Genomic DNA, 247,403 nt, shown 5'->3' with positions numbered 1-247,403 from the left:
TTTGCAGTAGTCAAAGCAGAGCAAGGGAAACAACAAACATAATTATGTGACAATTACTGTTACTAAAAGTGTGTGATTGAAGTTCTACTCATTAAAAGAAGGATTACACTACCAAACTGGTTTTAAGAGCTAAGATTCAGTCCTGACATGATTTTGACCTGTAAAAATAGCCAGTATCTTGACACTGTGCCCATTTGACATAAATGAAGAGAAATGGACATTCAAAGGACATTTATTACAAACTGACCATTTTTCATTCATAAAGATTAAGGAATAGTGCAAAAAAAAAAACAGAAATCCAAAACAACTGCAGGGATCATCATCATTATCATCATTATCATCATTATCATCATTATCATCATCATCATCATCATCATCATCATCATCATCATCATCATCATTCATTCATTCATTATCATCCATTTATAACTCACCTCCGTCACTATTAAGTATCACAGGGCAAGATTTCAGGAGATTAAAAAAAGAACTGATCAAAATGTCATAAGAAAACAATTTTAGATTAAAAAACACATAAACGGGCCTGGTAACAAAAATAAGAGTTGATTTGATAAAATCAAAGTAAGATGTTGGCTCTACTTCTGAGGATTTAAGAGAAATGTTAATGGGAAATGTTTAAAAGAAGGAATTCCACAAGCGTGGGGCCTCCAATAAAATGCCCCCCCCCCAACGCTCACCAACCAGACCGCTTACCAATCTGACAGCATCAACCGAACGTTCACTAATTTGATCCTCATAGTCCTTTGTCATGTTTTTGAAAAGGTAAACCTTTATGTGAAGTAAGTCTGGTCCAACTCTGGTTTGAAGGAAAATAACTCTACGGAAATATATCGGATCATACTAGATAAGGGCTAGTTGAGATTGCTAAAAACCAATATTGATTCTATAGCAGTCAATGTACTAGCTAGCAAAACTGCAGATCAAAATAAAGAACAGAAGTAATTTTAATCAGAAAAATTGTTTGTGGAACAGGGAGTTTGTCTATCCCCAATGGCTGACTTAAATTCTTTGAAATGATATCCATTACATAATTGTAAATGTCTCCACATGTCTAAGTCTAGTTCTTAATCTAGCTAACTGCCTACAGAATGTTAAGCCCAGGCCTAAAACCAGCCCAAATAAACAATTCACAATAAACAAAACAGAATGGAAATCTTTTAGTGGCCAAAGTTTTTAAAAATATGGTAGGTATTTGATTTTCTTATGTTTTGGTATACAAAACATAAAAAATAATTGAGCCAAAAAATTATGTTGTTACGTGAGACATTTGTTAAATGAGTTTTGCCCCATTTTATGACCTTACTTGCTACAGTTTATTTATTTATTTATTTATTATTTTACCGTGCTTCTAGACCGCCCCCTCTCCCAAAAGGGACTCGGGGCGGTGTACAGTCCATGTAAAGAATATATCAAAATACAATAAATAGAATTAAATATGTACAGTTAAATACGGAGGAGGTTAAAAAGAAATTAAAAGAACTGTACAGAGCCAGTAAATATAATTAAACCCCTAAAACACACACCCATTAGATTAAAATATTACCCCTAAAATAACCAGTTAATAGTGTATATACCAGGAGGAACAGTTGTAATTATGCCAGGCCTGCTAGTCGGAACAGGTGAGTCTTTAATTTTTGCTGGAAGGAGCGGAGGTCAGTAGTGGTTCTGATGTCGGGGGGGAGGTCATTCCAGAGGGTTGGGCCCATCACAGAGAAGGCCCTACTCCTTGGTGTCGCCCGTTGGCATTGCCTAGTGGACGGCACCAGGAGAAGCCCCTCCCTGTGTGAGCGAATTGGCCGCAGGGATGTATGTGGGAGGATGTGATCCCGCAGGTAACTAGGTCCCGTGCCATGGAGCGCTTTAAAGATGGTAATCAGGACCTTGAAACGCACCCGAAAAACCACAGGTAGCCAGTGCAGCTCGCGCAGGAGAGGTGTTACGTGGGAGTACCTCGTACTCCCCATCACAGCCCGCGCGGCTGCGTTCTGAACTAACTGCAGTCTCCGGGCGCGTCCCAAGGGCAGCCCCATGTAGAGAGCATTGCAGTAGTCCAGGCGGGATGTCACCAGCGCATGAGTGACCGTGTGTAGGGCATCCCGGTCCAGTAGGGGGCGCAATTGGCGCACCAGGCGAACCTGGTGGAACGCCCCCCTTGCCACGGCTGCCACATGGTCATCCATTGACAGCCGGGCATCAAGGAGGACGCCCAAATTTTGCGCCCGTTCCACAGGGGGCAACTGTTCGCCCCCTATGGCCAGCGATGGAATTAGCTGGCTGAACCGAGGTGCCGGTAGCCACAGCCACTCAGTCTTGGAGGGGTTGAGTTTAAGTCTGTTGTCCCCCATCCAGACCCCGACGGCTTCCAAACACCGGGACATCACTTCGACAGCCTCGTTGGGGTGGTTTGGGGTTGAAATATACAGCTGAGTGTCATCAGCGTAGAGGTGGTACTCAACCCCAAAACCACGGATGATCTCACCCAGCGGCTTCACATATGTGTTGAACCGAGAGGACCGACCCCTGTGGCACCCCACAAATGAGTGGCCTCAGGGTCGACCTCTGTCCCCCTGTCAACACACATTGCTTCCGGTCGGCGAGGTAGGAGCCGAACCACCGCAAAACGGTACCTCCGACTCCTATCCCCTCCAACCGGCGCAATAGGATACCATGGTCGATGGTATCAAAAGCCGCCGAGAGGTCTAATAGGACCAGGATAGAGGAACAACCTCTATCTCTGGCCCTCCAGAGATCATCGACCAACACGACCAAGGCTGTCTCCGTGCTGTGCCCGGGTCGGAAGCCGGACTGGCATGAGTCTAGATAATCGGATTCGTCCAGGTGTTGTGGAAACTGCTGCGCCACCACATTCTCAACAACCTTCGCCAAAAAGGGGAGGTTGGAGACTGGACGGTAATTAGCTAGCTCCATTGGGTCGAGCGAAGGTCTCTTGAGCAAGGGTCTCACCACCGCCTCTTTCAAGGCGGTTGGTAAGGATCCCTCACCCAATGAGGCATTCACCAGGCCCAAAAGCCAGCCTCGGGTCACCTCCCAGGATGCCAGTACCAACCAGGAGGGACACGGGTCCATTAAACATGTGGTGGGTCGCAGCCGTCCACGCAACCTGTCCAAATCCTCGGGGGCAACAGAATCAAACTCCTCCCAGGATGGTCTCACAAGACTCGCTGTTGGCGGCCTGTCCGGTCCACTGAAGGGGGCCCCTCTGCTCCGGATCTGAGCGACTTTGTCCTGCAGATATTCCCCAAACTCCTCTGCTCTGCCCTGCAAGGGCGCCCCCTGCGCCCTCTGTGATAAGAGGGAGCGGGTCACCCTAAACAGGGCAGCAGGGCGGTTATCCGCGGACGCAATAAGAGCGGCACAATATCTACGTTTGGCCGCCCTCAATGCCACAAGGTAGGTCCGTAAATAGGCTCTTACCTGTGTTTGATCAGATTCGGAGCGTGAGGACCTCCACCTGCTCTCTAGACGTCTCCTATGGCGCTTCATCACCCTCAGCTCCTCAGTATACCAAGGAGCTCGGGTGGGTCGCTGCCGCAGGAGAGGTCGCAAAGGCGCAACCCGGTCTAAGGCCCCAGCCGCCGCCCTATTCCAGGTGGCCGCTAGGTCCTCCGACCGAGCGTGGGTCAGGGCTACAGGTAATGGCCCAAGCTCCGTCTGGAACCTATCCGGCTCCATCAGGTGCTTGGGGCGGTACCAGCTTGGACCGTCTGGTCCCACCTCCTCGCGGTGGGGGGTAGCGCCAGGGAAGTCCAGCCGGAGACATGAGTGGTCTGACCATGACAGGGGTGTAACAGCTAGGTCCCTTATACCCAGATCACTCGTCCACTGCTCAGATACAAAAACAAGGTCCAGTGTGTGGCCACCTTCGTGTGTGGGGCCCTGAATTAATTGGGTCAGGTCCATGGCTGTCATGGAAGCCATGAACTCCCGAGCCACCTCAGATGCTGCTCCCGTTGACGGCAGGTTGAAATCCCCCATAACCACAAGCTTGGGGATCTCAACCGCCGTCTCCGAGATCAGCTCGAGGAGCTCGGGCAGGGCCGCTGATGTATAGCGAGGAGCCAAGTATACAATCAGCAAACCCCACTGCCTCCCTGGGCCCCATTTCACACCAAGGGACTCACACCCGGGTATCTGAGGGACAGTGAACTCCCTCGGCTCTAGACCTTCCCGTATAACTACCGCCACCCCACCACCCTTACCCAGGGCCCGAGGCTGATGGAATGCACGGAAACCTGGTGGGCACATTTCCACGAGGGGTAAACCACCCTCGTGGCCCAACCAGGTTTCCGTTATCCCTGCAAGGTCCAGCTCCCCCTCAGAGATCAACTCATTAATGAGGGGGGCCTTGTTGGTCACGGACCTTGCATTGCAAAGCATCAGCCGCAGGCCCTGGCTCTGTAGTTCCTGACCACCTAGGTTGCGGGGGTTGGTACAAACGACCGGGCGTAGCCAGCAGCCACGGTCTCCCAACCGACTTTGTATCTTCTCTTGTCCTCGCATCCCCCCCTCCCCGCGACCGTTGTAATCAAACAACCCTCTATTGGAATAACTTGCTCCTTCTCCCCCCCCACCCCGCTCACTTTGTTAAGTTGTTAAGTGAATCATTGCAGCTGTTAAATTAGTAACACAGTTGTTAAGTGAATCTGGTTTTCCCATTGACATTGCTTGTTAGAAGGTCACAGAAACTAATCACATGACCCTGGGACACTGCAAGCTTCATAAACATGAGTCAGTTGCCAAGCATCTGAATTTTGATCTTGTGACCTTGGGGATGCCGAAATGGTTATAAGTGTGAAAAATGGTCATGTCACTTTTTTCAGTGCCATAATAGCTTTGAACAGTCATTAAGTGAATTGCTGCTAAGTCGAAGACTACCTGTATTAAGACTTAAATTAAAGTATGATACATTTCAATTTTTTCCCAGGGAAAATCAGAAAATTTTTTTATTACTTTCTTAGTAGCTTTCTAAAAATATTGGACCCTGCAATTTCTAAGCTACAAAAGAGGGGCTCAACATATCCCTGTAAGACATGGTTCAACCAGTACAGAAAAAGTAAATGTGAATAGTTATAATTTTTTTCTCCTGTTTCTACAACTCTTACTGCACCATAGGATGTTAGGGATGCCTCATTGGAAAAAGTTCAGAGAAACTTATCTTCACCCTTTAGGTTGTATTTTATCTTTGTCTACAACAAACCAACATTTAGCATGAACATCTGCAGATAAAAAATTGTATCTGCAACCCACAGTGGCTTTATACATGTTTGAGATTCCCTAGGTTTTAAGTACATAGGCTTTCCCCATAGATATTCATATACAACATTTTGCTTTTGGGGATGGGGCTAGAAGCAGAGGTGGTATTCAGCAGGTTCTGACCAGTTCTGGAGAACCAGTAGTGGAAATTTTGAGTAATTTGGAGAACCGGTAAATATCACCTCTGGCCCCACCCCCATCTATTCTCTGCCTCCCGAGTCCCAGCTGATCGGGAGGAAATGGGGATTTTGCAGTATCCTCCCCCTGGAATGGGGTGGGAATGGAGATTTTACAGTATCCTTCCCCTGCCATGCCCACCAAGCCATGCCCAACAAGCCATGCCCAACAAGCCACATCACACCCACCAAGCCACGGCCACAGAACCAGTAGTAAAAAAAAATTGAATCCCACCACTAGCTAGAAGTAAGGCTGTCTTGGGAATAAAATAGAATCATAGCCTTTTCACTTTCCTCTTTATCTCTTTTCCATTCCACAATACCACTTTTTAACACTGCATTTCATAAACATTTTTATAAGCAATTATAAAATTTGACCTAAATACAATCTTAATTGCCTCAATCACTCGCTAATAAAATCATTTTGAAGGAATCAGATTTTCCTATCACCATCTTGTTTTGAAAAACTGACATTTATTTGTTTGCCCTATATCTATGCTGTGAAGTTAAAATTAGCACAAGAGTCTGGACGAAATGTCAGATGGTGCTAAAAAATATCTGTTGCACAACATACCATCAAATGTGTAGCATTTAAATCAGTTAAAAATAACACCACACTTAACAAACATGGCAGGCTCCTGGATTATATCTAATGATGTGATAAACAAACTGTACACAGCAATAACAGAAATTGACTTAAACTGGAAAGATGGATCATGAAAATCAACAACAAACAAACATATTAGAAATATAGAAGTGTAGAAAGCTGATGGCAGAAAAAACATAATGGTCCATCAAGTCTGCCCTTTAAATTATTTGGGTATTTTTTGTTTTCTTTTTAATTAATTTATTGTTTTAAAATTATTTTTAAATTATTTTTTTATTTTTTGTTGGGTGAGGGACATATATTTATATTAATAACATTAATTCTCATCTGGCTGATGTTTTTTAAAACATCCCAACAAGTTTATACAATTTTAAATAAAGAGGGGGGGAATTCTCTTCCAAATAATACTAACAGAAGGAAAATAATAACTATGCTAAAATGAGTGGGAGAGAAGGTAAACTGAAGCTTTGAATCAGAAGCTGTTAAATAGGAGTTATCAATTCTGTACATTTAAATAGCTTCCAAAGAGAAAAGCACATTCAGTATTTTGAGCAACTGACCATTGATATAATAAAATATTAGATATTTCAATATCAAAAATAGAACTTTCAATCTATGTCTGCAGATGCAGTAGCAGGAAAACAATTCTCAAGCTAAATATATCCAGGTTCCTTCACCTTCAACATTTAAGTGGCTCATGTGATAAGGCTTTCATAGTGGTAGCATCTTTGATGATTTGATAAATAGAACCTGTCACATAAGAAATCTTAATTCTGAGAGCTTTCTCTGAACTGGATTCCTGTGGAAGGGTTATAAAACCAAGAGGGCCAAGGGTCCAATGCTTTCCAATTGACAAGAAATTGGAGTAGAGGAAATCAGGTGGAAGGCTATATTAGTCTAAAATGGGCGTTGGTTACTTACCTGATACGTCCTTTCTCAGGAAGGTGGAGACATCATTTAGGCATGGGTATGACTCCGTCAGGATCCAATCGAACTGGGTCTACAAGCTTTAAAGGCAAGCTCACGAGGCTCCTCCCCCAGCTTAGATGAAGGCGTGACTTGTAGACCGCTGTGTAAACAGTCTCAGATGATAGATATTATCTCTCCTCGAAGTAAGAAAAGAGGAAATGCAAGAACAAAGGCCTAAATAAATAAAGGGTGGGGCTGGATGATGTCTCCACCTTCCCGAGAAAGGGCGTATCAGGTAAGTAACCAATGCCCATTCTCCTAGTAGGTGGAGACATCATCCAGGCATGGTATATACCAAAGCCCAATTAGTCCCATCAGGAGGGCCCTGAATAGAAGTTAATAATCCTAAGTAGAAACCACTTGCTGCAACACGCGCCAGCCGAATGAAGTGTCAGCTGAGGCATATCTATCGAGCCTGTAGTGGCAGATGAACGGACAGATAGTAGTTCAAGTGGCCGCCTGGCAGATCTCCTCAAGTGAAGCTTGAGAGGACCAGGCAGCAGAAGTGGCCCAGCTGCAGGTGGAGTGCTCCATGATATTGGGTGGAACAGGCAGGGAGAGAGCGGAGCAAGCTCTAGAAATAGCAGCTCGTATCCAACAACCAATCAGGGACTTTGTGATGGCCCTGAGATCAGCAAGATATACTCTTCCTTGTCACCGTCTCTTCAGGACGGTTTGGGTCCAAAAGGACCGCCAGTGGCAAAAGTATCAACTGCGATCTCGGAGCTCCGAGATCGCATGGAGTACCATTGCGATGTCAGCTCCTGTCCTGCAGTCTGCCTTCTGATATGGTAGCAGAAACCATTGGAGTTGGCGACTGTGGAATCTAGCCCATGGAATGACGTTGAAGGTGGACACCATTTTTCCCAGAAGTTGTGACAGGTGAATGAGAGGAATCTTTGGATGGCCTTTGATGGATGAGACTAGATCGTGAATGCTCACCTGCCGTTCTGGTGATAGGAAGACCTGTTCCAGGGAGGTGTCGATCACTGCCCCTAGGTGTGTGAGGCAAGTTGTGGGCTGCAGATGACTATTCTTCAAGTTGACCAGGAAGCCGTGTTCTTCTAGAGTCTGAAGAGTGATCTGGATGTCTCTGTGTGCTTGGTGCAGGGAACTGGACAGTAACAAAATATCATCAAGATAACAGAGAATCCTGACTGGCATAGTTCTAAGATGGGAGCCAGCGCAGCAAGGATTTTGGTGAAGACCCTCGGGGCAGAGGACAAACCAAATGGAAGGGCACGGTATTGAAAATGATTCCCTGCATAGGAGAAACAGAGGAAATTCCTGTGATCTGGAAGAATAGGGATATGGAGGTATGCTTCTGTGAGGTCCACCGAGGAGAGGAGGTCATTAGGCCAAATACTCTCCAAGATGGATAGCAGAGAGTGCATTTTAAACCTCCTGTAAACTATAACTTTGTTTAGAAATTTGAGGTCGAGGATTGCCCTCCAACCCCCCGAAGACCTAGGCACTATAATGAGATGGGAATAAAACCCCTGCCCATGTTGGTCAGGGGGCACCTCCTCAGTGGCCTGAATTTTGAGGAGATGGCCAATTGCGAGTTCAACCAGATGTCATTTGGTAATGTCCCTAGAAACCAGACACACGAAAGTCTGCAGGGGACTGGAGAGAAACTCCAGGGCAAGGCCAAATCGGATGGTATGCTTGATCCAGGCATTGTTGGCGATGTCACCCAATGATTGGCGAAGGCCAAAAGACATCCCCCAATTGGGAGGTCCCCAATGGAATTACTTCTGCTTTCAGAAGGAATGGTTGGGGCCGCCCTTGAAGGGCTTTCTGTAGGAGAAACACTGGGAATTTCTGTTGGATCTGTCCTGAGATGAAGGGCCTGCCTTGGAGGAGCCTGGTGTTGAGGACGGCGGTAGGCAAATCCCCCATCCGTCCTTCAAAAGGATGACCTTGGAAAAAAGAAGAGGGTTTAGAATCTGTTTTGCAGCTGGTAGAAGGAAGAATCTTTCGCTTGTCCTTGGACTCTACTAGGTTCCAAAGGTGGGCCAAAGAGAAGACCAGGAGAAAAAGGAGAAGAAGCCAAACGCCACTTTGCTCTGGCCTCCGCTTGCCATTGCTTCAACCATAAAATACGTCTTGTGGTGACTGATGACGCCATCAACTTGACAGGAGGAATTCTGTCCTGCAGCAGCTTCAGCCAACGGAGAGCTGCCCTGTTAAAAAAGAGGCAGAAGAGGAGGCCTGAACAGCCTATGCAGATGACTGATGACCTTTAACTAATGACTGGGGCAGAGAGAGGAGCACTGCAATGCTTGGCCTTAGAGGTAGCCTTTCGTGGGGCAGAATCTGAGGCCTTGTCATGGTCTGAACCAGGGGCAGTAATGTTTGAGGCCTCCTGAGATGAAACAGTCTTAGAGGCCTTAGCCGGCTTGGATGATGGTGGCTGAGAAGCGGAGATTCTCTTTTTACTCTGTGGTTCAGAGGGCAGAGAAGGAGGAATGGTGGCTGGAGGAGATTGAATATCCCCCTGAGGGGTACAGGCCTCGTTGGCTGACATTACTCACGGTTGGTAGCACACAAAATGGCCACTGCAGTTTTCCTGCCTAAAGAAAATGACCAAGCTAAACGCTTGACGGAATTTACCGCCCGACAATCACCCTGGTGCAAGGAGAATGATTGCCCACACAGAAGCACCATCTGCGGTAGAAAGGAGGAATGCTGCTGAGGCGGCAAGGAAGAGCAGTGGTGTGCAAAATGCCCTGCGCTCAAGCGGCTTTTGGGTGGCTGCAGCGGTTCTTCTGGTGGCGCAGCTGCAGCGATTGGCTTTTCGGGCAGCACGGCTGCAGCAATCAGCCAGATGACCAGAGCCTGAGGTAAACCTCGTAGGGTAGCCGCTAACGATCTCGGCGATGGTTTGGGCTGAGAAAGAGTGAGGCAAGAGCCTCTTGGAAGGCTCCAAAGGCTCCAAAGCAAAAGACTACAGCCAATTGAATTAAATTTGGAAAGGGAGCCAATTAGAAGAAATTTGGAAAATTTTAGCAAGAATTTAGTTTAAAATCGAATTATTTAGCAAGGAGAGATACACAGACACAGCTAATTGAAGGATCGACTGAGTCTAAGCTGTGGGAGGATCCTCGTGGGTGTGCCTTTAAAGCTTGCAGACCCAGTCCGACTGGATCCTGACGGAGTCATATCCATGCCTGGATGATGTCTCCACCTACTAGGAGAAATGCTCTTCTACCCAAGGATAACTTACAGCATTTAAAATGACTGGTTTAAATACTTAAGCTGAAGCATGTTAGGCTAGGAACTGAAGAATAACCAGGAGTGGTTCATTTACTAGGATCAAAGCAGATAGTTTGGTTAGGATAATGATATATGAAAATGGATTTGAAGGGTAATCTAAGCAAGTTTGATTTCAGCAAATGCTCACTGAACCATGCCTGAGCATCTTCTCTTTCAAAAGGGAAAATGTGTTCAAGAAAAATAACATAGTATTGGCTAGCCATCATTAATTTTGAGGAGAAATCTGGGAGTTGGAGTCCACCAATCTTAAAGTTGAGGAGCACAGCTGTAGAGGGTAAGGAATGGGTGATTCCAAACAGCTATGCCAAATAAGATCTGGGTAATAAAACTTTTGGGTACAAAACTTATTTCAAAGACCAATGACCAAAGAATCTGTAGGACAGTGAAGAGAATCTAAAATGATTTGTTCCAACTATCCTGCAAATAAATAAATAAATAAAAGCAGAATGTTTCATGGTCATTATATTTCACATTCAAAAGGTTATGCCCCCTAACTAATATCCCTTTGTCAAATCTTATTTTAACCCTGTTGGCCGGATGAAGTACTTTACAAATGCTGTAGAAAATGTTACAGAGTCTCCAGGGTTGAGTGAATGACGTTCTATGACCTTTGGCTGCTGTTCTCTGTGCTTTAACTCCCGAAGAAGCTCTTTCATTCTGTTTAATGATAGGAATCAGGGAGTACAATTTCTTAGGTTATTTCCCAAGTTACTTTAAGACAACACTTTAAGAAACTGCCTAAGATGATAGCATACTATGTGTGTTTGCCAAGTGCTGCATGTGCAGGTTGAAAACGATTTCTATTTTTTTTTTAAAAAAATATTACTCATTAAATTTGATTGCCACCCATCTTGCCACAAGGCTGTGGTCCTTTGAAATACTAGTGGTGAATCTGGAACCTTCTGAAAACAACACATACACTTTAATTATTGACCTGTGATATTGTAGGAGATGACCAGGCTGAGCCCAAGGGAGGGGGTCAAATGTGCCGTTAGTCATGAGTCGCTTTGCACCCACAAGAGATCTAAGTCCAGCCCACCTTGAATTCCTTATGTACCACCGAATTGCTTTGACCATTACTAGTTCAGATTCTTGTAGGGAGCTTAAGCTTGCAAGAAATCTTGTTAGCCATTTTAAGTACCTGGATCTCCTGATTTCCTTGGCGCTTGACATATATTTTCCCTAATTCTGCCTAAAGATTTAGCACAAATTGGCCTGGAAGAAAAATCTTTTGGATGATCTCTTGAGTGATTTAATAGTTGGCTGTTATGATATCTACTTAAATTGTGTCTATATGTCCAGATTATTTTCCCCAGAGAACAGAGAACATATTGTCTCCTGGCATTTCAGGACTTCATCCACAAGGTATGTTGGGGTTGTTAGGCGGACATGGAAGCCACTGAATGAATGTAGGATGATCAGATCTGGGCTGCTAAAATGATTACTAGATGGCGGCAAATGATGGATATGGAAAATTATCCAGTGGTTGATGGGATTTTTCCAAGCCATATCTGGTATTGCTGAGCCCAGAACCCAGAATATATCCCCCTACTATATTTATAAATTTTGCAACATGAGTTTGTTCTTCATGCTTACAACTCTCTATCTTGATTTTAAAGGAAAAACTATTCTAATGATAACAAGAGATAATATTCACACATATATTCTGCAAATAGAAAGGAACTCGAGGAAAAAGGGTGAGTTAAGGTTTTTGGGGGAGGGTTTTTTAGATAGTTAGGGAAATACAGGTAAAAATTGATTATTTATGTGATTTACTTGCAGCCGCAATCGAAGCAGACTCTAATTACTACCTACCTATTTTCCATTGAGGACCTATATACTGCATGAGTCAAAAAGAGAGCCATGAAAATATTTACAGACCCCTCGGATCCTGGACATAAATTGTTTCAACTCCTACCCTCAAAATGATGCTATAGAGCACTGCACACCAAGACAACTAGACACAAGAACAGGTTTTTCCCAAACGCCATCACTCTGCTAAACAAATAATTCCCTCACCACTGTCATACTATTCACTAAGGCTGCATTACTATTACTATTAGTCTTCTCATCGTTCCTATCACCCATCTCCTCCCACTTATGACTGCATGACTGTAACTTTGTTGCTTGTATCCTTATGATTTATATTGATATTGAGTGTTTCCTGGTTGCTTATTTGTACCCTATGACTATCATTAAGTTTTGTACCTTATGATTCTTGATAAATGCATCTTGTCTTTTTATGTACACTGAGAGCATATGTACCAAAGACAAATTCCTTGTGTGTCCAATCACACTTGGCCAATAAAGAATTCTATTCTATTCTGTTCTGTTCTGTTCTATTCTGTTCTGTTCTATTCTATTCTAATCATCTATGATGTATCCTTTAGAGCTGGGATCTCCAACCTTGGCAACTTTAAGACTTGTGGACTTCAATTCCAGAGTTCCTCAGCCAGCTGGCTGAGGAACTCTGGGAGTTGAAGTCCACAAGTCTTAAAGTTGCCAAGGTTGGAGACCCCTACTTTAGAGATTGCTGAATGCCAAAAGAAGAAATAAGGTGGAAAACCTATGTCAGAGAAATATCTAGTCATCATCCTCACAAATATTGATGGATAGTAACTTGTATAGCAAGATTATACACTTTCCTAGAGGGCAATTTTGTTGACTGATATCATTAAATTGGTATGTTGATGCAGAATCATTTCCCAAAGAAGCTTGTCTGATACTAATTTTAGCACTAGCTAGAGACTTTTTTTTAAAAAGGCATCAAGGCATTTAAATCACCACTGATTCATGCATATAGAATTTGATTCTGAGTCCATAAGCTGTGCTTTATTTTCACAACGGAGCCTTTGTCAAGTAACCTTTTTGATACTAAATGTTAATGGTTTTGATTTTTAAAGTTATGACTGTATCTTGACTTTGAATGTTGTATTTCATTTCTGGTATTGTAAGCTGTCCAAGAAATGTGTTGATGGATGGCATATAATACATTAGGAAAAATGGCACAGCTGTGACAGCTAAATGATATATATATATTTAGATATATTGAGATATTGAAATGTTGAAGACCAACCTCAAAGAATAGCCTGATCCCTCTAAGTCAAGTTGTAAATCTAGGGACATCTAGTTGGCCAATGTGAGAAACAGAATGCTTTATTAGGTTCAATACAACTATATTTAGCATAAACCCAATGACAAAGAAAATGTCTGAGTAAATTGAGTATGGATGTATATATGTTTGTGTGATGGGTCATTAAAGATGCTTCTCAAGCAAACAAAACTAATAGAATAAATTATATGTACATTTAATTAACACCCCTAAAACTATGTGATAAAATATAATAATACCCTCCTCTACAGGCCCTTATTCTGCATCTCTTTCTACTGTATTAACAGAGTTGGAAGGGACCTTGCAGGTCATCTAGTCCAGCCCCTACATCTGCCTCTACCTAGGATCAAACTCACAACCTCCTGATTGTGAGGTGAGAGCTCCACCTCTAGGCCACAGAAACAGGTGCTATTACCTACTAATAATGGATGGGGGTGGGTGGGATTGTTCCCTTGGCTCCTGCTACCCCAGGAGTTATAATGATGCAGCTCAGTTCTTTCCTTGCATTCTTGCAGCACCATGCCATCTGTAGTACAGCTATTCAGAAAGGAATCATACAACTACGTTGCTTAATAGTGATTGAGTTTAAACAAGGCAAGTCTGGTGTAATCTTGTGAATTAATTTTCCCTGTGGTTAAGGTGGCTTAAGAATGAAGCAAAGAGATGTCATGGAGATGGAGGTGCCATTGTGATGCTTCATGCTATTTCTACACACTGCTAGAGTATGTCATGATCATTGCTGTCAGTGACCCAAACCTTCTTCAGAGGTTTTAAATTTCGGATGCTAGGAAACATGTGGTATGCATGATGCTTCCCCTCCCCTCCCCTCAAAAAAACAGTGTGAGATATTACTTGTAAAGTTTAGATAACTTAGATAGTTGGCCAACTGGATGAAAATTATAGAAACTAAATACCACCTATGGAAAGCACTAAATTAAACTAGGGACGATTGAGTTAAATCCTCTATCACAGGGGTCCCCAAACCCTGATCCGTGGACCAGCACTGGTCCATGGCATGCCAGAAACTGGACTGAGCAAACAAGCAAAGCTCCATTTGCGGGATGCAGGCAGCATGCGGAATCATGCCCCATCCGGTCCACAGCAAAAAACCTCTCTCTATGGAACCGGTCCCTGGTGCCCAAAAGGTTAGGGGCTGCTGCTGTATGATATTTTATATTATGTTCTTTTTCAAAACTATTTTCTTGTGAAGCAGGGGCGTCAAACTCACGACCCGGATAGCAAAAGCAATAGACTTATATACCGCCTCATAGTGCTTTTACAGCCCTCCCTAAGCAGTTTACCGAGTCAGCATAATGCCCCCAACAATCTGAGTCCTCATTTTTCCCATCTCAGAAGGATGGAAGGCTGAGTCAACCTTGGGCCTGGTGACATTCGAACTGCTGAACTGCAGCTAGCAGTCAGCTGAAGTAGCCTGCAGTACTAAACTCTAACCACTGTGCCGCCCCTCGGATACCTCACATGCTGGCCATGTTCATTCCCGGTTTAGCAAAGGGAGGGGGAGTCGTGATATGTCACGTGACAATACCATGACAATGCGAGTTTGGCACCCCTGTTGTAAAGTATACCAAACAAAGATTGGATCTTAGAACAAAGGAAGTTTTGATTAGCAAAGCCATTCATTGTTACCACTGATGTGACAATGAATGAAATGAAGACTTTGGTGATATGGTTTCTGCACCAAGCAACATTGTCCAAATCTCTCCCATTACACAAAATGTTAATCTGGACATTTAATCTGGATGTGTGGATTTTACTTTCCCAAATCCTTAGCACTAACTATTCTGGCTAGGAAATCCTGGGAATCAAAGTCCATACTTCTGGAAGGCTGACCTAGGGCTACAGCAAGGAAGCCATAGTGCTGCCAGGTAACACGCCTTAGAAAGAAAAGCAAATGGGTCACCCAGGAGATGGATAGATGAGAGGACCTGGGTTGCATAGCCACACTTGGATTCCATTTCTAGGTCACACAAGAATGACAGAATGTTGAGAGCTGCCTTTTACATAGAGATAACTACTTCTAGAAGTTAATAAGAGTTGTGACAATAATTCTACTTTTATGTTTTACAGGGATGAAGGCAGTGAACGTATCACTCATGTTCCCATTCCGGTTTGTTGCTATTTTTTAAATTCCATATTATCTTCAATAAAATTCCCAGATTAAATACAGAGCAGTCCTTCAAAATAGTCCAGACATGAAGCACAAACTATGAGTACTAACAATACCTTTATTGTAAGGTACAGCAATGATCTTGCAAGTCTCCTTTAATTTTCATGTTTTGGAAAACTAGACACTCCCATTTGAAATGCTTCCACTGTCCCTTTTCTTGCCCTGTGGGCTGATATAGTTCCTGCATAATCTGCAGTTCTTCCTTCTGCCTTCCAAGGCCATTCCACATACCATTACAGTAGCTGTATTTCTTTTTAGGAATGTGAGAATAGAAGTTTAGTAGAAACTTCATGATGCCGGCTTACTCAGTATTACAGTGGTTCTCATTTAATGACCCTTCTATCACTGAATGTGTGGTACTTATGACCAGATCTCTATCTATCTATCTATCTATCTATCTATCTATCTATCTATCTATCTATCTATCTATCTATCTATCTATCATCTATCTATCTATCTATCATCTATCTATCTATCTATCTATCTATCTATCTATCTATCTATCTATCTATCTATCTATCTATCTATCTATCTATCTATATATATATATATATATATATATATATATATATATATATATATATATATATATATATATATATATATATATATATATATATATATATATATATATATATATATATATATATATATTTGTATTTGTGCTGATAAATAAATAAAGGGAGACTAGTATAGATCCATTTCAAGCTATTTAGCTCTCATCAGCTAGCCATACCCTTACTGGGATTTGAACCTGGGCTGTATTACATATTAGGCAGGAGTCTTAGCTACTAAGCCACAGGCTCTTCTTAACATTAAACATTAAAAATAAAAATATGGTTTTCTGCCTGGATGGTTTTCTGTAATGAGCTGAAGGACAGAAAGAGGGAGTAGTGAGCTTCCTCCCATATTTGGACATACCAGGGGTTGTAACACACATACATACATACATACATACATACATACATACATACATACATACATAGATACATACATACATACATATGCTGGAAAAGGGAGGAAGTTTTTTCTTTTTTTCTTACTGCGTTCTTGTGTTCTGTGATGCGTGCATTTATTCTCCTGTTTGTTTGGTATTTCGTAGACTTCCCAAAGACAAGATCCAGCTAGAAAACCAAGGAGTCTACGAAATACCATGCAAAATCTGCCTGGCAACATATATAGGACAAACAAACAGGAGAATAAATGCACGCATCACAGAACACAAGAACGCAGTAAGAAAAAAAGAAAAAACTTCCTCCCTTTTCCAGCACCTTAAAGCTACAGGACATGAAATCAACTTTGAAGGAGCCAGGTTAATCTCCAAAACAGAACACCTCAACAAGAGAATAATTATGGAATCCATCGAAATAGAGAACCACCCCCACAACATGAATAAACGTGATGATACCTCCCGCCTACCAAACATCTGGAAACCAGCCCTAGCCAACAAACGAACACCACTCACCACCCAAGCCATTACAATACAAAACAACAATGCACACACAGCCAGCACCAATCAGCACCAATCTACCAATCATGATACAACCACACAACCAATCATTCCACTTACTGAACTTTCCTCCTTTCTTTCTTTCTTTCCTTTCTTTTTTGTGAACTGCCCACCTCCTTCATTCTATTTATGGGTCTCACAGTGTTCCCAGGTCACATGACCTTCCCTTTCAACTTCCCACAAGCAATGTCATTGGGAGAGCCATCAGGAAGTCTGAAGTCATGGTCACATGTGGTCCTTGCTTAATGATGGCAACCATGACTTCTGTAACTGCTATCACTAAGTGGTGTAGGTTATACTTATGACCACATTGTTTAATGCCAGAATTTCTGGTTCCAATTAGCATTGTTAAATGAAGACTATCTGTCCTCCTGACATCTGTGTGTGAATGAAATGGATTGGACAATTCCAATAGATTGAATTTTATTTTAGTCTTTGGAGAAACATGCCTCTGTGATATGATGCATGTTATTTAAGCAAATTGTCCATGGTCCACAGTTCCTGATACAATTTGCTTGAGTGCATCTTACTTTTCCAAACATGAAAAATTCCAGAGGCAAATAGTAACCTAGGTTTGGTTTCTTTGGTAATTTTACCACGTATTTACAATGATATATAAGAACAAGGAGTGAACAAATGCAAGTGTATATACAAAGAGCAAAATACAAGGACTAGTATATGAATTTGTATACTTTGATAGACTGCTTACTAAAGTTGGGAAGTGGATAGATACATTTCCAGCTATTCAAATATTGATAAAGACTGGGTAATACCTAGTCTGTCCTAGGAATGAGTGTTTTTTTTAAAGGAAAATGTCTCTTTCTAAAACTATATAGGCAGGGAATGGGTTATATTATCCACCAAATTAGAACATAGAATAACAGAACTGGGACTTTGGAGGTCTTCTTGTCAAACCTCCTGCTCGAGTAGCAGACCCTATACCATTTCAGACAAATGGCTGTCCAATCTGCTCTTAAAAGCCTCGAGTGATGCTGTTCCACTGGTTGACTGTTCTTACCATTAGGAAATCTCTCCTTACTATTATATTGTGACTTTCCCTTCTTCTCTCTTCCCTTTCCTGTACAATGAGCACTCCAGCATTGCATGGTCATTAGAAAGACATACTGTACTCCAAGCATGAAGCCAACCCTTATGCATAGTAAAACTCCAGTGAATTAGAGAGATTATTAGTAACATTTTCTTTGGATATGTATATGCTCTTCATGCAGCAGCAGAAGTTTTCTCCCAGTGTATTTCTTCAGACTCAGAGCCTTGCAGTGCCTCCATAACACCTTTCCTTATTGTCAGCCACCTGAGCTATTTCTTGGGGTGCATCCATCTGCTATTAATACCATAATTTTCTGTATCATTCTTTTGCTTACAGACAACAAGCCATTTCCATAGAGAGTTTGATAAACATGTTATGTCCTTATTATCTTGAGAAGAGTATCTTTATTGCATTAATGATTTTTAGCTCATCCTAGTCACTATTAGAAATGCTTGTGGAAATTACTCATTTCTGGACTAAAACTTGCTCTTCTCCACTTTTCCTTTTTGGCATGTCCTTTTAGCAACATAAACTTATAATTCATTTTCTAGGCTTCCAGCAAGATTCTACAACCTCCTACAACAGTTCCTAGTAAGAAAATACAGCAACTGTTGAAGAAAAGGGCTAAACATGACATTATTACTGCTGACTTGATTGCTAAGACACAAGAGGTCAAAATGAGGATGGAAAAGGTGGCCGAGGGCAGAGAGGAACTTAAAAAAAAAGATGAGAATGCAAGTATTTTTCAACTGTGAGAAAGGTCTATCATCTCTTTTACACAAAATGTAAAACATAAAAGTGTTAACTGGGCATGTAAGTGAGTATTCCCCTTCTTATCCAACTATGTGGAGGAGACTCAAAACACCTGCTTCTGCTTTTAAGCTGGGATATAAAATTGAAACTACTTTAATGGGTGTCCTACATTGGAAATTTTTGTGGATGCTAATTTCCTTGGCTTTTTGTACAGTAACATATTTTTCCTTCTGTGCTTTCTCTTGACTAGAGTCTTCTTATCTCCTCTTTTCTTTCTGATGTTTTTCTGATGACTATTGATGTTAGGCATTACTTCCTGTTTTCCCATAATTTTAAAAAATATTTTTATATTTTATATTCTGTGAGATTGATATTCCTATGGAAAATCTTCTAAAAAGAGTGAAAGAAAAACGACCGTAATAGAACATATTCTGCAGAATCCTGTCCCCCCTCCCATGCTACCAGATAATTTGGTGAGAGAGATTGAGTGACCAAAGATCAACTTGGATCAACTTAGAAGGTTAGGCCTTCAAGAAGAACCTCAACCACCAAAGTCAAGCGGCTGACTCACAAATAGCTGCTGCTGGTCAGAACGGGGAAGCTATTCAGGAAATACATGGAGACTATGAGACAGTGAGGAGATCACCAATGCCTTCTCACCTTTGCAAGGTCTCTTCCCCCTCCTTTGGGGAGAGAAGAGGAACAAAACCAAGAGCATTGCTTGTCTTGGGCATGTTGGCTTCAGGGACATGCCATACTTCTTTTAAGCCCAAAGTCACTCGACTTTCTTGGTCCACTAGCACCATGGCAAGGCTCCTCTTGAGAGTATCTCACAGCATGGTTTACAACAGGTTGGTTTCTCCAGATGGAAGGCTGGTGCATATAGTCATTGGAAGGTCAGAAGGCAGCATTCTCACCAAGTCTCCAGAGAATAATACTTGGCTATTTCCTTGGTCTTTCTGCATATCACAAAGGTTTGAATTAGGTGATTTATATCAGTGGTTCCCAACTTTTGTTTGGCCATGCCTCACCTAAGCATCTTTAAAATCCTGATGCCCCCGCCTCCTGTGACATATAATTCTTACTTTACTCAAAAAGTGAACTCTACTCACAGGGAGGAAGCCTAAAAGGCCATTCACTTGGTTTAAACAAGGTTCAAATTGTCCCCATTAAAAAGCAAATTGCCCCCCTGTAGGGCCTGGGCCCCACGTTGGGAACCACTTATCTATATGGTCCATTCTAATTCTATACATCTATGCTTCTTTGAAATCACTGTCAGCTTCCCTGCCTTTGACTATGAAGTTGAAGCATGTTTTTAATATTTGACAGCATCCTCAAAAACCAGGAGAGCTGTTACACAATTTAAGGATGTAAGATGATTTTTTTCCTAACTTTTAGGAGATACACTAAGAGGAATGTGATTAATAGTCTTGTGTCAAACAAAACAAAAATATACTCCAGCTGACAGATCTATACTGTGTAAGCCAGATGTCCAATCTCTTTTCTAGCCCAAACCGAAGTGCCTGTAGTGGGTCCTGCCGAGTTACCAAATGGAGAGTGGTGTGCCACAATAGATGGAATAGATCAGTAGGAGCTGGGCATGTCTCTGTTCCATCTGTCATCACTGGCACTATCACTGAAGCAACATAAAGTGTTTATATGCCAACATTTATGAAGAGGGATGATATTATTTTGCCACTTCTTATCCTAGCCTCTGTTTTAACAGAGAATAAATCTGCCACTTTTTACACATGCAGCCTCTCACATATTTGTAAATGAGTCGCAGATCTACCCTCAGTCTACCCCCCCACCACCACCCACTTCAACAGAATTTGAAAAGGAATAATATAAAGGTCAGGACTTTGTCTAACTGCCTGTCTGTTTGCCAGCACAACAACCTCCCAAGAACTGAACAAAGCAGAGCCAGATTTGATGTAGAGGAAGCAGATCTTCTGAGTAGTAAAATTAATGCAAAATTCAGTAAACATTTTCTCTCCTTTCTTAATCAGAACAGAACTCGGGCTTATGGATTCCAAATTTATCTCCAAGAATGTGATCTGAAAAAGGAACGTGTGCTTGCAAAATACAAGATTGAACAAAAAGCCAATGCACTAAAGAGGGAAGAAATACATACATTGAAAAGAGAGCTTCAAAAACTGAAAGTAAGGTATGTGGCAGATTGAAGAGACAACATGAATTTGAGCCTGAGGTTATATAGTCAATTTGTATGGTTGGAGTTCCAAATCTGATGGTAGTTTTCCATAGCAAGATAAAATTATATTGGGATCACTAGACACATGGCATGGGTAATTATCTTTACAAATTAAAACATAAAATACAATGTAAAAATATTTCAATTCTGTTAAAAATGAAGCAAGCCTAAAATATTTCGCCTGAGTAGTTCTGCATTTGGAATGAATAGATTCAAGGGTTTCAAGCTTGACCTTCTAGGGCAGGGGTGGGGAACTATAGCTCCTTTATGACTTGTGGACTTTAACTCCCAGAATTCCTGAGACAATATGGCTCAAGAATTCTGGGCATTGAAGTCCACAAACCACAAAAGAGCCATAGTTCCCGACCTCTGCTCTAGAGGCTTCATGGCAGTGGTGGGATTCAAATTTTTTTACTACTGGTTCTGTGGACGTGGCATGGTGGCCATAGCATGGCTTGGTAGATGTGGCTTAGTGGGCGTGGCAGGGGAAGGATATTGTAAAATCTCCATTCCCTCCCCACTCCAGGGGGAGGATACTGCAAAATCCCCATTTCTTCCCGATCATCTGGGAGACAGAGAATAGATGGGGGCGGGGCCAGTCAGAGATGGTATTTACTGGTTCTCTGAACTATTCAAAATTTCCACTACTGGTTCTCCAGAACTGGTCAGAATCTGCTGAATACCACCTCTGCTTCAGGGTGATGAAGTCTATTATCTACTTCTACTTCTTTCTATACTGTACGTCTGTTTTCTCACAATGACTTGCAGTGCAGTTTGTACCATCAAGCCAAAGCAGTAACAGCTATAGGCAGACAATATTAGGGTGTCCTAGAAGTGGGACTGAGATATTGGAGAACCAGACAGAACTGTTTGTGCTGTAGCATATGCTGGTATCTTCTCATGTCCTTTCACGAGTACTGAATAAAGATTTGTCAGGCAGCTCCATAAAACGGGAAGAAACTCTTGTGATGAATGTTGCCGGGAAGACTGAGGTTGCATTGCAATATTTCTAGGCAGTTTCTCCAAATGAGTCCCGTAATTGAATAATTTATCCATAATGGATAAAGATACGATATGCTAGCAGATATTAGCATATATATAATACGCTAGCATATACACCTACTCTCTGAGCATTGAGAATATTAAGAAGCAGAGCCTGCACTTTTTTTCATTTAGAATGAGATCACTAAAAGCAACTGTGGGTTTCACATTTTGTTACCACTGGTTCGTGGGTGCACACGCCCCTTCCATGCATGCACTCAGCCTTCCGTACATGTGCTTTGCTTGCACATGCGGCTTCCACACATGCTCCTGGCCTCAAAAACGTGCCTAAATAGGCCGGCATAGAGCTGGGGCAGATGAGCAAGCCCACCCATGATTTCCGCTGCAGGTTCGGCCAAACCAGTCCAAACCAGTTGAATACCATCTCTGACTAAAATCTATCTGGCAAGCCATCTGGCATTCAATTTTAAAAGATACTGGCTTGCTCTAGAAATAAAAAATGTAGGTGAACACTGGAGGAGAAATTTAAATTATCTAGCTCTGGCAAAAATCCCAACTCCTCCACATTATTTTCATTTGCCTTGGTTACGCTATTTCAGATATCACATTTAGAAATATTTCCTGATCATATAGAAGGCTATTTAGTTCCTATGAAATTTCCAGTATGCAACAAAAATACTTGCCCAAATTGGCCAGGAACTTTTAATGAAATCTTGTTCAAAGCCTGACCCTTAGAAGCACAGTGATCAAGGATTCTATTTAATTCTCCAATGCATACAGCACTACTTTACATTATAATATTTTTTTCTATAATAAGAAATGTAGATTAGTACCTTTGGACTAGAGGCTTATATTTAACTGATGAATGTGGAAGTGTATTCAGCGTAGAGAAACATCTGCTTTTCATATAGAAGATTTAATTTTGGATATTTCTAGTTAATAGATCTCAGGGAAGGGGCTATGTTGCGGTGGGACAAAACTGGACTAGATTAATAAATAATTGTTCTGAAAGAAGCCTGCTTCAGAATGAGTTTGACGTGAAAGATTGGTTGAATTTTTACTGTACAGTCCCTTAAAGTCCTCTTGAATTCAGTATAGCTTTGTTTTACATCAGGGGTGTCCAAACTTGGGAACTTTAAGACTTGTGGACTTCAACTCCCAGAATTCCCCAGCCAGCCATGCTGGCTGGGGAATTCTGGGAGTTGAAGTCCACAAGTCTTAAAGTTCCCAAGTTTGGACACCCCTGTTTTACATAGTTGCTAGTTGAGAAGCTGTTGCCAAGGAAAACTCCAAATTGGGGGATCCCCATCAGTGTCATTTCTGCCACCTCGCCAATGAGCAGGGGTTCCCCCACAGCATTTCCTTTCTCCTTCTACACAACTGATAAGAATAAAGAGACGTTGCTACTTACAGACTAACTCTTGCATTACTTGCAATCAGGAATAAAGTTAAGAACAGCACAACTTACTATGTGCAAACAACAATAAGAAGATTCAGTCCTTTCCTGAAAATGGACTCTTTCTTTCTCCTAACACCTGAGAAGACTCAAAACAAATCTAGCACGATTTAAAAACATAAACATGTTCAAACAATTCAGCCTTCCCCCTCTCTGTATGCTTTTCTAAGAGGTTTTTTCATGGACCAGAGGTAGCGTAGTTTTGTGTGCTGCCTGCATTCAGTGGATGGGGCTTTGCTTGTTTGCACGTTTCTGGCATGTTGCAGACCATTGCCGGTCCATGGACAGGGGGTTGGGTACCTTGCACTATAAGACGTAATATATAACTATCTCCTAGCAAGATATTTTTGATAAAACATCAATAAGTGTCTTTGATTTGTTTCTTCAGACAACAGGAACTACAGAAGAAGATAGACAAATATAAAAGTTACGAACATTTTTTGAAACAAATTGTAAACCTGTTGCCACCAGGTGTGTACCAATCATTAAAACATTCCTGGAGAATGATTTGCTTGAAATTGTACCATACCCTTAAAAAGCCACATGACCATTTGCAAAACTGTTTTAATCAGGGGTGGATTGTTGCCAGCGTTAATGCCGCTTTGCACACGCTTTACCGGTTTGGAAACCTAGCCCCAATTGCCACTACCGGTTCGCCCGAACCAGTGCAAACTGGTAGCAACCCATCTCTAGTTTTAATGCCCATTTATCGTTATTTAAAATAATTGTGCTCATCTCATTAATCATCCCTTAGATAATAAAGTCACAAATCAAATGACATATATATTCAAAGAGGCTGCAAATAAGATTCTGAGGCCTAAAGCAGCAATTATTGACAATATCAATCAGCCCTTCCCTGCTTCACAGATGCACAAATTTTGAAACAATTAATGAAACTGATGTAAGAGATTTATTAGACTTGGTAGTTTAGATGAAAAGGTAGGCAAGGAAGGGCTTGGTGCTTTCCTTCAGATCCTAAGCTGCTCCTTGACAGCTCATCTTTTCGCATCACATAAAATCCTTGCATCATACAATGTTGATTATTTGTATATTCTTGCCAGGCAGTGAGGCACAGTGAACGGAATGTCTTATTTTTCAGAGGCATGCCGACTATACAGTAGGACTGTGGTGCTATTTTAGTGTTTCTTCATTTCTAAAAGGCAAAACCAGCATTCCTCTCATTTATGATCAGTTTCTGCCTTTTATATGTTCTTCAAGGGCAGAAGGGCATTTCTGAAAAATACGCTACTTTGACCTTGGAGAAATCGAATCTTCTCTAACGTATATGAATGATTTTTATGGGCCTATCCTCATATAAGCAGTCTCCCAGACTGATGCTGCCCTAGAGTGCACATGTGCACATGCGTGTACAGGAATGTGATGGACTGGCCTTTCTGCTTCACTCAGGTGGGGGTCCTAAGCTCTTCTGTAACCATTGACGAATGTGTGTTGTCCATGAATAATACGACTTCTCCTCTTTCCTATTACAGACTTTTGGGGATATCAGGAAGATTCTGTGATTAAAACCCTCACACAAAGGTATAAGACCCTGTTTTCTACCAATCAGAACCTGAAGAATCATTTGTTAAGCCAAGAAGAAAACATTGAGATAATCCATCATAAATGTGCTGCCACAAAAGAAGAGCGTAACACCATGAGATTTGTAAGGCTACAAATACCTGACCATATGGTTTTATGATGCTTAATTATTTCAGAGGCCTGGTTAGCCATGCTACAGAGTCTGTTAGTTCTCTACTGATTTCTTAATATGGAGTCTGTTCTGCTTTCTGAAAATGATAAAGCCTTAAAACTATTATCAATGCAAAGCACACCCACCCTGTGATTCTTGTACTTCATTCTCTAATTATTGATACACCTATTCTCAGAGCAGGATCTAACCAAGGGTGGGATTCAGCTGGTTCGTACTGGTTCAGACGAACCAGATGCTAATTTTACATTTGGTTCACCAAATGGTAGTTGCAAAGGACTGGCTGGCCTCGCCCACCCCGCCTCTCCCAGGAGTCTCCATGCGGCCCATTTTGGATGCCAATTAAGTCCAGGGCACACGCAGAGGCTCTGAGAGGGTGAAAAATGAGCCTCCTGGAAGTTCCAGAAGTCTAGAAATGGGCCTGTTTCTGGTCTCCAGAGTCCAGGGAAGCCATTTTCGCTCTACTGGAGGCTCGAAGAAAGCCTCAAGAGCCTGGGGAGGGCAAAAATGCCCCAACCGCCTTGGTTCAGGAGGCCAAGTAGGCCACCCCCATCATGGCCACCCCCACCCAGCAACCAGGCAGAGAACCAGTTGCTAAAACTTTTGAATCCCACTCCTGGGTCTAACTGGTCATGCCACAAACCCAGAATGTTTGATTCTAGTTTTATGAATGGAATATAAATGGATAATTTATCAGGAGACCCCCCCAAAAGACTACAACCTTCCTTTTCAGTGTATACCATTTTATAAATGTCAGAATTGCCTTATTAAAGTAAGCAAGCTATTTATTAGTTGAATATACTAATCAAAATCTGACTTTTCCTCCAGGCATTGGGATAGGGCGAGGTGGATGAAGGGATTTAAAGATGGACTGCATGCACAACTTAATTTTGTAGCCGGGTTTTTAATAGTTATGGTGTTAATACATTGTTTAAGTTTAATAGTCATAACTATTATACTTAACTATTAAATATCTGTTATGTATTAGTTATTATATACATAACTATTAAAAATCTGGCACCAAAGTTAAGCTTCCAAATGCAGTCTATTGTTAAATTCCCTCATCTACCTCACCCTATTATTTTTACTATTGATGTTGTTTTAAAGTTGGTTGGGAGCCACTCAGAGTTTGATAAAGCACAGGTAGCTATATAAATGTTAAATTAAATAATAAAATAAGTATTCATTATAGCCAATGGATGAGCTTGTTTCTCTTAACAGCACAAAGGTAAGAAGACAATATTTATTCAGATGTAGCTACACCTAGTACCAGTCCTAGCTAGCATAACAAATAATAAGAGATGCTGGGAATTTTAGTTAGTTTAGTACATCAGCAATATATTGAATCAGACTTACTTTGCAATTTGCTGCAAGTCAGTGAGAGAATTTTTAGAAAAATCAGATCTGCATTCTGTAATTCTCTTAGAGATAAATATTTTCTCCAGTGACGTGCAGTCAGGTGAGGCAAGTGAGGCACAGCCTCACCGCTCTCATCATGAAAAGAAAAAAAAATGTAAAAGGAAAAATCTGAGCTAGTTGCTGCCTCACCGTAGATGACTCTGCTTAACTGTTTAAAAAAGCCTCTAAAAAGCGCTCTCTACTATGAGGCAGGAAAACTGCATGCCTCATCTAGTCTGACTTTAGGCATTTTAGTATCACTCGAGCAGAGTTAAGCAAGGGTTAAAAGCTTAAAAATTCCTGATGTAGGTGAGGCACGCAGTTTTCCTGCCTCATAGTAGAGGGCGCTTTTTTAGAAGCTTTTTTTTAACAGTTAAGCAGAGTCATTCATGGAAGCCAGGCAAAGAGCCATGCTGTAGCACACACACTTTCCCCAGCCTCTTTCTTTTGGAAGGTGCGGATCTGCTCCCCTCCAGCTTTTCTGCCACTCCTCTCACCCCAGCCTGCCAGAAGGAGGTGAGTGGGTGAGCTTTATTGGCTTCCAGGCATTTCCCACCCAGACAGCAGGCTGCATTTGCAGTGATGGAGGTGTTTGGGGAAGGCAACAGGGGAATGGGGGGGATGGCAGAGGAGCTGCTTTCAAGCCACTGGAAAAGATATCCAATCCAACTTTTGTGTATGTGTGTTTGAGAGTGAGTGTGAGAGAGAAGGGGGTAGGAGAGATAGTCCAATCCAACGTGTGTGTGTGTGTTTGAGAGAGGGGGAGGAAGGAAGAGAGGGAGGAAGGAGCGGAAAGGAGAAGAAAAAGAAAATGAAAAAAGGAAACTTATTTCGCAAAGGGGAAAAACAAATGCTGTCATTTTAAATCGGAACTGAGCATGCCTGACTATGGAATTCTGAGAGTTGAAGTTCACAAGTCTAAAAATATTTGAAACCCACCACTGTGTCAGTGCCTCACCAGCCATAAGCCTCACCGCACGTCACTGATTTTCTCACCTGTTATAGAAGCAGTGGTACAATTCAACCAGTTCGCACCACTTTGGGAGAACCGGTTGTTATGTTTCTGAGCAGTTTGGTGAATTGGTTATTGGAAGAAATCATTAGAGCAGAGAACCGGTTCTTAAATTATTTGAATCCCATCACTGTATAGAAGGTATCAAAGATTATACTGGGATGTTGACAAGCAAAGAAGTTGTTCTGCTCTTGGACCTTGTCCAGCCCAGATTTATATTTTATTGGGGGAAAGAAAACCACTCTTAAAATAATCATTTTATTTGCAAAAGCACATCCTTTTTTTCAATTATATGCTTCAACCTAGGTGTTGACTAGCAAAGTTTCTGAGCTCCAATCAAAGTACAATGCACTGAAGGAAAGAAACTTAGATCTGCTTAATTATATTGATAATAAAGTAGCCCTCACAAGTCAACGTGTAAGTATTACGCACTTCTTTTTCTCAAAATCCTCCCCCCTCCCTTTTCTTCCAGCATTCAGGCCAGAGTGAGAATGGAGAAATATTGTTTTCATTTACTGTAAAGTGCAACTTTGCAGCTCAACAGGGCAACATTCCTCACACCAGTGACGTGCAGTGATGTTTATGGCTGGTGAGGCACTGACACAGTGTGCATTTCAAATTTTTTTAAACTTGTGGACTTCAATTCCCAGAATTCCACAGCCAGGCATGCTCAGTTCCAATTTAAAGCAACAGCATTTGTTTTTCTCCTTTTAACTTCTTTCTTTTTCTTTTTCTTCTCCCTTCCCCTCCTTCCTGCCTCTCTCCCCCCTCTCTCAAACACACACATGCACACACACAGAGAGAAGTTGGATTGGACTATCTCTCCTACCCCCTTCCCTCTCTCTCACTCACTCTCTCTCTCAAACAAACAAACAAACACACACACACACGGAAACGGATTGGAGGGAAGAGCACCAGCAACAAGACCACAGGATGACGCAGGAAGCCAGTCAAAGAGCCATACTGGAGCACACACACCTTCCCCCAGCCCCGGAAGGATCCAGCCCAGCTTCACTGATTACAGGTTTGAAAAGGCAACGTGGCTCTGCCTGCAATCAAACTACACTTGGGGGATGAGGGAAAGCACAAGCGAGCCAGAGTCCATCCCTCCAGCCTTTGCCCAAAGCCCTGCACCAGGAGGATGAAGTTTGAATTCCTCCCCCTCCCTCCGACCCACACGTACCTTTTCCAGCTGTTTCAGAGAGGATTTCAACTCTGCTGTTGCCTCGGGTCCTCTGAAGAAGCCCCACCCAAATGGGTGCCCTCTACTATGAGGCAGGTGAACTGCATGCCTCACCTACATCAGGAATTTTTAGGCTTTTAACTCTTGCTTAGCTCTGCTCAAGTGATCATAAAACGCCTAAAGTCAGACTAGATGAGGCATGCAGTTCTTCTGCCTCATAGTAGAGGGCACTTTTTAAGAGGCTTTTTTAAACAGTTAAGTAGAGTCATCCACGGTGAGGCAGCAACTAGCTCAGCTTTTTCCTTTTCCATTTTTTTTTCTTATCATGATGACAGTGGTGAGGCTGTGCCTCCCTTGCCTCACCTGACTGCACGTCACTGCCTCACACAGAAGGATGGGTAGCATATACTGGTAGTTCTATCATTATTATTTTTTGTTACTGCTATTGATTGTTGGGAAGGAAACAAGAATGGAAAAATCTATTGAAGGGGTAATGGAAAGTATGTTCAGTTGTTACCATTAGTGTACAGAAATACGTAGTGCATAAATCAAGGTTAGGATCCCTAAGAAAGGAAGCAGAAGAATCAAAATAAAATGGAAAAAGAAAACCATCCAATCATTTGTTGAAAGGTGGGATTATAAACAAATCAAGTGTAAATTAGCTGAAAACTAGCTTCAATGATATTGATCTCAGGAACAACTACACAGTTCCTGAAAAAAGGCAGGATATACATTTAACAAACAAATAAAAATAGCTTCTTAGGACAGTAAACAGATGGGAGAAACAGATCAGGCTAAGTGAAAATTTGTAGGGACCAGATGGAGAATTTCAGGGGGTAGGAGAAGAAGCAGCCCAGCCCAGAGGTAGAGACTATGAGAAGGAAAAAAGAAAAACTGCCTTAATTGATTTTATAATATGACTGGGAATTTCTTTTTAGAAATTTCAGCTTTATGTTTCAGCTGACTAGCATTAAAATGTTCTCCTGGAATCTGTGTGATTCTTGCTTCTTGGGTTTGCCACTTGTGTTGGGTTTCAAAAGCTGCTTTTGAAGTTCCAAGAACTAAGAACTTAGTTCCAAGAACTAAGCAAAAGTGACAGTCAGCTACAGCTGTTCTTAAGATGTAGCATAACTTAGGGCATATCCAGGCGGCCTCCTTGGTCCTTTGTGAGGTTGGCCCTCTCTTTCCAGAAAGCAGTTCAAGCATTTCTAAAGATTGCTTTGCTCTAGAAGTGCTGTTTTCCCTCTTATCCCACCTCCAGACACTAAATTTATTTCTTTATTTAGAAGACTTATATAGCCATCCACCTCACAAAACCTGATTTGGGGATGCATGCAATACATAACAACAATAAAGACCAGAAAACAGAAATATAGGGGCACCCCGATGCTGACGGGAGGCAGTGTTGAATGACACCAGAGGTGGCATTCAGCAGGTTCTGACCTGTTCTGGAGAACCGGTAGTGGAAATTTTGAGCAGTTCAGAGAACCGGTAAATACCACCTCTGACTAGCCCCGCCTCCATCTATTCTCTGCTTCCCAAGTCCCAGCTGATGGGGGGGGGGGGAATGAGGATTTTGCAGTATCCTTTCCCTGGAGAGGGGTTCTTTTCATGAAGTGGGGAGGGAATGGGGATTTTACAGTATCCTTTCACTGGAGTGAGGTTCTTTCCCTGGAGTGGGGAGGGAATGGAAATTTTACAGTATCCTTTCACTGGAGTGTGTGTGTGTGTGTGTGTGTGTGTGTGTGTGTGGAGATTTTACAGTATCCTTCCCCTGCCACACTCACCAAACCATACCATGCTCACAAAGCCGGTAGTAAAAAATTTTGAATCCCACCACTGAATGAAACGTTGTAGTGGTAGGTGGAAATGATTTTGGAAGGAGAGCAGCTGTCAGGACGAGAGTCGAATAAGAGGCAGCTTAGCACACAGCAGGAAAGTGGGTGTGACAAAACATGTCAGAAGGGACCTTCCCAGTTTCATGGCTGTAAAGACCACAGGGAAAAATCTATTTCAGACTTTCAAGATTTTGTTATTGTAATCTTACAGTAAAAATAGTACTAGCTTATCTAGGTGTATTGCTCCTCTAGATATCTTGTAAGACAAATATATCTTCTGTGGCAGAAAATCTGTATCTCCAGTTGGTTCTGCCAATTTCCTCTTGGGACAACCACTTCCATCCAGTCCCTGGCTTATTTTTCTGCCCCTCAAGCCTGTTTTAGGTGTGAGGGAGACCAGAATCCTGACTTTTTTAGAATCCCCCCTGCCTCTTTTTTCTTTCTTTCTCGGAATGCGCTGGTTGATGTGTCAATTGGTCTATCTAGAGAGTGATATCTTTGAATATAAATAGCCTGTCCTGGCTTCATGCCATTAATGGGAAGTGTAACTGAAAGGTCTGTTTTTTTGTCTTTCTGTACCCTACCTGGCAGGGAATTCCCTTCCTAAAGGTTGCTGTTCCTAAGAGTCCTCCTGCTTTTATACTTCCTCTCCCTGCATAAATATCCTTAAGGTAGTTTACAGTTCCTACGCTAATCAACACACCTAAACCTTCTTCTCAAACAGTCCCTTCCAACACTGTTATTCTAATTTCCTATGGGCATGAGGATAAATTACCACAGTGAAGCAGTTCTGTGAAAGCCCATGCAATCTATGAAGTGATAGTCATTAACAAGTGTAGTTGATCGACCCTAGGCTGAATAGAAAAAGAAACACACAGTTGGGGTAAAAAAAGAAAGACTTAAAATAAGAAGAGAAAACTAAGCAGTACTATCATGTATTTGTGAAAGGAATTTTAATTGAGATTATCTTGCAATATTTGCATTAGAGTTAAAGTGGGTAGGAAATTCCAAATGTACTTTTTTCCACTCCAGAATTTAAATTCTGGTGAGGGTGGTGGGATGATTTTGCATGGTGACAGTAAATGTGAATTGTATTTATTCATCAGAGCTTGTATTATTAGAAAGATTTTGATTTGGGGCAAGGAACAATTAAATTATAAGGTGCATTGGGGAAAAAATATTGATCAGGCAGGAAGGCTACTTGAGCTATAGCAGAAGAATAATGTCCAGTTGATTAGAATATTCTTCTACTATACTTATTATAGAATGAGAAAATTGAGGGCCATAATGTTAATGAAGATAGTGCTGTATTTAACTCTCATTTTACCTTTGATAAGTAGCCATCTGTGACTTCTTCAATGCAAGTCAATACAGGCAACTCTTTTTTTTTTTTCTTACATCTCCCTAAGGTTTGTCTATCTACTTCTTTATGTTTCCTGCAGACTCGAGAATTAAGCAGGATGCTGGTAGGAATCTCCAATATGGCAGAGCGATGCTATATGAAGCATTATGGTCCTTTGGGGGAAATGACTTTCCAGTCCAAGCTGGATATGATCCAAGTAGGTAAATCTGTTTGGGCTTCTAAAATCAAACTTGCACAGAACAGAGTAGAACATCTTATCCATTGAATGAAATGTAAATATAAAGGGAAGGAACATTAATTACTGGTGTCATTATGCTACCTCAAAACTTCTGTAGTTTTTTTTTTTTTATCCTTGAGCCAGGGGTGGGCTTCAAAAATTTCAGCAACAGGTTCTCTGCCCGGTTGGTGGGCAAGTGTGGCCATGGTGTGTGTGGCCCTCCGGAGGCCGGAAATAGGCCCATTTCTGGCCTTCTGGTACTTCCAGGAGGCCAGGTTTTCTCCCTCCCCAAGCCTCTGCATGGGCCCTGCACTTACCTCGCATCCAAACTGGCGACATGGAGACTCCTGGGAGGGCCGGGATGGGGTAGGTGGGGCCAGCCAGCAGTTGGATTTGGAGGTTCTCCGAACCGGCCATAATGTTAGCTATGGGTTCTCCCGAACCCAGGCAAACCTGTAGCAGCCCACCCCTGCCTTGAGCTGATCCCAGATTCAATCCTTTGATCCCTCTGCAAAAGCTGTTTCCCAGGCTGTTTCACAATTCATGTTGGGTTCATAAAGGCTTGTTCATGCTTCCAAATTCCCATGCCTAAACAGTAACTGCTGCCCCAGACATTTCTCAGTAGAATAATTAATACTTACATCTTTTGCCTGAAATGCAGAACGTATTCATATTTGAACATATGAGAGATATTTTTAAATTAAATACCCACTTCAATCTTTAAGGAAAAGTCTTCGGTGCATAGTTCATAGTTTTTTTCTGTTATGTGAGTAGCAGGGTTTTGCTAAATACCCCCAAATGTATAGTACTTGATTTGTGTTATTTGGAAGCTGGGTAAAAAAAAGAAAAACAACCCTCCAGTGTTTCAAGGATGCATCAGTGGGCTTATTCAACAGAAACCAAACTAACACATTTTAAAATGCACCAGAAAAATGAACGGATAACTCAGGGAAAGAATTATCTGCAGTATTTGAATTGATGTTCTGTGAGACAGTGAATGTTATAACCACAGTGCAACTGGGAACATCTTTGGTAACAGCAGGTGCAGAAGAAATTAGAGAGCTGCTGGGTAGTGACTACTGACCCAGGGAGGGTGCATGTTGCCATTGCATGTGTTACTACATGCAGGGATTTGCCTAGAAGAGAGTAACAAGTGGTAAGGAAAGTGAAACACTTGAGCCAGCACAAGTTCAAAAATATTATTTTCAACCTTGAGAAAGAAAGCACAAGTGGAGGCTAATTCACAATCTGTAGCGATATCAGATTTTGCACCAGCATCTTCAATTGATGTGCCACAAAGTCTTGCATAGGTACACAGTATTCAATTTGCATATACAGTATGTAAGGCTCATGCATTTAAGTAAATGAATATACTTAGTAATGTGTTATCTATAATTATACTCAATTCATTTTCTCTCTCTTAATGTGACCAGGAATTCATTTATGAGAAAACTGAGATGCTGAAGCCAGAAGGATATAGAAAATCATCCAGACTTTTAAAGATCTGACTTCAAAACCAAAGAAATGATAGCAAATTAGGACAATATATAAAACATCTCCTGCAAGGAGACATGAAATAAAATATCGCATTGCACGGGCACTTGGAATGCTTTATATTATACACAAGTCAGCACATGGGTGCTATCACTGGAGCCACATGCACATGGGCTCAGGATCAGACTCCTACAGGCAAGAACATAGAAATTGACACTTTTAGTCCTGTTATTAAGGAACAAAGATAAAAAATTAGCAGTTTATACATCAGCCAAGTCATATTAGAAATTGACAAGTACTTTTGCTTTTCAACTTCAACTTTGCTGATTGTTTTGGATTCATTTGTGAGTGAATCTCCTCTGCCTTTCTCTAGGCAAGAAACTATAGCATAGCCTTAAATTTTTCTATCCTTGTGTCTTTTCTCAACAACATGCCAAAACCACACATCTTTACAGCATATATCTGCTTAATAAATGGGTGGTCCCAACTGCATAGCTGCTTCCAGTCCAGTGGTGGGTTCCTACCAGTAGTGGTTTGGTGGCCTGGGGCGCTGGAACTGGCAGTAACCCAGGCCTGCCACATCCCCAACCAGTTTTCCTGGCGCTGCCATAGGCGCCGCCATCTTGTTTTCTGCTTCTGCACATGTGCGGAAGCATTTTTATAGTGCTGCGCATGCGCACACAGTGCACATCAAGCATGAGCGAACCAGCAGTAGTGGCTGCCGGAACCCACCCATGTTCCAGCCCCTAATTACTAGCTTTACTCCTACTTAATCATCTAGATCAGCGATGGCGAACCTTTTTTTGCTTGCGTGCCACAAGTGAGGGGAGTGCAGGGTGGTCGGGCGCGGGCATGCGGCACCCATAATGCAATGCGCGACCCCCCCAGTGCGCATGCACGCAAAATGCACGACCCCCCCATTTTTACATGCTTTTTTCGCCCTCCCCAGGCTCCAGAGGCTTTATAAAACTGAGTCTGTAATGGCTCCGCGTGCCACAGGTTCGCCATCACTGATCTAGATGCAAGGAAAGGATTTATGTAATAAATTGGCATTATACCAACCACTGCCAGACTGAAGTGATGACTGGATGATTATTCTTTGGCAGGTAAATCTTTGATCTTCTTACAGACTCAGTGTAGCTGTTTATCCCCATGATGCTATTCCCCTTCAGAACTGTTCTCCCCTCAAAACACTTGTTCCAATCTAAGCCACCATCCCATCACATCCTAGTCAGTGGAAATTAGTTCACTTAAGATTTTTCAGCCAGCTTTATTCTAAACAGAAACCAACAGAGCACAGTCCATTTTCAACAATACTATACTTTTAACATGGGTTTACTAACTGCCTGCCAGTTTCTTCATTATAATGTTCAATTCTCAACATTTTTCAGTAAAGCGATGTGTGGAAAATTATTTTACGAGATTTTAAAATGTGATAAATAAAATAAACAGTCCACAGTGAAGTGATTTACTTATGTTCAAACATGCTGCCTATAAATCTGAACCTTTATATTTCTAAGTATTTCATTAAGTGCACATTAATAGCAAAGTTTTATAGAGATTAAATAATAATATACTTGGTACTCAGATTAACTTGCAAAGATGTTACTGGATGATAATGATATAAATATTAATAAAAACAAGGATTTTTTTTTAAAAAATACCATCAGATTTTTATTCTTTCTTGTGTACTACAGTAATGCTTACATCTGTTATTCTGTTTTGGGCAGGGAATGTCTATGGAAAGACCATGTACAATTGCAAATACTGATAGAATTGCTATACCTTTACTAATTATAAAGAAGGGCAAATGATGCATCTTACATGACCAGTTCTAGCTACTACAATTCTATATTTTAACCAACTCTCAAAGTTGCAGGAAATAGATTTCACCTGGCCACCCTATATATGGATGGTGTTTCCACTCTGAAGTGAGTTCTGTCGGATTAAACCCAAATGTAAAACTTTGAATTAAGTAGCCTAAAAATCAGATTATATGTGAAATTATAATCCATGGCTATTTAGAATTCTCTTGTCTTCACACATACGCCTCACCCCAAAACTTAAAATTTAAAATTAATAGAATAACTTTGCAAATGTCTATATTGTTTCTCAGTAATGAAATGAAACAATATATCGGTGAGATGTTCAGGATCAATGACTGAAATGTCACAGAGAAATATCACGACAAGATAGCTGATTATGGCGTACTTTCACAAATGGCCTTGCATTTGCCCCAAAGTACTCAATTATGTTGCAGGAAGTAGTAAATAAGAACAAACATAATGAACAGGAAGAGTAATACCAAACAATGTAAAGCAGTGAGGTCAAATGTCTATTTGAGTAATGTTTCTTTTTTAAAGGGTGTTTATGGGCTTGCAGCAAACTAGTGAGATTAATGTTCTATATTTACGGCTGTACATATTGCTTTTCTACACTTAGTGCTTTGCAAATAGATATGTATGGTAACTTCTCCGCAAAAAGATAATTCCCACCTAGGGAAACCTTGAATAAATGTCTGCTTTATTATAAAGATGCATTGAGTTCTGTCTTCTCAGAATGACAGGTCAACCTTGAAGGGCAGGCTTCTCCCAAATGAAATGGACAATATAAAAGTATGAGTTAATAGTTATAGTATATTTGCCAATTTTCATTTACAGATACATAAAAGTTATAGAGATTTCTCAGTCTTGCTTCATTAGAAGGCATTGGATATGGTAGTGGTGTTCTTCTCCCAGCATATTTAACTTGATCAAGAAGCTTAATACATTGGAGAAATATCAAAAGGGGATTGAGTCATACACTTAACTAATTCCAATGGGACTGAATTGAGCCCTAAATATACTCAGTCATGCACAGGGTTAAACTAATGCTACTCAGTTCTGTTGTTGAATGACCTAAACCAGGAGTTTCAAACTCATATTATTAAGTGGACTATTTTATTTACCAAAAGGCTGCAACACTGAAGTCTTTTTTATAAACTGATGCATTCTTCAATTTTTACTCTAGTGTATATTTACTGCGTATAAAGTATGTTTACTTTATTGGCATAAACATACAATTTATTTAAATAAAATAATTTTGTTAAAGGCTAAATATTTATTGAATAAATACAATCTGTCACTGAGAAAAAAGCTGACTGCTATTTGATGTTTTCCACTTATAATCAGCATAGTGATTTCAAATCATTTAAAAATTTGAGTATAAGCCTTGCCTATCTTGCAGGGCTATCATGAGTAGAAAGCGGCCGGTTAGATGTGGAACCTGGGATTAGCAGCTTTGTGATGCATGGGAGTACAGGGATGGTAATTTAATACCTAGAAGAGGATAGGCAGTCCTGTCTGAACACAGCTTCTGGGTAACAAGTGAAAGAGGGTTATGAAAGATCATCAGATACATAATCTCAGCCTTCACGTGGCAAAGTTAGATGGTTAGGGCTGTGCCAGAAAACATCTTGTTCCTGTCATTTGGGCTAAGATTACCTTCCATCATCCACAGCTGATAGAAGGAAGCAGGGTAGGGCTGGTGTCACTCTGTACTTGCCTTCTACAGCTAGTAGTTGGTGCATGAATGGGAAATAGCAGTGATGTGGGCCCTTTTAGCAATTTAGCTGGGAAAGGTATATGGCTCTTGGTATGAGGGTGCCAGGCAGAGGTACTCTGCCCAAATGGTAAGAATAAATATGTGTTCCTGCTCTATCCTCTGCAAGCTGTAGCTGTAGCGAGTTGATAGTCCTGAGCTATGGCAGCTTCTTGATGTGGGTGTGCAACCCCCCCCCCCCTTTGAAGGCTGTATGCACCCTGCAGATCACAAGTTTGAGACTCCTGATTTACACCCTTCCCTTCCCTTCCAGATGAATTATTAAATCAGAAGCTCTGATTTAATTTCCTCTAAGTCAGGGGTCTGCAAACATGACAACTTTAAGACTTGTGGACTTCAATTTCCAGAATTCCTCCATGCTGGCTGAGGAATTCTGGGAGTTGAAGTCCACAAGTTTTAAAGTTGCCAAGTTTGGAGACCCCTGCTTTAAGTAAATAAAATGACTTGTTGAAGGCTTATTGAATATTGTATTCTAGTAGTAAAAGAACAAGTTAAATATTTGGGGGCACACATAAGTAAAACCAGTAAATAGGCAGCTCCCAATAACTGATAAATGGAGGAATACAGGCAACAAAACAACCACTTCAGGGGTGTCAAACTAGATTTCTTTGAGGGCCAGATCAGCATTGTAGTTCTCCTCCGTGGGAACCAGCTTCCTGAACAAACCTCCATCCTTGGCCCAATGCTTGGGGAAAGATCCAGGTCTTCATGGCCTCCAGAAGGCTAAAAGAATAGGCACCCCTTGAATCTCAGGTGTGAGACTATTCCAAAAGGTTGGGGTTGCTACAGATTAGGTGTGCCTCAAAAGTTCTATCAGTTGACAACATTTAAGTGATGAGACCTGTAATGGACAGAAGGAAAAAATCTTGAGGAACAGGAGAAAGAGCTGCAACCAAAACAACAGTCAGGTATAAGATATTTGAATCTGGGGAGACATGTAATTTGAGAAAGTGCTTCATGTTTGCCCCTCCCAAGTTCTCACAGTAATAAAGAGAGGGAGGAGGAAACATATTCGCACTTTAGCAGTAACTTCTGCTATTGTAGTCTTGTAATAAAAGTATGTTAGGAATGTAAGCATTCATATTGTCTTATGAATTAGCATTCATAATTTCATTTTCCTATTTGTCTTCTTTGAAGGGGTGACAGAACCTAGAGCACACCCACCATTTCTGACCTAGTAGAATGGACAAAAATCCTTGGGAGAAAAGCAGACCTGCAAATAACCTGGTCCTCTGGCACCTTTGGGATTCAATATTTACAAATGTCTGTAGCCACAGATAAAATGTCTGAAATGTCTACTAGAGACCCAATACCAAGCCAACATTTTGTATCATATTTTCCCACTTTCAAAAAAACTGAAAATGAAATTTGATGGGAGAACTCCATTCTATGAGGAAAACCAGCAATGACTCACTTTCAATTTTTGTTTTAAGCATTATGTGAACATGTCTGTAAAAATTTTCTAGTCATCTATTATGAAAGCTGTAGATACTGTTTGCTCATATGTTTAAGAAGTGTGCTGTTAGATTGGGTAATGGCTAGGCACACACAGGCTTAACGGTAACAACAGCTCTTTATTAAGTACAACAAGTGAGAACAATCCAGCGAAGGTTGAGTCTGACAGAAGCCCTTTTATAGGGAGCTGTCAGACCCTTTGACCAATAGGATAAAACCTCTGTTCCCACCGGAACAGAGGACCTTGGGGGAAACCACTGTAGTTAGAACAAGTATCTAACACCCCTCCCCTCTTGGATGGAACAATCCTACTTGTTACGTAGTCACGCAGGTAGGCGGGCTTTTGGGTAGCTCTGCCTGACCTACGCAGTTCATTAGTAGGGGTTTCCTTGGACAGGTCGGACGGACCTGTTTGCTCCGCAGCTCCGCTTGGTGGAAGCTCCTGGAACCTTTCACAGGCCAAGGCTGGAGCTTCTAGAGCCGGTTCGCTTGGAGCTCGCTACAGGCCTGCAACATAACCAGATAAGTTTTCCGATACGCTCTGGCTTGAGCTGGCTGTGTAAGGAGTGAGTGTTTGCTCCATTTGGGTAGGGCGTTTGGCTAACTCGTGCAGGAGTTACCTCTGGTTGTCTAAGAGTGGAGTTGGAGAGGTGACCACGGAGTTAGTCAATATGCCTTCTCCAATTCCTACCGTCCTCGAGCTCTAGGAGCTAAGAGCGAGGACCTTGGTGGAAACCACTGTAGTTAGAACAAGTATCTAACTTGTGCAACCTTACAAAGTTACTGCTAAATTAAGGCTTGATTAGGGATTCCGGATAATTGGTAAGATTAAGGCAGAGATGTGGTACAGCACAAACCACATCTGATTTCATTCATCCACATCTTATAAATTAAAGAATGTAATTATATCTATATATTTGAAACACAACACATACTTTTAAAACCTGTTTTCTCAATCATAGTCTGAGACAAGTTTTGAAGGGTCTCTGAAAGAAGAACGTAAGGTTCTTGGGGCTTGAGGAGTCATAATTATGCATCTCTGTTTTAGCAATGATTTTAGCAACTTTGCTCCAGTTGGATTTGTAATTAAAAACAAATGCTACAGAATGTCAACCAGCTCTGAATGATCTCTTTCCAAACAAAACTGAATCTGGATAGATATTGCACCCATAGAAGTAATCACTAATGGATTTGAATAATGGTATATTTGTTTTCCTTTTTTTCTTCCTTAACTATGCAAATGTTCACACCCTCAAATCCTTCATTTGTTTCTGCATTTGTGTGAATCTTTATAGTCCTAAATTTGGTTTGGATAATTCTGATGCTCTGCCCCCCCACATTTCTATCTCCCAAAATTATAGCCTGTGGTTCTTTCCTCACTACTGAGTGAAAGTGCTCCCACTCCTTCTTGAATTGAAAAAAATATATATACCAGCCCAATATATGCTGGTCCCATTGCCAATCTTTCTCTTGGCTTCCTTGCCTCTGTTTCAAGTCACTGCAACTTCCTTATATTTCTATAAGGCAGTGGCTCTTTAAGATGTATAGACAGTCAGTAGAAAGGCTAAGGAATTCTGGGAATTGAAGTCCACACATCTTTAAGACGCTGAAGTTGAGAAACACTGCTTTAAGGTAACTGATAACAAAGTCAAATAGACTTTGCACTTGAAACCACCTCGAACTTTGTTAGAATAAGGGGAAACTACTACTATAATATTAACTCGGTTAAGGTTGATGTAAGCCTGTCTGACTCATGGCCTGGAATGAGAGGAAATCAGTGTTGGGGAGCTCAGCAGAATTATTTGTTAGATATATTGGGGGCACGATAGGGCAAGATCTTAAAGCAGGATTCTTTCACTTTGTCTTTTATAGAGACATGACTCTAAATTGGAAGTGTAAATTAATATTAATAAATGCCATAAAGCCTTGTATTTATTAATAAAGTAGACAGACCAGAGGCCTTATTAAATATGTTTAAAAAGATACCAATGGAAAGTTTTTCAAATGCAGCTGAGGTTTTAAATGCATTGACCTAATCTCACAAGTTACTAGATGAGAAAAACTGTTAAGATTCTGTTTTTCTGATGATAAAATAGCAGAGATCAGAGAAATCTGCTGTTGGAAACATAGATCTAGAAGCCAATTTACACTGTGGTTAGAGGGCTTTCCTTCCATTTTTTTTTTTTTTACTGGAGGAAAATATAGAGATTCACAAAGAGAAGAGATAGAATGAGAGGGTCAGAAGGGAGGCCTGTATTCAAATCCTCCATTGGCCTTGAAACTCTCTGAAAATCTTGAACCAAATCCTCCCTATCACCAGATGCTCTGGTAATAAAGTGAGAGTTCCAACAGAAATTTGATATGCAATTATATATAATTATAACATGTTATTCAAGCACTGATTGTTATAATTACATAATTACAAAATTGAAAGGCAGCTGGGTGACCTTAGGCCAGTCATTGACTCACTCACTTTCTCAGCCCAACTCACCTCACCAGGTTGTCATTGTGGGGAAAATAGAAGGGAGGATTGAATGTGTTTGTCCAACATCAGTTTTTTCAGGAGTATTAGAAATGTAGTGCTTTGATGCCATCTAGTGTTGATTCATCACATGTATCAAAATATATTGATATGTAGAGCAGACAATCAGCATGGCATAGAGTTTTAAGGAGTTGGACTAGGAGGAGGAAGCAGGTTTTGATCCTCCTTTAGGTACGGAAGCTGTTGGGAAAGTTTTGGACTGATCATTGGGATGTTGACAAACATATATATCTAAGAATCTGTAATGGATAGTGAGTTAGATTATGGTTCATAATCTTAAGTGATTATGGTAGGTTGATTTAGGCTGATACTACAGTAGATATACAAGGGCTCAATGGCTAAGACACTGAGCTTGTTGTTCAGAAAGGCCAACAGTTCGAATCCCTTGTCCTAGCTTTTGCCAACCTAGGAGTTCAAAAGCATGTAAAAATGCAAGTAGGAAAATAGGAACCGCCTTTGGTGGGAAGATAACAGCGTTCCGTGCGCCTTTGGTGTTTAGTCATGCTCGCCACATGACCACAGAGACGTCTTTGGACAGTGCTGGCTGTTCGGCTTTGAAACGGAAACTAGAGTCGGAAATGACTAGCACATATCTGCGAGGGGAACCTTTACCTTTACAGTAGATATACAGTAAGATTATGCAAAATCTTCTGTGGATGTACCGTCCTGAGGACAGAGCAACTGGTTTGTAGGAATCTGTGCCAGAATTGAAGTAATATTTTGAGGTGTTTTGGACTCTTCGTGTTTTCTTCTGGACAGAAGTAATTTGTGGGAGGAAGTTGGAGGGAAGGCAGGGGAGAGAAATAGGGATAGCTAACTGGAATGTTCTGGACAGTCTATATAATTGACCAGTCAGTAGGATAGGCTAAACTGAGACATTTGTGAAAGAAGGTAGGAAGGCTTTGGGAAGAATGGGAAGCTAGTGAGCCAATGGAATATACTGAATTGGGACATTGTGGCCATAACTGGGGAAGGAAAGGAACTTGAAATGTTAAGGGAGGGAGGTCTTGTGGGACATGGGTGATAACTGAAGGGGGAGGGAAAGCAAGACACCAGCAAAATGATTGATTGGTTGGAATATGCCAGCGATGGCGAACCTTTTTTGGCAGGGGGAGCACAGGGGAGTCCCTGAGCAGGTGTGCCGCACCCATAATGCAATGCGAGCCCCCCCAGCGCACATACGCGCATAACAGGTGTGACCCAACTCCATTTTTTGCATGCTTTTTTAGCCCTCTCCAGGCTCGAGGCTTTATAGGAGCCTCGGGAGGGTGAAAACAGCCTCCCTTCCCCCCACCCCCACCTCCTATTTCAGGAGCTTCCCTGAAGCCTCCGGAGCGCAAAAAAACCCAGCCCTACGGGCAACCCAGAAGTTCAGGAACAGACTTCCAGTTTGCTCGTAGGGCCGGTTTAAGCCCTCTGGAGTCTTCAGAGGCCTTCCGGGGGCTTCCCTGAAGGCTCCGGAGGACAAAAAACGACCCTACAAGCAAACCGCAAGTCTGTTCCCGAACTTCCGGTTTGCCCATAGGGCTGTTTTTTCATGCTCCCCCCAGTGGTGGGGAGGCTGTTTTTGCCCTCTCCAGACTCCTATAAAGCCTCTGGAGCCTGGGGAGGTGAAAAATGTCCTTTAAAAAAGGCTAAAGTCAGCTGGCCAGAGCGCACATGCTCACTGGCCAGCTAACAGGGCAACACCTCATGTGGCCTGACAAATGGCTCCGTGTGCCACCTGTGGCACATGTGCCATAGGTTCGCCATCCCGGGCATATGCCATCCTGAGAGCCATTGGAGGGAGAAGGGGAAGGGAAGGTGACATGGATTAGGTAACAAGAGTTGAAGTCCAGAAATCTGACAGTTGCCAAGGTTGAGAACCAGTGGGTTAAATCAAGTCTGGAAAATACTGTGTGGTCTAAAAAATATTAGATGAAAGATTCCTATCTCAGCAGATAGATTGTAAGGGAAAGGTTAATAGATACCTGCGGGATCGTATCCTGCCCCATACATCCCTGCGACCAATCCGCTCGCACAGAGAGGGACTCCTCCAGGTGCCGTCCGCCAGACAATGTCGGGGGGCGGTGTCTAGGAGTAGAGCCTTCTCTGTAGCGGGCCCAGCCCTGTGGAATGACCTTCCCCCGGATATTAGGACTACCTTTGACCTCCGCGCCTTTCGGATAAAGCTCAAGACCCACCTATTCCAAATAGCTGGCCTGCCTCAACCATAGTTCGCTCACTCTGCTCCTGACGGGTTTTTTAATTTTAATTCTGGGGTTTTTAGATTTTACTGTGTTTTAATTGTCTCTATTTATCTGCCTCCCTTCTCCATGTCCATGTACATGTATTTGCTTATTGTGTATGTGTTGTCTATTTTATATTTTATGTGTTTTCTTGTACGCCGCCCCGAGTCCTTCGGGAGAGGGTGCGGCTAAGAAATAAATTTTATTATTATTATTATATTATTATTATTAATTTTTAATAAAAAGAGCTACCTTTTCCCAAATTTTCAGATGAAGCTTACCAATCATAATAAAAGGCACCTTATGTGGGACACTTAGGACATCTGTTTGGGAATTAAGGATATTTTTCATTCCTTAATGTAAATTTGAGGGAACTACCATTACATGTAAAGAAATAGGCTTCAGAAGAAATATTGGGTTGTAACATTCTAATTCCATTCACTGCCAGAAATTGAATGGCTGTTGGAGTAGCTGTTATTGCTGTGTTTGTGTCTTTTGCTGTTTTACTGCTCTTATATAAACCCTTGGGTACTACAGATAGTTCTATATTGGTAACAATATTAATTAGAAAGTATAAGCGGCCTAGAAAATAGTACCTCCGTAAGTAATTTGCAGTCTCAGAGGCTCACTGGCTGCTTTACATAAGGGCAATGTTAACTTTGTATTGATTGTGTTCACCCAACGCTCTTAACCAAGTCACTTAAGATCTATAAGCTGTATTTATACAACATGCTAAGCTTTATTGGTTTTAAACTTGGTTATTTTTTTCCTTTGGTCAATCTATTTCATTTATGATGCAAACTACAGTGCAAACCACAAAACTGGAGTAAATCGGAACGTAAATATGTTGTCCGTATAGAAAGACTATAATAGACAAGGGTAAATTCTAAAATAAAGAACAGAGTTGAAGAATTAATTTTATATTGATATTAAAAAGACAAGAAATTGAACAGATCCCTTCTTTTCTGGGCTGGAAATAATGACGTTATGTCATTGCAATTGCGAGTCTTCTAGTTCAGCACTGGTAAGACCTATTATTTTTTCAATTAAGTGTTTTAAAATGCCTAAAGTTTCAATCAAGTATGCTAATATCTCATGAGACTTCAGTCTTCTTGCCCGAGATCTTGAAAGATAAGACCAAAATCTTTCAAGCTTTCACAATCTTGGAAGATCTGAGCATTTTTATGTGAATGTTTATACATATCCTTGGGCTACTGCACTAGATCTTTTGATGGTGCCCAGCACATGAAAAAGTACCAATTCCTGTTTTATGTATCCCCAGATGCTATGAAAACAACAGTAGCAGATTATCATAATCATTTATTCAAGATAGATATGTGCATGAAATGAACTCTGAGTAAGTCATGTCCACAAAAGGGGGAAAGAATTTTTTTCCTATCTTTCATCTTCGTGTGTCCTGTCAATTGTTTAACATGTGCCTATTATTGTTTCTTCTTTACCTTCTTCACTTGTGCTTTTGATATAGCACTCAAGGCAGACTGAGAATGCTGGCCTGTGTAGTCAGACAGAACTAATTTCCCCGACTGGGTTGGGTATTTGGTTTTCATAAGTCCTCTAAATACTGGCTGATTGAGCAAGTGCTTAAGCTGCTTCTTCATCCCCTTCAGCATCCTGTGCTTCTCGCTCTCTTCTCGCTCAGTAAACCGGCCTCCTATAATTAAAAAGAAAAAACAGAAAAACACATAAAAAGACAAGGCCAAGTTCATTACTGAAGTCATCATTTGAATGATTAAAAATATCCCAGCCCTCAAGTAGAAACACACAATGTCCTTTCTAGTTACATATCTATAACCCATATAAATTGGCAAGGCTGTAACTCAAGACTCAGGTGTATAATGATCTAATTTGACATTCCAGTTTCAATGTTCTCCATTCCTATTTAAAACAATCAGTAGGCTGCATCTGATGTTACTTCTAAGTATTTTCCTCGCTTAACTATAAGATTCCCAGATACAATGGCAGGGCACATATTTTTTCATGTAGAGGGCCTCTGGTTCAATCAAGCTTCTCTTTCACAAAGATCTCTGACAATGCAGCTGGATAACAACAGTGTCTCAGATCTGGTGTGCTGGTGCCAACCACAGAAGACAATGTTGGGTGTGATGACAGATGAACTTGTACAAGTCAATAAAGTGTATTAACATTAATGTGTGCTTTGCATCTATTCATTTGGGAAGGATCCATAGCGAGGTCTGCCTATCTATCTTAAAAGGCAGAGCATCATGTTTGAGAGATCGGCGTGGGGCGTGGGGTGGGGGGAGAGGAGACACCTCTCAGCTTCCAAGAGAGCTGCAAGAAACTTCCAACTTTCAAGAACATTGATGGTAATATCAGTATCAGTGGAATGACAGGCCTCTCTAACAGGCAAAGTGTCTCCATTTCCAGCCACAAAATCTCATAAAGTGGTCTAAAGAGCCACAGTCGTGCAGTGGTTAGAATGCAGTACTGCAGGCTACTTCTGCTGACTGTCGGCTGCCAGGTGTTTGGCAGTTCAATTCTCATGGGTTCAAGGTTGACTCAGCTTTCCATCCTTCTGAGGTCAGTAAAATGAGGACCCAGATTGTTGGGGGCAATATGCTGACTCTGTAAAATGCTAGAGAGGGCTGTAAAGCACTGGGAAGCGGTATATAAATTTAAGTGCTATTGCTAAATATCATGGTACTGCAATTTCTATCAAGATAGATTTTGGTAACATAATTTCCATCCATTTCTTTTTTTTTCTCTATGTGTATTAACAGCACAAATAGTTGTTTGCCTCCCAGAAACCTCCTGCTCCTGTTAGCACCTTTATTTTTTGGAGAAAATAGAATAAAATATTGCACTACTGAATATGAGTAGTTTGTCATTGAGTATTGGTGATGAGGAGTCCTTGATGCTCTCTGAGCTTGGTTGTTTTCTTGCAGGTGTTTTATTACCCAAACTAGATTGGATAATGAAACATCTGCAAGAAAACAACCAAGCTCAGAGAACACCAAAGAGCCCTCATTTCAACCTGGAGCTACAAATATTCTCTTTTAGCTTTGGTGATATGGGTTAAGTGCACTGAAGGGGTTTTAAATTAGGGAGAGGGGGTCTTGTGTAGTTCAAAATCATCTGTCTCCTCATTACAAGAAAAAGGCGAGCAATTTCTGTCCTTGAGTCACAATAATAATTTTGCCAGTGTTGCGGGAGCTGATGTCTTAAATGCAGCGATGCCACTTCTTGTCGTTTTAAGGTAGGAAACGTATGGACATTGTAGTTTAAGTTCTAAAATAGCATGGCACTGAAGTCTCAAGTAGCTTTCCCCATCCCAAATCTCTTTCTAAAAGAACATGGAAAGGGAAAGAAAATGTGGATCCTGCCTAACTGCATGGTATACTCAATACAAAATTGCAATTATGGTTGCACAACTGCAACATCTTCACTCCAGGATACAATCGCCAAAAAGGTGCTCATCTCATCTAAATAGCTCTTACCAAGTTAGAATGAAGCCTGCAGCTGAAACTTTTGTCCTTGCCCACAAATAGCTACATTTATTTTAGATCAAAAGAGACATGACCATATGGGCACCTTCTAGAATGGGAGCAAATGACAGCACAGATTTTGCATAATTTCAGAGATGCTATCATGATGCAACCAGGACTTTCAGCCGTGTGGCCATTCTTTGTGACTGCATCCTGGCTAAGAGAGAAAGCATCTTTTTGGATACCTCCACAGCCTGCACACTCATTCCTACTTGCCTGTTAGCTCATCATCGTCTAGATCAAGTTCAAGTGCTTCTGCAGCTTGCTGGAGCCATGAGTTTTCGTGCTTGGCTCGGCTGTTGAAATACTCAATCTTCTCAATCTGCCTTGCCAAATTCACACGCTCCTGAAACAAAGAAAAGAGGACAACTAAGCTATCAGGTTATGTGCATGTGTATCTTACAGGGACAGAAAACGGGCACAAGAGAAAAGTATCCTAAAGCCCGGTAAAGGTGATTGAAATGACAGAATGGAAAAGCTAGACAGAAGAACCTGCATAATGTGTAGCTTTTCTGCACTGTTATATAAAAAGAGTAACGTAGTAGTTTGCTTAGCTTTGTGGGTCCCAATTGTGTACTGTAATGACCTACATTATGGGTGAAAGAACTAGCAAGGTGGAATATGGGACAGTCTGATATATCTTAATTTTACAACTACAGATCTTTGATAAGGCATGTATTATATAGTCTTATATAAGGCTTTATTGTATGCCTTATAATAGATCTTCAGTTGTAAAATTAAGGTATATCAGACTGCCCCATATTCCACCTTGTTAATTCATATATAACAGAACCCTATAAAATATCATTACAATACAATACAATACAATAGTAGAGTTGGAAGGGACCTTGGAGGTCTTCTAGTCCAACCCCACCTAGGCAGGAAACCCTATACCGTTCCAGACAAATGGCTATCCAACATCTTCTTAAAGACTTCCAGTGTTGGGGCATTCACAACTTCTGGAGGCAAGCTGTTCCACTGATTAATTGTTCTAACTGTTCCTCGTACAGTATCTTTCCACCACAACATGCAGCTAAAGGTATGCGATAATAACAAAAATTACCTAAAAAACATCAAATTAGAAATACAGTTCAGTAAAAACATTAAAAGTAATCAGGATCACTACATCTTGATCTCTGAGACCTGAACTGATTATACTGTGTTGAGATAAGTCTTTATTCTCTCACTAAAGGACATGGAAACAGCTGTTCTTAGTCCTTGATGAATGGTACAGTTATGGTCATATTGGGTAATAACCAACAGCGTTTTAACATGAATATTGTATGGGAAAGACACAATGTAACTGACTGCCTTTTGCTAGCAAATAAAGTGTACTGATAAAAGGATAACTAATGGTTTGGTTCCTATATATTACTACCAGTGGCAAAATCATTGTGACAGTACATCAAAAGAAACATAATACCTTGCAGGAATCAAATCTCACCATATGGTCAGGTTTGATACAGTTATCAAAAACAAAATGTGTACCAAAAATTGCCTCCTCTTGTCATCACATGGTGAGATGGCAGCTCTCTCCTTCATAACTTCCACTTTATAGAATATTCTGTCAATATGAAATATGTCCAATCCCCCATTTTATTGCAGTGCCATAAACAGTTAAAACAACATGCTTTCTGTCCCATCTGACAAATTGTGACTGACAATTTTGGATTTGTTTTAGGGTCTTACTTTTGCTTTCTGTGGTTATTTTAAAAAAAAATCTTTGATAGTTCTAATTTAACTATTTATTATGTTATGCTTCTTTTTATTTGATGCTGCATATTTGATGTCCAGAAATCTCTTGAATTGGGGTAAGTTAGAGTAATACATGACAGTAATTAATGCAGTCCTACACATTTTAAATTTCACCCTGTTCGAAACATAATGAAAGAAGATACTACTTGTTTTACTAAACATTTTCAAATATGTTTAGTTAAAAAAATAAGTACATTAGTTGTGTCTTCTTATGAATATAGTATCACAACTATATATTGACCTGATAGCAGTGTTCCAATATTTGAGGGGCTCCTAAAAAGATGAGAGGTGTCAAACTATTTTCCAAGCACCAAAAGGCAAGACAAAAAACAATGGTTGGAAACTAATCAAGAAGAGAAGCAATCTAGAACTAAGGAGGAATTTCCTAACAGTGAGAGCAATCAACCAATGGAACAACGTACCTTCAGAAGTTGTAGTTGTTCTATCACTGGAGGGTTTCAAAAAGAGACTGGACCATTATTTGAATTGGTATAGGGTTTCCTGCTTGAGCATGTGGTTGCACTAGAAGACCCTTCAAACTTTGTCATTCTATGTTCTACACCTAATGATAAAGTAGAATCCAGAAAATGGTCTAGCTACTTTTCTCTCAATGGATGACCCAATGGGTCACAGTATTGTCTAGATTCATTCATCTAGATCCACTCAACTTAGAAGGAGGAACACCTCCTTCTAAGTTGGAAAAGAAACTCAAACAATATTTAAGTTAAAAGTTTTTTCTTTGATACATGAATGTCTGTTCTTATATTCCATAAGAAAAAAAAGCAGCTTGGTTAGTTTAGTAAAGCTAACAGATGGAGTATTTTCAATAACCATAATCTAGAGCTAGAGAGAAATGGACATTGGAAAAGTTATCATTTGTTAAATAAAATAGAAGTTTATGGGAATACCAAAGCTGTTTTTAAGGGGGGGAGAGTATTAGTGCAAATAGCATACCGTAAGTGTTTATGTTTACCTTGTTCTGGAGTAAAGAAACACATCTTTACTTTCTGATTGGTCACAGATAATTGGAAAAATACTCTGCAAGTTATATTGTGTTAAATAACATTTTCCACACTTGCGTTTTCCCAACTTTCCATTTTATAAATCCACAGTAGCAAATTATTCCGTCTTGGAAGATAGTGGAGAACATGTTAGTGTCCAATAAATCAACAAGAGCAGTTAGAAAAGAGAGTTCTGCTGTGTGTGTTAGTGAGAAAGTGAAAGCTCAATGATCTTTGTGATGAGGAAACAACATGACAAGTATACAGAAATGCCTATATTTTAAACTGTAATATTGAACAGGAGGTGTATTGCTACGTGTAATTTATTATTATAGCAAACCTTAACCATCAAACTTATACATTCTGATCCTGTTTCTAATGCACATTTCTTTAAAATTGGGAGGGAGGAATAAATGGCATCTGTTTGTTAAGGACTACAATTCCAATTATTCCTCACCATTGACTAAATTGGACAGGAATGATGGGAACTGAAGCTCATCACCTGTTGCTCACATCTCCCTTAATAATTAATAATTATATCTTTTTTTTTCAAAGTCAGCACAAATGAGAGACCATCTAAACAGCAAATCTTGAAAAGGCACTTAACCCTGCATTGTGTAATTCAGTTGTCTCTGATTTTTTTTAATAACATGAAGAAAGATATCATTGATATTCTAATATTAAACAAGTACAAATTGAATAAATTGTAACCCAAGTGATTTTTTAAAAGTAACACAGCTTGACCATAAATGTTAGTTGCAATGGTTAATCACATACTCTGCACAGCTTGTGTCTCAGAATTATACTTAGCCTTTTAATGAATGTCATACAATCACAAACTGTTATTTTTTTAAATTTAAAACTAAGCATATAAGATTCCAGTTTGATTTGTCAAACTTTCTCCATCTCTCTAATTTGCATAACAATGTGTTCTGTTTATCTCAATGGGAGTCTCTCTTATCTGTATGGTTGCATATCTGTATCCAACATGATACAGATGAGGTGAGGGTAGTCCTCACCTCAGGACTATAATTGAGCCTGGAACCACAGTCATAAATTAAACTGATCATTAAGTGGGTCACCATGTAACAGTGCCCAATTGTACAACTTTTTTTTTGTGGTGCTTGTTACGCATATACAATACAATACAATACAATACAATAGCAGAGTTGGAAGGGACTTGGAGGTCTCCTAGTCCAACCCCCTGCCTAGGCAGGACACCTTATACCGTTTCAGACAAATGGCTATCCAACATCTTCTTAAAGACTTCCAGTGTTGGGGCATTCACAACTTCTGGAGGCAAGTTGTTCCACTGATTAATTGTTCTGTCAGGAAATTTCTTCTCAGTTCTAAGTTGCTTCTCTCCTTGATTAGTTTTCACCCATTGCTTCTTGTTCTACCCTCAGGTGCCTTGGAAAATAGTTTGACTCCCTCTTCTTTGTGGCAACCCCTGAGATATTGGAACAATCTGGATGAATGTCTAAATTATATATTTTTGTTTCAAAAAATAATTAAATGGTGATAGTAGTAAAAGTGTATGAAAAGCAGGGAAATTTAGACCCAATGAAGCTGACTGCCAATTGATGCAGGATAGACTAAAAAGCTTCTTTATATCTTGCCTGAGTAACGAAAGGCAATGATGATATCTAGCTTAGAAAACATTTACCTGATAATTACATCAATTCATGATGAGGATAACTCCTCAGTGACTATTTGCTGCAATACCTAACTTGAATCAACAGAAGCAAGGTACTCTGACTAATTGTTCTAATTGTCAGGAAATTTCTCCCTAGTTCTAGATTGCGTCTCAAAATAAGGAGACATTTCCTGACAATTAAAACAATTAATCAGTGGAACCACTTACCTCCAAAGGTTGTGAATGCTCCAACACTGGAAGTTTTTAAGAGATTGGACAACCATTTGTCTGAATGGTTGTCCAATACAATGGTTGTCCAAAAATAGTTCTTTATCAAACTGAAACGAGGCATTGAGTAGGGCAGGGGTGTCCAAACTTGGCAACTTTAAGACTTGTGGACTTCAACTCCCAGAATTCCCCAGCCAGCAGAGAAGCCCGATTCGCTTAACATTTGCAAGATTCATTTAAGAACTGCAGTGATTTGCTTAACAACCATGTCAAAAAAAAAAGGTCGTAAAATGGGGTGCAATTCATTTAACAAATGCCTTGCTTAGAATCAGAAGTTTTGGGCTCAGTTGTGGTGGTGAAGAGAGGGTCATTTTAAGCGTTCCGAAGGTTTTAGGGAAGCCTCCGGACGATCCCTGAAGCCTCCGGAGGGCCTCCGGGGGGGCGGAGGAGGCTCTTTTCGCCCTCCCCAGGCTCCTATAAAGCCTCTGGAGCCTGGGGAGGGCGAAAAAAGCATGTAAAAATGGGGGGGGGAGCGCCTGTTGTGCACGCATGCGCACTGGGGGGGTCACGCATTGCATTATGGGTGCGGCACGCCCGCACTCGCCCCTCCTGCGCTCCCCCCACTTGTGGCACGCGAGCCAAAAAAGGTTCACCATCGCTGTAATAGGAGATTAATTGTTCTAATTCTCAAGAAATTTCTCCTCAGTTCTAGATTGCGAGCACTTCGCACTCATCTGGGCCCAACCAGAAAGAGGAGCTGCCCAGGAGGCATGCGGGTGCCAGAAAATGAACTTCCGGCAAGTCTTCCGGTTTCTGGTGCGCATGCACGGATCAGTTGGTCAGCGTGCATGTTCACGCAGGAAAATGGAAGACCAGCTCTTCCAATTTCTGGCATTGCTGCACACACAAAGGCCGGGTGATCATCGCGGGTACATGCACATCAGAAACCTGAAAGAGGAAAGGGTGCCGCTGCGCATGCCAGGTGACATGGCTCCACATGCCGCTTCGAGCACACGTGCCGTAGGTTCGCCATCACTGCCTTAGGAGCACATTCAGGACCACAGGCCATAATCACCTCACAAAAATAAACACCAAAACTATGTAACTGTTTCTATACACAGGCTCTCCAATTAAGTTCCCAAATTGAATGGAAATGACCTTTTGTTTTAAGATCTCCACGAGCCAAGAAAAGTTATGTGGTTAAATGCATAGATAAATCTGAAATAAAAGTTACATTTTACCTTGATTGCTGTCATGTATTTTGCCTCAACTGGAAAAAAAGGAAGCTCTTCATCCTTCTTCAGCGTTTTATAAATCTTTTTAAAATTAATCAAGTCATGGGGCCCAATCAGTAGCAAGCTCAGGCCCTCATTGGCGGCTCTGGCGGTCCTGCCACTTCTGTGAACATAAAGCTCGGAAGTACGGGGAACCTGTAACAGCACAAGAGATGCAACAGTTCCACAGAGACAGGATAAAGCTTATATATAAAGACAATTCTGTAGAACCCTTTCTAGCAGGGTTGGATGGATTACACTATTGTAATGTGACAACCTGAATAAGTTCACAGAGATGCAGAGAGTACCCAAGGTCAAAACTTCTGTCTCTGTAGAACTTCTCTACAATTCTATGTAACCACTGAAAAGTCACAGACCTTAACACTCTGTGACTAGAATGACATAGATCATTTTCTTTTTACAAAGACTTGATGATTCTGGAAAATTGCTGGACCACTCCTGGAATGCCACACTGAGATGGACTAGTAAAGATCAGTCTTCCTCAGAATGTTCCATCTTGGAGAGAGAATATTTTATGTATAACTAGCTGATAACCCGGCGTTGCCTGGGTATTTATTTATAGGGGGGGAAATGTCTGGACCAAACGTAATTTTTAATGTTGGGGGGAAATGTCCGGACCAAATGTAATTTCTAATGTTGGATTTTTCCCCATACTAGAGGGAATCCCCTTGTGGAATCCTGTGAAGCTGTTACCATGGCAATTCCACTGCGCTGTACAGTAGAATAATTTTATGGCAGTACAGTAAAAGCCATTTTAAGGCACAACAGGCTGTATCTTAACAGAACACACACCTCGCGGGGCTTTAGGGGTTTCTTACCCCCATAGTATTTGTTTCCAGAGAGTAAGTCATCTGTGTACCAAGTTTGGTTGAAATTGCTCAAGGCGTTCCAGAGTTATTCTGGAACACACACACACACATACACACAAAGCTCTTCTTATGAAGAAGCTTATGGTTAGGAAGCTAGGGGCAAGGGAATACAAAGGGGTTAAGTCTACCACTTGAAGATGCTTGAACCTTTAAAAGATGCATGCGAAGAGAAAATGTTATGGACAGCAACATCAAAATTCACTGCCTTTCTTTCTACATGGCAATGCCTCAACTCTCAGAGATGTATATTTCTCCTCTAGCTTATGCATCAAATTCTCTTCCTTTTGCCATGTTAAAACTCGCAAAGAGACCATAAAATCCATCTGTTCTTTTTAAAATTGCATAAAACATAACTTGCAAGCAACAGCTGGAGAGATACACATTTTGTTTTGGTACCTGATAATGTATGACATGCTGTACGTAAGGAATATCAAGACCACGAGCAGCTACATCTGTTGTCAACAGGGGACAGCTGAAATTACAGAAGGACAGCAGCAGTTTATTAAACAGAACGGGGGGGGGGGCTCTTTACAATGTTCTCATCCGCACTCTACCAGATGGCCAGGTGGGGTTAACCCAGCAAAATAGAATCTGTGAATATGTTACAATGAAGATACAGAGATTGAGTTAGACTGTTAGAGCATAGTGGACCAAGACAAACAGAAGATAATCTTATAATATATGAACTGTTTTTTAAAAAACTCTGGCTGGATTCTTCTAAAATTTCACATTGAAACTTATTTCCTTAGTTTTCATGCTTCAATGCACATGCTTATTTCTAACATTTTTCAAATCACAATTATACTCAGAGATAATGCATAAAAAAAGGTCTCTTGTACCTTGCCCTCCCTCAACCACGCATGGCCTGGCAGTTGGATCCTTGCTAGCGGTTCAAAATCACAACTCCCGTTCTCCCTAGCCACTATGCCTATTGAAAAGAATTAGAATTCAATGCATCTAGATGTGACCATATTAGGAAAAGCTGATCTATTTTTTTTTTAACCCTGACCCATTTCACAATAAAAAGAGGTCTAAACATGCACATTATCCATTAACCTCCAGACAGTGACAACTTTCAATTAGGGCATATAATCGTACAGAGATGTGATGAAAACAGAGAAATGAGCAAATTGGAAAATAGTAAATAAATAACAAATAAAAAACAAACAAACCCTAGGGTGGGCTGGAAATCTGGATCCTGTTTGCATTTTATTTTTTTCCCCAGAGTTTCTATTATATTAGTATCACATTCAGAAACACTTGGGGGTTTGTTAGATGATCAGAGAGGCTTGTGTTTAACAAATAAGCCAAATTCTGCTGTCAAATTACTTAACCAAAATACTTGTGAATAAATTAAAATGTATTGGCTCAACACTATATTTCCTAATATTGAAACTATTCTAGGCTCTGAAGATGAATTTCAAAATACATGAGAAATCCTGGGCTAGGTGAGACAAGACCATAAAAAGGAAGATTCCCTCTCCGTTTACACAATGGCTTAAAACAGTTTGCTGTCTTTGGTGAGTAAGGTTGAATTCCTGGCGACTCCACAGGAGCATCCGTGTCGTTTCCGCAGCAACAGAACAAAATAGGTTTTGCCACGGCCTCCTTTTGGGACTGTTTTTTCATTTCCTATTCTAGCCCACAGCCAGGGCATTTCCAGGTAATCTCCCAGCCAAAATCTGATCAGCTAAGGTTGGCTACTGATTCTATCAAAATGGAGGCAGGATTTCTTAAAACAAAAATAAGAATTGTTTTAAAAAGTAATATAAGGTTATTCTCTCTCAAAGGATATTCTAGCAGCTTTTGACAGTATAGATCAGTGATGGCTGACCTTTTCCAGACTGAGTGCCCAAAGCACGCCCCGAACCCCCAAAATGCAATGTGCGTGCGGCCCACTCCCCACACGCCTGCATGGCCCCCTTGCAGAGTAGAGACCCGACAACCAGCTGGCCAGGAGGAGGCCTGCACACATGCATAGTGGAGCTGAACTAGGGCGACGGCTCGCATGCCCACAGAGAGAGTGCTGTGTGCCACCTATGGGCACGTATGCCATAGGTTCGCCATCCCGGGTATAGATGAATTGTCAAACTCTCTTTTTATTCTATTTACTTCATTTGTTTGTAGAAAATTCCTGAGCTTTTTTGTTCTCTCTCTGCTTGCTTTTATTGGGCCTTAACACAAAAGTGATCCATCCACAATTCCTTTTTATCAGAGAAACAAGCTTATAAACTAAATTTAGCGTCTGTATATTTGTGTGTTCATGCATGCATGCTCACACTTATGTATTTTCATTGTATAAAATACATAATTATATCATTTATTCTTTATTGAATTATTACTTTAGTTTACATTTAGAGCGCCACTTTGGTGTAGTGCAGGGGTGTCCAAACTTGGGAACTTTAAGACTTGTGGACTTCAACTCCCAGAATTCCCCAGCCAGCAGTTGAAGTCCACAAGTCTTGAAGTTCCCAAGTTTGGACACCCCTGGTGTAGTGGTTAAGGTGCTGATCTAGGAACCAAGAGACTGTAAGTTCTAGATTTGGTTTATGCATGAATGCCAGCTGTGTGACTTTGGGCCAGTTACTCTCCCTCAGCCCAACTTACCACATAGGGTTGTTGTGGGGAAAACAGGAGAAGGAAAGCATATTGGTATGTTCATGAACTTGAGCTATAATATAAAAAGAAAGCTGGGATAAAAATCTAAAACAACAGAGAATTAGATGCTGACCTGTTCCGTTCGGCAAATCTCTCCAGATTTTTTAACCTTTGCTTCTGGTGCATGTTTGCATGAAGAGGCAATGGATTGCAGTCCATGATGGTCAAGAGTGCAGTGAGTCGTTTGATACAATCTATGCTGTTTGCAAAAACCATGGTTCTGCCTGGATGTTGCAACAGGAAATAATAAAGATAGTAATCTTTCTCTTCTGTATCACAATGGATTCTGGTCTCTGTAAGAGTCTCCACAGTTGCTTCTTTTCTGGTCAAATCTATCACTTTGGGCTTTCCCTTGATGCCCACTTTTTGCATCAACATTTCCAGCTTGGTCTTCCTGTCGATTTTGACAGCATTTTTCTTCTGCAGAACTCTAGTGGGAGCTTGATGGATCAAAGTCAGGGTGGCAGAGAAGACAAATATCTGACGTTTTGGGTTATGCTGTGTGTCGCTCAACATTTCCAGCAACTGAGACAGCTCTAAAAAATGCCCCCTCTCCACCATCCGGTCTGCTTCATCAATCACCAGGCATCTGTCGGGTGGATGAAAAACAATTTGAAAGTTTTTATACAAGGTATCTGGAAATGAAACAGCATTCAGAAAAGCCTAATTTTTTCCCCCATAGCAGCTACAGCAGGTCCTTAGCTTGATCCATCGGGGCATTTCCAATGTTATTGCATTGATTATGTGCTCACTTATTTAAAACACTCTGAAAACAACATCTTCTCATCAGATGTTATGACTACATATCTATCTATCTTCTTTTCACCTATCAGCAGCTGTCAGATTATAAATGGGTTATCAATTTTTGTTGATGTTGTACAGGGAATGCCCTAGAAAAGCAGAGATATATAATACAACAATGTACAGGTAGTCTCTGACTTATGACCACAACTAGGTCCAGAACTTTTGTTGCTGAACAATGAGTTCTTTAAGTGAGTCACATCTAATTTTATGACCTTGTCTACAACCTTGTTTATGGCCTTGTATGGCCGTTAAGCAAATCAGTCATCAAGTGAACCATGTGGCTGTTTGGCAAATCTGTTAATGGACTAGATTTATGCAATATACTGTACTGTGCCATAAACCGTACTGGTGTCGAACCCAAAAATTAATGTGTGTGTAGCCATCTTAGATAGCTCTATATTATACTTGTTTATTCCTTTTCTCTTTTCTTTGTCTGCATATGTAAAGGGTTTTTTTCGGGCCCACCACATTCTTTAGGTTAAGAGACAGGAGTTGATAGTGAGGATTATTTTGGCTAGGTGATACGCTTTCCCATGGGATCAGAAGCTGCTCCTGCTGAGAACAGAATGCGGAGTTTGAAGACACAGGGCAATGTGGATTGAGTGTTTATTGGAGACTGTGACTTTTGTGGGATGTTTCTAGCTTACAATATTATGTGTTGTAATTCCGGTTTATGTCAGATCCAAAATTACAACAGACTTGCCAATTTGATGCTTGCCTAAATAAAAGGAAATTTTGTTTTGGAAGATGGATTTGCCTGTTCTTTTTTAAATGGAGCTTATCACTTGGAAACCTGACATTCGGCTGAGTTCATACATATATTATGCTAAACAACCATCAGACCCATTGCATAACTTATTGTAACTCCAATTACAGTTAATATCAGGACAGAAAAATATTTAAGATCCTAGGACAGGAATGGGGAAACTGTGGTTGCTGAAGCAGCTAGCACGATCAATAATTTTAAAAAAACACTGTGTACCTTGATACAATTAAGATTAGCTTATCAACTATTACTTTCTGAGTAGATCCATACTTTAATTGCCACCAATTGATTACTATAAGGCATCTGGTATGGGCTTCTCTTAAAAAGTGATTGGAATTTGCAATGGATGCACAGTGCAGCAGCCAAATTGTTAACAAGCATATTTATTTATTAAATTTACATGTTCCCCATCTCTAAAAACCTATTCTGGCCAGTTTATTCTGGGCAGTGTTTATGTTTATCATTTAAATATAATCATTATATTTAAATCATAAATATGAAAGATATCAAAACATTAAATATGATCATATCATACAATAGCCAAGTGCTTATTGAAATAATTTAAGCTGTGATTGGCCCAAAGAGTTTAGGGTTTGATTATCAGAGGGATTGCTTTTTTGGAACAATTTTCTGATTGCTACAATCAATAAGAATAGCTCTGTGAAGATGTCCTTGATGTCAGAAAGCTTGAAGGATTTAAAAATAATAATTCACCAGGGCAATAGAAATAATTTAACCTTAACTCTCCCAATATTCACAAAATTTTCATAATCAAGGATAAAACAATTTAGCGTTTTTAAAAACACAAAACTATTTCTGCAGCTGTTCATGATTCAAATGCTCTGAAATCACAGAGACCAATCTCCTAGTTTGATTGCAATATTATTTCATACCTACTTTAAAAATCACCTCAATTATTAATGTGACAAGTCTGAATCTCAGGAAGGAGTCTCAATGATTCTGCACAAACCATATTTTTCTTAAGACCCAGAAATATGTAAATACATCAAGAGTTTCAGCCTTGAAGAGCCCCTTGTAATACCTGAGCTGCCGTAGACTGGAGAGATGGGGCTGCTTCTCCTGGATTAGCTCCCACAGGCGCCCTGGGGTTGCGATGACAATCTCTGGCTTCCTCTTCAACATCCTCTGCTGCTTTTGAGGAGCCATTCCTCCAACAAGGATGGCTGTTTTAATATCTGAAGCAAAGAAACGAACATTTAAATTTATGAATCACTGCTCTTGCTATGTTACATTCAACTCCAGAGTATTTCTAGCAGAGGAATAATGGCATTTACTTTGTGAGAAGGCACTGGGTGACGGGCAAGTAACTTCCTTGCAGCCAGCTCAGTGTCTGAAGGATATGGGACACATCACTGGGAATGTCACCTTATCTTTGCAAAAGCTTTAAGGACTCGTTCTGCTCCTTTAACTTCCCCACGATGAAAAAAAATCAAGCTCTCATCACATATAGAACTGAAACTAGGGTATTCTTTCTGAGCCAATCTATATTACTTTACTTTTCAACTGAATTTCCTTTGCCATAGTTTGACTATTGATATCTTCTAAACAGGTCTTTCTAGAAAACAGTTTGGTTTTACCTGTGTAAACTTGGTAAGCTCACTTTTTTCCTCTAAATCATGACTGTTTAAGTTAAAAACTAGAAATCTCCACCTAGGGCCATAGAAAGTCAGCTTTTAACTTCCTCCATTGACAAAGCTGATTATTAACCCCTACTCTTTGCGTCCTTATTTTTAACCATTTAGCAATTCATAAAAATTCATCTAATTCCATAGTCATTGAAGTTGTTCAAGAGCCTTTGATGAAAAATGTTGTTGTCAATAGTTTTTTAAAAAGCTATGTATACAACATTGAGTCACTTTTGTGAGATTGGTAGCCCTAAGCGTGTGATTAAAATAAATAAATAAACATTGTTCCACCCATGTCCATGTTGATATCCTCAGTAAAAATGAGGAAGACGAGACCTACTTTTGCAGAATCTATGCTGATCGTTAATCTATGTATAAATTCCATTTATCATCGTGTTAACTTATTCAAACATTCAATAAAAAGCTACCACATATGTATGTTTAAAAGATTATTTGTCAGAAAGTGTGACTGTTCTCAAATCATTTAGATCATCATTGATCAGAGTTAAAAACTATGGCACTATCAATTTATTGCTACATGTTTCTGAATATGTTAGTAAAAACATATAATAATATTTCATGGAGCAAGACAAGAGGTTTTAGACACTGCATTAACAGACAGAACTATTTATAGGGATTGCCACTAGCATTCCCTTGCAAATACTTCTAATTATACTGCTCATAAATAAATCAAGTAGATAATAGCTCAATTGTAGGCCAGGGTGTTTTACATGCCGAATTGTAGGCAATTATGGACTAATTGGAAAAATACTCTGACCCGGCATGACAGTTACCTAGTATGTTCCTCCCTGATTTAACAAGGATCAAGCTACTATCAAGCTACTATACTCTACTTTGTCATAGGATCAAGAACAAAGATCTATTAACAAATTTTAACAGGTAATGAGATAGAAATAAACTGAAAAGCCATATAAACCTAACTCCTGTCAATGCAAAAAATATACTATGTCAGGTGTTCCTCCCGATGTTTAAATTGACTTTCTTGTAATTTAAATCCATTCTTTTCTGTCTTTAAGAGCAGCAACAAAAAAACCCCTAATTTGTTTCATTACTTGTGAATGGGCTTTTTAGAGAATACAGACTGCATCCATTTCTCAATAAATTCATGCATAAATTAATAACAATCTTCTGTGCTCTGAAGAGGCTTTGTTTTTTGCTAGTCAGGGTCAGCGAAGGAAGACAGCAAGACAGCAATATCTCAGCTAATATTGAAAGCTTTAGCTTGCTATATTTCTAGAGACTAAACAGACAAACTGATCAAATTCCAAGCATATGTTCACAGCAGTTTAAAAAGCCAGGATCACCCCAGAAACCTGGAAGTGCGTTCCGTATCATATTCTATACTTTTCCTGGAGGGAAGGAAAAAAGAGTTCTGCAGAGAAATGAAATATTAGGATAAGAAACCTGAAGCAATATTCTAGTAGGTAGAGACAGACATACCTGTGAACTTGGCCACTGCATCAATATGATGCTTTACTTGGACAGCCAGTTCCCTTGTAGGAGTCAAGACCAATCCCAGAAGAGGATTGTTTTTATCTTTAACAGAATTCTGTTTTGGGGAACCCACATCAAATCCTGGATCTTGTAATAACTCCATGGAGTTTACTGCCACAGACGCATTGTCATCCGCAGAAGCATTAGTTTCATCTGTATCTGAATTTAGTCTCGTTTCTTCACTTGTATGCTGCTTTGCCATTTCATCTTCACTGTCCGCTGCTTCTTCAAATGTGCCGCTTGTCATGTTTTCTGAGCTGTACCACTGTAGAATGGAATGGATCATCGGAATGGCAAAAGCAAGAGTTTTCCCACTCCCTAAAATGCACACAAACACCAAAATTAGGACATATGGGAATCCAGCATTATGCCTTAACACACAGATTGTCCCTTGGAACCACAGTTGCTACTACACAATTCACCCAAGAGATCTTTCTGATCTTTTTAGTTATTGAAGACGTTATAAAAGGAAGGGTCTACTTTTGAGTAGTCAATGACCAGGCTGTGAGATGCTATGTTTAGAACAGGATGTAAAGCAATATTTAATTCATTAAATACATTAATAAAGTACAGGTCATTTGTTGAATAATGGCCACTCAACTACTTCTATCAAGGTTAAAAAGACTTGAATGAACAATCTTTTTTTTTTAAAAAAAAAGTAAGCTCCACGCTGTAGATCCCTAGGCTGTGAAAGGCAGCATGAGTAAAAGGAGACTATTAATTTCGCTTAAATCCTTAGACAACTTATCAGTCACAGCAGGAAATAGAATAGCATCAGTTTGATTAGTTAGTATTGATTGGTAATTATTATTTCAGAATTTTGAAACTTTCTTTTGATCAATAATGAAGCACATCAAAGAAACTACCTTGCATTCTAAGGTTGTGTCAGCCTTTTCAGGTAAGCTAGAAAAAAAGTATTAAGGTCAGGGTTCCAAGTAACACCCCTAAAGAAAGAAGACTGCAAGGCTTGAGTTTCCTCAAAGTTCCATTTCATTAGAGATGTCATATTGGCACAATCTGGGAAAATCCGAATCTGAAAGTTTCCAGGTTCCCCACCCAAATGAAAGTTCAAGTCTCTGCCCAGCACCCACATGTCCATCACATGGTCCAATCAGGCACCATCCAAACTGGAGATGCCTCCCAGTCACCTCATTGCAGCTGTAGGGCCAGTCGACCTTGACTTTCTGAGAAAGAATTTTATTATGGCTACATAGCACCCACACTCTGTATAATCCCCCCTCCCATTTTCCCACAGTAGAAAATGTGACAGGCCTGAAGTCCAAAAGGTAAAACATGGCTTCCAGGTTTGACAATTACTGTTTTTTTTGTTTTGTTACGGGAGCAGTATGTGCCAAAGCAGCACGAACAATTGAGCTGTATAAACCTGCTAACAACAGATAGAATTATGCACAAAATCAAAACAAAACTAGTTTTTGTTCCCAAGCAACCCAAATTTTGTTATGAGGGCTACATTCTGTTACTTGAACAAGGTTACACACTACACCTATTTTGCCAGTGACGGAAATGGATAAAGTAGATCACTGCAGTCCTTACCACTGATTTCGCCCTCTCCAGTTTCTTAAGGCTCTGTTTGAATATTTTCAAAGTTAACTCTACATTCCCAAACAAAAAAGGAATGAGTCTTCACACTTTTGCTGGGCATTTGTCAATTCACCAAATACAAAATCTAGAACAGTAGAATTGAGTACACACAAAAACAGTATTTTTACTATTTGTATTTCCATGTTTTATAGTATGGGGCATACCTGTTTCAGCAGCACCAAGGATATCCATGCTATCTCGAATTGCAGATGGTAGAGTTAGTGCTTGGATGGGAGTTGGTGTACTGAACCCCAATTCACTCAATGCCAAAAGGACAGGCTTAGGAACAAAGAGGCTCTTCCATGCAGAAACATCCGTTTTGTAATCTGATTTTGTGGATAAGACTTTGGCTGCCCAGTTATTAGCTTTTTTGGAAGCTCTAGTTGGTTCAAGAACATTTTGAGGAGAACATGATTTCTTCTTTTTCCTTCTCTTCTTTTTTTGGGGGGGGTTTCTTTCCAGGCCTGTGACCTCCGTTGGCTCATAATCATCTTGCTCATACTCCACAAGGGTTTTTTCGCAACTGGTATCCTGTTGGATTACTTTTTCATCTACTTCAAGTTCCTCTTTCTTCCTTTCTCCATGTTCTATTTTTTTCCCTTTTTTTCTCTTTTTGGGGGGAGTGGCTGGACATACTTTTTCAAGATCTTCATCATTACGTTTTCTTTTTGCAGCTTTTTCTTCTCCCTCATTCAAGGAAGACACCAGTTTGTAATTGGCAAGTTCTTCAAAACATATTATGCCTCCAAGCTGTTCATCTGCGAAGAGATTTGGGTCGATCTCAATGGGTTTCCATTGCCCTGTGACTTTGATGCCTTTTTGTTTCCGTTTAGATGATGCTTTAAACTTGTTTCTTTTAGGCTTCATAATGAACCTTTAAACAAAGGAAAAGAGAAACACTGAAAGTAAGGCTAGGAGTTTATAACCGAGCCAGACAGCTGAAGATGATTGAATTACTGCCCCATCAATATAGAATTTTCATTCAAAAGTCTTTAGCCTATCTGTCAGACTGCCACATCTCAATCTGTCAGAAATTACTCAACGTGGCAAGGCTAGATAAGAATATTTACTACATGTTCAGATGAAACCAGTGAGTTAAACTGCTCTCCATCAATGTGGAGACTCTCCTTATACCAGCGATAGCGAACCTTTTTTGGCTCACGTGCCACAAGTGGGGGGAGCGCAGGGGGGTCGTGTGCGGGCGTGCCACACCCATAATGCAATGCGCGATCCCCCCAGTGCGCATACTACAGGCGCTCCCCCCATTTTTACATGCTTTTTTCGCCCTCCCTCCGAGCAAACCAGAAGTCACTTCCGGTTTGCTCGGAGGGTCGTTTTAAGCATTCCGAAGGCTTCAGGGACCGTCCAGAGGCTTCCCTGACGCCTTCGGAGCACTTAAATCGACCCTCCGAGCAAACCGGTTTCCTCGGAGGGTTGTTTTGAGCGCTCTGAAGGCTTCAGGGAAGCCTCCGGACGGTCCCTGAAGCCTCCAGAGGGCCTCCGGGGGGCGGGGGGAGGCTCTTTTCGCCCTCCTCAGGCTCCTATAAAGCCTCTGGAGCCTGGTGAGGGCAAAAAATGGCTTTAAAAAAGGGTGAACTCAGCTGGCCAAGCGCGCGCATGCGTGCTGGCCAGCTGACAGAGCAGCGCCTCGCGTGCCCTGACAAATGGCTCCACGTGCCACCTGTGGCACGCCTGCCATAGGTTCGCCATCACTGCCTTATACTCACAGTAATTAATTATTAGTTATAACAGAAATTTAGTTTTGGGGGTTTTTTGCTTTTCAGATTTGGAGCTGTGTGACTGTTGGCTGCAGCCAGGATTTCTGCCTTAAGAAATGCAATCTCCCTGTATAAAATCACGACAATTTCCCATTCAAGAGTCCTCCTTACTAAAGGGTTAGTTTAAAAAGTAAGAAATTAAAATTACTCACTAGTAACATCTAGTCAATTTCTCCTATATGGAAGTTGAATTTAAGACATAGAACCTTTTTTTTTTCCTCCAGAGAAGTTTTATGTGTCCTCTGAAACTCTTGTATTCATGCTGGGATCAGATAAGGAACAACAATGCTGGAAAAATATTCACAGATGGCAGCTTTGATTAAAATCTATCTTAGCTATGCAGTATGATTTGTCTTAATTAAGCAATTCATGTCTTCAATTATAAATGCAGGGCTAAATATGATGAGGTTGAAGTACAAATATTCATTCTGCTAGTTCATTTTGGAAAAATAGCAAAATGTGTATTCCCATCTTAGGTTTTCATAATAGGAGAGAGTTTAAAACTTACAAGCTTAAAAAAGCCATTCAATTTTCTGGTTAACTATTCAACATAATTCCCATTTCTTTAGAAACCTTCAGACTCTTTTCCTGTCTAAATATAAGATTGCCATATGAATACAGATTTGAATAAGCCGCGTTGAATAAACCACGGATGCAACTTTGTTCATTATTGTTTCACTCTAAATTACATATTTCACATGTAATCCCTCACATCATTCTTCACCATTGGGTATGCGTTCCAATGAGATTTCAGTTTTTCCATTTCTGCGTGAACCCAAGTACAGACGGGAGTTTGTCAGCTCTATTTTAAAATACCTTGATTTTAACTGAAGATTTTCTACATGCCGCTCATGTCCAGTTCTTGACTTATAGTACTCCCTTATAATAAACATTATCCTCTTAGTTAAATATAATTTCTAGATACACAAATGCTGGGAACAGATAAATACATAATGCTTTTAAGCTATTTTTGAGCTTCTCATTGACATATCAATAGCTATTATTAAAAGCCGAATATTAGATACAACCACGTACAGATATTCCTTGACTTACAACCACAATTGAGCTCAAAATTTCTGTTGCTAAGCAAGACAGTTGCTAACTGAATTTTGTGCCATTGTGCAACTGTTCTTGCACAGTTGTTAAGTGAATCACTGCAACTGCTAAGTTAATAAAATGGCTGTTTTGTAAATCTGGCTTTCCCATTGACTTGGCTTGTCAGAAGGTTGCAAAGGATGATCACATGACCCCGGGACACTGCAACCGTCATAAATGAGTCAATTGCTAAGCGTCTGAATTTTAATCATGTGACCATGGGGATGCTGTAACAGTCGTATATGTGAAAAACAGTCATAAGTCATTGTATTTCAGTGTCGTTTTAAATTCAAACGGTCACTAAACAAACTATTGTTAAGTCAAGGACGACCTATAGTTCCCTCACAAGAAAAGAACTATCATCACTATTTTCATCTAAAAAAATTAAGCATAGCTCAAATACATTCATAATATGTGCCTACATATAGTATAGCCCTCAACATTACAGTACTACGGATAAAAGTGCCAGTTATTTAAAGGAGTTGAGAAAAGAAGGATTGCAAACTGCAGTCTTTTCTTCCTACTTTAACTTTAGTGCCAATGCTTAAAGAGAATAATGTTACGTAAGGCAACAATCTAGAAACTGGGAGATTGATTTCTAGTGCTGCCTCAGGCATGAAGCCAGCCAGTTGGGTGACCTTGGCCTAGTCCAGTGATGGCGAACCTATGGCACGCGTGCCACAGGTGGCACGCGGAGCCATTTGTCAGGGCACGCGAGGCGCTGAGTTCACCATTTTTAAAAGCCATTTTTTCACCCTCCCCAGGCTCCAGAGGCTTTATAGGAGCCTGGGGAGGGTGAAAAGAGCCTCCCCCGCCCCCCCCCGGAAGCCCTCCGGAGGCTTCAGGCACTGTCCGGAGGCTTCACTGACGCCTTCGGAACGCTTAAAACGACCTTCCGAGGGTCGTTTTAAACACTCCAAAGGCGTCAGGGAAGCCTCCGGACCGTACCTGAAGCCTTCAGAATGCTTAAAACGACCTTCTGAGCAAACCGGAAGTGACTTCCGGTTTGCTCGGAGGGTCGTTTTGAGCACTCCGAATACATCAGGGAAGCCTCCGGACGGTCCCTGAAGCCTCCGGAGGGCCTCCGGGGGGGTGTGGGAGACTCTTTTCGCCCTCCCCAGGCTTCTATAAAGCCCCTGGAGCCTGGGGAGGGTGAAAAAAGCATGTAAAAATGGGGGGAGCAGCGCCTGTTGTGCATGCATGCGCACTGGGGGGTCGCGCATTGCATTATGGGTGCGGCACACCCGCACACAACCCCCCTGCGTTCCCCCCACTTGTGGCACACAAGCCAAAAAAGGTTCGCCATCGCTGGCCTAGTCAGTCCCTCTTAGGTCTTAGAAAGGAGGCAATGGCAAACTTTTCCCCGAAAATCTTGCCAAGAAGAAAGCAAGACGTAGGTCAGGCAGTTCCCAGCAGTCAACACTGATTTGAAGGCAACAACAACAACAAATTCTAGAGCCAGTTTGGTGCAATGATTAAGGTATCAGGCTAGAAACCCAGAAACCATGAGTTCTAATCCCACCTTAGCCATGAAAGCCAGCTGGGTGATCAGTCACTCTTTCTTAGTCCAACCCACCTCACAGGGCTGTTGTTGTGGGGCAAAAGGGAGGAGGAAGATAAATTGGACACGTTCACTGCCTTGAGTAAAATTTGTAAAAATAAAGGTGGGAAAGGAATAAATAAACAGCAAGAGATCATGAGTTCTAATCCTGCCTTTAGCACAATATCAGATGGGTGACCATCACTCACTCTCATTCCTAAGAAGCAGGCCATGGCAGGCCACTTCTAAAACCTCTCTAAGAAAACTGCAGAGACTGCAGGCAGTTGCTATGAGCCAACACTAACTTGCAGGCACACCTACACAGAGAAACCCTAATACAGGCTAGGCAATCTACAAGATGAAGGACAATGTGCAACCATAAAGGCATTTTAAGGTTGAATAATTCATGTGGCATAAACATATTTGAAATATATGAATAAATAAATAAAACCCCAGAACATTGTTCGCCTGCCCAATTGTGGGTTTCAAATTTTAATGGTGGAATGCCTCCAAATCAGTGGCACATCGTTTGTCAATTTGAAACCATAGTATCAATTCTAAAACAGACTTAACTGAGGATGTTTTTTTCCCCCATAAAGACAATCCCTCTCCCAGGACAGGAGAAATAAAAAAAAATCTAGATTTTATTTTGTATCACTGCTCTTTGACAATAAAACTTTGCAAAACCTGTCAGTAAAGCTTTCAAATCACTCCTCTAAATCAAATGATTTCAGAATGCTAATATTAAATGTCAAACTTGTAAACTGAAGAGCTGCAAAGCTACCTAGAGAAACATTGGTCTTTCCTTTTCCAGGAAAATATATGCACAAGTCATCCTCAACTTTTGATCACAACTGAGCCCAAAATTTCTGCTGCTAAGCAAGGCAGTTCTTAAGTGCATTTGCCTCATTTTATGACATTTTTTGCCACAGTTGTTAAATGAATCACTGCAGTTAAGTGAATCACATACAATAGCAGAGTTGGAAGGGACCTTGGAGGTCTTCTAGTCCAACCCCCTGCCTAGGCAGGAAACCCTATACCGTTTCAGACAAATGGTTATCCAACATCTTCTTAAAAACTTCCAGTGTTGGAGCATTCACAACTTATGGAGGGAAGCTGTTCCACTGATTAATTGTTCTAACTGTCAGGAAATTTCTCCTTAGTTCTAAGTTGCTTCTCTCCTTGATTAGTTTCCACCCATTGCTTCTTGTTCTACCCTGAGGTGCCTTGGAGAATAGTTTGACTCCTTCTTTGCGGCAGCCCCTGAGATATTGGAACACGGCTATCATGTCTCCCCTAGTCCTTCTTTCTATTAAACTAGACATACCCAGTTCCTGCAACCATTCTTCGTATGTTTTAGTCTCCAGTCCCCTAATCATCTTTGTTGCTCTTCTCTGCACTCTTTCTAGAGTGATGATGATCCCAGGATTCCCATCTGTCATAAATTCTTGGCAGTTGCCACCTGACTGAATTTTGATCACATGATCATGGGGATGCTGCAACAATTGCAGATGTGAAAACTGGTCATAAGTTATTTTTTTCAGTGCTGTTATAATTGTAACAGTCACTAAACGAATAGTTGTAAGTCAAGGAGTACCTGTATATATTATGAACAGAAATTATAGTTTATCTTTAATAATACTGAAAGTCCAGTTTTTAAAAATTTAATAACTACTGGAGTTGTATTGTTAATAATTCTCTTAGGAAGAAGAAAAATCTGTCCTATGAATACTCCTACTTCAACAGGCCTCAATATGGCCTTCATATGCCTATGTTTTCGTCTTTGTTTTTGAACATTTGGTTCTGCATATTTTGTTCTGTACAGCAATCTCCTCAATTTTGGTCTCTGTTGTAAATTTTTAATTGCAGGCATTATTCACATACAACTTATATAATTACTGGCAACTGTACCCTGGTCTAAGGATTTAAAAGTTGGTGGGAAGTAATGAACTGAGATTAAAAAAAAACAGTAGAAAAGGAATACTTTTAAAGTATGCCTATCAATTACACAGATAGAAGTTGGAAGAAATATGTTTGGAATATATTCCCTTATAAAAGGGATTTTATATACCAGTTTAAAATACTAAATACCAATCAAATATTAGTGAAAATTAAAAAGGGATTCATAGCCCTGTAGGACAATATTAATTTTATAGCTGGATAAAATAATTATTTACGTTGGCGAAACTGTAAAACTGACAGGATTTCTCCAGTATGCCAAGCGATGATTTGGCTAACTATGGTTTACTGAATAATGCATAATTGGCTAACTTCACCAAGCTAAGCCATAAGCCAAAATGAGTGGAGTTATATAACTTACCAAACCGCATCGTACTTGACTGTGTATTCAGTCATTAACTTCTTAATTTTTAATATATTATTCATTTTCATTTTTATTCTGCCTCTTCTTCCCAGAACACCCAGTATCATACATTGCTACTTCCAACTTTATTTTCACAACATCATTCTAAGATGTTGTATGTATGTATGGTTCTCCTAACAACATTTATTAAACATTATGGCTGAGTGAAGAGTTGAATTTAGCTCTCCTACACTGATAATGTCCTCATCAGGAAATGGCTTTTAACATTTGAGATTGCTGTGTTCTTGATTGCCTGCAGTTACAACATGTTATGAATAAAAGAAACTCTAACACCTGAAAGGTAAAGGTGATAGGTCTAACTCTTGCCACTGCAAACAATGAAACATATCTTGAAAAAAAATTAAAGGCTGTGCTTTTTGGGCTATCCTCCCTGACTGAGGTGGCCAATCATAATTATACCTTTTAGATATTTTACAACTTCAAAGTTCTATTGTAAAAAATTAATGTGCTTTAATCCAGGATTCATTTGTCACAATAATAATAATTTTTTAAAAAAAACTCTGGAATCTTCAGAAGCAGGAGGTGGAGGCACAGCCTTCCTCTCCTGTTGCTTCCTTGAAACTGATAAAAATGATAGTCTTTAATCAACCTTTCTTCCCCCTCCCCCTTTAGACTTATCCAATCTTTTTTTAAACTGTTCATATTAGTGGGTGCTACTGCACATACTGTGTAAAGAAACCCTTTCTTTTTGCCTGTTCTAATGTTCTTCCAATCAGTTTTAGATGATTTTTCTCGTCCCAGAGAAGAAGACAAATTTCTCCCCGTCCATTTTCTTCATGTCATGCAGAGTTTTATAAATTTCAAATTAAACTGTCTCAATCAACTCTAGTAATATTGAACTGCAAACTTAGGGCTTACAAAACTTTTGCTAGATCAATTCTTGAATACAGCTCATCTGTCTGGAACCCGCACTGGACACTCCTCTGCTCCCAACCAAATAGCTTATGCCACCAGACTTGAAATGTTGAGCTTAAACATCTTAGAACTTCATTAGCCTAAGCGTAGTACATAAAATTATCTGGTACAAAGTCCCACCTGTAAATGAATACTTCAGCTTCAACCACAACACAGGACACAATAGATACAAACTTATGGTAAATCGCTCCAAACTTGATTGCAGAAAATACAACTTCAGTAACAGAGTTGTCAATGCCTGGAATGCACTACCTGACTCAGTGGTTTTTTCCCCAAATCCCCAAAACTTTAACCTTAGACTGTCTACTGTCAATCTCACCCCATTCCTAAGAGGTCTTTAAGGGGGTGCATAATCCACCAGCGTGCCTATTGCTCCTGTCCTAATATTCCCTTGTATTCGTATTCAATAATGTTTATACTTACATCTGCTATCTAATTCATGCTTGACGAAATAAATAAAATAAAATAAATCAAGTAAATAAAATTAGAATCCCCCGCCCCACAAACCCCGCTATCATTTTGGTCACCTGTAAATCTCCCCGGGTGATTTTGAGCCAGTTACAATACCTTAGCCTAACTTCCGAAAATGCCTACTGACAACATACGAGTGGTGTTCATAAGGCAAAGCGTGAATTCCATCCCGAGGCTTCTAAAAGATCGGTATTTAAGTAGAAATCAATGTGTTTAGGGATGAAGCCTTACCACGCGGCTTCATGACACGTGGGATACAGCTTTAGCAACATGATCAGGAAAAGGAAAAAAAAACCTAGGACGATTCTATTACTCTATCCGCCGCCACCATCCGCCACATTTGAAGCTTTCCCCCCCCCCCCCGTATCCTTTTAACTATCTCCCATCGGATAATAACCCTCTCTCCCCCATGTTCCTTTACCCGTTCAGGTACTTCAGATCGTTTACGGAGTTAAAAGCCGCTCAAAAGGCACTTACACCATCCGAAAAAAACACTTTATCGCAGACTCCGCCGAACTCTACTGCTTTTCCCGGAAAACTGGAGCCTTCCACGTGGAGGCTTCTCCGGAGCGTCCATGACAGGCTGACGTCATCATCCGGCGCCCACAGGTTCTAAAGCCTCATTAAAAACGGTGTCATTTCCTTTGCAATAAAGCAGAGGTCTTCAAACTTGGCAACTTTAAGACTTGAGGACTTCAACTCCCAGAATTCTCCAGCCAGTTCCCAGTAGCAATAAAGGCTGCAGCATCTTGTATAATTGTTATAATTTCTATAACTTTTATAATTTTTATTATTGTTGTTATCGTTGTCATTATTACTGTTACTATTATTATTCCCACCTATCACCATCAGTCCCTGCGTTGGTAATATGAGCAATCAACGAGAGATTCGTTGATTTTAAAACGTGAAATGAGAAGGAAGGAACAATCTGAGTTGGATGAGTTTTTGCCTGTTTTCATTTTTATTTTACAGCGCTTATAACATACGATGGTTGTTACAGCCAAAGCAGAAATGGGTTTTTCACTGAGATTAATTTGTATTTGCTGTTGTAACTATGTGAACAGTCATTAAATGAACTGTTGTACGTTGAAGACTACCTAAATAGATTATGATCATTACAAGACCATAAATTTAGCAATCTCTCCCAGGTTTCAGAGCTCTGGGAGCCAGGAGAATCAGCTTTGCTAAAGTGGCAGTCTAGCGCTTTCAAAGACACACTGGATTTGTCCACTTCATTTCTTACCACTTTTATTGGAAATAGTGCGTACAGACAGTCTTCAACTTATATGCATAATTGGGACTGGAATCTGTCACTGAGCAAAGTAGTTGTTAGCTGAGACATCATGTTGAGTACCCACATGACTGCTTTGTTCAACAACCACAATCCTGGCACTCACTTTTGTGTTCATTAAGCAATTATGTGGATTAAGTGGATGGAGCCCTAGATAAGGAGCAGTGGTGGGTTCCGGATCCCGTTCCAAGTGGTACGGTTGGAATGGGCCTGGCATTGTCCACACGGATGCCTGCAGCGTCTTACCCCTTCCGCAAGCCTCCATGACGCTCCAGCTGCTCAGCGGAGTGTCGCGCAGGTGTTGTATGTGCTGTGCGCATGCACGGAAGCCCCAAAGACTTAAAAGACCAGTAAGGAGCCTGGGCGGATGGGTGGGCCCTCCCGGAGCATCGTACTGGAACAGTATCCGATGCTCTAGGCAGGCTCCGGTACGCTTGTACTGGGGCGTACTGCCTGCAACCCACCACTGGTAAGGAGCATGCAGTGCTTCAGGAGAGTGAGGGAGAATCTGGGAGGCTCCACTCAGGAGCTGAAAATCCTCTCTACTGAAATCTTTGCAGGTTTTCAGTCTGAACAGAGAGAGAGACACTCAGGTGTGGCTGCACCAGGTCCTCCATCCTCCTGAGGTTTCTTTTCTCATTGCATTGCTTCTCTGCTGAAAATCCTCCCTGCCAAAATTAAAGTAAGTTTTTCAACCCCTGAGCAGAGAGACAGTTGTGTGCAGCCTGCACCTGCCCTACCTCACCTCCCTGAGGCACCCCACTTTCCTTATCTGACCACCAATTCTTCCATCTTTAGGATTTCAGCCCTGTTTGTGCAATCTACTGCTATGGACTTTGCTTATAGTCTAATGCAGTTACTAAAATGCCCTTTTCGGCCCAACTATACAAGGCAGAAAGTGAATGTATGCTTTCCACTTGTGCTAAATTAAAATGTTTGATTAACAACACCTAGTTTGAATTATTGACAGGTTGCACACTGCACACCACAGCACATATATTTTCTCCTTTACATTTTTGCTATTCTGGCCCAGCAAGTCAGTTATCAATATGAATTTAAATGCTATCTCAAGTGGTTTCCTTTCCTTTTCTTGTTCTTATGCTTAGCTATATTGCTTTCCTCATCTTTTTTTTTTAACGAGAGACGTACTTTGCTTTGGGTAGCGGTGTGTGTGTTGTTCAAAATGGCTATTGGTGGCAAGTGCACTGTAAGGAGATAAAGCATGTCATTTTCTCTTCTGTGATTGAAGGCTCTTGAGAGTGGATCTTGGCAAAGAAAAGATGATGGTGGTTTTTGAGTTATGTATGAAGACAGACAGATGGCTGAAACAGCTTCTCTTGCAATGTGACACACAGGCAGAGACTGCAAACAAGAGATTTTTGGCAAAGGGAAGGTGGGGCCAAAATTACTGCTATAATAAAGTTGATTATTTCTTTTGTCATACTAAATGGCTGCCCAACTTCCAGACAAGTGACTCTGGATGGCATACAAGAAACCTAAAAACAATGCAGTATGTACAAACTGTACAAAAACATATTATTATTTTTATTAAACATGAATAATTAGAAAAGGCATAAAACAATATATATATATATATATATATATATATATATATATATATATATATATATATATATATATATATATATATATATATATATATATATATATATATATATATATATATATATATATATATATATATATATATATATATATATATATATATATATATATATATATATATATATATATATATATATATATATATATATTGAGTGAAGAGCATGGGTTAATGGCATTGGAGCCATCTCATTATTTCACCAATTCCCTAGGATCTTTAGGCCTAATGACACAACCAGGTCTTAAGGGGCTTCTAGAAAATTAAAAGGAATGAGGCCATCCTCACTTAGAGAGAAGAATGTTCCATAAAGCCGGGGCAACAGCAGAAAAGGTCTATTGCCTTGGATCTGCAATCTGTCAGCTCCTTAACTGACAGGACTCATAATATGCCATCTTTGTTAGATCTGGCAGATGTAAGCAGGAGGGGAGACAGTCCCTTAAATAACCAGGTCCTTTGCCACATGGGGCTTTAAAGGTCCAAACCGGCACCTTGAATTGGATCCAAAAACAGACTGCTAACCAATGCAGCCTTGGAGCAGAGGTGTAACATGTTCTTTTGGAAACACACAACTGCCTGTGCTGTTGCATTCTGTACCAGCTCTACAAGCTTCTACATTCTTTTCAAGAGCAGCTCGATGTAGAACATATCACATTAGAATGCATTACAGTAGTCCAACTGGAGGTGACTCTTGAGTAGAGGCCATCAAATGGGCACAAATTAACACACAATACAACATTGAGTAAAAGCTCTCCTAGACAGAACTGCTGTTTGCTCTTTGAGCAGGAGTTGTGAGTCTAAGGGAAGCAGATTGGGGCATCACTAGAGATGGTATAGTACTAGAACCGGTGGGTACCAAAGCCACTCAAGGTTCAGTTGAAGCATGTTCTTCTTTTTCCAGAGTCTCACAGCATCCATTAGATGTCCACAGTACCACTTAATTGCAAGGGGCAAAGATATATGAATAGGTTTCAGCAGCATACTGTTGATACTTCAGCCCCTGACAACTGATGAGCTCACCCATTGGCCTCATGTAGATTTGAATAGGAGTTTGAGAGCAGCAACCCTTGCGGATCCCGCAAAATAGGGGATGAAGTTGGGAGCTCTCCCATAGTTACCACCAACTGGAATTGACCCCAAAGAAGGGCAAACCAGCACAATGCTGTGTTGTCCACCCCCAATCCTCTGAGTCAATCTAGAAGAATACCAAGGTCGATATGAAAACCACTGAAAAGTCAAGTACAGTGAGACTGAATATACAATCTCCATCCCACCCACACTAGATATCTTCCAAAAGCATGAGCAATGCACTTTGCTATACCTAGGTCTGAATCAGTGGTGGGTTTCAATTTATTTTACTACCGGTTCGCTCATGTGTGCTTCAGTGATGCTTCTGTGCATGAACAGAAGCATCTGGGCGGAGGGGCAGAGCCTCCCACCACTGCCACTGCCGGTTCGTCCAATCCAGGGCTAACCGGCAGAAACCCACCTCTGCTCTGAATCCTGATTGAAAGGATTCACATAATTCACTTCATCCAGGGTTCTCTGAAATAATTGTGAAACCACCATCTCAAGTACATTCTCCCATAAGGGAAGTTTAGATACTGGATGAAAATTGCCAGTATAGTGAGGTCCATTAACTTCTTCTTGAGGAGAGGATGAACCAGGGCTTCTTGTTTCTAGTGAAACAACCCTTAACTCAAAAGAAGATATTATCACCTCTGGAATCCTTTACACCTAAAAAAGCCAGGAGGAATATAGAACTGAAGAGCAGAATGCTGACTATAAGGTGTCAAGTTTTCAAAAGATGACCTAATTAATTTACGAGCCTCAAGACAAAGTTCAAAAGAAATCCAATCATTTATTAGGATCAACATTTTGGCATGTTCTTCTGTGGAGCCAAAACTGATTTCCAGTTAATGGTCTTTGCACTTTACCCCTAACTCTCCCCTCCCTCGATCTGTGTCATAAATCATATCCACCAACGAGGTTGTAGAAATATGAGATCTGACTCTGGCCAAAGGTATGCATGGAATCCTCCCTCCAATGTCAACTTGATAATAGTCATGGTAACGCTTTATAAGTTGACATCAGGATCTAATCACTAGCAGGCTCATTTGGTTCAGACTGTTCTCAGATAATCAGGCAAGAAACCCTAGGCCTCTTCTTTGGATCTACAAGATGGCCAGTGGCCCAACTATGAGTGAATTTGAACAACTTTGACAGATACTGAACAAATTCTTCTGTACATCCATCCAAGGGGTTTTCTAAGCCCCCTGCACCTCATTTATCACATGAAACCGGTCTGCAAAATGGCTATCCATTGGTGCCTTAAGGGTGGAGAAGTACTAATTCTTTGCTGTCTTTACTGCTACCAAATAGGCCTTAATAGTAGCTCTAAGTTATGTCAGGCTGAATGCTTGTTTAGAACACAAGCAATATCCTGAATGCTTCTCGCATTTCATCAGTTTTAACTGCTTCATAAACATAAGGAGAGGTGGGATCCACATCCAATACAGTCCAGCCCAATGCAATCCAATCCAAAGCCTCCACTATCTTCTTATTTCAAGTGGTGACCAAGTGGTCATCAAGTGGTGATGAACATGCAGCAGACCAGAAGGAACAATCTCCAACTCCCTCTGAAACCCATTAAGGTGCGTCAGTTGCCAAGACAGGCAAGTATAATGGGTTCGGCCTCTGTGTAATGGATGGCGGTGCCACAGAATCTCATAGTGATCAAGGTATGATCTGACCATGACAACAAAAACTCCTCCAGTTTCAGATTATATGGCCACTGTTCCAAAAGGAGTACCAGATCCAGTGTGTGTGACCACTGTCCTGCGTCAGGCTCCAGGTGATTTCGGATAGGCCCATGGCCATCATAGTGGCCAGGAGCTCCTCAGCATATCTCAGACTCTAGACACAGAGAAGGCAAATTGAAGTCCATAAGTCTGGAGAATTTCACTGCTAACCCAGAGTTGGAGTCATGTGAGGCAGGAGGTTGGTATGTAGCAGGGAGGCTGGTACAACAGCAACAATCCCAACCTAGAACCCAAGTTAATGAGTAGGGGCTCACCTCCAGTGAATTGTAAGTACAGCAAGAGCTGTAGTAAATGGTGATAATGAGGACTCATCCAGATCTAGATTTTGTTGCTGGTTTTCTTCTTGTCTTTTTTTTTTGAAAGAATGATAGGTTTTATTCTTTTTATTCTTGTTTTCTAAATGGTGTTAAACTCATTTTAGAAATTGCACACAATTTTCATATGGTTTTTCTTAGAAAGTTGGATAACAATGCTGATAATGTTTGACAACTGCAGTAGATGAAGCTCTGCGGGCCACAGGAAGACTTAGGTGCACCTCCTTGGATTTTTAATACATAAAACGTTTTGCTGGCCAATCCAGAAATATCAGAATTAAACCTAGGAATTGGCTTGATAGGGAACTGCATATAAGCCATGTGTTCGATCACTGGACCATGGCCATTCCTAAAATGTATTATCACATGCCACAGATTAAGTTGTTACATAATTGCAGTGTGTGCAGTGTATAAAGATAGCATACAGTATGTGAAAATGGGAAAATTTGAGATTTGTGATGGCAAAATGGAAATGATGAACCATCCATGATTCTGGTTTATTATTTCTTTGGTTTGAACATGGTGCTGTTCTAGATTATTCACTGGCTGATAATGACTCAGATAAAAATAATTTTTTAAAAATAAAATCAATATCCTAAAGATGAATTTTTTAAAAATAGCAGCCATAAATGTCTATTCAACAGAACAATTTTCTTCTGGCTAAAACAAGCTATCAATTACTGTCAACTGCATGAAAGAATGAATGTGTCTTTACAGCCCACTTAAATCCATAAGATGAATTGCTTGTGACAAAGCATTTCATCACTGCAGTGTAATGGCTCAAATGCCATTTTTTTCTACATTGGCACATATTTTATTTCTCAGATGGGGGGAGGTATAGATTCTGCAGCTAACCGTGCTAGAATAATGACGAAACAAGTAATGATGTCATGATAGAAATCAGATGTAGGTGCAAGTGAGTTATATGTTTTACTTGCCTCTGCCCCCTCATGTCTGATTATAGTGTGTGTATTATTCATTTAATATGGTTTTATTCCTTTAATACCATTCACCATACAGTTGAACCTCTGGCCACGACCATAATTTGTTCCATAACTTTGGTCACAAATCGATTTGGTCATGGCCCGAACCTAATTTTGGAAATTTGACGCTTACAAAACAAAATGGTGCAAAAGGGGAAATTGGCAGTGGGGGAAAAAGTGACTTTTTTGGTCGGAACTCGATTTGGTTGTGGTCAGAAGCATTTGTGTCCAGACGTTCTACTGTATGATTCAGGAGATTTGCTAGGTATACATGTATGCATTGCTGTGGTTGGGTTTTGTTATGTTTTCTTTTCTTTCATTCTCTAATACGTATTCTCTTACAAAATTTTGATTGTGCTGTCTGTGGCTTGCTATAGATAGATACAATCTAGATGAAGGGGAGGACAGAAAGCTTCCCCACATTTCTTGTTTGTTTGATGTTTGAATTTGATCTCTCTATTCATTATCTTTCTTAGGACCAGACTAACAGAAACAAAGAGCAAGGCAATGGCACTTTTGTTTGTTCACATAGCCATCACATGATGCTTTTTCTCTTTGTGGAGTTGGGGTGGATGTGGCCTGTACTTGATGCATCCGGCCTATGGGCTGCCAGTTTGACGCCCCTGCCATAGAGCTTAATGGCATTTACCTGCCCAAGTGTGGAATCATCCAAATGTGCTGGACAAATTCCTAGCTGTGGAAGAAAAATATTAACCCCCAAACCTCTGAAGTTACCAGGTTGTGGCAAGTGACATTAAAACTTATCTGTAGTATCTAGAAATAAATTCAGGTTGTTCTTGGGTTTGGGTTTTGCACCATCAGCTTAATTTCTTCTGTGACAGAATAATTTCATTATTTAGTAATTTCTATTGTACATGCAGAGTTAATAATTGCAAAATGGTGTTACCTACTTGGTGCACCTGCCTGCTGAGTCCATTGAAATGCATTATGTTTACCTACACGCTGTCACATCATCCTTAGATAACTGAGATTGACTAGATTAATTTCTATATGAAGCTACTCTAGAAGGCCACCTGGAAATTGTAATATCTGTTGCAGGTGATGCATTGGCCAGTACATGCCAACTCAAATGCCTAGTAGTTGTAGTCGTACAGACTTCAATCCTAGTTATTTCTGAGACCACCTGCTTTGAATAAAATCTGCCCACCAGTGTAAAAAAGCAGAGGGGGCATGCTGAAAATATCCATATCAAGGAAAATGGAGAAGTAAAGCTTCAGAAATGAGCTCTTGCTCTGCCCCTTTTCATTTGCAGTAGCTTGCCTCATATCAGGGTGGCCTTGCCTTACTAATATACAGGGAGGTAGTGAAAATGCTACTTTTAAAGAACTTTTCAGGTATGTTTATGGTGCAGTGGTTATGTTAACTGGTGGCTATATGGAGTTTGATTATTATACTGATGCTAATTGTGAATTATTAATTGGGGAGCGCATGCTTGATTTCAACTTCTCTTTACAGTACATAATGATAATGATGGATTACATTTATCGATCACTGATTCCCTAAGGCCTCTCAGGGATATATAAATACAAATAATTATTCATAAGAAAAATAAAGAGTAAACCATACTAATGAAAGACAATGAAGAATGTTAAATTAACCAAACCAATTAACTATGGGATGAATGTAGAAGTGCCTTCTGAAAAAGCTAGGTTTTGAGCAGCTTCTGGAAGACAATCAGGATCAAACCTAAGCAATGTCCATTATGAAGCTACTCCAATCAAACACTGAAAAGTGAAACCATTGATCCCCACTCCCTCCATCAATTGGGTCCCTCCTAATTATTTTTCTGGACAGATTGGACTGATTTTATCTAGAGAATACATTGCTGCAGATATGTAAGCAGCAAGCTATGTAAGACTAGCTTGAGATTGTAAATTAGAATCAGCACTTTAAAGGGCACTCAAAACCTTATTGGTTACTAATATAAACCCTGCAGCATTGAAGTAATGTGCTCCTATTGGTGAATGTCAGGCAGCATATGGGCCATTGTACTCTGAACCTACTGGACCTGAGTGAACTTAAAGCAAACCCATATAGACCGTGTTACATTAGTCAAGCAGATATAAATTCTGCTGGACAGACCTGACCAAGAAATCAACTCCACAAGAAAGCTTAATCTGATTGAGCTGTTTCTCCCCCTCCTTATAATTCAGTTAATTAGAGAGGCATCTCCCTGAGCTGCTTCCAAATGTTAACTCTTTGTTGTGGTCTTAAAAAATGCTTCAGCCTCTTTTTCCAGGATTACAATTCTTGCATATTTCCATCAAGGTCATCTTCTACTGTCTACAGCAGGTGTTGATGAGAGCATGAATAATCACAGCAAGATTATCCTGCTCCATGTAGGGGTGAAACTGGTGCATTAGCCAAAGCTGTTTGCCATAGGCTCTACCTGCTGTTCTAGCAAGAGCTGTGAGTCTAGAAGAGTTGCCAAGTCACAAATCTGCTCCTTCAGTAGTACTACTGTAGGTTATATTTATTCCCTTCATCATTCTGGCACGTGTCTTCTCAAGAGTCCTGGGAGCTGGACGTTCTGGGCAGTATCATGGCTGTTTCTATCACTGCTCTCTACTGGTCACATAGTTCTGATATCATTCCTGGATTCTGTTGGAGCCACTCTCCCAGTGGAGAAGGCACAGCCCCAAGTGCTTCTAGCACCACCGGGACCACTTTGGCCTTTATGTTTCACAATGTCTCTAGTTCCTTCTTCAGGCTCTGGTTCTTTTCCAGCTTCTCATAATCCTCCTTCCTAATGTTACTGTCACTTGGCACTGCAACATCCATCATCACTGCCGTCTTCTGGTCCTTGTCTACTACCACAAGGTCTGGATGATTGCCTAGTATCTGCCTGTCAGTGCTATAGCATGCTAGCCCTCCTGTTTTCCATGACCTATGTAATCTCCTATCTGGAGATGACCTGGGTCTAGTCAATATACAGTTTTGTGCAGACGTTGCTGTACATAATGCCAGCTACTTGGTTGTGCCATTTAATGTATGCTGTTGTTGCCTATATCATATAGCCTGCCACTAAGTGCCAGATTGTGAGGCCTCTACATACTCTCTACATACCCCAAGTCCTATCTAGTGTGGTAGACTTCTGCTTCTACAGAACAGGCACCTAGTGCTATAATTTTGCTGCTATGATGAATGCCTCCATGATATCTTTCCAATATCTGCCACCTCAGCTACGTATCTGTTGATGGCACATCCTAGGCAGTCTCTGGTTTAGTCATGGCATTTCCTCTGCTTAAACTTCCTCTCATGTCTGCTCCTGCTCAGGCTTTCTCTCAGCAGTTCTTCTTTGAGTGCCATCTCACTGATATACTCTTGGATACTCTGGATTTCACCCAGGCCAGTGCTTTTGACACTCATCACCCCTTGCCTGCCCTCTTTCTGGTTGGTGCATAGTCTCTTGGTATTGAATTTGGGGTGAAAATTTCCATAGATGGTGTGGATTTTAAAACAGGTGGTAAAGAAGGATGAGCTGCTGTATCCTCTAAATCTAATATATTCCTTTAAATTGCTTTATTCCTTTTGGAATATGGGGATGATTATATTTAAATCCATGCACATGTTTTTGACCAAATAATACAACAAAATAATTTGTGCTTTTGAAATAAAAGATATTTTGAGGATTTGTTCACATTAGTTTAATTCCTATTTAAATATGTTGCATAAGAGTGCTAGTTTTTCTTGAAGAGAAAACATATTTATCTTGAAGAGAAAACATATTTATCTTGAAAAGCAACACAACTAAATGCAATATTAAGTTTTGATCCATAAGAACACCCCCTATAAATAAATACCTAGAATACAGATGCCAAACTGTTAATTTCACAATCTTTGATTAAAAATATGAATACTACTTAGTATGGCTTTCAATTTGTTGCTAAGAAACTGCTGCTTCACAGTTTCATTATTATCATTTGCAGATTTTTTTTGCTTCCTTGTATCTTAGTGACTTCTCATTATGAAAGGGTAATATGGACAAACATGAAGTCAAATAATAAACCACTTTATTTAATTTATACCTCAATCTTGGTTCTGTTATTAATTTTTTTTCTAGGACAACATGCAAGAGGAAAATACAGATACAGAAGCAGTGTTCTTATCCTGAAAATAACTGAACTTCTAAGAAATACAGTAATGACAGACAATCTTTATTGGAAGATACCATCAGCATTGGAGGGCTGTACTTAATTGAGATTAGATAACATATTTAAGATTCAATATAGTACATAGTTGTTATTGTTATATTTTAACTCCAAACAGCTTTAAGTTCAGTATTATATTCTCCATGTTATTCTCACAGCAATCACACATGAAATAGATTAGTCAGAGAAATGAGAGATTCATCTGGTAAGTTTAATTGAATAGAATTTTAACCAAGGTCATCATGTAAAAGGCAGGGTCCTAATCAAACTGAATATCACATTGTGACCGGCTGCAAGATGAGGGCCTATATTGGTCCTGATTTTCCCCCATAAAAATGATACTGTGCTTCAATGGTTAGATGGCCTAGACATTGTAACTGAATGTAGATCTTTTTAACATTCATATTTTACTGTGTTTCTAATCAAGGTGAAATATATATATCAAGCCCATGTATGATATGCCATAAGTTAAAATCAATCAATCAATGTAAAAGGAATGTAAGAGGAGCATTTTCCATGACTTAAAAGGAACAGATTTTCTCTACCTCTTAACAATACTGAAATCTACATCTCCAGTGGAGCTGAATGATGGGAGAACTATAATATGAACCACATGCTAGGAGAAGCCTCAGAAAATATAATGATGTCCACCAACGAGGCAGATTTGAAACAACTACCAATTGAAATGTCTATATATTGCTTACACATTTAGAATGTGCTGTTACTGAAGAACAGGAGTGCTACTCTGTTCATTCCAAGAGGCTCCCCATAGGGCTGTGACTGACTACTGTGAGAATGTTATACCACATGAAACTTTTGTCTCTTTCAATTGATGATACTTTTATTATTAAAACCTACCTGAAATAAATAAAATTACCAACAAAGCATGGTCAAAATTATGGCAATGTGATAGACTTCTATATACTAAGTTGTAGATGGACTCAGAAACCAAACAAGGTCAGAGCAGGCTAGGACTTGGAAGGGACCTAACTAGCAATCTTAAGAGCTACCTTTATAAGGTCCTTTGGGAAATAAGTGCCAACATATATAAATGAAAAACCATTTCTATATGTTGCCAGGAAAACTAAATGGATGTCTCCATGAATCATTTAGGAACCGAGCTCTGCTGGGAAGAAACATAAGCTTTACTTTTTGGGGTGGCAGGTTTTTTTTGGGGGGGGGCAGGTTGAGAAACAGCCTGTATCATGCATTTGCGTCATGCCATGATGTAACTGGATTGGTTTTGGCTTAGCATGTGAATCCAGTCATAGAGCACTGCACACCAAGACAACTAGACACAAGTACCGTCCCCCCCACAACCCCATCATTGCTAAAGAAATAATTCCCTCAACGCTATTCTCTATGGCTGCATTACTATTACTATTAGTCTTCTCATTATTCCTATCACCCATCTCCTGCCACTTATGGCTGCATGACTGTAACTTTGTTGCTTGTATCCTTATGATTTATATTGATAGTTTCCCGATTGCTTATTTGTACCCTATGGCTATCATTAAGCACTGTACCTTATGATTCTTGACGAATGTATCTTTTCATGTCTTTTTATGTACACTATGCACCAAAGACAAATTCCCTGTGTGTCCAATCACACTTGGCCAATAAAGAATTCTATTCTATTATGTTTAATAAGCTAAACTATGTTTAAGCGAGACTGTGTTTTACTGTACATGAATCCAGCTATAAAGAACCTGGCCCAAAGGCATCAAGCAAGAGCCCCCCTTCCCCACCAATCCCAACAGTAGGACTCAGAAGAACGGCAGCAAATATTCAGAGTAGATTTTGCCAGCAAAGCCACAGGGAAAAATTGACATTTAAAAAAAACTCTTGACTAATAACCACACGGGTAGAGTTAATGCGTGGGCCGGAAAAAATGACCCCAGTTGGACTAAGCGGGGGAGGGGGAGAGACCCCAGACAGCGGCCGCAGCAGCGCTCATCCTCGCCTAAAGGCGTTCACATTCGGAGAGTCCTTTTTGCCCCGCCGCGGCCCCGGTAGCTGCTTGTTACCCTGGCGACGGGCTCTGCATAGCCACTACCAGCAGAGGCGAAGGCGGCTCCTACTCTTTCCGATCTCCGCACGGCGGCTTTGGGCCTCGCGAGTCGTGCGGGGGGTGGGGGGGGAGCAAGGAGTCTGCCCGGAGGGCCTGCTCGTTTTGGCCGCGGGGCGAGAACAAGCTTCCAGGGCCCATGAAGCCGGACCACTACAGCGGGCCCTAAGTGGCCCCCATTGCTAAGGCTCTCTCTCTCTCTCTCTCTCTCTCCCTTCGCCTCAGCTGGGGCTCAGCCGGTCGGGGAACAGATTGGCTCGCAAGTCCCTCCCGCCCGTTGTCCCCTCGCCTTCTCGGGGAGGACAGCGGGCCGTCTTGCGGGCGAAGAGGAGTAGAAAATCTAGTACACACAGAGAGAGACACACACCTATGTAGGAGCTACTCTTAGCACAAACTATCGCCGATAAACCTCTAGAAAGCTTATCTTCGCGCCACACACCCGGTACAACGCCTGTTCTCAATCAAATTCCTCCCTTGAAGATTCCTCCTCAGTTTTCTCCTCCGACGTCCTCTTCTCCCGCCAAAGTCCCCCCCACCTCCTGGGAATCTACGCTTAGCTCCTCTCGTAACTAAACTGCTTTCTTCATTTTTTTTCCTCTTTCGACCCACCATATCGTAAGATGACTGGCTAACTGTACGCCTTTCCCTTTTCAAAAGAAATCCCCCCCCCCCGTTTTAAGATTTAAAGTTTTTTTTTAAGGATACGGAATTATTGCTCTTTGCCTCGCATGTCCTCTCCATCCCTATTTTGGGTTTCTTGTAGGATCTTGCCGGCCGCCTCCGCTTCCACCGCCGCCGCCTTCGCCTTTCAATTGGACTTGAACGCCTAAAGCTGCCTCCGACTTCAGAACCAGGAGAAAGAAAAGTTGCCACTCGGACCAGAGCCTTCTCCTCCTCCTCCCTCCCCCTCACCTCTGCTTCTCATCCGCCCCCACCACCCCCCAGCCCGCCGGCTGACGAGAGCAAAAAAAGGGAGAAGAGGGCGTGTGTATGCGCGCGCGCGTGTGCGGAGGTGGGGAAATGTTGGTGTCTCCTTCTCCCTGGAAACGGCGGAGGAACTGAGGCGAAAGTGAAGCAGCGGGAGAGAAAGTTTCCTTGCCGAAACCTGGGCCGAGTAGCGAGGGATGCTTTCAGAGCCGAACGAGCATCGGCGGAGAGCTGTGGTGCTGCCGCATTGTGTTTGCTGAGGATCTTCCCGCCTGGTGGGGGCTCAGCTTCCTACGAGGAAGAGGGAGCAGCTGGAGCGAAGCAGCTTCTATCGCCCACCTTCGCTAGTACATCTTTTAGAAGAGAGAGGTCCTCCGGGTTTTTGATTTTTTTTTTAAAAAAATTGTGGTGGGTTTTTTTTTTTTTTTTTGCTCTTTTTCGGGCCTCAGTGCAATGTGAAGCGTGCCCACTAAGAACTCTGATTTGGTACGGATTGGAGCGTCAACCTAGTACATGCATCCGATAATCATCTTCTCATACAAAATGGATTTTAGCCAAAACAATCTGTTTGGTTATATAGAAGATCTGCAGGAACTTACTATCATTGAAAGGCCGGTGCGCAGGAGCTTAAAGGTATTATATGTGCTGTATGAATCTATCGGGTTTTTTTTTTAAAAAAAATCAATATAGATAAATCGCACTTATTTCAGACCCGAACCTCTTAAACAATGTGATGGCATCTTTTTTCTGCAGGCTTAGAGTATTTTAAATTGGAAAGATGCTTTGCATAAATAAGGTAATGAATCTCAGCAGTGGTGGTAATGCTTTCAGAAATGGCATTTGAGATGTGGGGGAGAGAAATCCTAGATAGCAACTGCTTTGATTTCAGCAACTTTTATGCTTATATAATTTTTATCTTTTATTACAGTGACCAATTTAAAATGTTAATTGCCTCATTTCTGGAATGCTATCAGATTAAATTAAAATTAAAGGCCTTACAACCATATCTGAAACCTGTCATAGTCTTCCAGGAGACTGTTCCAGAGAAAGTGGCTTAAAAATTACTGGCTGTCATTCTGGTTCAAAAATTGAGGAGGAGGACAAGTGGCAGCTGTATTTGTCTCTGGTTCTTTTCTTCCTATTTGTAGTTTATCAAATAGCAGAGCAAAGGCCCTTATTTAAGGCCTTGGAGAGCAGTTGCCAATTAAAATAGATAACACTGGAGAAAATAGTCAGCAATCTGACTCATAGAAGTCAAGTACGTGACTAATTTGAAGCTAGCACACTTTATCTTCCATTAGTATTTCTTTTAATTACATTTATTTTCATTTAATTTCTTGTGTTTCAGGCAGAATTCATACTTGCTCTGGAATAAGTAAAAGTGGTCCTGGTGATGAATAGTACAATCCTATGCATGCCTACTCAGAAGTAAGCCCCTTTGAATTCATCGGGACTTACTTGCAGGTAAGTGTGTGTGGGATTGTAGTATAAATATACTTGTGGCATTGAATGTTCAAATTTGAAAGTGGAGGTGGTTGTTAACAAATTGAAGTATGGAGCTGAGATGTCAATAACGTTAATTTCTGTATCATGTCTGACAGACACCAGAAGAAATAGAGAGACTGACAGTTGATGAAGAACTCAATGATATTGAAAGGGCTGTGTATCTACTCAGGTATAGTTTAGATACTATCATTTTAGTACTTTTTATTTAAATGTTTCCTTCTCAACATTCTTAGTGATGTTTTCTTGAGTTCTGCCTTGTAATGATACTGTAAAAGGAGGATTAAAATAATGTGTGACAGTAAGACTCCATTAAACCTCCATGGCAATATAGTCTTATAGGAGAATGGTTGCTAGGCTATTTTTGGGCCTTATACGTTAACCTTGCTCTTGTTTGAAAGTTACAAAACTGAATGATGATATTAATAAGACTGATACTGATTCACTTTATACTTATAGAACAGTTTTTACTATGATTATGCAGTAACTCAGATTTTTGCCTCCTTCAAAAGCTATATAGTAATGGAACCTTTTAAAGGGTACATTTTTAGGATGAGAAATATTTCAATCTGTATTGGCTTTTAATCATAGTTTAACATTTTTATCTCTATTTCCTCATAAAATACATAGTTGCTTTTGCCTTTGAAAATGCATACTTAAGCACCATTTAATTGCCTTGAGCACTATTTGCCTAAAAGTCAGATTTTTGACTTTTGGGAGAAGGTGCAGTGCTGAACGATTTTGATATAGGCTGGCTCCTTTGAACAATGTTAACTGAAAGAAGTGCCAGCTGTAAGGTTTCTTTAAATTTGATCAGTTATATTTAGTGCTTTTGAGAGCCATGTTTATTTTGAAATGAAGCTTTTACTTTGCTAATATATCTTAAGCTACCACTTTTTTTTCAACCTTTTATATATTTTATAACTGTCCTATCTATTAAATACCTTAATCTTTCATTGGTTTTTTAAAAATATCTTATTATAAGCAAAATGTTATTGTAAAACATTTTTTCAGTGTTAATATATACTATTTGTTCAAATGTTGAATAATTACAAGGAATTTTTTGAGGTGAGTAGAATGGGTAGAATAGAACTTCAGCCCTTCATTATCATCTACTCTAAACCTAGACAGACAATCTAGCAATCTATTCTAACAGCAAACAAATATTTTATTTTTAAAAAACTTATGAAGTTATTTCTGACCCTACAAAATCCATTTTCAATATCTTCATTAAGTAGGCATAGATTGGAACAATGTCTGCTTGCTCGGCAGAGTAACAGAGGCCATACTCATAGTCATTGGTGACTCATTTGATAACACCTACCTTTTTCTTAGTATGTGGTTGTTATAAAGATGCAAGGCAGGTTTGTGCTACTTTATTTCTAATAAGAATAAATTTGGTAGTTGGCAAGGGTGGATAATATATTTTCACTGGATGCATGTAAACCTTAGATGCTTTTATAAAATTCAAGAATTTCATGATATGAGGTAATAATAACTGATGTGGATAAGGATCACTAGGATTGATCTTTATGGTTTTGTGTTTTCAGGGTTAGGGCTATTGTATTCATTGATTTTTATATATATATTATATATATATATATATATATATATATATATATATATATATATATATATATATATATATATATATATATATATATATATATATATATATATATATATATATATATATATATATATATATATATATATATATATATATATATTAGTTACTCTTGGAACAAATTGCAGTCTTGAGTATGAATGAAAAGCAGGTTCATTCAGCCCTTGTTAAAAACAGATTATAAAATACAATGCTCTGTAAAATGTCCTCTACAAACCATTGTGTTACCAATATGCAGATACAAGCTTTTCTTTTTTACAGTTTATAAAATAAGGCTACTGTGCATTGCCTGTTTCTTGGAAGTGATCCTGGTCTCAGATTCTCTTTAGGTGTTTCATATACATTACTGGGCTTGAAGAGCACTTCTTCCAGTCTAGATGTTATAATTACTGATGCAAAGTAGAAATTATTTATTTAATTTATATATTATCCATCTCACTCTGAAGAGTGCCTTTGGGTAGCTTACAATTAAAATAATAAATATTAAAATATTAAAAACTTTAACTTCAAAGATAATAATTTGAATGAAGGCAACTGAAATATAGCTGTATGTTTATTTTTAAAGCGTATGAACATAATAGCATGACATCAGCTTAAGTTTCCTTATATGTTGTTCTTTCCATGTTAAACTCCAAATAACCTTCTGTTGGAGGTTATTTGGAGGTTACTTTAGTCAGTGGTGGGATTCAAATAATTTAACAACCAGTTCTCTGCCCTAATGACCAGCTGGGTAGGTGTGTCTCAGTGGTCATATGACCGTGTGGGCATAGCCAACTCAACATCACTCACATTAATGGGCTCTTCACCTTAGCTGTTACAATGTAATAAGGGTTTACCAGAGAGGCAGTTTCTGTAAGCAGGGCAATAAAGATTAGGCTAGAAACAACATCAGAATGTTTCCTTCCTGTCTTCCTTACAGGATTAGCCCTGTAAAATGAAAAAAAAAAAAGATTTCTTCCAACAACCGGTTTTCCGAACTGTTTAGAAAGTTAACAACCGGTTTTCCCAAATAGGTGCGAACTGGCTGAATCTGACCACTGACTTTAGTAGAGTCATAAAGTGAAGAGCAAGTAATATCCATATTTTTGTTATTCTGTTATCACATTTGTGGCCATATATTACTAGTAACCAGGATGTTATTGATTTGACTGGAGCCTATTCTTTGCTATAATATAATCTCCTCTACTTGTTTTTAAATTTTGGGTTGGTTTGGTCTAAAAATACATTGTATGTAGTGTGCCTTGTCCCTCCCATGTACATTTTATAGTGTGCCTTGTTTCTGACGTAGAGTTTTTGAACAAATTAACCTCTGATCTTATGATAGTGTGCACAAATAAATCTTGCTTTATTATAAATATTACAGCAATGAGGCCTACTTGATTATGTATATAAATGTAAGATTTGTACATTCAAGGCTTGCTGCTATGTTTCCAGTATAAATGTGTTCCTGAAGGGAATGTGAAGTGATCCAATGTAAAGAACTTGTTTCTATATATTTGTTCCATACCAAAACTTTGCAATATCTTAGGTAGCCTCATCTGAAAATTTGATCTCTAAATTTTGTTAATATTTAGTAATGAAACGTTTTGATGTGTTTTTAAAGTTTGTTTTCTGGACTGCTTTATATATAAAATTTATATTGAAAGTAACCTCATTTACAATTTTTAAATTGCCCGTCGTTGGGTGACATATACATTTAATAATTAATGTCATGTACATCTAATAAGTAAATAAACATTTAAAAGTTATTTGGTAACTCTGCTACCTGATTGCATGAGAATGCTCAATCTGTGATCTTTAATTTCCTTTTTATTATTCTAATCTTCCTGAATCCTCTGTATGCTCTCAATTAAATGAGTGATTACTACCTCCTGTTGATAGAAGTATTTTCAATAGTAGAAGGCCTTAAATGGATTACTATAATTACTATCACAAGATAGTAGATCCACTTATTTTTATTCATACTCAGATTACTAAAAAAAATAACATATCGTTATTAGATTAAAATATCCTATTTTTTAAAACAAATATCTCTTTAACTAGTGAGAATTATCCTTGATGGAGTACAGAAATTATAGAAACTGCATAAAATGTATCCTGTTATTAGTTGTAGATAAGTTTTCCAGTCTTTAAAGGTACAAAGAATTCAATTAAAATGTCACAAATGTTAATCATACTAATCACTCCCAGTTTTCAGAGCAATAGATATGTATGGTAATTAAACAAAAAAAAGGCAAAGATACTTTGGGGTCGCCCCCCCTCCCGTCATACCATTGTTTGCACACAAGCTGGGTTTTTTATTTGCTTGCTCTTTTGATTTTGTTTGTTTTTACTTTTCAGTCAGGCCAGCATTTCTGGAGTTTCTATCCAAATACTAATTATAGCAAACCTTAATTACCTTTTGTGATCAGCCAAGATTGCCCAAATATTGCCACCTGCTGAAATATAAATATAGTATTGTAAATCTACTTCTGAAAGAGGTTAGGAACAAATCAAATGAATTTCTTGGAGAGTGTTCCATAAATTATGGAATCCTGTAAAAAAATACCTCTGCTCTTGTTAAATGATACTTTATGTTAGATACTTGCTCTAACTACAGTGGTTTCCACCAAGGTCTTCTGTTCTGGCGGGAACAGAGGTTTAATCCTATTGGTCGAAGAGTCTGACAGCTCCCTATAAAAGGATTGAATTAGTTGAGATCCAATACTTAAGATCCAAATCTTAAGATCTAAGATTTGAAATAGGCAGCAATACTGTATCAATTTGAATTTGAGATTTGAAAGGAGTAATATTTGATTTGAACTGATTTGAGACACAGAACAACTGAGTTGAGATTTTTTAAAAAATATTTTATTGTAGACTAAGGTGACCAGACATCCTGCTTTTGGCGGGACAGTCCCAATTTTTAATAATTTGTCCTGCGTCCTGCAACGTTTTAAAAAAGTCCCGATTTTTGGTAAGGTGTGTGGCGGCACACGTGGCAAGAAAACACCGCACGGCAGTTTGCAACTGTCACAGGCTCCGGAAGCTGGGGAGGTCCTTTGCAGGTGGCTAGAACTGGCTTCCCGCAAAGGACCTCCCTGGACTTGTTTTGATGAGCGTGATGCGACTGACGGTAGTTTGTGCCGGCCGCGCCCGTTCAAACTATTGTCAGTCACCCCGTGTTCAGCAAAGCAAGCCTGGGGAGGTTCTTTGTGGGCAGCCAGTCCTAGATGCTTGCGCCTGGTGCTGCGGCTGAAGTGAACCCCCAAAGCCCCCGCCGCCACTAGAATAACTGCTGTTGCCTCCTCCTCCTCCTCCTCCTCCTCCTCCTCCTCCTCCTCCTCCTCCTCCTCCTCCTCCTCCTTGATTTTTTTTTCAAATATGAAACTTGTATTTGAATATCAGAAACTCTACCATCCTCAACCACTTGTATTTTTGAGCTAACATGTTGTAGGAAGGCGATCAAACCGTCAGTTCTAGAGGAAATCTACCCTGACTGCTCTTTAGAAGGTCAGATCCTGAAAATGAAACTCAAATACTTTGGCCACCTAATGAGAAGGAAGGACTCACTGGAGAAGAGCCTAATGCTGGGAAAGATTGAGGACCAAAGAAGAAGGGGACAATAGAGAATGAGGTGGCTGGATGGAGTCACCAAAGCAGTAGGCATGAGCTTAAATGGACTCCAGAGGAGGGTAGAGGACAGGAAGGCCTGGAGGAACATTGTCCATGGGGTCAGGATGGGTCGGAGATGACTTCACAACTAACAACAACAACCACAAAAAAGCCACAAAATTGGTCATGGTCATGTGATGACTGCTTAACAATTGGCATGACTTATAAGCATAATTCCAGGATCAATTATGGTCTTGTTGAAGACTACCTTTGGTAAAGTTAAAACAAGTGAATATGTAGGAAGGCAATGTTTTAAAAACCACTGTAATTTCAAGGGTTCTTTTAAGAATATTGTAAGGAAGTATGAGTAAGGCCTGATGTATTTTGTGAATATTGTTTGATTGGGCTAGCAAAGCACCAAGTATTAAATAATCTAATCAAAATAAACAGTGAGCCATTTCATCTGCAATAGCTGTAAGTTATGTGTGCACTGAGAAGCATGATGTAAGTTGAATCTATTACTCTGGATCACATGACCAGCAGGAAGTATGGAAGGGGCCTTAAGATGGAGCAATCACGATGCTGAACTGCCTCTTTTCATAGGGATGCACTAGAGAAATTTGTCAGGATAATTTTTTCTCTCGGCAGTCTCCCAGTCTGATTTGGCCCAAAGCAAGCTTTGTCCCAGAAACTAATAAGAGATTGTGCATACAACCCCGTATGGATATGAGAATCTTGTCCTAAAGAATGCAGTACTTTTGAGTTCCTAATAGCCGATTGTTTATGTCTGTTTTTAGTTAGTATTACTTCTTTTATTTTGATGTTTTTATTTACTGTTTTACACTGTCTAGAGCAGCGATGACGAACCTTTTTTGGCTCGCGTGCCACAAGTGGGGGGAGCGCGGGGGTCGTGTGCGGGCGTGCCGCACCCATAATGCAATGCGCGATCCCCCAGTGCGCATGCGCGCACAACGCCCCCCCCATTTTTACATGCTTTTTTCGCCCTCCCCAGGCTCCAGAGGCTTTATAGGAGCCTGGGAAGGGCGAAAAGAGCCCCCCTGCCCCCTGGAGGCCCTCCGGAGGCTTCAGGGACCGTCCGGAGGCTTCCCTGAAGCCTTTGGAACGCTTAAAACCACCCTCCGAGCAAACCGGAGGGTGGTTTTAAGCGTTCCGAAGGCTTCAGGGAAGCCTCCGGACGGTCCCTGAAGCCTCCGGGGGGGGCGGGGAGGCTCTTTTCGCCCTCGCCAGGCTCCTATAAAACCTCTGGAGCCTGGGGAAGGCGAAAAATAGCTTTTAAAAAGGTGAACTCGCGTACCCTGACAAATGGCTCCGCATGCCACTTGTGGCACGCGTGCCATAGGTTCGCCATCACGGGTCTAGAGACATGTTTTTGAGTTCGGCAGCCTTATACTGTAAGCACTATAAATAATTGAATAAATAGATGTGTTCCTGTACATGTCTATGCCTGTAACTTTACTTATCTCATGTTTCATTTGTGCATTTCAGTGCAGTTGTCTGTCCCATAGGGATTTTTTAGTAGGGATATTTTTTAGAATTCTCAACCAGATCTGGCCAATTTTCAAACTCAAGTCTTTTGCCCCTAGCTCCCTTATACCAAATTTGATTCAGTTTATTTCTTCTTTTAAGAAGGTGATCATCTGATGAGCAAATAGAGACTTTAATCTGTTTAAAAAATAATATAGACTTGTTTATATTCTTCTTTTGCTATTACACATTTTTATTATAGACATTGGAGAAAGAAACTATTGTTCATTTATTCTAGGGAAGAATTGTTTAATGTGTTACACAAAATAACTAAAGGGAATCTAAAGTAAATATTTATCTATACTTCTTTTTCAGTATCTTGGCATAAATTGTAGATTTAGTAATCAGAGGAATCTAAGCGGTTTGACCATTTATTGTAATATATCATGTCTCTTATAGACATTTCCCATTAACTTTGAAGGGGAAAGGGTTAAGAGGGGAAAGGAGGCGTTGTGACAACAGTTTATAAAATTTCAGTAGGTACAGAAAACAACACACAACATTTCAGCTGACAAATACTGAGTAAGGTTAGTAAAAAATACTTTATCATAAGCATTGCATACAATATAACATAAAAATTGGGGACGTTCATATTTCAGATTTTTAAATATAAATAGGAGATGGATTACCTGTGATGCTTATCCTTGACACCAGCTATGTATCTACTTTGTAAAAATATTTCAGGAGGAAATGTGGGATAAGATTATGTCAGGTATGATGCATAAATTTCTGTGGTACATGGCTAAGAAAGTGCTGTTAAAATATATATCATTGGGGTTCAATGTAATTCTTCACTTGTTTAAGTTAAATAAATGTCATTGGTGGAACAAACCCACTTTGCTGCAACTCCTCGTACTTCCAGAATCTGCTCCCAAAAAATTGGAATTTCCAAAGTTGATTTTGTAGTGCAAGGTATAAGGAAGCAATAGAGGAGGAAGAAATCTCTTCCTGCAACATTGTGCATTGCTTTTAATTTGAGACTATATGTCATTTCTTACGTTCTTGTGATTTTTTTCCCTTCTTATCTAATGTTAATTTATTAATTGCCACTCAGTTCTTTGCTGCCACAAGATCATATGCTTAGTAATGTAATAGTAATGGGATATTCTTTTTTTAAAGTAATTATTAAGGATTACAATTTCAATAGTAAAAACCAATACTAAACCAATAAAAGAAAAATAGAAAAAAAGGATTAAAAGTGAAAAAGTAGAAAAGACAAAAATAGAAAGAAAAAAGAAAAATAATATAGTAAAGAATGTGTGTGTGTATGAGAGAGGGGGGGGAGGCCCATCACAAATATAAAAAAAATGTATAGCAACGTTTTGCCTCTTCTTAAATTACAAATGATACTTTCCCCCATATCTTATTTCTTATCTATGAACAAATAAAGTATTGTCATTGTAGTCCTGGTGACAGCAAAACTCCATTAAGGGCTGCTAGGAATAACCCTAACCCTGTTGTAACCTTGATCAAATAATCCAACTTTATCTTTCTTCCTTTTACTTCTAACAATCTTAATCTTTAGTCCAAATATCTGATTTTTTAAATTTCTTCTTTGTTCCTTATAAATGAGCTTCAATGATTCTCCTTTGCAAATACAATATTAAAAAATTATACCCTACTTTCTTAGTTTATTATTTGTATGTCCTTTTAATTATTATTAATCAGTCTCCTCGTGGGGAGCAACTCAGGGGTGGGCTTCAAAAATTTCAGCAATGGGTTCTCTGCCCAGTTGTGGGTAGGCGTGGGCATGGTGGGCATGGTGAGCATGGTCTAGTCGGCCTCTTGCACCATGGCAGGGGGGGGTGTTTTCGCTATCCCCAGGCTCCAGAGGCTTTCTTTGAACCTCTGGGAGGGAGAAAACTGCCTCCTCCGGGCTCTAGAGGCCACTGCGGATACCAGAAATGGGCCCGTTTCCGGTCTTCCGGAACTTCCGGGATGCCTGCTTCCCCGCCTCCCCGAGCCTCCATGCGGGCCCTGCACTTAACTAGCATCCAAAATGGGCCGCATGGAGACTCCTGGGATGGGTGGGGTGGGAGGGGATGGGTGGGCGGGGCCAGCCAGGGGTGAGATTTGAAGGTTCTCCAAACTGGCCATAACGTTCTCCCAAACCCGTAGCAGCTCACCCCTGGGGCAACTGTGTGGAACACTATAGTAATGGGGATCTATGGTCCTCTACTTTATCTGGAGAGGTTCGAAGAGCTAGTCTAGTTGCTGACACTTCATTCTTCACCAAGGTCATCGGTTCTGTTTTTTGCAGAGCTAATCTTCAGTCTGCGGTTTCTTCTTCCGAACATCACATTCAATAATGAGAGACTCTGAGGAAATGAGGAGATAAAGGAGGTTACAGTTAGGGAAGCCCAACTGTTGTAAATAAGATAAGCTATTAGGATTTGTAGATCAAGTACATTGCTGCAATAAGCAAAGAAAAATAAAACAGAAATGTTCCAGAAATGAGAATAATTGTCATATGGGAAAAAAATAATATGTGGACAGAGATAATATATGGACATTTTCTCTTAAAAAGTCAGACATTTCAACTCCTAAACTAAATATCTTGAACAGGAAATAGTTTATTAAAACTATTTGGCATTATCTGGAACCCTAGTAAGCAAAACTTATAAAAGCAAACAATTCTGTAGCAGCTTGTCAATGTTGATATGTAAGTTTCTTTCACTCATATTCCAAAGTTGTAATAAATCCAGAAGAGTCTTATATTTTTAACTAATTGTATTTGATCATTAGTGGAAAAATGCACTGTAGCAGTATAAGGAGAGCGATTTTGTTCTCTTTAATTTTTAGTGTTCACACTGAAGGTTAATTATTGCTTCAGAATAAATATACTAGAATCAGGAAAGGAGGAGGAGAACTAAAGTGCTCATTTCTGGGATGTATATACATTGCAAGTATTACTTAAATTGTCATGCTTGCATGAAGACAATATAATTGGCTTTAGAGAAAAAAGGGAAGGGAAATGCTGCTGATGGTGATGAGCTTTTGAATCGAGGAGTTTTGCACTAATATCCAGCAATGGATGAATACATAATTTTTTGATAGTTGCAAACAATTTTAATAAATTATTTTGATTAAGAGTTTGGGTGCATAATTAAGAAGTTCTGTGAAATACATTATGTTTATTCTAGCTGAATTGTGTGTTAAAAATGTGTGGATGTGCCCAACAGAAATCAGCAGCACACTGTTTCAAGATGGAATATTGTACTTATGGCTCCTATGAATAAAGCTGTCTTCAAGGATACTCTAGTCTTAGTGTGTTATTCTTTTCTTGAGTTTTCTATTCTTGTTTTTTATTTGCTTTGTTTCATTCACCCAACAAAAAGTCTGTAACTTTTGGGGATGCTATTTTGTGATACCCAAACTCCTTTGTGAAATCTTAATTTTTAGTGAACATTTTATTATTGTAAATTATAATTTTGTTTTTTAAATTTATTTATGGATTTATATGACCGTTCTGGTCAAATAGCCACTTTTAATGCTTTTCGCATTGTTTCTTACTCCTAAGGGGGTCACAGTATTATCTGATTATTATATCACTAGCTTATGCTTTGTACAATGGACGGAGATTTAATACAAACACTATGAATGATCAGTCAAGTTTAAGAATTTTTGTGTGTGTTCATAACTGTGGATAGCGGTATATAATTATAGAAGCCAAGACTTAATTTTCATTTCATTTAATGTTTCATGTTTTTTATTTGATTCTTTTGGATCAACATGCAATTATAATATTTAACTTTTTTACCATTAATGCTTTTTTCTTAAGGCTGTGATAAACTCAGTCTTCATGTTAGTTTTATTCAGTTTATTAAGAGAGGTAAAAGCCACAAATGTTGCTTTGAATGTACCGTTGAACCAATATTAGGTGCTTCTTTATTTAGCTGCATCAACCAGCAAGGGAAGCTAATTGGCTAATTGTTATATCTGAATTCAACTGATATCTTTATAGTACTACAGTGGGGGATTTAGTGGGTGCCTATATCTGTCATATGTTTGTAGTTCTGAGTAAATGGAAACATTTTACTTTTTTGATATATAAAATGCACTGTTCATTTTGTGCTTTAGAAGATAGTTTTATATTATTTCTCCCCTTTTCCTTTGAAAGAAATGAATCCTGCAGAATCTATAGCTACACAATTTTCCAAAACAATGAAGTCATAAGCTCAATTTTTATTCAGTTAAATGTAATTTGGATTTTCTGTGCTTGACAGTAGAGATATATGTGTGTTCCTGAATTTAACTGATGTATAACTGTATAGTTAGATTTGTAAATTGGAAACATAAATTAAATGAGTTCTCACATCAGATCCTCTTCTGTTGCCTATATTTTGATCTCAGTCAAAATAGAGTATGTTCAACATTACTGCAAGTGTAACTGTTTTTTAATTTATATACATATTAATTACATGAATCAAGCCATGTCTCAACTCCTGAAACTTACAAAAGGAGAATTAGTTTTCTTTCAATCTCCCAATTTGTGTGCACTCCCAAGGCTTCCCCACTTCCCTGCAGCAGCCCCACACTCTTTACCAGGGATTCTCTTCTCTTTCAACATAACAACCCACATGTCTGAGATTACAAAACAACTAGGACTGCTTGGCTTCCTGTCTCTAAGCAGTGTGGCCATGTGATGTGCTTTACAATCACATTGCTTGGCTATGGAAATCCCAATGCTAGTTACAGATGTAGCTCAAGAACTACCTGTAATCCATAGAGCAGTTAAGGACAAGTTAAGGACAGGCCTATCAACTTGATCTCCCTTTTAAAAACCTCAGATAGCTTGTAGCTATTACATCAATTGGTATACAACAATTCTATTAAAATATAAATTCAGTTGGTTATAATAATGAATTTTTTTCATAAATCTATATCAGCGGCATGATTTAAATAAAACTATTTCAAGGATTTAAAAAAAGTCTTTCTTCTGCCACTTTGTTCATGTGAAAAGCAATTTATTTGTGTTCTCTGTTGAAGTATTTTTAAAAAGTTAAATATTAATTAGTTTTTATAAGAAAGTTGCTTCCAATGCCATCCATCATGGTATCCATCTATACCAGTGATTCTCAAACTTGGCGACTTTAAGTCCTGAATTCTGCGAGTTGAAGTCCACAGGACTTAAAGTTGCCAAGGTTGAGAAACACTGATCTATACTGATTATAGAGATTAGGAGTGGGCGGCATAATGTTGTGCTGATCCTCCTGTTTTCTCCATGGTCATTTCATTCAGTGTGGACAAGAGGGAGTGGTTGAGCCTGAAGTCCCCAGTTTTCAGGGTGGGTCATAGGCTTCGACACTGTCAATACATACAGTATGTGATCTACTGTGTGAGGTCAAGTATCATAACTGTGCAGATGACACTGAATTGTATATCTTGATCTCAGGTTAACCAAATGATGTCGTCAAGGTCTTATCCCAATATTTAGAGACTCTTGGGATTTGAATCCTATTGGTTCTGGCAGAAGAGACATGCTGTGGGTCCTATCTGCAAAAGAATTCCATCTGAAGGGACCTAGGAGACAAGCCCTTACTGCCTTGACACCTATCTCCTGGAACATCATGCCTCCCAAGGTCCTAATCCTTATGACCTTCTAGAAAGCCCTCAGAAATATTTTTCCTGTAAGCCTCCGAAGTCCCCTAGTAATTAGAGATCCTGTATATTGGCTGCATTATATATAATAACTTTCATATCATGGTCTTATTTTATTCACGTTTATTATTTTTAGTAGTTTTTGTACAATGTTTTCATTTTTGGTTTTATTGTATGCCACACTGAGTGTGAATTGAGCCATATAAATTTGACAAATAAATAAACATTTGGAGTGCACAATTTAGGTCTTCCTGGATTACAGCACTTCCACAAAGTACAGATGGCAGTTGTGAACAGGAAGGCATTGCACAGATCTACTTGGTGCGTCATTTCTGAAATGTGAGTCTCTTATCACTGTCAGTCATACCTTAGTCACTCGGCAAACATATTGCAATGTACCACATGTGAGGCTGCATTTGAAGACAAATTAGAAGACAATTTAGAAGCTACAGTTGATCCAGAATGCAGCAGAATAAATAAACAATTATGGCTATGACTTGGCACAACCACATTAACACCTCTTCTATATAGGCTTTATTACTTGCCAGTGAGCTTTCAGGTGCAATTTGCCACTTACAAAGCTAGTCATGCTGTAATTATCTGAGGGACAGTTTTTACCCATTGTTTCTGCCCAATCCTTAAAATTGATAGGGCTCGTTTCTTACCCCTTTATTCAAGCAAGACCATCTGACAGAGCTTAGGAAATGTCTGAAATATCTGTTGTAGAACCATCTCCTTCACACCAGAAAATTGAACAGCTCCAAGGCTTATGTTGGGTCAGTGGAAATGTTAGTTTCTCCATTTAAGTTTTCTCTCTTTTCTGGTTTAATGTGGTATTGTATCCAAGCCACCCAGAACTACTGTGAGTTTGATGACTTTAAAAATCTAGTAAATAAACAAATACTGGTGAGTTCATAGACCTCTATGAGAGTCAGTACCTCAATAATAAAGCCCAAGTACATAACAAATACACAAAGACTTTTCTTCTATTCATGCTAAACAAGCAAAAATCAGTAGGCTGCTAATGCAGTTTGACTTGAAAGTAGGCTTCTATAAAAGTCAGAAATAGGGAATGAAAGTATGATCTTTCGTACCATATGTTCGCAGGGTTTTTAAAAATGTTTTTGCCATATCTGAGCATAAGAGAGAAAACCTGTATGTTATTACTTTTCTCATTTTCAGAGATGTTGCAATTCAAATCTTTTAGCATGTCAGCTTGCAGTTAGGAAAGTAATCCTCTGTTACTGTATATAACAGTGATGCCTAATCTTTTTGTTCTCATGCTGAAAGCCATAGTGCAATGCACCCGTGATCCCGTATGCACCCTGGCCCCATGCATGTGTGCGTGACCCCCTCTATGCTCCCCCCATGCATGCGTGCGTGACCCCCTGCACTTTCCCCATGCATGCGCATGTGACCTCCACTCATGTGAGTGCATCTCCTGCATGTTCCCCATCCCCGCACATGCGTGGCAGAGACCCAAAAACCTGCTGGCGGGAGGCATATGTGCATGCATGTTGGAGCTGAGCTGGGGCAACAGCTCGCGTGCCCGCAGAGAGGGCTCCATGTGCCACCTGTGGCACATATGCCATAGGTTCGCCATCACAGCTTTATAACAAGGTTTTTTTAAATAAAGAGTTTAAACTAATTCACATATTTTGCTAAGCTTCTAAATAGTTTGTCTGTAGCTTTGTTGTGTGAACCAAGTCAGATGTAATTTAATCAAGTAAGCAGTGTTTAAATAAATCATGACTTAGTATATGTGAACCAGGGATTTACTTACAATTGCGACATTTTCTTTAATATTTGTTTTGTTACAAAACAAGAAGTGATGCTTAAACTTGGTTAACATAAGCTATGAAAAAGAGATTACTATTAATCATTTGATTGGGTAACATCTTAAATATAGGACTTGTTTGTCTGAGTTAGTTTATTCTTGGGAGCAGTTCTTCATTCAGAAAACAAAACATTAGAAATAGAGTTAGAAAACTAATCCTGGTCAACAAGGTTACCATGCTACATAGTTACAATAGCTGGTAGCCAAATCTTTTTAAAAAAGAAATATAACTAACAACATTGAGTGACACTAATCATCTAATGACAAATCATTAAAATGCAAAGACTCTTTTCTTTAAACAATATTACAGTAGGAAACCTGTGCAATTCAAATACAGACTTTGTGGAAGGAAAATTCTGTAACCAGATAACTTAAAGAAAATAGCTGCAGACAGAACTTGGTATAGAGTGTTTTTGTTTTTATTCCAGTGAAATAGATTGACAAGTAAACATTGTGAGATCGTTTAATCTAAAAGTCTATTGGCTTTCAAAATGATTTTCTGATTCAGGTATGCAGAATTGCCAGAAGGATCATGGATTTCTTTTTAAAGTCCCTTTTGAGTACTTAAAAATTACCTTTGGCACATGTATTTTTAAGCTGTGTTATTTGTTTTAAATTGCTGAAGTTTAGATGAAAACATTAGTCTCAATGACTAACTTTTTATCTGTCTCTGGAAGATGTTACGTGAGATAGACAAGTTGGCTTGCTGGGGGAAAGTCATTTTACAGCAAATAAAGAAAAATAAATAGTAAATTAGTGACTAGCTTAAATCAAGTAAACCATACTGACATAGCAAATTGTGTTATTGTTCCTTGACTTTATAGGATTTGCTGTAGTACATCAATATATAAGCTGTGTTATTGTTTTATAGAAACAAGTAGGTTCATACTTCAACAATTTCTAATTGGAAGGGGAGGAAAAATTGGGGAAAAAATAACAGGAGGAATTTGTATGAATATGTTTAAATATAAAAATTGCAATTCTAAATACCCTTACTCAAGTATTTTTAAATACAGGACCAGTTCCTGAGATGGATTGGCTGATAGAATTTGAACAGATGGGTCAGTTAAAGCCTTGAAAAAAATTAAAACAGGGATTTGAAAGAAGAAAGACAGCACTACAGTATTTATACTTATTTATTTGTATATCACCTGTATTATTTTTACAAATAACTAAAGGCGATGAACATATCCAACACACCTTCCTCTTCCTATTTTCCCCAGAACAAAAGCCTTGTGAGGTGAATTGGAGTGGGAGAGAGAGTGGATGGCCCATCAGCTGGCTTTCATGGCTAAGATGGCACTTGAACCCACAGTCTCCCGTTTTCTACCCTGGTGTTTTAACTACTAGACCAAACCTGGCTCTCTATATGTAACTGTTCTATGATAGAATTAATTAATTGCATTATACATATGCAGATTTTTTATTTTTATTGGATGAAGGTTTCAGTTTTAACTTTAGGTATCTATAATATGAAGAGCAATTCCATGAGTTATTTCTGCACAATTATTTTGGCTGCTGCTAGCCATTCAATTCTTTGTGACAAATTTCTTAAATATATACAGTATGCAGGTGAACCAATTTAGATTCTGTCATTTTAAAAGATAATAGAAAAACCTCCAGAGAACCTGGATTCCAAGGAAGACATGTCCTTCCTTCACATGGAAATCATAGATTATTTTATTAATTACATTTATAGCCTGCCTTTTTTCCGTGACATCAAGGTTTAATTAGGGGCTTCTCGTAGGCGCTGCTTGGACTTCAGCTTGCTGCGGACTGAGTTCAAATTTCTTGTAGCTCCGCCATCTTGCTCCCCTCAGAGGCTCAGTTTTAAAAAACTCAGTCGCCCTACAGGACGCAATTTTGGGGAGATCCAGTCCTTGAGCAGCAGGCTGCACCCTCTAGTTAGTATAGCATTGCTCCTCGTAATTATATAAAATAGTTTAGTTAGCTCCTAGGTAGAATTTGTTGTTTTCTCTCCCTCTTTGTCGCTTTGAAGATCTACTTGCGCGAGGCAGGCTGCCTGGAGCGTGGATCGTTTCTCACTGCAGCGAGAGCTGCCACACCACGGGGGTTCGTTTGGCGGCTGCTGACGAACAGCTGGGGGTCATGTAGGCAGTCAGGACCCCAGCGCACAGCATTAGGCTGCGCGGTTTGCCCCGGTGTCGCTCCAGGCACAGGTGCGCGTGCGGCCACCATTTTGTTTTTAAAAAATTGGCGTGCTTTTCTCCCGGGCTTTTTGCCTAGCCGCGCAGCCTATCCTCATCGCAGATCGCCGCAGAGGGAATTAAAGCGGGCCTTGCTCCAGGTCTCCTGACAGGCTCCCTTCCTTCCAGACTTCCCACGCAGCCGCAGGGGTTCTTTTGGTCACTGCCAGACCATTCACCCTTGCAATTCTAGCGTGGGTCTGCAGGCACCCAGCCTACTTCAGCCGGCGCCATTTTCCAGCCCCCACTTGCGAGCAACTCTGCAGGAATTCAAGCGCAGCAGGCCTCAGTCTCCTTCCTTCACTCACCCATCGGAGTGATTCAGCGTGGCTATGGAGAAGCAAGTGGATCATCAGGCTGGTCCCTCAGCCAGTAAACGCAGCAGGCCCAACCCTGCTGCAAAAGGTGATAGGGTGGGATGCCCAGCTAAGGGAAAGACTCCTAAAGTCAGGAAGCCCTCTAAGGCTGATGAGAGATTGGCTGAAAGACGGCAGAAGGCCCTTGAGAAGCAGTTTCAGAAGGCCCAGTCAGTTCAGCAGGACCAATCCTTAGCACCCCCACCTGGGGAGGAAGGGGTCCCTTCTCCATCTACTTCCCAACAAGGGGTATGTCCCTCCCTACCTGAGGAACGGGAGGATTTTGGATTCTCTCCCAACCCATCCAGGGCTTCACTGGGTTCCCCCAGCCACTCCCTGGCTGTAGACTCCCTTGATGAGGCAGACTCACTTGCGGGGGAAGGATCTCTGATCCACTCCGTGACTGGGCCAGATCCACCTCAGATGCACGATTCGCCCTTGTCTAAGAGCATGCAGGATGTCGTGGCACGTGCCATTTCTCGGGGCATTTCTCATGGGATGATGCAGCTGGCCTCCAAGTTGCCTCTTGCCACTGCAAACCCCAGCAAGGGCAGGCCTGCTAGGGCACAGGAGCCCCCAACTAGGGAGACCTCCCCTACTCCTACGGGCATCAGTGAGGTGTCTGATTCCGAGGAAGCGGAGCAGGAAGCTCCGGATCTCTCTGAGGATGAGAATCCCGCACCAGAGCCACCCACCTCCTCGGGTCTTTTCAAGCCCTCCATGTTTAGGGCTATCCTTACCAAAGCCCATGCCACGGGCCCCCAAATGGGCCTCCCAGCTGCAGCAGAAAAGCCCTCCTCTGATCAGGGCTCCAAGGAGGCCATTGGTCTCCAGGATCCAGGTATGGGTCTATTTAAAGAAGTCCCCGTTCCCCGGACCTGGTTCCAGCTCCACAGCTATTCATAGATATCATACAGCGCCAATGGGCCCAGCTGGGCTCCATGGCGAACCCCACTGGGAATGATAAAAAGCTGTATACCATGGAGGGCCCTCTGGAGGAACTCTTAAAGCTCCCTCAGGTGGATGAACCTATTGTATCTCTCACCTCCAACTCTGCCCTCCCGGCTAACTTGATGGAGGGCCTCAAGGCAGAGGACAAAAGAGCGGAATCATCTTCCCACAAGACTCACTTGGCCACTGTGTGGGCCATGAGGGCATCCTCCTCCTCTTCTTACTTCAGCAGGGTGGTGCTCTTCTGGCTCCGCAAGCTGTTGTCCGGCCTACTGGCTGGAGACACTAGAATGAGGCAGGACGTTAATAAGATTATAGCGGCCATTGAGTATTCTGCAGAGGCCTCACTTAGTGCCACAAAATTCTCCTCCAGGGCTCTAGCCACCAATGTGACTTCGCGCCGCCTGCTGTGGCTCCGCCACTGGCAGGCGGACGTAAAGGCTAAGTGGAAACTTGCTTCTGCTCCCTTCAAGGGGGGCAAGCTGTTTGGGGAGGCCTTGGATTCCTATCTAATCGAATCCAAGGATAAACGGAAGGTATTACCAGCAATGACTAAGAAACCGGACCGTAAGGGCCACCTCTTTCGTAGGAGTTCCTTTCGGGGCTCAGAACCCTCCACCTCTTCAGGAGGTACCGGCCGGCCCTACACCCAGACCCAGGATCGTCCCCAGGATAGATCCTCCTACAGGGATAAGAATAAGCAGCAGAACTACCGTAGGCCTTTCCGAGGGAGGTACTCCAATTGCTCCTTCTGAAAGCCAAAGTGACCATTACAGGGATCCTCCCATAGGCGGCCGTCTCCAACTCTATGCTGCCCAGTGGGAGGAGACCACGACGGACACCGGGATTCTCAACACGGTCCGTCACGGGTTGACCCTAGACTTCCTCTCCTTCCCCCCGAGGACCCTCGTCCGTTGTCCCATTCCCAGGTCACCCCACAAATTCCAGCTCATGAGGGCGGAGATAGACCATCTATTAGAAATAGCGGCCATAGAGAGGGTACCCGAGGGGCAGGAGTGCACAGGCTTCTACTTCATCCTGTTTCTAGTCCCCAAGTCATCCGGGGGAGTGAGAGCAATTCTGGACCTCAAGAGGCTCAACAAGCATCTAGAGTACAAACGCTTCAAGATGCAGTCCCTTCAGACCATTCTGGGCTGCATCAGACAGAAAGACCTCTTGACCTCCATAGATCTGAAGGAGGCGTACCTGCATGTTCCAATTCATCCGGCGCATTGCAGGTTCCTGAGGTTCCAGTTTGCTGGCCAACACTTCCAGTACAGGGCCCTCCCCTTCGGTCTTTCGTCGGCCCCACGCACCTTGACGAAGCTGCTGGCCGCCATCGCGGCACACCTCCGCTCTATTCCGGTGAGGCTGGAATGTTACCTGGACGACACCCTCATCCACTCTTCGTCCAGGGGGCAGGCCCAGCAGGATCTCAACATCACCATCTGAGTCCTGCAACAACACGGGTTCTCGGTCAACATTGTCAAGAGCCACCTGACCCCAACCTGCAGAATCCAGCACCTCGGCACGGTGATCAACTCTGAGTTTTGCAAGGTCTTCCTCACACAAGAGAGAGTGGACAGTATCAGGTATCTCGTGTGGAAGATTCGATCCACGGGGTCAGCGTCGGTCGTTTCCCTCTCCCAACCTCTGGGGAAACTGGTGTCTTGCATCTCGGTGGTCCGGTGGGCACGACTACACACGCGGGATCTCCAGTGGTTCTTGCTGCCACTCCAGCGACGCAAGGCCAGCAACTCCAAGAAGGTGGTGCGCCTACCTCCCAAGGTACTTCGCTCCCTCCGGTGGTGGCAGTTGGACGCTCTCCTGAAGGGCTGCTACTTCAAGGAGCCGGAGCGCCTGGTCATAACAACAGATGCCAGCCTCTTCAGGTGGGGTGCCCACCTTCAGAACCAGGTGATCCAGGGCAGATGGTCACCAGCGGAGCTCGCCTACAACATAAATTGGCTGGAGCTCCGGGCCGCCAGATTGTCCCTACGCCACTTCCTCCGGCTGGTCAGGAACAGAGACATGCTGATCCTGACTGACAACATCGCCACAAAAGCGTACATCAATCATCAGGGCAGCACAAGATCCCTTGCCCTGATGTCAGAGGCGGAGGCTCTGGGAAGGTGGGCAGAGAAACACCTAACGTCCCTGCGAGCAGACCACATCTCGGGAGAGGACAACGTGACGGCAGACTGGCTCAGCAGGACCACCATCCAGAACGCAGAGTGGCGTCTCCACCCAGCGTTGTTTCGTCAGCTGTCACGGAGGTTCGGCCTTCCGAAAGTCGACCTCTTCGCGTCCCCGACCAATGCCCAACTCCCCAGGTACTTCACGAGGTTCCAGTGTCCCGGAGCGGAAGGCACAGATGCCCTTCGGTCTCGCTGGCCCCCGGGCCTGTTATACGCCTTCCCGCCCCTCCCTCTGATTCCTCTGGTCATCAGGAAGATTTTGTCAGAGGGTGCGGAAGTGTTGCTGGTAGCTCCTCACTGGCCAAGGAGATCTTAGTTCGCCGACCTCGTCAGCCTCTCCGTGTCACACCATTGGCACATTCCTCAGGATCAGATCTCCCTCAGCCAGGGGGCAGTTCAACATCCAGAGCCCCAGTGGCTTGCCGTATGGCACTTGAGGGGGACATCCTGAGACTCAGCTCCTTTTCAGAGAAGGTCATCCGTACCATCCAGGCGTCCAGGCACCCATCGACGGTCAGAATCTACGAGGCCACTTGGTCGTCGTTCTCTCGCTGGTGTCTCCAGCATCAGGTCATCGCTACATCTGCCACCGTCCCTCAGGTCCTGGACTTTTTGCAGGAGGGCCTGGACAAGGCCCTGGCGCCCAATACCCTCAAGCACCAGACGGCTGCCTTGGCCACCATCTTATCCATGGACTCCCACCTGCCACTCAGCAAACACCCGCAGGTGCGTAGTTTCCTTAAAGGTGCCACCAACCTGTCTCCTCCCACTATCCACAGGTATCCGACTTGGGACTTGGCTGTGGTGTTACGCTCTCTGTCTGAGGCTCCCTTTGAACCTCTTCGGACCATCAGATTGTGTCACCTGACTCTAAAGACAGCTTTCCTTATTGCCATTACTTCGATGCGTAGAATCTCCGAGTTGGCCGCTCTGTCAGTCAGAGACGATCTTTGTGTCATTCACTCCGACAGAGTGGTCCTTCGACTGGATCCAGCATTTGTGCCTAAAGTTAACAGCGTTTTCCACAGATCACAGGAGGTCGTCCTCCCGGACTTTTGCCCGCGCTCCAGACATCCCAGGGAACGTGGGTGGCATAAGCTGGACGTGCGTCGCGCACTGCGAATCTACATGAAGAGGACAAGTCCCTTCCGCAAGTCAGAGGCACTTTTTGTGTCTTTTCAACCTGCTACTATGGGCAGGAAGGTTACCTCTTCCACCATTGGCCACTGGATAAGAGTGTGTATCCAGCTGGCATACGAGCATCAAGGCAGACCGCTTCCTCCTCATGTCACTGCCCATTCAACGAGGAGTGCTGCAACCTCGGCTGCATGGGCCACCCAAGCATCCATCGAGAACATCTGTCGGGCCGCTACGTGGTTGAGCCCGTCGCCTTTCATCAAGAATTACAGACTGGATGTTTTCGCCTCGGCTGAGGCAGCCTTTGGGAGGAGAGTTCTACAGAGAGTTGTCGTGAACCTCGCGGCTGTGGATAATTCTTCCCTCCCTGGGACATCATAGCTTTGGTATGTCCCGTGCTTGGACACTCCAAGCAGCGCCTAGGAGAATGACTGTTGGCTTACCTGAATGGTCTTTCTCTAGGCGCTGCGGGAGTGTCCAACCCCACCCTGTATAGGGGCCACGGGGTACTTTCCATTTGACCTTCGGATTATCGCCGTTGACAGGTCCTTTGGACTATTTCTTCGTTTTTTAAAACTGAGCCTCTGAGGGGAGCAAGAGGCAGAGCTACAAGAAATTTGAACTCAGTCCTTGGGCAGCAAGCTGAAGTTAACCCGTGCCTGGACACTCCCGCAGCGCCTAGAGAAAGACCATTTAGGTAAGCCAACGGTCATTTCCTAATTTTATTTCCTACAGCAACAAAGTAGTTATAGTTGCAAAGTAGATTGAGCTACAAGAATGATTGATCCGGAGTCACCTATTGATCTCTGTGGTTGAATGGGACTTGGGTCTGGTTTTCCTCAGCACATTGGATACATGATTCGTCTGAATTTAAACTGCAGAAAGAAAATTTCAGATTTAGTATTAGAGGGAAAAACATGTTAGAAAATTAGAAAAACTTCATAACAGTAAGAATTAAAAAGTTTCCAAGTAAAAGTTAAGAAGAGAATAATAAGAAAAGTTAACAGTGGAACCAGAGAGCTGTTGGGCTTCTTTTCACTGGAGTCATTGAAGAAGATATTAGAAAACTAGTTCTTTTGATGCATTAAATTGCATTCCTCTACTCAGCAGTTGGACCGATTCAATGGTCTAAATTAGCTCTTCAGAGTGGATATAATTTTGTTTGAGCTTCAGGTTGTCCTTATAATTGAAGCAAGTATTTTATTTTCAAACTTTCTGAAATTGTATCAGTAGAATACACAGGTAGAGAGCGAATCTGTATCTTCCTGTATCTGTGGGGCTGTTTTCTACTCTGTTCATCAGACAGACTGATCTGAGTAAGGTCAACTCCCCCCCCTTCATAATTTGATAGGGTCTTATAAGATAACTTTCTCAGTAGACTCCTCCCCCCCCCCACACACACACACTTTGAAATTCCCTTCCTGCACAGTTTTGGTTGTCTGTTTCTTCTAAGCTTTAGGAAAACTGCTAAGAGCTGCCACTTCCATCTGGCACAGGAGTTGGGAATGCTTTGATTAGAAAGGAGACTACAAGTATATTATTGCTATAATTTTCTGGTTTTATTTTTATTTTTTAACTTTGATCAGTTTTGGTTTCTAGGTTTTTGGGTTTTTTGTAATCAGCGTCTTACTTTATGATGAGTTAGGTTTAGCTACTCTTTTTGGAATTGAGTACCATACAAATAAGTAAAGTAAACAAATAAATCTCATGTTTTGTTGACAATTTTGTAAGCCACTATTAGTCTGTATTTGTTTGGCAGTATATGTAAGTATACTAAGTATGAAATAAGTAGTGAGACATCAGAATTGGATTTTCAGAAACAATCTCTGCTTCCAGGATAAGGAGGGCAGAAAATTAGTTATGGGCCCATGTTATGTTCTTTGATATATGTTCATTTTTTGTAGAAGAAGATATCTTCATTCCTATCTCATTTGCCAGAATTTTAAAGCAGAAGCAACATTTTATCAAGCAAGTAATTACAGTTTGTCATGCAACTGACTCAGTAGGCAAATTTGGGTTTTATTAGTTTCACATAGTTAATAATAATAATAATAATAATAATAAATTTAGATTTATTAGCCGCTCCCTTTCCAAGTAGGACTCGGGGCGGCGTACAATGGAGCATATAACATGAAACATATATAACAACATCAAACGTACATACACACACAACACACATACATACACGGAGGAGGAAGCAAATTACATCAATAGACAGTTAAAAATCTGCTTTAAAATACCCCAATTGTAAAAAACCCAATAAAATTAATATTTAAGAACAATTTAAAAAACAGTTTGGAGGAATGGGAAAATTACGATTGCGATTGAGCCAGGCCGGATAATTGAAAGAGGTGGGTCTTCAGCTGTACACGGAAGGAGCGGAGATCGGAAATCATCCTGATGTCACGGGGGAGGTCATTCCATAGGGCTGGGCCCATCACAGAGAAGGCTCTGCTCCTGGGTGTCGCCCCCCGGCACTGTTTGGCGGACGGCACCCGGAGAAGTCCCTCTCTGTGTGAGCGAATTGGTCGTAGGGATGTGTGGGGCAGGATGCGATCCTGCATATAACTAGGCCCTGTGCCATGGAGCGCTTTAAAGATCATAATCAAAACCTTGAAACGCACTCGGTAGACCACAGGCAGCCAGTGCAGCTCGCGCAGGAGAGGTGTTACAGGGGAGTATCTAGTCCTCCCCATAATCACCCGCGCGGCCGCGTTCTGGACCAATTGTAGTCTCCGAGTGCATCTCAAGGGAAGCCCCATGTAGAGAGCATTGCAGTAATCCAGGCGAGACGTCACTAGCGCATGGGTGACTGTGCGTAGGGCATCCCGGTCCAATAAGGGGCGCAATTGGCGCATCAGGCGAACCTGATGGAACGCCCCCCTTGCCACGGCTGTTACATGGTTATCCATGGACAGCCGGGTATCCAGGAGGACGCCCAAATTGCGCACCTGTTCCATGGGGGCTAGTTGGACGCCCCCGATGGCCAGAGATGGAAGCACCTGGTTGAACCGGGAGGCCGGAAGCCACAGCCACTCCGTCTTGGAAGGGTTGAGTTTTAGTCGGTTGCCATCCATCCAGACCCGTACGGCCTCCAGACACCGGGACATCATTTCGACGGCCTCATTGGGGTGGTTCGGAGTGGAAATGTATAGCTGAGTATCATCAGCATACAGATGATATCCCACTCCAAAACCACGGATGATCTCGCCCAGCGGTTTCATATATGTGTTGAACAGGAGAGGCGAGAGCACCGATCCCTGTGGCACTCCACATGTGAGTGGCCTCCGGGTCGAACTCTGCTCCCCTGTCAACACACGTTGCGTCCGACCAGAGAGGTAGGAGCCAAAGCACCGTAAAACGGTGCCTCTGACTCCCAGCCCCTCTAGCCGGTGCAACAGGATACCATGGTCGATGGTATCGAACGCCGCCGAGAGATCTAATAGGACCAGGATAGAGGAACAACCCCTATCTCTGGCCCTCCAGAGATCATCAACCAATGCGACCAAGGCCGTCTCCGTGCTGTGCCCGGGTCGGAAGCCGGACTGGCGCGGGTCTAGATAATCATTTTCCTCCAGGTGACGTGGGAACTGCTGTGCTACCACACTCTCTACAACCTTCGCTAAAAAAGGAAGGTTGGAGACTGGACGATAATTGACTAGGTCCGTTGGGTCCAGGGAAGGCTTCTTGAGCAGGGGCCTCACCACCGCCTCTTTCAAGGCGGCCGGTAGAGACCCCTCACCCAGCGAGGCGTTCACCAGGCCCAGGAGCCAGTCACGCGTGACCTCCCAGGATGCCAGTACAAGCCAGGAGGGACACGGGTCCAATAAACATGTGGTGGGTCGCAGACGTCCACGCAACCTGTCCAAATCCTCGATGGCAACCGAGTCAAACTCCTCCCAAAGCGGTCCCTCAAGACTCGCAACGGGCGTCTCTACTGAACCACTGAAAGGGGTCCATCCCATCCGGATTTGAGCGACTTTGTCCTGTAGATAATTCCCAAACTCCTCTGCTCTACCCTGTAAAGGGGCTTCCCGTGGTCTCTCAAACAAGAGGGAACGGGTCACCCGAAACAGGGCGGCAGGGCGGTTATCTGCAGACGCAATAAGAGCAGCGCAATGTTGACGTTTGGCCGCTCTTAGTGCCACAAGGTACGTCTTCAAATATGCTCGTGCCTGTGCTCGGTCAAATTCGGAGCGGGAGGATCTCCAACGACTCTCTAGGCGTCTCTTGTGGCGTTTCATCACCCTTAGCTCCTCGGTAAACCAAGGTGCCAGGGTGGTTCTTCGCCGCAGGAGAGGCCGCAAAGGCGCCACCCGGTCTAGGGCCCCGGTAGCCGCACTATTCCATGCGACTACCAGGTCCTCTACTCGGGGGCGGGTCAGGTCCACAGGAGGTGGCCCAAGTTCCGTCTGGAACCTATCCGGTTCCATCAGGCGCTTGGGGCGGAACCATCTAATACCTTCCAGTTCCGCCTCCTCGCGGCGGGGGGTAGCACCAGGGAAGTCCAGCCGGAGAAGTGAGTGATCCGACCATGACAGGGGAATAGTGTCTAGATCCCCTATTCCCAGATCACTCGTCCACTGGCCAGAGACAAAAACAAGGTCCAGGGTGTGGCCTCCCTCGTGAGTAGGGCCCTGAATTAACTGGGCCAGGTCCATGGCTGTCATGGAAGCCATGAACTCCCGAACCCCCTCAGACGCTTCTCCCATCGACGGCAGATTAAAATCCCCCATCACTAAAAGTTACCCTATAGAGTTGTGTTTAACTGCATACCAAACTGGCATTTTCATTGTCCACAGTGTAACATCAACCTGGTATCATTTTCCTATCTCCCTTCCCTTCCTTTCCAGCTTGGTTTATATGCTGTCCCAGTTGAAATGAATTGGAAGCAGCTTACATACCTAAATACATACTAAGATCAAAACAGTTAAACAAAAATAACAGCATAATGGTACAATGTTTGAGAGAAATACCAATCACATAAATAATCCTACTTCGTTATAATTCAGATCCTTCTTTGATTTTGCTCATACATACGGATTCATAATGCTGCTGCTGTTTGAAAACAACAACATTATACACAGTGGTAATATGCTAAAGAAACTAAAGGCAAGAAATAAACGATAAATAATAAATAAATAAACTAAAAGGAAACCTACGCAGATCTAGTTTACTTTATCAACTCCTTATATTTTTGTCCCTGCACACTGCCTTTGTTTTTGTCACATCTAAATACTATTTCATACACTTGGTTTTTTAAACTTCTCTGTTTTAAGCCTCTCTGTTTTTGAGGAGCTCATCGTCTTCATTCAGCCATGACTTTCTCTGTCTTCCCCTTCCTTATTAATTCTTCCTTTATATATTTGTTTTTCAATTCAGTTCTCATTCTCTTTATTTAACTATATACTTTTTGCATACTTGTTTCTCTTATGTATCTGACCATCTTACCAAAAATACTATCTTTGTGTCTTCTATCTCAATGCATTCCTTACCACTGGTACCTCCCCTTCTAAACTCTGCATCTAAGATACTTGGTTCAGAATTTAGAACATTATTTCATCTGTTGGATGACCACCATCTTTCCATTTTTCATACAGGACTGTGCAGTATCATTTTTAGCATCAATTGAGGGGAGGGAATTAGCTTTCAAGGCCCATTTAAAGGATATGTTCTTTCCAGATTTCTTCAAATGGATAGCACCCATCATTATATTTGTATTTACTGAATAAATACCCTACTCCATTCCATTTGTACTCTATTCATTCCAATATTCTCCCAAACAAAATTAATTTCCCAATTTAATCCCGTACTATAAACTGGACCTCCACTCCCAGAAAGACACAACCATTAGAAAGGCTGTCATCTCTTTCATTCCCCTTCTCCAGATCCCCCTCCAGATAAATAATTTGCTGCTGAAACTTGTGCATGAAGAGATCATGATGAAGAAGAGCTGGATATTTACTTCTAACTGCATCCTTTGAGTGGTCAACTATGAATTCACACAGTCCACTCCTCTACTTTGCTTGGTCTCAGGTGATCTTATTTTTCCTTCAGATCTGCTGTGTTAATTTTAAAATCTGAAAAAGTTCAGCTAATCACATTATATACATGGGAGGGGAGGGCATCCTATCAAATCTTTTAAGTTCTGTAAGGTTTTGAATAGGACTTTGTGCAAGCACATTACCCATGTGTGTGAATTCAGGGAACCACTCAAAGAACTGCACTAATGGATACAAAATAATTTTTCTCAAGTCTATTCACATTAGATTATTATGTTCTAAAATATAATGATGTCAAAATGTTTCTAATTCAAATAATAATTTGGAAATGAGAAATATTCCAAAACGTGTGATCTTGGATGACTAAATCTACATTGTTATAAGCTGAAAATTTAGCTCAGTTGTCTGTCTCATGAACATGTTGGTAAATCATTTAAATGTTACACTGAAGAAGGTCTGATAGTAAAAGTTGAAATATTTTGAATTCATTTAAAGCAAATCATAATGGTTGGGTTAGGTTTTACGAGTTCATTTTATTGTATTCTCTTAATAGTATGTGTAAATTTCTTTTTCACATGTTTTTAATTTAAAAATTGATTTATCTGGTTTATGTATTTTTATGATATGAGGTTCCATTTCCTAGCAATTTCCCTTTTCTTTTTATTTAACTTGATTTCATAGAAAATGTTTAAAAATGTTTTGTTCTTTTTTAAAAAAAATAAGTTCTGGTCAAGACGTCCAAGGGACAAGTGTGGTTGCAAATCTTCCAGTCCTGATGCGACAGAATCCTACAGAGACGCTGAGGAGAGTCTTGCCAAAAGTTCGAGTAGGTATAGCATGCTTTCCTATTAAAGTATTCCAGTTATACCAAAAACAAACCTCCCACTGATTTTAACAGCTGTGAATATTTTATTACAGCACAAATTATGTACAAGTAGTCGTTGACTTACAGCCATTTATTTAGTGACTGTTAGAAATTACAACAGCCCTGAAAAAAATGACTTATGACTGTTTTTCACAGTTATATCTATTGCACATCCCCATGATCACATGATCAAAATCTGGACGCTTGGTAACTGCCTCACTGTTGCAGTGTCCCATCATCACCTTTTGTGACTGTCTGTCAATAGGAAAGTCAGATTCATTTAACAGCTATGTTATAATTCGACAATTATAATGATTCACTTAATTGTGGCAAGAAAAGTTATAAAATAGGGCAAAATTCACTTAACAACTCTCCTACTTAATAACAGAAACGTTGGGCTCAATTGTGATCATAAGTCAAGGACTACCTGTATAGTCCTTGGTTTACAACAGTTTGTTTAGTGACCCTTCAAACTTACAATGACACTGATGCAGCATCCTCATGGTCATATGATCAGAATTCAGACAATTGACTCTTATGTGTGACGGTTGCAGTATCCCAGCATCGTGTGTCCCCTGGCATAATGACAAGGTTAGTAACAAGCTGATCTGGCTTCACTGCTTAGCTGCAAAATACTGCAAAGCCAATATTTCCTTCCAAATATTAATGAGAAACAGCAATGCTGAAACAATTGCTGCTGATTCCCAGTTTCTTCAAACTGCAGACTTTAAAGGGAGAATCTTGCAATCACAGGAAGACAAAAGAGCAGGCAAAAAAGTCTGGCTAGTTTTGCATGAAGAGTTAGAGCCTAACTGCCCCCCACTTCAAACTGGCTCTCTCAACAGCCCGCCAGGTGATTTACACCTGCACAATACACACACAGACCGAAACACACGTGAAGATTCTAAGGCTTTCACACCCCAAAAATGCCAGCATGGAGGATATGTGATAGGTGCGGAAGAGTGAGTGTTTTTGCCTCATGGTCAAGAAGTGAGAAATTTGAATCTGGTCCTGCCACAGGTTTGGTGAAAGGAAGGGGTGAGTTCATCCCAAAGCTAAAATGATACAAGGGAATTCCCCCTTTCCTCTCTTCTCTTTTTTTTAACCTCCTCCAATTCTGTCCAGGTGCCGCTGGAGGAAAGAGCGGGAAGGGGTGAAAGCAAGGAGAGTTTCACACACAAAAAAGCGGCCCTGTCCCCAACCACCCCCTGTATGGGCTGCTTTTTTCCCTCTCCTTGCCTGCACATCAAAGCAATGTCCTCCACCTTCGCATGCCCAAGTCCACTCACCCCCTGGCGTGCAGATTGGCTGCCCAGATGCACATTTATATGTCCCATATAGCCAAATGGCTGTGGAAAATACCCCTCTGTGAAACACAGTTGATGAAGGGGCAGGGGAAGAATGCTGCTGGAATAATGGCAGGAGAGGACTGCTGGTGGAGAGCCAGCAGAGTAAGAATGCCTGTGTTTGGTCAGTCACAGTGACGTGCCTGAGAAGAAGAGGACATATGTTAAGGCAGCTGTGTTCAATTGTCCTAAAAGGGTGAGAAAGCAAAACTATAATAAAACACAATAATTATAAATTAGGTATGATTAAGGTGTGATAAATTTTACAAACAGTAAGCTGTACATTTTATACTTGTCATGTTTGCTTTTAATGTACATCTTTTGCTTAGTTATTATTATTATTTGATTATACAGGAAGTTCTGCCTGTTGCAGGTGTGGAAATGCAATTAACAGCAGCTGTTTCTCTTTTGACAATTCTTCAAGAGGAGTCAATATCCATCCATACTTACTCTCACTCATTCTTACAACTTATTCTACAGAATCTGGAGCATAGAGATGCAGGTCAGAGGAATGCCATGTTGCTGATTTCTTAGTTCGCTCTTCTTTTTCTTCTGATAATTTACTATGTAAAGCAGTACATGCAGGAATAAAATATGTAATTACAGAATAGATTTGCTAGTGCTACATCATGTAGTTGATTAGCTTTTGTTTTGTTTCACCTTTTTTTTTAAAAAAAGAAACCCCTTTTAATTAAATTATAAAAAAGAGGAGGGAATTACAAGAAACTATGCAGGCACATAATGGGAAAGACACATCAAAAGGAATGAGGTGGTGCTGTCAATCCAAAGAATGCCCAGGGATTAAAACCATGAGGGTGCTATACAAACAACCCAATGTATTTCCACTTTGTGCCTACTCACTTGTGATCCCTTCTTCTTCAGTCTCTCACGTTTGCAAGGGGGAAACAAAAAGAAAAACAAATCAGGCACAAGACAATATGTACTGTCTATAATGGTAATCAAATGCCTGAGAGACACTACAAAGGTCATTAATGTGAACATAGGTCTTAAAGTTAATTTTTCAGCACTGTCAAAACTTCATATGGTCACTGAACAAGTCAGTAAACTCAAGGGTAAGTTCAATCTAGGCTTTTATTTGGTGGGAGCCAAATTCCTATTTGATCTGTTAAATTATATTTTAACATACTAACTTCTATAATGTATACATTATGTATTTATTTTAGTGTTACTGCTGTCATAATGTTGTTAATTGAAGTCATTGTCTAAAAGAATTTTACATAACTGGTTTGTGGTGCTTATATCTGTAGTTTATTTGTACTTCACAGGTGTCAGTAATGCTTGGCTGGACACACTTCTTGCTGCAATAGAAGCTCTTCCAAAAGAAACTATTAGACATGAGGTAATATTGTTTTCCCATGATATTAGTGGAAAGAAATAATATTGACTCAGTGATGTATGTAGATCATACTCTAACTGTAATATCCTGGTTTCAGAAATTATCTTCAGATGGAGAATGAATGATAGGTGTTAGAGAAATACCAATCATATAGTATTGCTTAAAGAATTATAGAAATAAGAATTATTGTTTGTAAAAGTATGTCACAAGAGACAACTATATGGGAGACAAGTAAAACGTATATGAGAGGAATCTTGATAAGGAAATTTGCATCAAATCAGGAAAAAAAGAACATAATAGAAATTATAATTAGAAGATAGAATAAAAGACAGGATAGATTCATAAACTAGTCTCAATCAACAAGCACTAAAAGAGTTCAATAAATTAACAATTAGATTAATTGGAAGTGATATAATTTCAAAAGATAAAAAAGCAAACAAAATCATTTTGAAAATGCAAACAAACCAAGGAAACCTCTGGCATATGAAATGAGAAAAAAGAAAGAAAGAAGGCTGATATAGCTATGATGAAAAATTTTTTTATATAAGATTGGTAATAACAAAAGAATATTTGGTGTGGAATTATATTCCAGGCATAAAATAACAAGAGGCATTCAAAAACATTTATTGAAAACTCAGCTTAAATAATTTACTAAAGAATGTAAATAAATCTTAAACAAATTAATAATGACACAAGAGATTAAATAAGCAGTAAAGAAAATTAAAACGAATAAGACGCCAGGCACAGAAATGCTGTTGACTTTGTGTAACAAAAAGATAGAAGAGGTATTAGCAGAACTCTTATTGAAAATTATGAATGAAAGTCAAACAAGAAAAATAATACCGAAAGCTTGAGAAGAAAATGTATATAAAGTTAATACATAATAACCCAAAGAAATCTCAGGCATATAGGCCAATTTTTTTACAAATATATATTAGCCAAAATGTATGAAGTGTATTCCCAAAACTGTACATGTAAATCAGACAATTATATTCCAAAAATAAAAATAAAAGATAACATTCATTATAAATAGACTAAAATTTGTCAACATTAATAAAAAGAAGGCAGCTGTTATATTTTTAGATGTAGAAAAAAGCCTTTGATAATTCAGAATGGACTTTTTTTTGCTAGAGACATTAATTCAAATGAAACCTGGAGTATTAAAAACTTGGCTCGATATATTAAAGCAAAGATTAGTAAATGTTCAAAATTTATATGGAATGGGAAAAACCAAGTTATGTTTAAAATTGTATAAAACTTAAAATAATTTACATTGTTCTAGATCTGAGAGTATATGAGTTTATCTTAGTGGTTTTATGAACTTGGCCATTATACTACAGGTTAATATTTTTCTGATATATATTTTTTTAAATAAATTTTATCAAATGTAATCTATAATTTCAAGTATGCTGACTCTTGCTGCAAGGTTGATTTGGAAAGCTGATATTAATAAAGGTTTTTACATGTGAAGTAGTTCTTAATGCATATTTTTGTTGCTTGACTTTTATTTATCTAATTCTACATTTGTTACTTGAATTTCTTCTTGTTTTCTGTCCTATAGATCCTGAATCCTCTTGTTTCCAAGGCACAGCTTTCCCAAACACTTCAGTCTCGCCTGGTTAGTTGTAAAATCTTGGGGAAATTAGCTAACAAGTTTGAAGCTCATATGTGAGTAGCTTGTGTGTGTTTTAGATGTCCTAATGAATAAATGGTCTTCTACAAAGGAAACAAGGTGACCTCATTTTGTTGCAATAGAAAAGAATAGTAGTTTTGGATATTGACAAACTGTATATTAGAGAGTGATCCTAAGACACAATCCATAAAGCTCTGGTGAGCAGCAGCATTTTTTTTTATCTAAATGGGAATGGCTGAGTCTACATAGCAATTGTAGATCCTGAATTGTATCCTCTATAAAAGATAAATATTTTGTACACCTTCAATTATCATCTTTGTCCTGCACAGTGTCATTCAGCAAATTTTATTCTTATTTCCATGATTTGCCCTAGTGCTTGCCATTTTAGATTTTATCTTATTTTGTTTGGAAGTGTTTTTAAATTTGTTGTCAAGACTGGTATACCATATTGAAGGATATACAATAATTGCATGCCATCCAGCATGAAAGCAATTTCAGAAACAGTCAACCTCATTTTTGTTCAGAAGTACCACCTTGTTTGCTCTTATAATGGTATTGGATTTGTCTGCCTGTTTTTTAGTTTCAAAGAATATGATAGTGTAACAGAATAGAGTTTATATAAGAATTGAGATTTATGAATGTTCAAGGTAGGTTCATTGTGATTTGCTTAATTTTCTTCAGACCTTGCATTGGCGTATTGATAGGCTTACAGCATGTTGGATATTTTATGTGGGTGTGGAAGACATTAAAAATAACGTCAGTGAATGTTACTCGAATCCATTATCTTCTGTTTAGCATATGAATTTATTTTATTTTTTATCTTGCTGTGGAGATAACACCCCCCCCCCCTTGGAGAACTCTCTGGTGAATAGCCAGGAAATAAAGGCACCCACCATATTTTAACAATGATATAACAGATTGCTAGATTTCTTGACTTCGTCCTTTTTTTCCTGTGAGCCCAAGGGAAAGAAGAAAACATTGATCAAAATATGATTTGACTTCAGGATGATGCCAAGTAGCCAGTCAAATTTTGTTCTGTGATGATTCTATGAAAGCAAAGTCCAAAGAATGCTTGCCTTCATCCTGATGCCAATGAACAAATGAGGGAACAAAATGACCAAATGAGGCAGGACAAAATGAAACAGGTTTTCAAAATGTATTTTGTGAGTTTTAAAGCATTTAGTTCAACTCTAATAATATCTTGATTTTCTAGAAGATTTTTTTCAGAGCAGTCTGGTTTGAACAGAGATGAAATTCATGCTGTATCATTTTATGTTGCCTGTTCAGTAATTTAGAATTTTGATACATTTTCCAATTATGTATCTATTTACATATCTTTAATACTGATCAAGTGGTTAGAGTTTGCAGTTCTATTTGTTTGCTAACATTTGTGCTTCTAGTATTTCACTATTAAATATTGTTATGATGTTATAGTGGCCTATATGTTCTTAACAATTGAGAAGTGTAAATTATCTTTTGTATATATATTGTAATGTTGTTGTTCAGTCATTGAAAAAACATAAATACAGTTATTACATACAGTATTGTAACAATTATATAAATAATATTTATGAGTTTTTTACCCTTGTTTACAGTTTGAAATATATGTGACAAAATTATGAGAGCATTTTTTTCTATTACAATTTAACTGTTTCCTTTTTAGCATTAAAAGAGAAATCCTTCCCTTGGTAAAATCTCTTTGCCAGGATGTAGAATATGAAGTTCGTTCCTACATGTGCCGGCAGCTAGAACTAATTGCTCAAGGAATAGGGTGAGCAAAGCTTGATAATTCATAATTGATAAATCAGTGAAAATAATTCCAGATAATATTTGTATTAATTTGCAAGAGATCACACAGTTTCTAAATCGGATTGATTTAACATGTTAGGTTGAATTCATACAATATAAGTTCCCAAATTAGTTACTCCAATTATAAGTGATTTTCTTTTATGAACAACCAAGATATATTAGATATGTTAGGGGAAAACATCATGCTTTTCTTAAATTGCAATTGTTAATAAATTCACCTTTGAATCCTGGGCTATTTCTCTCACAGCCAATGTGACATAAAGATTAGAATATCTGGAAAAAATCCAAATTCAATTTATCACTAAGCTGATCTTGGTCAATAAATAAAGTGTGACTATTCTGCCATTAGGTGAATCCAGAGTTAGGTAAACAGTTATAACCCAATATCAGTATATCAGTGGTTCTGCATTATGTTTGGTGCTTGAGTGCACTCAATAACATACTGTAGCCCTCTGTTCTAGTTTCTGTTTTTCCACATTTGTAAACAATTTGGATGTGTTTAGGAAACATGATTTTAAACTTGGCATGATGCTCAAATATAATGGAGTACAGATAACCTTTGACCTATGACCATCCAGTGATCATTTTAAGTTATGCCAATGCTAAATGAATATTGGTTACAATCAGTCCCTGGAGTCTTGGCCAGCAGTCATTGATTGAGATCTGAGTGCTTGGCAGCAGATTCATAGTTTTCATGCCATGGCAGTTAAGAGCAAAATATTCTTCTTTGGTTTAAGTTTTTCCTAAACTGGAGCTCACTAAATTAATGGTGAAACTGACATCTTGAGACAGGTAAATGAAAAATAAGTAGGCTTGGGCTTTCAAAATTAGAATTTCATTTTTCTATCGTCCTGTTTATTCTCTTGACTTTCCAGGTGATGTCATAAGCCATGGTTTTCGGTGAGCATTGGACTAGACACACACACAAACACACACACACACACACAAACATAATTCTCTCATAAAAGGATGGAGGGAGTTATTTCATCTTTTTTATGTGCTCTCGTGTGTAGCAGTGTAACTCCCACTGGAATGTCAACAATTCTTTTACTCAACTGATGACAAATAGAACAAATCTCTACTGGAAGCATTTCAGCATTCAAATTCTAACACATAAATTTTGCTCTAGATTACACTGTTCTTGTGTGTGAAATTTTACTGTGTATATTGCTGAGAAATTAAATGCAATAAACACTCTACTTAGTACTTAGTCCCATTGATTTTAATAAACTAATTATTACTTGACTAACGAATTCTATTCATGTTTAAATATATTTTTCTGTAGAAATAGGTTAAGGAAATATACATATTGAAAGCTGTCTCTTATTTCCAATGTATGGATACTATAATAGCTGAAAATTATGAGTTATTTTCTAAATGTTTGCTGGGTTTTCTTTCTTTCTGTAGAACGGAACTAACAAAAAATGTAGTGCTTCCAGAGCTAGTAGAATTAGCAAGGGATGAAGGCAGCAGTGTACGTCTTGCAGCTTTTGAAACTTTGGTAAATCTGTTAGAAATGTTTGATGCAGGTAAGATTCATTAGCTCTGCAGCTATTTTTCTACCTGTTATGATCTGTTTCTAATATGTTAGTAATCATATGTTGATTATTCATCCCTTTCTAATCATATCTTTTATGTTTTTCAGATGACAGAAGTCAAACTGTTCTCCCATTAGTGAAATCATTCTGTGAAAAGTCCTTTAAAGCAGATGAATCTATTCTGGTTTCATTATCTTTTCATTTAGGGAAGCTTTGTAATGGACTATATGGTATGACTAAAAAGTTCTAAATACAGTTTTAAGGGTGCTGCATTTGTTTATATTTGTTGGAAACATTTAACACTGCAGTCTAGATTGGGTTTACTTCTGGAATAAAGAACCCTTGCTATGCAATTAAATATAAGAAGGAAATATATAATTAAATGACAAAATCCGCCACTTTCCTCCAGATAATGTTTGATATGATAGTATTGGTATGAATTTTTAATCAATATCTACTTAAATCAAGTAACCTAGAACTAAGGAGAAATTTCCTGACAGTTAGAACAATTAATCAAAGGAACAACTTGCTTCCAGAAGTTGTAAATGATGCAACACTGGAAGTTTTTAAGAAGAGTTTGGACAACCATTTGTCTGAAATATGTAGGGTTTCCTGCCTAATCAGGGTGTTAGACTAGAAGACTTGCAAAGTCTCTTCCAACTCTGTTATTCTATGCTATGCTATGCTATTCTATTCTATTCTATTTATAGTATAACTACTTAGTATAATTTAGAAAATATATGATTTATAAACATTCACTTAAAAATCATTCAAATAATTAAATACCAAATAAAATAATGTCAAGCAAGCAATTATTTCCTAGCTACCTTTGGGGGGGGGATCTATTACAATACCCAAACCAAAGTGGATTTCTAATGAGTTTAATTCACATCCTGCAACTTTTACGTGGAGGGAGAATGAGCTGAAAGGAAAGGAAAATTGTTCTCAACAGGTGGAACTGTTCAGTGGCTGTAAGAAAAGCTGGTGCTGCACCATAGTTACTTACAAACACTTTGAATTGTGTCCAGAAGCTTACTGACAACCTACAGGTAGTCCTCAATTTAACTACCATTTGTTTAACTGTTCAAAGTTACAATAGCACTGAAAATAGTGACTTACAACAGATCTGAGCCTCAGTCAGAGCCTAGTTTTGACTGACAGAACAGTTTGTCCATACTTGCTTGCAAGATACATAGACAGTTTCATGTTGGTGTTGTCTCTCTGGTAATGACCATATGTTAGTTTGTCTTCTAAATTATTGGAAGAAACCCTAAATATTTGTAGTATTCTCTTAGCCTATCTTTTGCTTCATTAGTAAGATATGATTTTTAATGTTTTGTTAATACAGTGTTACAAGTTACTTTTGAACATTTCAAGTTCTGCTTCTTCTAAAACTAAAGTTGGAGTATGGACTTGGATCATCATAATATTGGCTTGCCCTGACTTCAAATAGAGACAATTCTATCATGGGTATCCAAGCATTGACTCTGAGTCACTTTTGTTAATAAGGTTGACCTTTCTTCTATGGTATTCTTGTTCATAATAGAAGCTTTGATGTCCTCTCATGTGAAATGGTCTATTTCAGTATTCATTCTATGATTCTGCTAGACTTCATCAAGTTTGCCTTGGATCATGATTCCAACATTTCACTATACATTTTTTGTAGCATCAATTTATCCTTTTGATAATGCTATCAGCAACTGACTACCCTTTCACCTTTAATCCAGCCACATCACAAAGACCAGTGCAACTCAGATATTTGGTATCTGATTTTTCCTCAATAGCTTGCTATATACTTTGCAAACTGTAGAACTAATGTTCAGATGATATGTTTAATCAGATTTTTTGGTAAACACTGAAGGAGGTTGCTATTTCCTTCGGCAGTGTATTTGTCCCTTCATGTATGACCTGCCCATCATGGGTTAATTTTTTGGAAATGTATAACTCCCACAGAAGAGAATATACATAGCTCAAGGTTGAACTGTAGAGTCCTTGGTGTTCTCTGAATTTGGTTGTTTGCTTGCAGATGTTTCATTATCAAACCAGATAACATTTTCTGAAGATACACCTAATCTGGTAATGAAATATCTGCAAGCAAACAAGCAAGCTTGGACTCCATGTAACTCCCAACAATATACAGTAAATTGTATCATTGGCATGTGCAAACCTCTTCAGCATTGCAAGGTAACAATCCATGAAATGGGGAAATAGTTAGCTTTAAGGTTTTATCTAAAAGCAAATTAGAATGTGTTCTGTCAGGGCTTTTCCCCCCAGAGATCAATAATACATTGGTAATTACATACTTCTAGTATATTATAGAAAAGCCCTAAAGCAGGAGTTCATATATACTTTTAGGATATAAGCCTCACATGTTTGGAAATATGCAAGTGAAATCACATAGAATACAGTCACCCTTATCTTGATATTTTGGAGAAGTATTAGATTGCTGTTAGCCCTACAAAATGTGGGTTTGATCAGTGCAGAAAGGAAAGGCTCAGTATATCAGACGTTCATGGTAATTATTTTGTTATAGTTCTTTGATCTGCAAATGCTATATTTCAAAGTGATAGAAAATAAAATATTTAGTTTAATCAAATCTGTGTTTCTTCACATTAACATAGAAAGTGTTTTCAGAAGTTATATTTGGAGTCTGTAAAGTTTACAGTTGCGCGAGGCAACTAGGGGAAGAGGAGATGAAATTTGCCAGCATTGTCAATGAAAAACTTGGCATGGCAGAGATTTAAAGTGCTGAATTCATTACATCTGCTACTTATAAGCACAATGATTTGATAGGCTGTCATTTAACCAATTTATGAAAATAAAATATTGAACAAGTATTTTATTTGTTTAAAGGAATTTTTACACCAGAGCAGCATTTGCGATTTTTGGAGTTCTATAAGAAGCTTTGTACACTGGGATTAGAACAGGAAAATGGGCACAATGACAACCAGATTCAGCTGCAAACCCTAGAACAGGAAAAGAAATACATATCAGTGAGGAAGAACTGTGCTTACAATTTACCTGTGAGTGAAATGCTCTTTTGTTTATCTATCCATAATTTGTGTAAAAAATAGACTTGTGAAACTTTAAAGAGAGATTATTTCTTCTGAAACATATTTTCTCCTAAATCAGCGATCAGTAAGGTTAATTGGGCTGTTTAACAAAGGGTAGCTTAAAAGGAGAAAGAAGGGTTGCCTGATTCGATGGCCGTTGTCGCTTACTCCAGCTAAATGGACAGATTATAATTTCTATTTCTGCCAATTACTTTTGGAGAGCAAATAGGAAAGTGAAGCAGGGGGCAGACATATATGTGCTAACCTTTATCATACATTAAATCATTTATATTTATAGGCCATGATGATTTTTGTGGATCCCAAAAATTTCAATTTGGAACTGTATTCTACATTCTTCTGTTTCTGTCATGATCCTGAAGTACCAGTTAGACATACTATGGCTAGTAGCTTCTATGATGTAAGTCAAGAAATGTATGTTATGGAAACACTGTTTGAGTTAACGTTAATAAATATTTTTAATATTGAATCTTATTTTGACATGTTTATAATTATCTAAAATATCACATTTTAACCTATTAAAAGTACTTCTTAAAAGATTGCCTCTCCTTAGAACCATGAGCCATGGTGGCACAGTCGTTAAGAGTGCAGTATTGCAGGCTACTTCTGCTGCCTGCCGGCTGCCTGCAATTTGGCAATTCGAATCTCACCAAGGCTCAAGGTTGACTCAGCCTTCCATCCTTCAGAAGCGAGTAAAATGAAAACCCAAATTGTTGGGGGCAATATACTGACTCTGTATACTGCTTAGAGAGGGCTATAAAGCCCTGTAAGGCAATGTGCTAGTGCTATTGAATATGCAGTTTAAGATCAGTTTCAAGGCCGTAGCTTGAAAAAGGTCCTTTTGATAGAGTTGCTTCATGTTGTGATTGTCAAGAGAAGGCCATCTTATTGTTTTTTATTTCAATAGCTGCAGTAATATAGTAGCAGTATCTCAGTTATGGAACTCTCTCAGTGGAAATTTGCCTAATTGCCTCTCTTCCAGGAGTGCTCTGAATGCTATCTAAAAACAGCAATCAATATAGAATGCAACAGCACATAGTGATGGATGAGAGCCATTACAGCCATGTGACTGTATATTGTAGGTGCAGCATTGGTTTCCAGTAGGTTACAAAATACATTGTACACAATGTTTGGTTTTGATTTTTAAAGAAATAGCTCCTAGCCACTTGCAGAACCTCTTCACCTAGGTAGAACCAGCTGATAGCAGTGTTCCAATACTTGAGGGGCTGCCACAAAGAAGAGGAGGTCAAGCTATTTTCCAAAGCAGCAAAAAGCAAGAGAAAAAAATGGTTGGAAACTAATGAAGGGGAGAAGCAACCTAGAACTGAGGCAAACTAAGGAACAGTGAGAAAAATTAACCAGCCGAATGGCTTGCGTTCAGAGGTTGTGGATGCTCCATCACTGGAGGCTTTTAAGAAAAGACTGGACAGCCACTTGTCTTGAATGATATAGGGCAGGGGTAGTCAATCTTTTTATACCTACCGCCCACTTTTGTATCTCTGTTAGTAGTAACATTTTCTAACCGCCCACCGGTTTCACAGTAATGGTGATTTATAAAGTAGGGAAGTAACTTTACTTTATAAAATTTATAAAGCAGAGTGACAGTAAACCTCTACCGCCCACCATGAAAGCTGGAACGCCCACTAGTGGGCAGTAGGGACCAGGTTGACTACCACTGATATAGGGTCTGCTGATTGTACAGGGGGTTGGACTAGAAGACCTCCAAGGTCTCTTCCAAATCTGTTGTTCTGTTCTGTATCTAGTTTACTCATTCCTGTTGAAATGTTGAAAGAAACTCACTTACAAAAGGTGAGATCAGTAATGGTGATGTATAATAATTCCTTACTGCAACTCTGATTTCTTTTCAAAAACCATTAATACAAGAGTTATTTCATAGAATGTTTTGAAGCTGAAGTTGTCCAATGATGCCCTAGCACTATCAGACATGTATTATGCTTATCGTTTGTTATTTGGATTCTTCTTTTTGGATTATGTTGCTGTTTTAATTGTCTTTTTAATATTTTTAATTAATATAAATTGCCTTCCGTATATAAATAAAAAAGTAAATAGCAGCACCTTGAATAACACTTTTCAAAGCCAATGCAGTACCCATAATATAAGTATCATACTGCTAAACAGACTTTCTGAACTACAGTTTCCAGATAATCTTCAGGGGCGGTCCCAGGTAGAGTGTATTACAGTGATCCAATGTAGAAGTTATAAGAATACGAATTACAAAATTTTCTCTTTATTAATCTTTTAATGTTTGTAATATATATTTTATTCTAGTGCTTTTAAGCTCTTGTTCTGTAATAATACTTTAGCTCCTTATTTAATTTGTTAAAGGTTTACAGATCAGAACAGTTATAAACATAGCTCTGATTAAGCATAGCTAGAGCCATACAGTAAGTTCCATTGATTTCACCTAATGATAAAATAGAGTCAGACCATTTAAACTGAATTTTCTGAAAGGGATGTACAACCTGAGTATAAAAATCATTTTTTCTTTGTATTAATTGAAAAGATACCTTTAGGAGAATCCTTAGCAACCCACCCAGTATCCTCTCAATGTATATCAATTGTCTGTTGGCTTACTTATACAGTATCTGTGAAGAAAATAGCTCCTTAGGAAGATTTAACCTCACTGAATCTGATCAACCGTGTTTTATATTAGTAGGAAGTACATGGCAAAATGTATGCAAAATTTATTTTCAAAATATATTTGGATTATATAAACTAGCAAACTATTTCTAAGAGGTTATTGTCAAAGCACACAGTTGCTAGTACATTCTTTATTCTATGTTTCTATCAACATAATACTATATTGCAAATAGTAAGGAAAGGACATGACCTCAGCAGCCTTAAAGTATGCTTATTGGCATTTTAGGTTTAGTCTATACCTTAGTTTCCTATTCAAGCTTTGTTTTAAAACATAAAACAGATTAAAAAGACTAATATCTATATATTGCTTTGTAATTTTCCAGGTTGTCAAGCTTTTAAATACTGATGTGTATATAATACATAAAGAACTGATAGCCCTATTGCAGGATGAATCAGTAGAGGTAATGGCCTATTTGTTGTTTATATTTGATAATTCACAATTATTCCAAGTTATATTTATTAAAGGAAGAAACTCTTGATGTCTCAAAGCATAGGATGAATCATAGCTGTTTGTCTCATGATCCTAGGCATAAAGGATAGAGAATGATGTCACTGTAAAGTAATCTGAAAGTGATAAGGTAACTTTTATAACACTTTCCCAGGAGAAATAGAAAATGTCTAAAGTTGAATTTGCAAAAAAAGAATCACTCTTCAAAGGCATATGTAACAGTTCAATCTCACTCCAATTTGCTATGTCTTAGGTTCAATTCGTCTGATTAGTGCTAATTAAGATTCCCTTTAGTATGATAGGTTCAGTTTTGCTGCAGAAATTATATTGTTAAATCAGAATGTATGGGGTGAGACAATAGAAGACAAAATTATGCAAGGAAGGCATACTGTATTCTGACTAGGAAAACAAAAAGGAAGTAATTTCTAATATTTTTTAAATGTTGGAAAGTAGAACAACTATATTGGAGTACTATAGTATTTCCTCTTAAATTTGCCTTCTCTGATGAATATTGCAGAAGCGTGGCTTAAATCAGAAAGGGATTAGATGAAGCTCTGAGTAGATAAATCGCTCTGTGTGTTTATGCAACTATGTTTTGTGGATGGAAGATTCTTCCCCAGTTTTAAGTGGGAATCTATGATAGATAGGGACTCTGACTAGTGGTGATTGGTCAGCTGGTCCAATACTTGGAACTATACGCCACTGCTGCGAGGCATTTTAGGCATGAATTGACACCTAAATTCATATTACAATATGTGAAACATCTCCATTGCTTCATGGTATCTTATAGATAAGAATGAGTATTTCTGCAGCAATGGATGGTTCCAAATACCCTTTATCAGCCCTGTGAGAAAGCAGACCAGGCCAAGAAATAGGCTCCATGGAAGACTAAGAAATAATTTTGTTTCAATTGGTATAGTACCATGTTTGTGCTTTGCCTTCTCCCTTTTTTATATTCATGTAAATTAGGAGAGTGTGAGATGTTTTCATGGTCCTCTCCTATCATTTGGACTCAAGCAATAGTTTCCCTTTTATTGCTTTGTTAACTGATCTTCTCTCCATCAAATTCATACACTTTGCTGTCTGCACTCTGCTTCTTCATATGATATTAATGTTGCCTTCTGTAGGCTCTTAGATTCCGGATACTTTCTTCTGTCTGCAGTTCTGAACTCAGATCAGCTAGCTAGGTAGATAGGTTTTGGAAATGTAAGTAATATATTATCTTTTAATTAGGTGATAGATGCATTAATAAATAACCTTCCAGAAATTCTCGAACTTCTGTCTACTGGAGGAGAAAACAGTGGATCAGAGAACAAGGTAAAATAAATGATTATTTAAACAAGAAAGTTCACTATGTCTTTATTACAATTATGGGTTACCCATTTTGTCAAGGCAACTTTAGATGACTTAACAATCAAGCAGAACAAATACCAATATAAAATATCAAAACAAATGTTTAGAGACATTAAATTAGAATTAAAATTAACCCAAATGGTGAGGAAACAAGCAAGACATGTTCGGGGTAAAGGTGGGATCCTATCTAATCTTATTTTATAATCTTAGTCTTATTTAAGCACTATCATTTTTGTCACCCTGAAAACACCTGAAAGTTGTTATTATTCTGCTTTCATTTGTGAGGCTGTGATTAGGTTAATGCAGTACTCTTGAGTACCCTATCTTCAATGTTGTGGGAAAAGCTTTGATAGTCTGTATGTCTCCCAGGACAGGTCTTTTTAATATCTTTGGGGGGGGGGTGTTAAAGAAAACAAAATATAATTTAGAACAATGAACGTGCGAAGGGATGGATGTAATATAAGAGTCAGAAGAAGTAATCTCAAGCACTAGTCGTTTTTTATTGATATTCCCTTGATAATTATAAATAAATGTATGATGAACTCGAAAAAGCTATACAGCAAAATCTGAATGGACTGGTTCCTGAAGTTTTGAGGCTCTGGCATTCTCCTGCATATTACAGATAGTAATAGTGCCCGGAAACCCATGTTTACAGTTTAGGATCAGTAACTCACATGTTAGTTAAATCAGAGTTTAATGTTATGCATTTTATGTAAGTTTCAAAGATAATCTGAAAACTGTTACAGAATTCAGTGATGTGGATATTGGAGTGGTTGGGAATTTGTATCATAACCATGTTGTATTTTGGTGATTCTGATTTCATATGTGTGATATATCTTTGGCTAACTATACCTAAAAAAATGTTTTTCCCCATTCAGCTTTTAAATTTTCCAGAGTTAATTCCAGCACTAACAAGAGCTGAACAGAGGGCAGCAACCTCTTTAAAATGGAGGACACATGAGAAACTACTACAAAAGTATGCCTGCTTGCCTCATATCATCTCAAGTGATCAGATTTATTACCGCTTTTTGCACAGAATGCTGACAATCATTATGACAAATGTGAGTTCTCAATGATCCTTCTCTCCGTATTTCTTTCTAAAGCATATGACATTGGCTTAAAACATTTTCCAAGAGATTAAAATATATACATTGCTACTGAAATAAATCTAAATTGTGACAAATATATCAGCAACAAACAAACAAGAACTCTTTAGTTTAATTTGTATTTTTAATGAAAAGCCAGTGTTGTTTAAATTGAATGCCTGTAGCCTGATTTGCTTTGCTTGTTTCCATCTGATGCTTCCAAATGAGTTAGGATTGCAAATTCCAAAACGGAAACTTAATTATGAACCACAATATGGACCCTTATACATTCTGACGATATTTGTATGTAGAATTGGATTTCTTTACTTGGGACAAAAAGTATTTTGGGAGGTTGTCCTGTTTTTTCTGGACTATAGGAATCCCCATTTCCAAGTTTAGAAACTTGGAAAATCATGGGGGGAAAAAAGATACTTCAGTTGAAAAAATATTTACGTGACTTCTGTATAAATTGGCTTCTGATTGCAATTCAAAATGCTCACTGTCACCTTTAAAGACCTTTATAGTTCAGGACCTGGATATCTACCTTCTTCTAATAAATCTGCCCACCTGGTAAGATTAAGTGGAGTAGGGTTCCTTTATGTTGCCTGTCTCAGGGGCTGTCAGTTGTGGGTTCTGCGGAAGCACACTTGCTTTATTGCTCCCCCTTGTCATTTGGCATTTTCCACAACTTCTTTATGGTCCCTTCCTTTTTAATATTCAGATGGTTTATTAAGGCAGCTGTTCAAGTAGGTCCCTTGGTCTGAAAGATTTGTTTGTCTCTCTAGCAGTGGAAATAATTCTAATCAATTGCATTTTATTCACATGATTATGTATATGCAATTTTATTGATTATATTTTGTATGATCTGTATTTTAGCTTCATTTTTATCCCAAATTATGGACAGGAAATATGCATTTACAGTCAATTCTGCTTGTCATGGTATATAAACCCAGTTAAATAAATTATAATAAAGCAAGTGAATTTCTGCCCTGAAACGCAATAGATGCTTCTTATTGAGCTTGAATGTGTTTATTATTAATTACTGAAAAATCCAATTGATTTTACAAAATTAAATATAAAAATGTCAGCTGTTCCATCTAAACTCTAATAATTGCCCAGGATGGCAAAACAAAGCCAAACAAACCTTTTAAATTTGCATCTAAATATGCTTATTTAAAAAGAAGCCACATCAAGACAGACAATATGTACGATATGGACAGACGATATGGACAGGTTGCGTGGGCGACTGCAAGCCACCACATGTTTATTGGACCCGTGTCCCTCCTGGCTTATACTGGCATCCTGGGAGGTTACACGAGGCTGGCTCCAGGAGTTAGTCAACACTTCTTTGAGAGAGGGGCTCTTGCCGACCGTCCTGAAAGAGGCGGTGGTGAGGCCCCTACTCAAGAAGCCTTCCCTGGACCCAGCTATGTTAGCCAACTACCGTCCTGTCTCCAACCTTTGCTTCCTGGCGAAGGTTGTAGAGAGTGTGGTGGCACAACAGTTCCCACGCCACTTGGAGGAAATTGATTATCTGGACCCGCGCCAGTCCGGTTTCCGGCCCGGCCATAGCACGGAGACGGCTTTGGTCGTGTTGGTAGATGATCTCTGGAGGGCCAGAGATGGGGGTTGCTCCTCCATCTTGGTCCTATTAGACCTCTCGGCGGCTTTTGATACCATCGACCATGGTATCCTATTGCACCGACTGGAGGGGCTGGGGGTGAGGGGCACCGTTCTGCGGTGGTTCTCCTCCTACCTCTCTGGCCGAGCGCAATTTGTGTTGGCAGGGGGGCAGAGGTCGACCTTGAGGCCGCTCACTTGTGGGGTGCCGCAGGGGTCGGTCCTCTCGCCTCTCCTGTTCAACACATACATGAAGCCGCTGGGCGAGATCATTCGTGGGTTCGGGGCAGATTACCATCTGTACGCAGATGACACCCAGCTGTACATCTCTACCCCGAACCACCCCAACGATGCTGTCGAAGTGATGTTCCGGTGTCTGGAAACCGTACGGATCTGGATGGGAAGTAACAGACTCAAGCTCATCCCGTCCAAGACGGAGTGGCTGTGGCTACCGGCACCCCGGTTCAACCAGTTGACTCCATCACTGGCCATTGGGGGTGAACATCTGGCCCCCGTGGATCGGGTACGCAATTTGGGCGTCCTCCTAGATGCCCAGCTGTCAATGGATGACCATGTGACAGCCGTGGCAAGGGGGGCGTTTCACCAGGTTCGCCTGGTGCGCCAATAATCCTTATTGGACCGGACTGCCCTCCGCACAGTCACCCATGCGCTTTTGACGTCCCGGCTGGACTACTGTAAGGCTCTCTACATGGGGCTCCCCTTGAGATGCACCCGAAGGCTGCAGTTGGTTCAGAATGCGGCCACGCGGGCAGTTTCGGGAGTCGCTAGGTACTCCCATGTAACACCTCTCCTGCGCGGGCTGCACTGGCTACCTGTGGCTTTTCGGGTGCGTTTCAAGGTGTTGATTATCATCTTTAAAGCGCTCCATGGCACAGGACCTAGGTATTTGCGGGATCGTATCCTGCCCCATACATCCCTTCGGCCGATCCGCTACCACAGAGAGGGACTTCTCCGGGTGCCGTCCAATAGGCTGTGCCAGCGGGCGACGCCCAGGGGAAGGGCCTTCTCTGTGATGGGCCCGACCCTCTGGAATGACCTTCCCCCTGATATCAGAACAACTACAGACCTCCGCTCCTTCCGTAAGGAGCTTAAAACCCACCTGTTCAATTTAGCCAGCCTGGCCTAATCCCAGCTTACCCACCTCAAGTCTGCATTTTTAATTCTATGGGTTGGTTTTAGGCCGAGTTTTAATTTTTATCAATTTGTACAGGGTTTAAGGTTTAATTTGATTTTAAGGGTATTTATTATGTATATGGTTTTTTAATGTGGTACCTGTACACCGCCCCGAGTCCCTTCGGGGAGAGGGGGCGGTCTAGAAATCAAATAAAATTGAAATTGAAAATTGAATCTCCTTTTACTGCTTGCTACATATTCCAGATTCACAAACTTTCAGACAGTTTGCTTACCTACAAATAATGTCATTTCAATAACAAATAAAATATACTGACTTTTGTATATGTATTATGTGCTTCCCCCATCACTACCCCATAACCTGGTTTAGATGTTCATTAGCAGAATAAAAACATACTTGTTTTTCCCTCTCCTGGGATGATTTTCCTGTAGGAAAAATTAAGTGATCTTAGAATGTGTTTGCTGGTGAAAGATACAAAGCAAGCACCAAAAGATAATATAATCAATAAAAACTAGACTAACTGTTAAATGATTTGTTAATTAATAGTCTGGCTTCACACCACTTTTGAAAAAAATACATACTTCAAATGTTGAAGACGACCAGCCTTAAGTTGAATTTATCTCAGCCTCATTTCTGCAACATTTTATTGATGCTTTATTATTTTGCCTTTTTACCATCAATAATTATTTCCTCATCAATGAACAAATTGTATGCTTTATTACTTATATATGTTGTAGAATGAAATATATATTTTTCTTTCTTGAAGAATGTCCTACCTGTCCAAAGAGCAGCTGCTCGAACACTGTGTATATACTTACGATATAATCGTAAGCAAGAACAGAGATATGAGGTCATCCAGAAATTGATTGAACGTAAGTCTTGATGTCTTCTTTATCATGAGGAAGTTAATGGAATTTTAGTGAAAACCAAGGCTACTGTGTGTAAGAGTGGAAGGCTGTTGTGGATGAGAGAAGAAGGCTGTTGTGAATGAGAGAGGAAGGCCCCCATTTTTACCACAGAATAGATGTTTTCCACGATAAAGAATTCAGCTGCATTAGCTTCAAATATGTGTATGCAGGTTTACCATGACAACTCATATTCAGGTGCTTCACAATAATCTTTAAAAAGTTTATATGATGCAGAACAATTTCCGGTACTCCAATAAGAAGGTTACATTTAAATACAAATGTTTAACAGCTTTTCTGTAGGGTAGAGAGCATAGGCAGAAAGCAATTGGAATGCTAATGTGGGGAGCTACTCCAGTAGTAGTACCCTCCCAAGAAATAGCCATCCTGTATGACTTCTAGTGAACTTTTCTGCTTCTTAGCTGTACAATTTAGAGCATTATAAAAATTACCTAAAGCATATTTTATAATTACACTAATGAGCTAGTTCAGGAGTCGGCAACCTTAAACACTCAAAGAGCCATTTGGACCCGTTTCCCACAGAAAAGAAAACACCGGGAGCCACAAAACACTTCCTGGGCCTGACTATTTCTTGAGCGGCCATAAAACTAGCATCTGTAGTTGACTTAAATCAGGGGTGTCCAAACTTGGGAACTTTAAGACTTGTGGACTTCAACTCCCAGAATTCCCCAGCCAGCCATGCTGGCTGGGGAATTCTGGGAGTTGAAGTCCACAAGTCTTAAAGTTCTCAAGTTTGGACACCCATGACTTAAATGTTCTGTTTTCTTCTGAAACTTTGCTTTTCTTGGATTTATCCCTGATTGGCTTAATGGGGGTTGAAAAGCTCAATAAATCGCATGGCGGCAGGTGTTGCACATTGGCAGTTGTGGTGCATATTTTGAGTGACAGGGAGCTGCAGCCGAGGGATGAAAGAGCCACATGCAGCTCCAGAGCCACAGGTTGCTGACCCCTGAGCTAGTTAAACACCATTACATTGTATTTGAGAATATTAACAAGTACTTTTGGGATAGTTAAGTACTATATTTGAGAATATTAACAAGTACTTTTGGGATAGTTAAGTACTAGATTTCTGTTCATTTCTTGTATCAAAATAATAACCTATCAGTGGTAATTTTTTCCCTCTCCAGAACTGGGCCAAGGAAAAAGCTATTGGAACAGATTACGTTTTTTAGATACCTGTGAATTCATCATAGAACTCTTTTCCAAATCATTTTTCTGTGAATACTTCTTTCTTCCTGTGCTTGAACTTACGCATGATCCAGTAGCAAATGTGAGGTACTGTACAAGTTATACTAAATTAATAAAACACTTTGATTTATTCAGATTGCTTTGTATTGCCATTTAATTCAGGTTACCCTTGTTTCTGGAATAGAATTCATATATTACAACTCTGAAGATTTGTGTGTGTGTGTGTGTGTGTGTGTGTACACAAACACACACACACACATAATTTCTGAATTTAGTGCCTTTGTCACTAAAGAAGACGTTTATAGAGAGATGAATGGATTTATTTTTAGTAATGTTAATTGGAAAGCATTGGAAAGCTATCCCGACTTTCCTTCCTTAAATTTTTTAATGTTAAGAAAAGAGAAGAAGCTATGAGAATTGAAAGATAAAGACAATGATATCTAAATTACTCTTAAAATGCTGGGCTTGTGGCAGAGCAATTATACAACTGGAAAACTTTCTTAACAGTTTCCATGAAATTATGTGGAATAAAATAAAAACATTGTAATTAACAAAAGCATTGGGACAAGAGCAAAACATGTTTCTGAACCGTAGCCTTAGGTTTTTGAGTACAAATCTTAAATTTCTCCAGTTCACAAGAATGCCTGTGATTTGAAAGAGGAAAAGGCTTCATTTAGAAACACATACAGTTAGTAGCCTAGGAAGTCTGCTATGGAAACAGAATGCTGAAGTAAATATGCAAATGATACCATTTTATTATACTAAAATAAAACAGATTTAGAATAATTCATTATGAAAGTCAAAGAGGAAACTGAAGGATCTAGAAACTGATCAATAATCCAGTGGTCAAGAAGTTAGGCCCAGCAGGCTTTGTAGGGTGCTGAGAGCACAAAACATGAAGAAGTCAAAGCAGTGTTAAATGCCATGGTTAGTGAATTCCTGACTGGCAGTAATGAAGCAAAGATGGTAGACAGAATTGTTTTCTTGAGCTCAAGAAGAGTTAATAATAAAGTATATGCTGGAGAATTATAGGAAGGTGGTGATGGAGACAAATTTGGAGTAAGAACATTTCTGTGATAACAAAAATCAAAGTTGTTCAAGCAGTGTTTTTTGTAATGGTAGCATTTGATTATGAAAGCTGGACATTGCTGAAGAGCAAATTAAAGAAATATGAACAGATATGAATTACAGATTTGGAGAGTATCATGAGCAGCAGGAAAAGTTAATCAATCCTTAGTCAAATAAAATAGGTTGTTCCACTGGGGCACTTGTCTGCAAGCAGAAACTCAAATATTTGGAGCATGTGTTGAAAATTATTGATAACAGAAAAAAGATTATTCTGTTTGGCAATTAAAATCATACTTGACATAAGAGTATGTTTGTCCTCTATAACATGTCTTGATCCTAAAGGAATCTGTCCATCCCTAGTTCATCTGGTTCATCCAGCTGGGTGACTTTAAAGTAATCATACTCTTAGCTCAACTCATGTCACAGAGTTGTTTTGAGGAAAATAGGAGAAGGAAGGAGTAGATATAACAATAATAAAGGTGGAATAAAAAACTAAAAAAAAGTATTTTTAAAACAATCTCTAAAATGTTTAGAAATATAAATACTGTACAATAAATGGCAGAAACAAGAAAATATGATTTCCATAACCTTGCCTAAAGGCCCATGAAGGAAACCGACAGCAGTATGAAGAATTTCTTTACCTAACAGAATCAGGAGAGTCTTCTTCACAGTTCCATAGATAATATCAAGCCAACATGAACAAATGATCTCTTTCAGATAATAAGGATACTTCCTAGTTATCAATCCTGTCTATTTTAGCAACTATCATTTTTTACTGTGGTTTTAACTCTTCTTTTAAGGCTTTAGAGCATACACTTTATTTACTTCAATATTATTTACCACTTCACAGTTTGCATGTTTCTGTTGTTTTTTTTAACCTAGTACACATCTTCAATTTTTTAAAAAATACAAACATTATTTCCCTATATAGAATGAAGCTTTGTTATTTATTACCAAAAGTGAAGTCAACCCTCAAGGTTCCCACAGACAAACATTTACTGCAGCAGCTAGAAATGAGTGTAAGAAAACTTCTTTGTGAGGAAAAAGATAAAGACGTCTTGAACATTGTTAAAAAAGTATGTGAGGTTCTTTTGTTCATTCAGTATTTTTCTTATATTTTTATAATAATTCCTAAGATAACAGACTTCATTGTACAAAACCATAGTTTGCTTAATGCAACAATTAAACCCAAGTAACAGCTTGGTTTAGTGTGATATTGTGGGCCCAATGTATGAGTTGCAAAGTTTTTGAATTCTGTTCATGCTGAGATAAATCAAATATAATGATCTTATTTATAAATGTATAGAAACAAATAGATATAATTAACTTGTGCTATAGCTGAGATGGCGGTAAATAGGGTTTTTTAGATCATATATAGTTCAAACTTGTGCATCTATAATTAGAAGACTCATATTATGGTCAGTAAACCTCTGTTGAAAGAATGTTACAGGCTTCTAATAGGTAGGCATCCCAGTTCCTAAGCTAGCCTAGGATCTTATCCTCTGTATGAGCCCATGTCCTTTCTAAAATTGCTAGTAGGAAATCCAAACCATTTGAAATTCTTTTAAAACAGTTATGGCAGACCTATAATAATATTATTTGTTTTAATAGATGGTATTAGAACTTGACAGAATGGATACCTCTTTAGATGCTGTAAGTATAAACTAAAATTATAGCAATAATAATATGCTGAAACCTCCAGCGTGATTGCTGATCCTCTGGTTTCACATTTGAACAGTTTCAGAAGAGGTTTTACGAAAATGACCTATTGGATCAGCAGAAAGAAAGAGAGGAACAACTTCTTTTGGAAATGGTATGTTTATTGCATGAAAAAGGTGTTACTTGACTATCATACAAATTACCAGTAAAATGTAACTTAAGGTTTACATTTTTTTTAACGAACTTGTATTAAAAATACTCTAAAATTTCGTACACGTTTACCAGATTTTTGAGGTAAAATGTATCCATGTAGATATGGGGAAATGTTGGTACAAAAAGAAATGGAATCTTGGATGTAGCTTGCCTTGAACAGATACATTACAGATTGCTGTGAGGGGAAAATGCATTAGGAAGTACATCACCAAATGTTTGATACTAATAATAACTGGTACGAGACGTTACATCATCTCAGTAATCCTAAAATGTAGTCAACATTATTCTCAAGGTATGAATAGAATCGTAGTGGCTTGCCTAAGAGCAACATCAATTCATAGTCAGCTGTGGCATAGAACATTTCACTGTCTACTGTGGAGCCCAAAATATATCTCATCCTATGATTTTTGCTTCAGTATTCAGATGATTCAGATGCCGGTTTCTGCCTTCATATATTTCTTCACTTCATCCTTTGGTGAAATTAGTTTACTCTGCTATATAGGAGGCCTTGCTTTTTTCATAATAGGCATGATATAATAACCAGGAAATTGCAAAGTATAATTACACTTCCTTCTATGTTGATTCTATTTTAACAACTCTAGATATTATGCCATGTATCAAATTGAGATCTTTTAGGTCCAAATTAAGGTTACTTTGGAAAAATTATTGGTCTCCACAAGTAGAACATCTACTCAGAGAAACAATTGGTTCTCCCCAATCTGGGTGCTCTCCTAGAATTTTATAGCTATGTCTTCTTTTTCAAGGAGAAAGCAACTAAACAGTGTGATAGCATCAGAGGAGAGCTTATTTATATATTTATGGTTTTATTATTGGGAGAGGTTGGCAGCTTCTGCACCAAAATATACTTTGGACGAACAATTCTTTTATCATTGATAACATAAAGCATTTCAGGCTGTTTCTTGAACATAGGCAGATCATTAAAACATTCTAGCATAAAAGCTGCAGGCTATTAATCCAGATTTCATTTTTACATTAACACTTTTATTACACTGTTTCCCTACTAGGAACAATTAGAAAAAGAGAAACAGCAAAATGAGAGCAGGTCTACAAATATGAGTGATAAAATTTATGAAAAGAAGCGTAAGTGGTTGTGATTTTTGTTGGTTTGTTTCCTTTCTCCAAAGGCTTGTTTGTTTATTTATTTTTATAGGTAACAAAAAGTGGTCAGCTGGAGGTGGTAGATATCGTATTAATTAAAACCCTCAAGGGATAGTTGCTTCTAACTTACTATGAGAGCATGTCATAGGAGTGTGTGCTTTTATAGATTGACCCTTAGCATATTTGAAGTAGGAAGTGCAAACTTAAAATATGGAAAAGACCCAGTTCTTATTTTCTAGGAAAAGTTTCAAAACAAAATCATTAGCGGCCAAAATACTGACTATTAAGGGCTATTATTTGAAATGGATTGTCACAGTTAGCAAAATCTATTATGGAAAAGCCTTATATTTTATAAATTTTATAGCTTTTTAAATAGTATTATTACTGCTTTTTAAATAATAATAAAAGAAGAAGAAAAGAAATAAAACATAGAAATGCATAATAAAAATAATGGTGCTTTAAAATGAGTAAAAAGTTACAACAGAAAAGAAATAAAATATAACATTACATTATTTATATTAAGTATACTTTACTTTTGCACAATGGCATCTTGAAGCCATTGTTAATGATGGGAGAAAGTTGAAAAAAATCACTCCCAAGAAATAAAAGAAAGAGAAATATGAGGCTAATTCCTTCTGTTTTGCATTATGTCATAAAGCCAGCATAAAAAATACTTGTTTCCAGTTTTGCTCTACCAGCAAGCTGACCATGTCACTCTTAAGTGTAGAAACAAACAATATTGAGCTTATTTCATGCATCAGTTTTATGGATTAACTCTTCAATTGAAATACTTGATTGTTGATTGTTCTAATAAAAGAACTTACCTTAAGCACTAAACATTGTATTAAATGATGGCCTATTTTTCTGAAGTATCTAAAAAAAAGCATGCTACATTTTGGTGAGGTTCAAAATATGCACTTGATGATACAAGTGATAATTAATGCTTGTAATATTTGATGAATTGTGTTTAATTTAAAATAGTGGGAATGTTAGTTTTGTTCTTGCAGTTAATCTCTATACAGTGCACATAATAATTTTTGTTTTAGGTAGAGACAGTAAAGCAGCATCAACTTTGGCCAAAACTATCCCAATATCTGTTTCTGGAAACCCTTCAGGTGCTTCAGCAAGTAAGAAACAAATCTCTTTGGTGCAATTTTTAAAAATCCAATCCATATTGCAAAGAACATAAGGGAATAAGTAGAAAAGCATCGCATCTGATTGTTTCAGGTGATCTGTGGGAGGCATTAAAGATATACCTTCACTGGAAATACTCTTAAAAATTCAGGAAAATATTCAGAAGTGTATCTGTTTTGAAAGTAGCCCACATTGAACTATATAGCACAGTCAAACATCAGGAGACAACCACACAAAATGTTGTATGAAATGTATTATGTCATAAAATGCATAGTGTCGATTTTTTTTGGTCATAAAATGTTTTATAAAATTTGCCAAACTTCAATTTCATGTGAATCATGGATCCTGAATTTTGGACACATTTTGTAAATTAGCACATTTGAGTCCCCAGCTGGAAAGATAATATTGAGTTTCTAGCAATCATTGAGGAATTGAATATTTAAAAATCCTCAAAATAGTTATCTATAAGAGTGTGCTTTCATCTACCTTTTGTATGGAAGTTGTTCCAGGAGAAATTTAAAAATGAGGTGAATGGTGTGAGAATATATTGCATAAAAGGCATGTTATAGTAAAAGAAGAAGAGATATGACCAAAAATTACTGGGGGATGAATGTGGGCTGATAACAAAAGTGAATGACCAGTATGAAAAACACAATTGAGATGTTTTGGTAATACAAAGAGAACAAATGGGGATGAATTGTAAACAAATCTGTGGGGGAAACAATGAATGAGCCGAGACAAAGGAGATGACTAAGAATATTTTGTTAAGCAAGAGCTGATGAGATCCTCAAAAAGAAAGAATTGAAAAGTTTAAAGAACAAAAGGCAGTATAAGAAAATGGTGGAAGTAAGGATGATTTGCAAAGATAGGAAATTATTGAAAGGTATGGATATTAGTGTGAACTAGATAACAGGTTTTTCTTGTCTCATACTTTCATTTTTCCCCTTCTGATTTGAACTCTTTTTCTGCACTCTATATATTACTGCTTGCCCCTAAAAAGAGTGGTGTGTGTGTGTGTGTGTGTGTGTTTGCATGTGGGTAATTTTACTATTTAGGAATCTACTGATTTCAAGCCAATTTTTGTCTCCCCAGGTAGTTCTGATTTCAGTTCATTGCTATTTTAATTCTTTGTGTTGTTCTTAAGCTTGTTTATCATGAAAGGGGGAATTGTGTGATGGAAATGTATATATTTTCCACCTTTTTCCAGGAGCTCAAGATGATAAAGATAGCACATTATAATAATGCAAATAACGGGACTTCAAATTCTGATAATCATTTCCTGTGTGGTTAACTTGTATTCAGTGAAATTAGATCACATGTCTTGACAGAATTCCATAAAATTAACAACTCAACCTTTATGTTCAGTGAGGAAAATGTTTTTTTGGAACATAACCATAGTTTAAAAAAACAAACCTATTCATGCCTATTACTTATTTGCAGATTATGGATTGCACTTGCAGTTATATATTTGCTAAGAAAGAGCTATATTAATTATATATATATATATATATATTTTAGGCAAAGAAGTAAAAAAGTCTAAATTGGTTCGAAGCCAATCTTTCAGTAGTCAAGCACTGCAGTCAAAATATGGCAACATTGACAAATGCCCCAGGTATATAATATTTTGTTTTCTCTAATGTTAGGTACATGACTGTAGTGTATAATCATTGTAGCTGCTCATTATAGAAGCCTAACATTTGCTTTGCCAGTTCAAATGTACGGTTCTTTTGGCAAAGGAAGGGTTGAAAAGAAAATTTATTCTTTGAGTGATGTGCCATACTTCAATAATTACGTGGATAAAAAAACAGAATGGGCTAATTGTATCTATATTTTTAAAAAGCTAGCAAACATGTATCTGAAGGCAGAAAACCTGGCACGTGGAGGGGAGGGGAATTCCTGTGAGAGGCCTGAAAAGGAAGTTCAAATCTTGACTTTTCAGTTTTCCTTACTCCAGCCCAGAGCAGCAGCTCCTTCCTGCACACAGATGGAAGGAGAATCACCTTGCTGGGCCAGAGAAACATGTATGGATCCTGAAGAACTAAGCTTCCTTTCTCCAGCCCAGCTCAGTGGTTGCCTTTCATGCAGGAAGGGGAGAGGAACTCCTGTGATAGGTTGTCATGTGATCACTATTTATAACTTTGTCTACTGGCCTTCCCAGAAAAAAATCAATGGGGAAACTGGCAGGAAAGGTTGTAAACTATTGTTGCCTCCATTCATTCATTTGCTGGGCTGCAGAATACTGCAGAAATAAAGCTTGGATTGAGGGAGGGGAACTCCTGCACTGAGCTGCAGAAACATAGGCCAGGCACAGCGGGGAGCTCCCTGCCCACTTTTGGCAGGCAGCTATTTCACTCCGTCTGCTCAACAATCCATGCAGTCATTTATGATTACAATTGGGAGAGCCAGGATTGTAATTGTTAAGCAAAAAGGTTATGACCACGACTTATAACCAAAATTCCAAGTGTAATTGTGATGATGAGTGACTATTACTGTATAATTGTGACTGAGCTGAAAGAGTGCATACAAGGAAAGTCTTCTGTAAGTTAAGGCACCCTTTAACAAGTTGCCTATTATTTAAAGCATTTTAAATTTTAGGGGCCAGGATGCTTGAAACATGTGTTTTTCCACACAGCTCAATGGTCCTACTGTGTTAATCATGTAAGGCATTGCAATATCTACCATTGTCAGTAAATGCCTGAATAATTCCCAGGCAATGCTGGGACTTATTGGTGGAGGGTTACAAATTTTCTTTCTCACCAGTTGCTTATATTTCTGATTTATATTGTGAACTTGAGGTTTGTTCCCTCTTTAACTTTATTCCTTATCATTTTACCATGTTATGTAACGTTCTGAATTGTCTTGAAATCTCTGAAATGAAAAATTATTTTAAAAAAGCTATAATAACCATAAATAAACATAACATTCCCATTATACATTTTTTATTCCTTCAGCAAAAGTTCTTCATTAGGCTATACTTCTGTGTCAGGAGTAGCAAAGAATTCTATGTTCTCATTTACTGGTAAGAAATCTGTGTTACTTTTCATTCATTCGTTTGTTTGTTTATTTATATTTCATACTTATTAACTGCTCATCTCCCTCAAATAAAATAATATTTTATTACAATTCTTTTAGTAGCTTCATTTCATTTTTAAAGAGTCTAATGTTCTTAGTTTTGCCCCAAATGCAAGAAATTATATAAGCCAGCATGCCTGTTGATAATCAGTTCACACAACTAACAAAATTTGTAGCTCTGAAACAAATTAGTTTAATTACAACCTGATTTTCTGAAATTTTATATATTTTATTTCAGATGATTCCTTCCGAACTCGTCCCACTAATGTCAGTGGCACTGCTGCTTTTAACTCTACTTCCACCTTACCATCTTCTTCTCGTAACACAAATAATACAGTTGATCAAAAAAGCAATGGGAATAAAGAGAGCCATTCACGGAAGGTTAGCTTGTAAGTGATCAAATAAATGAGTGCAGAATTAAAGATTACAATAAATAACTGATTTTTTGTGTTCACACATTTAAGTTGTTTCTCCTACTCAACATAAAAATGAATGCTGTTTATGTCATCGGTTCTTTAGCTATGTTGACATAACTATTTATGATTGTTTTAACCACTATTTTAGCAAAAACAGAAGTTGTGGTTACAGATTTATTCTAATTTATCAATATGACTAGACAGCCCATGAGTTAAGTTATTGTTATTGTCTTCTGATATAATATTTGGAAGGGTATGTGTATTTTGATAAGCTATTTAATCTCAAAAACAATGTTCCTGGCCCAAATATACTGTACAAAGAACTAGAATTCTTATGGTAGTTCTGGTTAGTATGATGACTAATATAATCATTATTATCACAAAAAGCTGCAGTCGAGTTATCACTGTATGTTGTTAGATGTGGGTAAGAGAGGTGTGGAATTAGTATTCATTATTTCTCTGTGAATCACACATGACTTTGTACTTGTACTGATCATCATTCTGGAATAATCATAAACTGAGCCATGGATTCAAATGGTGGTCTACAGAGGTACAAATCCATATGTATGAATGTACTGATAAATAAAAGAAACATTATTTACTGTAGGCACTGTTATTTTGCAATTTGATTCATCAGCACCCTGTATTTTTTGATATTACAGGTAATCCTCTATTTACAACTGGTATCTAACAACTGTTTGAAATTGCAGTTGCCTCAGAAAGAGTACTTTATGGCCCATAAAACACTTCTGACCATCATAAGACAGGCAGTGTAGTGGTTAGAATGTTGTATTGTAGTCTAATTCTGCTGACTGCCAAGGGCACTGGCTGAAGGTTGACTCAATCTTCTATCCTTTTGAGGATCCAGATTGTTAGGAGTAATATGCTGATGCTGTAAACCGCATAGAGAGGACTATAAACCACTCCGAAGGGGTATATAAGTCTAAGTTCTATTGCTATAAAACATTGTGCAGCTCCCCCTGTGATCTCATGACCGCATTTGTGGCATTTGGCAACCTGTTCACACTTAATGCCAATTTCCAAGTGCCCTGTGATCATATGAATGTCATTTGCAATCACCTCTGCTAACTTTCTCAGAAAGTCAGTGAGGAAGCCAGCAGAGAAGCTTGCAAGCTGCTCCCACCTGCCAGAGATCTCCCTCTTGTCTCTGGGGGCTGGCTGAAATTGCTGCCTGCTGAGTGGACCTCAGTTCCTCTGTTGGGCTGCAGAAATAGGGCTTTGATCGCAAACATCTAAGCCCTGTTTCTGAAGCCTAGTGGAGGTGCAGCCGTTTGCACATGGAAGAACACTGTGAATACAGGTAGTCCTTGGCTTGTGACCAAAATTGAGCCCAAAATTTCTGTTGTTAAGTGAGACATTTGTTAAGTGAGTTTTGCCCTATTTTACGACTTTTCTTGCCACAGTTGTTCAGTGCATCACTGCAATTGATAAGTTAGTAACCTGATTGTTAAAGTGAATCTGGCTTCCCGATTGACTTTGCTTGTCAGAAGGTCGCAAAAGTTGATCACACAACCTTGGGACACAGCCAAGGTCATAAATATGAAGCAGTTGCCAAGCATCTGGCTTTTGATCACATGATTGGGGGGGGATGCTGCAAAGGTCATAACTGTGAAAAACAGTCATCGGTCATATATTTCAGTGCCATTGTAACTTTGAATGGTCACTAATCGGACTGTTGTAAGTCGAGGACTGCCTGTACCATTGTTTTGAAAACTAGAAAGATGTATGATTGCATCCCAGTTTATATTTCAGTGGTGTTCAGCTGGAAGCTGTGGGAATTCCCAGATACCTGAATCAATTTTCAGTTTACAATAGGCCTGTAACTTTCATTGGTAGTGCATTGCTATTCATAGGAGTTCATCTAGAAAGTGGTTTTACCCACTGGAGACCGGCATTAGTGAGTTTTCAAAACAGAGCATATTCATTCCCATTGCTAGCAAATAGACTGTGTTCAATGAGTCATACTCAAATAGACAGCAAACATGAATCACAAACATGGAGAATTACAAAAGAAGTATGTTCTGCTACTGTGGTACTGCCTTTGGTTTTATTATCTGCTCATTGTGAAGAGCTTTAGACATTTTCTTTCAACATAATAACTTATATTCTTACTCTTCTTCACAAAGCATTTAAATATATAGCTAGTCAGGTGTTCGTATTCTTAAAATGAATAATTTTAACATGGGTTGGGATGAGTAATACTTTACTACGTGGGCATATGGGCATATACTGCTAAAATATCTACTAATGTTCTAAATAACTCCTTTGATTTAACATTAGTACTCAGAAATGAATATCTTTAACAAGAACATAGGACACTTATTCACATTATTACTCATTAAATTAAAGTATGCAAGTTACAATGACAGGCAGGTATGATTGCTTTGGCAATATTATTTATGTTTAAGACTTTCAACATAATATTTATTACCATTAAGCAACAGTAGCGCAAAAGAGAGCCAATTTGGTCTAGGGGTTAAGGAACCAGGCTAGAAATCAGGTTACGGGTTCTAGTCACATGTTGTGCATGAAAGCTAGCTGGATGATTTGCAAGCTGCCACTCCAGCAGGAAGAAGGGCATGCGTGGCTGTGGCAACTGCTGGCCCTCACTGGTCCATCCCTCTATTTTCTCCTTTGCACACTGCTACCCTGTCTCCTCGACCAGCTCTGTCCAGATACTTCTTCCCTGGTTGGACCCAGCAATTTCCTTTTGGCAGATGAGGCATCGCCAGCTTACTACACTTGCTAATCATGTCCCTGGGCCCACTCCTCATCTAATGCCAGTATCCTGGGCTAGTACTGGGAGGAGGAAGATGGCAAAGTGAGCTGTTGGCATTGGCAGTGGCAGGGGTAGATGACAAGAGTGCAGAGTGCCCAAAAGGGCAAAAAAGGGAAGAAATGGGAAGAGTTGAAGTAGACACAGTTTGCCAGTGATTTTTTTTAGCTCCTGTAACTGTGCTGAGTAATTTTCTAGTTGATTGTAGGCTCCATTGAATCACAATCCACAAGGATTTTCAGTGTTCCCCTTTGCAGGCAGTGGAAAATAAATCAAAATTGTCCTTCAAGGACAGATATATTAGAAACAGATTCTAATGTGAAATCCTTGTGGAGTCCTTGGGGTTCTCTGAGTTTGTTTGTTTGTTTATTTATTAAACATTATTAAATGTATTTGTTACCCATCTCATATTCAACAACTCTGGGCAGCTTACAACATTTGCCTGTAGATATTTCATTGCTAAACTAGGTAACATCATTGATACAAGTTAACGTGGGATTTGTTCCCATTTAATAGCTTGCTCTAATAAAACTAAATACAAAAAGGCTAGGGAATTCCTGGAAGCTTGGTATTCAGGCAAATCATCCACCATTAAATACATAGAAATAATCCATATTTACACACTACTCAAAAGAGAAAACCAACAACTTTATCATCAACCCTGATATATATCGACAAGCTCAGCGTCTTAGTCACTGAGCTACCGGGTCCCAATATATATATCATGTACCGGCTACATGACCATGGAGACATCTTCGGACAGCGCTGGCTCTTCGGCTTTGAAATAGAGATGAGCACTATCCCCTAGAGTTGGGAATGACTCGCACAAATGTGTGAGGGGAACCTTTACCTTTGTTTGTGTGTATGTGTGTGTGTATGTCTCAGAGTTTACACACACACACACACACAACGGTCTTATTTTCCTGTTATCGTAGAGACAGCAGCCAGACTGGGTATGCTCCGTCCATTAACCAATTGGACTGAGTCTACACTTACGATGTCATTGGGCCCTGTGGCTCCTCCCCAGTTTCAGACTCAGTCCAATCTGGACTGGCTGTGAGAATTGATTTCTCCTCCAAATTATTTAATTATATCTTTAATTGGTGAATTTTTTCAAAAAAAATTGTTGTTCCTTTAAATTGGTTCCTTAAATAATCCTTTATTCTACAAATTGGAGGGAAATTCGAAACTGATCTCTGGCTGCCTCTCCTCAGCCGTCTGATTGCCTGTGGCCACGAGTTCGCTCAGGAAGCCTGCCTTGCAATCAGATTGGCCAGTTCACGAGCTAAGGCTCCACGGCTGTTTCCCCAAGGCACTCCTTGATTCTGGGCACTCGGAGGGACTTGTGACCGGCTGTTTCGCACGCAGCGGTTCCAGGCGAGTCCAGTGGCCATTCTGCAGATCGCCTGGCCACACTTAGTATCGGTGGCAATTTTGCGGGTTGGAAAAGCCCGCGAAGATAGCGACGGCCATTTTCAGGCTCGGAAAAGCCTCTGAGAAAAAAAGTCGGCCATTTTGGATGCTTTAAAAAAGGCACGAATTCTACAGCAGCCATTTGGAGTGCCCAGCAACGCGGGATCATCTCAGGTGGACCGGATCAGTGAAGGGGTGAGACCGTTGCCTATCTTTTTGGGGTGTTCATTTATGTTTGGGGAAATGGCTGATCCAGCTATGGATACGAATGCAGGACTAGAGGAGGCAGGGACATCAGGGGCAAAGAGCAGCAGGAAGAGGCAAGCCAAAGAGGTCCCTTCTCAGGAGTAAACCCCAAGGTCTCTAAAGCGACTACCAGGGCAGAAGAGCGGAGGCAGAAGGCCCTTGAAAAAGAATTTCAGAGGGCCCAAAAACAATAACATAGTCTAACTGCCCAGTCCTCCCTCCCTCCGAGGATCACCAAGTGGCATCCTCAGCTCCACCTGTCTTGCCTCCCATGGGCCCTGACCCCACCCCCACTGGCCTATTCAGAAGGGGAATTGTCTTCTTCGGAGTCCTCGTCTTCGCTGGAACCTGACAACAGAGGCAATTTATTTGATGTCCCTCTCAATAGGGAGCTCACCTTTGAACAGGCTTCCCTCCCGGTTACACATGGCTCTGCCCCCCCACCACCATGTACACCTCTCCTGCTGATATGGCAACCATCATTGCTGAAACCATTAAACAGGTCATGGCTGCTGGCCTACAACAGCAACCCCAACCTGCTCCATCACATGGCCATAAGCATAAATCTTCTGCTGTGGCTCAGCAACCTGATCCCTCTGCCTCTACTTCTCAGGCCTCAATTGGCGGGGAGCAAGATAACCTGCGGGACTCAGACCTGTCTGATGATGAAGTGGTCACCCCAGATACCCCTACCTTTACCGGATTATTCAAAATTGATCGTTTCAAGTCCCTTCTACTTAGGGCCATTAAAGCTGCTAACTTACCATATTCTGCTTCAGCTTCTACTTCACAGGATAAACTGGCAGAACGGCCTTCAACTGAGGGTCCCAGTACCTCATTCACCAAACCCATGGTGGAAAAAGAAGTGATCCCTGTTCCCAAGATATTCCTGAACGTCATCCAGAAGCAGTGGGAATCTCCAGGCACAGGCCCACAGCCGACCAACCTTGACAAACATCTCTACAACATTGCACCAGACCTCACCAAGTTCTTTGAGACTCCCCCAGTGGATGCACCGGTTGCAGCCCCGTCTTCACCTACTGTGGTCTCTGGAGCCCCTGAGGAGGTTCTCAAGCCTGAGGAGAAAATGTCAGATCAAACCTTAGTCAAAAACTATCAGGCTAGGGCTTGGGCTGTTAGGGCCTCTACGGCCACTTCCTTTTTCTCCAGGGCGGCACAGGTTTGGATTGAACAGCTTCAGGAGCGCATCGCTCCTACTGACACCAGATCACATAGGGATCTCAACAAGATCAGGGCAGCGGTTGAATTTGCAGCTGATTCTTCCCTTAATGCTGCTAGATTCGCTTCTAAAGCCATGGCCTCTTCGGTCACGGCCAGGCATCTGCTTTGGCTCAAGCCATGGCAGGCAGATGTCTATACCAAGCAGCACCTAGCAGCCTCCCCATTCAGTAGCACCCAATTATTTGGTAATCCCTTAGACCCGTACCTCACAGAATCTAAAGACAAGCGCAAGGTCCTTTCATCCATCTATAAGAAACAGGACAGTCGGCCCGCTCCCTTCTATAGGAGGTCACCCTTTTGAGCGGTGGACGGGGGACCTTCCTTCCCCTGTCCACAACCCCAATCCTACACTCCCAGTCAGGGATCTCACCAGGACAGGTCCAATAGAAACACACAGCGTTTCCCCTCCAAGAAATCTTACCGTGGAGGAGGCAACCACCATTTTTCACGTAAGAAATGACTATCTGGACTCTCTTCCGGTCGGAGGCCGCCTGGCATTCTTTGCCCATCGCGGGGAGGAGACCACAACAGACAATTGGGTACTTAAAACTGTCAAATTTGGTCTCATGCTAGAATTCCTCTCCACCCCCCCAGGAACACTTTGTGCCATGCCCGGTCTCTTGGTATCCTGGCAAGAGGGCACTGATTGAACAGGCCATTCAGCACCTGTTAGAGATCTGGGCCATCCCACCGGTTCCTCCCATTAGGAAGGGCAGGGTTTTTATTCCCGCCTGTTTGTGGTACCGAAGAATTCCGGGGGATGGAGAGCAATTTTACATCTAAAAACATTGAACCACCACATTGTCTATCCACGGTTCAAAACGCATTATCTGCAACCATCCTTCAGGCGGTCAGGAAAGACGACTTCCTCACGTTGGTAAACTTGACCGAAGGTTACCTTCATATCCCCATCTTCATAGACCACCGAAAATATCTCCGCTTCTCCTATGGGGGGAGGAACTTCCAGTACCGAGCTCCTCTGTTCGGTCTATCCTCTGCCCCTAGGGAATTCACAAAAGTACTGGCAGCACTGGCCGCCCACATCAGGTCATCCCCAGTTCGGATTCTCTGTTACCTGGACGACATCCTCTTGTTGTCCAGGTCTCCGGTTCAGGCAAAAAGAGATCTCGCCCTCACCATTCACACCTTGCGGAATCACGGGTTCGGGCTGAATTTCATAGAGTCACCTCGTTCCCAGCATTCGCCTTCTCCACCTCGGGGTCTTGATAGACACCATGGCGGAGTGGGTATATATATTCATTCTCTTCTATTGGAAGCAGATTGCTTTGTTGTTCACATTTATTTGTATATTTAACAAATGTATAAGGCTTTCCATCTGTCAAAGGAACTCAGGGGAGTGTACAAAAATAAAATTATCATCCAAGATTTACAAATCCGTTAAATACAAAGTACAGGGCCCTAAATATATCATTTTTAATATATAAAACTCATGCCAGAAGTCCATCGATCTTCTAGTCCCAATCATTGTCAAAAAGCTGATCTTCACAGCCTTCTGCAAGGCCACTAGGCTTAGTGCCATTCGTATCTAAGGGGCAGGTTGTTCCACAAGACAGGCAGCAAGACAGAGAAGGCATGATTCCTGGGGCCCATTGAAAGACATTGCTTCAATGAGATCTAATACCTACCTACACAGTTGGATTTGGTGGGATGACAGAAACCAAAAGAGAGAAGCAGTTGTGCAAGTAACTTGGTTCCATGCCGTATAGAATTTTAAATGTAACAATTAGCACCTTGAATTGTAGGTGGAAGTCACTGTAACTCATGTCGCAGCAATATTGCATGAGGATTCTATAGTAAGACCAATATTGCATATGGTGTTGCTTTCTGGACCAGCTGAAACTTCTGAATGCTTTTTAAGGACAACCCATGCTGTGGTAGTTCAGTCAGTAAGTGACTAAGGTGTGATTGACCATGAAATGTCTTCTGATCCAGAAATGAGTACAAGCTATAATTGTATGAAGATCTCTTGGCCATAGCTGTCATCTGGTTTTTACACAAGTACCACATGTCTAAGAGGTTCCTCAGATTACAGACCAACTTTGCATAGGTGAATGATACGCTATCCAAATTTAACAATGGAAATTCAGTGGGGAGAAAGCAAGTGCCAAATCCACAGCGAATCAGTCTTTTAAGCTTGAAGGTGATTCTTCCCTACCAAATGGACAAGTACCCAAGCACTGAGGATGCACCTCAGTAGCATCTCATGGTAGGTCCAGGACAGTTGTAAAACCGCTTATTGTCAGCGTACTGATACCCTCATGCTTACGGATGACTTCACCTAGTTTTCACTATTAAAACAAATGAGTCTGATTTAGTCCATATTCTATAAGAAAAGTCTTTTAATATGTACTTACGTATGTTTTCCAAAACAACAGTTTAAGATACATCTATTCTGAGGTCTGTATGATGATTTTTTTGATTGCATGCTGATGGATGGACAATTTGCACATAAAGAAAATCCACAGGGTGAGGGGGGATGGGTGGAAAGGAAGCCAATGGAGTTGGATGGCACAATGGATGGGAAAGTGAGTGCGCCTTGAATCAAGACTGTTCTTTTTAAAAAGCATCTTATTGAATTTAGAAGAAATAATATTGATTCTTTTTTACTTACAATACATGTGTTTTAGATCACAACAGTTTTGCAGCTGTAAATGATGACTGCAAGAAGTTAGCAGTTCTGAACACTGTTAATTTAATCTGCTCTGTGTGATAAGAGTGTTTTTGTTTCCCCTCAAGGAAAAACAGAAAATCAAACTCCTAGAGCTGGTGAAAAAAAGTATGCACACCAAAGACCACCGGAGGCAATGTGGCTGAAGTCAGGATTGAACAAAGCTAGAGTACAACCTTGAATTTAAGGACCAGGAAGGAGGGATTGATTTGATACCATAATGTTAACATCTTCTGTCAGTTAAATAAATTCCTATGTTGTAAAATATCTTCATAGAAATAATGTAATATGTGCAGAATGCCAATGTTGTAAGTGAATTGCTTAATTCAACGTTACTTTAGCAATGTGCTTTAAATCTGCTGCAGCTAAAGAGACAGGGTTTCCCTACTTCCCCCCCTCTCAATTATGCCTTCTACTAGTTCAGGTTATTCAGTTTGGAATGAAAGTGCCCTCTACTTTAAAAATATAGCTATTTACAAGCTTATGGACTCCTAATTTGCCTTTGCTATGGAAATAGGGCCATATGTGTGAAATTGCTCTGCGTATAAGAATTAACAGAACAAGTGACACTTTCTCTTACGAAGAAGCTTTTAAGAAGCTTCAGTGTGGAATCTGGAAGCATGAACAGAGAAATGTGGAGAAGTGTAGTCCTTTAAAATAAACTTCTGCTATAATTTTAGATAATATTGCTTATCTGGTGTATAAAATGTCAAGAGGATTTCTTTTCACTTTTTAATAAGAAACAGATACCTCCAAATAGCATATGAATGATTTCTTAAATTTCACATTGCAATTTTATTGTACAAATACTTTGTTTTAATTTACCAGTATATCCTAATGTAGTTTCTCTTTATCCAACATTTTAGAGATGATTAATCTAGTTTTTAATTAGTAGTTAATTCAAGCCATCATGCTTTTAGCTATATCAACATCATTCTGTTTGTATTCATGCTAACATTCTTATCAAAATTTGCCTGCAAAGTGCAGTTCTATTTAAAACATTCAATTTATGCCAATACTTGAGAGAGACTGTATGAAGCTATTGTCAGCTTCTCTACTTCACAAATGCAATCAGCAAAACTATATTGATATCAGACTATCTGTTTTTTTAAATATGTTGGTGTATGATAAAGATAATCTAATTTGTGAATGAATAAATGTGTGGTTACTTTTTACAATGTGAAATAATGAATGCTTTATGCACAATAAAACTTAGGCCATTAAAATACTGGAATGTTTTGGGTGGGAGAGATTTAATTTGCAGCTTTTAATTTAATTTAATTTTTAAATTAAAAAACTGAGACGTGAATATTACTTATCCGATACACTAGTGATTAATATGTAAGCCTAATATACATGCAACATAGCAAAATTTCTCTGCTCCTATAGTAGCAAACCAAGCCCTTGAAGAATAAGCTATTCACTTAAACACTAAAGTAACACCAGTAGCTGGAAAGGCTCAGTAAGTAGAGCATGTTTTCTATGTTGAAGATCTTAGTTTCAATACCTGGTCTTTCCAGATGGGTTTACAAATGAAGCTCTAGAAAACTGTTGCCACATTTAAATGATATTGAGCTGCATGAACCAATGGCTTGCCTTAGAATAAGTGGGGTTTTCTTTTTGTATTCTTAAGAAACTTACATTCACAGTATCACATGGAAAGCATTCAGCAATGCAAATGTAGCAACTAAATTCCTCTGTGAGGTTTTTTTAAAATCATCCCTTTCACCCAGTGTCAGTCCTTTTTAACTAACATCCAATACAGCCTTCTCTTATGATGCAATTTGTACACTGTTTCCCAAAAGTGAAACTTTCCAGTATTTTGTGGGTATTATCCTTTGCTGAGTGCTCCATAATTATAAATTATCTGATCAAGCCTATATAGTGGCACTTTGGGCTCAAAGAAGAAGCACTGGTGCTTCCATGGACACAGAAACGGTTGTGTAATCCCAGTTTGGAGGTTTAGAGTCTAGCACAATGGTGGTACTGGAAATCCGTTGTTGTAGGCCATGGGGAGGCCTACTGATGGAACAGGCCACCTGCCTAAGACCATCCAAGACTTCTCCGACCCACAGAAATACCTAATACTCCCCAACAATATGCCGTGCTGGGTCACTTACCTTGTGAAGTTCTAGCAAGCAGTCTCCTCATAGCTTGCTGGCCAAAATGGAGGGGGAGGATCTGTTGCTCCATGGCTCCATTCAGCCCTCCGTGGCCCTCCCCCAGCCCATTGCAGGTCAGAATGCAGTCTCTGGGAGGAAGATCTGGACCTCCGAGGTTCCATTGCAAGCCGAAATGGAGCTTCTGGGGGATGGATCCAGTCCATGGACGCTCAATTTTGGCCTGCATGGGCCAGGGGAGGCCTGCAGAGGGCTGAACAGAGCCTCAAAGGGCTAGATCTGGCCCCTGGAGCTTCCATTTCGGCCTGCAATGGGCCAGGGGAGGCCCACAGAGGGCCAAACAGAGCCTTAGAGAGCTGAATCCAGCCCCTGGAGATTCCGTTTTGGTCTGCAGTGGGCCGGAGGAGGCCTCTGCATGCCCAAAAGGGCTTCTGAGGATCAAATCCGTCCCTCAGAAGCTCCATTTTGGCCTGCAACGTGCAGGATGAAGGTTGCAGAGCCTCTGCAGTTGTGTGAACAACTGCTGTGGTGCTGCAAGATCCATAGTTTCGGTGCTTGTTTTCAAACACTAGGGGGTGCTTATTGCGTAGGTTCGAAGATTCGCTAAGAGAACACATGTAACCCGGGAATTACCTGTTGTGACCTTTTGTTCTACAGGTACAGATAATTTAGCATGGCCTGCTAAAGTAATTCAATCTTCAGATTGATAATCAGGCTGCTTATCTAATTAGCTGATAATCAGAGCATAGCAGTATCTGAGAAATTGTTCAGCATCAATTGCAAATCACTGACTTTATGTATCAGGAATGCACAGTCATTAGCAAAGGGGGTTTCTTGAGTGACTATATAGAAGCACTTTGTGCATTCAAGTGGTGAAGGTCAAAGAGAGTGCCATCCAATTGGTACTGATATACAAAATGTGATAACATGCAAGTGAAGAAAAGATTGAATAAATGTTTAACTCCATTGGAAATGATAAATGCAGCTGTTGTAGAGTAGCTGAATCAACCTCACAAATTTCCTTGGACATCCATAACGTCTCAGGTAGATCCAGAGAGACTCCCTCTTTACAGTGTTTAATGCCTTTGTCAGATCAAGGAAGACAGTAAAGAGGCGTGTTCTGATGAATGCATTTCTGGGCACACCTCATATCAAATATCATTCCTGCTCTATTCCAGTCTGGCTGAAAGCCACACTGTGCCTCTGGGATGTCCCTTTCCAAGGCAATGACAAGTCCATACAAATAAATGCAGGCAAAGATCTTGCCTTGGTTCTACAGTATGAGATAACCTCCGTAGTTTCCACAATCTGATTTGCTTTCCCACATCGGCCGCCTCTCATTTCTATGCTAACTGGTACATATAATTTCCCTTCCCTTCTGCTGCTATCTAGAGCATCTCCCTTGTAACAAGTGCAAATTCTTATTGTGGATCTGTACACTTCAAGCAAGACCAAGTTGATCAGGATAAACTCATGAAGGACTTGAAATAGCTTTGATTGATTGCTTTCAGCAATTCTTCTGCCAGACTGAATAAGCTCCAGAATGGAACATGATAGCTATTCTCCCATTCTAAAAAATATTTTTCATAGCAGCATTAACTTTTAGCACTATGTTGTGGTTTCCATTCAGATCAGCTTGCAGAAAACATTTGTAATTTCTTTATGTTGAGAAGAGGGCCCAACTACTTTTTAACAGCAATAAGGAGTATGTATGATACACGTTTTTTTTAAAGTGCAGTAATTGGAAGCTATATTTAAAATGTAGACCTCGTGACCATAACATCTGAACAAATGATATTTTTTTTGTCCTACTCTTTCCAAAATCAGGTTCCTGCTTTTTATATATTTTGGATTAATAATTGTTTTGTCTAAATGAAGATATTTCCTAAACCAGCGGTCACCAACTGGTGGTCTATGAGAAAATTTTGATGGTCCGCAGAAAAATTATTTGCATTTCTTATATTACACTAAATCAGGGGTCTTCAAATTACAGCCCTGGGCCAATATGAGCAATATGTGTGTTGCTGCAGAGAGTCTCCCCCTTTGGTATCTTTTTGTGTGGATCGGAGAGGGGCAGAAATTCCAACTTGGGGTCTGCTTCAGCCTCCTGGTGCGGGGCTTTGGGCAAAGGCTGGAGGGAAGAGCCACTGGTGGCAAAGAGCTGGAGGGCCTTATTCCAATGGGACTGCATTATGGCCTGGAACTGGCTGACCTTCTCAGCCCACTGAGCCTCTAAGCCTTGCACTCCCACAGGTCTTCCTTCTGCACAGAAAGCCTATGATCGTAGTCCTCAGTGAGGTGCTTCTGCTAAGCCTCTTGGTCTGATCAAATTTGAAATGACCTGTTTTGCCAACTCTTTCTCATGGTGGCTGCTTAGCTGTAACAACAGCTTCCTGTTGGGGCCCAAGAAGCCCAGACGGGGAGACGAGCAGTGGTTGAGAGGGGAAGGATGAGTAGAGGCCGGCTAGGCGCCCCTTGATGTGAGTGACATTGAGTTGGCCATGACCACCTGGCCACACCCACCTAGTCATTAGACAGATCATATTAGTGGTGCACGGGATTTAAAATTATGAATTTAGTGGTCCCTGAGGTCCAAAAAGGTTGGGGACTCCTGTCCTAAATAATGGATGTGGGAGTTTCCTCTTTGACCATGCTCCTTTTTGCTATTTTAGTGCTGAGTGCTTTTGGAAACAGGATTGGGTGGATGTAATTTCTTCCATTAAATTTTTATTCTAATTCTATTTTCCTGAAAGATACTGCTTGCTATATTTATATATTGTTTTGAGGAGGGAATTTTTAGTGAAAATATTTTAAGCAGGAAAATGTTTACCTATTTTCCACATACCTATATTTTTCTCCTGAAAATTAAGAAGCTAGTGCGAGAGCATATTTAAAATGTGTTCTTAGTATAACATGTACTTTGCCTTGTGGTGGTGGGAGGGGGTATGTCACTAAAATAGGGTGCATCAAAAATAAAATACTATCTTTTGTTTAATTCACAGTTCTGTAGGGTTAGTAACTCTGCCCAGAAACAATACAATCTTGGCAATTTCTTCATATATCATAAAAATGAATGGCCGATTTATCCGCATAGTATCAGGCAAAGAGTATGCCATGATTTCTGATCCAGTGACAGCTGCAGCTTCTGTTCCTTTCTCATTCACTTCAATGCTTGCTCTTTGAAGAATCTAAAAAGAGTGAAAATGTAGGGAGATTTTTAGCAAGATGCTTACATTTCCAATTGTTGGAAGAAATGTCCTTCTGGGTTCAGTTCCAAGTAGGGAAAAAGACACTGGAAACATGGAGGCTGCTTACAAAGATGGTTTAGTGGTGGACAGGATCACATGGCTTGAGCTCCTGAACAGAAAAGGGGGAACACATACTTCCAGATGTTGGGTGAGGAAGAAAAAAAGGCAGAGATGCTGAAAGTCCCTGGTTTTATGCCCTCACTGGGCTTTGATCTTGAGCTTGTATTCTGATTGGTTGCCCCATGGCTCCCACGGGGCCATGGCTGTCTTTTGAGTCCAGGTTTGGTTGAGCATTGCTTCTTCCCAAGTGCCCTGTGGTGAGATGGGTAAAGGGCTAATACTATCATGCCTTAATCCCATCACCCTGGAGCTGAAGGGGGATATCTTTGTTATGCAAAATACACTGGCTCGGACCTTGCTTCTTCCCAAGTGCCCTGTGGTGAGATGGGTAAAGGGCTAATACTATCATGCCTTAATCCCATCACCCTGGAGCTGAAGGGGGATATCTTTGTTATGCAAAATACACTGGCTCGGACCTTTTAATGGCCCATTGATAAAGGTGGGGGCTATTAAGAGTGAGTCTATTTCCTGCCTAAAAACATGTCTGTCCATTTCTTATCCAGGGAAATATAATATTCTGCCTTTTCAATATTTCCCAGGATGTTTCATTTTTCTAGGAGAAGGCTGGGTTTTAACTTCCTACAATATCAACCGGTCCGCCTCTTCAGTACAGATTTCCACTTAACTTACTCAAAACTGTTCATGCATACTTCCCCCCTCCCCCCACACTTATATGGAAGCAGCATCCTGAATCCACAGCTACAAACACTTTGTCTCAATAAGAACATACTGGGGATACGCCAGCATTGAACTTCAAAAAATAAACATTCTGTAGAAGGGAGATTAGGAAAGGGAAATTAAAAGGGGTAGCCCAAAAGATCAAATCTCTCCGGACCTCTGGACCTGATGGAGTCCCAAAAGTCACTAGGGTAGTTTATGAACACAGTCAAGGAAGTTATTAGTAGGAAGCAGGTTTTCCCCAGAACAGGAGTCCCCAACCTCTATGGTTGGTAGCCTGGCTGTGGGGCGTGTGTGTAGAGAGGAGAACTGGGCTGCATGAGCAGTGTGCACACATGGGCACAAGTCAGGGGTGGGTTCCTGCCAGTTCTAGCCTCTTCTATAGAAGAAGTTCCATAAATCTACCGGTCCATTTAGAACTAGTTCCAGCTCCCTCGCCTCGCCCGTCCGCACCACGCTTGCCCCGCCCGCCTCTCACTGATTGGCTGGCTCACCAATTGCCCCGCCTGCCTTTAAGAGTCCTATCTAAACCTTAAAGTCTTAAAGCTGTCAAGTTTGAAGACCCCTGGGGTGTTTTTCCTTAAAGGGTTAGGGGTGCAAGGGTCTTGTAACTTGACAGCTTGACAGAAGAGGTTCCACAAATCTACAGTGCTGTTTAGAATGAGTTCCAGCTCCCTCCCCCCGCCCGTCCGCACATCATCAAGATGAAGAGTGAGAGGAGGAATTCTGGGAGTTGAAGTCCACAAGTCTTAAAGCTGTCAAGTTTGAACACCCCTGAAGGTTTTTTTCTAAAGGGTTAGGGGTGCAAGGGTCTTGTAACTTGACAGCTTTAAGACTTGCACACTTCAATGCCAGAGTTCCTGAGCCAACATTTTGGTTGCTAAGCAAAAGCGTTGTTAAGTGAGTTTCACCACATTTTACAAGTTGGCCACGCCCACCCAGTCACATGACTGCCAAGCCACTCCCACTCAGTCACATGGCTGGCAAGCTATTCCCACAAAGCAGGCCACACCTACAGAAAAGGTTCTAAAATTTTTTGAAACCCACCATTGGCACAAGTGCACACCAGCCCGCTGCTCATGCAAGTCACAAGGGAAGAGCAGAATTGGTCCTGCATCCCCATCTGCGTGATCAGGCAACACGTGAAATCACACCCCCACCAGTCCACAGAAAAGCCTCTCTCCACAGAACCGGTTTCTGGTGCCCAAAAGATTCGAGGGGTCACTGAACCTGTTTCTTTTTTCTTTTGCCTCCAGCTAAAGTAGCTAGCATGATGAAATTGAGAAACAAACTGTTTAGCAAGTGGGTCTCCAGTAAACGAATGGGTTTTCGTGTTATTTGTTGAATACGTTTAGTTGAAGAATATAGTAAGCTGCAGAATTAACAAATCGTTTTTTTACCTGTGATATTTTTGCAAATTTATGAATTGTGAGATGGCTTAGGTCTGCTTTATAAGAGAAAAGATCTTTAATTCCCAAATCCTGAAGCAGCTGATCCATGTAATATGTCTGATCTAGTTTGAAGCTTGGAAAGTAAATATCCATTTTCCTGTAATGTAAACAAATACAAATGCAAGTTGAAGGTAAACGTGCATATACTGGACTTTGCATGCACAAAAAACATTGTAAAGATAAATAGCAGGCAGCAGAACATTTGCATATTGTTGCCTTCTTTCTGGATGCTATGAAATTTTGAGCACCAATGATGCAAAGGCAATGCATGTGACAAGTCTTACTTGAATTAATTGGATAAGTATAACTTGTGAAAGAGAAAACTATATGAAAATTTCAGGCATATGGAAGGCTTTCACAAAAATGATGCAGAAGATCTTACAGAAGTTATAGACCTTTTTAAATAAGTAAAAGCCAATTCTTTTTTTCTCAGTAGACTCGGTAATAGGGAACTCAATGGCTTTTCTTTATTTTCGATGAAGCAATATATTGTAAAGATCGAAGGTGTCTTTGGCAAATTTCAATGGCCTATTCCCAGTTACTCCCTTTTCTTCCTCTTCTTGTTATTTCTATTGACATTTTTTCTGTTTGGCCATTTTAATTTGTACTACAGGATTTTGTATCCAGGATTTTAGGAATCAAAAATGTGATTTGATTGTTATGACTTATACCTGATCTTCATGGTCTGAAGCCAAGAGTCCACAAGCTCATTGGTTAGATGGTCTTCAACAAACATATAATCAGCTTCCTTCACAGGCATAACAATCAACATCTGCACACTTCCTTTGTATGGCAGCTTTATCACATTACACTGCAAGGTCTTATCAAATATGGAAGCAATCCTGTCTGTTTTGAACATCGTTGGCACTTGAACAGTCCTGTAATTGTCTATATAGAAAGTTTCCAGCTCTGTAAATTTAGCAGAAAATGGATGTAGCCATTTGCCTGAGAATATAAAGAAATGCAATGTTATTTTATATTGTGATATAATCCAGAATTATTGAGGGAAAATTCAACAGTAATCCAGGTACAAATCAGCCTGATTTACTTCAATTTAAAGATGAATTTCTATTCTTCCATAGTATGACTGAAACTTTAAATCTATACTCCACTCCTATGTTTGAATCTCTGGTTCTGATCCAATAACAGGGGCTAATGACTGTTTCAAATGAGATTCCTTTTCATAAATAGGAGCTGCACATTAACCGAGTCTCTTGTTAGAGGAGTAGTGATTAATTATATGAATCACCAGTTCAATCCAGCCCCATTTCATTTTGAAAAGCCGATAAATGCTACTCTCTTACTTTTTCATACTGACTGGCTCCATGCATCAGTGTGCAGTTCTACTTCACTGTCACAGATGAATACTGTAGAGCCAGTGAGCTCCATGATCAAATGGAGACTTAAATCTGGACTTCCCACCACTTGAGAATAATCTTACTCAGTACATTTAATCCAAAATTCATTCATTCATATCTAAATATTATCCTGCTCTAACCATTTCTTAGTTCGGGCGCCACCTACTTTGCTTGCAATGCCAAGGCAGAACATGGCCTCATATGAGAAGTCAGTGGCACCACATTTGTTATCTATGCTACTGACCAGTTTTCCTTCCCTATTGGGGATTCAAAGGTCTCTCATTCCACTATCATTCCCAGCACAACTTTGTGGGATCAACAACACTTCTTTGAATAGCTATGGAGACAGAACCAAAGTAGTGGTGGGATTCAATTTTTTTTACTACCGGTTCTGTAGGCGTGGCTTGGTGGGCCTGGCATGGCTTGGTGGGCCATGAAAGGGGAAGGTTACTGCAAAATCTCCATTCCCACCCCACTCCAGGGGAAGGTTACTGCAAAATCCCCATACCCTCCCGATCAGCTGAGACTCGGGAGGCAGAAAATAGATGGGGTGGGGCCAGCCAGAGGTGGTATTTACCGGTTCTCTGAACTATTCAAAATTTCCGCTACCGGTTCTCCAGAACTGGTCAGAACCTGCTGAATACTATCTCTAAACAGAGGCTCCAACGCAATCCATTTTGGTCTCTTAAAAGCTATTGCCTTATTGTTCAATGTGATTGTGCCAATTCTCCCTACTCCCATCTACCAAGAAATGTTTAGTTACCTCCTTGTAACCTCCCACTTACAATGGGTGCCATCCTGCATGTTTTCCAATTGCTTAAAACTCACCGAATCCTCTAGGAATTAAATTGCCCCTTAATGTTCAACATAGCAGATGTCCTCATCCTCCCTCATCTCTCAGCAACGCACTTTATTGCAACTTTGCAATTAGAAAAGAATCAGAGCAAGAGCTAAAAATACAGAAGTGAAATTAGCAATATTTAATTGCAATAGGCTTTTTAGTTGCCATGGTGCTCTTTTCAAATATTTGACAGGCAACAGCTGGAAATATCTTTCTGGTCTCATTCACTCCCCCCCCCCTTTTTTTTTGGCTATGAAAATGATAGAGAAATGAAATTCATGATATTCATTAAAACAATAGAAATTCAACAATATACAGGCCATATAAGGCAATTTTCAATCCCCCCCCCCCATGAAAATTGCAAGGAGAGGTATCTCTTCTTGTATCTGCACATCTCTATGAGGCCTGGCTTTGCTTCAAAATCATATTCATTAAATATTTGATAGGGGGAGAGAATTCACTTGATAGCCTCACTACATTCAGCGCAAAGTATTTACAGAACTCTGTACATAGAACTCCTTCTGGACTTACCATTACATTCATAAAGATCAGAAAAGGCATAAAGAGGCATCATTTCATTTCACTTTCACATATAATAGTCTTCATCCCTACTACAGGTCTCTTAATACATTAGGGTAAGAGAAGGTGCCATTTGAATTTCTCTTAAATACAATTTTTAATTAAAAAATATTAACTGGAATTTCCCTTTTGCTATGGGTTCAGACAAATAGGATAAGAAACATGCTCATGTGCTAGATGATTTATGCAGCAATATGTGAATATCCATTTTTCCAGATCACTCCTTCCCTTCTGCTTGTGCTGGATCTCAGGTCACAGAAACCAGGAGCCATGCTGGCTCTGGAGGTTCTAGCAATCAATATCTTAAACAATTAGGAGTCACCAGACAGGGAATATCGTGCTCTGTTTTATTATTGTAGAACTGTAGAAAATGTAATTTCTTGATCCTGATTTATACAATAATCATTTATTAAAACTTGGGGGGGGGTCATATTTTATGTGTGCAGGATCAACCTCAAAAAACCTTTGAAGAGTCATTTAGGTGAAATGGATTGTGTAAAAATTGTATCAATCAATCAAATAATTGATCAATCAACTTCCCCTTGAAATGATGACTTGATATTCTGGTCCAATTTAAAAAATAGAGTTCTGAATATTTCATGGGGACATTCAGGGGCTTTGGTAATTTCAGTTTTTCCAGTGACAGGTTTCTACAAAACCATGAGGAATTCAGATATCATAAAGGTAGTCCTCAACTTATAATCAGTGGCCATTCAAAGTTATGACAAGACCTCCTATATTGTGGTGGCACCGTGGTTAGAACGCAGTTTTGCAGGCTACCTCTGCCCACAGTCTGCAGTTCGATCCTGATGGGGTTCACAGTTGAGTCAGCCTTCCATCCTTCTGAGGTTGGTAAAATGAGGACCCAGAATGTTTGGGGCAATATGCTGACATTGTAAACTGCCCAGAGTGTGCTGAAAAGCACTATGGAGTGGTAAGGCTACGTCTAAGTGCTCTTGCTATCATTATTGCACCCCCTCTGTCATTCACCCTTAGGAATGCTGCACTACCTACCTGCCTATTTCCCCTCACCTATCATACTCTGTTGACCCCACTGGGTCTTTACAGGCCTTGGGTCTGCTTCCCAACCCACTAGGCCCCATATATTCTTGCTCAATTACCTTTAAATGAAAAGTAGCAAGCCACTTTGTTGCTGGGTCACATAGTGTGATCCTGGAAGTGGCTGCCATTTTCTGAGTGGCTGCATTGAATTGTGGTTGCTCAGAAAATGGTGGCCACATCCAGATTCATGTTACATTGCCCAGCAAAAAGTGAGGACCCCAAAGAATGGGAAGCAGATCATGGGATGTTTCAGAGATTGGGTGATGGCTTAGGAGACCTGGGGTAGGTGGACTTAGGCCTCTGGTAGGCCTCCTAGGGCCTCCCCTCATCCCTGAGGCACCCATGATCTACTTAAGGACCTACACATAGTCATTTAATGACTGCATCAAAGAGAGCAGAGGGTAGTGGTTGGCTGTCATAACATGCAACCATAATGGGTACCACTACCTGTACTACCATATCTTGGATTTTTCACCTGTCATGAAGGCAGTGAATTGTCTTCAATTTTACATGAAATAGCACTGTACATTCCTGAAGGTAAGTAATTTTCATAATTTCTCCCACCTAAATAGCACTGGTAGCATTTGCACTGCAAGTTTAAAATAAGAAATGCGGACCAGAAATGATAATAGGCATTACTGCGTGGAAATGGCTACGAGGAGGAGCTTCCGGCAATGGCGGTCGCCTCTTGAGCTCCGGGAGATGCTACAGAGCTCCAATGGGGCAATGGGTGCTGTTTCCGGCCCTCGTTCCATCGGAGGGCCGAGAGTCGGACTGATGAACCACCCGGGCTGGTTTTGGACCTATTTCGGTCCGTCAGGGTGGTCGTGGTGATCGAGGGGAGGCCATAGAAGATCGTCGGCAGAGGAGCGCGCCGGCATAGAAGCGCGCCGGCAGAGGAGACAAGTGGAGCGACAGAGCGGCCGGCAAAGAGGCGAGGCAGCCGACTAGGAGAGGCCGAAAGAAGACCTGAGGCCAGGCGGAATGGAGATAGCAGCAGCTGCTGGTAAAGATGCCTCTACCAAGGGCCTTGCCGAGGCTTTTTCGCGGAGGCTTCTCGTCATCCTTTGGCGGCTCCCTGGACTCCTGGAGGCGCCGGAAGACCAACGCCTGGAACAACGCCTGGGTGAGCGCTGGGTGATAGCCTGGTTTATTGGACCCTTCAGGTGGGCACCAGGACAGAGTGGGATAGGATGGTGGCTATGGTGGCTGGGGGGGCCTGGATCATCTGAGGCCTCTGGAAGATCTGGCCTAGGGCCATGGACTGGGCCTATGACCATGGAGAGGCTGGAAGGCTGCCTGGGATTATGGTTATCTGGATACCTGGGCCAAGATTGCCCCCCCCACCCACCAAGGACCCTGAATCTCTGTTCCTGAGCCTATGCCCACCTAGGACCATCTAAGACTATGGAGGGTTATCATCTATTTTACTATCTTACCATTTACCAGCTGGGGCTATCACCCATTTTTTCTACCATTTTTTCCATCTTCGCCATATCCGTCTAATCTTATCATCTGGACATCTGCTCCCCCCCCCACTCTTTACTCTTTACTGAAGAATCATCCAGGACAATGCCTCTTACCCCCCCCACACTGACTTATGAGACTAATGCCTTTTACCCCACCCCCCCATACTGACTTATTTTTACCATCTACAGCACCTTAACCCCCACTGGAATTTTGATAATAACCTATTCGAGGTTAGACTTGCTCCGCCTGCGGGAGGCCCCTCTCTCGCAGGTTTGGCCCTTGGCTCTTTCAAGGGCCCGCCTCGAGGACGGGTTCGTGGACCCCGAGAGGTGCAGGAACCGGAAGTTAAGGGGATTTTTAGTAAAATGTTTTTTATCTTTTTTAGGGGGTTCCAGGGTGGGGGGGAGGGCTAATCAGACCGGGAGGAGAGCCAGTGCCGGACAAACAGGTGAGTCTAGGAAGGACGGGGATGCGGTGGAGGGGGGGGGAAATAAAGGTCACTCGAGCAGAGGGTTGTCCTATTACAACGGTCGTGGGGAGGAGGGGATGCGAGGACAGGATAAGATCCCAAGGTCGGTTGGGAGACCGTGGCTGCTGGTTACGCCCGGTCGCTTGTACCAACCCCTGCAGTCTAGGTGGACAGGAACTACAGAGCCAGGGCCTGTGGCTGATGCTCTGCAATGCAAGGTCTGTTACCAACAAGGCCCCCCTCATTAATGAGTTGATCTCAGAGGGGGAGCTAGACCTTGCAGGGATAACGGAGACCTGGTTGGGCCATGAGGGTGGTTTACCCCTCGTGGAAATGTGCCCACCAGGTTTCCGGGCATTCCATCAGCCCCGGGCCCTGGGTAAGGGTGGTGGGGTGGCGGTGGTTATTCGGGAACGTTTAGAGCCGAGGGAGTTCACTGTCCCTCAGATACCCGGGTGTGAGTCCCTTGGTGTGAACTGGGGCCCAGGGAGGCAGTGGGGCTTGCTGATTGTATACTTGGCTCCTCGCTATGCATCAGCAGCCCTGCCCGAGCTCCTCGAGCTAATCTCAGCGACGGCAGTTGAGACTCCCAGACTTTTGGTCATGGGGGACTTCAACTTGCTGTCAACGGGAGCGGCTTCCGAGGTGGCTCGGGAGTTCATGGCTTCCATGACGGCCATGGACCTGACCCAATTAGTTCAGGGCCCCACTCACGAAGGGGGCCACACACTGGACCTCATTTTTGTATCTGAACAGTGGACGAGTGATCTGGGAATAGGGGACTTAGTCATCACGCCCCTGTCATGGTCAGATCACTCATCCCTCCGGCTGGACTTCCCTGGCGCTATCCCCCACCGCTCCGAGGCGGAACCAGACTCTACAAGCTGGTACCGCCCCAGGCACCTGATGGAATCGGACAGATTCCAGACGGAGCTTGGGCCAATACCTGTAGCCCTGTCCCGCTCCCGCTCCGAGGACCTAGTGACTGCCTGGAATAGGGCGACGACTGGGGCCTTGGACCGGGTTGCGCCTTTGCGACCTCTCCTGCGACATCGACCCACCCGGGCTCCTTGGTTCACTGAGGAGCTAAGGGTGATGAAGCGCCACAGGAGACGTCTAGAGAGCAGGTGGAGGTCCTCACACTCCGAATCTGATCGAACACAGGTAAGAGCCTATTTGCGGACTTACCTTGTGGCAATAAGAGCGGCCAAGCATAGATATTGTGCCGCCCTTATTGCGTCCGCGGATAACCACCCTGCCACCCTGTTTCGGGTGACCCGCTCCCTTCTATCACAAGGGACGCGCGAGACACCCTTACAGGGAAGAGCAGAGGAGTTTGGAGAATATCTCCAGGACAAAATCGATCAGATCCGGAGCGGATGGACCTCCGTCAGTGGACCAGACGAGCCGTCAACAGCGAGTCTTGAGAGACCATTCTGGGAGGAGTTTGACTCTGTTGCCCCCGAGGATTTGGACAGGTTGCGTGGACGGCTGCGGCCCACCACATGTTCAATGGACCCGTGCCCCTCCTGGCTGGTACTGGCAGCCTGGGAGGTGACACGAGGCTGGCTTCTGGGCCTGGTGAACGCCTCATTGGGTGAGGGATACTTACCAACCGCCTTGAAAGAGGCGGTGGTGAGACCCTTGCTCAAGAGACCTTCGCTCGACCCAATGGAGCTAGCTAATTACCGTCCAGTCTCCAACCTCCCCTTCTTGGCGAAGGTTGTTGAGAATGTGGTGGCGCAGCAGTTCCCACGACACCTGGACGAATCCGACTATCTAGACCCACGCCAGTCCGGCTTCCGACCCGGGCACAGCACAGAGACAGCCTTGGTCGCGTTGGTTGATGATCTCTGGAGGGCCAGAGATAGGGGTTGTTCCTCTATCCTGGTCCTATTAGACCTCTCGGCGGCTTTTGATACCATCGACCATGGTATCCTATTGCGCCGGTTGGAGGGGATGGGAGTCGGAGGCACCGTTTTGCGGTGGTTCGGCTCCTACCTCTCCGACCGGAAGCAATGTGTGTTGACAGGGGGGCAGAGGTCGTCCCTGAGGCCACTCACTTGTGGAGTGCCACAGGGGTCGGTCCTCTCGCCTCTCCTGTTCAACGCATACGTGAAGCCGCTGGGTGAGATCATTCGTGGTTTTGGGGTGGGATACCACCTGTATGCTGATGATACTCAGCTGTACATTTCAACCCCAAACCACCCCAACGAGGCTGTCGAAGTGATGTCCCGGTGTTTGGAAGCCGTCGGGGTCTGGATGGGGGACAACAGACTCAAACTCAACCCCTCCAAGACCGAGTGACTGTGGGTACCGGCACCTCGATTCAGTCAGCTGACACCATCGCTGGCCATAGGGGGCGAACAACTGTCCCCTGTGGAGCGGGCGTGCAATTTGGGCGTCCTCCTTGATGCCCGGTTGTCAATAGAGGACCATGTGGCAGCCGTGGCAAGGGGGGCGTTCCACCAGGTTCGCCTGGTGCGCCAATTGCGCCCCCTATTGGACCGGAGTGCCCTGCGCACGGTCACTCATGCGCTGGTGACGTCTCGCCTGGACTACTGCAATGCCCTCTACATGGGGCTTCCCTTGGGACGCATCCGGAGACTGCAGTTAGTTCAGAACGCAGCCGCGCGGGTTATCATGGGGAGTACACGTTACTCCCACGTAACACCTCTCCTGCACGAGCTGCACTGGCTACCTGTGGCCTTTCGGGTGCGTTTCAAGGTATTGATCACCATCTTTAAAGCGCTCCATGGCATAGGACCTAGTTATCTGCAGGATCGCATCCTACCACACACGTCCCTGCGACCTATCCGCTCACACAGGGAGGGACTCCTTCTGGTGCCGTCCGCTAGGCAATGCCAGCGGGCGACACCTAGGAGTAGGTCCTTCTCTGTGATGGGCCCAACCCTCTGGAATGACCTCCCCCCTGATATTCGAACTACCACCGACCTCCGTTCCTTCCGTCAAAAATTAAAGACTCACCTATTTCAATCAGCTGGCCTGGCACTCTCTTAGTTTTACCTCCTGGGGATATATTTTAATTGGGTTTGGGTATTTTAATTGGGGATGTTTTTAGGGCTTTTATGGTATATTTATTTCTTCTACAGCCTTATCTCCTCCACCCAAATGTATTTAACTGTTTTATATTATTGTATTTTTATCTGCATTTGGCTGTACACCGCCCCGAGTCCCTTTTTGGGAGAGGGGGCGGTTTAGAAATCCAAGAAATAATAATAATAATAATAATAATAATAATAATAATAATAATAATAATAATAATAATAATAATAATAATAATAATAATAATAAATATCAGTGAAGTATGTCACATGAGAAGGATAATTGATGTGAATCAATTGGCCTTTCCACCCATAAACAAAACATATAGGAAAAGGAATAATAGCTTTGAGAATGGACCCTTCTGTTGACACATTTAGGAGATTAAGTTAAGGACAGGTTTCCCACATTTTTTACAGAGAGACACTCTGATAAAGTTACTGTGGCTGGTGCCCTGAGCTCTCCTCTTTAAAAACCATGAAAGAATTAATGAAAAAAAGTTACCTTGAAATAGTATGTAATTCAGTAGAATGATTTTAGCATGCTGATCAAAAGTGTGAAACAGTGTAGGGATCACACCTCTTGTGTACTTTTTAATGTGCTCATTGATAATTTTTTTGGCAAGAGTAGAGTTGTGGAAATCAACTGACAAAAATTCCATGTCAAAATATTTCTTGGACAAGTTATGGAAAGCATCCTTGATCTGAAATTCTTCCTGGATGAAAGAGAAGCTATTCTGCGAAAGAGTGAACTCTTCATTTTGGGTGATGTTAAGCCTTAGTTGTTGGAACAAAGTCAGAAACTGCTCCTCTTTTTCTTTCATAAACAGCAAATTTAAAGATTGACTTATTTGGCGGTGGGTTGCCCCTTCTGACGCCAACATGAATGTTGCTAGAGTAAAAGACAGTGATAGCGGGGAGAAGAAGATATTGCTGTCATGCTGCAGTGCTATTTTCCTGTAGAGATTGAATCCAAAATTGTTAATTTTTTCTGTGAAATTGTGCAAAGAGACTAATGATGAGGGGCTTTCACTAGATGACTTTTGAGTAGTATCATGTGGATATTGTTTATCAGAATCATTGAAAGGGAAGAGATTTAACACTAAGCTCTGTGGTACCTCCACTTCTGAATTTTCTGCTATTCCATTCGATATGTACATTTCAGCAATCAGTCCAAAGAAGACCAACAAAAAGTTAGTTTTCATTTTGCACATCAGTTGCTTCTTTCTGGTGAAAAGAGTAAACATAAATTGATGACACAAGTTAATATTGTAATTAAAAAAGAAAGGATGTTTTGGCATTTGGAGGCTGTAGTACAACCCCATCCAACTCATTTATCCCAATATCTTTTCTAAAGGTAGCATCAATGGGATTATCTCATGTTAATTTATTACTTTCACATTAAAATAAACTAAGATTAGAAATCTTCCCAAATTCATTTAGTGTTCTTTTTTACACTGAAACAACACAACAATAATGAAAATACTAAAGATGCTTCTGCATTATTTCATATTTAAAAGTCTTACTAAAGATGTAAAAATTTATTGACAGAATCCCCATTAAACATGGATCTGATGGAAAGACAATTTTTATGTAATCTAGTAATGGAAACTGTTGATCAGAAAGAAAGAGATTCTAGGCAAATTGACTTAGTCTTTCCAGTCTGATTAGATCATATTTTAAAAGAAGAACACTTTGAATAAACTTTAAAACAACCCTGATAGCAATATATAAACCAATTCCACTTTGCAACCCACAATATTTTTCATTATAATTTTAAATTAAATGCAGATGCTTCTATCTTACCTGCAGGACAGTCTCTTTTTTACCTTTCTGAAGCCTGAAAAAGGAAACAAGTTACAACATTAAGGTGAGGTAAATATTTGCTATTCCAAAGTGTAGTTCCATAGTTTTGTCTGTTGTAGATTAACTGAATGACAAACAGGAATGCCTTCATTTTGCCACAGAACAGAGTTAAAGAGGCAATAACCAGATTCCAGTAAGTAAGGTCTCTTGGGTAGCTGGATTTAAAATTAAAGAAATAAACAATAATAAAGAGAAAGATACTTGTTATATTAAAGGGCTGTTCACAAACTCTAATTGATATTAATCAATCATTGATAGCATTATGCCAAGTGATGCCCTTGTATATCCTCCCCTAATTAAGAAAATAGCACTGTTTCTTCTTTGTTTTTAAATTGCTGAGTGACTTTCTGACTGAAATTATGTACTTTTAATGTATTGCAATACACCAATGCCAAGATGTCAATATTTATTTATTTGTTAAATTCATTTGCTGCCTATCTGGCTAAGGGGCTACTCTAGGTGGCAATATATAGTTGCTCCATTTCCTCTTTTACTGTGCTGAGCTTTCCTGTGTTCATATTTCTTATGTTTCAGATTCTCACTGGCAAAGTTGGACATGGACCATTTGGACATGGGTGCTGTTAAACCACATGGCAACTCAATATTCAGCTGTGGAATAAACCAAAGCCAAGCCATGGGGTGTTAGCATCAGCACCCCAGGATGCTTCAGGCAATCTGTTCATTAAACAGTTGTGGTTTTTCCATTTTGCAGCTGTTTTTTCTGGGTGCTGTCAGAAGGCTAGTGATCTGCTATCCCTGAGTACTTTGTAGAGTTACTACATTGAAAAATATGATTCCGGAACTTCAGTGAAGTCTGGTAATTTGCCTGAAATATGGCTACTTCTGTTTTTGTCAGGCTTAGTTGGAGGTGCCATTTTTTGAAGTATCTGGAGATCTTGAGAAAGGATGCTCTCTACATCACTGAAGTTGGTTCTTTGGACTGTAGGAGTCATATCATTGGCATAAATAAATTTATGAGAAACATTTCAGGCAGGTCATAGATCAGTGGTTCTCAACCTTCCCAATGCCACGACCCTTTAATACAGTTCCTCATGTTGTGGGGACCTCCAACCATAAAATTATTTTCATTGCTACTTCATAACTGTAATTTTGCTACTGTTATGAATTGTAATGTAAATATCTGATATGCAGGATATATTTTCATTATTACAAATTGAACGTAATTAAAGCATATTGATTAACCACAAAAACAATATGTAATTATATATTGTGAAATGGTTTGCTAATGAAAATAATATATATATATACAATACAATACAATAGTAGAGTTGGAAGGGACCTTGGAGGTCTTCTAGTCCAACCCCCTGCCTAGGCAGGAAACCCTATACCGTTTCAGACAAATAGCTATCCAACATCTTCTTAAAGACTTCCAGTGTTGGGGCATTCACAACTTCTGGAGGCAAGCTGTTCCACTGATTAATTGTTCTAACTGTCAGGAAATTTCTCCTCAGTTCTAAGTTGCTTCTCTCCTTGATTAGTTTCCACCCATTGCTTCTTGTTCTACCCTCAGGTGCCTTGGAGAATACTTTGACTCCCTCTTCTTTGTGGCAACCCCTGAGATATTGGAACACTGCTATCATGTCTCCCCTAGTCCTTCTTTCTCTTAAGCTAGACGTACCCAGTTCCTGCAACCGTTCTTCATATGTTTTAGTCTCCAGTCCCCTAATCATCTTTGTTGCTCTTCTCTGCACTCTTTCTAGAGTCTCCACATCTTTTTTACATCATGGCGACCAGAACTGAATGCAGTATTCCAAGTGTGGCCTTACCAAGGCATTATAAAGTGGTATTAACACTTCATGTGATCTTGATTCTATCCCTCTGTTGATGCAGCCTAGAACTGTGTTGGCTTTTTTGGCAGCTGCTGCACATTGCTGGCTCATATTTAAATGGTTGTCCACTAGGATTCCAAGATCCCTCTCACAGTTACTACTATTGAGCAAGGTACCACCTATACTGTACCTGTGCATTCCGTTTTTGTTGCCTAAATGTAGAACTTGTACATTTGTAGAAATGTAGAACTAAATATAATATAACCTCTAACCTTGTTACAAAAAGTCCATGAAACATTTCAGTTGGTTACAAAATAAAATTAAAACAGAGAAGAAAGACAGTAAAAAAAAGGGTCAAAGAGAAGTACAGTACTAGATTGGATATCCCCTCCTATTTTTCATCCTGTCCTGGTTCCTAATGATTTATAAATTGTTGTTTGTAACTAATGATCATAACTATTATTGTGACCTATGACCTATTACCTGCTGTTTATATGTACACTATGAGTTGGTGCACTGGAGAAATTCCTTGTGTGTCTTAAAACACTTCACCAATAAACATTTCTATTCCTATTTCATTCTATTCCTATTTCATTCTATTCTATTCTATTCTGTTCTATTCTATTCTATCCAATTCCTATTTCATTCCCATTCCATTTTCCTATTCCATTCCATTCTATTCTAAGCATGGAAGCTTAAAACTAAAAAGATGTAGTGCTTTATTTTGCTGAAGAAGTTTTGTGACGGCTACCTTTTTCCCCTCCTCTCCTAAACTCCTGGAATCCTCTCACTCCCAAGTTTTCCAACCATTCATTCATTCATAGATACCACGGGAAGGAAATGAAGGCGGGTCTCCTTGTGAATGGACAGAAGTTTTTACAGAAAAGGGAAAACCCAAACGTCTGGAGCCAGCAGCTGCAGAGCGGCCGCATGAACTTCTGAATCTCTGAGGAGGAGGAGGCTGCGGACTGAAGGGACATCATCACCATCCTTCCCACCTCAGTTGTTGGCACCTTCTTCCTGGCCTCCCCTCCCCCTCTCCTCGCCGCTGGGAGACCAAGCTGAGCCCGGCCACCTCTCAGGGCACTGCCTCGCTGGCGCTCGCGTGCTCCATTCTCCCCCCTCCTCTCCCCTCATCAGGCGCAGCCGTCTGATCCGCCCACCAGTGCCTCTCATGTCACAATTGGCTGGGCGTCGGCTGTCCTTGCACCGCTGCTCCTGTCAGGTAGCCCTTCCCTTTCGCTAGGCAGCGCCCCCTGGCTCTAAACAGTGGCACGCAGGTGTCTCGGTTCCTAAGACCATCAAAAATATGTGTTTTCCGATGGTCTTAGGTGACCCCTGAGAAAGGGTCGTTCGACCCCAAAGGGGTCGCGACCCACAGGTTGAGAACCACTGTCATAGATGTAAAGTTACAAAGAGAAGGGGATAGCACTGGTCCTTGTGATAGTCTGTTGTTCATCTTACAATACCTGCTTTTATTGAATTAGACTTAGAATAACTTTATTGGCATTTTGAATATACACTAATCGGCATACATTAAAATGAAATTTCATTGCATACAGCTCTCAATGGGCCACCACCTCCAATATATGCTACATAAACATGACAGAATAAATAAATAAATATAAAATGATGCATATATCCACATATATTATATGACACAGAGAAACAACACAGTCTAGTTCAGATGTATACATGAACATGGGTGAAAGATGAATCTTGCGAGTTTACCAGACAGATGGCATAGGGAACAAAGCTGTTACAGAGTCTGCTACAAAACTTGAAATAGCCTGTTACACAAAATGTTGCCAATCAAGGCAATGAATCAAGGCAATGGTGTTGTGACAAGGTATAACCTTGATTAGTTGGAGGAGAAGTCCTTCTCTCCAGACTGTATCGTAGGTCACCAAGAGGTCAAGAAAAATAGAGACATTTCTTTATTTTCCTTTGGAGTCCATTCTCCAGATAAGAAGTTAGTGCAAGGATTTGATCACTGCAATCCGGATTGTTCTATTTGGATTATAGATTCTACTGCTAGAGCTATTCTATAACACAAGCCTTTCTAAAGGTTTGTGCGTGACACATAGAAGAGCAAGTGGCCTGTAACTTTGGGGAAGGTTTGGATCTTTCCCTGGTTTCAAAATTGCAAGAATATAATGGCTTCTGATATTAGAAGCAATATGTAATTATCAGGATCAATGGCACTGTAAGGGAGAACATGACCCTATGCAAGATGTTCATATATTCTTGAACGTGTCACTACTAATTCTCCTCTCCTGACAACAGTTAAATCCTTGCTCCCCTTTCTCAAGTTTTAAAATAATGTAGGTATATTTTGTTTAACCAAACCAAGCTAGGCTGCAGAACCTGGTTGACCTTGGAGTGGACAGATAAGTACGTTTAGCCTCGGTGAAGTTAAGAAAAATCTACCAGAAGAAGACAGTGAAAAGTCACCTCTGCATTATTACTAAGGAAAGGATACGAATATGTGCAGAATTTGAGCCCAACTTAGAAGAAGCATTTTTTTCACTCTTTATTTAGTTAGTGATTTCTGGGACAGAGAAGACAGGGACAGTGGTAGGAATGTCAAAATCTTTGGACAAATAGTGAAGAATTTGGGACTCTTCCATGTCTCACATTCATAATCAGCATTTTGGAGTCAGTTTAGATACTAGAATGTATCTAGAAAGATGATCTTCCTGACTGGTTATTTTAAATTGGGGTATTTTAATTTGGTTTTAATCATTAATTAATCTAGGCATTATTGTACAGACTTATGTTTAATTTGTTTTTATGGGGTTTTGTAATTTGCTGTATATAATGTTTTTTATAATGTTTTTATTCTGTCTGTACACCGCCCCGAGTCCCCTAGGGGAGAGGGAGCGGTTAACAAATCCAATAAAAGTAAAGTAAGTAAGTAAAGTAGAAACAAAAAGCAGCAGCATTTTTCCATAGCCACTAGATGTCACAACAACCCTTTTGCTGTCAGTGGAAAGACAGTTTTGAAGCAAGCTCATTGCATGCCTTTCCCAACCCAAGAAGGGGGGGGGCAGCTTCTTTCAGCCCTGCCCTTACTCTGTTTCCTGAACTATTGACTGTTACTAGGAGGTCATGAAATACAGGGATAAGGAAATTATCTGTATGTTGCAAAATATTGAACCTATGAGAAGCTGCACTAAGGAAAAACCCACACTGGATTTAGAGATTAAATTAGACTTTCTCAAGGTGATGCCTTTTAATTGCCTTGCATTACAATGTCGACCATTCCCAGAGAACTTGGGTTTTGGTGGCACAGTGCTATGTATTTTGAGAGTATTAGGTTAGCCAAAGATGGATAAGACCTGGGTCTTTCAATAGCTCCTGCACTTGGATTGCCAGTGAAACAACAAAATCTTCAAGCAGAGGAGGGATAGGCAATGTGAATACTATTTGCTTGTGAATTTATTTATGTTAAAACATATGCTATCTGCCATTTTGTGACTATTCTTATAAACTTGGCCTTTAAGGAAAACCAGTCCTTTCCGGTTATTGCTATATTTCCCCAAATTTGTCTTCCCCAGGATTACATTCAGTCTGTTCTCCCACACATGTAGTTCTTTTAAAAGCCAAAACCAGAGTGAAGCTCTCAAGATACCTAAAAAGGAAAGATGCTGAATATCATCAATATAATCAATATAATACCAATTCATTTTAAAACCATGTATGAAACTTTTAGTAGATGTTTAATAACATGAAAGATGGAAGGCTGATTTCAAAAATTTCCAAAAGCCTGAATAAAATATTCCTAATATTACATTCAGATGGTATCCAGAAAAACAGTGGAAAAATCCATTGCAATGTAATAGCCTTATCCCAAGGCTTAGTGGAGTTAGGGTCAGGTAGCTAGGCAGAGTTAAGAGCTTTCCTTATGGCTCAAACAAAATAGTTTGTTTGAAAACACCCCCCCCTCAAAAAAATATGTTTTAGATGTTGCTTTGGTGATGTAAGTGGTCCAAGGAAGAGGATGAATAACTGAACGGCATATTTCTATTGCTCTGTTCACCATGACTACCCTTTCCCCATATTTGCCATTGATGTTTGAAGATCCTACATTCTATAAAACAAATGGAAAATCTTCATAATCATAGCTTGAAAGGATTATTCTTGGTTTCCTTGAGGATTATTTTAATGCCCTGTTGCTACTATTAGTGTGTTGACTTATCAGAACTGTTCTGCATAAGAAGGCACTCTGCTTTTTGTTAGATATTAGCATATATCGGTGTAAGTCTCCACTCAGGTCCGCCGCTAGGGCGGGAACAAGGGATCGTTCTGATTGGACGAGAGGTGTACCCGATCCCTATAAAAGGGGAACTCTCAGACCACACACCAAGCTGGATCACTACTACTACTAATAAAGAGCTGTTAAGTCACTTCTTGTCCGGAGTCTGTTCTCTCGTTGCCCGAATCTAACATTGGTGACGAAGGTGGGATCGAGAGACAGATAGGACGAAGAAGCTACCTCCAGAATCCAAGGATTCGATCCAGCCTAGGAATTCGGCGGAAATTCCGGCAGCCATCTCAGCGCGGCAAATTCAAACGCAGACAAGATGGCGATGCACACTCCTCCAGCTCCATTCAACCCAATCGCCGATCATTGGGAATCCTACATGCTACGGTTCGAGTGTTTTCTCGAGGCAAACGATTACGCAGGAGTACCGGACTCTCAAAAGAAGAACATATTCCTGAGCTACTGCGGCCGAGAAGTTTTCGAAATGGCCAGAGATCTCTCAGAACCAACACCCATACAGGCGGTATCATGGGCGGCGCTAAAACAGACATTGCAAACACATTACGCGCCAAAACCTTCCCGCCACGTTCGCCACCAGGAATTCAACACGAGGAACCAGAAGGCGGGAGAATCAATCAACCAATATGTTCCAGCGCTCCGGAAAGCGGCAACGCATTGCGAGTTCAGGGATCTGGATGAGCAAATCCTGGCGCGACTCATATGCGGGTTGAGAGACATTTCTCTACAGAAACGGTTGTTGGCCAAACCCAACTTAAGCCTACAGATTGCACTCGATGAGGCAAGAGCTTCCGAATCAGCGGACAGATCATCCGAGACTATACAACGCGGATACAGCGCGATCCAGACCGGAGCCAGACACGCTAGAGTACATTATGAGGACACCGATCAAGAGGTCAAGGACAGCGAGTTCGAAGACAGCCATCGTATGCGGAGCAGTCACTCAAGACCGGTGGGGAAACCCGAATTCCGTTTGCCACCATGTGCAAGTTGCGGAGGGAACCACCGCCGGTCTACCTGTCATTTCAGAAATGTTGTTTGCTCGCATTGCGACAAACTGGGGCACATCCCACGAGTGTGCCGGAGCGAAGTCCCTGCCTCACAATGGCAGCCTCCGATGTACCGCCGACAGAAGCCCAACCCAGGGGCTTGGCGGAAGAACAAAGGGCGCCCAGAGAGAAATCCAAGGGAGTTTGCCGAGAGTGAATATACTCAAAGAGCTGAAAGGGCGTATTACCAGAGAGCCGAGAGAGAGTATCCCCAGGATACCGATGCCGAGAGAGAGTTGACCCAGAGAGAACCAATGCAAACCTATCTCACAACGATAGGTCAGGTCCGCACCAAGCGGCCTAAAAAGCTGAAAATCACTGTCCTCCTGGAGGACTCCCCTTGTGAGCTTGAAGTCGACATGGGATCGTCCCTGATGATCATTTCATGGTCAGTCATGAAAAGGGCAATTCCTAGCCTTAAAAAGCGCCAGCTGCGAACACCAGACATCCTGCTACGAGACTACCAGGGGAACAGGGTCCCCATCGTGGGTCAAGGCACATTTCGGGTGCAGTTCAAGGACATCGTAGCCCAGCTGCCCGTGATCGTCGCCAGCGCGCCATTACAGAGCCTCCTGGGACTGGATTGGTTCGAAGCCCTGGGGCTAGAAGTCACCGGAATCAACGTCGTAGAAAACAGCAGCGCAGAACAGATTTTTAAGGAGTTCGAGGATGTGTTCAGCCCTGGTCTTGGTAAGTATGTGGGTAAACCAATATCATTCAATCTAGACCCCAACGTGGCGCCAATCCGACTCAAACCTAGAAGAGTGCCTTTTGCGCTCCGTCCCAAGATTGATAAGGAGATTGATAAGCTCGTAGAACAGGGGATCCTTGAACCGGTGGATCACGCGCGCTGGGAAACCCCCATCGTGATCCCAGTTAAACCAGATGGGTCAGTCTGCATCTGCGCGGACTATAAATGCACAATTAATGTCGCCCTACAACAGAGCGCGTATCCTGTGCCCGTAGTCCAGCACCTATTGCACTCGTTGGGGCCAGGAAAAATATTTGCAAAATTAGACATGGCACAAGTGTATCAGCAGTTGCCTGTGGATAGCGCCACGGCGGAGGCCCAAACTATAGTGACGCACAGGGGTGCTTTCAAATGCAACCAGTTACAATTCGGCGTAAGCATCGCTCCAGGTCTATTCCAATGCGTCATGGAACGGCTTTTACAGGGGATACCAGGAGTCGTCCCCTATTTTGACGACATCTTGGTGTCAGCTGCAAACGAGGAGCAACTACTAAAACGTGTTAGAACTGTTTTGGCCAGAATCAGAGAAAAGGGTCTCCGCCTCAAAAAAGAAAAATGCCAAATTAATGTGCCTAGCATAGAATTCCTGGGGTATAGAATCGATGGACTGGGTATACACCCAACATCGAAGAAAATTAAGGCGATCCAGGACGCCCCCACACCATGAAATCAGACCGAGTTGCAGGCATTCCTCGGACTTCTTAACTTCTACAGCGTTTTTCTAAGACAGAAAGCTACCGTCGCTGAGCCGCTACACCGACTCCTCGCCAAGAACGCGAAATGGACATGGGGACACACCGAGGCAGCAGCCTTCGCCGCAGTCAAGCGCCTGCTCACAACCGACTCGTTACTCATCCAATACAGCCAAACTCTACCACTGGTATTGACCTGCGATGCATCACCTTTCGGCGTCGGCGCAATTCTCAGCCACAGAATGCCAAACGGGAACGAAGCGCCCATAGCATTCTACTCAAGGACTTTATCATCGGCTGAAAGAAACTACAGCCAGATGGACAGGGAAGCGTTAGCCGCTGTGGCAGGAATCAAACGTTTCCACGAGTATCTCTACGGCCGCAATTTCGAACTCATCACAGACCACAAACCTCTGCTTGGTCTTTTGGTGGGAAACTGCCCCACAGCGGTCTCACTCTCCCCGCGCATGACCAGGTAGACTGTTTTCCTGGCTGCGTATTCCTACAAACTGATACATCGACCGGGTTCCACACTAGGGCACGCTGACGCACTCAGCCGTTGCCCACTTCCAGAACTATTAACAGACCCCACTCCCGAGATACCGGTTTTATTGATTGACTGTTTGGACTCAGGACCAGTTTCTTCTTTGGACATTGCTAGATTTTCTGCCAAGGACAATGTAATCAGACAAGTACAAACTTGGGTATGGAGGGGGTGGCCAAAGGAAAATGTGGGACCCGAATTCAAACTGTTTTGGTCAAAACGCGATGAACTGTCGGTTTTACAAGGTTGTTTATTATGGGGGGATCGAGTTGTTGTTCCATACGCGTTGCGGAAAAATGTTTTAGAGGCATTACATGTTGGGCATCCGGGGATCGTAAGGATGAAAGCGTTAGCTAGGAGTTACGTTTAGTGGCCAAACATGGACAAAGAGATAGAGGAATGGGTAGCCACTTGTGACCCGTGCCAAGAATCTAGACCAGCACCCCCTGAAGCGCCCGCCACAGAATGGGACAAACCGAAAGCACCCTGGTCGTGAATACACATTGATTTCGCAGGACCAGTCCAGGGGCAAACATTTCTAATAGTTGTGGATGCATACTCCAAATGGTTGGAAGTAGTCCTAATGACTTCAATCACGGCAGAGGCAGTCATTAAGGTACTACGGTGACTTTTCGCCACTCATGGCCTGCCCAACCTCCTGGTCTCAGATAACGGGCCCCAATTCACGGCCATGCAATTCAAAACATACCTAGCAAGTCAGGGAATTCGGCATGCCCTTGTCGCGCCATTCCATCCGGCCTCGAATGGACAGGCGGAAAGAATGGTGCGAGCTGCAAAAGAGGCCCTCGCTAGGATGGGCCCAGGTGATTGGCAAACACGAATTGACCATTACCTACTAATCCAGCATATTACCCCTAGCGCCACGACGGGTAGGAGCCCCGCTGAACTCCTCATGGGCCGCCGTCTATGGTCTCACCTGGACCGACTTCACCCAAATTACTCTGCCACATCGCCCCCAGACTCTACAAGCAAAATTCGGAGTTTTAGCATAGGGGATTCAGTATACGCCCACAACTATGCAGGGGGAACACTGTGGATGCTGGCAAGGGTAATTGGTATCACAGGTCCACGATCATACTTGCTGGAACTAGAGGACGGTAGACATTGGAAAAGGCACATAGACCAACTCCGGGGCCGCCTGGCGCACTCTAACCTGCGATCTGCTAACGAGGACTATATCCCGTCGGAAAGTCAGCAACTTGAGAGCCCGAACACAGAAGACTACAGCACCCCGGAGCCTAGAGTGGAACCGGAGATCAACGACGGATCGGAACAGCATCCGAGCAAGGAAAGCCTTCCACCTCCCGACTGCGAAACGAAAAAAGCAGAACAAGCCGATCTCACGCCCACTCCAACTCAACCCGAACTCCGACGATCCACCCGTGTAAGACAGAAACCCACATATTTAAAGGACTTTGTTACTAACCGGAACACTCCGTCTAAGAAGGGAGGGGTGTTAGATATTAGCATATATCGGTGTAATTCTCCACTCAGGTCCACCGCTAGGGCGGGAACAAGGGATCGTTCTGATTGGACGAGAGGTGTACCCGATCCCTATAAAAGGGGAACTCTCAGACCACACACCAAGCTGGATCACTACTACTACTAATAAAGAGCTGTTGAGTCACTTCTTGTCCGGAGTCTGTTCTCTCGTTGCCCGAATCTAACACTTTTCTTCAAAGTCTTTTCTGTGTTGATTTCAACATTAAATAAATTATTACATTAAATAAATTATTGTTACAATGACCATAAGCTGATTTCTAAGTAGACCATAAAAGTGTCAGTTTCTTAAGATGTAAATCTTCCCAAGGCAATTTGTGAGTTAAAAATGCATTTCTTGAGGGAAAAAAAATTGTTCTTCTCTTTTTTTTTTAAAAAAAGGATTTCCTTATTACTATTTCTTTCCAAGTGAAATAGGACTTTGTTTTCCTTAATTACACATTTTTAAAAAGCATCCTGAAACATAAACTGAAGTCTTAAAGTGGTCCATGCAGCTAAGGAGAATCTTGGTGATATTAGCATTGACATCTCTTCGTCTTTATTTCGTTTGAAAGTCAAATTGCTAATAAAATGGGAGACCTAGGATGAATGGAAGATGCTGGAATGGGAAATACTGGAAGGTTACTAATTTTGAATGTTGGCTACAATGTTCTATAAAAGTAATTTTATGACAATTTTAAAGTATTAAAACAAACATAGCTGCTTTTAGCACTCAAGTCTCTACTACATAGTTTCTTTTAATTGTATTCAATCAATTAAGCAGAATTTATCACATTCCAAAAAACAACTCAAGAGTCCAAATTGTAAACTTTCCCAAAGAATTTATACAATGATACTGTATACTGAAAAATGAATAGGATCACAGAATACTAAAATGTTTTACCCTAATCATGTTATGATATTTTACTCCATTAATGTACTATATTAGACAATAAAAATATTATAGAATACAATCAATACATATTTTAGAATTAACCTACCACTGAAATATCCCAAAGACCAGACTGGGGACAGATTGTCTTGGAGAAGAACTATATTTATGATTGCTAAAAGTCGACATTGATTTGACAGCAATAGCACTAGCAATAGTTCTTAGACTTATATACTGCTTCATATTTCTTTACAGTTCTCTCTAAGCGGTTTACAGAATAAACATATTGCCCGCAACAATCTGGGTCCTCATTTTACTGACTTTGGAAGGATGAAAGCCTTAGTTAAGCTTGAACCACTCAGAATCAAACTCCTGGAGTGAGCAGTGAGTGCAGTGCCGCATTATAACCACTGCATCACCAGGGCTCTTATCTTGATGGTGTGCAATTAATTAAATAAAATGAAGTTCTATTGTGATGTTTTGATACTATGATATTAGAAGATTCCAGAGGTGCAAACCAGTAAAATCTAATCCTCCCTCCCACCGGTTCTGTGGGTGTGGCTCGGTGGGGGAGGGCATGTGTTTGGGTGAGATGGCCAACTTTTTTTTCACTTTCAGTCTGTTTTAAAGCTTTTTAAAGCATTTTTTTTCCCGGTATTGTTGGGTGGAACTGGAAATGCAGAATTTCCATAAAATAGTGCATCATGCAGTCCTAAAGAGGTTGTATAGGACATGAATGGGAAAAAATGCTTTAAAAAGCGGGGGGGGGGGGGAGCTTCCGACGATCGTGCGGCTCACAGCTGAGCAGGGAGATCCTCAGAAGCTTTTTTTTTTTTTACTACCTGTTCACAGAACCAAGGACAATCGTCCCCATCAGTTCAGCCAAACTGGGTTGAACCAGGAGGATTTCACCCCTGGTACAAACAATAAATTGTGTGTTCCAGATTGCCCATTCACGTCCTATACAATCTCTTTAGGACTGCATGATGCACTATTTTATGGAAATTCTGCATCTCCAGTTCCATCCAACAATACCGTCCTGAGACAGGAAGAATATCCTTTCAAAAAAATATGTTGGTGATCCACATCCCAGGTTTCTCTATTTTAAAGTCAATTGTTGTATTCTGGAGCCCGAGAGAGATGATGAACACAGAGAAAATTTAGTGGAAGGGCACTGGTCTGATTGCATTTGACAAATTGTCTAGTTAATCTTTATTCTCAAAGGAAATATATCTTTTTATGTTCTTTGATTATTTTGCTCATTTTTCATTTCAGTCTTCAGGCAATCCACATGAGCACTGCTCCATTTTATTTTCTATTTACAAACCATTTCATTTCATATGAGGATTCACACAGGAGCCAAATACGTTTGTTAATTTTCCTTTGAAACCCAACCCTCTTCTTTCCTTGAAATTTATGTTCCAATGATACTTTATTTTTGAACTGTATTCAAAAGCCAATATACTCTGGGGGTTTTAAATTTTATTTTACTGTTGCATTGGATTTACTATCTTGGCTGCAAATAGTGTAGCATTGATCTGTTTATCAAAAATCAATACTGTAAAAGGATGGTTAAATTGAAGTTCTGGAGGCCATGATAGAGGGATCAATTCTGCAGCGGTGGCGCCTGCTGCCTCAGTTCCACTTTCATCAATAGTCAACACAGCCTTGTGGGTAGCCTGAGAAGAAAGGAAGAAAATGTTCAAAGTCTGCAGTGGAGAAAAAAAATATTTCAGAAATCGTGACACCTTGGTGATACCTTGCTCAGTAGTAGTAACTGTGAAAGGGATCTTGGAGTCCTAGTGGACAACCATTTAAATATGAGCCAGCAGTGTGCAGCAGCTGCCAAAAAAGCCAACACAGTTCTAGGCTGCATCAACAGAGGGATAGAATCAAGATCCAGTGAAGTGATAATACCACTTTATAATGCCTTGGTAAGGCCACACTTGGAATACTGCATTCAGTTCTGGTCGCCACGATGTAAAAAAGATGTGGAGACTCTAGAAAGAGTGCAGAGAAGAGCAACAAAGATGATTAGGGGACTGGAGACTAAAACATATGAAGAACGGTTGCAGGAACTGGGTATGTTTAGTTTAAGAGAAAGAAGGACTAGGGGAGACATGATAGCATTGTTCCAATATCTCAGGGGTTGCCACAAAGAAGAGGGAGTCAAACTATTCTCCAAGGCACCTGAGGGTAGAACAAGAAGCAATGGGTGGAAACTAATCAAGGAGAGAAGCAACTTAGAACTGAGGAGAAACTTCCTGACAGTTAGAACAATTAATCAGTGGAACAGCTTGCCTCCAGAAGTTGTGAATGCCCCAACATTGGAAGTCTTTAAGAGGATGTTGGATAGCCATTTGTCTGAAACGGTATAGGGTTTCCTGCCTAGGCAGGGGGTTGGACTAGAAGACCTCCAAGGTCCCTTCCAACTCTACTATTGTATTATTGTGACAACTTGTTACACCGATCTGTGAGTGTGCCCTTCTAGGCCTTGGTTAACTTTCTCGGGATTGTAGCAATTTTAGCCCATGCACTGTGTGGAGGTGAGTGGTTGCTTCTCTTTAAGGAAGATATTTAGCCAGTGTTTTTCAAACTTGAAATCTTTGTGAATTCTAGGAGTTGAAGTTCACACATCTTAAATTTGCTAATTTTGAAACGCTAGGTTGAAAAGGAAGAAGCAAAGTATCGTGAGACCAAAAGAAGAAAAATGAACCAAAGAAACTCCATTTGCTCCTCAAGTCAAACAGTATTGAAGAAACCGAACTAATGATAGTTCAAAATGTGAATATTGTTGGTAATTATTTTTGGCTTAAACAAAGAGAAGTTTATAATTAATGCATGTTTTACTGAGCTCCATCTTTCAAAAACAGAAAAATCAGGCAGAACAATTTTGCCACGTCTATCCTTGGAGCTTGGCATCCTCATACATATGTCAGGATTCTTGGGCTTAATATGGCGCAAGGCTACCATTAGGCCTCCTTTAATTCAGCCACTGACAGACTAAAGAGATTAAAATAGAGTTGCGTTGCATTGTTAAACTGGATGTCTAGAGTTCTGTGTTCTATGCTTTTAGACAAAGGTTTTAGACAGATTTTGTGCTGAAAAAATTATATACTTACGTGTAGCAACTATGATAAATTTAGTTTTCTGCAAATAGGGATATCAGGCAAGTCGACTGTTTATTTATATTTCATTTCCCCCCTTCACTTTCCTAGCTTACTGAATCTCTTTGATAACCACAAGAGAAATGGGATGGGATATGTCCAGACACACAAGGTTTCTTTTTAAAGATATGTTACAATTGCTGCAATTCCTGTTGTATGATCTTTTTTTTTGTTGCATTTTTTCCTGTACTGTATATTTTTTAAAAAAGTCAAATTATCCCTGTCTTGTTCCTTGGACTTTCTGGGTAAAGACAGATGGGTCTTTACTAATAGGCCAATAATTTTCTAGAAGAATTACTTTGAGGGCAAACTGAATGTGGATAAGCTGCCTTCTCGATCTTTAGCTTCTTTGTAATGATGAAAAATCATGAGCTGATGCCAGAAAAATACTCTGATGCACACATTTTGCTTACAAAACAGCAATTGGGAGGGAGAGTTCTGTTCTGCAAGGGTGAGATTTTACACCTAGTTCCCCCTTATTTACATTGCTGCTGTGAAATGTGGCTTCATTTTGCTGAAATCCTGTGTGAAATGATGTAAACAATATAAATATTTTACTTACCTTAGACAATTTCAAAGCCTCCCCGGTGACTCTAGAGAGATCAGCATCATCAGTAAAGATTTCAGTAATGCCGAGCTGGGAGAGGGGTTCCTTTAAGTTGTAAGTGGCTGAAATACTAAACTTGGGAATGGAGACCGTTGCTGTAACCCTTCAGAAAGAAAGAAAAAAAGTCATTTTTATTCTAGACATCACAAAGTTAAGAAATAAATCCAGTAGTATTTACTAAAATCAGTAAAAAACACACATACACAAAACAAAGCCATCATTGTCATATGGAAGCTGGACTTTTAAGAGAGAAATCCTTGGTATTAGTTATTATCATAGCAAACATTGTAAATCTGTTTAAAATGTTTGAGTGATATCAATATAGGCCAATGATGGCTAATCTTTTTTGGATTATGTTCCAAAAGTGGATGGGAGCGCAGGGGGGTCGGGCGTGGGCATGACCACACCCATAATGCTATATGTGTGACTCCAGCGCTCATGCGCGTGCAATACCCCCCCTCCACCCATGTGCACGTGACCAGCACTCTCCCCGCTTTTGGTGTGCTTTTTCAGCCCTCCCCAGGCTCCAGAGGCTTTCTAAGAGCCTGGGGAGGGCGAAAACAGCCTGCCCCACCCCTCCGGAGGGTGAAAACCGGCCCTACAGGCAATCTGGAAATTCAAGAACAGTGATTTCCAGTTTGGCGGTAGGGCCATTTTTCTCCCCACAGAGCCTTCAGGGAAGCGACCTTAAAAGAAGGCCAAAGTCAGCTGGCCAGTGCATGCATGCGCGCTGGAGCTGACAGGGCAACACCTCGTGTGCCCTAACAAATGGCTCCACGTGCCACAAGTTCCCCATCATGGATATAGGCACTGCTGTCAAAATGACTATCGGACTTGATTGACTGATTGAATGAATGAATTTAAATGCTGTCCAACCCCTGTATGATTCTAGATGGCTTAAAACTAAACAAAAACATCAAGATATAACAAAGACAACCAACCAATATACCAAAATAACTTATAACGTAACGTAACATAACATCTTATCAGTCCAAAATAAAACACAATTTTCATTTTCATAACATCAGTCACTTCCAACAGCCTTGAAGAACTTCCATCCAATGGTTAATACAGGTAGTTCTCACCTTATAGCAGTTGGTTAGTAACCATTCAAAGTTACAATGGCATTGAAAAAAGTGACATGACAATTTTCCATACTTATGACAGTTGAACATCCCCATGCTCATGCGATCAAAATTCAGATGCTTGGCAATTGTTTCATATTTATGACAGTTGCACTGTCCTGGATTTATGTGATCAACTTTTATGATCTTCTGACAAGCAAAGATTATTGGGAAAGCCAGATTCACTTAACAACCATCTTATTAATTTAACAGCTGCAGTGATTCACTTAACAACTATGTCAAGAAAGGTCATAAAATAGAGCAACTCTATTAAAAATTGTGTTGCTTAGCTACATAATTTTCTGGGATCAATTGTGATCGTAACTTGAGGACTACCTGTATCCTTTTTATATCTGGGTTTGCCAAGGGATGAAGTAGCATGTAATAAACAGGAAGGAAGAATAATTATTAATATCATTAAGAACTAATGAGCAAACCCTTCTCTTTTATACCCAGGGGACACTAGTAAGAGATGTATCTGAAACTCTAGTGAGACAGACACAGACCTAGGTTGCTGATCTCTATCTTAAAATCAAATCTCAACAATTATTCTGGAAGAGCATAGCACAGAATGCAAAGGCACTGAAGTATTTTTCCACATTCTTTAAGAATATACTAACTATGGAGAAATATAGAAGCACTCAAAAGAAGTGTTACCTTTGTACATTTTTTGCCCATCTTTTCACAGTTTCTGTCGACAGACTGGCATCCAATTCTTTCTCTTTTTTAGGATCAGGCAAAACAAAAAATGTGGTGGCTGTACCATTGTAGTCTAACTGCAGTACTGTGCAAGACAGCTGATCATCAAAATAGGAGTAAAACCAACCGGTCCTATGCATCATTTGGACTTTGACAGTTGTGTTGTGATCCACAAAGAAGTCCTCTTCCCTTGTGAACTCTGGATCAAAAGGATTCTTCCAGTGTCCTAAAGAGAACAAAAAAGACCCACAGTAATATTTGGATAAGAGTATCAAACCTGCATGAGGTGAATTAGGCTCACCCTTAGGAAGATGCTGTGATCTTCTTTACTGAGGCAAAGAGGTGGTAAAATTAAACTAGTAAGATGCTCTGGATTCATTTTCTCATGCTGACCAACACTTGCAAAGCTGGGACCTATTTCTGCACATCTGCACCAAATGCTGCTTAGTCAGTGAAGCAATGCAGCTGCTGTATTGCTGTCAGAAAAAAAGGCTGTGTCCTTTCTTTCACGTTTTTCTTTCTTTGTTGAAAATAACCTCCCCACTTCTAAAAACTGCACAGCTCTTATATTCTATTCATACTCAGGGAGATGTGCAGCCTATGATCTTACATCAAGCTATTTTTTTAAAGCAGCCTATCTGTTTTGTTTTGTTTTCAAAGACTACAAGGGTGCATTTTAGTTGCATTTATAATCCAATTTTATGAAGAACGGGAATAATGGCTGATATTCGGACATAATATTAGTTATGCCACTGTAGGTGTCTTCCTATTAGGTGCTTTTAAAACACTGGAACAACAATTCCTGAAATGGTTCCACAGAAATGAAAAACTGTTTTATACAACAGTAAAGTATTTATATGTGAGCGCACACACACTTAAATTTCTGTAATGGGCTAGTTTTCAAGTGAAAACACATTGCATTTATTGGGAATTATCTTTTTCTTGACTTACTACTTGGAGCAATTCCACCCCTCTTTCACCCAACTTAAAAAAGCTGTCTCAAATAATATATATGGACATTTCCTTTCATTAAGGAATATTTATTTATTTATTTATTACTTGAACTTATTATTATATCTCTGCGAAGGATACCTTGAAAGAATATGTAGTTTGTGAGAACAAAGACTGTTTCTGGGTTAAGTTCCTTGACTAGTTCTGCAATTTTCCCATGTGTTTTTTCCTTTATATAATCATTGATCTGTTTTTCAGCTTCTTTTGGATCCTGAAACTTTGTGGCTTGGATTTCTGCTTCATAGAATTCCTTAATCTTATCTAGAAATGTCTGCAATGGTTGTATGCCTTCCTTTAAAAACAGGCCCTGTCCGATATCCAGCTTGTAATCCTCCTCTGAATGTGTGAGCAGATGGAGAAGTTCATGAAACCCCTGGTGGATCTCATCTTCCTGAATGTTTGTCATGTTAAAATTAAGCCCCTTTAAAATCTCTGCATGCGTGTTTGAATTTGTTCCTAATAACAGGACTGAAAGCAACATAGAAATGCTGTAGGGTGAGAAAACAATGTTCTCTCCATGTGATCTTGCAGCTAGTATTTTGTAAAATTCAAATGCAAATTCAGCAACATTGCTTTGGATCTTGATAGCAGCATTGGGGTCTTGATGATCGTGGTGGTGATTGACATCCTGGTGGCCATGGCTGACGAGGGAAAACACTATCAAGGCCAAACTCAGATGAATGATGCTGTTCATCTTGCCGGTAATTTATTCTGCAGAGGAAAATTGGAATAAAGAAGAGGGATTTTATTTTATTATAAACTGTGTTTGTAAAGCACCTTTTTCAGTTACAGCCTTATGGGTATTTTGGCTTCTAGATGAAAGTCACCATGAAAGGATGTTGAAGATAAATTGTTACTTGTAGGCAGGGGTGGGTTCCGGCTTCTTTTACTGCTGATTCGCTCAGGGATGTGCTTTGGGTGTGCGCATGCGCAGAAGCAATTCAGGTTTGTGTCCAGCCGAGTTACTACCTACTCAGCTGAATCAGGCCAAATCGGTAGGAACCCACCTCTGCTTGTAGGTAGTGTTAGATATTAGCATATATCACTGTAAGTCTCCACTCAGGTCCGCCACTAGGGCAGGAACTAGGAATCACTCTGATTGGTCGAGAGGCGTACCCGATCCCTATAAAAGGGGAATCCTCAGACCACATACTAAGCTGGATCACTACTACTACTAATAAAGAGCTGTTAAGTCACTACGTGTCCGGAGTCTGTTCTCTCATTGCCCGAATCTAACATTGGCGACGAAGGTGGGATCGAGAGACAGATAGGACGAAGATACCTCCAGAATCCCAGGATTCGATCCAGCCCAGGAATTCGGCAGAAATTCCGGCAGTCATTTCAAGCCATCGCAGCGCGGGAAATTCAACGCAGAGAAGATGGCGATGCACACTCCTCCCGCTCCGTTCGACCCAACGAACGACCAATGGGAAGCCTACATGATTCGTTTCGAGTGTTTTCTCGAAGCAAACGAATACACGGGGATAACCGACTCCCGAACGAAGAACATCTTCCTCAGCTACTGTGGGCGAGAAGTATTCAACACGGCCAGAGACCTCTCCGAACCAACAACGATACAAGCAGTATCATGGACGGCGCTACAACAGACCCTGCAGACCCATTACGCGCCAAAACCTTCCCGCCACATTTGCCGCCAGGAATTCAACATGCGGAACCAGAAGGCGGGAGAATCAATCAATCAATATGTTGCAGCCCTACGTAAAGCAGCGACTCACTGTGAGTTCAGGGATCTGGACGAGCAAATCCTGGCAAGACTTGTTTGTGGGTTAAAGGACATTTCGCTACAAAAAAGGCTGTTGGCCAATCCAAATTTAACCCTACAAATAGCGCTAAACGAAGCAAGGGCGTCCGAATCAGCGGAAAGATCATCGGAAACCATACAACGCGGGTTCAATGCAAGCCAGCCAGCACCCAGACACACCAGAGTCCACTACGAGGACACCAATCCAGACTTCGAGGATCCCGAGTTCGAGGACAGTCACCTGATGCGGAGCAGTCACATGAGGCCTGGGGGTAGATCCGGATTCCGTTTGCCACCCTGCGCAAGCTGCGGAGGGAACCACCCCCGGTCTACCTGTCGGTTCAGGAACGTTGTTTGTTCGCACTGCGACAAACTTGGGCACATCGCATGAGTGTGCCGGAGCGAAGTCCCTGCCTCCTCAAGGCAGCCTCCAATGTACCGCCAACAGAAGTCCAACCCAGGGGCTTGGCGAAATCAAAAAGGGTGCCCAGAGAGAAACCAACGAGAGTTTACCCAGAGAGACAATTCCCAAAGAGCTGAAAGGGCGTATTCCCAGAGAGATTACACACAAAGAGCTGAGAAAGCGTACTATCAGGATGCCCAACGAGAGTATTGCCAGGATACCGATGCCGAGATAGAGTTGACCCAGAGAGAGGAATTGCGAACCTATCTCACCACAATAAGTCAGGTCCGCACTAAGCGGCCCAAAAAGCTGAAAGTCACGGTCCTCTTGGAGGGCTTTCCTTGCGAGCTGGAAGTTGACACAGGATCGGCCCTGACGATCATTTCATGGGCAGCCATGAAAAAGGCTATCCCTAGCCTCAAAAAGAGCCAACTACGCGCACCAGACATCCTGCTACGAGACTACCAGGGGAACCGAGTCCCCATCGTGGGCGAAGGCACGTTCCAAATTCGTTTCAAGGACATCGTAGCCCAGCTGCCCGTGACCATCGCCAGCGCACCATTACAGAACCTTCTAGGACTAGATTGGTTTGAAGCCCTGGGGTTAGAAGTCACCGGGATCAACGCCGTGGAGAACAGCAGCGCTGAACTGATTTTTAAGGAGTTCGAGGATTTGTTCAGCCCCGGTCTTGGTAAGTATGTGGGTAAACCCATCTCATTCAATTTAGACCCAAAAGTGGCACCAATCCGACTTAAGCCGAGACGAGTGCCTTTTGCACTCCGCCCAAAAATTGATAAAGAGATCGATAAACTAGTAGAGCAAGGAATACTTGAGCCGGTGGATCACGCACGCTGGGAAACTCCCATAGTGACCCCAGTCAAACCAGACGGGTCAGTCCGCATCTGCGCGGACTATAAATGCACAATTAATGTCGCGCTACAACAAAGCGCATATCCTGTGCCAGTAGTCCAACACTTATTGCACTCGTTGGGGCCAGGAAAGATATTTGCTAAACTAGACATGGCACAAGCTTACCAGCAATTGCCTGTGGATAGCGCCACAGCGGAGGCCCAAACTATAGTGACGCACAGAGGCGCATTCAAATGCAACCGGCTACAATTCGGTGTGAGTATTGCCCCAGGTCTGTTCCAGAGCGTCATGGAACGGCTTTTGCAAGGGATACCAGGAGTCGTCCCATATTTCGACGACATCTTGGTGTCCGCTGCAAACGAGAAGCAACTATTAAAAAGAGTCAGAACTGTTTTGGCCAGAATCAGAGAGAAGGGTCTCCGCCACAAAAAAGAGAAATGCCAAATTAACGTGCCTAGTGTAGAATTCCTGGGATATAGAATCGATGGTCAGGGAATACACCCCACTTCAAAGAAAATTAAGGCGATCCAGGACGCCCCCACACCACGAAATCAGACCGAGTTGCAGGCCTTCCTCGGACTACTTAACTTCTACAGCGTTTTTCTGAGACAGAAGGCGACCGTTGCTGAACCATTGCATCGACTCCTCCAAAAGACCGCAACGTGGAGATGGGGACGATCCGAAGCAGCAGCTTTTGCCACAGTCAAACGCCTACTCACCACCGACTCGCTGCTAGTGCAATACAGCCAGACGCTACCACTGGTATTGACCTGCGATGCATCCCCATTCGGCGTCGGCGCAGTCCTCAGCCACAGGATGCCAAATGGGAACGAAGCACCCATCACTTTCTACTCCAGGACTCTTTCATCAGCCGAGAGGAATTACAGCCAGATGGACAGAGAAGCGTTAGCTGCTGTGGCTGGAGTTAAACGTTTCCACGAATACCTCTACGGCCGCGATTTCGAACTAATTACAGATCATAAACCGCTGTTGGGACTTTTGACGGGAAACCGCCCCACACCAGTCTCCCTTTCTCCACGCATGACCAGGTGGACTGTTTTCCTGGCCGCGTACTCATACAAGCTGATCCATCGACCGGGCTCCACTCTAGGACATGCAGACGCACTCAGCCGTTGCCCACTCCCAGATCTTTTGCCAGACCCCACTCCCGAGGTACCAGTTCTGTTAATTGACTGTTTGGACTCAGGACCTGTGTCTTCCTGCGACGTTGCCAGATTCTCTTCTAGGGACAATATAATAAAACAAGTTCAAACTTGGGTTTGGAGGGGGTGGCCGAAGGGAAACGTGGGGCCGGAATTCAAACTGTATTGGGCAAAACGGGATGAACTTTCAGTGTTACAAGGTTGTTTATTTTGGGGGGATAGAGTGGTTATTCCTTATGCGTTACGTAGAAATGTGTTAGAAGCGTTACATGTTGGGCATTCAGGGATCGTTAGAATGAAGGCGTTAGCAAGAAGTTATGTCTGGTGGCCAAACATGGACAAAGAGATAGAGGAATGGGTGGCCACTTGCGATCCATGCCAAGAATCTAGACCAGCACCCCCAGAAGCACCCGCCACAGAATGGGAGAAGCCTAAAGCACCCTGGTCGCGAATACACATCGATTTCGCAGGACCAGTCCAAGGTCAGACCTTTCTTATAGTTGTGGATGCATACTCCAAATGGCTAGAAGTAGTCCTAATGACTTCAACCACAGCAGAGGCAGTCATTAAGGTACTACGGCGACTTTTCGCCACTCATGGCCTGCCCGACCTCCTGGCCTCCGATAACGGGCCCCAGTTCACGGCCATGCAATTTGAAACATTCTTAGCAGGTCAGGGAATTCGGCATGCCCTCGTCGCGCCATTCCATCCGGCATCGAACGGACAGGCGGAGAGAATGGTGCGATCCGCAAAAGAGGCCCTCGCTAGGATGGGTCCAGGTGATTGGCAAACACGCATTGATCATTACCTATTAATTCAGCATATTACCCCCAGCGCAACGACGGGTAGGAGCCCCGCTGAACTACTCATGGGCCGCCGTCTACGGTCTCACCTGGACCATCTTCACCCAAATTACTCTGCCACATCGCCCCCAGACTCTACAAGTAAAATTTGGAAATTTAGCATAGGGGATTCAGTATACGCCCACAACTATGCAGGGGGAACATTGTGGATGCCAGCAAAGGTAATCGGCGTCACGGGTCCACGCTCATATTTGCTGGAGCTTGAAGATGGACGAAATTGGAAAAGGCACATAGATCAACTACGGGGCCGCCTTGCACACTCAGAATTACGATCCGCGAACGAGGACTACCTTCCAGCGCAAAGTCAGCAACCCGAGAGCCCAAACATAGAGGATTACAGCACCCCGGAGCTAAGAGTGGATCCAGAGATCAACGACGAAACGGAACAGCATCCTATCAAGGAAAGCATTCCAACCCCCGACCGCGGAACGGAACTAGCTGAACAAGCTGATCTCACACCCACTCCAACTCAAACCGAACTCCAACGATCCACTCGCGTGAGGCAGAAACCAACGTACTTAAAGGACTTTATCACTAACAGGAACACTCCGTCTAAGAAGGGAGGGGTGTTAGATATTAGCATATATCACTGTAAGTCTCCACTCAGGTCCGCCACTAGGAATCACTCTGATTGGTCGAGAGGCGTACCCGATCCCTATAAAAGGGGAATCCTCAGACCACACACTAAGCTGGATCACTACTACTACTAATAAAGAGCTGTTAAGTCACTACGTGTCCGGAGTCTGTTCTCTCGTTGCCCGAATCTAACAGGTAGTCTTTGAGTTATCACCATAATAGAACCTGCTCGTTAGGGTTGAAATTCAGGACACATGTTAAATGAACTGGCTCAAGTAATGAACAGCCATCCCTGTGGTCCCCAGTGCATTTGTTAAATAAATAAGTGGGTCATTAAATGGAGCGTGGGATGCCTCAGAGATGGGAGACATCCTGGGAGGATTAGTGAAGCCACATTCAAGCCCACCTGCCTCAGGTCTCCCATAGCATCCTCCATTCTGAGATACCCCATGCTCTGCTTCCTGCCCCTTGGGTGGCGCTCATACATTCCCACCACACTGCTGACCACCTTGCTAGGGAGAAAACATGGCAAAGGAAAACTCTGGAACACTTGACTTTCCAGGTTCTACCATTGCCCTTCATCCTGCAAGCTGTATCTGCCTTTCCGAGGCAAAAAAAAAAGGTCTACTCCCCAAGACTTTTAGAACTTTCTGCCCTGATCAGCTGACAGAATAGAGACTGCAAAGCTCTCCTGGCTCTGTTAGTCTTCGGGAAACCAGACCCTGCACTCTAAGGCAGAAGCTTCAGGACAATCTTCCCAAACCTTTACCTTGTATTAACCCAGGGGTGAAATTCAGTAGGTTCTGACAGGTTCTGGAGAACCGGTAGCGGAAATTTTGAGTAGTTTGGAGAACTGGCAAATATCACTTCTGGCTGGCAACAGAGTGGGGTGGGAATGGAGATTTTGCTACTGCAAAATCTCCGTTCCCATCCCATTCTGTTCCTTGGGAGTGGGGTGGAATGGAGGTTTTGCAGTATCCTTCCCCTGGAGTGGGATGGAATGGAGGTTTTGCAGTATCCTTCTCCTGGAGTGGGGTGAGAATGAAGATTTTGCAGTTTCCTTCTCCTGGAGTGGGGTGAGAATGAAGATTTTGCAGTATCCATAGTCCCTTTTGGATGTCCAATGGATCTGGCTCTTCCTCAGTGTCCAAGCCAGTGCCCAAGTGAGCCATTATACCTTACCTTGACTCCAGGCTGAAGAGCAGAGGAAAGAGAGGAAGCAAACAAAGAAAACCTTTCTGGGGGGTTTTGTGCCTTGAGGAACCGAAGAAAACAAAATTCAGCTCAACAGGTTTAGCTGGCTAGAGCACAACCCTTGCAGCAAACAAACAGGGCGAAGACTGGGTCTTTGCAGGTCTTTTCCTAGCTGGGTCCTAAAGGCAGCCCAAAAAACTGCGAAAATCTTTGCTGCGTTCATTTGCTGCACATATCATGCTCTAGCTGGCTAAACCTTTTGAGCTAAATGTTTTCTTCAGTTCCTCAAGGCCAAAAGCTGCAGAAAGATTGTCTTTGCTTGTTTCTTCCCTTTCCTCTACTCTTCAGCCCGGAATCAAGATAAATAGCTTACAGGTTTCGTCTCCTTCTTTCTAGCATGCAGTTAAATTTTGCAAATTAAATGGTAAAGGGGGACAGAGATTGGAGGGCAGAGGGAGGGAGTTTGGTTTTAGCACCTAATGGGGGGAGGAAAATCTCAACAAGTCGGTCCCTCTTAGCTTTTCTTATTTTGTTGGAAATGTGGCTTTCTGTGTGAGGGAGGGGTTAAAGCAGGGGAAATGTTTTAGGAAACTCTTCTTGAAGCTGCTGCTTCAGCCTTAGTGCAGGGTCTGGTTTCCCAAAGCCTAGCAAGAGCCAGGAGAGGTTGGCAGTCTACCAAGGGCCAGCTGACCCGGGTAAAAGCTACCAAATAGCCACCATTTTCACAAGAAATGATCAGAGCAGTGAAAATGGTGGCTGCTTCCAGGAGGCATGCAGGGTCTCATTGGGGTGGGAAAGAGAGGTGTGGGGTGTGTGTGTCCTGCAGCATCTCCGTGGTTGGTCATAAAGGCAAATGACTGTGGGGGTGTCGCAGCTAATGTAACTTTTGAAATAAGGTTGTATGTAGTTTTGGGATGCCTAGCATAACTTTGAACATTCATTAAGTGACCTTTCACATCTCAAGGACTACCTATAGAGGATTAGGATGTTCTGCAAAAAAATATTTTCAAATCCTAGACAGAGTAAAAATAGTTGAAGTCCATTCTTCTTTTTAAAACCTCAGTAAATGACTTTGGTGTTTTGGGAGAAAAATGGAAGCAGAATATCCTACATACAATGCGTAGGAGGAAGGGCAGCGTATGAATCTAACAAAATACATTAGTAAATATACCAATACAGTCTAATCATACAAATACCAGTTTTGTATCATTACTTATTTCCTATGACATTGAATTATTGGATAGTAATAATCCCACGTGAATAATTAGGTAAATTGTATTTCTCTCTCTCTCTCTCTCTCTCTCTCTCTCTCTCTCTCCCTCCCTCCCTCTCTCTCTCTCTCTCTCTCTCTCTCTCTCTCTCTCCCTCCCTCCCTCCCTCCTTCCTCCCTCCCCCCTCTCATGTTTCTCTTCACACATGAACATATTTCCACATATACTCCTTATAATGATTTACGCAAACATGAAATCTATATGTTCTTTTCCTGCTTTTTGTTAAATATTATCTTTTTCTTGGGTAATGTTCAAGTGTTTACCGTAGTATGTAATGGTAGAAGCTATTAAGTTGCTGTTTTGCAGAATTCTAAAAATAGGAATACGAAGTATAAGCATCATTAGTGCACTCCAGTAACTTCAAATGTGTACATTTTGTAAACTATATGAAAAGAAACAGTAATAATATGCAAACTGTATAAATCCCTAATCACACCCCACAAGATTACTTACTGTATAATAAGGAGAGCTTTCATTCATTCAAATGGGTTCTGTATCCCTTTCCTTTTACTTTTTATATTATCAGATTACAGAATGGTGTGGAAATATTCCCTTAAGCATTAACCAGATGTTTGCAGATATGTTTATTTTAACCATTGCTCAAAGACTAGCAAACAAAAAATGGCTTTTTCAGCAATCAAAATGAACTTTCAGGAACCCATTTAACATTGATTGGCTGTAGCAATGACCTTCAAAAATGAGGAACCTATGGTATTTCTAATAGAAGGTCTTGTAATCAGGAGTGGGAATCACACTGACTCTGTTAGGCTCTTCTTCCTGGTCTTGAAATTTTTTTAAAAAAACCTCAGCCTTGATTAGTAGATTATGACCTAGGAAGGCTAGAATTAGGAAATCAAAAAAATATCCCAGAAGAAGACAATGCAAAGCCACACCTGCATTATTGCTAAGGAAAAAATATGGATATGTCCAGGATTTGAGACCAACTCAAAAGAAGCAGTACTTTCTCCTGATATTTAGCCCGTGAATCTCTAGGACAGAAGTACTTGGGGGTTGGGGTTGGGATGTGTGGGGATATAAAAGTCCTTGGATAAGTAGTGATGAATTTGGGAATCTTATGCACCTTAACATTCATAATCAACATCCAAATGCTGGTACATTGCTGCATTTCATCCTTTTCACAGTCATTAAGTAAATTACAAATAAATGAATAAGAAGATGTTGTTTTCTGTATATTTTACAAGATTTGCACATGAGTCTAAAATGCATTCTAAGTAACCCCGAATAAATTTGTTAACAGCTTTGCACGTGTATGTCTAGAAATTGTATGCTCTTTTTAGCATTCAGTATTATACTCTGTAGCTTTTTTCATCATATGAAATCAATTAAGAAGAATTTAACATGTTGCCAAACCAAAAAATTCTACAGAGCAAACTATAAACTTCTCCTGTGTATTTGTATGATACGTCGAAAAATGAGTAGGATGAGAGAGTCTTGCAATATACCATGCTATAGCTACAGAATATTATAAATACATATGTTATAATATTATACTATATCAACATGCAATACTGGGCAATGAAAATAAATGTTATAGAATGCAATAAGTAAATATTGTGAAAAACCTTTGGAAGTCTAGTGATGTCTATTGAAGACTGGACGACAGAAGTGACAGACTCACTGAGGTAACCTTTAACAACTCTTCATTAGAACCAAACAGCAAGCAAAACGGTAAAACAACTTCAGCACCATGCTCTGCTTGACAACTATTTATACTTGCGCTGTCAAGCAGAGCAACCAATAGGGAAACAGTAAACGTCCCGCTTCTGCCAGGTGCATCTCAGCCATGCTGCTAACTGGGGCGGCTTGGCGGTGTTGTGTTCTGGTGATAGCAAAGCAGTCCTCTTTTGGTAGGGCCAACCGGTGCTCAGGACATGTTGTCAGCAGCCGGAAGGTGGCTTGGCTTGGCAAGGACAAGTTAGCCCGGCAAACGTGGGCCAAGTGCCCCTTCTTGCCACAGTGCTGGCAGGTGGCATTTTAAAAATGAAATGCTGCATGGGAGTGGGCACCACCGTAGCCTAGGCAACCCCCCCAGAGGAGATCTGGTGGGAATAGCAGCTTGCCTGTTTGGCATTGACTTGAAGCGGCCAACTTGGTCATCGTCAGGTCCTTCAGGAGGCTCAATGTCTTCTCCTTGGAAGGCTTTGGTGGCTGGAGATGGTAGCTGCTGGCACTTCTGGATTTCAGCTGTGGACTTGGCAGACATTTTGGCTGCTCTGGCTTTGTCCACAGCTATCTGTAGTGTCAATTCAGAATGTGCCAGCAGCCGCCACTGAAGGCAAATGTCCCGGACTCCTCATACAAATTGTTCTAGAAGCGAGTTATCCAAATCATGGAACTCACAATGGATGGCTGCCATTCTAAGTGAAGCCTGGTATTGGCTCATTGTTTTCCCTTCCTTCTGCAGGCATTGCTGGAATCAGTGGCATCTGGCAACGTGGGAAGGTATTGGGGAATAGTGATTGCATAGCTTTAAGAGCAGAATGTCCCAAGAGATAGAGTGATCTGGCAAGGGAGCGGTTGCAACTTGCATGCTGGCAAACATCTCAGATACGCAGGAACTGAGGAAAAAAAACCTCTCTTTCTGTCTGCAAGCAATTTGTGGAAGTTGTTAGCTAGCAAAAAACATTTGAACCACTCCAGGAACCTGTCCAAAAAGGAGCGAAGTGCGGGAACATCACCATCTTCAGAGCCAGCGTGCTGAGTTGTGAGGAGGTTCGAGTGAGGTAAAAGAATTTTTTTCCTCTTGTTTGAAGTTGTCTAGGTTCCTCTGCACCCCACCTTTGTCGCCAGTATTGAAGACTGGATGACAGAAGTGACAGACTCATTGAGGTAACTTTTAACAACTTTTTACTAGAACCAAACAGCAAGCAAAACATTTTCAGCACCACGCTCTCCTTGACAGCTATTTATACTTGAGCTGTCAAGCAGAACAACCAATAGGGAAATAGTAAACGTCCCGCTTCAGCCAGGCGCATCTCAGCCAATAGATGTCATCCTGTAGTTGCCAGGCTGACAGGTTGTAGGTTGAAGACTTTTAGCTGGTCGCAAGTGGAGGACTTTACAATGCCCCACTTGAAAACCATCATGGATATGCCGTTAGATCCCCTGCAATTTACATACCAAGCAAATAGATTGACAGGTGATGCTGTTAATGTGGCTTTGCACTATATCGTACAACATCTTGAATCTCCAAAGACCTACACAAGGATCCTCTTTGTAGACTTTAGTTCAGCATTCAATATCATCATGCCAGACATTCTTCTAACTAAACTAAATCAGCTAGCGGTACCTGATCACACTTGTAAGTGGATCACAAGCTTCCTAACAGACCGGAAGCAGCAGGTGAAGCTAGGCAAAATCATATCAGATACCTGTATAATTAGCACAGGATCCCCCTAGGGCTGTGTGCTCTCTCCACATCTCTTATCTCCTCTCTATATACCAATGACAAGATCTCAAACGATCCATCTGTTAAACTACTGAAGTTTGCAGATGATACAACAGTGATTGGTCTCATTCAACACAACGAAGAAACCGCATACACATAGACAGGAGGTTGAACAACTAGCTTCGTGGTGAGACCGGAACAATCTGGAACTGAACACATTCAAAACTGTAGAAATGATGGTAGACTTTAGGAGAAACCCTCCCATACTACCACCTCTTACAATATTAGACAATACAGTATCAACAGAGACCTTCATATTTCTCCATTCTATCATCTCTCAAGATCTAAAATGGGCACCTAACATCAAAAACTTCATCAAAAAAAGCACAACAAAGAATGTTCTTTCTGTGCCAACTCAGGAAGCTCAAACTGCCTAAGGAGCTGCTGATACAGATATACAGAGGAATTATTTAGTCTGTCATCTGCCCCTTCTTTAACTGTTTGGTTTGGTTCTGCAACCCAAGACAGACACAGACTTCAGAGGATGATCAAAACTGCAGAAAAAACAATTACTGCCAACCTACCTTCCACTGAGGACCTGTACATTGCATGAGTCAAAAAGAGGTCCATGAAAATATTTACAGAGGCCTCACATCCTGTTCATAAATTGTTTCATCTCCTACACTCAAAACAATGCTATAGAGCACTACACACCAAAACAACTAGACACAAGAACATTTTTTTCCTAAATGCCATCACTCTGCTAAACAAATAATTCCCTCACCACTGTCAAACTATTCACTAAGGCTGCATTACTATTACTATTAGTTTTCTCATCGTTCCTATCACCATCTCCTTCCAGTTATGACTGCAGGACTGTAACTTTGTTGCTTGTATCCTTATGATTTATATTGATATTGATTATTTCCTAACTACTTATTTGTACCCTATGACTATCATTAGTGTTGTACCTTATGATTAGTACACAAATTACCTGCCATAGTGTCCTACCTATTAGCGACTGCTTTAACTTCAACCGCAATAACACAAGGGCTATCAATAGATGCAAACTAAATGTAATCTGCTCCAATCTTGATTGCAGAAAATACAACTTCAGCAATAGAGTAGTAAATGTCTGGAACACTCTACATGATCCTGTTGTTAGTTCCTCTAACCCACATGCCTTTTACCTTAAACAGTCTACCGTGGATCTTGCATGTTTCTTAAGAGGTCCCTAAGGGAACATGCATAAGCGCACCAGCATGCCTACCGTCCCTGTCCTACTGTCCCCATTTATATGTACTCATTTTATGTGTTTATGCCTATGTTTTGCTTAGTTATATTCATTTATTTGTGCCATTTTTTCATGTGTCCATGTCTATACTAATACTTATTTCCTTGTACTTGTTGACAAATAAATAAATAAATAATGATTTTATTTATTTATACAAGCTCCCCAGCAGGTTGAAAACAATGCTCTCCAAAGATCAGCGGTGGGGTGGCAGCCATCTTTGAATGGCCACTCTGGAGCCAGGGCATCCAGAATAAGACTGGTGTAGGAGCGGAGTAACGGATGGAGTTGTTGGGACCGGAGGAAGATTGGCTGATGTAAGAACAAAAGAATTTAATTTTGGTGCTTAAAAATTTTTCCGGAGCTAAACTAGCAGCTAAATGTCACTTGGAATATGGAGGGGGGAAGAAAAAGGGGGAAAAAACCTAGCGGTAACTAAATACCAAGCCCAAGGAGAAATTGGTTAATAAAATTGGAACTGGAGAAATTTAAAACAACAAAAGGAAAAATTTGGATAATTTGCATTTGGATTCTGAACTTTTGGTTCGATCTTTGGTAATTTTCGACAAACTACAGACCCGATTGCATAGAGGAGTAGTAAAAGCCACCTACCGGAGAGAAGAAGCATAATAACAATTTGAAGCAAAGCTGTTGAAGGAGGGTGTGGTCCTTTTCTACTATTTGACTTCATTTTGCCTAGGGCTGAGGAAGAAAATAAAGGATTTTCTAAGTGAACTGGACTATTTTGGGACCTGATATCAAAGAGTGGAATAAGAAGAGGGATTGAATTCATTGTGGTAAAATATAAAGATATTAAAAGTTTGTTAAATCTGAATATGGAGGGTGGGATGTTTGAGGAATTGTTGGAAATGTTAAAAAATGCACGAGCAACATTAAAAGGTAATAAAGAGCCAGAAAAGGAGCCAGAAAAAATAGTCGAAACAAAAAGAACAGGAGATAGAGGAGAGGAACAGACAAGGAACACAAATGATCAAGAAGCTCACAAGGTAGAAAAAGAAATGAAAAACAAAACTCAGTGGGACAATGGTATTGAGATTTATAGAGGCACAGAAAGAGTAGAAAAGAAAAAAGGAAAATGATATCCAAAAAAGAAACTAGCCAAAAATAAAGAGAGAAACAATGGGAAATGGGAAAACAAAACTTTTGTCAGGCCTGTAGTTATGTTCTTTTTAGGAGCTTTGGCCTGCCACACTTTCTTATAATTTCCTATGCTGTTTCATTAGTGTAGTAGTTGGGCGGGGGGAATAGAAAGGAGTAGGATTGTGGAATGTATGTTGACATTCTTTTATAGAAGCCAAGGTCATCTTTTGTCTCCGCACCTCGACACCTGACCGGAAGCAGAGGGGTGTAGATGCCAGCGTGGAAGATGATGATTGGAACATGTAATGGATTTGTGGGTGTGGGAATAGATCATGAACTTTCAACTGGGTGGAATTCCAGGATGCAAATCAGAGTTGGAATTCCATAGAGGTGCTAACTTGCCTGTAGAATAAATTGGACCTTTAAGGATGTTTTTGCCTTGGACAATGATTTAATTCTGCATGGTATTTAGAACCCTAGAAGGGATTTTGCCAGCATCTTTCACTTGCAAGCCACCACAAATGGGGCTGCAACCAGTAAATGAAGCAAAACCAGATTGGGTTTTCTTCCCAGATTTTGGATGGATGAGATGCTGCTGGCCACCTCCTTTGCCATCAGCATGGGAAAATGCTCCAAGCCAGCAGAGGGCACCTACTTGGCCCATAACTCCTCCAAGCCAGCAGGAGGGTCCTTGGCACATAAACCCCCCTAGCTAGCCATCATTGGTTAAGCTGCAACCTGTGAAGCAGGCAAACCCGGGAAGGGTCTTAACCCCAGGTCATGGATGGGAGTGATGCCAAGTGGGCACCTGCCCTCCCTCAGCAGATGGCACCATGGCAGAAAGCTGGGCAGTGGCCAACCGAGGGATTGACCACCCCACCGGTTCCAGTCTCCCCTGCAAGGCCCCAAAAGGTTCTTACCAGACCTTCCTACAGAGAAGAAATCTCCATAGAAGAAGGTATTATCAAAGGGAGGCCTGCGGGATGGATGGCGGGAAAATGTGCGCCTGCAAGGCCCCAAGTGGTTCTTACCCCACCTTCCTATAGAGTAGCAATCACCAACATGGAAGAAGGGATTACCAAAGCCAGGCCTGCAAGATGGGAAGCGGGACAAGGTGCATCTACAAATGCCCAAATGGTTTTTACCCCACCTTCCTACAGAGAAGCAATCTCCACCATGGAAGAAGGGTTTACCAAGGGGGCAGCTGCAAGTTGGAGAGCAAGGCAGTGTGATGAAACGGTTCCTAAGTTTAGAGATGTAACTAGGTTCCATTCCTCGTGGGGACCAATTAAATGCCACCATTGTTGTCAACTTGTCCACAGAGTGTCAGAGTGCTTGGCTCCAGCCCCAATGCCACAAACGTGCGCACCAACCACCACGGCGGTAAAGAGAGAGTCCCAGATGCCACCACAGAAGAGTCATCTGGGCCAACAACCTCTGGAAGAGGACCCCCAACTTAAGGTGAGGAAGTGTCCTACCAAGGGGGAGGCCTCGGAAGAGGAAAAGGGCAGACAATCTCCGGAGGAGGATCCCCAACTTAAGGTGACAAAGAGTCCAACTAAGGGGGAGGCCTCGGAGGGGAAAAAGCCTAAACGACCTCTGGAAGAGGATCCCCAACTTATGGTGATGAAGAGTCCTACCAAGGGGGGAGGCCTCGGAGGAGGGAATTGCCGAAGAACAAATGTGTGTACCAATCGCCATGGTGGTAAAGAGAGGGCCCCAGATGCCAGCACAGAAAAGTCATCTGGGCCAACAACCTCTGGAAGAGGATCCCCAACTTAAGGTGACAAAGTGTCCTACCAAGGGGGAGGCCTCGGAGGGGGGAAAGCCCAAACAACCTCTGGAAGAGGATCCCCAACTTAAGGTGACGAAGAGTCCTACCAAGGGGGAGGCCTCGGAGGAGGAAAAAGGCCAGCCATGGATGATTGAATCCAAGAGCCCAGAAACTACAGCACCTGCAGCAGAGAGCCCTAAATGGCCATGGGAAGAGGTCACAATGGACTTCATCGTGGAACTCCTAGACAGCAGTGGGCATAAAGTAATTTGGACAGTTATTGATTTGGTTTCTAAGCAGGCACACTTCATTGCTTGCTCAGGATTGCCATCCGCAAACGAATTAGCGAAAATGTTTGTGAAACACATTTATCGCCTGCACGGAGTACCCAAGAGGATCATTTCAGACCGTGGAGTCCAGTTCACAGCCAAGTTCTGGAGAGAGGTCCTGAGATCCATTGGGTCCACACAAGAACTGAGCTCAGAGGTTCATCCCAGCATGAACGGCGCAGCAGAGGGAGCCAATGCGGTGGTGGAACAATACCTCCAGTTTTTTGTGGACTATCAGTGAGACAACTGGTTGGACTTGCTACCCTTCGCCGAAGTGGCGTACAACGATGCGGTCCACAGCAGCACAGGATTAGCGGGTTTCCAGATTACCAGTGGCATGGAAGTTGTTGCCATGCCTGAGTTGCCTAGAGAACCTCCTTCCTTCATGTCTTTGAGTGAATGGATGGACATGCTAAAGAAAGGATGGGAGAATACGAAGAAGGCTCTAGCAGTTGCAGCAGAAGCCTACCAGAAGCAAGATGATCAACATCGCTCGCTCCAAAACCTCTATGTAACAACAACAACAAAACCTTTGCATTAAAAAATTGCCTATTGCACATTGCCCATCCATGTTCTACACAGCCTCTTTAGGACTGTATCTTACTCTGTCTTATGGAAATTCTGCATTCCCACTTTCATCCTAAAAGGCTCTCCTGAGAAAAGAAGAAAATCCTTTCAAAAGTACCCTTGGTGAGCCACATCCCTGGTTTGTCCAATTTAAAATAATGTGTTGTATTGTGGAGCCCAACAGATGATGAAGACAGAGAAAATTGAGTGTTTTGGTGCTACATTAGCTAAAACAAAAAGTGGAAGTGTACTAATTGCATTTGATAAATGATCTAGTTAATCTTGATTAATCTTGATTATCAAAGGAAATGTATCTTTTTATATTTTGGGACTATTTTACTCAGTTTTATCATCAGTCTACAGACAATCCACTTGAGCACGCCCCCATTTATTTTATTTTCTATTTGAGAACCATCTCATTTCATATGAGGAGTCACAGAGGAACCAAATAAGTTTGTTAATTTTCCTTTGAAAAACAAAACAAAACAACACCTCTTTCTTTGAAGTTAATGTTCCAATGATATTTTATTTTTGAACTGTATTCAATCTCCAATACATACTGGGGTTTTGTTTTTGTTTACGGCTGTGTTGGGTCTTTTATCTTGGCCACAAATAATGTAGTATTGAGTGTTGTATCAAAAATGGTAACTAGAAAAGGTCGATTAAATATAATGGTTGGGGGCAATGACATAGGAATGGCTTCTGCAGCAGTAGCTCCTGCTGCCTCAGCTCCAGTTTCATCAACAGTCAACACAGCCTTGTGGGTAACCTGAGAAGAAAGGAAGAAAATGTTTGGCGTAGAGAAAAATATTTCAGAAATGATGATAACTTGTTACACTGATCTGTGAGTTTGCACTACTAGGGCAGAGGTGGTATTCAGCAAGTTCTGATCAGTTCTGGAGAACTGGAAGCAACAATTTTGAGTATTTTGGAAAACCGGTAAATACTACCTCTGACTGGCCCTACCCCCATCTATTCTCTGCCTCCTGAGTCCCAGCTGGTCGGGAAGAAATGGGGATTTTGCAGTATTCTTTCCCTGGAGTGGGGAGGGAATGGAGATTTTACAGTATCCTTCCCCTGCCACGCCCACCAAGCCATGTCTACCAAACCATGAAATGCCACACCCACCAAGTCACACCCACAGAACCGGTAGCAAATTTTTTTGAATCCCATCACTGTACTAGGCCTATGTTAACTTCATATTGTTCCAGTTTTAGCCCATTCACTACTGAAGTGAGTGCTGACTGGATTCTCCTTAGGAAAGATTTTAAACCAGTGTTCTTCAAACGTAACAACTTCTGAAAGTTGAAGTCTAGACATGTTAAAGTTGCCAACTTTAAAAAAATGCTGAATTGGACCTTTGAGGGGGAAAAAAGAGGTATAATATAGTCATTCAAGGCAGAAAGGAGGGGGAGGAATCAAAGAAACCCCATTTGTTATTGGAACCTAACAGTACTGAAGAATCGTTCCAAAAGAAAATATTGTTGTTCAATATTTTGGCTTAAACAAAGTAGGGTTTATAACTAATGCATGTTTTGATCAAATCACTTTCAACACCATCTTCCAAGTAGAGAACAATTTGACATGGCCATCTTTGAAGCTTGGCATCCTCATGTACAGGTCAGGATTCTTGGGTCCAATGGTGTCCAGGGCTACTATTAGGCCTCTTCTAATTCAGCCACTGACAAACTGAAGAAGATTAAAATAGCCATTCTAGACACCATTTCCAACTTTCAAAAACATATTGCCAGGAGCCTTTTCAGACCCTTAACTGAGTTTCTTGCATTGTTAAATTGGATCTTCACAGTTCTGTGTTCTGTCCTTTCAAACAAAAGTTTTATATATATTTTGTGCTGTGCAAAGCTATGTATTTCACCAACTGGAACTGTGTAGCAACCTGATCAGTTTCGTTCTCTGCAGACATGGATAGGTCAGGCAAGTTTGCTGTTTATGTATATGGTAATTCATTTTTCTCTTCAGTTTCTTAATCTAGCAAATCCTTTTGATAACCACAAGAGAAATAGATGGAATGCATCCAAACAAACTGGATTTCTTCCCTTAGATATGTTGTAGTTGCTGCAATTCCTGTTTTATACACTTTGTTGTTGCCATTTTTTTCTGTATATCTTTTAAAAACTCAATTTCACTTTTCCTGTATTATTCCTGTGACTTTCTGGGTAAAGACATCTGCACTTTCATTAAGTGCTTTTCTTGATGAGTTAGTTTGAAGAAAAACTGAGCATGGGTAAGCTGCCATCTCAATCTTTATCCTTTTTGTAACGATGAACAATTGGAAAGATAATCTGATGCACACATGTTGTTTACAAAACAGCAATTGGAAGGGAAATTTCTTTTTTTGTAAGGGTGAGACTTTTCATTTGGTCCCCATCATTAACATTGCTGCTGTGAAATATGCATTCATTTTGCTGAACCCCTGGCTGAAATGATGCAAACAATATAAAAGTTTTACTTACTTTAGACAGTTTCAAAGGCTCCCCTGTGACTCCAGTGAGATCAGCACGATCAGTAAAGATTTCTGTAATGCCGAGCTGTGAGAGGGGTTCCTTTAAGCTGTACGTGGCTGAAATGCTAAACTTGGGAATGTAGACCCTTGCTGTACCCCTTCAGAAAGACAGAAAGACTTTTTCAATCTAGACATCACGAAGTTAAGAAGTACACCCAGTAAAATATATGTATGTATGTATGTATGTATGTATGTATGTATGTATGTATGTATGTATGTCCCTGTCCCTGTCCTGTCCCCCACCCTCCCTCTCTCTGTATGTGACAGCATAACTCTGAAAAGCCTCGAGCAATTTCAAGCAAACTTGGTACACAGATGACTTACTCTCTGGAAAAAAAATATTGTGGGGATAAGACACCCCTAAAACCCCTTGGGATGTGTAATCTGTTAATATACAACCTGTTGTGCCTTAAAATGGCTTCTATTGTACTGCTGTAAAATGGCTTATACTGGGCAGCGCAGTGGAGTTGTCATGGTAACAGTTTCACAGTACTCCACAAGGGAGCTCCCTCTGGTAAGGGAGGAAATCCAACATTAGAAATTACATTTGGTCTGGACATTTCCCCCCTATAAATAACTACCCAGCAATGCCGGGTTATTGGCTAGTACTTACTAAAATCAGTAAAACAAACACAAACAGAAGACATATAACAAAGCCATCATTGCCATATGTAAGCTGGATTTTTTAACAGAGAAATCCTTGGTATTAGTTGCTATCATAACAACCATTTTGAATCTGTTTAAAATATTTGACTGGAGACAACAGGAGTTGTTGACAAAATGAGTATCATACTTGATTGACTGATTGAATGAATCAATTTATAGGCTGCCCAACCTTACATGTTTCTAGGTGGCTTAAAACTAAGCTAAAACATCAACCTATAAGAAGGTCAAGCAAACAAAACACCATAAATAAATGAATTAATTAAAAAAAAACTCATCAGACCAAAATGAAACACAAGTTTCATTTTCATTACATCAGTTACTTCCCACTGGCTTGAAGAACTTTCAGCCAATAGTTAATACAAAGTCCTTGTAACAATTTGTTTAGTGACCATTCAAAATTACAATGGCACAGGAAAATGTGACCTATGATTGCTTTCCATGCTTATGACCATTGTAGCATCCCGATAGTCATGTGATCAAAATTCAGATTGGCTACTGTCTCAGATTTATGACAGTTACCCTATCCTAGAATCATGTGATCACCTTTTGTGAACTTCTGATTAACACATTTTATGGGGAAGCCAGATCCACTGAAGAACCATGTTACTAACCCAACAATTGCAGTGATTTGCTTAACAACGGTGGCAAAAATTATGTCACAAAATGTGGCAAAACACAGCAGTTCGCTTAGGAGCACAATTGCAGTTGTAACTTGAGGACTACCTGTATCCTTTTTCATCTGGATAATACTGAAATGCATTACAGTACGATTTTTGCTCTCACAATGTTACTCTTGTTCTGGTGTGCATTGTGGTCAGGCACAGAAATTTGAGTACATGTGCATTGGTCCAAAACTATTTTTTTTAACCACTGTTTATTACTGTTTTATTTCCACTATCACTGTCCAAGGTAGTTAGTATATGTGGGCTCTCTGTATTAGGACATGTCTGCTGATTGCCCAACCCCTGGGCTGCAACCCAGGATCAGACTGCGGCCGATTTGGAACCGAGCCGGGGAAGTGGCAAGCCAGTATACATACACGCATAGCTCCACTTGCATGAGTGGTTGGAGAACAGGTGCACACAATTCCATCTTGTGTGATCCCTCTTTCTCTCTGTCACAGTACAGAAAGATTGCTTAAAGAAGCAAAGAGGGGGAGGTGATTTACAGTGATTGTCCTGTGGTAGTGTGATTGTCATTTGCAACCTTCACAGCCAACTTCTAAAAAATAAAGTCAATGGGGAAGCTGGCAGGAAGTCACAAGTCATAGTCATAAACTAATTAGATTAATAGCTGTAGTTGGAATTGATGAACTGATGTTATCAATCTGATGATTCGCTTTACAATAGAGTTGCTGGTCCAAATTATGATCAGTAAGTGAGTACTACCTCTAATTTGAACTATTGATTTGATTCACATTGTTGTTTTAATCCAGTTTCCAGTGATCAATTTGATCTGGGAAAGGGAATTAATTTGCAGTGTCTGCATGGAACATCAAAATCTACAAGATGGTAACCATATCAAGTGTCAAAGCTCCACCACTTTTCTATCATGATGCCACACTCACCATCTTGCAGAATTTTACTTCTATGGCAGACCCAGATGCTGGCCTACCTGAGATTAATTAAGATACAGGAATAAAACTGAAGAGAAAGAAACAAGAAACAAGCAGAGTATCAGAGTATTATGAAGGGATCAAACACAACATTGTAAGGCCAAATGGGACTTGAGCAAATATATATTTATATTTTTTATGTAGAGGAGCTAGGGAGCCATTGCCCTCTGCTTTGTTCATGGTGGTGTGACGCTTCTGAGGTGGGATTGGCATCTCCTCACCAATGCCCCACACCTCTTCTACCATCATTCATTTCTCTAGGATGCTCTTTCACCACTTAAAACAATGGTGCAGAATTTTCCACAGGGACATATCAGTCTCTGAATGGCATGTCTTGAGCTATTTTGCAAAGGGATGAAGTAACATGAAACAAACAGGAAGGAAGAATAATTACTAATGTTGTTAAAAATTAGTGAGCAAATCTTCCACTCTCATACATGGGGGACAGTATCAAGGGAGGTACCTTTTGGAAGAGCATAGCACAGAATGCAAGGACACTAAATTGTTTTTTAGTTACCCTTTAAGAATATACTAACTATGGAGAAATATAGAAGCACTAAAAAGAAGTGTTACCTGTGTGCATTTTTTGCCCATCTGTTCAGAGTTTCTGTTGACAGACTGGCATCCAATTCTTTCTCTTTTTTAGGATCAGGCAAAACAAAAAATGTGGTGGCTGTACCATTGTAGTCTAACTGCAGTACTGTGCAAGACAGCTGATTATCAAAATAGGAGTAAAACCAACCGGTCCTATGCATCATTTGGACTTTGACAGTTGTGTTCTGATCCACAAAGAAGTCCTCTTCCCTTGTGAACTCTGGATTAAAAGGATTCTTCCAGTGTCCTAAAGAGAGAAAAAAAGGCCCACAGTAATGTTTGGATAAGAGTATCAATCCTGCATGAGGTGAATTAGGTTTGCCCTCAGGAAGATGCTGTGATCTTCTTTACTGAGGCAAAGAGGTGGTAAACTTGAACTAGTAAGATGCTCTGGATTCATTTGCTTATGCTGACCAACCCTTACAAAGCTGGGACCTATTTCTGCACATCCACAGCAAATGCTGCTTAGTTAGTGAATTAATGCAGCTGCTGTATTGCTGTCAGAAGAAAATGGCCAGGTACCTTCTTTCATGACACATTTTATTTCAATCTTGGTTGAAGAGAAAACACCCATTCTAAATTCTGCACAGCCTTATGGACTTTTACTGTTGAGATGTTCAGCCTGTGATCTTATATGAAGCAGAATTATTTAGAACAGTCAGTCCATTTCTCTTTTTCTTGTTTTTAAACTCTACAAGGATGCATTTTAGTTGCATTTGTAATCCAATTCTATGAAGAACAGGAATAATGTCCACTAGTCTGAGATATCAGTTATGCCACTTTGGGTAAGAGAGCTTTTCAGTGAATGTACTTTGTATTGATAAGAAATTACATTTTTTCCCTGAATTTGAGCAATTCCACCCCTCTTTCACCAAACTCAAAAAGGTTCGCTCTGTCTCAAAGAGTATCTTTGGATATTTCCTTTAGTGGAGGAATCATTCCTTTTCTCTGTGATGGTTACCTCGAAAGAATATGTAGTTTGTGAGAACAAAGACTGTTTCTGGGTTAAGATCCTTGACTAGTTCTGCAATTTTCCCATGTGTTTTTTCCTTTATATAATCATTGATCTGTTTTTCAGCTTCTTTTGGATCCTGAAACTTTGTGGCTTGGATTTCTGCTTCATAGAATTCCTTAATCTTATCTAGAAATGTCTGCAATGGTTGTATGCCTTCCTTTAAAAACAGGCCCTGTCCGATATCCAGCTTGTAATCCTCCTCTGAATGTGTGAGCAGATGGAGAAGTTCATGAAACCCCTGGTGGATCTCATCTTCCTGAATGTTTGTCATGTTAAAATCAAGGCCCTTTAAAATCTCTGCATGCGTGTTTGAATGTGTTCCCAATAACAGGACTGAAAGCAATATAGAAACGCTGCAGGGTGAGAAAACAACGTTCTCTCCATCTGATCTTGCAGCCAGTATTTTGTAGAGTTCAATTGCAAAATGATCAATATTGTGTTGGATCTTGATAGCAGCTTTGGGGTCATGATGATCGTGGTGATGATTGACATCATGGTGGCCATGGCTGACGAGGGAAAACACTATCAAGGCCAAACTCAGATGAATGATCCTGTTCATCTTGCCGGTAATTTATTCTGCAAAGGAAAATAGGGATAAAGAAGAGGGGTTTTATTTTATTTATAAACTGTGTTAGTAAAATTCATTTTCTGTACAGTCTTGCAGTATTTTGGTTTCTAGCTGAAGGTCAGCATTAAAGGATGTTGATGATAAATTGTTTTTTTTTTTAAAGTCAAGAATGTGGTAATATAAATTTATGCTCTACTTATTTCAAACCCATGTCATGTGGTAGTCGTGAACATTTTTGGTACATTTGGTACATATGTGTGTGTGTGTGTGTGTGTGTGTGTTGTGTTTTGTCAAAGAACCTGGTATGCCCAAATATGGGAGGGAGCATATTGCTTTTCAGCCCCACTCCAGGAGCCTTCCGGACAGAAATAAATGGAGCTGAAAGGCAAAAGGGTAGCAGCATGCTCCCTCCCATATTTGGGCATACCAGGTGTTTTGATAAAACACTTAATCATTCCCCTGGCTCAGCTGATAAGGGAGGAGAAGTTGTGGCTTAAAGGTTAATATAACTGCCTAACATGTAAAACAGCCCAAGATTGAACCCCAGCAAGGGTATGAATAGCTGATGAGAGCTAAATAGCTTGAAACAGATCTATATTAGTCTCCTTTCATTTATTTATCAGCAAAAATGCAACATACATAGATACATACATACATATTGGAGATTCTCAATCATCCAGGCCTTAGTTGTCACCAAAGGTGCTTTTCAACTGGTCTTTCTTGTTTTTTTCTTGAAAATGTTTCATTTCTCATCCAAGAGGCTTCTTCGCAGCAAAATATTTTCAAGAAAAAAACAAAAAAAGGCCAGTTGCCTTTTGAAAAGAACCCTTGGGACATACGTAAAGCCTCTGAGATTCATTTGTTTTAGGTTAGAAGGGTCTGAGTTTGCTGTAATACTGTAGATTGGGCTGAGTTTTTAAAAACCTGTCATTCATTTAAAAAAAAACTTCTACTGATAATAAAATATACTCATCTTCCAAATTTTTTCTTTTGTATGTTTTAATCCACCTAGTGTAAGGTGAAATAATGGCCCCACATAACCATGGGGAGGTAAAAAAAATTAAAAATAGAACACTAAACAGGATTAGGGGGCAACAGAAGAGCCACAAAGAGAAAAGAGAAAAATATACAATAATATAAAAAAACCAAAAGGTAAAAATCTTTGGTCTCTTGTATGCCCTTATCCAATTGGTTCCAATTAAAAAGAGGAAAAATAAAAAGTATAAAAATAAAAAAGGGGAACTAGAACAAAAAAAATTAGAATAAGGGAACAATTTCCAAATAAAAATATGTAAATATGAAAATATGAAAATGCAAAAGTTGTAGATAGAAAGAGAAAAAAAATATTTAAGTGTTCCTTGGTCCAATTCACTTAAAACAAGCTTGCAAAATGCTTCAAAAAGGAAAAGGGAGAGAGAGATGACTTCCGGTTTCCAAAGGCGATGGACGCTGGGCGTCCGCTGTTCGCCTCCTCGGTGGGCTCCTTTTAGGAGCACAGGTGGTCTTGGAGGGACCACCTGCCGTAGGGCAGCTTGCCGGAGCCCCTGGAATCAGCGGCAGCTGTGGGGGGTTTCTAGCCTTGCCTCAGGAGCCAGGGAGCGAAGGGGGTGCATAGCGCAGCTATCGGCTACCTGCGCCTTCGCCGAATGGATTCCGGAAGGAAATAATCAATTATAAGTTGCGGCAGAAATGCTGGAGGTGAGAAGTTTGCTCCAATCTCTTTTAACACCATTTAATTGATGAGCAGCAGCTTTTCGTAAATTGTGGATTCAATCTATTTGAAATTAAAAGATTGGAGGGTTTTTTTCTTTCACCCCCCCCCCCTCGCGTAAAGCGGGATTTGGACTATCTCTCAATCTCGGAATGGAGAGAGAGAGTAAAAAGTTGAATTTTATCACTGGTACTAATTATGTGAGAAAGATTTACATCACAATTGCAAGAGGTGATTGCTGAGTTGTTTTAAAAACTTTATGGAAACTTTTGATGGTTTGCTCCCTGGTTCCCTGTGAAAGGGGGAGGCAAGATGGCCTGCTTCCGTCTTCTTGTTCACTCTTATAAATGAAACTTGCCTTTTGAAACTACCTTTGAAGAAATTTCTGGCTTTATACTATTACTATCCCCTGAAGGTCTCTTGGAGCCCCTCCTGCTATGTGGTCTTTCTGGATTTGGATTATTTGATTTTCTTCTTTTGGCTTGGAACTGTGATTGAGGATTAACTTTCAATTCTGGGCTTGTCTGCCTCCATGGTCTCACCCAGCTGCACATTCCACAGATGCCATTTCTCTTCTATAAGATTTACAGTCATCCCTGAATTTAACAAATGGGGCCCAGAAAACCACCCCCTGGCAAGGCAGCCTCAGCGCCTACTTCTCTACATCCAGCCCAACGACTCAACAGACAAAAATTTCATCATTTCTACAACAAGAAGGGACTGGAGAGAGTTCAAAGGACTTATCTGTTACCCAAATGTTCCAGGCTCTTATGAAGGGACAAAATGAATTAAAAAAAGAGGTAGAAGGTTTTAAAGAACAGCTCAGAGATGTACAACAGCAAACAACAGAAAATGAACAAAGAATTGGTGTGCTGGAGGAGGGGGTGGTTGGGCTGAGGGAGGAGGTTAAGGCAGTTCAGAAGGGGAATAGAGAATTGGAAAATTTCATGATAAAGATGGAACTTGAAAGAATGTCCCTTTTTCTCAGATTCCAGAACCTACCGGAGACAGAAGATGAAGATCTTAAGGATACTATGTGTACAATCTTAGCAGAATATATTAAGAGAGATAAAGAACAGTTGCAGTGGGATATGGATCTGGTTTACAGGATCAATTCAGAATATGCTAGAACACATAATGTTCCAAGGGAAGTACACGTTAAATTTCTTAGGAAGACCATGAGGGGTGAGGTTTTAGGGGCCCAAAGGGGGAGACCACTAAACTATAAAGATAAAGAAATTGCCATTCTTAAACAAATTCCGAAAAAAATAAGAGATAAGAGGAGGAAGTATTCCTTCTTATCAAAGAAATTATATAACAAAGGAGTTTGGTTTAGATGGTTATTGCCAGAAGGAATGTTGATCTTCTGGGAGGGAAACAGAATTAGAATCAATACAGTTGTGGAGGCAGAGGCCTTCATTAAAAAACATAGTGCCCTCCTAGAGGACGAAATTATAAGAGGTAGTGAAAAAGGCGACAATACACAAGATATGAAGGAAGGAGGGGCTGTGGCTCTGCCAGAGGACAGGGGGGAGGGAGCAATATTGAAAAGACTCAGGTTACAAAAATAATTATATTTGAAATATCATTGTAATTGTTGATATATTAGAAAGTGGCAAAAGAGATGATTGAACATATGGTTGATACAATGTATAACAAGATGCTGTTTCTGCTTATCTTTTATCTTTTTTTTCTCTGTAAAAGTTGTGAGATTTGGAGAGATTTCTACCTTCAGCATGATGTAGCTGCCAAAAAATTTTGTATATCCACCTACCCTTTCCTATAAATGTTTTAAAAACCAATAATTTTTTTTAAAAAAAGGAAAAGGGAGACAGAAAGGAGTCACAGCTTCTATAAAAAAGTAAGGTAAACACTGCCACAAAAAGAAAGAAAGAAAAGGAGTTCAAAGCTGTTGGAGCCATTTGTTAGGGCATGTGAGGCATTGCCCTGTAGACTCCAGAGCACATGCGTGCACTGGCCAGCTGACTTTGGCCTTCTTTTAAGGCTGTTTTTCACCCTCTGGAGGCTTCCCTGAAAAACAAACCAATGCGCAAACCGGAAGTTTGGGAATGGACTTCCGGATTGCCCTTAGGGTGCTTTTTGCCCTCCGGAACCTTCAGGAGGCTATTGTAACAGAACACGTATGTACAATCCAGCGAAGATTCAGTCTGACAGCAGCCCTTTTATAGGGAGCTGTCAGACCCTTCGACCAATGAGATTAAACCTTTGTTCCCGCCGGAACAGAGGACCTTGTTAGAAACCATTATAACAGTTGCTAGTATCTAACAGTTGCAGTGGTGGGTTTCTACCGGATCGCACCGGATCGTGCGAACCGGTTGAAGAATGAACCCGGAAGTAATTTCCGGCCCCGCCCCCTTGGCGTTTTTTTTTTGCATCGGGGCTGACTCCCCGCCGCCACTGCTGTTCCTTGTCTTCTGGCCCGTTTCCCAACTGGCCTTTCCTCGCTTGGAGGGCTTTGGAGGGAAGCTTCTGCAGAAGCCCGGGTGAGTGACAACAAGTTCCCGCCGTTACGAAGTCTCGGAGGCTGTAATTTTCTGAGCTGTGCGCGCGCGCCTGTTTTCCACGGCGTGGAGCAGCAGCGAGGCTCTGCGAGGCCGGCAATGACTCAGGATGCCATCCGGGAAGACGAGGAACGCGAGGGGGGACCGTTGACGGCCTCTGCAATCATCGCTCGCCTCGCAGAGCCTCGCTGCTGCTCCACGCCGTGGAAAACAGGCGCGCGCGCACAGCTCAGAAAATTACAGCCTCCGAGGCTCAGAACGCTTCGGAGGGAAGCTTCTGCATAAGCCCGGCCGAGTGACAAGAAGTTCCCACCGTTACGAAGTCTCGGAGGCTGTAATTTTCTGAGCTGTGCGTGCGCGCCTGTTTTCCACGGCGTGGAGCAGCAGCGAGGTTCTGCGAGGCCGGCAATGACTCAGGATGCCATCCGGGAAGACGAGGAACGCGAGGGGGGACCGTTGACAGCCTCCGCAATCATCGCTCGCCTCGCAGAGCCTCGCTGCTGCTCCACGCCGTGGAAAACAGGCGCGCGCGCACAGCTCAGAAAATTACAGCCTCCGAGGCTCAGAACGCTTCGGAGGGAAGCTTCTGCAGAAGCCCGGGTGAGTGACAACAAGTTCCCGCCGTTACGAAGTCTCGGAGGCTGTAATTTTCTGAGCTGTGCGCGCGCGCCTGTTTTCCACGGCGTGGAGCAGCAACGAGGCTCTGCGAGGCGAGCGATGATTGCGGAGGCCGTCAACGGTCCCCCCTCACGTTCCTCGTCTTCCCGGATGGCATTTGGAGTGATTGCCGGCCACACAAACCTCGCTGCTGCTCCACGCCGTGGAAAAAAAGCGGGCGCGCACAGCTCAGAAAATTACAGCCTCCGAGGCTCAGAACGCTTCGGAGGGAAGCTTCTGCAGAAGCCCGGGTGAGTGACAACAAGTTCCCGCCGTTACGAAGTCTCGGAGGCTGTAATTTTCTGAGCTGTGCGCGCGCGCCTGTTTTCCACGGCGTGGAGCAGCAACGAGGCTCTGCGAGGCGAGCGATGATTGCGGAGGCCGTCAACGGTCCCCCCTCACGTTCCTCGTCTTCCCGGATGGCATTTGGAGTGATTGCCGGCCACACAAACCTCGCTGCTGCTCCACGCCGTGGAAAAAAAGCGGGCGCGCACAGCTCAGAAAATTACAGCCTCCGAGGCTCAGAACGCTTCGGAGGGAAGCTTCTGCAGAAGCCCGGGTGAGTGACAACAAGTTCCCGCCGTTACGAAGTCTCGGAGGCTGTAATTTTCTGAGCTGTGCGCGCGCGCCTGTTTTCCACGGCGTGGAGCAGCAACGAGGCTCTGCGAGGCGAGCGATGATTGCGGAGGCCGTCAACGGTCCCCCCTCACGTTCCTCGTCTTCCCGGATGGCATTTGGAGTGATTGCCGGCCACACAAACCTCGCTGCTGCTCCACGCCGTGGAAAAAAAGCGGGCGCGCACAGCTCAGAAAATTACAGCCTCCGAGGCTCAGAACGCTTCGGAGGGAAGCTTCTGCAGAAGCCCGGGTGAGTGACAACAAGTTCCCGCCGTTACGAAGTCTCGGAGGCTGTAATTTTCTGAGCTGTGCGCGCGCGCCTGTTTTCCACGGCGTGGAGCAGCAACGAGGCTCTGCGAGGCGAGCGATGATTGCGGAGGCCGTCAACGGTCCCCCCTCACGTTCCTCGTCTTCCCGGATGGCATTTGGAGTGATTGCCGGCCACACAAACCTCGCTGCTGCTCCACGCCGTGGAAAAAAAGCGGGCGCGCACAGCTCAGAAAATTACAGCCTCCGAGGCTTCGTAACGGTGGGAACTTGTTGTCACTCGGCCGGGCTTATGCAGAAGCTTCCCTCCAAAGCCCTCCAAGCGAGGAAAGGCCAGTTGGAAAAGGGGCTTTGCTCCTGCTCCGGGCTGGAGGCTTCCCTCCGAAGTCTTAGGATGTTCTGAGGAGCCCCTCAAGGAAAAACGCCGCTGCCAGGTAGTTAAAAGTACCTCTCTGATTCTGTCAGACTCTGTCAGTCTCTCTCTGATTCCCTCTCTCACTCCCTCTCTGTTCCTCTCTCTCTCTGTCTGTCTGTCTCACTCACACACACACACTGTGGTCACCTTGTTGAGTGTTCCAATCACATTTGAAACACTCAACAACTGGCTTGCATTTATGGTATTTTGCAGCATTCTGCAGTCATAGGACCAAAATATATGGTTAAAAGCATATATTTTGGTCCTATGACTGCAGAATGCTGCAAAATACCATAAATGCAAGCCAGTTGTTGAGTGTTTCAAATGTGATTGGAACACTCAACAAGGTGACCACAGTGTGTGTGTGTGAGTGAGACAGACAGACAGACAGAGAGAGGGAGTGAGGGAGGGAATCAGAGAGACTGACAGACAGACACACACACACACACACAGAGACAGAGAGGGGGAGGGAGGGAGAGAAAGATAGAGAGACACACACAGAGTGAGTGATTAAGTGAATGAGTGAGAGACAGACACACCCAAATACACAGAATGACAGAGAGAGAGGAAGGGAGGGGAGAGAGACAGAAGGAGAGACAGAGACAGACACACACACACACACACATACACACAGAGTGAGTGAGAGACAGACAGACACACACACACAGAGTGACAGAGATGGGGGAAGGAGGAGAGAGAGACAGAGATACAGAGAGAGAGACAGACAGATAGACACCCAGAGAAAATGACAGAGGGAGACAGAGAGGGAGAGAGAGAGAAAGAGCCAGAGAGAGAGAAAAAAAGAAAAAGAAAAAAAGAAAGTGGGAGAGAGAGATGAAAGAAAGAAAGAAAAAGAACTTATGACCACAATTGAGCCCAAAATTTTGGTTGCTAAGCAAGAGCATCGTTAAGTGAGTTTCACCACATTTTCCAAGTTAGCCATGCCCACCTGGTCACATGACTGCCAAGCCACTCCCACCAGGTCACATGGCCGGCAAGCCACTCCCACAAAGGAGGCCACACCCACAGAGTAGGTTCCAAAAAAATTTGAAACCCACCACTGAACAGTTGCCATAGTTGTCTACCCCTGTTTTAGATTCTGTATGTATATTTTGTCAAATGAAAATAGTTTTCCTCTCCTGCCTATACTTTTAAGTTTTATATAAAACCTTTTAATATGTAAATGCATCTGCTCTACTCTTTATTAATGATTAATATATAAAGTTCTACACATCTTTGTTTTTAATGTAGACTTAAGATGTAAAATGTACTAAATAAAGACTAATTTTCTCTGCCACTTTCCTTTGTAAATATTCAGGTAATCTGAATTCCTTTTACATACACCAGTTCAGAGCTTCAATTTGCATTACAATGAAAATTGCTTTTTTTTTGTATCCTAAGAGAGATCAGTGGGGAGATCTCTCTCTCTCTGTGTCTCTCTCCCCTCCCTCCATCCCTCCCTCTCTCTCACACACACACTCCACATATACCCCATATGATTTATGCAAATTTGAAATCTATTCACTCTTTTTGTTGCTTTTTAAATAATATTTTCTTTTCAGTTAATGCACAAATATTTATTGTAGTGAAATAGTATAAGCAATTAAAATGATATTTTATAGAATTCCAAATATAGGACTACAAATTATAAACATGATTGCCACAAATAACATTAGAAGCCTCTTCCACTTTATAAACTTTGTAAACTACATGAAAAGACAAACAAGCTCAATGCAGTGACTTTAAACCCACACCTCCACCCCATGAGATTACTCACTGTATATACGGAGAACTTTCATTCATTCAAATAGGTCTCTTATCCTTTTTCTTCTGCTATTTATACACATCAGATTACAGAATGGTGTGGAAATACTCACTTAAGCATTAACTAAAGGTATACAGTCATCTTTATTTTAAACATTGCCTAAAGATTGGCAAACAAAAAAAGGCTTTTTCAGCAATAGAGTTGAAACTAGAGTTGTTTTTAACTGTTTTATGTTTGTTCGTGGCCCAGGATTACTTGCTTGAGATGAGCAGGCATAGCAATTAGACAGAAATCAGATGATAGGTAGGTAGGTAGGTAGGTAGGTAGGTAGGTAGGTAGGTAGGTAGGTAGATAGATGATAGATAGATAGATAGATAGATAGATAGATAGATAGATAGATAGATAGATAGATAGATAGATAGATAGATAGATAGATAGATAGATAGAAAGGCAGGCAGGCAGGCAGGCAGGCAGGAAGGCAGGCAGGCAGGCAGGCAGGCAGGCAGGCAGGCAGGCAGGCAGGCAGGCAGGCAGGCAGGCAGATAGACATAACTTGCTTAGATATAAAGGATGAACAACATACCCAATAAATGGTAAAAATGGTGTCTGTGGAGATGTGTGTGTGTGTTACAGACATGACACACAATGACGATGATGATGATGATGATGACAAAGATGGTATAGAAATTCATTAGATTTACTGTTTAGTAAAACAGTATGCATTTGATCTACCCATCTGACCATTACTCTGTTCTTTTGACAGGGAAGAAAACATTTCATCTTCTCCCTTTTTAATATTTTTCTATTTGTCTTGGACTTGATAGTTTTTAAATGGAAGAGGAAACTTTCTATTGTTCTCCTAACTTCCTGCCCAGTACTGGACATAATCTGCAGCCTATGTTCATACAAACTGAACTCCCCACATAGTTGGGTGTTCAGAAATGAATTGTTCATGCATGTTGCATGTGCTGCTACATACTGCAATGCATGTGTAATAATTGCTTGTTTAATAGATGTAAACTAACTCAATCCCTACAAATGAAGAGGAATCCTGGGTCCTCATAAACACATTTTGCACGTACTTTCACGTCACAGAAATATTATCTGTATGGTTGCCAGATTGATTGGCAAGTGAACACAGATCCATTTTTTTTTAATTTTAGTTCACACATCAAGCATTTGGCAGGATGGAAAAGAAAGAAATAATTCAATACATTCCATGCTCCATTATAATTTTCCTATAGTTAGAATGCTTCAACTAGATCACAATTAGAACAGAGAATAGAAATCATTGTACAGTATTTCTTTTAGATTTATAGCCCCCAACACCAAACCTAAATATTTAGAATGGAATGTTTAGAATCCTATTAAAGTATTAGACTCCTACTAAATAATTTTTTAAAAAGCTGTCGTTGAAGAAAATCCTGTACTTATGAATTAATTTATAATTTTTTTTTTAAAAAAATCAAATTTATGCCTCTGTGTGTGTTGCAATTATATATTAACATTCAGAATCTCACACCATCAAAAACTATAATAACAATAATATTGAAAGTATAAAAACCCAATCATCAAAAATGGGAAGATCTGCATTTCAGAATGCATTTGGAATCAGCCCACAACTGATCAATCTATCACAATAAAATCATTTTAAGAGACTTCTGGAAGGTGACTATAGTTAGGCTCAAACACATTTTTCATAGGAGGCCATTCAACAACACTGGGAAAATGTCATAAAAATAGCCTCCAATCTTCTGCTCCTCTGACATCCCAAAAACATGGAACAATAGCTTTTCCTCTGAAAATGGAAGAGAGTCAGCTCCTGTCTAAATGATAAGTTATAATATTCAATCCAGTGGTGAGATTCAATTTTTTTTTACTACCAGTTCTGTGGGCGTCGCTTGGTGGGTGCAGCATGGCTTGGTGGGTGTGGCTTTGTGGGCATGGCAGGGGAAGGATACTGTAAAATCTCCATTCCTTCCTGATCAGCTAGTACTCAGGAGGCAGAGAATAGATGGGGGTGGAGCCAGTCAGAGGTGGTATTTACCAGTTGTCCGAACTGCTCAAATGTTCCGCTACGGGTTCTCCAGAATTGGTCAGAATCTGCTGAATACCACTTCTGATTCAATCATAAGAATGTTCCTGCTGGATGAAACCAAGGCCTTTTAAGAATAGTAGCCTTTTTTTTTGTTTTTCAGTAGCAATACCAGTAATGTATTGGAAGTGCAGAAGATGTTCCTTAGTGCAGCATGAGTATTTTGTGCCTGTTTCTTAATCAGATTAGGATGACTCTGAACATACAAACATTATTTAGCAGCATGATTAATAGTTATGGTTAGGTTGTCAATGAATTTGCTATGACTTAGTTTAACTGACTTGGGGCCACGATCATTCTATTCTACAATTGGGAAATTAAATCGATTAGAATCTTATAAATATTGGAAAAGTTTATATAATACAGACTGGAGAAGTTAAATAATTGAAATGTTTGAGGCACTTTCATATATGTTATAAAAAAACTGCATTAAAAATATTATTTAGTAAGACATATGACCGCAAGAACTTAAACCAGCTGGATTATTTACTGAAAGCAGAACAAATAACTGTGAACTGATACCAGTTCAACCAGCCATAGATATTTGTTTAGTTGAGTAATAATTAGCAACTGAGTTACAGAATTCCAAGTAAGATAGAGAACACTGAAAGATTTACAAATGGCAGGGCTTAACCCTAAATAATTTGGTTATATCATCAGAAATTCTATTAGTGATAGTCCAAAGGCCTCTCAAAGGGAGCAGGATAGGAAAGACTCTGAAGGAAGAGACACTTCAAGAAATCATCTAATCCAATCTCTTGCCCAGTACTAGAATTCACAATTACAGTACTGAGCACTGACTAATATCCATGTAGGTTCTGTTGAAATAGATCCAGTGAAGGAGAGTCCATCATCTCCCAGGGCAAGATGTTCCATTATTGAATAATTATTATCTTTAGGAATTATTTGTTATGCCCAACAGAAATCTATTTCTTATAGCTTAAAGTTATTATTTCTTTTTATGTCTTATAATGCAACTTTGAACAATTCTGCCTTGCTTCTACATTACAACTATTCAGATACACGAAGACATACATTTTGACTCCCAACATCTTCTCTATAATAATTATACGCAGTGTTTTCAACCATCCTTGTTTTTCATTCTAGACTTCTTATCAATAGAAGATAATATTTATAGCTTAGGGTTGAACTGTAGGGTCCAAGAGCTTGGTTGTTTGCCTGAAGATGTTTCATTATCCGATTAGGTAACGTCTTCAGTGCTAGTGAGGGCAGAGTTTGCCCCTTGTTTATAAACTTGTCCTGGCAATGTTGATGTGGATGTGATTTTCTTTCTGGTAGTGCCTTGATTAAAGTACTGTTATCTTCTTGATTGTTTGTCTGGTGTTAATCCCTGCTTATCTGGGTTTTTGTTGCTGGAGAGGATGTATTCTTGTCTTTTTGTATCCTTTTTAAAAAAACTTTTTTAATAGTTTTTTTTTAATGGTCTGTAAATTTGGTTTATTTCTATGTGTTTGTTGATGGCTGATTTGTCTGAGTGCCAAGCTTGCAGAAATTCCCTAGAATTTTTGGATTTAGCTTGTTCTGGGATGTTCACAGTTTCCCACTGAAACTATGGTTGTGTCTGTTCATGCGTTTTGGAATTGCAAGCATACTTCTATTTCTAATGACTAGTCTGCTTCAGGTTTAGTCCTTGATTTTTTGTTTGTTTAAAAACTCCTTGGGCAAACTCAAAGTAAAGCTGAGCAGTAATAAAGGAGTTGTTTTTGAGGGGATACCAGACTATATAAACTAAGGATGATGGAGAATATCAACAGCAGTGAGATCTTCTAGCTGGGGAAAGTCACCAACTGGAAGTGAAGCTGCAGCCAGGAAAAAGAACTGGGATTATTCACTGAATGCAGTGTTCCTCAGAAACAAATGCCAGAAATCCAATTCTAATATGAAATTCCTCTTGGGAAGCCTCAGCTTGTCAGCCTCTTCTTGAAATAGTGTACTTGGCATCAATCCAAGAAGAGAGGCTGAAAAAGGTGAGGACGTTCCTTATCTTATTCTTCTGAGTCGCTTCTGAGTAATATCTTGTTTCCCAGAGTTTGAACAATGTTTCAACTCCTTTTACCTAGGTAACAGACCCAGCATATTTCCCTCAAGCTCATTTTCCTTGCAGGTAATTCTCATTTTACAACTACAATTGGGATCAGAATTTCCATTGTAAGTCAGTGAGGTCATAAAGCAAGTCATCATGTGACAAGGCCTGATTTATAGCCATTTTTTACTGCAGCCATTAAGTGAATCGCCACATTCATTAAGCAAATAACATGGTCATTAAGTGACTCCAGCTTTCTTCATTGAAGTTGCTTGCTGGAAGAGTCACAAATTGCAAATGTGAGACCAAGGGATGCTGTAATCAGTGGTAAATGCAGGCTGTATCCCAAACAGCTGAATGGTATTCACATGACCGTGACAGTGGCATGATAGTGGTAAGTGTAAGGATAGGCCGTAAATCACCTTTTCCCAAACCATCATAAGTTTGAACTGCTGCTGAACAAATATTTCTAAGCCGGGGACTACCTGTAATCTCTATGATAAGGCATCATTTGCAAAGAATCATCTTATGTTGGTCTGAAGATACTTTCTTCTGTTGTTCCACCTCTCTTTCCAGCCTTCGGTCTTTTCTACTCCCCTACACCTTAGTATGGCATTCTTTCAAAAGTTTTCCTTATTGTTTTAATGTAAAATGTTGATCATATTTGTTATGATTTTATCTTTTATTAATACATTCTGTATTTTATTTTGATATTATCTGGCCTGAACAGATAAAAAAAGCATTAGGCTAGTTATCAATTTCCAAGCAGAGGTGGGTTGCTCCTGGTTCAGCCTGGTTCGGCCGAACTGGTAGTGGAATTAAGGCCTAGGTCACAGAACCAGCAGTGACCCAGGCCTGCCACACCCCTTAACCGGTTCCATCATTGTCACTGGGCCGCCGCCATTTTGTTTTTTAGTGACTGCGCGGGCACAGTTCACTGTAAATTGTTCTGTGCATGCGCGAAGAACAATTTACATTGAACAGTGCGCACACAGGTTGCACACAGGTTGCAAACCAGTAGTCAAACCGGCAGCAACCCACACCTGCTTTCAAATATGTGTCATTGGATATGAATCCAATAACACAAGATCTTCAGCACCTCATAATCCATTGTCCACAAGGAGCCAATCAAGATAACATAGAGCTTAAGGATTTCTTTATCTACCCTCTTAATCTATACTGTAATGATTGCTGTGTAGTAGAAGAGCAGGCAGAGCTGGAGGGTGGAGTTACACGTGTCATTAGTTTAGAATCCTTATGTTGCCAGAAGAGATCCAAGTTAGTTCTGACAGTTGACTAGATTCTTGTGTATAGACTTGAATAAATAATTTATGCTGCAACCTTTATGAATAGCCCTGCTTATTTGCGCCTGACATCCTGCACTTTGTCCATTGGGTTATTAATGTATTTTCTATTAATAAACCTCATTTTTCTAATAATTATAAAAACTGTTTCCCTAATCATTGCTCATATCAGATTCCCAATTTCAGAACTGTTATTTCTCTCTTTAAAATACAGACAGAATTTCATCAATTCCATATAAAATTTAGCCATCAAAAAGGACAAGGATATTCTGCCAATGGGCAGCCCAGTCACCTGATATTTGGGGAAATGGTGTAGGAAAAGGCTTTAATTTAGTGATCTGACAAGATCAATTCATAAGCTGCATTTTCCTCCAGCAGATATCCATTCATGAAAAATTGGCTGTTCAGTTACAGAGGTTGGGTAAATGGTGTAAGAAAAGTCTTAGTGGTGGAAAGGTAGATGGGTGGATGTATAGCTGGCTGGCTGGCTGGCTGGAGGAGGGAGGGAGAGAGGAAAGAAGGAAGGGATTTTAAATATGATTTTATTAACAAAATCTCATAGAGGAGACAAAGTAATTGAAAGGAATGTTTAAATTTGTGTTGCTGTCTTTGACCTGCGATCAGCTGGTTCAGCAATCTATAGCATTTATTTAAGAAAGTGAAAAGGATTCAAATTCTGTTGAGGAGTGTGACTGTTAATCTAAAGAAATCTTTCAGTTAATTAGAGTGAAACTGTGTTCTCATTGTTTTATATGGGATTTATTTTATTTTTATTTTAAAATATTTTTTAAAAACCATGCCTCTGGACAGATTATCTGCATATTGGATTGTCAGCAGCATTTAGCGGGGATTATCCACCTTTCCACTCTTGCAATCCTGCGGTGAAAAACAGTGTTGCAGGAATACAAAGTACAAAGATCATTCAAATTATTTCAAGTTTTGTTCCAAAGGAACAGTTACCTCAAAAACCTTTCTGTGAGACTGTTTCATTCTGGATTGAAAACATATTTTATGAAGATTCATACCTACCGTAATCCCTGATAGCATCATATTTAGAACAGGAATCTGTGTAGTTAGAGATCAGTTGTGACACAGAAATATTTATAGTTCCTCTTTCTGCTGTTATTTATTTCTGAATATAAAAGAGTCGTCATGCTTAAGCCAAAAATGTGTTTATTTCCATATTATGTACAATGTATACACTTCTGTCATACTCCATATACCTGTATGTGCTTAAAGGCTTGTTATTGTCCAGACATTTCCTAACTCAAAAATATTGTACTGAGATGTGGCAATTAGAATTGTCCTTTCCCAACAGTAGAAATTAGCTTCAGATTTTCAAATGGTAGTACAAAAGGTTAACCTACAAAATAACTGAGCTTAACAACAATTTTATTGTAAAACATTTTGAACATGTTTTCTTACTTTTCTCACAAAAAAAATGGCTTCCATCAATTATAATGAAATTGCAGGTTCTCTTCTATTAGTCCGGACTAGCCATTGCTTTTAGGGAGGTATTTTTATCATTACCTGAACAGAATGGCATATTCTAATATTTATTCTTCAGACGGATTCATAATTCTCCCCATAAAAATAATGCTGTCCGTTGCCTTAGCCACACCTATCACCACGAAAGGTCTGTTAAATGTGATAGAAAGTGAAGGTTTGATTCTAGCAGAACGTAGCATAAATTGTATAGCAGTGATGGCTGCTGCCTCTGTACCACCCTCATGAATGTTCAGCATAGTTTTATGAATGGCCTGCAGGGAGAAAACAGTTTTAACCAATGAAAGCTTTACCTTACATTAGTCACTGATGAATATCGTAATAATCATTGTCTGAGGATCCTTGAAGTAACTCTTCTGTTTGACACAATCATTTTCTATATTAAGACATCTCACTTTGTATACCAAAACTTTAAAAAAAATGGGGGGAGCGTGAATTATAGGTTTGGAAAATATATTGTGAAATAAATTAGCAGGGTCAATGCTTTGGCATCATGGAAGGTCACCACATCCAATTTATGAGGGGAGTTTGGGGGAAAGAGTGGGAGATGTGTCTTTGTACATATGCCCGTGACACAAACATATGGGCCGATATTTATTTTGATGATTTCTTTTTGTGTTGGAAGCTGTTAAATAAGGGTTTTTGTGTTCATGAGTTGAAGAGGATCTGTGTCAACTAGGGAAAAGACTTTGAATTTTCTTTTAAATTTGTGCATCTTTTAATTGATAGAAAAACGGGATGGAAGCAGTCCCACAAATAACCTGAACCAGTGGTGGGTTCCTAACCAGTTTACTACCAGTTCGCTGAGAGGGTGTTTTGCGTGCACGGTGCTCACTTCGCTTGCTTGTGCGCCCGCCGTGCCTTGCTGTGTATTGCTGTGCATCCGCAGTTGACGGAAAACTGCTGCACATGCGCTGAAACATGCCGGCGATGGGAGAAGAGACCAGGGAAACAATTTGGGGGTGTGGCAGGCATGGGTCACTGCCGGTTTCAGTGGCCCAGGCCGCCATACCACTACCAGTTTGGTCGAACTGTCTGAACCAGTAGGAACCGACCACTGACCTGAATCCATGCAACCATGGGCTTAAGAAGTGACAACCATTCAAAGTCTGGGAGTCAGTGCAGCTTGTGGAATAGAAGTGTGACATGGGTGTATCCATAACTGCCCATGCCACTGCATTCTGGATCAGTTATAGTTTTCAGATAATCTTCAACTGGTGTGCCCAAAAGGTTGTGGACAACACTCCCCACCACCCTCATCCAGTTATGGCTGCCACCAGTTTTGTTTGAAAGAGGCACACAAAGCCAAGCTAGCAATGGATTGCTCAACCTATATTTAGCTGTAGAATTCCATTTGAGAGGGAGTAACCTTTTCTACTTTGGTGTCCCTCAGTTTCTCCCTTTCTCTCTCCCTGTTTCTCCTTAGCTGATATAGGCTACCCTTTCCATGTCAATTTGAGCATTTTAAAAAAAAAGTTAGCCATAAAATTTATATACATTTGAGGGCATATTACTCCAAATTTTTGTTTTCATATTACTCCAACCTTTTTGTTTGCAGCTTTGTCTAAATTGTTCATTTTTAACTTAAAAATGTATTTCTGTATTCTGTGCATTTTATGCATTGGTATCAAATGCATTTTTTTAAAAATGGCTGTATTGCTATCAGAGAAATGACTTGATTTCAGCTCGTGGTATGATTTAAAATTGTAAAATTGGAGAAGCTATGATTAAAATGTGAAGTAATTTTATTTCCTGAGCAGGGGGTTGGATTAGAAGACCTCCGAGGTCCCTTCCAACTCTGTTATTGTATTCCATTCCTTATTACTCACAAAAAGGCTAAAAGCTGAAGAATTGTATATCAGTAAGAGCTTCCTGAAAGAACTTTTTTAAAAATAAAATAAAAGCCGATTTGGTATAGTGGTTAAGGCATCAGACTAGAAACCAGGAGACCATGAATTCTAGTTCTGCCTTGGATGTAGCTGTGTGACCTTGGACTAGTAGTGGGTTACGACCGGTACGCCCTGGTACAGGCATACTGGTGTCTGCTGGGAGCACCAGGTACCGTTCCAGTATGATGCTCTGGAGGCCCCCCCCACCCGTCCATGCTCCTTACCGGTATTTGAGCTCTTCGGGGCTTCCACACACACACACATGGAGCATACAGCGCCTGCGCAACACTCCGTCAAGCAGCTGGAGCATTGCGGAGGCATCATGGAGCATCACAGGCGGTAAGTACACATGCGTATGCTGCACGTGTGTGCGCGCGTGCTGCTTGCGTTCATGTGGTAGACGCCCGGACCCGTTGCACCCTACCGGTTACAACAGGGTTCAGAACCCACCAGTGCCTTGGACCAGTCACTTTCTCTCAGCCCTAGGAAGGAGGCAATGGCAAACCACTTCTAAAAAACTTTGCTAAAAAAACTGCAGGGACTTGTACAGACAGTCTCCAAGAGTGAGACACAATTGAGCAGAAAAAGGAGAAAAGAAGAAGCAATACAATAGAAGCTGTTCTCAAGAGTTCTTCACCTTTTCTTAGACGGAGGCTAGAACTAACTTTTTTTTCAGATTCCTTGGCATAAAGCCTGATGAATAAAGAGGTTTTTTTTGAAAATATTTGATTCAAGGAAAAGGGCAATATACCAGTCACCAACCTCATTCCCATACGTACTTTTGAAACCTTCAGATTGCATTCTCCAGTGATTCCAGATAAGTCACTAGTATCGTTAAAGACAGCCGTCACTCCCATTCTTTGTAACAAGTCTTTGACGTCATAAATTGCAGAAATGTTAAATTTAGGAAAGTGCAGATTTATATTTCTGATTAACCAAAATGGAGAAAACAAATATTATATACATACACATATATACACACATACATACATACATACATACATACATACATACATACATACATACATCAAATAAATAAATTTTCTTATTTTATTTAAGAAGAAAATAGGAGGAGAAAAAGGTGAGAAAAATCGATAACAAAATGAATTAACAATGCCTCTTTTCCAAGATGCCTCACATATAATATGTTGGGGAAAGTTCTACAGGAAAGAGATCACTCTTTCTTTATAAATTAAAAACTAATTAAGTAAGAACACTCCGCTATGTGAATCACGTTGATACACTAAACCAGTTTCAGCTCCTTTATTTAGACAGGGTTGCAGGCAGAAATGCCATCAGAGAGAGATAGCTGGTATGTCCTTATTCATTCTCTCTCTCACCCTCCCCCCTTCTTTCTCCCTCCCTCTCTCTTTCCCTCCCTCCCCACATGAATACTGTCATCAAAATTGTTGGTCAACTATCTAGAATACCATCTTTACAAATTCCATAGTTATATCTCATTTAGGTCTAAATAATTGTTTAAAATTAAAATTATTTGGTGCTTACCCATACAGGTAGTCCTTGACTTACAATCACAACTGAGCCCAAAATTTCTGTTGCTAAGTGAGATATTTGAGGTTCCTGATGGAGCCTGGGACTTTTCCTGAATCCTTTGCTCACAACTCAACCGAAGCCCTAGTGGAAGCCTGGGATAGGGCGGCCGCTGGGGCCTTGGATCGCATTGTGCCTTTGCGGCCTCTGACCCGGTGTCGATCCCGGGTGGCTCCCTGGTTTACCAAGGAGCTCTGGGAGATGAAACGCCGGAAAAGACGCCTAGAGAGTGGCTGGAGGGCCAGCCGGTCCGAATCTGATCAAACACTAGTAAGAATTCATATTAAATCCTACTTAGTGGCGATGGAAGCGGCAAAACGGCAACATTTTTCCGCTCTTATCGCGTCCGCAGATAACCGCCCAGCCGCCCTGTTCAGGGTGACCCGTTCCTTACTTAACCAAGGAACTGGGGAAGACCCCCTGCAGGGTAGGGCTGAAGAATTTGTTCAGTATCTGCAGGATAAAATCGCTCAGATCTGGACAGGCTTGGACTCTGACTGGGTAGATTTGGGCGAGCTGACGGTGATGAATCTTGAGGAGACAATCTGGGATGAATTTGACCCTGTGACCCCCAAGGGCATGGACAGGATTATGGGGAGACTCAGTGCTGCCACTTGTGTGCTGGACCCATGTCCGTCGTGGTTAGTTTCGGCTTCCCGGGAGGTGACACGAGGCTGGCTCCAGGCGATTACCAACACTTCATTGAGAGAGGGGTTCTTTCCCACCGCCTTGAAGGAGGCGGTGGTGAGGCCCCTCCTTAAGAAGCCTTCCATGGACCCAGCTTCTTTAGCCAACTACTGTCCAGTCTCCAACCTTCGCTTTGTAGCGAAGGCTGTCGAGAGTGTGGTAGCACGTCAGCTTCCCCAGTACCTGGATGAAGCTGTCTACCCGGATCCGTTTCAGTCGGGTTTCAGGCCCGGGTACAGCACGGAGAAGGCATTGGTCATGTTGGTCGATGATCTCTGGTGGGCCTGGGACAGGGGCTGCTCCTCTGTCCTGGTCCTATTAGACCTCTCGGCGGCTTTCGATACCATCGACCATGGTATCCTACTGCAAAGACTTGGGGGGTTGGGAGTGGGGGGCACTGTTTTACGGTGATTCTCCTCCTACCTATCGGATCGGTCACAGTTTGTGTTGACTGGAGGGCAGAGATTGACCCCCAGGCGCGACCCTTGTGGGGTGCCCCAGGGGTCGGTTCTCTCACCCCTACTGTTCAACATATATATGAAACCGCTGGGCGAGATCATCCGTGGTTTTGGGGTACGGTATCATCAATATGCTGATGATACCCAACTTTTCATCTCTACCCCAAACCACCCAAACGATGCCCTCAACGTGATGTCCCGATGCCTGAAGGCTGTGCGGATCTGGATGGGGAGGAACAGGCTCAGGCTCAATCCCTCCAAGACTGAGTGGCTGTGGTTTCCATCATCCCGATTTGTGCATTTTGTTCCATCTTTGATGATAGGGGGAGAAATTTTAGCTCCCTCAGAGAAGGCTCGCAATCTGGGAGTCCTCCTGGATACGCGGCTTAGTTTAGAAGAACATCTGACGGCCGTGACCAGGGGGGCCTTTTGCCAGGTTCGCCTGGTACGTCAGTTGTGCCCCTTCCTGGATCGGGATGCTCTGTGCACAGTCACTCATGCCCTTGTCCTTTCTCGCCTGGACTACTGCAACACTCTCTACATGGGGCTGCCCTTGAAGAGCACCCGGAGGCTTCAGCTGGTCCAGAATGTGGCTGCGCGGGTTATCATGGGGGTACCTAGGTGGTCCCATGTTACACCCCTTTTAGGCGGCCTGCACTGGTTACTGGTTGTCTTCCGGGTGCGATTCAAGGTACTAATTATGACCTTTAAAGCGCTCCATGGCTTAGGCCCAGGGTACCTGCGAGACCACCTACTGCCACCAATAGCCTCCCACCGTCCAGTACAATCCCACAGAGTTGGCTTCCTCAGGGTGCCGTAGGCCAGACAGTGTCGGCTGGTGACCCCCAGGGGGAGAGCCTTCTCTGTGGGAGCGCCTTCCCTCTGGAATGAGCTGCCCCCGGAGCTTCGCATAATCCCTGACCTCCGGTCCTTCCGACGCGCCCTAAAAAGTTGGCTTTTCCAGCAAGCCGGCCTGGCCTGTTAATTTTATTTAATTTTTAAAATGTGAGTGTTATATAAATTGGGTTTGTTTTTTGGACTGTTTCTAATTTCCTTTTAACTTTTGTACTATGTGTTTTTTAATGCTGTACGCTGCCCTGAGTCCTCTGGGAGAAGGGTGGCATATAAATCTAATAAATCCAATCCAATCCAAGTGAATTTTGCCCCAATTTACAATCTTTTTTATCATAATTGTTAAGTGAATCACTGCAGCTGGTAAGTTAGCAACGTAAGTTGTTAAGTGAATCCTGCTTCCCCAGGTTCCCCAGACTTTTTTCAGTGCCATGGTAACTTTGAATGGCCACTAAATGAACCATTGTAAATTTGAGGACTATCTGTATTTAGTGTCGTATCTAGATTGGCCCTTTCAGGTAACTAGAAGGAATCAAAGAAATATTTTTCTGCTTAATATAGACCTGATAATTCGTTAGAAATAACTCTTGAAGGATTTGCGGCCAATCTCGCATATCGTGTTTGTACAACATAAAAGTGTTTGATTTTATAAAAAATTAATTCAAGAAATAAAAATTTAGAAGAAAGGGGGTTACAACAATGTTGAGAAAAGACTTACTTATGCGTCAAAGAGGTTGTCCATTTAGACAGGGTTTCTGTCACCAAAGCTGCCTCCACATGTTCTAACTTCCCTTCATCCGGTAGAATAAATAATGCCGTAACGTCTCCTTTATAAGGAATTTCTACCACCCAGCAAGAAAGATCTTCATCACGGAAAATGTTATAGTAGTCCATGTGTGTCATCAAATCAATCTGCACTGTTGTGTTTGCATCTATAAAGAAGTCTTTTTTTCTGGTCAAACGAGCGTCAAAAGGTTTTTCCCATGAAGCTTGAAAAAAAGAAAAGAAAATCAGGGTAGGGATTGTGGGGTGGAGGGGAACACGGATTAGACAGGGAGTAATCTGAGTAATTAATTCTCCCCAAAATAGGAATGAATGACTCACTATTTCATCTTTTTCACTTAACCAGGATAGAAGGACTACAACTGTGTGCTTTAGTAAGACCAATGCTTTGATCATCTTCTCTGATAGCCAGGAATTTTTCAAAAGCATTCAGGATTTCCTGAGATTTGTTGAGTCTCTGATAGCAGGACGTTCATGCAACCAAATGTTTCCAGGAAATGAAATGGTCAAAACATAAAAGGTTTTCGCTAATGCTGGGTTGAACATTTATCTATATAGATAAAAGTGAAATACCACACATGCAGCATCACGAAATCTCCAGAACCGTAAAGCCGACAAACTTGAAATTTGGCACATATGTTCCTCTTGACTTCTAGGTGCTCACTAAGAAAGGATTTTTCGAAATGACCACCAGTTCATTAGTTTTTTGTTATATTATTATTAACACACTTTGTTGCTAAGGAGTTATATGTTCTACTCCCACTCCCCACCTGAAAAGAACTCTGTTCCAACTGCCACTTAGGCATGGGCTTGGCCAGTGCATAACTCATCTGGCCTGCAGGCTGTCAGTTTAGACATTCTACTCCCCCTCCCCACCTGAAAAATGTTCTGATGCTAAGGCGTTTGACTGAGGGAGAGAACGGGATAAGATAGGAGAGACCTCTGTGAGGCAAGCCTGAGGGAGAGAAGGGGATAGGAGAGGATCAATGAGAGAGAGAAGGGGAGAGAGGAGAAGAGCCCAATCACATAGTTTCATAGTGGAGCATGAGTATCCAGCTAGTTAGTCCATATTCTCCACATTAATATATTGAACTCAGTGCAATTTATTTCTGAGGAAACATGCAGAACAAAATTGGCATGCTAATCTTTCAACATATCCTTTTTTTCTTCAGCAATCCTTGGAAACCTCCCTTAATATTATAAAGCAGAAGTCCTTATTACTTATTTATTTCTTTATTCAATTGTATGGCCACACATCTCAATGGCATGACTCTGGGCAGCTAATAATTAAAAACAAAGTAAAAAACAATAATCCAAAACTATAATGAACATAAAATAGCAGCCAGCAACAACACATAACAAACACTTAGTGTCGAAGAAACCGCTCACTTTAACACAACTGTTAAAAATATTTTGACCATTCCCTTCCTAATTTCTAAAACTTGAAATTTTTCAGCTGCTAGCACTACAGGAATTCCTCATTTAATAGGTGCAATAGGGACTTGAAACTGCATTGTTAAGTGCTGTGGTTGCTATGTCAATTATCATATGTCCATGACAGATTTACAGCTACACTTTTGCTTTGGTTCTTAAGTGAATCACCACAACTATTAGGTGAGATATCATGTGAATGCTACTTACAATTTCATTCCTAGATCTCCATTAACTCTGTTTGTCGGAAGCTGGTTATGTAGCATGCAAATGGCAATCGTGATCATAGAATCACAGTTGTAAATTTGAGGATTGATTGCTAAACTCCCCCCCCCGCAGCTGTTGTAATTTTGAATGGTCTCTAAATGAGGCAATCAGAAAGAGAGAATTACCTGTACCAAAAATCTCTTGTTCCATAACTTGAAATTACATGGAAGATTATCTTTCTAAGGCAGTATATGATGCTGCAACATTGGGGTTTCACATCCCACTAACTTCCGCTAACACAGGAAGCCAAATAGCAAATATTTGGGACTAAACTAAAGGGATTTCTGCAAAACATTCAGAGACCTACCTAATATGCAAAGATACATAGGTTTTGAAGTTTAAGGGTTTTTTTTAATTGTCTAATAAGAACCAATGTGATTACAGCTTGAAACAGCAAAGGAATTTATAAAAAAGCAGCTCATGTGTGCCTGGCGGCTGGGAGGGTAGAGTGAATGTGATGGGGGGGAGGGTAGCTAGAATCTAGAAGTCAGCGACAATGTATATCTCTAACAGTTAAATCTACAGTTGGAAGTGTGTTATTATGCAAACTTCACATACAAGTTTCAAATACAGAAATAAACAGAGGAAGTGATATTCAAGCTTCTGAAAACTTTAAGAAATTAGAATTGGAGGTGGAGGGAAGTGGGGGAAGAAAATGATACAAGAAAATAAAATGATAGATTGTTAAACTATTGAATTCCCTCTTTAAGGGAGATGGAAGATTCAGAAATGTGGGAGAGTGAGAGAGAGAGAAGAGAGAGAATGAATGAGAGAGAGATGAGAGATGCTATAGATCATGGGTGTCAAACTCACAGCATCCCGCTGCCATCACATGACATATCGTGACATTTTTCTCCTTTGCGGAGCTGGGGTGGGTGTGGCCTGCACATAATGCATCCAGCCCAAGGGCTGCCAGTTTGACATTCCTGAATTATAGACAGACAGACACATAGAGCTAGATAGATCTGAAAATGTTCAGGAAAAGGAAAACAGTATTCTTTTCTCCACCCAGATACTTGAATTTCATTCCTACATTTCTATAAAATGCTCAGTACAAGACTGGCAGCCTTTTAATAGTATGTTGTCCAGCAGAAGAAGGCTTCCCCATTCCTGTAGCTTACCATTGCATGTCTCCACTTACAGGATGACTGGAAAGACATAAAAGAAAGGTGGATCCATTTATAAATAACCGTTCTTCTACCTACCTTGGAAGAAGATGTAATTCACAAGGACCATCACAGTGGCTGGCTCTAGATGTTCAATGGCATGAGGTATTTTCCCATGAGTTTTGTTTCTCACATAGTCATTGATCTGCTTTTTAACCAGCCTGGGAACGCTGAAATCGATAGAGAGTCCTTCAGCTTCATAAAAGGTTTTGGCATCTTCCAAAAATGTAGCCAATAATTTTAAGGATTCTTCAATGAACAGGGCATTGCCTATGTGCAGCTGGACTTTACTGCTTGGACGGCTAAGTTCATGGATGAGCTGTTGGAATCCTTCATGTATCTCTCTCTCTTCAATTTCTGAGACATTAAAAGCAAGTGTTTTGTGAATCTGATTCTTGGTTTCTGATTTGGCACCTAATGTCAACAGTGCAAAAGCTGTTGAGATGCTGAAGGGAGAGAAGAAAATATTTTTGGCAGCTGCATCTGAAGCAATTTCTTGGTAGAATCTGAATGCAAATTCAGAATTACTGGAAACTATCTTATGATAGTTTGGGTACTCCTGCCCTTCTTCTGCCAAAGGAACTTCGTGATGTGGATTTTTATCTTTGTGGACATGGTCGGGATTGGGATATTCTGAAAATTGATGGCAACAGACTTGAAGACTAATCAGTAACAAGAAATTAATGATGGAATTCATTGTACATCTGCTAATAGTCCCTATAGAAGAAATGCATAGGAATTCGGTAAGAATGGTAGATTATGCCTATAGCTATATATATACAGTACATAGCATAATTAATATAGCTTTCCTGAAAGTAGTATAAGAAGGAATTTTAGAAGTTAATTTCCCAAATTTGCATGCGTGGGCAGGCGCACATGCAAACACACACACACACACACACACACACACACACACACACACACACACTGTCTACAATGAAGCTTTCAGCATTTTAATAGCAGTGGTTTCAAAAAACAAACCAAACCAAAGAACTACATTGTTCTAAATATTTTAAAAAGTTTGCACATTTTATCATTTTCTCTAAAACAATAAGGTACATTCTTGACCCGATGTTTAGGTTTTAATAACAGTTTGAAATCCTAAAGGCTTACTTTATATTTTTCTGGTGGTTTATGAGGATTCTAATCCTCATCTTTCAGGCAACTTTAATAATGACTACTTTTCTTAAGGCTACTAGCAAATTGTGTTCCAGCATTTCCCCCCATATGGCATCTCTACTAAAAAAAAAGTCTACTGAACTACTAGGAAACTCTGCTTTTTCTCTTATAAGAGAGAGGGAGAGAAAATCTGTGATTAGCTTGCTATTAATTTAAGCAGTCTGAAAAATTCCTTTGATTTGTCAGAAGCCAGCATTAAACACTCATGCAGGAAGTCTGCAGTGATAGCCTATCTTTCTGTGTAGGAGAAAATTGAATAGCTCTAGCTCAAGATTGAATAGTGCTGCATTGACATCAGGTTCTCCCAAACTCGCATTTTTGGGGAAATTTCTCGCTTTCTATTGGGTAAGAAGTGTTGTGTTGGGAGTAGGTGACATGAGTGTCATGCAACTGTGCTTTCCTGAGATAATACAATTGAATTTTGTCTGCATTCTGAATCTCATGGGAAGATATATCTCATTCTGATTAACATCGCTTACATGCATTTCCATTCATGCAATGTGATGATCTCTGCTTTCTTTTCTTGAGACTTGATAACCTATTCCTAACTGTTATGCAGGATATATGCAACCTTCTGAATTATATTTTAAGGGCATTTTAAGGGCAGGAAGGAGAGGGAGTAAATTTGTTCTCCATCCTGTAAACAGAAATCATTAGCCTGGCAGGAAGGTTAATTAGTTGTCACCTAGGGTTTTTAATCCACAGCAGGAAGCAGACATCTTGCAGGAAGCGCAGGAAGCATTAATAAACTAAGACACAGGAAAATTGCATATGGTACTTACAATTCTCCAAAAGTATTTTATGGCACTCTGCTGAACTACAAACATCTTTAAAATTTATATACAACTCTGGGAGTTAGTATTCATTATTAATCATTAAACAGAGTAAATAGGGATTAGCAAAGGGAGTCTGAGTGCAAAATGTGATGCAATCTATTTGCAGTTTAGCTGACCTTTGCAAAATATTATCACCAACCAATAAGGGGCTAAGAATTAAGTAAATGGATGGTAAGAGTTCCCAGTCTCCGTAATCTCAAAGTATTCATTCAATGTTGTTTAATTTTATTCTTTCTAAACCAATGAAATATTGGAAAATAATTTTATAAAGGGACCCAGAACTCTGTCCATCTGTCTGTCCATCTGTCCATCAGCAAGAGAGCTCTCCAAAACTAGACTTGTTCCCTTCTGAAAGGCTCTACACTTCAAATTCTGTTTATAAAGATCAGATTCTGCTGTTTGCAATTTGTGACATGTTATTCCTTTTATCTTCTGAATTCTTTGTTCTATAATATGCAGTGATTGTATCTTGTCATAATACTACTGAAATGAGCTGATAAGATGCTGCTTTAATTCACTTCACTAATCCTAACAATCAAAATATATTTACTTGCTTTATCAAAGTCAAAGAGCAAAAAAATCTGTTTCTGTTGCTTCCTTCTGTTACATCCACATCTACATCATAGGGTTTGAAACAGGCTCCTTCTAATGAGAATGATTTAACAAAATTTCTAGAAGGTCTTTTTTTAAAAAAATAAAAAATTGGGCTGAAAATATCCTATTTTTGGTGGTTTTACAAAAACCGCCAACTTTACCTCAATTTGTGAACTATTGGAAAGCAGTAGGAGAATGAAATTTTATATTCAAAAACCCTGTGTTGCTAAGTTATTATGCACAAAGTTTCATGTTTCTCATACCTTTCCTTTCAGAGATATAAGAAGCCAAACTTTACCCTTTTTTCCCACTGCAGTCATTTTTGGCCAACTTTGCTCCAAATTATCTAGATGGAGATCACTCATGAGAATGTTTTTATTATTTTGTTTAATAGAGCACACACAGGTTGTACAAGATGGCCACGTTTTGTTTCTCTCAACAAAATATTGCCAGAGATATTATCTCTCAAAGTTGCTAAATCTCAGAGTCATGCTGTAGAAGGCTGCAGAATGGGGTCATACAAATGACTATCTCTCCACAAGTATTGCATCGGCAAACGTAACACTTCACAATGTTCATTGGGGACATGTGTGCATATTCATACCAAATTTCATCAAAATCCGTGATGGTCAATCTGGGAGCCCCAGACCACTTGACATGGAATGATCCAGGTGGAAACTAATCAAGGAGAGAAGCAACTTAGAAGTAAGGAGAAATTTCCTGACAGTTAGATCAGTGGAACGACTTGCCTCCAGAAGTTGTAAATGCTCCAACACTGGAAGTTTTTAGGAAGAGATTAGATAACCATTTGTCTGAAGTGGTATGAGGTTTCCTGCCTAAGCAGGGAGGTGGGCTAGAAGACCTCTAAGATCCTTTCCAACTCTGTTATTCCAGTGGTGGGTTGCAATTTATTTTACTACCAGTTTGCTCATGCGTGATGCTTCTGCGCATGCATAGAAATGTCTGGGCAGGTGGACAGAGCCTCCGCTGCAGCCACTACCGGTTTGCCCAATCTGGGCTGAACCGGTAGAAACTCAACTTTGTATTATTCCATTCTATCAAAATAAATGCTATTTTGAAGATCTGCAATAGCGCAAGAATAGATTTGGGAGATATTTTTCTAGTGAAAGATGAAAAAAAATACACAATACCTTGAGATCAATTTGTTGGGAAGAGATTATGGGATATCTGAAAGAGTAGCCCCTGAACTATTCCTCAAAAGTAACTCTATTGTAGCATGGAAAAAAAGCAATAAATATAGACTAGTGCCATCTGGTGTTCTCAGCTAAAATTGTTTATAAAATTTGATCCATATTGGGAAAATGAAATATGGAAATATTTATATCAGTGGCTCTCAACCTGTGGCCTATCACAATGTTGACATAGAGCAGTGACAGCAAACCTTTTAGACACTGAATGCCCAAACTGGAGCCTGGGCACGGCGAAGCTTAACTGTGCTGTGAGAGTTCGTTTGTCTTTGCTTGAGTGTACTTACTACTTCTTCTTCTCTCTACCAAGTTGCAAGAGCTGCATGGGTATTGTATACATGCATCATGTTTTATATATTTTTTTATACAAAGAAGTTTCTTCTATATAATGTATCCTGCTGAATTATTTGCTTGTGTGCTGGCTGGATCGCTACAAACTCCCACAGGTTATGGGCCCAGAGCACACTCAGCCAGTCCAAGCACACAGTAAGACCGAACTATAATCAAGCTGAGGGACAGCCTAAGTTATAAGAAAAAGAGAACAAGGCTGAGAAGGCTTGCAGGATGGCTGTTGATTTCAAGGAGAGCTCTCTGCCTCTATCGGGACAGAAGAATTATATTATTTGGACTGCAAAATTGGAATGCTTCCTGAAGGCTAAGGAACTCTGGGATATTGCTATTAATCCATCCCAGGGGCCATTAGCAGCTGCAGATCAATGGCAGCATTATAAGGCACTGGCCTACATCATTTTAAGTTTGGAAGATGAACAATTCTTGAATGTAGCTGATTTAAAAACTGCAAAGGAGGTTTGGCTGATTTAAAAACTGCAAAGGAGGTTTGGAGGAGGAGGAGCTTCTGGGAGGGAATGGCGGCTTGCCTCTAAGCTCCGCAGGACCGCGGGGGCTTTTTGAGGAGTAGGGATGCTGCCGGCCCTGTTTCCATCTCGAGGGTCAGGCGAGTCTGTTGGCAACCACCCCTGGCGTCGTCCTGGATCCAGGTTGGCGCACCGGGGCGGTCGGATAGCCGGATGGGAGTAGGAGAATGGCCGGCTGGAGCTGGAGCTGGAGCCGGGAGGACCGTTCGGAGGACCGCTCAGAGCTGGCGTTTATTTATTTTATTTATTTATTATTCGTATTTATAGACCGCCCCCTCTCCCGAAAGGGACTCAGGGCGGTGTACAGTCACTAAAATGCGTTATAAAATACATACATAAAACAGTTAAATAATTAAATACGTAGGTGGAGGAGGTTGCAAGACTGTATATAGAATAATAAATATAGTACATTAAAAACTCTAATAACCCAAGAGTTAAAATATTACCCAAAATTACCCATTAAAATATATCCATCGGGAGGTAAAAACTAAGAATGTGCCAGGCCAGCTAATCGAAACAGGTGAGTCTTTAATTTTTGACGGAAGGAACGGAAGTCAGTGGTAGTTCTAATGTCGGGGGGGGGGAGGTCATTCCAGAGGGTTGGGCCCATCACAGAGAAGGTCCTACCCCTAGGCGTCGCCCGCTGGCACTGCCTAGTGGACGGCACCAGTAGTAGTCCCTCCCTGTGAGAGCGAATTGGTCGTAGGGATGTGTGCGGGAGGATACGATCCCGCAAGTAACTGGGTCCTGTGCCATGGAGCGCTTTAAAGATGGTAATCAATACCTTGAAACGCACCCGAAAAACCACAGGTAGCCAGTGCAGCTCGCGCAGGAGAGGTGTCACATGGGAGTATCTTGAGCTCCCCATAATCACCCGCGCGGCTGCGTTCTGAACTAGCTGTAGTCTTCGGATGCGTCCCAAGGGAAGCCCCATGTAGAGGGCATTGCAGTAGTCCAGGCGAGACGTCACCAGCGCATGAGTGACTGTGCGTAGGGCATCCCGGTCCAGTAGGGGGCGCAATTGACGCACCAGGCGAACCTGGTGGAACGCCCCCCTTCCCGCGACTGCCACATGGTCATCCATAGACAGCCGGGCATCTAGGAGGACGCCCAAATTGCGCGCCCGCTCCACAGGGGGGAGTTGTTCACCCCCTATGGCCAGCGATGGAGTTAGCTGGCTGAACCGGGGTGCCGGTAGCCACAGCCACTCAGTCTTGGAGGGGTTGAGTTGGAGTCTGTTGTCCCCCATCCAGACCCCGACGGCTTCCAAACACCGGGACATCACTTCGACAGCCTCGTTGGGGTGGTTTGGGGTTGAGATGTACAGCTGCGTATCATCAGCGTACAGATGGTATTCAACCCCAAAACCACGGATGATCTCCCCCAGCGGCTTCACATATGCGTTGAACAGGAGGGGCGAGAGGACCGACTCCTGCGGCACCCCACAAGAGAGTGGCCTCAGGGTCGACCTCTGCCCCCCTGTCAACACACATTGCGTCTGGTCAGAGAGGTAGGAGCCGAACCACCGTAGAACGGTGCCTCCGACTCCCATTCCCCCCAGCCGGCGCAATAGGATACCATGGTCGATGGTATCAAAAGCCGCTGAGAGGTCTAATAGGACCAGGATAGAGGAACAACCTCTATCTCTGGCCCTTCAGAGATCATCAACCAACGCGACCAAGGCTGTCTCCATGCTGTGCCCGGGTCGGAAACCGGACTGGCGTGAGTCTAGATATTCAGATTCGTCGAGGTGTCGCGGAAATTGCTGCGCCACCACATTCTCAACAACCTTCGCCAAAAAGGGAAGGTTGGAGACTGGACGGTAATTAGCTAGTTCCGTTGGGTCCAGTGAAGGCTTCTTGAGCAGGGGCCTCACCACCGCCTCTTTCAAGGCGGTTGGCAAGGATCCCTCACCCAACGAAGCGTTCACCAGGCCCAGAAGCCAGCCTCGTGTCGTCTCCCAGGATGCCAGTACCAGCCAGGTGGGACACGGGTCCATTGAACATGTGGTGGGTCGCAGCCGTCCACGTAACCTGTCCAAATCCTCGGGGGCAACAGAGTCAAACTCCTCCCAGAGTGGTCTCAAAAGACTCGCTGTTGACGGCTCGTCCGGTCCACTGAAGGGGGCCCATCGGCTCCGGATCTGAGCGACTTTGTCCTGCAGATATTCCCCAAACTCCTCTGCTCTTCCCTGCAGGGGTGCCCCCCGCGTCCTCTGTGATAGGAGGGAGCGGGTCACCCGAAACAGGGCGGCAGGGCGGTTATCGGCGGACATAATAAGGGCAGCAGAATGTCTACGTTTGGCCACCCTTAATGCCACAAGGTAAGTCCGCAAGTAGGCTCTTACCTGTGCTCGATCAGATTCGGAGCGTGAGGACCTCCACCTGCTCTCTAGACGTCTCCTGTGGCGTTTCATCACCCTCAGCTCCTCGGTAAACCAAGGAGCCCGGGTGGATCGCTGCCGCAGGAGACGTCGCAAAGGCGCAACCCGGTCCAAGGCCCCAGCCGCCGCCCTATTCCAGGCGGCCGCTAGGTCCTCCGACCGGGAGCGGGTCAGGGCTATAGGTATTGGCCCAAGCTCCGTCTGGAATCTATCCGGTTCCATCAGGTGCCTGGGGCGGTACCAGCTTAGACAGTCTGGTTCCGCCTCCTCGCGGTGGGAGGTAGCGCCAGGGAAGTTCAGCCAGAGAGATGAGTGATCAGACCATGACAGGGGCGTGATGACTAAATCCCCCATTCCCAGATCACTCGTCCACTGCTCAGATACGAAAACAAGGTCCAGTGTGTGACCACCTTCGTGAGTGGGGCCCTGAACTAATTGGGTCAGGTCCATGGCCGTCATGGAAGCCATGAACTCCCGAGCCACCTCAGAAGCCTCTCCCGTCGACGGCAAGTTGAAGTCCCCCATAACCAGAAGCTTGGGGGTCTCAACTACCGTTTCCGAGATCAGCTCGAGGAGCTCGGGCAGGGCTGCTGATGCATAGCGAGGAGCCAAGTATACAATCAGCAAGCCCCACTGCCTCCCTGGGCCCCATTTCACACCAAGGGACTCACACCCGGGTATCTGAGGAACAGTGAACTCTCTCGGCTCCAAACATTCCCGAATAACTACCGCCACCCCACCACCCTTACCCAGGGCCCGGGGCTGATGAAATGCCTGGAAACCCGGTGGGCACATTTCCACGAGGGGCAAACCGCCCTCGTGGCCCAACCACGTCCCCGTTATCCCTGCAAGGTCTAGCTCCCCCTCTGAGATCAACTCATTGATGAGGGGGGCCTTGTTAATCACAGACCTTGCATTGCAAAGCATCAGCCGCAGGCCCTGGCTCTGTAGCTCCTGACCACCCAGACTGCGGGGGTTGGTACAAACGACCAGGCGTAGCCAGCAGCCACGGTCTCCCAACCGACCTTGGGATCTTCTCCTGTCCTCGCATCCCCCTCTCCCCACGACCGTTGTAATAAAACAACCCTCTGTTGAAATGACCTTTTCTTCCCCCCCCCACCTCGTTCCCTTCCTTCCTGGACTCACCTGTTTGCCTGGCACTGGCTTCCCTCCCGGTCTGATGGACCCTCCCCCCCACCCTGGAACCCCCTAAAAAAGATACAAAGCATTTAATTAAAAAACCCCTTAGCTTCCGTTTCCTGCACCTCTCGGGGTTGACAAACCCGTCATCGAGGCGGGCCCTTGAGAGAGCAAAAGGGCCATGCCTGCGAGAGAGGGGCCTCCCGCAGGCGGAGCAAGTCTGACCTCAGGTAAATTGATCTAAGAATCCAGTGGGGTTAAGGTGCTGCAGATGGTAACAAAGTCAGTAAGGGGGGGTAAGAGGCAGAATCCTGTTCGTATTTGGATGAGGATAGGGGGGGGGGCAGGTAGAAGTCCAAATGTCCAGATGGTGCAGGCATAATAGAGGTGGCAAAGATGATAAGCGATGATAAAAGATGACAAAAGTGGGTGAAAGCCCTATATGGTCCCGAGTGGGCATAAGATGGTCCCAGGTGAGCATGAGCTCATGGACAGAAGTCTAGGGTCCTCAGTGGGAGGGGGGGCGTTCTTAGCCTAGGCCTGCTTAGTCCAGGCACCACTCCGGCCTCTCCATGGCCCTAGGCCCGATCTTCCGGTAGCTTCTGCTGTTCTAGACCACCCCCGGCCATCGTTTGGCATTTGGAGCGTTTGGAGCTGGTATCTTCCGAGCGTTTTTGAACGGCTTTGTGTGAGGTGGTGGGGGACGGAGGACGGAGCGAAATGGAGGAATAGCGGGGGAATAACAGCGTTGGGACGACCCTGATAACCTGAGCGGCCCAAAGGCGACGGCATGGAGGCAGCGGCGGCGGAGGCAGTTGGAGACGCCGAGCGCCGAACTCCTCAGTCGCCATAAGCGCCAGACCAGCGGGGGCGGGCGCGCGAGAGGGAGTACGAGGCCCGAGGTGCAGAACAGCGCCGGAAGACCCTAGGAAGATTGTGGAGGAGATTGGGACAGTCCTACGGACCTCGGAACACGGCTTTGGGTCTGGTTTTTGCTTTGCTTTTTTGACAACTTGCCCCTTGCCTCTTCCACTTGCTTATTCCGAGCTACTAACCAGACCATCCTGACTTTGGGCTCACTTCTACTGCCCACCATGAATTACATCTCAGCGCCATCTACAGACCAGCTGGCAATCCAACACCCCATCCTTTCCATCAGGGATGGTCAACTACCCCCCTTTTGTATGGAATCTGGCTTATAAAAATCAGAAGAAACAACTACAGAAAAACAACCACAGCACCCGAAAACACATGCGGCCCTGTGTGTAACAAGATAATATTTATTCGAGGTTAGATCTGCTGCAGCTGCGAGAGTCCCCCCTCTCGCAGATATGGCCCTCTGCCCTTTCAAGGGCCCACCTTAATGACGGGTTTGTTAACCCAGAGAGGTGGAGGAAAGGGAAGCTCAGGGGATTTTTAATAAAAAGCTTTTTAACAGTTTTAGGGGGCTCCAAAGGGGAGGGGAGGGTTAAACCGACCAGGAATGGGATTAGTGCCAGGCGAACAGGTGTGGTCAGGAGGGGAGTGAGCGGAGCGAGGGAGAGGGGGGGAAATAACATTCCTACAGAGGGCTTTGTTATACCAACGGTCGTAGGGAGGGATAGGTGCGAGGACAGACATAATACCTGCAGTCGGTTGGGAGACCGTGGTCATTGGACACGCCCGGTCATTTGTACCAACCCCCGCATACTAGGTGGCCAGGATCGACAGAGCCTGGGCCTGAGGCTGATGCTGTGTAATGCGAGGTCTGTTGTTAATAAGGCCCCCCTCATAAAAGACTTGATCTCTGAGGGGGAGCCTGACCTCGCAGGAATAACGGAGACCTGGTTGGGCCACGAGGGTGGCTTGCCCCTCGTGGAAATGTGCCCACCAGGCTACCATGTATTCCACCAGCCACGGGCCCAGGGGAGGGGTGGTGGGGTAGCGGTGATCATACGGGAGAGTCTGGAACCGAGAGAGTTCACTGTGCCACAGACATCCGGGTGTGAGTCTCTGAGTGTGAGGTGGGGCCCAGGGAGACAGTTGGGCCTGCTGATTGTATACTTGGCTCCTCGCTATACATCAGCGGCCCTGCCCGAACTCCTCGAGCTGATCGCAGAGATGGCAGTAGAGACCCCCAGACTGTTAGTTATGGGGGATTTCAACTTGCCGTCGATGGGAGAAGCATCCGAGGTGGTTCGGGAGTTCATGGCTTCCATGACAGCCATGGAC

At 41.3% G+C, this 247,403-nt stretch overlaps 5 protein-coding genes and 2 long non-coding RNA genes across 13 annotated transcripts; 3 read left to right on the top strand and 4 right to left on the bottom strand.

Moving 5' to 3' along the window:
• The first annotated feature begins 14,143 nt into the window (after positions 1-14,143).
• Positions 14,144-18,850, top strand: LOC309385238. Its single transcript, XR_014174191.1, has 3 exons — positions 14,144-14,233; positions 15,524-15,563; positions 18,733-18,850. It is a non-coding gene; the product is annotated as an uncharacterized lncRNA (long non-coding RNA).
• Positions 18,851-44,947: 26,097 nt separating this feature from the next.
• Positions 44,948-71,734, bottom strand: DDX24 (DEAD-box helicase 24). Of its 4 annotated transcripts, none has more exons than XM_081939453.1 (9): positions 71,545-71,734; positions 63,106-63,815; positions 61,286-61,657; positions 59,221-59,374; positions 56,682-57,197; positions 54,347-54,422; positions 53,028-53,216; positions 47,383-47,512; positions 44,948-45,314 (listed from the first exon to the last, which is right to left on the bottom strand). In XM_081939453.1, exons 2-9 carry the CDS (start codon positions 63,806-63,808, stop codon positions 45,085-45,087), a joined length of 2,370 nt encoding a protein of 789 aa, XP_081795579.1. In that variant the 5' UTR covers positions 63,809-63,815; positions 71,545-71,734; the 3' UTR covers positions 44,948-45,084. The 4 variants fall into 4 exon arrangements, with proteins under 4 accessions (XP_081795579.1, XP_081795578.1, XP_081795581.1 ...); XM_081939452.1 differs by having other exon boundaries at positions 71,601-71,716; XM_081939455.1 differs by lacking the exon at positions 71,545-71,734 and adding an exon at positions 71,180-71,199.
• Positions 71,735-85,364: 13,630 nt separating this feature from the next.
• On the top strand, positions 85,365-154,221 carry PPP4R4 (protein phosphatase 4 regulatory subunit 4). 4 transcript variants are annotated; one of them, XM_081939450.1, is made up of 26 exons: positions 85,818-85,954; positions 86,670-86,785; positions 86,923-86,996; positions 114,603-114,705; positions 116,445-116,592; positions 117,377-117,450; positions 119,009-119,115; positions 120,744-120,851; positions 122,297-122,418; positions 122,535-122,657; positions 125,281-125,450; positions 125,779-125,898; positions 128,483-128,560; positions 129,841-129,924; positions 130,839-131,021; positions 134,585-134,690; positions 135,872-136,019; positions 137,932-138,076; positions 138,612-138,653; positions 138,739-138,813; positions 139,898-139,973; positions 141,038-141,118; positions 142,644-142,737; positions 144,077-144,144; positions 144,436-144,578; positions 153,069-154,221. In XM_081939450.1, exons 2-26 carry the CDS (start codon positions 86,732-86,734, stop codon positions 153,144-153,146), a joined length of 2,604 nt encoding a protein of 867 aa, XP_081795576.1. In that variant the 5' UTR covers positions 85,818-85,954; positions 86,670-86,731; the 3' UTR covers positions 153,147-154,221. The 4 variants fall into 4 exon arrangements, with proteins under 4 accessions (XP_081795574.1, XP_081795575.1, XP_081795576.1 ...); XM_081939451.1 differs by lacking the exon at positions 85,818-85,954 and adding an exon at positions 86,559-86,579; XM_081939448.1 differs by lacking the exon at positions 86,670-86,785 and having other exon boundaries at positions 85,365-85,954.
• A 3,872-nt stretch (positions 154,222-158,093) lies between these two features.
• SERPINA10 (serpin family A member 10) lies at positions 158,094-171,323 on the bottom strand. The gene is made up of 5 exons (XM_081936414.1): positions 171,265-171,323; positions 169,964-170,685; positions 161,289-161,562; positions 160,567-160,714; positions 158,094-158,308 (listed from the first exon to the last, which is right to left on the bottom strand). Exons 2-5 carry the CDS (start codon positions 170,670-170,672, stop codon positions 158,117-158,119), a joined length of 1,323 nt encoding a protein of 440 aa, XP_081792540.1. The 5' UTR covers positions 170,673-170,685; positions 171,265-171,323; the 3' UTR covers positions 158,094-158,116.
• Positions 171,324-171,383: 60 nt separating this feature from the next.
• Positions 171,384-172,026, top strand: LOC309383630. The gene is made up of 2 exons (XR_014173879.1): positions 171,384-171,457; positions 171,859-172,026. It is a non-coding gene; the product is annotated as an uncharacterized lncRNA (long non-coding RNA).
• Positions 172,027-184,292: 12,266 nt separating this feature from the next.
• On the bottom strand, positions 184,293-198,140 carry LOC309385233 (alpha-1-antitrypsin-like). Its single transcript, XM_081939463.1, has 5 exons — positions 197,991-198,140; positions 189,517-190,146; positions 188,383-188,650; positions 186,557-186,704; positions 184,293-184,506 (listed from the first exon to the last, which is right to left on the bottom strand). Exons 2-5 carry the CDS (start codon positions 190,127-190,129, stop codon positions 184,315-184,317), a joined length of 1,221 nt encoding a protein of 406 aa, XP_081795589.1. The 5' UTR covers positions 190,130-190,146; positions 197,991-198,140; the 3' UTR covers positions 184,293-184,314.
• Positions 198,141-206,503: 8,363 nt separating this feature from the next.
• On the bottom strand, positions 206,504-237,694 carry LOC309386001 (uncharacterized protein). The gene is made up of 8 exons (XM_081940896.1): positions 237,017-237,694; positions 234,049-234,319; positions 230,562-230,709; positions 227,957-228,147; positions 212,369-212,994; positions 211,387-211,654; positions 208,483-208,630; positions 206,504-206,777 (listed from the first exon to the last, which is right to left on the bottom strand). Exons 1-8 carry the CDS (start codon positions 237,672-237,674, stop codon positions 206,586-206,588), a joined length of 2,502 nt encoding a protein of 833 aa, XP_081797022.1. The 5' UTR covers positions 237,675-237,694; the 3' UTR covers positions 206,504-206,585.
• Positions 237,695-247,403: the final 9,709 nt, after the last annotated feature.

This window comes from Natrix helvetica, assembly GCF_964273705.1.
Source record: "Natrix helvetica genome assembly, chromosome: 1".
Lineage (NCBI taxonomy): Eukaryota > Metazoa > Chordata > Lepidosauria > Squamata > Natricidae > Natrix > Natrix helvetica.
The sequence above is the reverse complement of the archived record's forward strand: the minus strand, read 5'-3'. Positions and strand labels throughout refer to the sequence as shown.

Coding starts and splice junctions, on each gene's coding strand:
- DDX24 (XM_081939452.1), bottom strand. Junction 54,423..56,681: donor AGATTTGCCGAACGGAACAG/GTCAGCATCTAA, acceptor CTGTAATTTCAG/CTGTCCCCTGTTGACAACAG. Junction 53,217..54,346: donor AGCATGTCATACATTATCAG/GTACCAAAACAA, acceptor GTGCTGTTACAG/GTTCCCCGTACTTCCGAGCT.
- PPP4R4 (XM_081939448.1), top strand. CDS start 85,835: ATGCATCCGATAATCATCTTCTCATACAAAATGGATTTTAGCCAAAAC. Junction 122,419..122,534: donor GTTAGAAATGTTTGATGCAG/GTAAGATTCATT, acceptor TATGTTTTTCAG/ATGACAGAAGTCAAACTGTT. Junction 125,899..128,482: donor TGGCTAGTAGCTTCTATGAT/GTAAGTCAAGAA, acceptor GTAATTTTCCAG/GTTGTCAAGCTTTTAAATAC.
- SERPINA10 (XM_081936414.1), bottom strand. CDS start 170,672: ATGTGCAAAATGAAAACTAACTTTTTGTTGGTCTTCTTTGGACTGATT. Junction 161,563..169,963: donor GAATTACATACTATTTCAAG/GTAACTTTTTTT, acceptor TTATATTCTCAG/GCAAATGGCTACATCCATTT. Junction 160,715..161,288: donor CTTCAGACCATGAAGATCAG/GTATAAGTCATA, acceptor TTTACATTACAG/GAAAATGGATATTTACTTTC.
- LOC309385233 (XM_081939463.1), bottom strand. CDS start 190,129: ATGAACAGCATCATTCATCTGAGTTTGGCCTTGATAGTGTTTTCCCTC. Junction 188,651..189,516: donor AAACTACATATTCTTTCAAG/GTATCCTTCGCA, acceptor TGTTCTCTTTAG/GACACTGGAAGAATCCTTTT. Junction 184,507..186,556: donor AGGCTTTGAAATTGTCTAAG/GTAAGTAAAATA, acceptor CTTTCTTCTCAG/GCTACCCACAAGGCTGTGTT.
- LOC309386001 (XM_081940896.1), bottom strand. CDS start 237,674: ATGAATTCCATCATTAATTTCTTGTTACTGATTAGTCTTCAAGTCTGT. Junction 230,710..234,048: donor ACAACCTCTTTGACGCATAA/GTAAGTCTTTTC, acceptor TTGGTTAATCAG/AAATATAAATCTGCACTTTC. Junction 212,995..227,956: donor ATGGGGAGAATTATGAATCC/GTCTGAAGAATA, acceptor CTTTGCAGAATA/AATTACCGGCAAGATGAACA.